Source organism: Callorhinus ursinus, unplaced genomic scaffold (assembly GCF_003265705.2).
Source record: "Callorhinus ursinus isolate GAN/ISIS: 27379988/994484 unplaced genomic scaffold, GSC_fseal_2.0 scaffold1, whole genome shotgun sequence".
Taxonomy (NCBI): Eukaryota; Metazoa; Chordata; class Mammalia; order Carnivora; family Otariidae; genus Callorhinus; species Callorhinus ursinus.
In genome coordinates this window covers 60,845,204-61,123,789 of record NW_027397063.1, presented here as the reverse complement: position 1 = coordinate 61,123,789, position 278,586 = coordinate 60,845,204, and the positions used below count along the sequence as shown (strand labels likewise).

At 38.6% G+C, this 278,586-nt stretch overlaps 2 protein-coding genes across 10 annotated transcripts; both read left to right on the top strand.

Moving 5' to 3' along the window:
• The first annotated feature begins 19,526 nt into the window (after window positions 1-19,526).
• Window positions 19,527-89,924, top strand: SNX4 (sorting nexin 4). Of its 3 annotated transcripts, none has more exons than XM_025875618.2 (14): window positions 19,527-19,702; window positions 34,782-34,903; window positions 40,490-40,625; window positions 40,703-40,852; window positions 41,312-41,359; window positions 47,062-47,117; window positions 51,944-52,016; window positions 60,814-60,875; window positions 73,817-73,882; window positions 77,592-77,681; window positions 79,337-79,436; window positions 81,701-81,846; window positions 83,769-83,883; window positions 88,734-89,924. In XM_025875618.2, the coding sequence occupies exons 1-14, from the start codon at window positions 19,562-19,564 to the stop codon at window positions 88,779-88,781; spliced, it is 1,353 nt and encodes a 450-aa protein (XP_025731403.1). In that variant the 5' UTR covers window positions 19,527-19,561; the 3' UTR covers window positions 88,782-89,924. The 3 variants fall into 3 exon arrangements, with proteins under 3 accessions (XP_025731403.1, XP_025731411.1, XP_025731418.1); XM_025875626.2 differs by having other exon boundaries at window positions 19,531-19,651; XM_025875633.2 differs by lacking the exon at window positions 19,527-19,702 and adding an exon at window positions 20,947-21,106.
• Window positions 89,925-152,730: 62,806 nt separating this feature from the next.
• ZNF148 (zinc finger protein 148) lies at window positions 152,731-274,751 on the top strand. 7 transcript variants are annotated; one of them, XM_073894726.1, is made up of 9 exons: window positions 152,731-152,945; window positions 190,712-190,892; window positions 192,285-192,420; window positions 202,281-202,629; window positions 229,028-229,153; window positions 237,757-237,880; window positions 239,373-239,456; window positions 267,890-268,008; window positions 268,352-274,751. In XM_073894726.1, the coding sequence occupies exons 4-9, from the start codon at window positions 202,297-202,299 to the stop codon at window positions 269,948-269,950; spliced, it is 2,385 nt and encodes a 794-aa protein (XP_073750827.1). In that variant the 5' UTR covers window positions 152,731-152,945; window positions 190,712-190,892; window positions 192,285-192,420; window positions 202,281-202,296; the 3' UTR covers window positions 269,951-274,751. The 7 variants fall into 7 exon arrangements, with proteins under 7 accessions (XP_073750827.1, XP_073750825.1, XP_025731383.1 ...); XM_073894724.1 differs by lacking the exon at window positions 190,712-190,892 and adding an exon at window positions 170,072-170,247; XM_025875598.2 differs by lacking the exon at window positions 190,712-190,892.
• The last annotated feature ends 3,835 nt before the right edge of the window (window positions 274,752-278,586 follow it).

The following is a 278,586-nucleotide window of genomic DNA, read 5'->3' as shown; positions in this document are numbered from 1 at the left end:
CCTACTTGTAACCAAAAATAAGATGAAAAAAGGTATTGAATTTCTCACTCCATAATCCTAGTACTAATACATTACTCTCAACTATAAATATCTGATACTTGATGAGCCAGCTTCTACAGATTAAGTCTTAAAGGATTTATTAATTAATTAGAAAAGCATGAAAATTTTTTTTTAAATATTGCCTTAAGATGAAGGCCAACTTCTATTCAGTGTTTTTCCCCAGAGAAAGACAAATTGTTTTGATCACTCCAGCATCTATACTTGAGAAGGATTCCTTAGAGCTGCTACAGTGACTGGAAGCAGAGTGATGATTCACCAGAGATAGTGGGAGAAGAGAAGATGAGTCTACCAGATGGGGATATAAAAGTTATATATATGAAAATGAAAATTCTAATAAAATATATATTCTAGTGGCATAAAATCCCTCCTTGGTCCAAAAACGAAGCTGCACAAGAAATTCTTACGTATTACAAAGCATTTTCCTATGTTTTCACTATTTGATATTCACAGAAACACTGAGATTACAGTCAGGGATGGCTGTGCCAACTTTGCAGATGAGGAAATTATTGAAAGTTCAGTGTTCCGGACGCCTGGATGGCTCAGTCAGTTAAGCGTCTGCCTTCAGCTCAGGTCATGATCCCAGGACCAGTGTCCTGGGATTGAGTACCCCATCGGTCTTCTTGCTCAGTGGGGAGGCTGCTTCTCCCTCTGCCGTTCCCCCTGCTTGTGCTCTCTCTCTCTCTGACAAAATCTAAAAAAGAAAAAGTTTGTGCTCACTTCAGTTCACTTAGCTAGACCTTCAACAAACATCTGTTAAGTATTCCTTTGGGGCCGGATAGTACATTGGATTCCAACATGATAAATAATGTCCCTACCCTTACAGACTTAGATGAAGGAAGAAACCAAAACCTAAATTCCCAGGAATAGGTTGTTGACATGGACAAGGCTAACCGGTCTTTCCAAACCCCAGAAAGGCACCATGGTACCTAGGTACTTTGGAAGGCAGTTGATCAATGAATTGAAAATGAAGGGGGGTGGGGGGGATGCATCTGGCTGGCTCAGTCGATAGAACATGTGACTTGATCTTGGGGGTCATGAGTTCGAGCCCCCCATTATATGTAGAGCTTACTTTAAAAAATAATAAAAAAAATTTTAAAGCAAGGGGTTTGGCTCAAAGTCTACCTAAGAAGCCCCAAACAATGCAACTAGGTGATTAACCCTTGTTCCACCCTATAAGACTGGAGAGATTGAACCAGAGAGATTTCCAGTTCAGGAATACAAGTTGATAAACTGAAAATGAGGAACAAGTTGAAGTCTATATATTTTTTTTCAAAGATTTTATTTATTTATCTGAGAGAGAATGAGATAGAGAGAGAGCACGAGAGGGAAGAGGGTCAGAGGGAGAAGCAGACTCCCTGCTGAGCAGGGAACCCGATGCGGGACTCAATCCCGGGACTCCAGGATCATGACCTGAGCCGAAGGCAGTCGCTTAACCAACTGAGCCACCCAGGCGCCCTGAAGTCTATATATTTAAGGATGAGAACATAAAGCCCCTTCCCCTGTCCCTTTCCCAAAATATTGGCAGTCAGGCTTGTACCTTCAGGCAAGAGATTAAAATATCCTTTTTGGGAGCACAACTCCAGAAGAAAGTCCTACAGATATATTTGGAGGGTCCACCAACAAAAAAATTCTCAGCCGACAACCCTGTTAATTAAAGCCAAGTCAGCAACTCCTACAGCCATAACCCTCCACCCCTTCCCCAAGAAACTACACACATCCATCCTCCCACCAACACATTGTATATATAGACAATTACATCTCATTTTAACAGCTAATGATCAGCAGACATTTGAGGAAAGATTCCAATGTGAATAAAAAAGATCAAACAGGAAAAAAAAATTGAGGAAACAATTTGGGAAATAACTTCAGAAAAAAATCTTCAGACCAGAGCAGATGATCTTACTTCTATGAAACATGAGCAAATTGCTATCTTTTTTAAAAAAAATATTTTATTTTATTTACTTTTATTTAAAGTAGGCTCCACACCCAGCGTGGAGCCCAGTGCAGGGCTTGAACTTACAACCAGATCAAGGCCTGAGCTGAGATCAAGAATTGGATGCTTAACCACTGAGCCACCCAGGCACCCCTCAAAATACTATCTTTAAAATGGACTGTTCAGGAAATAAGAACAGGTCTTGGAAATTAAAAATATGATAGTTCAAATTAATCACCCAATAGAAGTTCTAGAAGATAAGTAAGAAAAAGCTCTGACAAATAGAACAAAAGGACAAAAGATGAACAATAGAAGGGAAATATGAAAATTAGAAGAACAATACAGGAAATCTAACAGCTAGTGACTAGGATTCAAAGAATTAAAAAGCAATGGAAGGAAAAATAGTGAAAAATGCATCCATATATATGTAGAAGAGTTTCCCAGAACTGGATAACATGAATCCAAATGAAAATGCCATGAATATCTTACACAGTAAGGGAAAAATAAAAGCCCAGGGGCGTCTGATTGACTCAGTTGGTAGAGCAGGCGACTCTTGATCTCAAGTTTGTGAGTTCAAGCCCCATGTTGGGCATGGAGCCTACTGGGGGGAAAAAAAGGCCCAAACCAAAGCGCATCAGTATGGAATTTCTTAACACTAAGGATAAAGAGAAGATTCTAAAAACAATAGCATCAGCCTTCTCAACATCATTGAAAGCTAAAAAGCAAAAGGGAAATACCTCCAATTTTGCCTAGAATTTTATCCCCAGCCAAAAGATGAATCTGACATGCAATTTTAAAACAATTTTGTCCTAGTTGTGCCTTTTCTGGAAGCTATTAAAAGCACATACTCCAGCAACACATCAGAGAAGAGAGAAAAGCAGGAATTGGAAAAGATAAGAAATCAAGAAAAACAGCCTCCAACAGAGGAAAGAGTCAAAGAGAGGCATCCACTCTACAATATCTGGGTGGTCTCCCAGGAACTAGCTCCTCCAACACCTATTTTATCTGTGGACAACACTGACTTTAGCAAGTCCTTTGTACCAAAATCTGTCCCCATTCTAATGGAGTTCCTATAAGATGAGAATGTTTTTCCTTGCATATAGCAATACTAAATATCTCTGAATATCAGTTCTCCCAATTGTCCTATTCTGAGGTTACTCAGCTGTGCTTCCTATGGTGGGTCTCCATCTTATGATCAGTTTCCTGAGAATATACCATGTATCAGTGTTCCGTGGACTACTCAGAAAGGGCCAGAATATTGCAAGTGGAGTCTTATTTTAGAAACTATATGCCTTTTTTTTAACAGCCTTGTTATTGTGCAATGGACTTAAACTACACATTTTTAAGTATACGATTTTATAAGTTTTGATATGTGTGTAGTCCCATGAAACATCACCACTATCATGATAATGAGAATATTTATCATTTTCAAGAGTCTGCTCTTGCCTGTTTGTAATCTCCCCTTCCCACCTTCCCCTCTCCACTCCTGTCCCATACCCAGGGAATATTGGTGTCCCAAGGCTGCCATAATAATTACATAAACCGATGACTTAAAACAACAGAAGTTTATTCTCTCACAGTTCTGGGGGCCAGAAGTCTGAAATCGAGGTGTCAGCGTGGTCATGCTCTCTAGAGGCTCTAGGGGATAATCCACGCTTTGCTTCTTCCAGCTTCTGGGATCTTTTGGCATTCTTTGATTTGTGGCCAGTTACTCCAATCTCTGCCTCTGTGATCACATTTCGTCCTCTTCTCAGGGTCTGCCTCTCTTCTGTCTCAAATCTTCCTCTGCCTTCCTCTTATGAGGACACTTGACTTAAATTTAAATCCCACCTGGACAATCCAGAATGATCTCCTCATCTCAAGATTCTTAATTATATCTGCAAAGACCCTTTTTCCAAGCAAATAACATCCATGTCTTCTGGGAGTTGGGATGTGGACATATCTTTTGGGAGCCACCATCATTCGGTCCACTCCACCACTAATCTTCTTTATGTCATTTGTTTGCATTCTCTAGAATAAATAGAATCAAACAGTACGGTCCGTTTTGACTTATTTCATTTAGCATAATTATTTTGCTTCTTATTCATGTGGCTTCATGTATGAGTAGTTCATTCCTTTCTATTGCTGAATAGTCATTCATTGTTTGGAGTATACCACAATTTGTTTATTCATTTACCAGTTGATAGACGTTTGGGTCATTTTCAGTTTGGGGCTAGTACATACACAGCTGCTGTGAAATTCTTGTACAAGTCTTTGTATGGGCATATGCTTTCATTTACCTTGGGGAAATATGTAGGAGTGGAATGGTAAGCATATGTTTTTAACTTTTTAAGAAATTGCAAGTGGGTTTTTCAAAATGATTGTACCACTTGACACTCCCACCAGCAGTGCCTACGAGTTCCAGGTGTGTCACGTCACTGGCAACACTTGATATGGACAGTCTTTCTGATTTTTGCTATTCTAATAGGTGTATCATGGTAGTTCCTTATGGTGTTAATTTGTACAAGCCTAATGGTTAGTGATGCAGAACATCTTTTCATGTGCTTATATGCCACCTGTATACCTTCTTTGGTGACATGTTTGTTCAAATCTTTTGCCCATATTTTCATTAGGCTGTTTTCTTATTGAGGTTTGAGATTTCTTTATATATTCTGGATATAAGCCTTTTACATTTGGTTTGTAATTTCTCCTGTCTGTGGCTTCATTCTTTGAACAGTGTCTTTCAAATAGCAGATGTTCTTAATTTTGATAAAGTCCAATTTATCAAATTTTTTTTGTGGATCATGGTTTTGGTGTCATCTCTAAGATCTGTCTAACCCAAGGTCACAAATATTTTCTCCTATATTTTCTCAGAAATTTCATAGTTTAAGCACCTACATTTAGGCATATAGTCCATTTTGAGTTAGTTTTTTATTGAATATGTGCAAAATATGTCTCAAAAATTTTTTGGTTTTGTTTTGTTTTTCTACAGTGGATAGCCAGTTCTTTCCAGCACCATTTATTTAAAAGACTATCCTTTACACTAAAGAGATACATGCACCCCTATGTTCACTGCAGCATTATTTACAATAGCGAAAATATGGAAGAAACCTAAGTGTCCATCTCTAGTTGAATGTATAAAGGTCAGACAGAAAAAGACAAATATATGATTTCACTTATATCTAAGAAACAAAACAAATGAACAAACGAAACAGAAACAGACTCATAGACACGGGAAACAAACTGATGGTTGCCAGAAGGAGAAAGGGTTGGGAGATGGGTGAAACAGGTGAAGGGGATTAAGAGATATAAACTTCCAGTTATCAAATAAATAAGTCATGGGGATGAAATGTACAGCATAGGGAATATAGTGAGTAATATTATAATACCTTTGTATGGAGATGGATGGTAACTAGACTTATTGTGGGGATAATTTCATAATGTATAAAAATACTGAATCAGTAAATTAAAAGATTTATAAAACACAACTTATTTGCAAAATTATTAAAGTATGACAATACAAAGCTTAATTAAATAACTTCAATAACAAAAAAATTATAAATCAGGGGATGCCTGGGTGGCTCAGTCACTTAAGCAATCTGCCTTCAGCTCAGGTCATGATCCCAGGGTCCTGAGATCAAGTCCCACATCGGGCTCCCTGCTCAGTAGGGAGCCTGGTTCTCCCTCTGCCTGCCACTCCCCCTGCTTGTTCTCTCTCTCTCTCTGTGACAAATAAATAAATAAAAATTAAAATAATGAATATGATGAACACCTGAAACTAATAGGATATTGTATATCAATTATACTTCAATAAAAAATAAAAATAAATAAAAAACTAGCCTTTGTTGAATTGCCTTTACACCTTTGTCTAAAATCAACTGATCATAAACGTATGGGTCGACTATGGACCCTATTTTGTTACATCAAATTGGTTTGTCTCTCTTTATAACAACACTGCATTGTCTTGATTACTGTAACTTCATAATCTTTGAATCAGATAGTGTAACTCTTCCATCTTTGTTCTTTGTCAAAGTTGTTTTGGCTATTCTAGTTTGCTTTTCCATATAAATCTTAGGCTAAGCTTGTCAGTTTCTACAAAAAAAGCCTGCTGGGATTTTGTTGCAATTTAATTGAATCCATAGGTCAACTGGGGAGAATGACGTCTTACTGATATTGTGTCTTCTGAACCATGAACACAGCTCTGCTTATTTGAGGCTTCTTTAATTTCTCTTGGGAATATCTTGTGGTTTTATTATACAGGTTTACATATCTTATATCAGAGTTATCTCTAAGTTTCATATTTTTGATTTTATAAATGACATTTTAAAACATTTTCAGTTTTTAATTGTTGCTAATATATACAAGAAGTACAATTTATTTTTGTATACTGAGCTTGTATCCTACTGCCTTGCTTAACTCATTACTCCTAGTTTTTCTGTAGATTCCTTATGATTTTCTACATAGAAGTTCTTATCTTTGAATAAAGACAGTTTCATTCTTCTTTTCTAATCTGAACGCCTTATTTATTTTTCTTGCTTTATTGCACTGGTTAGAACCTCCAGTACAAAATGAAATAGAAGTGGAAAGAGCAGACATCTTGCCTTGTTTCTGATCTTAGGGCAAGGCAGTCTTTAATAAGTATGATGTTAGCTGTAGATTTTTCGTAGAAACTCTATCAATTTGAAGAAGGTCCTTTTAATTCCTACTTTGCTGAGAGTTTTTAATCAGGTTGGATGGTTATTGTTGCCTAAGTTTGCATCTGAATTTGGATGCCATTTGGTCAATTGTTTATTAAATGTATAATCAATTAAAAACCTCATGGTCTTAATCCTCCTTATGGCTAAACCACAAAGCATTATTGAAGAGTAGGCTTAGTAGAATTTGAAGCCTAAAGACCCCTTCTTAATTTTTGGTTCTGCTACTTACTGTTTGTGAGACAATAGTGAAGTCATCTGACCTAGCTCTAAGACCCAGTTTCCTTATATTTAAATTAGTAATAACAAGGTAATGTTAACAACCATGCAGGATTGGCACTTGCCTGAACCTGAGAGAGCATCTTCTTAAATTGTGTGCCCTAAGTACTTTGCTTGCCTTATCCTAGTTCTGGACCTACATTATGATGTTCAATTCACTGTGTTCCTGGAAGTCACAGTATTCTCCAGTACTGTCATTCTGAAGCAAGTTCTCACTCTGAGAGACCTGGATTTTTCTGAAATGACATAGTGGAAAAAATTCTACATATATAATTTAAAATTCCTTGAACCTGAATTGACATTTCAACTCTGTCTTTTAATAGCTGTGGAAAAGAAAACAAACAAACAGTATTTTGATTAAAAAAAATAGCTGTGGGATCTTGGGCAAATTATTTAACTTTTCTGAACCTTATTTTACAAGCTGTAAAATGAATAAGAATACCTATTTTACCTACCTTATGTAAGGTGTTTTGAAGCTCAGCATGATGATGGATGGATAAACGCTTTAACTGCAAATCATCTCTCAAATATATAAAGTATTAGCATACCAACTGTGAGAGTAGATCACTGGTTAAAAGCTTGATAAATTCCTGCAAAGCCCAGACATGCGGAAGAAATGACACAGAAATGTTCCAAGTCTCCAAATTTATTGAGCCTTTTCCTTCCTTTGGTGCATAATGAATCACTGGTGAATCACTCAGTCAATCACAAACATATTCAAAGGACTAATGTAGAGGACTGGTTGGCTCTGCCTTAGGCCAAAAATTGCATCTCAGAGTAAGCAACTTTCACTTAATTTTCAAAGGAATTTCATTTCATTCAAATTCTCTTTGATCGAAGTTTAATTTATCAACAATAAAGTATATATACCTTCAGTGTACAATTCAGTGAGTTTTGACAATCATATATACCCATGTAATACCCACATCAGATCAAGATATAGAACTTTTCCCTTAACTCAGAAAGTTCCCTCAGGCCCCTCTGTAGTCAAATCTTCCACCATCCCAGAGGTAATTGTTCTCATTTCTATCATAGAATATTAGTTTTGCTTATCTTGGACTTTATACAATGCAATCATACAGAATGTACTCTTTGAAAAACTTTATTTTTGTTATATTAAGATTCTAGTTAAACAGGGCTCAGAGCTAGGGTATCCATGTTCCCTTGGCTATTTAAAAGCAGTGGTAACTTGAGATTTTTATTTCCACTCACAGTTGTTATAACAGTTACTCTCCTTTTTTTTTTTTTTTAAGATCCACTTATTTATTTTGGAGAGAGCACTCGAGAGCTGGGGTAGGGACAAAGGAAGAGGAGAGAAGCAGACTCCCTACTGAGCGCGGAGCCTGAGGGCTTGATCTCACAGCCCTGAGATGACCTGAGCCCCGAGCCAAAATCAAGAGTGGAACACTTAACTAACTGAGCCACCCAGGTACCTCACAGTTACTTCCCGATTGTCCTGGTTTTCGGAATTACCCTGAAGTACAATAAAAGAGTGAGTACTTAAGCAGGGAGTCAGGAATCTTGGGTTTCAATCTTTGCTTCATTACTTTGGGCAAGCTCTTAGCTGTGAGGTCTGACCCATCAGAATTTTGAACATTTAATCATTTTAATCAAGTTTACTGTTAAAAATAAGCATATTTCTCTTAAACAGTTGAAACTAAATTTTCTGTGGGGCGCCTGGGTGGCTCAGTTGTTAAGCGTCTGCCTTTGGCTCAGGTCATGATCCCAGGGTCCTGGGATCGAGCCCCACATTGGGCTCCCTGCTCAGCGGGAAGCCTGCTTCTCCCTCTCCCACTCTCCCTGCTTGTGTTCCCTCTCTTGCTGTGTCTCTCTCTGTCAAATAAATAAATAAAATCTTAAAAAAAAAAAAAAGAAACTAAATTTTCTGTTTAGGTGAGTTTTGGGGAAAGTTATACTTATTCCCTTTAGACCCATTCTGCTAAGCTCAAGACATTTAGATAGCCTACGTTGTATGCAGCTTATTCCAAATTGGGATGATACTGTGCAGCCCAGATATCAGGCTGAAACACTTCTAAAAACACGTAATTCCAATTCTGGAAAAATCCTATCATGGCTGACTCAAGGTAGGAAAGCAAGGGACTGGACATGAGAAGCTGAAGGCTGACTTATTTTTTACTGTATACCTGTTTGTGCTGCTTAATTTCTGTACTAAGTACATGTATTAATTTTTCAGTTTTTTGGGGGGGGGAGGGTCAAAAGGAGAGGGAGAGAGAATCTTAAGCAGGCTCTGCACCCAGCACCCGACGTAGGGCTCCATCTCACGAACCTGAGATCATGCCCTGAGCCCAAATCAAGAGTCAGACACTCAGCTGACTGAACCACCCAGGCGCCCATAATTTTTCAAAATTTTTATTATTTTTTAAAGATTTTACTTGTCAGAGAGAGAGAGAGAGAGAGAGAGAGAGAAAGCGTACAAGCAGGGGGAGTGGCAGGCAGAGAGAGAAGCAGGCTCCCCTCTGAGCAGAGAGCCGGATGCAGGACTTGATCCCACGACCCTGGAATCATGACCCTAGCCGAAGGCAGACGCTTAACCGACTGAGCCACCCAGGTGTCCCAAAATTTTTAAATAAAATTAAGAAGTGGAGGTGATTGAAGTGAACAGCTGAATATGAATTCCGAGGCCAAAAGGACAGATGTGTCCTATATAATTCAGTTATTATAACTGATAACCAGCAAGCCTGGACCATGCCTGATGGCTGAGCTTAAATGGATCATTTCCTGCCATCCCTTTTCTGCCCCTACCCACCTCTCCACCATTTTCCAGTATGACTCACCCTCGTGCTCTAGGACATGATAATGTCATGTTTGCCCAAAATATATCTGTTTCATGCCTCAGTGCTTCTCTGTACAGTGCTTCTGTGGCCTTGAACCCCCCACGCATTCCACCTCTTGACCCAGGTAAAGTCTTCCCTCTTCCTTCTCTCACTACCATCCCTGTTTGGATGAGGGCTCCTCCTCTGTGTTTCTATGCTTATTACATAGTATCGTAATTGTTTTTTTTCTTTCAAATAGCTAGTTTTTCTCATTGTAAAAGTAACTGATGCTCATTGTAACATTTCAAATGATAGGGGTGTGTATATCTAAAAAGAACTTTCCTCCCGCTGACCGCCATTCCACTTGGAAGGGTACTAAAGGGTGACTTTCCACACTTTAGTAAAAATTATTGAAGCAGTACTTGAATTTATTTCCCTTGGTAAAATATTCAAATCACAGGATTTTATAAAGGAGCGCTCCCCTTGGATTTTTGCCTTCACTTTCCTTACCCAAATCATTAATGGTGTGCTGGGTAGCCTTCCAGTCCCTCTTTCTATCCATTTCATATAAATGCACATGCGTATGTGTGGCAGATACTAAAACACCAAAACTCAAAGTGCTCTCATTACCAGATCTTCCCTTCCTTTTCCTCTATGCCCTGCTTTAAAAACAATGACGCAGGAGGAAACAGGAATAACAAACAGGGGGAAAAGGAAAGAGGAAAAAGGTTCTGGCCAGTTACCATGGGTTCTTTGTCGTTCAGAGCAAGGTTATGAGCAGAGATGTCAATTAAAGAAGATGAGAGAAGCAAAAGATTTCTCTGCATAAGAAAGATCTTGGAGCCATCCTGAGAAGGAAAGAAAAGATCTGGAGGTGGGGAGTAAAGGGGGAAAACTGAATGAGCAGGGAGTTTTGAGGGAAGGGGGCAAGGGGGAAAAAAGTGGAGCAGTTGCTTCAAGGAGTAGGGCACTGGGGAGATGTAGATATGTAAAGAGAATTTTTAGCAAGTTTTAATATAATTTAACATAATTCCTCATTTACTATCTCAAGAGACTTTCGGTAAGAGTCACTGTTAGGTTTTAAGGCTTTGGGGAGTCATATGTGTGTTTCTCGTGAAAGTATCTATAGGTCCACACCGGCTCTGGGGGTGGAGAGAATCTCCCTTGAAGCACCTCGGCTGCATAGAGGAAGTTTGTGGAAAATCAAGGAACAAATTCCGGACACTGTAAGGAAAGGAAGGAGACGTAGGAATGAAAGCTGACCACTCCCGAGTAATACCTAACTCCCATTATCTCAGCCTTAACGAAGTGTGCCAGTTGACAGAGCCTGCCCACATGTACAGAGCTTTTTCAAAATCCTAAAATTAAGTGGTGCCTGGGAGGCTCAGTCAGTTGAGCGTCTGACTCTTGATTTTGGCTCAGGTGACAGTCTCAGGGTTGTAAAATTGAGCCCCACGTCAGGCTCTGCACTCAGTGCAGAGTCTGCTTGAGATTCTCTCTTCCTCTGCTTCTCTCCCAGCTCACCCCCACCCACACACTCTCTCTCTTTCAAAATAAATAAAGCAAAACATTAAGGAAAAAAAAACCCACCAAAATTCTAGATTTAAATTATTGAAATATTAATGAAAAACTAAGAATCATCAGACAGCTTCAGAAAGCTCCAAAGTGAAAGCAACAAACTTAAAAACAATGACCCAGGAGGAAACAGGAATAACAAATGGGAAAAAAGCAAAGAGGTAAAAGGTTCTGGCCAGTTACTATGGAGATTCAAAACGATATTGCATATGTAAAACGTGAACAGGTATCTATGGGTATTTATGAAAAAGAAACCATCAGAGAATAAGAACTTTTGCTCAAGTCAGAGGCCTGCAAATCTCTGAGATTCCTTCTTTCTTACCTCTAGTGTCCAATGTGACAAGTCCTACCAACTCTTCCTTAGGAATGGCCCTCATCAGTTCTTGTCCAAACTACTATTCTATCTTCTACAGTACAGTCCTAGTAATCTTTAAAAATCTCTCCCCTCCTTAAAACCTCTGGTGGATGGGGGTGCCTGGGTGGCTCAGTCGTTAAGCAACTGCCTTTGGCTCGGTTCATGATCCCAAGGTCCTGGGATCGAGCCCCACATCGGGCTCCCTGCTCAGCGGGGAGCCTGCTTCTCCCTCTCCCTCTGCCTCTCCCCCTGCTTGTGCTCTCTCTCTCTCTCTCTCAAATGAATGAATAAAATCTTTAAAACAACAACAACAACAACAAAAAACCTCTGGTGGCTCCAGATTTCCCATGGGATAAAATCCAGACTCCATAGTCAGGTTTACAAAACTCATTATATCCAGTCTCCCCAGCTAGACTTACCACCCCATCCTCTTCTCCCAGAAGCCTGCATTTCTCCACACTGAACTCCTCCCAGTTCTCTGAACAAGACTTGCCCTTTCCAGCCCCTAGAGCCATAGTAGAAAGCCTGGGGCTTCCCTGCCAGGCAATCTCCTGCCCAGCAGTCAACACCCAGCCCAGTTTTCCCTGTAATCCCAAACAGGATTCTGCACCCGCCAACTGGGGCCCTCATTAGCACTCTCCTTGAGCCTCTGTTCAGGGACTGCGTAGGTGCTCCTTGCCATCACTCAGGATGATCGAACATGGCAGCAGGCTGCTTGGCCATGTCCCCAACCACCTCACCCCTACTCAAGTGGAAAAGAAAAACTCCTCCTTCCACATTTCCTCCGGCCTTCAGAAAAAGCTGAGTCAGGTACTCTGGGCCTCTTATTAAAAAACAGGAACGGCTTGGACGCCTGGGTGGCTCATTTGTTAAGCGTCTGCCTTCAGCTCAGGTTGTGATCCCAGGGTCCTGGGTTTGAGCCCCGCAGGGAGCCTGCTTATCCTCCCCCTCTGCCTGCCGTTCTGCCTGCTTGTGCTCTCTCTCTCTCTCTCAAATTAAAAACAACAACAGCAACAACAACAAAAACAACAAAAACACAGGCCCCAAATGGAGTCCCTTGTACTAAGCCCATATCAGCAAACCAAGACTGTACCTAACCTCATTGCAGTTCAGGCTCTCCCAGGAATGTGACCTTTAACCAGTCAATCTGGAATTTTCCGGTTGGCAGTAGTAAGGTAATCTGCCTGAAAGACCCCCACCTTTCCCCCAAAGGGAGGCGACCGTGCCTGAAATTACACACCTCTGTCTTCCTCTTTCTGCCCCTAAAAGCTTTCCATTTCGTGTAGCTCTTTGGAGCTCCTTTCTGTTTGCTAGATGGGATGCTGCCTGATGCATGAATTGTTGAATAAAGCCAATTTGATCTTTAAATTTACTCAGCTGAGTTTTGTTTTTAACACCCTCAGTCCAAGTTTGGGGCAAGAGCTCTGTCCTGACCACTGCTCTGCTGCTAACCAGTTATTAGTAGTAACTGTGGGCAAATTAACTAACTTCGCTGGGCTTCACTGTCCTTATCAGGAAAATGAGGGCATTGGATGAGAGGACCTCTGAGGTAATACCTCACTTGTGATCTCCAGTTTTGGGTTATTTTCAAAGGGAAAATCTCAAGAGTGGAAAAAAGCCCTCCATTTCCCATTCACCTCAGGACTGATGGCTGAAGTTGGTGGTTTCGGGAGTTAATCAGCTGACTCAGAACTTTGCGGCTTCCGCACTTTTCCTACCTAACCAGGGGAAGGGGCGAGTAGGGTGAGGTGGCTCAGAGCCACCTGCTCTGACCCGTCAGCTAGGCCTGGCTGCGGAAAGGGACGCGGTGAATGCCTGCTGCTGGCCTCTCCCAAGGGCTGCCTCCTCTCTCTGGAGGAACTGACTGGCACACGGGGACCAAGCTGGGTCCTCACGGTACCAAGCCCACTGAGGAGAGGGGAGGAGAGAAGGGCCCATGCTGGCTTTGTGGAAGGGATGCTGAGGAGGCAGCACTGGCCACAGTCCCACTGCACCCATTCTCCCCTACCCTCTCCCCTGCAGTTTTGGGGAGAATTCAGGCATGAGGAGGTGTCTGCTGAGGCTGGAGGGGGAGCTACAGTGGGCAGGAGGCCAGGAGCCTGACTGGCTTTAATAAGTAAAAATGCAGCTGGCTGTTATGTGTTTGCTTGTTTTCTTCTGTACGCAGCATTTTAGGCAGCCCTAGTTTTCAAAGATCAGGTGGTCTGATAGCTTATGAATATTAAAGAAAACCTTCCATTTTTGGAGTCATTTGCCAGGCTCTTCTGAGCTTGCAAAATATCCTCTTTACCCTGCAGATAGGCTGTTACTCATATGTAGGATATTAGCTGATAGGCACCATAAGACTTACGCGAAAATGCCTTGGCCAATGACAAGGGCTCCCTCCCAGCCTATCTGGTTTCCGTTTCCTACTTGTAAACAACTACTTGCTTCAGAAGACCTTTATCAAAGTGCATTTAAATTACCTGAGAGGGGAGAAGTATTTTTTTTTCAAGATTTTATTTTTAAGTAATCTCTACATCCAGTGTGGGACTCGAATTTACAACCCCGAAATCAAGAGTCACGTGCTCTACTGACTGAGCCAGCCAGGCACCATGGGGAGAAATATTTTTCTCCTATGGCAGCTTTCATGAGTTTTAGCTGTGGAAGATTCTAGTGCCCCACTTGCTTTAGAATTTTCAGGAAGTTTCTCAAGCCATAGTGGTTTAGGGTATGGTTCTGCAGGTTTTACATGTATATTCCAGTCTTCTCCATGGGCATACAGCCATGAATCAGTTTAGATGATCACCTTGGCAGATAATGAGATTGCCTGGGCAATCTGTCTAATAAATATTTATTGCATGTTTAGTTGAAGAGATTGGAGCTTCGCTACGTCAGTCACGGCTCTGTTCTGCATAGAACAGAAACCAACACTAGTCACATCAAGCAAATAGAGAAAATCCTGGAGGGGTATCCAGAACTCACAGAATTAAGGCAGGTGATCTGGGTGTAGCAAGTTGTAGAATCAGGGTAGCTCTGGAGTCTTGGCACAGAACCTACAGGAAATTCACAGCTTGGGGGCCATACTGGCCTGATGATGGTTCTAATCTCCAACATCTCCTCTGACTCAAGATTCAAAGTTCTGGGACTTTCAGGGTCTGAATGGCTGAATTGAAATAATTTGCCCATGGGTAATAAAAGAAGGATCTGAGCTCTTCAGTTGCAGTGAGAAGCTGCAATTGAAGGAACATACTAAGACTTGGTCGCCAAAGGAGGCCTCACACAACGGGGAATTTGCCAGAAAGGAAGAAGGTAATATTAGTGGGAAGGGGGCAAATTAGATATTACACTGTGAACAAGGACAGATGTCATCTACACTGACACTAAAATGAGAGATGGGGGGGTGCTGAGGCTGGTTGCTGGTCAATGTTGAAGGAGAAGAAGGTTGTAGTTTTGGAGGAGGGAGAAGAACATGACTTTCAGAGACCATGGGTGGCCAGCAAGATAGCAGTAGAATCCTGGGGAGGAAATAGCAGAACCTGGATGGCGAGAAGCAGGGAACAGGTGTTTCGTGGTGTTCTTGGGCTAACACAGGAGCTCAACACATATTTGTTAAATTCATAACAAAGTGGAAATCTACATCATGCTATTCATTTTTTTTTAAAGATTTTATTTATTTATTTGACAGACACAGCGAGAGAGGGAACACAAGCAGGGGGAGTGGGAGAGGGAGAAGCAGGCCTCCCGCTGAGCAGGGAGCCCGACGTGGGGCTCGATCCCAGGACCTGGAATCATGACCTGAGCTGAAGGCAGACGCTTAACGACTGAGCCACCCAGGTGCCCCTACATCATGCTATTCAGATATGAAACTGAAGTTCCTCTGGCTGGGTGATGTGGGGAGTATGTCCCCACAGAGGTTGACCCATCCTTAGAGCCAGCCTGGCTAGTCATCCCTCCTCCTGAGATCTTTCCCATTCACTCTGGAGCAAATAACCTCAAGCCCTCTCTCAGTAAGGGTGTGTGTGTGGGGCGGGGGGAGGGTGGATATCCTTACTCTATCTGAATCTGAAAAATAGGGAGCATCTGTATCCAAAATGTCTATAGAGTTAGCACTGGATTTTCCCAGACTTTAGCGGGACTAGAGTGACTTTGCTTTTATCTTCCAAGGAAATATACTTCTACCTCTAGGTTATCAGGTGAGGACTCAAACCTCAATTTCTGCCAATTATTTTCCTCTTTTTTCCAGAAGAGTCTCTCTTCTTCCTCTCCTTCATGCAAAGCAGGATGGCCCAAATGCATGGATTCTGATGTTCTATAAATTTGGGTTTGAATCTCAGCTCTTCCCTTTATTTGATGGCTGTGTGACCTTGTCAGATGTTACCAAACCTGCTTCATCCTCTGTGAAATGGGGAAAATAATGCTTGTCTTGCAAGAGGCATCATGAAAATGTATGTTGAAATGCCACATATATAAAAAAACTGCAGGGTGGGGGCTCCTGGCTGGCTCAGTCGGTAGAACATGTGACTCTTGATCTCAGGGTCATAAGTTCAAGCCCCATGTTGGGCAAAGAGCTTACTTAAAAATAAAATAAAATAAGATAAAAATTAAAAAATGCTTGAATTAAAAAAAACAACAACACTACATGGCAGGTTGTCCAAAAGATGGACAAGAAGTTGCAGATACCACCTCTTCTCCTACCCTGGGCTATTTATTTATTTTTTAAAGATTTTATTCATTTGACAGAGAGAGACACAGCGAGAGAGGGAACACAAGCAGAGGGCGTGGGAGAGGGAGAAGCAGGCTTCCCGCCGAGCAGGGAGCCCGATGTGGGGCTCGATGTGGGGCTCGATGTGGGGCTCGATGTGGGGCTCGATGTGGGGCTTGATGTGGGGCTCGATCCCAGGACCCTGGGATCATGACCTGAGCCGAAGGCAGAAGCTTAACGACTGAGCCACCCAGGCGCCCCTACCCTGGTCTTTTTAAAGACTAGTTATTGTCTCTATCAAAAAGAGTGTTAGCTTTTGGCGGGGGGTGTGTGTGTGTGTGAGAGACATATTATCCAGTGGATACAAATAATAATTTTTGAGAAAATATGGTATTTTATAATAGAGCAGAAATAATTCCTCAGGCACTATCAAAGCTTAGATAAAATTTCTCTTAAAATCCCCCAATTCCTATTTAGCTTAAGGAACTAACAGGTCAGGTACACAAAGATGTTATGTAGAGGGATGGTCATTGCAGTTTTGTTTCTAAAAGTAAACTTTGAAAACAACTTAAATTGTAACTATAGAGGGGTGCCTGGCTAGCTCAGTCAGTGGAGCATGCAACTCTTGATCTCAGGGTTGCAAGTTTGAGGCCCATGTTGGGCGCAGAGATTACTTAAAAGTAAAATCTTGGGGTGCTTGGGTGGCTCAGTTGGTTCAGCGTCTGCCTTCGGCTCAGCTCATGACCCAGGGGTCTTGTGACAGAGCCCTACCCCTTGTCAGGCTCCTGCTCAGTGGGGAGTCTGCTTCTCCTTCTTCCTCTCCTTCTGCCTCTCTCCCCCTGCTCATGTTCTCTCTCTGTCTCAAATAAATAAAATCTTTTAAAAAAGTAAAATCTTAAAAAATTATAACCACAGGGCGCCTGGGTGGCTCAGTTGGTTAAGCGACTGCCTTCGGCTCAGGTCATGATCCTGGAGTCCCGGGATAGAGTCCCACATCGGGCTCCCTGCTCAGCAGGGAGTCTGCTTCTCCCTCTGACCCTCTTCCCTCTCGTGCTCTCTATCTCTCATTCTCTCTCTCTCAAATAAATAAAATCTTAAAAAAAAAGAAAATATAGGGACAAAGTTATATCTAGCTAACTTATAATTGATATCAAAGGCAATCTTGAATTTTTTTTTTCCACCAAAAAGGAGGTGTGAATTGTAAAAGGTGGGGGGCAACTTTCCCTTTATCCTTCTAGATTCTTTTGGCTGGTCTGTTAATTAAATTGACATAAGACAGATTAACAGGAGAAAAATAAATATAATTATATAGGTATGGGAGCCCGATAAGAATAAGAAAATGTCAGGCAACTGAAGCTTCTATGCCATCCTGAGCTAAGAAATGGGATAGGGGCCCTGGCCTCAAAGGAAAGTAGGGTAATTCCCAGGACAATAAAAACAGATGTTTGATAATTAGATGTTTGCCTTGCCATACACAGGGGTCACTCAGATGAAAAGTTATTTCTGGTAGTAGTAGTCTTTCTGGGCCAGGCCTCCCTAAACTCTTTTAGGTAGTTAAGGGAGAGGTAAAAGTAATTTTCCTGGGTGTTGATTACTTTCAGCTCAAAATAATGCACATGCCAAAGTGGCCTAGTTTGGGGTCATTGTATTCTGTTCTCCCTCAGAATGAAGAGGAAACAGATGTTCCTACTCTGTTTTAGTTTTCTTCTCCTTTTTTTTTCTTTTCAGAAATAGCATGTAGCACTAGCCCTCCCCACCCCCCAACCCCCGTGAATGCTTTGTCAAAACTTGAGCTCCTTTCCTTGTTCTTACTGCAGGATGAGACACCAAAGTCACCAGCCCAGAGCGATTATCCTAAAGGCTCTAGGACCTAGTTTTTTCAGTATCTCAAAACTGGGAAAAGGGCACAAGATAATGATTACAAATCTGTCCCTGGGAAGGTATCTATCCCTGGGAAGGTATCTATCCCTCTTGTCATGAATTACTAAAATAGTCTTCTGATTTAAAAATATGTTTCCTGGGTGGCTCAGATTGTTAAGCGTCTGCCTTCGGCTCAGGTCATGATCCCAGGGTCCTGGGATCGAGTCCCACATCCGCCTCCCTGCTCAGTAGGGAGTCTGCTTCTCCCTCTGCCTTCTCTCTGTGTGTCTCTTATGAATAAATAAATAAAATCCTAAAAAATAAAAAAATAAAAGTGTTTCCTGAGAATTTTCCTAGCATGAACAATCCTTGATAAAGTGATAAAATGCCTTTTGAAATTTGAGTAAATGTCCTAGGTTTGGTCAGAGGGAGAAAAAAAAAAGATAGGGTCCTTGCCTTAAAAAAGTCCAAAGTCCAGTTGGGGCAGCTAGACATATAAATAAATAATTGTAATACGAGAAAGGTCTTAACTGATTTATTAACAAAGCGATATTAGCCTTTGGACATTATAACTTGTGATTTTAGGGACGAATGGGAAGTACGCCAAGTGGGGGCGGGGCAGAGAAAGCAAGGCAGAAAGAGCAAATTGTGTGTCACAGCCTCAAAGTATTTCGGCAGAAAGATCAGTTTCTCTCCTTGAAAAACCGATGACCAGACTTTGTATAGAAGGAACCCCAACTTCCACACAGCCTGGTACACCCAGTGAGCATTTCCCGTTAGGTTACCATAGTGAATTCTTGTCAAGGAATCGGGTTCCGAAAATTCGGTAAGAGATGTTCATGTTCGTAGAAAATGACAGAGATCTCCAGGGCTTTATGAAACGCAAGAGATTTCAAGCACCGCTTCGGCCAAACGCTTCACTTCTTCACTTCTCTCAAAAACTTGCACCTGCTACCTTTTGCTGAATGTGTTACTCGAACTGCTGAAAGTTTTTAATTTATGGCGCTCTGATCTTTCCAGGTAAAAAATGGAACCGACAAGGTAGGAGAGACGGAGGCCGAGAGCGAGAAGTTCAGACCGCGGCCTCGGATTTCTTTTGAGATTCAATTTTTCTCTAGGTGATCGCCAACCGCAATGGTTCCAGTGTCTACTCTGCTCTTCACCTTCCCCTTGCCTTTCTCCCCTTCTCTCCCTCCATCCGTTCTCCCGGGTTTCTGGGTCTCCCGGCTTAGCAGCTGACCACTTCCTAAGCACCCGCTGGGAACTCTGTGGGTCTCAGCCCCAGCGGACCGCCGGCAGGGGGGCGGGGGGCGGGGCGCGCTGCTCGGCGGCGCAGGCGCACTGGAGCCGCCGCGCCAAACCGCAGCCATGGAGCAGGCACCCCGGGATCCCGAGCGGCAGTTGCAGCCCGCGCCCCTAGAGCCACTGGGCCACCCCGACGCGGGCCTGCAGGCCGCGGTCAGTGAGGAAGCGGAAGGGGCCCGAGACGAGGGCTCCGGGGAGGGCACGGTGAGGAGAAGGGGCGGCAGAGGCCACGGGGCCTGGTGTCGGGGCCTAGCGGGCCGAGCTGGGCTGGGCTGGCGGGGGCCGGTGGGCTCGGCCGGGAAGGCCCCGCGGTGAGGGGACAGCAGGGTGGAGGGGCCTGGCCACAGGTGCAGTGAGCGGGAGGCTCGGTGGAAAAAAGGGGTTTGGGGGAGGGGCGAGCGCCTGGCGCTGCGGGACCAAAGGAAGGGCCGAGAGGGCGGTGGCGCGGGGAGCGGAGGGGATGTGTGGGTGCGGTCCCGCGGGCGGGGAGGTCGGAGCCCGGGACCCGCCGGACTGGAGCAGGTGCGGTGTTCAGAGGTCCGGGGGACCTGGAGGTTTGGACCAGAAGAGGAACACTGTTGTTCCTGGCATCCTGGTGAAGGGTTGTGCAGAGGCGATGGCCGAACCGAGGCGTCGTGGAGAGTGGGCAGCGGTGCTGGAGAAGGAAGGGAATGTGGGCCTTGAAGAACAAGTTGGGGGTTCAAAAGGGTGGTTGGCTTGGTGCCACCATCAGGAAATTGAAGAAAGTGTCGGATTCAAGAAAAGGTACAAATAAAAAAAATTAAACTCCGTATTTGTCTGCAGTTTCTTCACTTGGAGGCAGTGCCATATTTCCCAGTTGAGTGAGGTTTGTCATCTATATCCCATGTACCTGCTTTGTGAAGCCCCTGCTTTGTGAAGCCCCTGCTTTGTGAAGCCCCTTAGTGATTTTCATTGAGGAGAGGAGAAAATGCATCCTTTTATATGTGTAATTGCTTTCATTCCAAAGTGTTTTCACGCATAATGCAAGATAGGTAGACCGGGCTAAATCGAAGCATTTCAGAAACCAGCACTCCACATGACACCATTCTCTCCAACAGTGTGCATTGATCATCCATTTTGCTTCCTTTTTTCTGGAACAGGTGTTAGTGCTAATATAAAACTGCCCATTCTTACGGTATACGGATAAAGAAAAGTTAAGGTTGTTTGCTGAATGTAACTAGAAAGCCTTTATTTAAAGTTTAGAGACCAGATAACCAGGAACTTCATACACAGTAGTTGAAGGTTTCGCCTTAGGGAAGTGTGGAGATACATAGGGTAGCATAAAGACTTTTTGGGGTGAGTTTTAAGTTTTTCATTTAATTTTTTCCAAAATGTAGAATTATTTGTGGAAAGGTCAGGATCTCATATTAAATGTGAAGAAGTGTGTGTATTCTTAGTTCATAAATTTGGCTCTTATGATTTGCTCTTTATGCAGGTTTCCATCTGTGACTTAGGTTTTGTGTTCCTTTTTAAAAAAAACTTTTATTGTGAAGTATGTCATCACTAAAGAATAAATAATTATCTCACAAAATAATTGAAGCACTCATATGTTCTCCTGGGTTACAGCTCACTCCCTCCACCACAGAGGTAACCTGTATTCTGCATTTTGTTTTAACAGTTCTTTTGCTTTTCTTATAATTTTACCATATGTATCCCTAAACAACATGTTGTTTTACTTGATTTTGAAATTTACATAAGTGATATAATTTTACTTCCTCTCTTAGCTCAGTATGTTTTTGGGATTCATGCAAACTGTGGCTTAATTCATTTATATTCACGACTCTATAGGCTACCATTTTATAGATATTCTACAGTTGATTTCTTCTTGTGTTTACAGACATTGGGGTTATTACAAGATTCTTGCTTATTTCTAAAAAAATAACTATCATTAACTTCTTCCATATCTTTTGGTACAAATGTCTAATACAAATTTAGGTGTGGGGTTGCTGGATTGTAGGGTATTGGCACATTGAATCCTAGTAGGTGGTGCCAAATTGCTTTCCAAAGTGATTTTACCAACTTATTTTCCCATCAGCAGTGCCTGATGCTTTCTGTCTGTATCAACACTTAATATTTTCAGACCTTAAAATATTTGCCAATCTCTTGGGTATATGTTAAAGCAATTTTAGATTGTTTCAAAAGGCAAGGATCATATCTTTTGTTGACAACAACATCATGAATTTAATTTTGATTTGATTATGACGATAAAAATTTTCGTGGGGCACCTGGCTGGCTCATCGGTAGATTGTGCGACTCTTGATCTCATGAATGTAAGTTTGAGCCCCATGTTGGATGTAGAGACTACTTAAAAAAAAAAATCTTTAAAAAAAATTGGTTTTTTGGTAATTTTTTTGTGAAGATAATTAACTAATATGAAGTCACAGCTATAGTATAAACTCCATTTATCTTAATTTAAAAGTAATTATAAGTACCTCATTAAAAAACCTATATATATTCAGTTTAAGATATTTGAAATCCCAAAGATGCTATCATATAGTAAAAGTTGTATTACCTGACATTTTAGGAAAATGTTTGTAAATGTACCATTCACCAGTGACCAAACTTACGGGGTTTCCTAAAGCAGCTCTTTAATTTTGTGATTCTAGAGACACAAGCCATTTGGACAATTATTTTCAGTATCAATTATTTCAGAATCAGTCGTTTAAACATATACATTCACATGTACTCTGTACATTGTCCCCTCCCTGCCAAAAGCCCCAAGCCTGCCCTTTGAGGGCCATCTACTCCCTTTCCCTCTTTTTTCTTTTCTTTATAAGTAATCTCCACACCCATCGTGGGGCTCGAACTCATGACCCCGAGATCAAGAGTCATTGTATGCTGTACCAACTGAGCCAGCCAGGACCCCTACCTTTCCCTCTTTCTATCCCCTCTTCTTCTCCAGTCCATTTTCAATTGAGACATATTGCAGTAACGATAACCACTTAGTTAACTGTTATTGATAGGAATGTGGTCTGAGCAGAAAGGTAAGTTAGATTTATTGTTTGTGGGTGCTATGCACAGTAAGTTCTGCTTTTCATTTAATTCTGTAAATTACCCCCAAAAGACGGATAAAGATGGGGTTCAGAGAGAAGTAATTTCGCCAAGCTCACAGGCTAGTCAGTGGTATGGCTGGGATTTGAGCCCAGGTCCTCCTGGCTTTGAAATCAATGCTGTTTGCAGTAAGCCATGCTGCTTCATTAAAAAAAAAAAAAAAAAAATTAAAAATAGACTTGTTAATTGCTCCAATACTGTATTTAAGTTTTTTAGTTTAAGTTGCAATTTTAAGAAGAAAAGAAAGTATTAAAAATGTGTTGATTTATCAAGCAGCTTTTCACCACAAAAATATCTAGCAGATGGAGTGTAGAGATGCAGAAAGCTTGCCTCATCATCCTTATTTTTGACTGCAGATTTGGGCTGAGAGTAATTTGTACCATTTGCCTTACACCTAGGGGTAATAGAAGCAAGCAGTGACTGAGTCTCAGATCTTTGGTTTTAAACATCATTAATCAGGATTCTTTAAATTCTGCTATCAGCTCTTCTGTGGTCTCTTATTTTTCTTTCTGTGAGTCTTCAATTCTTTTCCATTGTTTGATGAGAAGTCTCCTTTTTTTTTTCTTTCATACTTCTTCCCCAAGAGGGAAGAGTGCATTCTTCTTCTTCTTTTTTTTTTTTTTAAAGTGTCAGTTCTATTTAAAATAATTTAGAAAATGGAAAAAATGAGAGAGGACTCCAATCCCCAAGAAGGTAGCAATTAGTCCTGGCGCAAGAGAGATGAAATAGCAAGGGAATGGAAGCAAGATAACTTTTTAGGCTGGAAAATTCCATTGAGTTTAGTTAAGTGTTTGTCCAGAGAAAAATCATGGCCTGAGGGAGTCATGAGTGATTTTTCAGGGAGCGCACTCTAGGCCTGGGAGTACTGGTGGGGGCAAAGAGTTCTTGTGCAACTGGTGCTTACTGGTTGGCAATCGGTGTACCCCGTGACACCTTTACTGATAGGCAGCGGAGAACTGAGCGGAGTAGGCTGGGGCTGTGGGCAAGGTTTGAGCCTTGTGTGGGTGAATAACATGAAAAAGGTAAAGAAAATGTAGTTAAAGAATGTATCAGTTTAGTAGCAGGTGATTAAATCACATTCAAGAACTTTTTCCTCATTTTTCTACCTCAGCTCTGAGTTTTTCAAAGGTGACTCACAGTACAAAATACATTTTCTACAACCTAATCAGCATACATATCCTTTTATACATAAGTGTTGTTCCAAGAGGCAATACTTAATCATTACTTCATGCAGTATTCTCTGACATTCTTCTATTTATTATTAAAAAGAAATAAATATTGATCACAAATCACCAAATTGATTTCATGAACCATGAATGTGTTGTGACTCAGTCTGAAAAATATTTTATTTTAAATAAAAATTAATGTTTTCTGGGGCACCTGGTGGCTCTAAGTGTCTGCCTTTGGCTCAGGTCATGATCTCTGGGTCCTGGGATCGAGCCCCGTGTTGGGCTCCCTGCTCAGCGGGAAGCCTGCTTCTCCCTCTCCCACTCCGCCTGCTTGTGTTCCCTCTCTGGCTGTCTCTCTCTCTGTCAGATAAATAAAATCTTTAAAAAAAAACTTGATTGTTTTCTGAATCACTGTGCTGTTTTTAAAATATATATATTTTTATAGATAAAAAGCACAAGAAAACAGGTCATATAACTTTTTCTTATTTATAACTGAAGTAAGCTTCACTCATAGGCCTAAGTAAATACATTATTTTTAACATAATACCTGCTACTTTTGGCCATTGTAGACGTATCTCCTAAGGAAAGTAAATTCTTTGGGTAGTTCTTAAACTTCAGATCTTTGACCTATTTCAGTAACACAGAAGCATCAAACGTAGAAAAAAAAGATTGTAAGGAAGTACACCAACAGTAGTATATTAACAGTGGTTAGTGCTGGGTTGTGGGATACAGGTGATTTATATTCACTTAATTTTACTTATATTTTTCAATTTTTATACATCAAGCTTGTGTTATTTTCATAATTAAAAAAAAACCTTGAAGTTACAAGTAATAGGGAATACTTGAGCTCCTGTTATACACCGGGCAACTTTTAGAACTCTACCTGCATTAACTCATTAAATGTTTCTGATAACATTCTGAGGTTAAGTACTCCAATTCCCGTTTTACAGATGAGGAAACTGAGGCAGAGAGATTAAAAAATTTGCCCAGAGTTAACATAGCCAATCTGTGGCAGAGATGGAATTCAGATTATGGCAAACTGGTTTTTAATCAGAGAATGAATTGATCCTTGGCTCTTCTAATTACAAACTTTTATTTTTTCCTGATTTCCAGTTATTTTATATTTTCCTGCTTACCTGCTTGGCCTCATGTTAAACTGATCACTGATTTCTTTTGACTTCAGTTTATTTGTATTTGTGTTTGCCCCATGTTATAATTTTTATGCCTTGTGTTATGTTTTAAGTCTTTCTCTTGTTTACTATAGGGAATTTAAAACATTTGCATTATCCTAACTGGCTTTATTTTTAGTTGATTTTCTTCTGTGAGGTTTTATACTTTCTTATTCTGGTTTCTATTTTTGCGTTTTCCTTTGTGGGCGATAATTTCTTTGGTTTTATCCTCTAATGATTTGGAAGGCATGTATCTTTCTTGTTTTCTTCCCCCAAACATAACTGAAACAAAAATTATTTATGTAATTATGACTATTTAAGAATTTTTTGAAATAATCTCATTTATAGAAATGATATCAAATTTATAAGCAAGGGCAGTATGAAGATACTTTTTCCCATGAACTATTTGAGAGTTGAACTGCCATCATGATATTCCCTCATCTCATTTCCAGAACTTTCAGTGTGAGGGGTTCCTGGCTGGCTCAGTCAGTAGAGCCTGCAACTCTTGATTTTGGGGTCATGAGTTTGAACCCCACGTTGGGCGTAGAGATTACTTAAAAACTTTTCAGTATTTAGGGGCAAACAAGGACATTGTCCTATGTAGCCACAGTACTACCATCAAAATCAGGAAAATAACATTGATAAATGACTACTATCTCATCCTCAAACTTTGTTTAAATTTTGCCAGTTGCACCAGTAGTGTTCTTCAGAGCAAAATGATCCAGTCCAGATGCATGTATTTCATTTAATTGTACCATCTCTTTAGTCTCCTTCAATCTGAAAGTTTCTCAGTCTTTACTTTGGTAACTTTGACCCTTTTGAAGATTAGAAACCAGTTATTTTGTAGAATGCCCCTCAATTTGGGTTTGCTTATATTTCCTTATGACTAAATTGAGGTTATGCATCTTTGGCAGAAATTGCCACTGAAGTGATGCTATCTATGTTCTAGTTGCATCTTAACAGTTCACATGTGATTTGTGTTTGCCCGATACTTGGGAATCATATTTTCTGCCAGTCTTCAATATCAGGTAACTTTTTTCCCTTTTGTAATTAATATTTTGTGGGACATACTTTGAAATTGAAAGTATCTTGCTCCTCATCAGACTTTCTATTTGTGTTTTCCGTATGGACTCATGGATTTTATTTTATTTTTTTAAAGATTTTATTTATTTATTTGACGGAGACAGCGAGAGAGGGAACACAAGCAGGGGGAGTGGGAGAGGGAGAAGCAGGCTTCCCATGGAGCAGGGAGCCCGATGCGGGGCTCGATCCCAGGACCTTGGGATCATGACCTGAGCCGAAGGCAGACGCCCAGCGACTGAGCCACCCATGTGCTCACTCATGGATTTTATTTTAAACAACTTTATTTTTTTTTCCTTTCCCCCCCTTTTTTTTATTATTAACATATAATGCATTATTTGTTTCAGGGGTACAGGTCTGTGATTCATCAGTCTTACACAATACGCAGCACTCACCCAACATATATCCTCCCCAATGTCCACTCAGCTACCCCATCCTTCCTACCCCCCTCCACTCCAGCAACCCTCAGTTTGTTTCCTGAGATTGAGTCTCTTATGGTTTGTCTCCCTCTCTGGTTTCGTCTTGTTTCATGTTTTCCTCTCTTCCCCTATGATCCTCTGCCTTGTTTCTCAAATTCTACATATCAGTGAGATCATATGATAATTGTCTTTCTCTAACTGACTTATTTTGCTTAGCATAATACTCTCTAGTTCCATCCACATCATTGCAAATGACAAGATTTCATTTTTTCTGATGGCTGCATAATATTCCATTGTATATATATATACCACATCTTCTTTATCCACTCATCTGTTGATGGACATCTGGGCTTTTTCTATAGTTTGGCTATTGTGGACATTGCTGCTATAAACATTGGGGTGCAGGTGCCCCTTCGGATCACTACATTTGTATCTTTGGGGTACATATCCAGTAGTGCAGTTGCTGGGTTGTAGGGTAGCTCTATTTTCAACTTTTTGAGGAACCTCCATACTGTTTTCCAGAGTGGCTGCACCAGCTTGCATTCCCACCAACAGTGTAGGAGGGTTCCCCTTTCTCCACATCCTTACCGACATCTGTTGTTTCCTGACTTGTTAAGGTTAGCCGTTCTAATTGGTGTGAGGTGGTATCCTCATTGTGGTTTTGATTCGTATGTCCCTGATGCCAAGTATGTTGAGCATTTTTTCATGTGTCTTTTGGCCATTTGTGTATCTTTGGAGAAATGTCTGTTCATGTCTTCTGCCTGTTTCTTGATTGGATTATTTGTTCTTTGGATGTTGAGTTTGATAAGTTCTGATAAGTTTGATAGATTTTGGATACTAACCCTTTATCTGATATGTCATTTACAAATATCTTCTCCCATTCTGTTAGTTGTCTTTTGGTTTGGTAGACTGTTTCCTTTCCTTGCTTATCTTGATGAAGTCCCAGTAGTTCATTTTTTGCTCTTGCTTCCCTTGCCTTTGGCAGTTTGTCTACGAAGAAGTTGCTGAGGTCGAAGAGGTTGCTGCCTGTGTTCTCCTTAAGGATTTTGATGGATTCCTGTCTCACATTTAGGTCTTTCATCCATGTGAAGTCTATTTTTGTGTGTGGTGTAAGGAAACAGTCCAGTTTCATTCTTCTGCATGTGGGTGTCCAATTTTCCCAACACCATTTGTCGAAGAGACTGTCTTTTTTCCATTGGATATTCTTTCCTGCTAGGTTGAAGATTAGTTGACCATAGAGTTGAGGGTCCATTTCTGAGTTCTCTGTTCTGTTCCATTGATCTATGTGCCTGTTTTTGTGCCAGTACCATACTGTCTTGATGATGACAGCTTTGTACTAGAACCTGAAGTCCGGGATTGTGATGTCACCAGCTTTGGTTTTCCTTTTCAACATTCCTCTGGCTATTTGGGGTCTTTTCTGGTTCCATACAAATTTTAGGATTATTTGTTCCATTTCTTTGAAAAAAATTTTAGGCTGGAAAATTCCATTGAGTTGATAGTTAAGTGTTTGTCCAGAGAAAAATCATGGCCTGAGGGAGTCATGAGTGATTTTTCAGGGAGCGCACTCTAGGCCTGGGAGTACTGGTGGGGGCAAAGTATTTTGGTATTTTGATAGGGATTGCATTAAATGTGTAGATTGCTCTAGGTAGTGTAGACATTTTCACAGTATTTGTTCTTCCAATCCATGAGCATGGAACGTTTTTCCATTTCTTTGTGTCTTCCTCAATTTCGTTCATGAGTCTTCTGTAGTTTTCTGAGTATGGATTCTTTGCCTCTTTGGTTAGGTTTGTTCCTAGGTATCTAATGGTTTTGGGTGCAGTTGTAAATGGGATTGACTTCTTAATTTCTCTTTCTTCTGTCTCATTTTTGGTGTATAGAAATGCAACTGATTTCTGTGCATCGATTTTTATATCCTGCCACTTTACTGAATTCCTGTATGAGTTCTAGCAGTTTCGGAGTGGAGTCTTTTGGGTTTTCCACATAAAGTATCATATCTGCGAAGAGTGAGAGTTTGACTTCTTTGCCATTTCAGATGCCTTTTGTTGTCTGATTGCCCTGGCTAGGACTTCTAGTACTGTGTTGAACAGCATTGGTGATGGTGGACATTCCTTCCGTATTCCTGATCGTAGGGGAAAAGATCTCAGTTTTTCCCCATTGAGAATGATATTCTCTGTGGGTTTTTCATAAATGGCTTTTATGATATTGAGGTATGTACCCTCTATCCCTACACTGTGAAGAGTTTTGATCAAGAAAGGATGCTGTACTTTGTCAAATGCTTTTTCTGCATCTATTGAGAGGATCATATGGTTCTTGTCCTTTCTTTTATTAATGGAGTGTATCACATTGATTGATTTGCAGATGGTGAACCAACCTTGAAGCCCAGAAATAAACCCCACTTGGTCATGGTGAATAATCCTTTTAATGTACTGTTGGATCCTATTGGCTAGTATTTTGGTGAGAATTTTTGCATCCATGTTCATCAGGGATATTGGTCTGTAATTCTCCTTTTTGGTGGAGTCTTTAGCCTCATAAAATGAGTTTGGAAGTTTTCCTTCCGTTTCTATTTTTTGGAACAGTTTCAGAATGGGTATTAATTCTTCTTAAATGTTTCATAGAATTCTCCTGGGAAGCCATCTGGCCCTGGGCTCTTGTTTGTTGGGAGATATTTGATTACTGCTTCAATTTCCTTGCTTGTTATGGGTCTGTTCAGGTTTTCAAGTTCTTCCTTGTTCAGTTTTCGTAGTTTATCCGTCTCTAGGAATGCATCCATTTCTTCCATATTGTCTAATTTGTTGGCATAAACAACTTTATTAAGGTATAATTTATATACCATAAAATTCAATCTAATTCAATAATTTTTAGTAAAATTACAGAGTTATGCAACCATCACCACAATCCACTTTTAGAACGTTCCTGTCATCCCCCCAAATTCCTGCTGAGCGGGGAGCCCAATTCAATTCCAGAACCCCAAGATCATGACCTGAGCTGAAGTCATGTTTAACTGACTGAGCCACCCAGGAGCCCCAGGTGCCTCTCTCTCTCTCTCTCTTTTTTTTTTTAAAGATTTTATTTATTTATTTGACAGAGACATAGCGAGAGAGGGAACACCCAGCAGGGGGAGTAGGAGAGGGAGCAGCAGGCTTCCCCGCGGACCAGGGAGCCCGATGTGGGGCTCTATCCCAGCACCCTGGGATCACGACCTGAGCCGAAGGCAGATGCTTAAGGACTGAGCCATCCAGACGCCCCTCTTTTTATGGTGTCTTTTGAATAGTAAAAGGTTTTAATTTTGATGAGATCTGGTATATCACTTTTCTCTTTTATGGATTATGCTTTTGGTATTATATCTAAGAACTCTTTGCATATCCTAAGATCACAAAGATTTTTCTCCTATGTTTTTTTCTAGAAATTTCAGTCAGCTCTATATCTAGGCCATTTTGAGTTAATTTCTGTCTGTGGTGTGAGTAAAGGGTCTGAATCTTTTTTGGGGGGGGGGTGTGAACATTTAGTGGTTTCAGCACCATATGTTGAAAAGACTCTCCATTCTCTATTGATTTGCCTTGGTCTGTTTTTTAAAATCAGTTGACCTAAAAAAAAGAAAAAAATCAGTTGACCTTAAATGTAAGGGTTTATCTCTGGATTCTCAGTTCTCTTCCATTGATCTTTCTTCCTTCTGTCAATACGACACTTTCTTGATTACTTTCACTTTTTAGTAAGTTTTGAAACTGGATCCTACAACTTGTTCAAAATTCTTTTGGCTATTCTAGGCCCTTTGTATTTCCATATAAAATTTAGGAATAGTTTATCAGTTTCTATAAAAAATCCTGGACCTAAGTATTTTTGAAGGAACAGTATGTTAATATGTTTAGATATTTTCAAGCATGCCCTATTCATGATGCTCCTTTGTCATTTGGAATTTATTGTGGAGTCTAAGGCAGATTTGATATTTATTCTTTTGTAGGGGTCTTAGTTCTTATTTTCCTGCCTTAATCTTGTTGGGATGTTAAAATTTTCTAGTTCATTATACATAGACCACATGCCTTTCAGTTTGAAGGCTTAGAACTTTTTTCCAGGCCAGGAAAGATTTGTTTGCTTGTTTCTTTTTCTTTTAAATTATACAGATAGTTATTATTTCTGTTTTTCTAATTTCTTCTTTGAGGACTAACATTGTTTAAATGTTGGTTCTTTGGGTTTTTTAAGATCATATTTCATCATTTTTACCCTCTTTTGGGTACCTTTTTTTCCTCAGCCTTCTGCGGAAGCTTTGCAACTATGTCATGTTCTTACTGATTTGAATTCTTGCAATGTCAGTTTTACTGCCCAAATATATTTTATTTTTCTTTCTTTGCATTGTTTCTTTTCCAGTTAGCTCCGTGTTCATCTCAATTGGCCTGTTTTTTGTTGCTGTTGTTGTTGGCCTGTTTTATCTTTTTCCTATAATTTTCAGTATAACAATAAATAATATATTTTCTTTAGTATGTGATTTAAATAAGATTAACTAAATAAGTCAAATGCCGTAAACACTAACTCTTCATCTGTAATCCTAAAGGTTATATTACGGTTAGCTTTCATTTTGTTTTTAGTCTTTTTTTTTTTTTTAAAGATTTTATTTATTTATTTGAGAGAGAGAGAATGAGAGACAGCATGAGAGGGAGGAGGATCAGAGGGAGAAGCAGACTCCCTGCTGAGCAGGGAGCCCGATGCGGGACTTGATCCCAGAACTCCAGGATCATGACCTGAGCCAAAGGCAGTTGCCTAACCAACTGAGCCACCCAGGCACCCCTCATTTTGTTTTTAGTCTTAAAGAACATCAGTATGTGGGCTGAGAATTCTTCATGCAAGCAGTGAACTCCTGAAGTGTCAGGCACCATGTTTCTTTTTTTTTTTAGGCACCATGTGTCATCTGTCTTTCCATCCCTAATGACTGGCATGGTAGATACCCAAGACATATTTATTGAATTAATAGTTTCTTATTGTTCCTTTTATCACTCTTACCTGCTTTACTGTTTTAGTGGTTTGCAAGATTTTTGAAACTTGAAACATTATATTCATTTTCATTTTTCGAGTTGGAAATAATTTCATTAGCCTTTTAAATATGTCTATCTTCTACATTTATTTAGTCTTAGGGAGTTAGTCTTAAGTCAGGTAGAAAGTAATGATTCACACATCAAACGTCTACATTCGGGATGTTACTCCTTTAGGTCCGAGTATAGCATCACTCTTTAATGATATTCTTTACTCTGATGAGAAGTCGACTTTGAATACATCTAAACTATCCTGTCTCTCTTTGAAACATGTCCCTGGGCTCATCTTCCAGTCAAGTCAGTCCATCTCTAAATTTGTTCACTGTATCCTTTTAACAATTGTGCTTCCAGTTGAGTTTCTTGGCACTCTGTGTTTTACTGAGAGGATAAGCAATTTTATATCATTTTCCAAGTCCTTCTGGTGTTATTGTTGTGTTCCTGTTTTCATTCTTTAGTTTTTATGGTAGCTGATTTTATTCTTTTTTTTTCCTTCTGTGTAATTGGATGGTATGAGGGTAAATTCATGACTCAGATGCATTATCTTTTTGGCTGGGGAGCTAATTTGTTTTATTAGTCATGTGTTTCCAGTATTGGAGGTATTTTTCACTGGAGTAGATGCTGATAAATCAAAGTGTTTGACTATGGGCCCAAATTAGGAATTATATATATATATATATATATATATCTCAACCAATGAGGGTTTCATAATCCTGATGTTGGGTGGTTTGTGCTTATATAATTTCTTTTTTTCCCTTTTTTTAAATTTTATTATGTTATGTTAATCACCATACATTACATCATTAGTTTTTTCTGTAGTGTTCCATGACTTGTTATTTGCGTAAAACACCCAGTGCTCCATGCAGTACGTGCCCTCTTAAATACCCATCACCAGGCTAACCCATCCCCCACCCTCCTCCCCTCTAGAACCCTCAGTTTGTTTCTCAGTGTCCATAGTCTCTCATGGTTCGTCTCCCCCTCCGATTTCCCCCCCTTCATTTTTCCCTTCCTACTATCTTCTTCTTTTTTTAACATATAATGTATTATTTGTTTCAGAGGTACAGGTCTGCGATTTATCCGTCTTACACAATTCACGGTGCTTACCATAGCACATACCCTCCCCAATGTCTATCACCCAGCCACCCCATCCCTTCCACCCCCCACCACTCCAGCAACCCTCAGTTTGTTTCCTGAGATTAAGAATTCCTCATATCAGTGAGGTCATATGATACATGTCTTTCTCTGATTGACTTATTTCGCTCAGCATGATACCCTGTGTAATTTCTTGAACTTACTTTTGGTTGGAGTATTTCCTTATTTTTTCTCTCAGTAGCTAAACATACAACTTAATACTTGATAAAAATGTCTTTTTTGACAACTGAGTGATTTGTTTTTGTCGACTAATAATTCTATTCCTTTGGGTTAGCTTCTTAGTTCTCTGCCTTTTTATCATCTTTTAGCATTTTTATCTTCTCAGTTTTTCAGCATTTTGGGGGCACTTCCTAAATTTATTCATCATTTAATTTTTTGCCATACCACATAGCTTTTTCTGTCCTCATAGCACATAGGTGTAATTTTCTTTTTTTTTTTTTAAGATTTAAAAAAAATTTATTTGTGAGAGAGCGAGCGAGCACCAGCGGGGGCGGGGGCGGGTGGGGAAGCAGCCGGAAGAAGGAGAAGCAGGTTCCCTGCAGGGAGTCTGATGCGGGACTCGATCCCAGGACTCTGGGATCGTGGCCTGAGCCGAAGGCAGATGCTTAACCGACTGAGCCACCTAGGCATCCCTAATTTTCTGTATAAATCATCACTAGTGGGTTTTACTGTAGTTTTTTATTTCTTGGTGCATCCATCTTTCTACTTTTGTCTCTTGTTAACCTGAAAACAAAGAGCCACAGTGAGAGGCAAACAAGTGTATTTGGCATTAAAGAACTGCAATTTGGGGAATACAGATTCAGTAGAAACCCAAATAGAATCCTGCTTCTAGGGTGAAAGTAAGGGGTTTTTATAAGGAAAAAGAAGGGGGGCCAGGTACACGAGTTAAGAGGAAAAAAGGCTAAACCCTTAGTTATACGTTGTTTTACTGTAGATTCTGTCTTCAGAAAGTCCATAACCTGTGGACTTGTGGGCAGGATGTTTGTTCTCCTGCTGACTTCTCAAGCAGTTACATAAAACATTTGTTTTGCCTAGTCCAAAGGTTTTGGTCTGGTACGAACAGAAACGGATAAGGCAGTTTTTCTGCAGTGGTTGCTTGGCTCCCTTTTGAAATGGCTCCATTCCTGTCAGTTTTTCACACCTTTCTTCGCAAACTGGCCTCAGTTATAATATAGTGCAGTATTTTAATTAAAACCCACCTCTGAACTTTGAGAGAGAGCAAGGGGAAAAAACTCAAAGCACAGCAGTTATCACATGGTCTCACTTTGTCTTCCTCTTTTAGACTTGGAGTTACTTTGGTATTTTTTTTTTTTAAGATTTTATTTATTTACTTATTTGAGAGAGAGAGAAACAGCATGAGAGGGGAGAGGGTCAGAGGGAGAAGAAGGCTCCTCGCCGAGCCAGGAGCCCGACGCGGGACTCGATCCCAGGACTCTGGGATCATGACCTGAGCCGAAGGCAGTTGCCCAACCAACTGAGCCATACAGGCGCCCTACTTTGGTATTTTTAATGGCACACTTTCCACACATACAGACTTTGAACCACCAGTGGTGTGTTTTTTGTTCTTTTTGTTTTTTTAGCATAGACCTGGGGATGTTTTAGCAGGAGCAGAAAGGAGTCTGCTCCTAAACCTTGCTGCTGTCTTACAAGTGGAGCCTGTTAACCACTGCCAAAGCATTTAGGCAAATTTCAAGTTGGATATAATAAAAAAATAAATAAAAATAAATTTGAATATAAGACGACTCCTGTTTTTTTTTTTAATTTAACCTATCTGCTGAAAATCTTGCCTTTTGGCATATGTATAGTATTTTCTTTTTGAGAGACTGAGATTTGACTTTGTTAAAACCAAAAGTTAGATTTTAATATTGAGGATTATTCATCTTTGTATAACATGCTATTAGATTTTTTCTTAGGCATTTTATATTGATTTATTCTTGGTCACTTACACAAAACGTCTATGTTTTAATAATTAAATGTGTCATACATGTTAAAATAGCTTTTGGAAAAGTTTGGTGTGCTACAAAATGCTGCTAGTGAGAGGTATATCATTTGTTGCTGTCATTTAGCAACCCCTAACAACTCAAGGGATAGAAGAAATTTGCTTGTAATATGTACTAACAATGGATAAAAATAGCTGTTTTTTTTTTGAATACTGTCTTAAAAGTTTTGTTGTTGTCATTCTTCTTCCATTTGTTTTTGTCCAGATGACTGAAAATAATTTTTGGTTGAAGAAGATAGAAATTAATGTTTCAGAAGCAGAAAAGCGAACTGGAAGAAATGCCATGAACATGCAAGAAACATATACTGCTTACCTCATTGAAACAAGGTGGGCGATGAGAATTAGAAAACGCTTTGTCTGGTAGCTGTTGATGCAAGTTATGTTACTTAATGGAATTGTTTGTAAGTCATTGTCTTTTTAGATACTGGGTTTTTTTTTTTTTTTTTAGAGAGAGAGAGTGTGCGCATGTGAGTGGGGAGGGGCGGGAGAGGAGAGAGAGAATCCTAAACAGGCTCCACACTCAGCGTGGAGCCCAACATGGGCTCAGTCTCAACCCTGAGATCATGACCTGAGCCGAAATCAAGAGTAAGATGCCCAACCGACTGAGCCACCCAGGCGCCCCTGTTTCTTTACTTTTTAACAGATAAACAGGTGTGTCTTTTACTATAGTACTCTTGGTAGCTATATTTTAATGCACTTGTGTTGGAAGTAGAAGGTTAGTGGAATACTTTTGGGATCTGAAATGTTACTTGACACGTGCTTTGGTGGATATTTTGGAGTTAGGTATAATAATCCCTATGCGATTTTGGGAAAGGAGATCGATTCCCAGGTGTGTATGAAGTGGACTTAGGTAGTAGGATGGTTAGCAGAGAAGTATAGGAGGAGAGGATGCCAGTCTCAATCCTTTCTTTCACAGGAAAGAATGGATTGAGACTAGAACTTTAGACTGGGATAAAATTGAAAAGAGTAAATTGTGGAGTAAGAAATTAAAACTCATCAGAAAAATTGTCTTTTACCTCATAAGGAAAAAGTTAAAGGAATTAGACTGTTTTGTCTAGAGAAAGGCAAGGCAAGACTCTATTTTGCCAGTTATAAACAGTTTATATAAAGGCTATATAGCAACTAGCTCTCTTCTCTCTGTGAGACTGAGCAGAAATGCTTTGAGTTAAAGACATGAGATTTTTTGATAGCCAGTAAAATAAAATAAATAGAACTACCAGATCTAGTTGATAGTTATAACCATGTTTTAATGTGAGTACATTTTTAAGGAAAAAAAATTTTAAACCCTGCATTTTCATAGGTTTACCGGAGTCACTGAGCTTGTCTTAAGGCTGTACCCTGTGACTTTTCAAGGCTTTCTCCAGATCTGTTTCTACCCAAAATAAAAGTTAAAATCTTGGAAAATGTTGTTTATCTACAGGCAATTCTGAAAGTTCTCTTTATAAGCATAATTTTCCTTCCTCCACCAAAAAGGGAAAAAAAAAGGAATCTTTCCAAAACGAGAGAAAATTTATGTACAATAGGAACTTTAGGAACAGAGGGAGGTAAGGTCGGTCTTTTTTTTTTTTTTTTTTTTAAGGTCGGTCTTTTAAAAATAAGTCATTTTGGGTTTTTTGTATTTGGTGTTTTAAGTTTTTATTTTAATTCCTGTTAACATACAGTGTTATATTAGTTTCAGGTGTACAGTGTAGTAATTCAGCAGTTCCATACATCACCCTGTGCTCATAATGAGAAATGCACTCCTTAATCACCTGTTTAATCCATCCCCCCACCAGAATTAGGTCATTTTGTGACATATGTATCTACATATGTGTATCACAGAGATTTTTTAAAAATGTATTTATTTTTTTATTACGTAGGCTTTTCACCCAGTATGGGGCTTTACTCACAACCCTGAGATCAAGAGTCACATGCTCTGCTGACTGAGCCAGCCAGACCCCCCTCACAGAGATTTTTTTTTTGGTTCTCAGATTGTTTATTTATTTATTTATTTATTTTGATGTAGTGTTCCATGATGCATTGTTTGCATATAACACCCACTGCTCCATTCAAGGGAGCCCTCTTTAATTCCCGTCACTAGGCTAACCCATCCCCACACCCCCCTCACAGAGATTTTTAAAGTGATTAAAAAAAAATATGGCCCCATTAGAGGATTTTTTTTCTGTTTTTTTTTTAAGATTTTATTTATTTATTTGACAGAAAGAGATAGCGAGAGCAAGAACCACAAGCAGGGGGAGTGGGAGAGGGAGAAGCAGGCCTCCCACTGAGCAGGGAGCCCAATGTGGGGCCTGATCCCAGGACCCTGGGATCATGACCCAAGCCGAAGGCAGACACTTAACAACTGAGCCAGCCAGGCGCTCCTCTTTTTTCTTTTTAAGTTAAATTAGCTACTTAAAAAAAAAATCATACTTTAGAAATTAGTGTTAAGTTTAGCTTTCTAAGTAAATTATTTTTTCCTGGTTTTTTTTTTTTTTTTTATTTTGAGGTATAATTTCCATTAAACTTTATAATATTTTTGAAATACAAACATACCCTTCAGTATTTTTACAGATTGTAAAGTGATAACAATCTAATTAACTAACATCTGTCACCATACAGTTAGAAAATTTTTTTTTTTTAAAGATTTTATTTATTTATTCATGAGAGACAGAGAGAGAGAGAGAGGCAGAGGGAGAAGCAGGCTCCCAAGGAGCAGGGAGCCCGATGCGGGACTCGATCCCAGGACCCTGGGATCATGACCTGAGCCGAAGGCAGACGCTTAACCATCTGAGCCACCCAGGCGCCCTAGAAAATTTTTTTCTTATGAGAACTTTTAAGATTTACTCTCTCAGCAACTTTCAAATATGCAATAGAGTATTATTAACTATAGTTTACCGTGCTGCAAGTTCTTTAATATAAAACTAAAAAGGATATTTTCATTTTTAGTATGTGAGTATTTTATCACCCAAATGAGTAGTGAAATTTGCTGTTGATTACTTTTACTGCTGGAAGAGAATCTTCATTTGAATAATCTAGAATAATTTATAGTTGTTAACTTTTGCTTTTGAACTGAATAGAGCATCATAATTTATAACTGGGAATTAGGAGTGACCATACTTGAGTAATGTAGCTATATTCTGAATAAATATTTAAGTGGATCATCAGTATATGTGTGGTACACAAAATAATTATTGGGTTGACTTTCACAATTGTATTTCATTATTTTTTTAAAAGATTTTATTTATTAGAGAGAGTATAAGCCGGGGCAGGGGCTGAGGGTGAGGGAGAAGCAGACTCCCCACTGAGCAGGGAGCCTGACATGGGTCTTGATCCCAGGACCCCAAGATCATGACTTGAGCCAAAGGCAGACACTTAACTGACTGAGTCACCCAGGTGCCCCCACAATTGTATTTCATTATAAATGTATATTTATTTATCTTCCACAATATTTTTCATGGAATTCTAAATTAAGACAATGATTCTTAAACTTTAAAGTCGTAGGAATCACTTGAGGAATTTGCTAAGCTGCAAGGTTTTTTTTTTTTTTTTAAGGGAATGTATTGGAGGACTTTGGGCAAAGGAATGATATGGTCTGACATTTTTTTTTTAAGTCAGAGGTTTTTGAAGATTTTTATTTATACATTTGAAAGGGAGAGAGAAAGAGCACAAGTTGGGGGGGGTGGGGGAGAGGCAGAGGGAGAAGCAGACTCCCTGCTGAGCAGGGAGTCCTACAGGGGGCTTGATTGCAGGACCCTGGGATCATGACCCGAGTTGAAGGCAGACACGTAACAACTGAGCCACCCGGGCACCCCAAGTCACTGGTTTTTAATTTCTCCTGAGATTTTTGTTTTTTTGTTCATAGAATATGAAACCTTTTAAAGTAGATAAGAATATACCTCTTTTAGAGTAGGTAAGAATGCCTTGATGGTTTGGGAGAAGTATGATGTCATTACTCAAGTCTTCTGATTTGTAAAATGGGGCTAATGATATAGTCTGTTGTGAGCATTAAATGTTGCATGTAAAACTAGTTCTATGCTATTAAATATTTGTCGAATGATTGGATAAATGTGTTAGTTTTAGGGTCCAATGTAAATATCCTCTATGTGTTTATTTAGTCTCCAATGGCTAGACTTTGCCTTAAATGGCCTTTAAGGAAAAATAAACAAAACTTAAGCAGGTCTTCTAACAGCCTTGTAGGTGTACTTCTTATAGGCTATGTTTATCTACATCAGTCTGCTTATTAGCAAGATGTGGGTTCTGTTGGTAATGATTTTGAATAGCTTGAAACTTGATATTAACCCAGATATTTTTTGAGCTAAAGTTTGAGAATCTGAATTGGAATAGTATTAATCACAGCTAATGTTTGGGTTAACTCTTTAAAATGAATTCTGATTTGATAATTTATGTTTTTGCCATGGGAGCCATTTGTACAGTTTGAATTTCATGTTTTGTTTCTTTTTTACTGATAGGCAATGAGTAAATTTAGTGGCAAACCTAATACATAAATGATAAAAACACTGAGCATCTGTTGTGCTGAGCATGGCATGATGTGTATACTTTCTTTTTTTTTAAGATTTTATTTATTTATTTGACAGAGAGAGAGATCACAAGTAGGCAGACAGGCAGGCAGGCAGGCAGGCAGGGAGAGGGAGAGGGAGAAGCAGGCTCCCCGCTGAGCAGGGAGCCTGATGTGGGGCTTGATCCCAGGACCCTGCGATCATGATCTGAGCCGAAGGCAGAAGCTTAACCGACTGAGCCACCCAGGCGCCCCGATGTGTATACTTTCTTAAGACTACGTTATTCCAAGACTGATTTAGCTTCTGTGCCTTTATGCCCTAGTATGCAAATGCACATTTTGGTGATATGTGCATTTCTTAGAGGGCTTGAAAGCTATTGTCAGTCAACCAATTAGAAAGTAGGAAGGTCCTGATAATGTTTAGGCACTGATGCCTTCTGAGAATGATTATGCTAGTAGAAATCTTAAGTAGTCAAAATAACTTCAAATATCCTTGGTGTGGTTTTAGCCAAACTTTCCCCCAACTGTAAGTTGAACTTTTATATGACATTGTCTGCAGCTCTTTTGGTAAAGATAAGACTAGAAATGAATTTTTACATCTTTTTTCCCCTACCCTTTCAGAGTTAACATTTTGCCTTTGAGGAGATGTCCTGGTATGTGGATACATCTGCTTCCTTTATAGCTTTTAATCCAGGTCTTTGTAGTGTCTTGGTGTTTGGCATGAATGGTGTTGTCTCATTGTGGCTGAAGTATAGTTAAAAATACTTTTTGTTTAATGGAACAGTAGCTGAGCCAGATTTTACTGTATTGTAAAAGCAACTATTGTACATTAACTGAATTATTATACATTGGGTCTTTTAGAATGTGCCTAAAATGATTATTTCTCTGGAGTTCAAATAGGTTTTCTGTAACAGAAGGAAAAGTGGTTAAGAGTGAGGGCTTTGGAATCAGAGAGGTTTGAGTGCTTTATACAGAGAGCTTTGTGATTGTAGGAGGGGTAGCAGCTGCCTCATCTGCACAATGGGCACAATAATCCCTGCTTCACAGGGTGGTTAGGAGGATTAAAAAAGATAATACACGGAAAGTTCTTTACTGAGTGCCTGGTTCATAAGCACTTAGTAGATGGAGTTAACATTTTTTTTTAAAGATTTTATTTATTTATTTGACAGAGAGAGACACAGCGAGAGAGGGAACACAAGCAGGGGGAGAGGGAGAGGGAGAAGCAGGCTTCCTGCGGAGCAGGGAGTCCGATGCGGGTCCCCATCCCAGGACCCTGAGATCATGACCTGAGCCGAAGGTAGACGCTTAACGACTGAGCCACCCAGGCGCCCCTGGAGTTAACAAATTTTAATAGTGGGTGTGTGCATGTATCTGTATTTTTAAAAAAGTAATAGAGATCTTATTCTGTTCCTTTTCAGGTCAGTTGAACATACTGATGGTCAAAGTGTCCTAACAGACTCACTATGGAGGCGGTATAGTGAATTTGAATTGTTGAGAAACTACCTTTTAGTTTACTATCCACATATTGTTGTGCCACCTCTACCAGAAAAAAGGGTAAGAAATGAAACAGCAGTGTAGTTCAGAAGTATTTATCATTGAGACTATTCTTCATGATTGTTTTGTTCACCTAGGCAGAATTTGTTTGGCATAAACTTTCTGCTGACAACATGGATCCGGATTTTGTGGAAAGACGACGGATTGGCTTAGAAAACTTTCTCTTGAGAGTTGCCTCACATCCCATCCTTTGTAGAGACAAAATCTTCTATTTGTTTTTAACACAGGTATTTTTCTCTTATTAGTCTTTAAAAAAAATTCATTTGATTTTTTTTTCTTTTAAACTGCAGAATGCTTATGCTTAAGTATCTCTTTGTTAATATATATGCATTTAATCATATTTTTCAGTTTGTTTTGATTTTCAAAATTATTGGGTTACATCACTCAGCTAACATTTTTATACTTAAAGATACTAAAGAGTACTTTCTGGCATCACTTAAATGATATCAAAGTTAGTCTTAATTTTTTGAAGCCCAGATCTATAAAATCTTGGGTCTGTCTTTTGGTAATCTTTTGGAATCTGGATTGTATGCTTAATTTTGAAATGAATTCTTTTTTTTTAAACCTTTCTCCCATGTTCCCTGAAAGAATAACAGAATAATAGATATGTAATTTACTTAATTTGGAGTATTCCTTATAGGTTGTTTTATTTTGCAATGATTTCTAAAATTAACTTTAATTTTTAGGAAGGTAACTGGAAGGAGACCGTAAATGAAACTGGGTTTCAACTGAAGGTAAGAATATTTGTATGAAATAATTTGACAGGTTCCTTTACAATTCCTAGCAGAGTGCCGTGCACTTAGTGGATACTTGGAATTTATTGAATGAATGAATATTGGAAATAGACTTTGCTTTTGCAAATATCATTGCTAATACCATTGGTAAGGTTTTCAAAGAAACACTCTGAATTCACTTTGGATTTGCCTAATTTTAGTTACTAATGAGACTAGAGTGGGCATATTTATGAATTTCATTCTGTAGGGAAAGAACATTTTGAAGCAGTAATTTGGACATAAGCTGTAGATTTTTCCTGCAATATGTGCATATACTTTGCATCTTTTTTTTTTTTACCCCCTCCGCCTTTACCACTGCCATCCACATTCTTGCCCACATACTTATTCATTTTTTATGAGATATGAAAGACACTTCTGAAGAATTGAGTTTGGCGTTCCCAATCATAGCAGACTAAAAGATGAGCTATGTGTCATGCTTCTTCTGTCTACTGGGACATGGTGGTCAGCTTTGAGTGGGCATATGAGTCATTTTCAATTAGTGTCTGTTAGTGATATAGCTTTTCAAATTTAGTCATTGTAATTTGTGTTTGGGAATGAAATTATAATCTAAAAATTGAAAAGCAAGGTATGGTGTGATGGCCACCCTAACTCCTATCTGCTCTCCCTGTTGGCCCCAAAAGTAATGTAAACACAGGTTGTTGGCAAATTTTTGAAAGTTTTTCTTTCTTGTGTATACTGAACAGGTAGGTAGAAAAATGTAATGTAAATTGGTAGGATATATAAATTGATGAGCAATTCATATGATAATTCAGTAACAAAAGTTTAATAGGTCTAGGCAACAAGAACAAAATGTCTTTACAGTAGTTTTGAAAACACCCCCTAGACATTTATGTATTGACACTTAGGTATTTGAAATTTAGCACAAAAAAACTAGGAAGAGAAAAATTTGTTTCTGCATGGAAAATACAATCAAGCATCTAATTCTGTCATAAGCTGATTCTCATATATAAAAATTTTATTGACAGGTTGCATGAAAAAATTAGAATTTTGTTGGCTATAATTCATTACTTTATGGTACTCAGAATACTGGAATTTTAATTTAGAGTTGGATTTGAAATAACTAAAATCTTTTTTGATAGGTTTTCTGAGAACTAGTCTAAGATGTTAGGAGCTAATATTAAGGAAAAGAGAAAAGTAAACATAATTGTTTTGGTGACTTCTCTTTATGTAACAGTCATAGATTTAGTCATTAGTTTAGTAACTAGTTCACAGTTCTTTGTCCTTGAACCCAGTATTTGGCCATGACTTTGGTGACCTTGAGAGAGCTCTCGAGTTTCTTCATCTATATAGACTACGCTGTTTACTGAGTGGATTGAGTCTTGCGTATAGGTGCTATTTAAGAGTTAAAATGTTTCATATTTGGGTTGCCTTACGGTAAAACCTCAGTTTCACTTTTCTAAGGTCTTTGAAAGGTAATACCTAATGCGCAGTATTAATAATTTGAAAAGTCAGACTCTTAATGAAATAGAACAGAAATAAGATGTATAAAGAGAGTTTGGAAATCCTTGTGTACTGCTATATTCCTTATTTTGTTGTGACTGATTCTTGTTTTAAGTCCTTTCATCAGAGAAAAGGAATCTTTTAGATCACCTCGCGTATATGTACACGCACGCATGCATGTATGTAAAGTTCGAGTACATACATGTTACCATCCCATATTACCTCTCTTTTTGGTTATAAATTGTATGTAAAAATGGTTGATAAAGGAAGTATTGGAAACTATTTCTGTGAAAATGAGATTGTTCTGAATCAGGCCAAATATTTATATATATATATATATTTTTTTTTTAAAGATTTATTTATTTATTTTGAGAGAGTGAGAATGAGAGAGAGAGAGAGAGAGTACATGAGAGCGGGGAGGGTTAGAGGGAGAAGCAGGCCCCTCGCCAAGCGGGGAGCCCGATGCGGGACTCGATCCCGGGACTCCAGGATCATGACCTGAGCCGAAGGCAGTTGCTTAACCAACTGAGCCACCCAGGAGCCCCCAAATATTTATATTTTTAAAATACTACTTTTTATAAGGATATTTGACATTGAGGAGCACTTGGGTGACCAATTCTGGATCTCAGCTCAGGTCTTCATCTTAGGGTTGTAGGTTCAGGTTCAGGCCCTGCATTGGGCTCTTTGCTGGGTGTGGAGCCTACTTAAAAAAAAAAAAAGAATATTTGACTTTGGCCTTTGGCTTTTGGATTGTCACCCTCAAATTGAAATGTCAGCTTACTTTAATTTTCCTTTTTTTTTTTTTTTAAGATTTTATTTATTTGAGAGAGAGAGAGAGCAGGGGAGGGGCAGAGGGAGAAGGAAAAGCAGACTCCCTGTGGAACAGGAAGCCCGACATGGGGCTTAATCCCAGGACCCTGAGGCCATGACCTGAGCTAAAAGCAGATACTTAACTGACGGAGCCACCCAGGCGCCCCTCATTTTCCTTTTTTCACATGTTTGTTTAATTTAATATATAGTTTTGGCCTACTAGATTAATATTTTCTTGGGTCTCTTTAGAGTAATTATTATATCCAGCAAGATAATTATACAAATCTAGTTTCTTTTTTTTTTTAAATATTTTATTTATTTATTTGAGAGAGTTAGAGTGGGAGGGGGGCAGAGGGAAAGGGAGAGAATCTCAAGGAGTCTCCATGCCGAGTGCAGAGTCCAATGTGGGGTTCAGTCTCACGACCCTGAGATGATGACCTGAGTCAAAACCAAGAGTCTGACACTTAACTGACTGAGCCACCCAGGTGCCCCAAAAATCTAGTTTCTTACGGTGCTCTACTTAATATAAACATGAGCAACAACTCTTTTCATCACTGCTTTATATTGGCGTTTTTTTGTCTTGAATATTTACATAAATATTCATGTTAACCAATTTAGTGAAAGAGCAAAGAGTTTGCTCTAGTTGATATCAACTTGTTACTTTAGTACAAAGTAATATTATTTTAACTCCCATTAACTCAGTTCCTTACATGAAAGTATCATCCATATACCCAAACCTTAAATGAATTTATACTAACTCAGAGGAATTCAGAACCCTGTTTGTTGCTTGGAGTAGAGACTGCTCGTGTCTCCAGTCTGGACTTTTAAACTCTTTGTTAATCTGTGTATTACACAGAAACGCGGAGAGAGCCATTGTGATTCCAAATGCCGGGTGCCTACAGAGCATCAGGTGCTCTTTTAGGTGCTGTGGAAACAGTAGTGGATGAGCTGAAAATCTTCATAAACTCCCCTGTTCTTATGGAGCTTATATTTTAGTAGTTGGGGACATTAAATTAACATTTAAATAAGATACTTTAAAATAGGTATGTCATCTTTGTTAAAGAGTATGACAGCAGAGATTTTTTGTCCAGAGATTATTTTGAGATAGGTGACCATAAAACTTACTGTCCCAATGGGGACACTTTCAAGAGTAAAATGGGGCACTATTAATAATGAGTCTAGGACAACAAGCATAAACCGGGACCATCCTGGGTAAATTGAGTCACATGGTTGAAGAGATAACATTAGAGCTGAGACAGGAATAAGAAGCCTGCAGTGGAATCAAGCTGGGAGCCAGAGAAGAGGAACATTAGAGAGAGGCCCAAGCTGGGGTGGTGGTTTACTAGGCAACATTTGGGGGAAGAGAAGAATCAGAAGATGAAATAACCAAGGGAAGACAAGATCCAGGACAAGGAAAGTAAAATATGGAATAAAAGCCAAGAAAGAGGAGGAAGTGGGGACTAAAGGAGAACATGGAAAGTAAGGTAGTAGGTTGGGGCTAGAGAATAGTTGGGGTTATTTTTCCTTATGCGTGTTTGTCTTGTGCCAGGCTTTGTGAGGCACCAGGGGTGCCGCAGAGAACAAAGGAGATGAAAGTATTGCCAGGGCCACTGTTGTGCAGCTCCCAGGGGCACCATGTGCATTGTGCCTTTTTACGGCTCTTATATTCTAGTGGACAGCTGAGGCACAAGGGAACAGTAATGAGGTCAAGTCGTGCTGTTTTCAAGGAGATGAAAAGAAGGTGCTATGAAACAGTGATGGGTCAGGGGTCTTCTTTAGATATTTAATGGGGAATCTGAAAGAGGGTTGGTAAACTGTCAGGTTTGGAATAGTCCAGGTGCTTTTTTCCAGATCTGGCTTTGGGGACATTTTAGGCAACTTTTCTGTTTATGGAATCGCATGAAAAGGTGAGCACAGTGAACTGGGTGTTCCGATGGACCTGACCTGACCGGATATTGGGTAAGCAAAGGTTAAGATGGTAATGTTTAACATTTTATATGACTTTTAAATTGGTAAATTGTTGATATTCAAAGTAAAAAATAAATTGGCATTGTTAAGAATTTGAGATTCCAGAAAAGGTACAAATGAAAATATCCTTCTTTACTCATAGTTTTTATATAATTTCATCCTCATTTAAAGAATCACGTTTGTATGTGAATATAGAGTCTTTAACACTTTGGTGTTTAGTTATTTTAATTAATTAAAAGAACATAAGGGAGTAATACATGCCTTAAATTCATAGGTACGTTTATATGTAAGGACTTTCATGTGCACTAGCTTGTTTGCCCCTGAGAAGTGAGAAAGGTCAAGAATTGGTGAAATACTGATTTTAGAAATAAGAGGATCCCCAGAAATCAGTGATAAATTAAGTTTCTATAGACATTCTTGATAGCTTTCTGAATTTCTTGTGGTCTGAAGTTCAAAGAACCTGAGTTTGTGGAGTAACATATTTGTTGCATTTGTTTTTATTTTCTTAGCCAAGTAATTTGGGGAGCCCTAGGATTGTTTTGTCTTGTTTTATTAATTTGGGAGTGTATGTAATTATGGGTTGGAAATTGGAGTAATGTATAGTTTTTAAGCTGATTGCGAGTTTCAGACTACATTATAAAATTAATTCCTGATTGAGCCACCTTTTATGAACTCTGTAGTTTCTGTGCCTGGTCAGAAATAATTCAGTGTTGTTTTTTTTTTTTTTTGTGAGAACTTAGGATGGGATTTGGATATATTGAAGTATAAATTTAATAGAATACAGTTCTTATTATCTGATCCCTCTGTTCCTCCTTTGAGAGCAATTATTTAGAATGAGGAAAAATAGTTAAAAAGTTGTAACATTTTCTGTCAGCTAGATGGAAACTAATTTAATGTCATTTCGTTTTACTGTAGTGTACAGTATTTAGTACGGGTATTTCCGTACTTATTTTTTAAAAACACTGACCATGACAGTGAAAAAAACAGTGTACATTTGGTTTGGATTCCATCTGGGAACCACCTGCATATGCAATAATGCATATGCTTCAGAGCGGTCATTTTATTTAGTTTATCATTGTTTTTCTTGATTTAGAGAAAGGTAAACTACTTTTTTCACATGACCTATTCTGACTTGTGATAATGCAGAGCTCTCTATATATATCTGTTAGTGTGTTGATGTTTATAATTGTTTTACTTTGGTACCATTGAATGCCATGTATTCAGTTTAATTTATTAAAACTGTTTTTGTAGTGTTTTCAAAAATAATTACTAAGCTTTTTTTTTTTTAGATATGTTTATGTGTTTGACACAAATGATCTGAAGAAAACTGTACTTGAGCATCTTAATTCTAAAGGGATAGTAAAACTGTTTGGATTTATACCCTGAAATGTAATTGTATTAAGTGAACAAATTATTTTTTCCAGGCAGACTCCAGGTTAAAAGCGCTTAATGCAACATTCAGAGTGAAAAACCCAGACAAGTAAGGTTTTGTTTTAATATCAGTTACAATGTTGTTTTGAATGGTGCCTATCAATTTATTTAATTTCTCATTTCTGAATGTATGCACTTTATTTGCTAACTATTTTAAATAGTAATTCACGTTTAGTGAAATCCTCTTACAGTTAAAACTGATTTTGAGATTTGGTAACTTAATTGGGTTTAAGGTGGCAAGTAACTGAAGTTTTAGAAAATTAAACCACTGCTTTTTCCTAGGATTTATTAAAATGTTGTTGAAGATAATCAGAAAAATAAGAGAAGTAATTTTTAATTTCATATGAAATCATTTTTCTTATATGACTTTGCTTGTCAAATATGTATAAATCTCAGGATAAGATTATTATATATTGTGTATATATTTAATAATAAACTACTTTGTATGCCAAGAAAACTTGATAAATAAATGTACACTAGTATAATAATTTCATGGAGATGTATTTATATGACAGTTACTTCATTAACATCAGTTTGGTGTTTGTGAGACCATTTCTATAATAAAGGAAGCCTGTGCATTCAGAAAAAAATTTCCTTAGGCTGGGACCTAGGCATTTCTTAATATTTTGGTTTTACTCATTCTCTGAATTGGTGGATAATTCAGGCTCTTCGTTATATGGACCTTTACCTGGCCTTTGATTTCAGCTGAATTTTTCAGTTAGGAATGTGCTCAGGCAGATGAGGCTTTTCCATTTTTGCCTTCGAAGCTCACGAGATGTGTTAGAATTTCTCTAGTTAGGCCTTCAGCATTAATTTCTGTGTAGTGTAAATTCTTACCAAATGCCAAGTTTGCATAGTTTGATAAGGTGTTATGCCTGACTTTATAAATCATAACACATTAACATAATGCCTTTGATTTTTAATAATAAATCTTGAATATGAAATATAAATATTTAAAATTTTGTGATCAGGTGATCAGGAAATTGTGATGGTAACCATTGAGGGTTTTTTTTTAATAGTCTTATTTATTTATTTATTTAATTTTTTTCTTAAAAGATTTTTATTTATTTATTTAACAGAGAGATAGAGAGCACAAGTAGGCAGAGCAGCAGGCAGAGGGAGAGGGAGAAGCAGGCTCTCCGCTGAGCAGGGAGCCCGATGCAGAGCTCAATCCCAGGACCCTGGGATCATGACCTGGGCCTGAGGCAGCCGCTTAACCGACTGAGCCACCCAGGCGCCCCGGCCTTATTTATTTATTTAAAAAATATTTTATTTATTTATTTGAGAGAGCAAGAACATGAGCGGGGGTAGGGGCAGAGGGAGAGGGCGAGGGAGAAGCAGACTCCCTGCTGAGCAGGGAGCCTGAGATCATGACCCAAGCTGAAGACAGATGCTTAACCAACTGAGCCACCCAGGTGCCCCTTAATAGACTTTTGAGAGGAGTTTTAGTTTTACAGAAAAATGGAATGGATAGCACAGATGTTCCATATATACCCTCTGCCCCCACACATGCACAGTTACCCCCACTATTAACATCCCCCACCAGAATGGTACATTTGTTAAAATCGATTAACCTAGGGCGCCTGGGTGGCTCAGTTGGTTAGGCGACTGCCTTCGGCTCAGGTCATGATCCTGGAGTCCCGGGATCGAGTCCCGCATCGGGCTCCCCGCTCAGTGGGGAGTCTGCTTCTCCCTCTGACTCTCTTCCCTCTCGTGCTCTCTATCTCTCATTCTCTCTCTCTCTCTCTCTCTCTCTCAAATAAATAAATAAAATTAAAAAAAAATCGATTAACCTATATTGACCACACTATTATCACCCAAAGACATTTCATTAGGGTTCTCTCTTGGTGTTGCATATTGTATGGGTTTTGACAAATTTATAATGACATGTATTCATCATTATAGTATCATACAAAATATTTTCACTGTCCTGGGGCGCCTGGCTGGCTCAGTCCATAGAGCACATGACTCTTAATCTCAGGGTCATGAGTTCAAGCCCCACTTTGGGCGTGGAGCCTACTTAAAATTAAAAAAATAAATAAAAACAAAAATAAATAACAAAAAACCCCAAGTATTTTCACTGTTCTAAAAATCCTTTGTGGTCTGCCTACTTATCCCTCCCTCCCAGCCCCTGGCCACCAGTGATCTCCATAGTTTTGCCTTTTCTAGAATGTCATAGACAGTATGTAGCCTTCTCACATTGGCTTTTTTCACTTAGTAATATGCATTTAAGGTTTCACTGAGGTTTCATTATAAAGGTTATAATGACATGCATGGTATATAAGAGATGTTCTCTAGGTAAAGAACTAAAATTTTAAGTCACCCTCCAGAAAAAGCTTTGAGAAACCCAGTAAGCTAGCTAGCTTTAGGACTTTGGTGGATGTACATTCATTTGAGGAGCATGTAGATGAGACTGTTTTTAAATTAATATTTTAATATATGTTCAATTGAATGTTTTTCAATTTAATGAAAAATTTTATCAAACATTCAATTGAAAAAATTTTTCTTCCCTTTTCTGACCTAACCAGGTTCCTGGATTGTAAAATTTTATTTAATATCCATATTATTATAGAATTTTAGATTTGATGTGACCAATAACATAACCAAGGCAGTTTTTTGCTTCTGTTCTTATGAAGTGTATAATTAATGTATAATTAGTAATAGAATTTATTTGCCTTAAGTTCTAGATAAGAGGATTGTCTATATCATTCATTGGGGTTTTTGAAAAAGATTTATTTATTTATTTATTTATTTTTAAGTAATCTCTACACCAAACATGGGGTTCGATCTCATGACCCCAAGGTCAAGAGTCACATGCTCCTCCGACTGAGCCAGTCAGGCACCCCTATATCATTCATTGTTAAAACAAATTCTTCATGTACAGAATCTCTGTTCTAGCTATGTCATATATTGTATATATTTTATATACTGGGTCTAGCTGGCCCAATATATAATTATTATTCATACCATTACTAAAATAGTTCACATCATTAAGATACTTTTATTCTGTCCTTTCTTAAAATGTAGAAAACCAGAAAGATTGTTTTAGAGGGATTACCAAAATGATACTAGCTTCACGCATGTTTATGTTTCTTCAAACTGGGGTGCCTGGCTGGCTCAGTTGGAAGAGCATGTGACTTTTGATCTTGTGGTCGTGAGTTCGAGCCCCATGTTCCGTGTAGAGATTACTAAAAAAAGTAAATAAAATATGTTTCTTCAAACTAGACTGTTAAGAGCAGTTTGGAGATGGACCTCGAGTCTTCTACTTTTATGTGGCAATATTTAGACAATATTTGGGCAATATTTAGGAGGTAGAACAAGTGATTAGTAGAATGAATGGGGCGAAAGGAGGGGCAGAAAATACAGGTGGGCACCCAGGTTTCATTCTTTAGAGTGCTAGGGAATACAGGGAAGAGAGATTTGGGAGGGATAGGGGAAGATAAGTTGAGCTTTGGGTATGGAAGCAAGTAGAAATGTCTGCTAGTCAGTTGGTGTTATAGATCTGGTGTTTATTAGGAGAGTTATTTGGGCAGGAGGTGGATATTTGGAATTCAGTAGTGTGTCCATTATAATTGTGAAGCTTTGTGAATGATAGATAAGTCACATAGAGTGTTTAGATTGAAAGATTATTAAGATGCTGAGGACCCAGGATTGGACCCCAAGGAGTGCCAGCACTTTGAGGGTGTTTTCCAGAGTGTAATCAGAGGATTAGTAGCATCTGAATCCTGTGGGTTGGGCTTGTTAAACCTTCAGCTTTCTGAGTCCCACTAAGGCTTCTGTGTACAGTTTTGCTTGTTGACACCCCTCTCCTACTGAGAGGCCCTTGGTAGCGTTTCTAACAAACATTTTAGAGGTTCTTTGCACGCTAAAGTTGGAGGTGTAACAGGTGGGCAAAGGAAATGTATACTGCAAAAGAGACTTCAGGCATAACCAGAGAGTAAAAGGAAAATCATGAGAAAATGAAACTGGTGTCAAGGGAACAAATTTTTGAGGAGGGTGAGGTCAGCTGTTACAATGCTGAAAGGACTTAAAGGATGTCATTGGATTTTAGCAATGTGAGAATAATTAGTGTGTTTGTCAGGGGTATTTCTATACTCTGGTGCTGGAGGCAAAACTAGATTGCAGGGGGCTACACGGTGAATGGGAGGTGGTGGTTGCTTGAGAGAATGCCTTGTCAAAGTGTGCCCGTGAGAGGCGTGGGTATTGAGGGGGTGTTAGCAATTGGGTGTGTTGTCAAGGGAATGTGTGTGTGTATTTTAATATAGGAGAGTTAATTGATATGCTAATGAGAAGGAGCTTGCAGAGAGTGGAAGTTAGAAAATAGGAATATGGGGTGTAGCTGGGGTAGAATCTAGAGTATTGATGGGAAGAAGGGTCCTCGAGGGAAGGAAGAAATAACAGAGGTAGATGTGTTTACTGGCAGGAGATCCTACTAATGGCTGTGTTTAATGTGTGAAGCTTGGTTGGAGAGCGACAGGTGGTGGTATCATAAGTTTCACATCTTTATGCAGAATGGTGGTTATTAGATTAGGGAAACAAAGATTACTGAGCAGCATGAAGATTGAGGTTAGAGACCATGAGTTTAGCGCCAGGAATTTTTTCAAGGAATTTTTCAGAGAAACAAATTTTATCTCTATCTCTGTTTCACAGTAAAAATTATTAAGTATGACATCTTTCCTTATCTTTAAAAAGATCAAAAGAAAATATGGTGGTTTTATTTTAAAGTTTTTTCAATTTGTATTGGTGTGTACATAAAGCCAGCATATGGTTTAATAGAATCAGTTTCGTTGTTCTCAAGGAACTGCTGTTTTGTCTTTCAGTTTTTGACTTGCTTTCATGAGAAAACAATGATGTTTTCTTTTTGTCCTGTTTCAGGAGATTTACTGAACTGAAACACTACAGTGATGAGCTGCAGTCTGTCATCTCACATCTTCTTCGAGTCAGAGCTGTAAGTGGTCCCCAGGGCATTGTGACACACATTCATAAGGAAGTGCTTCTCGCCTAATCACGTTTTTATAAATAATGGATGGTGTTTATGATGAATAGCTGGTTTTTGCATTCAGATTTGGCCTGTTCCTCATCCAAACTGCATTGTTAAAAAAATGTGAAATGTTCTCTGGCATAAACAACTTGAAGGTTTTTAGCCTGTTGTTTTCCCTGTAGTTTGTATATGGTTGTTTTGGCATCTTGTCAAAGGCCTACCTTTTCAGTGTTGGAATATAATTAAGTAAGTGTGGGAGTTTAGATCTACATGCAATGATATCCTTATACTTTCAAGTTTGTTTTTTTTTTAAATAGTGAAATACTTTATATATGTTAGGCTATCCTGTGCCTCTGCTCTTAAATTCTCCTAAATAAACTTGTTTGGGGTAATGGGCTGCCATGACAAAAGAAATTAGAAATTGAGGCGTAATCACTGAACTTAGCCATATGGTTGGGCTCTGGTAGCCATGGAACCCTGGGAACTTGGCTGTACTAAAGACTTTGAAAGGGGCGCCTGGGCGGCTCAGTTGGTTAAGCGTCTGCCTTCAGCTCGGGTCATGATCCTGGAGTCCCGGGATCGAGTCCCGCATTGGCTTCCTGCTCAGTGGGGAGTCGGCTTCTCCCTTTCCCTCTGCTCCTCCCCCAGCTCATGTTCTCTGTCTCTCTAATAAATAAATAAGTAAATAAAATCTTTAAAAAAAAAAAAAGACTGAAAGATACTGGGGTACCAGGTCTAGGATCACAACTTACAGTGATTGGAATCCTCTTGAAATACATTATCTGGGATTTGTTTTAATGAGAGCATCTACTGGTGAGGAATGGAAAGTGGGGGCAGTTTCAGATGAAACTAGATTGGCCATATAATAATTGTTGAAGGTGGGTGTTGGGAAATGGAAGTATGTTCTACTGTTCTCTACTTTTTGTATGATTGAAGATTTCTATGATAAAAAGTATAAAAAAATAAGGGAAAAAAATCCTTTTGAATATCTTTATATTGGCCCCGTCTTCTGTTTAACCATTCAGAGTACCATTAGACTCCCTAAATAAATTATGAGATACTTTCTAATAAAAGAAAAGGTACCTGTGAGAATTAGTAGGCTAGAGTCAAGAACTGGATATTGGGAAGCTGTGGATTGATAAGGTAATTAGACAACAGTTCTTGTGGAAAGTTGGGAGTAGGGGGGGGACAGAAACACCCCAGAAGACTGGAAGAATAATTCATATAGCTTTGTCTTTTATGCTAGAAACCTTGGAGAATCGATTTAAATTAGAAGTCTGGCTGATTGTGAAAGCTGTGTCCTTTTTAAAGGCCTTCAACCAAAGGGAAGGGTGGGGAACACTGTAGAAAGCCTTGTTTAGCAGGAAGGTTAACCGTTCTGGGAGTTCGAGTAGGCAGAGGTACATAATTGTACACTCACATGACTAACCCCAGGTATTGAGAAGTTCTAAAACAGTCTTTCAGACCCAGAGGAAAACTAAAGGACAAATCAGAAAAACCAGCTAGAATCAGATTTATTAGAAATCTCCGAGATGAGTGTGAATTGAACAGAGTGTAACGGTTAAATACTCAGAAAATTTGTGAAGTATAGGTAATAAATTTAAGTGAGACCTAAAGGAGGGAGACATAATTGTCATTGCTGTGAGACTGTTACAGATCATTTAGCCGGAAGGAAGGTATACATGATTGCTTTCGTAAAAAACAAGTAAAATTGTCACAAGGCAAGATAACCATAGTGATTATGTCGTGTTTTCTGCTGAAAGTGTATTTTTAAATGTGATTAATATTTAATAACCTTTAAAGATTATGGCAGAATTTCACCATATCACATTTCTTTCTGCCCTAGGACTTTTATTTGCTCTTCCTCATGCCCCTATCACTTTTCCCACATGCCCCACCTTCAAGAACCTGTCTTGGCCTATTCTCTTTTGTCATTCATTTCTCATCTCAAATGCCTCCCTCAGAGAAATCTTTCCTGGGCATCTTATATAAAATAAGATGCGCGGGGCGTCTGGGTGGCTCAGTTGGTTAAGCAACTGCCTTCGGCTCGGGTCATGATCCTGGAGTCCCGGGATCGAGTCCCGCATCGGGCTCCCTGCTCAGCAGGGACTTTGCTTCTCCCTCTGACCCTCTTCCCTCTTGTGCTATCTCTCATTCTCTCTCTCTCAAATAAATAAATAAAATCTTTTAAAAAAAATAAGATGCGGTTTTCTGTCATTTCTCTGTCATATTCTGTCATTGCTGCTGTCTTCATCGCAACACTGTCCAACATGTGTTCTGTTTTAATTTGTTAATTATCTTCCCTACGAGTATATGTGAGCTCCTCAAGAGCAGCTTTGTTTTCTCACTGCTAAATCCCTGGAATAATGTCCAACTCATAGTAGACACTCACTATATGTTATTATTCATTGAATGAAGGAACAAATGAATGTATATGCTGACATTTTTATGTTTAAGAACAAACTGAAAAAACAGAAATTGCTTCTTTCATTTGGAATTCCAGTATAGTTAACCTACAGTGTCATATTAGTTTCAGGTGTATAATATAGTGATTCAACAATTCCCAGCGCTCATCACAACAAATGCTGTCCTTAATCCCCATCTCCTGGTTCACCCATACCCCACCCACTTCCCCTCTGGTAACTATCAGTTTGTTCTCTATGGTTAAGATAAATTGCTTCTTGAATTTAATTATAACCAACCAGGGAGAACTGGTGAGTAATGTCTACGTGAAAAGAACCTTTAAAGAAAACAACCTTGTCATCAAAGAGTTTGTAATACATAAGTAAGAGAATTCTGGGTATAGATATTTATCCCAAGCTTTTTGTTTGTTTTTTTGTTTAAGATTCTATTTATTTATTTATTTAAAGATTTTATTTTTTTATTAGAAAGAGCACACATGATGGGGGAGAGGGGCAGGGGGAGAAGCAGACTCCCCGCTGAGCACAGGGAGCCTGACGCGGGGCTTGATCCCAGGATCCTGAGATCATGACCTGAGCTGAAGGCAGATGCTTAACCAGTTGAGCCACTCAGGTACTGATTTTATTTATTTAATTTTTAAATTAAGATTTTATTATTATTTTTTAAGATTTTATTTATTTATTTGTCAGAGAAAGAGCACAAGCAGGGGGAGCGACAGGCAGAGGGAGAAGCAGGCTCCCTGCTGAGTAAGAAGCCCAATATGGGACTGGACCCCAGGACCCTGGGATCATGACCTGAGTTGAAGGCAGACGCTTAACCGACTGACCCAGGCATCCCTAAGATGTTCTGTTAAGTAATCTCTACATCCAACATGGGATCGAGACTCAAATGCTCTACCGACTGAGCCAGCCAGGCTCCCCATCCTTAACTTTATGAAAACAGGCTTCAGAAACTTTAATGACATTAAAGATAGCTTGAGCTCTTAGAACGAAAGGCAGCACTTGATCTGTGAGTCAAATTGAAATTCTGAGTGAATAAATGAGAGAAAAGCCAGGGAACAATACAGGATGCTTTCTGATTAGTTAAAATTTTGATTATTCTAAAATTGGGAGAAAGGCTATTTAGTCATGGACAGTAACAGAAAAGTAAAAACGAAAGCTTAAAGTCCCAACGCACCACAGGAAGGGCCTATTTGTGACAGTCAGAATGTCAAGAGAAGGCTTAGCCGCTGTTTGAGACAGAGGATGAATTCTTTTATTTATTTATTGTATTTTATTTTTGAGACAGAGGATGAATTCTTAACAGATGAAGGAAAATAGAATTATTTGACTATCTTTTCTGTCAAGGAGAATTCTTTTGAAAGTAGAAAAGGCAAAAAATAAGTTTTAGATTGGTTGAAGAGTTAAATATTTTTCAAAATAGAACAACCAGAAAGAGTGGGTGGCCTTGGACTGAGAGGAGCTGGCTTTGGACTGTGTCTCTGCCATTTATTGGGTCCTTCAGACAAATCCAGCTAAAAAAATGGGAATATCTGCCTGGTACATAGTAGGTATTGAATATATGTTTGTTACATGAAGGTGCCTTATTCATAGAATTATGAGACTCAGATGAAATAATTCGTGTCTTGTAAATAACAACGGAAAGGGGGCGCCTGGGTGGCTCAGTCGTTAAGCGTCTGCCTTCTGCTCAGGTCATGTTCCCAGGGTCCTGGGATCGAGCCCCGCATCGGGCTCCCTGCTCAGTGGGAAGCCTGCTTCTCCCTCTCCCACTCCCCCTGCTTGTGTTCCCTCTCTCGCTGTCTCTCTCTCTCTCTCTCTCTCTCTCTCTCTCTGTCAAATAAATAAATAAATAAATCTTTAAAAAGAAAAATAACAACGGAAAAATAATATTGATCTCTAACATTTATTTACCACTATATATCAACCAGTGCTCAAGATATTATATAATCTTATCAAGTTCCCACAGTAGCCCTTTAAAGATAGTACTGTTACTGTCCTCATTTGTAGATTAGGAACAGAAGCAAAGGAAATTTACTAAATGAAATTAAATAATTTCTTTGATATCACACTATAATAAATGTGTGGAGCCAGAATTTCCACTTTTGCCTGACTCGAGAGCCCATGCTCTTAACTACCTACAAATGGTATATTGACAGAGGACATGAATTCAAATAGATTGAGCAAGAAGAAAACTGATTTTCATTGAGTCATCCTTATTGCCAGGACCCTTACAAATGTCATCTTATTTAATCCTCACAAAGTTATGTGATGAAGGTCATTTCCATATTTCCAAAAGAAAGATGTAACAAGGCTTGAAGTGGCTTAATAAATCTCCAAAGTCAAACCCTAAAGTAAGAAGGAGCTGGAATTTGAACTCACATTTGTCTGACTGCAAATCCCGTATTTCCTGCTACAGTATATGCTGCCTCTTTAGGGAGAAATCAAATTTAAAAGGGAGGGGGGTGGGGCGCCTGGGTGGCTCAGTCGATAAGGGTCTGCTTTTGGCTCAGGTCATGATCCCAGGGTCCTGGGACGAACCCTGCATCGGGCTCCCTGCTCCGCGGGAAGCCTGTTTCTTCCTCTCCCTCTGCCCCTCCCCCTGCTTGTGCTCGCGCGCTCTCTCTCTCTCTCTCTCTCTCTCTGTGTCTCTCTCTGTCAAATAAATAAATAAAATCTTAAAAAAAGAGGAAGGGGGTCTCCTCTAAAAAAATAAAAAAATAAAAGGGAAGGGGAACGTTTAACTTTGCGGATACTGTAAAAGTGCAAATTATAATTATTAAGATACTACTTGACCTGTTTGTCCTAAAGATGGTAATATCTGGCATTCTGAAATATTTAGTGATGGTGGCAGTATAAAGTATTAAATGCAACTCATTTGGGAACCACTGTGGCAGTAAGTATCAATAGTTAAATCTCATAATCTTTGAATCCTTAGGAAATAGTTCAAAAGAAAAGAAAAACTATGCATGTCTAGATTTTCAAAATAAGATCATCTGATAGAATGTCCTGAAACTGTCCTTTTTAACATTAAATCAGCTACTACTTCAGTGAGGATAGAAAAGGCATTCTTAGAGTTCCAAATGATTCTGAGCTGTGTAGAATGATTGGATGAGTCTGTCACATTTCTTCTGCAGTCATAGAATTTGCTAGGTATCACTTTTTCCCTGTTAGTTGTCAGATGATCAGTTTTCAAAAAGAAAGACTTCTCAACAGAAAGGAAATTGAATAGCAGTCAGAACTAAATCATTGGGTACAGCCTCTTTTCCCTGGCACCAGTATTCTTGATTACCAATGACCAATGAATTAATTTGGTTTTAGGTTTCAATCATTTCTATTTTATTTCTCTGCCATTTTTGCTTTTCCTTTTCTCTAGAAATGATAATTTTTGGTTATAGTTTTTCTTTGCCTCATCTTTTTCACTGCCTAATCTAGGTACAAGTCATTTTGTGTTTTAGTTGGCTAGATCCATTTGTTTCCATGAATAGTTGATACCAGAAACATTGGTCTCATAACGAGTGCGGAGTGTCTGTGGTCTAGTTCATGGGTAGGTAGTTCCTCATGTGGTTGCTCACCTTTTTGGTATAGGAAGACTCTCTTGGGCATGCTCTGTGGGTCAAATGATTTTTCAGAGTTCTAATTATTATGGTAGAAGATCCTTTTGTACCAGCTGCCAGGATTGATACACTTTAAAGAAATAAACTTTTAGGTCCTTGGGATTTACAAAGTTTGTCTTTTTCTTTTCTTTTTTTTTTTTTTAAGATTTTATTTATTTGAGAGAGGGCGAGCATGAGCAGGGGGAAGGGTAGAAGGAAAGGGAGAAGCAGACTCCCCGCTGAGTGGGGAGCCCAACTCGGGACTTGATCCAGGACCCTGAGATTATGACCTGAGCCGAAGGCAGATGCTTAACTGACTGAGCCACCCAGGCGCCCCCAAACTTTGTCTTTGAACATTTATTTTGGATCTGCGTTTTGTACTTAAGTTGCTTGTAGTTTCTGTTCTTACGTGGTTAATAAGTGCTCTCCCTCTTTTCCATACTTAATATCTTAGTGGGTGATAAAATGCTCAGCTTTCAAGAAGAGGTTTGATCTTTAAAGTACAAAGATCTAGGAAAGTTAATGGTCTAGAATGGCATTTTCCATTTCATATTCTCTGGAATGCCAGTTCTGATGATGTTTTCTAGTGCAAACCAGATAATCTCTCTTAAATTGTCATGATTCATATATGTTGTTAAAGGTCTAAAAAGTCCTGTGGAAAAGAAAAGTGTTAAATTTTATTATCTCCCAAACTTACTTGATGATGGAACAACTTTAAAAAAAGCAGACAACTGGGACACCTAGGTGGCTCAGTCGGTTAAGTGTCTGCCTTTGGCTCAGGTCATGATCCCAGGGTCCTTGGATCAAGTCCCATATCGGGCTGCTTGCTCAGTGAGGAGTCTGCTTCCCTCTCCCTCTGCCTGCCACTCTGCCTACCTGTGCTCTCTCTCTCTCTCTCTCTCTGTCAAATAAATAAATAAATAAAATCTAAAAAAAAAAAGCAAACAACCTTTGACACTCTCTATAGGACTCAAAAAATAATTGGGAAATAACATCCTTAGAGAAATTAGTTGAGAGGTCTGGGGACAACTCTGGAATGTTTCAAGCAGAATGAAGACTATGAGCTTTGTCCTGAGTCTAGTGCAGGGATGGGCAGACTTTTACTGAAGGCCAGATAATAAATATTTTCAGCCTTTTGGGCCATATGATCCCTGTTAAATCTATTCAGCTCTGCTATGAAAGCAGCCACAGACAATGCTGACATGAATGTTCTAATAAGACTTTACAGAAACAAGCTGCAGTCCTGTGGGGTGCTGCTCCCTAGTCTAGTGGGCAAGCCAAGGAGAGATGGAAAACATTTTATGTTCCTCTTATACCTGCTCCAAGTATTTACAGTGCTGGTTCATTCACTTTAAGCTGAAAGTATTGAAAGGGTTAGGATTTGTTGTATGGTTAATGCCTAATTCCTCAGATTATTCACATTTGTGTAAGGAATTAGGGAAATAATTTATCCTCAGGGTTTACATTTAGAAACTGTGTACCAAGAATTTTTTTGTGAATTTTTTTTAGGGTTTAGGGTTTTATGTGGGATTACTTTTGGTCTTCAGTTCATGTTCTGACACTTTGGAGGAGAGTTCATGGTGTTTTGTCTTCTGTAAAATTTGTGTGGATAGCTAGGCAGTGTATATTTCATCTCGACCCAAATTATAATTCTGCTTTTATTAAAATATCTAACGTGTTGGTTAGAAGGAGTTACCGTGATAAAGTAGCAATGAAGTATGTTGTATGTATTCAGCATTTATGTATAAAACTATCAATAAAATTGAAAGTGTTTATTTTTCCTCCTGATAAATGCCACTTTGAGGACTTTATCATAAGGAGATAATCTGAAATTTAGCAAAAACTTTATTCTCAGATATGTTTATTAAAACATTATGTATAATACTAAAAAACTTAGGGATAGCTAAATATCCAACAAGGAGTGCTTATGTATTTTATACACTGCTAGGTGGAATTTTATGCAACAATTTTTTTTTAAGATTTTATTTATTTATTTATTTGAGGAAGCGAGAATGAGAGAGAGAGAGAGAGAGAGAGAGCACATGAAGGGGGGGGAGGGTCAGAGGGAGAAGCAGACTCCTTGCTGAGCAGGGAGCCTGATGCGGGACTTGATCCCAGGACTCCAGGATCCTGACCTGAGCCGAAGGCAGTTGCCGAACCAACTGAGCCACCCAGGTGCCCTTTATGCAACAATTTAAAGTGGTATTTATTAAAAGTAATATTGACCTGCTGGATAAAAATATTATCACTTTTTAAAAAAACATTTATTTATTTATTTGAGAGAGAGAGAGAGCATGAGAGGGGAGAGCATCAGGGGGACAAGCAGACTCCCCGCTGAGTGGGGTCCTGATGCGGGAGTTGATCCTGGGACTCTGGGATCATGACCTGAGCTGAAGGCAGACGCTTAACCAACTGAGCCACCCAGGTGCCCCATCACTTTTAATATAGGAAATTTTAAAACAATAATTAAAACATGTTTATATATGTTCTTTATTTTTATGTGTGTGTGTGTGTGTGTGTGTGTGTGTGTGTGTGTATGTGTGTATAAAAGCAATTACATAAATATGATGACAGCAGGTTTTTTTCCCCCCATGATGAGACTTTGGGAAATTTAAGTTTTTTCTTTTTCATATTTTCCAAATTTATTGTACTAAGCATTTTTTTTAATGAGGAGAAAATTTCTCTTTTTTTAAAGAGTAAACTGTATATAACTTTGATCTAATCGTAACTTCTTTTAAAAATTTATTCCAGAGAGTAGCAGATCGACTCTATGGTGTGTATAAAGTGCATGGGAATTATGGGCGAGTTTTCAGGTAAGCATTATATAAACTTTTAAAATAAATGATTAGCTCTAATTAGCTTTTTGCCTGAGAACTATAATTCTTGAAAATTTATGGGTCTGAAATGTAGTTTAGTTTTTACTTATTTGTTTTTTATGTTATGGCATAATTAATTACTTAATTTTTTATTCAAGTGTACTTAACATACAGTGTTATATTAGTTTCAGTTGTACAGTGTAATGATTCAACAATTCTATACATTTCTCAGTGCTAATCAAGATAAGTGTACTCTTAATCCCCTTCACCTATTTCACCCATTTCCCACTCCTCCCACGCCCCGTACCCCCTTTTGGCAACTACCAGTTTGTTCTTTGTATTTAAGAGTCTGGGTTTTTTTTGTCTGTCTCTTTTTTTTGTTTTGTTTCTTAAATTCCACATATGAGTGAAATCATGTGGTATTTGTTTTCCTCTGTCTGACATACTTCACTTAATGTTATACTCTCTAGGTCCATTCATGTTGTTGCAAATGGCAAGATTTCATTCTTTTTTATTTTTTTTATAAAGACTTTTATTGATTATTTGACAGAGAGAGACACAGCGAGAGAGGGAACACAAGCAGGGGGAGTGGGAGAGGGAGAAGCAGGCTCCCCGCGGAGCAGGGAGCCTGATGCAGGGCTCGATCCCAGGACCCTGGGATCATGACCTGAGCTGAAGGCAGACACTTAACGACTGAGCCACCCAGGCGCCCCTCATTCTTTTTTATGGTTGAGTGATATTCCATTGTGTGTGTGTATACACACACAATGGATAAGGAATATGAGAGCTAGATATATATTTATATCCTTATATTTTTATATATCTAGTCACATCTTCTTTCTCCATTCACCTATGGATGGACAGTTGGGTTGCTTCCATGTCTTGGCTATTACACATAATGTTGCAACATACACAGGGGTGCATATATCTTTCCGAATTAGTGTTTTTGTTTTCTTTGGGTAAAGAAAATTTGGGTAAATTCCTAGTAGTGAAATTACTGGATCATATGGTAATACTGTTTTTAATTTTTTGAGGAACTTCAATACTGTTTTCCATAGTGGTTGCACCCCCACTGACAGTGCAGGAGGATTTCTTTTTCCCCGCATCCTCACCAACACTTGTTACCTCTTGTCGTTTTGATTCTAGCCATTTTGACAGATGTGAGGTAATACCTCATTGTGGTTTTGATTTGCATTTCCCTGATGATTAGTGATGTTGAGAATCTTTTCATGTGTCTGTTGTCCCATCTGTATTTCTTCTTTGGAAAAAATGTCTATTCGGGTCTTCTGCCTATTTTTAATTGGATTATTTGTGGGGTTTTGCTGTTAGTTTGTATAGGTTCTTTATATATTTTGGATATTAACCCCTTATCAGATATATCATTTGCAAATATCTTCTTTCATTCAGTAGGTTGTGTGTTCATTTTGTTGATTGTTTCCTTCCCTGTCCCAATGCTTTTTATTTTGGTATAGTCCCAATAGTTTATTTTAGCTTTTGTTTCTTCTACCTGAGGACACATATCTAGAAAAATGTTTCCTTTGGCTGATGTCAAAGAGGTTACTGCCTGTATTTTCTTCTAAGAGTTAATGGTTTCAGGTCTTGCATTTATGTCCTTAATCCATTTTGAGTTTATTTTTGTGGGTGGTGAAAAAAAGTGGTCCATTTTCATTCTTTTGCATGTAGCTGTCCAGTTTTCCTAGCACCATTTGTTGAAGATACTCTCTTTTTTTCATTGTATATTCTTGCCTCCTTTATTGTAGATTGACCGTATAAGTGTGTGTTTATATCTGGGCTTCTATTCTGTTCCATTGATCTATGTATCTGTTTTTGTGCCAATACCATATTGTTTTGATTACTACAGCTTTGTAGTATATCTTGAAATCTGGGGCTGTGATACCTGCAGCTTTGCTTTTCTTTCTTAAGATTGCTTTGGCTATTCGGGGTCTTTTGTGGTTCCATACAGATTTTAGGATTATTTGTTTTGGTTCCATGAAAACTGCTATTTGGTATTTTAATAGGGATTGCATTTAAATCTCTAGATTGCTTTAGGTAGTTTGGCACATTTTAACAATATTGGTTCTTTCAGTCCGATGAATATGGAATGTCTTTTTATTTGTGTCCTCTTCAATTTCTTTCATTAATGTCTTATAGTTTTCAGAGATGACAGGTCTTTCACCTCCTTGGTATTTTATTATTTCTAGTGCATTTATAAATGGTTCTTAATTTTTCTTTCTGCTGCATTATTAGTGTATAGAAATGTAGTAGTTTTCTGTATATCAGTTTTGTGTCCTGCAACTTTACTGAATTCATTTATCAGTTCTAGTAGTTTTATGTTGGAGTCCTTCAGGTTTTCTATATAGAGTATCATGTCATTTGCAAATAGCGAAAGTTTTACTTCTTCCTTACCAATTTGGATGACTTTTATTTCTTTTTCTTGTCTGCTTGGCTGTGGCTAGAACTTCCAGTCCTGTAACAGTGGTGAGAGTTGACATCCTTGTTCCTTTACTGATCTTAGAGGAAAATGTTTCAGTTTTTCAGCATTGAGTATATGTTAACTGTGGGTTTTTCACGTATGGCCTTTTATTAATGTTGAGGTATGTTCCTTCTAAACCCACTTTGTTGAAAGTTTTTATCAAGAATGGGTGTTATACTTCATCATATGCTTTTTCTGCATTTATGGAGATGTTTGTATGGTTTTTATTCTTTCTCTTGTTAATGTGATGTATCATGTTGATTGATTTGTGAATATCGAACCACCCTTGCATTGCTGGAATAAACCCCACTTGACTGTCGGAAAAGATCCTTTTAATGTATTTATTGTTCGATTTGGTTTGCTAATATTTTATTGAGAGTTTTTGCATTTATGTTCATCAGAGATATTGGTCTATAGTTTTGTTTTGTTTTGTTTTGGTAGTATCTGTCTGGTTTTGGTATCAGGACAATGCTGGCCTCGTAGAATGAACTTGGAAGTTTTCCCTCTTCTGTTTTTTGGAATAGTTTGAGAATACATATTAGCTCTTTCTTAAATGTTTGGTAAAATTCACTTGTGCAGCCGTCTGATCCTGGACTTTTGTTTGTTGGCAGTTTTTTAAATTACTGTTTCATTTTCATAGCCAGTAATCAGTCTGTTCAAATTTTCTATTTCTTCCTGATTCAGTTTTGGAGGGCTCTGTTTCTAGGAATTTTACCCATTTCCTCTAGGCTGTTCAATTTGTTGGCATATATAATTTTTTCAAATGACTAGCTCCTAATGATATCAATATCAAAGAGTTTTGTTTTGAAATGATGTCCTATAATGGTAGTTTTCAAAGTTTTTGTTTTAAAGTATTTCTTTCAATAAAAAATAAGAAATCCAATATATTGAGCAGATAAAAATGAAATTACTCTGAAGCGGTGACCACTGCCCTTTACTTTGTTGGCAGAATGCCTAAGAAGATTCCATTAGAAATCACTGTTTTATGGAGTTAGTGATATTCTTTTTTTCTTTCTTGGTGTTACTTTATAATTTCTTTTTTTTTTAAAGATTTTATTTATTTATTTGAGAGAGAGAGAATGAGAGATAGAGAGCATGAGAGGGAAGAGGTTCAGAGGGAGAAGCAGACTCCCTGATCAGCAGGGAGCCCGATGTGGGACTCAATCCCGGGATTCCAGGATCATGACCTGAGCCGAAGGCAGTTGCTTAACCAGCTGAGCCACCCAGGCGCCCTACTTTATAATTTCTGAAGGATTTTGCAATATGAGTTTTTCAGTCTTGGAGTAATTTTAGTGTTAATTAATTTAGAATATCTGCTTGTGTATAGTGCTTGCATATTGTGGTTATTTTTGAACCTTTTGTGATTTTTTTCTGTGTATTATTTTGGTTGTGACATCTTAGAAGTTGTTATCCAAATCTTTTTATAAGAAAATGACCTTGCTAATTTAGTTCCATTATAAGTCCTTTTGATTGGATTAATTTAAAAATGATGCATTTTACATTTTTAAATAGGTAATACAATCATATGGCACAAAATTCAATAGGAATAAATGCTTTTACAGTGAAATGTCTCCCTTCTCTGTTAACTATCCAGGTCTCCTTCTCTGAGACAGCTAATATGAGTTTTCTTGGTTTCTTATGTATCCCTCTAGTAAAATGTAACACTATAAATATATTAACATACAAATGCATGCATTTTTCCCTCTTTCTTTTTTTAACATGAAAAGGGAGCATGTTGTATACATTGCTATGTTGCCTTGTTTTACCTTGCTTTTTTTTTTACTTAAGAACTGCTCTCCAAGATAGATTGTTATCATTAAATAACTGTATTGAGTTTTATCAAGGAGGAGGAGGATCATAGTTTATTTAACCAATTTCTTCTTGTTAATGATTTCTAGTCTTCTGTTATTTCACTCACTGCTGCAATAAATATTCTTGTTCATGTCATTTCACATGTGTATGAGTATGTTTGTAGGAAAAAATTCTACAGGTTCTCCAAGTGTTGTTATGACTCTTAAGGATAATTGCATTTGTAGTTTTGGTAGATATTGCCAAATTGCCCTACATAGAAGCTATTAACCTCTCACCAGCAAAGTATTAGTATCTGTTTTCTTACACCATTATTCAACAATATGTTAGTAAGCTTTTGTCTTTACCAGACTGATGATGAGGAATAGTTTCTCACTGTAGTTGTAATATGCATTTCTTTAATTATGAATGAAGTCCAACATTTTTTCTTACAATTAACAGACTTTTTTTTTTTTCCTGTTTCATAATCTGTCTGTACATATCTGTTGCCCCTTTTTTTTCTATTGGGCTGATTAGTTTCTTTTTTTAAAACAAATTTTTGAGAGAGTGCGTGAGTGGGGGAAGGAGAAAGAGGGGGAGGGAGAGGGAGAAGAGGTGGGTTGATTGGTTTCTTGATTGATATACAGGAGTTCTTTATCTTTTGGGAGAATTAGGGCTTTGCGAAATGATTTGCAATTTTTTTTCCACTTTTGTTACGTATTTTGACTTTTTGTATGGTGGCTTTTGATACACAGAAATATTCTATTTATTAAACTCAGTTACATATAAACGATTAATTTTTCTCCTTTCAAAAACAATAGCCTCTGACTTTTGTGTATATCTTAATGACGTTTTATTCACTATGGAGTATAAAAAATATTTCTCATTCCTTCTATATTTTTGTGGTTTTATAAATTTTTGATTCATCTGAAATTTATTTGAATGTCAGATGTAAGATATGGAGCCAAATATATTTAATTAACTTGTGAGAATAGCATATTATCCATAAGACTTTGGTTGATCAATACATTGAAACTAAATGCGGGTTGGGATGATACCAGGATTATATGACATTTTTTATTATTTTTTTCATCATGATAAATGTGCTCTTTAATCCCCATCATCTATTTAACTCATCCCGCCACCCACCTCCCCTCTGGTAACCATCAGTTTGTTCTCTATAGTTAAGAGTCTGTTTCTTGGTTTGTCTCTTGTCTTTTTTTTTTTTCTTTTGCTCATTTGTTTTGTTTCTTAAATTCCACATGTGAGTGAGAGCATATGGTATTTGTCTTTCTTTGACTGACTTATTTAGCATTGTACTCTGTAGCTCTATCCATGTTGTTGCAAATGGCAAGATTTCATTCTTTTTTATGGCCAAATAATACTCCGTTGTATACGTATACCACATCTTCTTTAACCATTCTTCAGTTGACCTACACTTGGGCTGCTTCCATAGTTTTGCTATTGTAAATAATGTTTCAGTACATGGGGGTGCATGTATCCCTTTGAATTAGTGTTTTTGTATTTTTGGGGGTTAAACACTCAAGTAGGATGACTGCTGGATCATAGGGTATTTCTATTTTTAATTTTTTGAGGAACCTCCATAGTTTTCCAGAGTGGCTGTACCAGTTTGTATTCCCACCAACAGTGCCAGAGGGTTTTGCTTTCTCCGCATTCTCCGCTAACACTTGCTGTTTCTTGTGTTTTTGATTTTAGCCATTTGGACTCGTGTCAGATGATATCTCATTTTAGTTTTGATTTGTGTTCCTCTGATGATGAGTGTTGTTGAACATCTTTTCATGTGTCTGCCGGCCATCTGTATGTCTTCTTTGGAGAAATATCTATTCATGTTTTCTGCCCATTTTTAAATTGGATTATTTATTTTTTGTGTATTGAGTTGTATCAGTTCTTTATTTTAGATACTAACCCTTTATCGGATATGTCATTTGCAATATCTTCTCCTATTCTGAAGGTTGCCTTTAGTTTTGCTGATTGTTTCCTTTGCTGTGCAGAAACTTTTTATTGTGATGTAGTTCCAATAGTTTATTTTTGCTTTTATTTCCTTGCCTCCGGAAACATATAGAAAAAATGTTGCCATGGCAATATCAGAGATTACTGCTGGTGCTCTCTTCAAGGATTTTTATGGTTTCAGGTCTCACATTTAGGTTTTTAATCCATTTTTTTAAAAAGATTTTATTTATTTATTTGACAGGAAGATAGAGAGCACAAGTAGGCAGAGCAGCAGGCAGAGGGGGAAGGAGAAGCAGGCTCTCTGCTGAGCAGGGAGCCAGATGCGGGACTCGATCCCAGGACCCTGGGATCATGACCTGAGCCGAAGGCAGCCACTTAACCAACTGAGCCACTCAGGTGCCCCTAATTCATTTTGAGTTTATTTTTGTGTATGGTGAAAGACAGTGGTCTGTCCAGTTTTCCCAACACATTTGTTGAAGAGACATTTTTTAATGAAGAGAAGTATATTGACATTGTAAGAATATAAACAGGAGTATATGGCTAAACATGAAGGAATAGTATGGGAATAAAGGCAAATAGTAAGCACCTTTCTAAAGTCTGTTTCGTTATGTTTGACTCATCTACAGTTGCATTTAGATTTATTCACATGCGTCAGCCCTGACTTTTAAAATATTTCCAGAGTTGAACTCCAGTTAAGTTTGGGAATATCCTCATTTGAAAATTAACACAGGGGTGCCTGGCTGGCTTAGTCGGTAGAGCATGTGGTTCTTGATCTTTGGTCTGTAAGTTCAAGCCCTGTATTTGGTGTAGAGATTACTTAAAAATAAAACCTTAAGGGGCACCTGGGTGGCTCAGTCGGTTAAGCAACCGCCTTTGGCTCAGGTCATGATCCCAGGGTCCTGGGATCGAGCCCCACATCAGGCTCCCTGCTCAACGGGGAGCCTGCTTCTCCCTGTCCCACTGCTGCTCCCCCTGCCTGTGGTCTCCTGCTCTCTCTCTGTCAAATAAATAAAATCTTAAAAAAAAATTAACATAAATCAGGCACTCCTGAAGGTAGCACATTTATTATAGTAAGTAAATGGACTTGTTTGAGAAACATGCAGATAAAAGGTCACTTGGTTGAATCAAATTTTAAGAAAATTATTTGCATTAATTTCTTGTGATGAAATATTCTACAGTTTGGTCTTTTTGCCAACTCAATAAATTAATAGAAAACCATTTTACATCTAAAATAATTTTTTAAAAGATTTTATTTATTTATACATGAGAGACAGAGGCAGAGGGAGAAGCAGGCTCCCTGCGGAGCAGAGAGCCCGATGTGGGACTCAATCCCAGGGCCTGGGATCATGACCTGAGCCGAAGGCAGACACTTAACCGACTGAGCCACCCAGGTGTCCCTAAAATATTTTGTGAAAAGTGAGCCAGGGAAACGAGAGGTGGTTGAGGTAATTTTAGTAGGTGATGAAGAACCTGAACCAGAGTGGTTGCTAGTAGATACATTTGCTGAACTTCTGCTGCCGTGGTAGGTGCTAGATTACCAAGATTTAACTTGTAAGCAGTTGAATGACTAGAAAGATTGTGGTAGACAATGTAGGAGAAATAGCAGGTTTGAGGGATGAGTGAAAGGTTTCTGTTTTGGATAGATTGCATTTGAATCAAAGATTTCTGTTAAGCAATTGGAAATTTGGATCAGCAGTTTAAGAGGCTGGTGAGAATATGAGTTGTGTATAAAGGATGAATCCTAATAGAGTGATTTTTGAAAATGTAGGGTTAGGTGACACTGTCAAAGGGTTAGAGTAAGTCTGTGAGAGACTCAGCGCCAAACCTTGGGAAATACCTCTGTGTTCAAGGATCAGGCAGAGGGGCCCCTGGCTGATTCAGCTGGTAGAACGTGCAACTCTTGATCTCGGGGTTGTGAGTTTGAGCCCCACATTGGGTGTAAAAATTATTTTTAAAAAATCTTTAAAAAGGGGGATCAGGCAAAGAAAAAGAACCAGTGAGGGAGATATTAGAAAATTGGTGAAGAACTAGGACTGTGCAATGTCAAGCAAGTGAAGGGAACACTTCAAGAAGTTGGAGTTACACTTGTAGGGGAATTGAGTCTGATGAAAAGGGGAAACGGGTAAGTAAATCTTTGGTGGTAATTTGGAGAGTAGTTTGGTTTGAGTGGTATGATGTTATTGCAATAGTCTAGGAATGAGAAGAAAGTATTAAGAACGGGAAGACAGCAAGTTACTGGTTAGACTTTTAAGGAAGTCCCTGAGGTTATTCTTGAAGGGGAGAAACAGGGTCTGTTTTGCTTTGTGTAGGGGAGCAGGGATGAAAGGGTGCAGGGGAGAGAAGACTGAGAAGGTACAGAGCTGTCTTAAAGCAGAGGAGTGGTAAACTGTAGGGGGCAACGTTAGTCTCTGTCCCAATGAAGCAGGTGTTTCTGCTGAGAACAAGTCAGGTGATTTCTTTGGTTAGGAAGCTTGAGGGGAGTGATATAGGGCAGTCTGTCTCAAATGCAGAGAAGTCTTGAACTTGGTGGCACAAGTTACAGGGCACCCGCCTTTACTTCCCCTTAGCAGCTCCACCAGGGATTGGCTGGAAGGTGCTGCGGCAAGTGCAGTCTCTCCGAAAGCTTGAGTTCTGGATGTACATGCAAAATTTGCATTTTATTCCGTAAAACATCTACGGTTGTTTAAATATATATATAAAACTTTTTTCCCCCTCAAATGTAAAAGTAAAAGTCATCCTTCAGAAGAATTGTGCCGTGTTTATCATATGGCTTCAAATATCTATTATGAAGTATCCCAGTTTGAGAGGCACTGTTAAGGGTATTAATTAGGAATGTTAGTGAGGATCGCTGAGTAGTGCCAGTTGGTGGGGGAGTGTTTTTTTATCTTTTGAGTACTGCTGACCTATAAGATTAATGAAAAAATTCAAGATGAGTGTCACTTAATTGGAAAAAAGCTTACTTTGTTTTTATTTTTGGTTTGAAATTTGAGAAGGGAAGAAATACAAAGCTGCTTTCATCCTTTGTTTTTTTGTTTGTGTGTTGTTTTTTTAAGTAGAGCCCAATATGGGGCTTGAACTCAACGACCCTGAGATCAAGACCTGAGCTGATATCACGAGTTGGGTGCTTAACTGACTGAGCCACCCCTTAAAAATATTAAATAATCTCTACACCCAATGTGGGGCTCAGACTTAGAACCCTGAGATCAAGAGTTACATGCTCTACTGACTGAAGCAGCTAGGTGCCCCTGGAGTTCATAGAGGGACTTCAGGTTGTCTGAAGTTTCTGAGATTACATGCCAATTTTTTTTTGTGATTTTTTTTTTTTCCTCCTCAGGGAAAAGGTCCATAGTTTTCATCAGATTCTACAAAAGATCCAAGACCCTTTTTGATCTGGTTCATCTGTGACAATTACCCACCCATTAAGTACTTTGAGATTCAATTATTTCTCTTAACAATGTTGATGTTAAGTCAGCTACCCTTTAATAGTTCCTTGTATGTTAATGGTTCCTCCTCTCCCCTGTAAACTGGTTAGCATTTTCTATTTCCAATCCTAGACATATCCTTGGACCCCAGGTTAGAACCTTTTGTTTAGTAGTGCTTCTTAAACTTTAATGGGCGTACAGATCTCCTGGAGAACTATATATATTGAATTTGAGGTGACAGAGGTATGTAAAATGAATATTTTGATACAGTAGATCTGGAATGGGTTCTGTGATCCTGCATTTCTTTCTTTCTTTCTAAGATTTTATTTATTTATTTGTCAGAGAGAGAGAGCACAAGCAGGTGGAGCTCAGGCAGAGGGTGGAGCACAGGCAGAGGGAGAAGCAGGCTCCCCACTGAGCAGGGAGCCTGATGTGGGACTTGATCCCAGGACCCTGGGATCATTACCTGAGCCAAAGGCAGGCAACCGACTGAGCCATCCAGGCGTCCCTGTGATCCTGCATTTCTAATGAAGTTCTAGGTGATGCTGTTGGTAGACCACAGTTTGAGTAGCAGAAGGCTAAGACTATATGTACCTTGAGGTCTTGTGCTGGTACATAGAATCCAGTACATGTTTCCCTCCTCACATTTATTAATTCACTTATTGGTTCATTTTTTCATTTTACCTGCAGGTTATAAATACCATGTATTTATCAGGCCCTAAACTGCTTAATAGGCATACATAGGTGATAAAGTGTGAGTCCTCCCTTCCTTGAACTAGTTTTTAGTCTTGTTTGGTAAGCAAAGGAATTAAATTTGGTTATGTTGGCCTTGAGTTGGTGGCACATAGTAAGGTGCTCAAAGATTAATGAGATGGATGAAGTACTTTTGGGATATCCAATAGACAGTTGATCTGGACTATCCATTAATTCTTTTTTTTTTTTTTTCTTAGAGAGAGGGGAAGAGAGGCTGGGGCAAGGAGAGAGGCAGAGGAAAAGGAAGAGAGAGAATCTTAAGCAGGCTTCATGCCCAGCATGGAGTCCCACCCAAGGCTCAGTCTCACAACCCTGAGATCATGACCTGAGCCAAAATCAAGAGTCAGATGCTTAACTGACTGAGCCACCCAGATGCCCCGTGGCGTTAATTCTGGTAACATGACCTACAGTTACATTAACTGTGATCGCTGCATTTCATTTTTGGCTAGTTATATTTGTCATCTGCCAAAACCCTTAGGTTCCTTTTTCTTTTTTTTTTTTTTAAGATTTTATTTACTTATTTGACAGAGAGAGACACAGCGAGAGAGGGAACACAAGCAGGGGGAGTGGGAGAGGGAGAAGCAGGCCTCCTGAAGAGCAGGGAGCCTGATGCGGGCCTCGATCCCAGGATCCTGGGATTATGACCTGAGCCGAAGGCAGACACTTAACGACTGAGCCACCCAGGCACCCCACTTAGGTTCCTTTTTCATGTGAAGAACAGGGCTTTGAATATATTGAATATGAGGTGACAGAGGTATGTAAAAGCAGAATTGTCCTGTAGGCATTATAAATGTGGCTTTAGTAAAAAAAAAAAAAGGTTAATTAGCTATTACTATCTTGAGAGTAGTTAAAAACATATAAGGAAGGAAAATTATTAGAGGGAGCCTTACCTGTTTTGTTACTTAATCATAACCATAGTGTTGCATAGGTGATTTATATGTTTGTTTTGCTTTGATAATATTAAAAATCATGTGAGATTTTCTTCCTTCTAATACTATAAGCATATAATCTGGTATTTCAGCAACATAAAAATATGTATAAGAACTACATATTAACAAAATAATAGTGTTTTAAAATTTTTTCTTTTATGATATGGTGCAGTTGAAGAGGCTTATGCATTCTTTACATAGGAGAAAAATTACAAATAACCTGAATGGCCAGGAAAATGGTTTAAAAAAAACTGAGTTGCCATATGAAACAATGCTTGAAATAAATTGTTTTAATAACACGGGAAAACACTGGAAAAAAGCATGATACAAAATTGCATATACCACATGATCTCAGCCACGTTAAAATGAGTAAATAAAAAGACTGGAAGGAAATATATCTAATAATGTCATCTCTTGGTATTTGGGATTGTAGATTTATTTTTTCAGTTTACTATAATATACATAATTAACTCCCATAAAAAGGAATTTCCATGAGAAGCATTTTGTAGAAATGACAACAAAGGGCGCCTGGCTGGCTCAGTCAGTAGATTATGTGACTCTTTTTTTTTTAAGATTTATTTATTTATTTTGAGAGAGTGAGAATGAGAGAGAGAGAGTACATGCAGGGGGAGGGTCGGAGGGAGAAGCAGGCTCCTCGCTGAGGAGGGATCCCGATGCGGGACTCGATCCCGGGACTCCAGGATCATGACCTGAGCCGAAGGCAGTTGCTTAACCAACTGAGCCACCCAGGCGCCCAGATTATGTGACTCTTGATCTCGGGTTCTGAGTTCAAGCCCCATGTTTGGTATAGAGATTACTTAAAAATAATAAAATAAAATAAAATAAATCTTTTTTAAAAAAAAGAAATGACAAAACAGTGATCTGCGGTTCTATAGACTTTCTCATCAACTGTAGTGCAATTATTGAAGCTTTACTGTGTACCTAATGTTTCTGTACAGTTTTCTTTTTTTGTTAGCTTAAATGTGTTCATCAGAATCATCCATGGAGCTTTAGAAAGTACCCATATCTCGGCTCTACCTCTGAGATTCTGAATAAGTAGATCAAGAGCAGGGCTAGTGTCCATAGTTCCTAGAGCTCTACAATTGACTTAAATAGCAGCCTAGCTGAGGAAGTTGTCTATAAGCAGAAGCTGTTTTGTGTGATACTTACTTTGCACTTAGCAGCGGCAGGTAGCAACTTTTGAACTAACAATTTAAAGCTTTCACTTGCATTTAGTTGTTAAACTTAAGGGGAAAGCAGCATATTTGAGTCACAGAAAATAAATCCAAATACAGATACTACATTGTTTAAAAGATAGCTAGAAAGAAAACCTTATAAAATACCCCATTTCAAAATATTCCATATCTGGGGGCACCTGGGTGGCTCAGTCGTTAAGCGTCTGCCTTCGGCTCAGGTCATGATCCCGGGGTCCTGGGATCGAGCTGGGCTCCCTGCTCTGTGGGAAGCCTGCTTCTTCCTCTCCCACTCCCCCTGCTTGTGTTCCTTCTCTCGCTGTGTCTCTCTCGGTCAAATAAATAAAATCTTTAAAAAAAAATCCATATCTAATTCATGGTGTGTTTGGTTTTATCTTTCTCTCCCTAGTGAGTGGAGTGCCATAGAGAAAGAAATGGGGGACGGACTGCAGAGTGCTGGTCACCATATGGACGTGTAAGTACCTAGAGCAGTTAAGGTAAAACCCAGGGTGAAGTCTAGTGGTGAAATGTTAGTGATTCTTCTGTTTTTATCAAGTTTGCTGGCTTTTATATTATACACTCGGGATCCAGATCTGACTTACACAAGTTTATTTCAGGAATGAAGGTTAATTTAAAACATTGAAAAAATCAATCAGTCCAATTCATATATTAGAAGAAAGAAGAAAACCTGCATGTTAATTTCGGTACATGTAGAAAAACCTTTCAACATGCACTCAAAGTAAAAATTCTCATCAAACTAGGATTAAAAGAAATTTCTTCAATTTAAAACTTAAAACTAGTATTGTACCTAATACTGAAATACTGAAAACTTATAGATAATATTGTACTTAATAGTGAAGTATTGATGCCTTTCCCTAAGATCAAGCAGTAAGGCAAGGTTGTATGCTATTACCACTTCTAGTAAACATTGTACTAGAAGCCCTAGTCAGGCAAGAAAATCAAATAAGAGGCATCACTCTTAGGAAGAATTAAAACTGTCTTTTTCTGTAGTTAACAGGATCTTTTACATGGAAAATCATAAAGAATCAGCCAAAAATATTACAGAACTAATAGCTGAATTTAATGAGGATGCAGAATATAAGATCAATATATAAAAAAATAAAGTGTTTTTATATACTAGCAACAATTGGAAAATAAAAATCAAAAACCAATACTTTTTATAATAGCATCAAAACAAAATATTACAGATTAACTTAATGAAAGATGTGAAATACTTCTACACTGAAGACTTTATATACTGAGAGAAAATCTTGAAGACCTAAATAAATGGGGAGAATAAATGTATGTGCTCGTGGATTGGAAGACTCAGTAGTGTTAATATGTCCGTTCCTCCCAAACTGCAGTCCCAATCAAAATTCTGATAACTTTTTAATGGAAATTGGTATACTAATTCTAAAACTTATATGGAAATTCAAAGGACCTAGAGAGGCCAAAACAGTCTTGAGAAAGAACAAACCTGGAATATATTACCTAATTTCAAGACTTACTATAAAGATATAGTTATCAAGATAGGTATTGACATAATGGTAAACAGATCAGTGGAACAGAATAAAGCCCAGATATAGACCAGCATTTAAATAGTACATCTCAAGAAATGGTTCTGGAATAACTGGTTACCTACAAGGAAAAAAATTAACCTTGAGCTATTTCTCATACCTTACATAAAAACTAATGCAATTTGGATCATATACATAAGTATAAAAGCTAAAATTACAGCTTTTAGTAGAAAACACATGAGAATATCATTGCAACCTTCAAATTAGCAAAGATTTCTTAAAGAGAACATGAAAGGAAAAAAATTTTTAAATGGTAAATTGTTCTTTATCAAAATTAAACATTTTGCTTATCAAGATACTGTTGGAGGTGGGGAGGAACGTGGGGAGTTAGTGTTAGAGAAGATGAAGACATTCTGGTGCTGGATAGTGGTTAATGGTTGCACAACACTGTGAATGTACTTAATGCCACTTAACTGTACACTTAAAAATTATTAAAAGGTAAATTTTATGTTATGTTTATTTACCCCCCCCCCCCCCACAAGACACCATTAAAATAAGAGGCAAGCCACTGACTGGGAGTAAACGTTTCTAACCACAATATATAAAGAACTCTTACAACTCAGTAATAAAAAGACAAAAAATATTTATTTTATCTAAATATTTCTTTGGGCCACTTTCAAGCCAACTGGCTACTTTTCAACCAATTTGCTTAACCCTAAGCCGTTTTCCTGTATTCTGTTGATTTAGCATTTTCAGGAATTTAAGATTATCCCTTCAGTTGATTTATTTAAAGCATTAAATAAAATTAATTTCAGTACTGATACCTAAAAATCGTTACCACTTATATTTTCCAAGGATGTGCCTTTTATCTGTTCACTGTTTTCTGTCTTTAGGCCACCAGCCCTGTGGTTCCTCTTTTTTTTCTTTTTTAAAAGATTTTATTTATTTATTTGACAGAGAGAGACACAGAGAGAGCGGGAACACAAGAAGGGGGAGTGGGAGAGGGAGAAGCAGGCTTCCCGCCGAGCAGGGAGCCTGATGCGGGGCTCGATGCGGGGCTCGATCCCAGGACCCTGGGATCATGACCTGAGCTGAAGGCAGATGTTTAACGACTGAGCCACCCAGGCACCCCGCGTATGGCTCCCCTTTTTGTTTTCTTAACATTAACTCTTTCAGAATTATAGATTTATGAATTAAAGGCAGTTTTTCCTACTCTTAACAGTGATTCTCAAGACTTTTTTCAGTCACATAGAAGAAATTCTGTGCAAATATGAGTTTGTAATTACAGAATATGGACTTGGCCTGTTTTATAAATCCTATAAGCACATACCTTTTCAGTGAATCTTAATGTAGGTTTATTTATCTATTTTTACAGCTTCAGTACTTTTGTTTACTTGCCTACATAAAGCAGGTCTGGAGACATAGAATATATTTTTCTTTTTTTCCCGTGCTAAGAAGTCAGAATTAATTTGAAAAAAGGATGCCTATTAAACCATACAGAAATAGTACAGGACATAACCCATGTCCTTACAGAATTTATGATGTGGTTGAAGAAATAAAACCAACACATGAGACATTTGATAAAATGTAAGTTGTGAATTGTTGATAAAAGATCAGAAGTGGGGGCGCCTGGGTAGTAGCTCAGTCGGTTAAGTGGCTGACTTTGGCTCAGGTCATAATCTCGGGGTCCTAGGATTGAGCCCCATGTCCTCCCTGCTCAGCAGGGAATCTGCTTCTCCCTCTGCCCCTCTCCCTGCTCATGCACTCTCTCCCTCTCTCTCTCGAATAAATAAAATCTTAAAAAGATCAAAAGTAGAGTGATGACTAAGGACTAAAGTAGTCTGGGAAGATTTCCTAGAGGTGCTGAGATGTGTGTTTGTAGGATTTGGAGAAGCAGTGTGGAGAGCTGTCACATTTCTGTACAAGGAAGGACTGAGGTCCAGAAAGGAGAATGACATGACAATGAGGGGCTTGTCCGGATCAAAGCTCAGGTGCTTTTGAGAATTAGTATAAAGTAGGCTTCTAAAGTTTTTTGTAATCTTATTTACTGTTTTTCCTTTTGTAGCTTTTAGGCATTACTGTATGTAGTCGTTGCCAGGAACACTTGAGCACCCATTATACTAAACTCTTATTTTTTCTACAGATTTTGTAGCCCTTTCATAAAATATCTTTGAACAAAATATATTACAGTCTTACAGTGCTTCTTAAGCTACCTCTAAGAAGGGGCGCCTGGGTGGCTCAGTCGTTGAGCGTCTGCCTTTGACTCAGGTCGTGATCCCGGGGTCCTGGGATCGAGCCCCGCATCGGGCTCCCTGCTCAGCGGGAAGCCTGCTTCTCCCTCTCCCACTCCCCCTGCTTGTGTTCCCTCTCTCGCTGTGTCTCTCCCTGTAAAATAAATAAATAAAATCTTAAAAAAAAAAAAAAAGCTACCTCTAAGAAGGACCTTTTTTTGTTTGTTTTTTATTTCCAAGCCATTGCTGATTGAAACATTTGGGTAAAATTCAGTAAAATTTTCCTGGTAATTAAAAATTGCCATAAGTGTTTCTGAATCCTTATTCTCACTTTGTGTACTTACTTTTGTTATTGATGGGTAACAAATAGCACTTCTTTTTGATCATTAATACTTTGTATTGTGATAAAAGTTTGTGTGCAATGTTTTTTAAACAGGTATGCATCTTCTATTGATGATATTTTAGAAGATGAAGAACATTATGCAGATCAGTTAAAGGAATATCTGTTTTATGCAGAAGCATTGCGGTAAGTATAATAAGTGTTCCAGATGCAGCCCTGTGGCTGGTCACCACTCTCTTCATATGTAGCCAGAAAGTAAAGACAGTAAGGTGATTTTTAAATGAATTCATCCCCCAGGTATTGGATGAGGTCTCATTGTAATCCTCTGTGTTGCAGAGTGCTAGACATAGACATTTAAGACAAGTTCTGTTCTTGAAACATAATATTGATAAAACTTATCAGTCTCTGACCTCAGGTCTGTTTGTATGTTGTTCTTTCTACTTTTTTCAGCTTGAAGATTGGATGCAAAATACAGATTGAGTGTATGTAGCCCTGTCACTAGGCAGTATGTTGCCATTTTTATTCTGTAATTCTTTACACATCTGCTTATCTTCTTAGGAAGGTTGTATAAATTCTTAATATCACCACTTTGTCTTCTCTTCTTATGGTATCTCCTACAGAGCCACACAGAATTCTCTGGTATATAGTCCTATTTAATTAAGAAGAAATTAGTATACTTTTTCTGTCCGATTTTAAGAAATGAATAATTTTCCTGGAATAGGTGTCTTTTGGACATAGCCACTTTTGGTTATTTTCCTGTCACCTTTAAAAGCAGTATAAGAATTCTGTTAGTAAACACAGCACCAATTTTCCTTTAGTTGTTCAGGAACTGGTATGAAAACATCCGCACATTGTTAGCCTTGTTCCTTTTTAAGACTTGAGTAGTCAGGAGTTTCACCAAGGTCACATTACAAAGCAAAAGAAAGTTGCTGAATACAGTGGAATTCTGTACAGTTCTTAAACACTGTAGAAAAGATTAATGTATATTAGTATGTCCGTGGTATATAGTTAAGTAAGATGAGATGTAGAATCGCTTGAGGCATGTGCATATGTGTATATGTAAGTGCCTAGCTAAGGTCTGGCAGAATATGCACCATCTATTAATATGGATTGTGTCTGGATAGTGGAGTTAGGGAAAAGAAAGAATTCGTGAAACTTTTTTTATTTTGTGCATTCCTGTATTAGCATTTTTTTTTTTACACTAAGTGTGGATTACTTTTATGATAAAAACTAAGACATTTCTTTTTTTTTTTAAGATTTATTTGAGAGAGAGCACATGTGTGCAAGCAGGGTCGGGGGATGCAGGCAGAGGGAGAAGGAGAGAATCTAAAGCAGGCTCCCCGCTGAGCACAGAGCCCAACATGGGGCTCAGGCTCATGACCCTGAGATCGTGACCTAAGCCAAAATCAAGAGTTGGGTGCTTAACCAACTGAGCCACCTAGGCACCTCAAAACTAAGACATTTCTATATAAAAAAGAAAATTTGGAGAAATCTTTTTAAAGAATATTCAGTAGCTTTGTGAGATTCTACCACTAGTTTCTATGTTATACAAAAGATTTTGTTGTTAATGTATGTGATAATGGTGTGTTTATTGAAAAAAATGTTGCAGGTGTCTAAAAAACAACCTTTTTTATTAAGTATATGTAAAATTTTTATGCTTATGTTCTGCTAGATTTAATTTTTAATATTGGGCTACTATATTTTAAACTTGAAAATTCTTTGTACACAAGTTCTGAGCCTAGTAAGACATTGTGAATGCTTCCCCTCATCCCCTGAAAAATTTTTTTGGTATGTTAAAAGAAGCCACAAAAATTAAATGGCTGCACTTTTTTCATCCCTAGGGCTGTTTGCAGGAAACATGAACTTATGCAATATGACTTGGAGATGGCTGCTCAGGACTTAGCATCCAAAAAGCAGCAATGTGAGGAACTGGCAACTGGGGTGAGTGTTCCATTTAGGTCTCTGTCTCGTTGCGGCAAGCCATATAAGGAAGGAGCTGCAGCTGTAATAGTCAGGATGCCTGTAGCTTTTATAGGGGAATAATTTATGGGCAACATTATAATTCTTCGGGTTGTGATCTTGATATTAAAAGACATAAGCCATTAAAACATTGTATTATATAGCATTGGAAGAAATGCTGCCAGGGCACCTGGCCGGCTCAGTCGGTGGAGCATGCAGCTCTTGACCTCAGGGTTGTGAGTTTGAGCCCCACGTTGGGTGTACAGATTACTTAAAAATAAAATCTTTAAAAAAAAAAAAATTCTGCCAGCATTGCTCTGTGTAGTGTCTTTTTGTTTATGTTAAGTCCAAATGAAAAAACATTATTCTTTGTGGTTGAAATAATGACCTTTGTCAGGTTTAATTTTACAAAGTATATTATAGAAATTTTAGTTTACTTTGAAAAGCCATACGTAGTTAGAATTGGTTCATCTCTCCTAGGAAGGAGCTTTTGGTATACAGTGAATACTTGTGAAGAAAATTCCGTATCTTATTGTATGAATCTTAGATCATTTTTATAATCAGCTTTCTACTGTCCAACCATTTTATTGGAATAAAGTAGCTATTGTAGTGAGAATACACAATCTGGAAATAATGAAACAGTGACAGTACCACCATTTATCAGTCACTTCATAGTTAACAAGTACTTTGGTTTGTCTGAAAAGTCACAGATATATGTGGGAAAAGACCGTTGGCCACAAAACATGTATACACTGGGCTTGATTTATTTTTAAAACTCAGGGGAAATTCCCAGGCCATTTTCAGGGAGCAGGGTTCTCTACTCCACGTGAAGGGAAAAGTGTTTCTCTCAGTAAATTCCGAAGAGTGAGGAAGTGTTAGAGCAGTGATGCTTCAGGCTTCCCTTGAAGGGAAGGCATCCTATTTTTTTGATAGATACCCAAGTTCCAGTGTGTGTTATGCAGATTTTAAGTGTTGTTTGTTTGTTTTAGTTTGGTCTGTTTCCTTTGTCGCCTGTTGAATTTTATCTATTTTTTATGTCAGAGAGAAATTTAAGGAAATATGACTTATGATCTAAAGAAATAATTTGCCTAATACTTCACCTAGAAGTTTTCTATTTGATTAAGAAGTTCACTTAGAAATTTTTTCTTTTTGACTATTCTATATTATTCCAGTGTTAGCAATCATATTAGGACCCCCCTGGTTATAAGACTTACAAGGCTTCTGGCTGAGGTACCGGGAAAATGGCAAAAGTTTTGTTTCCCTTTTTTAAAAGAAATGTTTAATTGTGGTTTAAATATACATAACAAAATTTGTCATCTTAACCATTTTTTTAACCTGGTTTTTCTCTTTTCTTCTTCTGTATATGTATGTATAGATCTATCTATCTTGAAAGATTTTATTTTTTTATTTTTTATTTTCTTAAAAGATTTTATTAATTTATTTGACAGAGAGACAGCAAGAGAGGGAACACAAGCAGGGGGAGTGGGAGAGGGAGAAGCAGGCTTCCTGCGGAGCAAGGAGCCCGATGCAGGGCTTGATCCCGGGACCCTGGAATCATGACCTGAGCCGAAGACAAACGCTTAATGACTGAGCCACCCAGGCGCCCCAAAAGATTTTATTTTTAAGTAATCTGTACACCCGACATGGGGCTCAGACTCACAACCCTGAGATCAAGGGTCACATGCTCTACCCAGCCAGGCATCTGTATTTTTCTTTTTAAAAAATAATTTTTACTCTTATGATTTTGAGCTTACAAAATAGTGGAAAAAAATTAGGACAACTATTAGTGAATTTACATTGCTATAAATTAAAAGCAATTTTATGAGAGCATAGATTAATGAATGGTTATGCTAGGGATTGTCTTAGTCATTTTGAAGTGTATATAGTTCAGTAGTAGTGAGTACATTCATATTGTTGTGCATGCAACCTCCAGAACTCTCTTCATCTTGAAAATTGAAACTCTAAACCATTAAACATCAACTATCGATTTCCCTTCCCTCCAGCCCTTGGCGGTCACCATTCTACTTTCTGTCTCTATGACTTGACTACTCTAGATACCTTACATTAAGTAGAATCATACAGTATTAGTCTTTTTGTGACTTATTTATTTCCATTTAGCATGATGTTCTCAGGTGCATCCATGTTTTAGCATGTGTCAGAATTCCCTTTTTCTGGCTGAATAATATTTCTTTGTACATAAGTGCCACATTTTGTTTATCCACTCACCTGTTTCTGTTTCCTTTTAGACCGTGAGAACATTTTCTTTGAAGGGAATGACTACCAAGCTCTTTGGTCAAGAAACTCCAGAGCAGAGAGAAGCCAGAATAAAGGTGCTAGAAGAACAAATAAGTGAAGGAGAACAACAGTTGAAGTCTAAAAATCTGGAAGGCAGGTAAAAATGCTGAGATGTTGAACAAAACTAGGCATATGTACTACATGGCAGATTTTTTTTTTATACCGTTTCCCATCTTCGTTAACGTTCCTACATTATAGCCTGTTCTTCTAGGGCATTTTTTAAGATTTTATTTTTAAGTAACCTCTACACCCAATGTGGGGCTTGAACTTACAACCCTGAGATCAAGATTCACAGGCTCCACCGACTGAGCCAGCCAGGTACCCCTATACTGGTTCTTCTAAATTGTAGTGATTGAGGGGCACCTGGGTGGCTCAGTTAAGTGTCTGACTCTTGGTTCTGGCTCAGATCATGATATTGCAGTTGTGGGATCGAGCCCCACGTCAGGCTCTGCGCTAAGCGTGGATTCTGCTTCAGATTCTCTCTCCCTCTCTGCCCCTCCCCCTGCTCCTGTGCTCTTTCTCTCCCCCTCCCTCTCTCTCAAATAAATAAATAACTCTTTAAAAAAGATAAAATGTAGTGATTGAATTCCTAAGAAATTTGAATTATCAAAAATCATGTTATAAAAGCAGTTTTAGTATGGGGGAGAGAGTAAGAAGAGTTTCAACTTTATAATATTATTTTCCTGCACTTTTCCTGATTTCTGTCCTTTGCACATTGCCTTCGCCCTTTCTCCATCACTTGGCAAAAGCCTGATCGTTCTTCATTGCCCAGCTCTCGTGCTACTTCCTTTGTGAGGCTTGCTCCTAGCCTCGCAGGCTCTCGTAGCCTTTGGTTCATCCACAATAACATGGCAGTTTTGTTTTGGGTGGTCAGTTGTTCTCTCTGATTGTCCCCAGCTAAATTAAGTGCCCTTCAAAGTCAGTGACTGTGTCTTTTTCATCTTTGTGTTTCAACATCTTGCATTGGGCTTGGCATGAAATTATTCCATAAATATTCCTGGAAATGCAACTATCAAAGGTCTGCCATCACTGTTTGGCTTATTTTCCTTATTGTTGTTTTTCATCTGATAATAAGTAGATCAAGGCCGACCAAGAGTGTATCATTGGTGTTGAGGTATTTTTGTTCATTTTTAGAACTGCTGGCACCAAATAAGTAAAAGTAAACTTTCATGAATGGAATTTAAAAAGACAAATGCCTCTCGGAAATTTTAAAACTCTGGTTGTCATTGAAAGCAATGATAGGGGGCGCCTGGATGGCTCAGTCAGTTGGGCCTCTGCCTTTGGCTCGGGTCCTGATCCCAGGATGGCGAGTCCCTCTCCCTCTCCTACTCCCCATGCTTGTACTCTCTGTCTGTCAAATAAATAAATAAAATGTTGAAAAAAAATAACTTCATGTGTTATAATAATAATAATTGTGATACATAATATATCTTGTCAAAAGAATTTATGTTTGGGCGCCTGGGTGGCTCAGTTGGTTAAGCGACTGCCTTCGGCTCAGGTCATGATCCTGGAGTCCCGGGATCGAGTCCCACATCGGGCTTCCTGCTCAGCGGGGAGTCTGCTTCTCCCTCTGACCCTCTTCCCTCTCGTGCTTTCTATCTCTCGTTCTCTCTCTCTCTCAAATAAATAAATAAAATCTAAAAAAAAAAAAAAAAAAAAAAAAAAAGAATTTATGTTTTCCAGTGACCCCGGGAGGGCAACTTCACACTGCCTCTGTTAGGCTTGTGAGCCGGTTCAGAGAACCATGTAACGGCTGCTTTATAGGAATAATTTGAAGCTGGGATTCTTGTGGCAAAAATATTGATTATTAAAATGTAGACGAATGTATGACTGTCTCTCTCCTTCTCCTAGTATAATTTTTAGGAAGAGAAAAATAGAACTATCTTATACAGACAGTAGCTTTTTCCTCCATATAGATAAATAAAAACCAATGCAAACGAGAACTGGTTATTAGAATTTATAATATACTCAACTTAATTTGAATAAGAGTAATAATGATGACTACACATTTTATTTCAGAGAATTTGTGAAAAATGCTTGGGCCGATATTGAACGCTTCAAAGAACAAAAGAACCATGATTTAAAGGAGGCCCTCATAAGCTATGCAGTCATGCAGATCAGTATGTGCAAAAAGGTAGGTGAAGGTACAAATATATTCAGAAGTGCTTACAAATTTCTTTAAAACTGATTTCTCTTATTTGGACCACAGTGTTTATTTTCATTTTAAAGCCCATTTTGGCTCCCTTCCAGAATGTTTTCTGGTTTCTTCACTTAACTTTGAAAGAGTATTGTAACCGGAATGTTAATTATTGAGTCTTCACTCACCTAAGGTTCCACATTTGTATGCCCTGTTTATATCTAGTATTTGAAAATATATACCAACAATATTACTTGGATTATATGATGTTCTTGGACAGGGGTTAGGATACTGTTCCTAACAGTGATATATAGTACTTGGATTGGAAGATGGCTTAAACATTTTTGGGGGGAAATGTGGTTATGATATGGTTTGTTGTCATAGTAAGTCTTTCGTGTGACTGATATCCATAAAAGAAGATAAGAGCATGGAAGCTTATTCTGGTTCAAATAAGTTTGGACAATGCTGAAATCTTTAAAATGCTATTGTAAGAACAAAATATAAAACATTCCTTCTTTTTTATAACCCATGATCTGCCTGTGTGTGTTTCAGTTAGTACCAATGCTTTACATATGTCTAGGACTTCACAATTTACCAACATGCATTATCTCAGTAAATCATATAGCAAGATGATTTCTCACAGTTATGAAGACCTTCTTAGAGGGAAAAATCATACTCATATAAACAGCTTGTGCTTTAATTCATCCAAAATGTGTATTTTTCTGGCTAGACACCATCCCTTCCCTAGCCCTTTCCACTTGGTATCACCAGCAGTGCACAGAGAGCAAAGATATTTTGAGATGTAAACACCAGACTCTAGAATTAGTCACATGGGCTCCTTTTGTATTGGGCAAATTCATATTTATGCCTCAGTTAAAGTGTAAGTTACTTCACATAGTGGATCTTTGAGGTCATTTAAGAGATGTTAAAATCATGAGTGATCCATCTGCACAATGCCAATGGGTGAGTATGATTGCAGCTTGATAGTGTGTGTGTGTGTGTTTTAAGACTATTTACTAATGCCTTTATTTATTAGAGAGCAAGCAAGCAAGTGTGTGAGCGGGAAGGGGAGGAGCAGAGGAAGAGAGAGAATCCCAAGCCTACTCCGTACTGAGCTCAGAGCCTGATAAGGGACTCGATCCCATGACCCTGAGATCATGATCTGAGCCTAAATCGGGAGTCGGGGCACCCAACTGACTGAGCCACCCAGGTGCCCCACAGCTTGATAGTGTTTTTATCTGTTGCTCTCTTCCTGCCAATTCCTACTGCCTCCCTGCTTCACAGATTGCTTCACATTTAATCTTTTTTCTAACCTTTCTTTTTTTAATCTCGGGAGGTCTGAAAGATCAGATAACACAAATGTTTTAGAGTTGGTTTGGTTTTGTTTTCATAAAAGACTTATTAATAAGCTCCTTGTAATCTTCTGTTTTCTGCTTTTCCAAGTAAAAGGCAGACTATATAATGGCTCAAAGGACTTTTCTCCCCACTTTACCTAGGGTGGGGTGGTTGAAGGTGCTGGGAATTAATCTCTGAATAAAGAAGATATCACTATAGGTGTATTTGGATATGCTGTTGGATATCTTGTGTGTCTGCTCATGTGTCCTACGGTTAACTGTAGTAAACAAGTATACTCACATGAGATTAAAAAGATGTATATTCACCTTATTTCCCAAGAGCAGTACTATAAAGTTTCATCATGTATTTTTTTCCTTAACTGGAACAGATTTTTATATATGAAAATCTGTAGTATTCTTTTTTTAATGAACTTAAAATTAAGTATGAGAAGATAAGATTAATATTAGTTTTTCTTGGGTAAATATGGGTATCTATATTTTGTTTATTTTACTTGTGTATTAACTTTTCAGATATACCATACTTTGTTATAATGTCAGCTATCCAAAGTGGTAATTGAATATAATCAAATGACTAAATTGTAGTAGTAGTAAACCAAAACAAAAAACTTTTACAAGGATGCCTAGGTGGCTCAGTTGCTTAAGCGTCTGCCTTCTGCTCAGGTCATGATCACAGGGTCCTGGCATCGAACCTCATGTCGGGCTCCCTGCTCCGCGGGAAGTCTGCTTCTCCCTCTGCCTCTCCCCCTGCTTGTGTTCTCTCTCTCTCTGACAAATAAATAAATAAAATCTTAAAAAAAATTTACATAAGAAGTATTAATATTAACACTTAAAAATCAAGGATCACTTCTAAGTGTTTTTTTGGTCAACCTCTTTGATAATGAATTTTCTTAATTTGTTGAATCAAGAAATACTTGATTGATTTTTAAGCTACTTTATCTTTTTTTTTAATAAGAGGCTTTCTGTTTATTTGTTTTTTAAGATTTTATTTATTTATTTGACAGAGAGATAGCGAGAGCAGGAACACAAGCAGGGGGAGTGGGAGAGGGAGAAGCAGGCTTCCCGCGGAGCAGGGAGCCCGATGCGGGGCTCGATCCCAGGACCCTGGGACCATGACCTGAGCCGAAGGCAGACGCTTAATGACTGAGCCACCCAGGTGCCCTACTTTATCTTTTTAAATTTTAAGAATTATCATATGGAAAAAGATATTCCATGCAAATGGAAATGGGAAAAAAAAAAGCCAGGGTGGCAATACTTACATCAGGCAAAGTAGACAAAATCGACTTTAAAACAAAGACTGTAACAAGAGATAAAGAAGGGCATTACACAATAATAAAGGGGCCAACCCAGCAAGAGGCTATAACAGCTATTTACGCAACACTGGAATACCGAAATACATAAAGTAATATCAACAGATACAAAGGGAGAAATTTATGGTAATACAGTAATGGTAGGGGATTTTAACATCTCACTTACATCAATGGATAGGTCATCAAGACAGAAAATTAATAAGGAAACAGTATCGAGTGACACTTTAGCCCACATGGTCTTAACAGATATGTATAGAATATAACATCCAAAAACAACAGAATATATATTCTTTTCAAGTGCACATGGAACATTCTCCAGGATAATCACACATATGGCCACGAAACAAGTCTCAATAAAATTAAAGAAGACTGGGACGCCTGCGTGGTTCAGTAGGTTAAGCCATTGGTTCAGGTCATGATCCCGGGATCCAGGGATCAAGCCCCACATCAGGCTCCTTGCTCAGTGGGGAGCCTGCATCTCCCTCTTCTTCTGCTCCTCCCCCTAGCTTATGCTCTCTCACTCTCTCTCTCTCTCTGACAAATAAATAAAATCTTTAAAAAAAAATTTAAGAAGACTGAGATAATATCATCATCTTTCCCGACCACAATTGTATAAACTAGAAATCAATCACAAGAAAAAAACTGGAAAAATACAAACGTGGAGGCTAAAGAGCATGCTACCAAACCTCCAGTGAGTCAGTGAGGAAATCAAACAGGTAATAAAAAAATACATGGATACAAATGAAAATGAAAACACAATGGTCCAAAATCTTTGGAACGCAGCAAAAGCAGTTCATTTTTGGTATATGTGCTGCTGAGGTGAGCACAGCGAAAGCCGTTCAAAGAGGGAAATTTATAGCGATACAGGCCAACCTCAAGAAACAAGAAAAATCTCAAACAATCTAACCTTACATCTAAAGGGATTAGAAAAAGAACAAAGCCCAAAATTAGTAGAAGGTAGGAATTTATTTAATGAAGATCAGAGCAGAAATATTACCATAAAAATAACATACTCTCGTTACAAAAATTATAAAAATCCAGAAGCATATTAGGTAAAAATTCTTCCCCTTCTCCAGCAAATCCCTTTTGAAACCTCAGCACTGTTACAAACTTCGCGTGTGTCCTTCCAGACGTCTTGTACATTTACAGTAATTTAGAAAATATTCCCCACAAAAACAGGATTGCGTTACGTGTGCTGGGGGGTTGTTTTCATTTGCTCATTTGATGTGTCATGGACATGTTCCTATGGGAGTGCATAAGATCTCTTATCCTTTCTGACAACAAATACTCTTATTAGATACTACTTTATCCAGGCAATCTGAGACATTTTAAAGGATTTTTTTTTTAAATTTGCTTTTTGTATTTCATCAGGAGGAGAAAAATCAAAAGATTCTTGATTTTTTTTTTTTCTAGTGTTTGGAGCCTTGGTAACTTGATAAATATTGACATACTTTAATGTTTAAGTATTAAAATATTGCTTCATGAATTAACAGTTATTCAAGAATATGTATCTTGTTTTTTTAAAAAAAACCCTTTGTTTCTACCACTTGGTTAGATTTTACTATTTTATTTTTATATACATGCATTTTTGTTTAAGCCTGTTATGTAATATATGTCATATTAACTTTGTGCTGAATAGCCTGCTAGAACCACTGAGAAGGATTTGATAATTTAGCCTGTTACTGGTTTTTATCACAACATTAGTTGTTAGACTAATAATTTAATAAGCCATTTTTTAAAAAAATCCATTAATTTTTATTTAATTGTTAATAAGGTTTTTTTTCTTTTGTTTTAAGTATTACGTAGAAAAACTGCCTGAAAACTTGTTTGGTTTACAAATAGAAATGATGCAAACATGTGATCTGAGTAAATGAGTTTATGTTATGAACCTTGAAAACTCAGTTTCCTAAAAAAAGAAGTTGTAGGAGCTCTTTTCCCCTCTTGAAGATAGGCTATGCAAATAATTCTCTTTCTTTTTTAAGAAGCATTAGACATTCACTTCTATTAGCCATTGCCAGAAATAGTGTCATTTTTGCTGGACTTTGTTAGTTATTCCAGAAAGTGAAATTTAGCATACCAGTAAGCCAAAAACTTTGGCTTTCAGAATCCTTCCAAAATCACATTTTAAAGTTTTATTTTCTTTTTTTGTTTTTTTGTTTGGTTGTTTTGTTTTGTTTTGTCTTAGGGAATTCAAGTTTGGACCAATGCTAAGGAATGCTTTAGCAAGATGTAATCTTGTGAAATGAATTTCTCTTCAATCAAAGTGCCCCAGAACAGAAGCACAAGTAAATGAAAAAAACTAAAGTCGCTACCCAGTATACACAAAAATATGTATAAGTTGAGTCAATTCAACTTCCTTTAATTTGATTGTAGTTGTGTTCATATAGCACAAAAAGGATGTATTTTAATGAATATTAAATATTATAATTTGAGGTTTTGGGGACTGGTGCTGATTCCAAAAAGTTAATTTGAAAGTACATACCAATAGATGGTTTGTCAGGCTTCTGAACCAATGATTGAATGTTAAGATGTTAGGTAATTTGCTTCAGTGCCAGTTGTCTCCAGTCTGTTTATGTAGGGAGTTTTTTCCTAAGATTGAATTCCTATCTTCACTTGCTAAGACCCACTAAGCTGTTATAGGGGGTTATTTTTTCTTGCCTTAGAGTTGAGCTGTTTGGTTTGACAAAGCTCAGCAGAAACTTAGTGTGAAATCTAAGATTTTCTCCCACATTCATTGATGCCCCCTATAACATTTGCATACACTAGAAAATGCCTTCAATTTGTGTTTTACCAGAATTTTGATACTGGTCAGAAATTTTATACTGCCAACAAAGAAGATTCAGCTTCTCAGATATATAGTGGAACACATTGTTATGATCTAGGAATTGCTATATAGAAAGTTTTAATTGAACATGTTACATATAAGCACTAAATTCTTCTCAAATAATTCTTAACCTCAGTGATGAGCCTAAATTTACTCTGCTTGGCTCTCTACACATGGCATTTCAGGGTACAAGATGTAGCATTTCAATGTATAAGATACATGTAGTGAACATATGTGTTAGTATCTTCATTATTAACATCCTTTTCTATTGCTTGGCTGTAATTTTTGTAAAGATAAATTATATTGTTTTTGTGCGTGTGTGTGTGTGTGTGTGTGTGTGTGTTTGTGGTATATGTTCAGAAGCCAAGCACCCTCATTTTGCTAGCTTTGCAGTATTTTAAATGTGTTCTCATTATTACTAATTATGTAAAAAAAAAAAATCCCCAGTACTGTTCAGCATTTGACTTTTTTACATGTTTAAGATGTTGCTGGATTTTTGTGCTGTTTGCCAAACTTATACAATAAATAAATGAGGTATTGTGCTGATTTTCATATGATTTTTGTTATTTTAACAAAGTTATCTATACATATTAGTATCGGATGCCCTGTGAGAAAATAATACATGCTATATTATATTTTGAAGTGTTTTAATTGTGTAAATTTATCTGAGGCCAAAATGTCGGGTTTTTCAAAAAATAAGATGCTGAAATGAGATACAATTTTTAAAAAATTACTGCTTTTTAAAAAAAGAAAATTGCTGGAGGCAAAGATCATCAAATAAAATAGCTTTACATTTGGCATTTAAAAATCAAAAGCCTTCTTCCCAAAACTAACCTTAAACTAAATGTAAAATGTAGTAGATTTTTTTCTACTAGCTGATTTAGTTTGAGAAGGCCATTGTTACCTATGTTTTAAAAAGATGAATTAGGAAAAATATTTTTTCTAAAACATGCAAATATTCACTTGATTGTATGTATATTTAGAAATATCTTGACTTGGGTTGACTTTTTAAAAAGTTTCATTTGATAGCACAAATCATTCCTTTAAAAAACAACAACAAACTCTTGAACTTGTTTTTTGTTTTGTTTAGGTAGGCTCCATGCCCAATGTGGGGCTTGAACTCATGATCTTGAGATTAAGAGTTGCAGGCTCTACTGACTGAGCCAGGCAGGCGCCCCCCTCAAAAACAAACAAAAAACTCTTAAAGAAGTTTTATGATGGAAATTATTTTTGGTACTGTCCAGAATAAGTATAAAGAAAATAATCTGTGCAATAACCCTTTTCAAAACTATTTAAAAATCAGAATGCTAAAATGAATTATTAAAGAGGAGTGGGATTTAAATCTTCAAAGCTAAATATAAAAATATAAAGAATGACTGAAGAAAAATGACTCATTACATTAATGTAAATAGTAACAGAGGAAGATCTCATCTTGACAGTGTACTAGTGATGCAGTTGGTATAGTCAAAGCATTAAAATTAACTGAAGTCATACTTAACCTTCATTTACATCCAAAACTTGAGTACGTCTGAATGAGTCACTGGTAATTACAACATAGCATCCAAAACAGGAACTGCGGGTTCTTAAAATTCAAGCATCTTTAGAATAAACACACCCAGCTTGGAATGGAATGAAAAACCAAGAGTTATGTAACAGGAATGCTAGGCTTTTTATATCCTTATAATCCTTCTTTAGATTTATATGCATACTCTCCCCCTGGGTAGAATTTACTGATCTCTCATAAAAAGTTTTCCCTAAAAAAAAGATTTGGGAATTTCTTTCAAGGGTGAGTAACCCAGAGAAATAAATAATAAAAGGTCAGAATTATACTTGCTTCCTAAATTATATAGCTTTAAATACCTATATATTTGAAAGGAAGGAATAAGCTATTGAAAAAAAGAGCAAATTAAATCCAAAGTAAGTGGAAGAAAGGAAGAGGAAAATTAATGGTATTAAAAATAGAGTTATAAAGCCAAAAGTTGGTTCTTTGAAAAGATTAATAAAATTAAACTTCTAGCAAACCTGGATGGAAAATGAAAAAGTACAAATTATTTCTTTCAAGAATGAGATGGGAGGGCGCCTGGGTGGCTCAGTTGGTTAAGCGACTGCCTTCGGCTCAGGTCATGATCCTGGAGTCCCGGGATCGAGTCCCGCATCGGGCTCCCTGCTCGGCAGGGAGTCTGCTTTTCCCTCTGACCCTCTTCCCTCTCGTGCTCTCTATCTCTCATTCTCTCTCTCTCAAATAAATAAATAAAATCTTTAAAAAAAAAAAATGAGATGGGAGATGTTACTATAGATCTTACAGACATTAAAAGGATAATAAGGAATATTATGGGCAACTTTAAACCAGTAAATTAGATTAAGTCAGCAAATTCCTTTAAAAATATAGCTTAGTAGAACTGATACTAGATGAAATAGAAAATCTGAGTAACCTTATACCAAAGAAATTTATTATCAAAAGTATTCCTACAAAAGAAAACTTAGGTCTCGATGGCTTTATTGATGAGTTGTATCAGTTAAGTAAGAAAAAACTTTAATTCTACACAGACTTTCAGAAAATAAGGAAAAGGGAATACTTCCTTTCCATTTTTTTCATTTTTTTTTCTTAATGGGAACAGTATTACCACAGTACCAAAACTGGCCAAAGACCTTTTCAAGAAAAAAAAGTGCCATATCAATATACATCATAACCATAGATGGCAGAAATTGTTAAACCATTAACTAATTGGACCCAGCAATATGTAAAGAGCATAGTATGTCGTGATTCAAGTAGAGTTTATCTCGGAATGCAAGGTTGATTTAACATTAAGAGTCAATTACTATAATCCCATCATATTAACACAATAAAGAGTGGTAGCTTATGATCATTTTGATACATGTAAAAAAAAAGATTCAACACTGATTTATGATTTAAAACTCAGCAAACTAGGAATAGAGGGAAACGTACTCTGATAAAGGGCATCTGTGGAAAAGCTACAGCTAACATACATAATGTTGGGAAAGTCAAGTCTGTCACGGGACAGCAGCCTACTAGGTAGCATATGTCCCCATTTTTCCTTCTCCCACTGTTGCTGACATTTGGCCGGCTTTCATCGCAACCTTCCTGCAACTATCCCCATCCCCTGTTGCTTCCTGTGCTCATTGCTGAGCCTTTTTCTCAATAATTATTGAACCCTGGAGCTCCTGGATGCCCCATGGTTGAAGCCCAGAGAGTATGTTCACCAGGTGAGCAGTCCCCCAAGTCTAGAAGGTTTAGGGAATCTTGATTCAGCAGATAGTTATAAAATCTATCCCCAGATGAAGGTGAAACTAGTTGATTCAGCAGCTAAAAGCCCAAATGAATAAAACATTCCTTTTATGTAACTAGGTGATAGAAGCACCATTCAGCAGAAGACAAGGAGAAATTCCTAAATACTCAGTTGCCAAGGTCTTGATTTCAGAGGCTATAGATTAACATGCATCAAATGCTTACTACTAGAGCCGAAACTGAGGCTCTGGTAATTTGCCCAAGATCCCACAGCCAGTAACTGTTAGAGCCAGAGTTTGAACCCAAGTAGCATGGATCCAGAGCCTGTACTTTTTGAGGCTTTTTTTTTTTTTCCCCTTTTGGAGGAGCAGGGGACTTTAGGTGTAAAGATACCTAGAGGAGACAGACTCATGATGGTGGGGGAGGGATGAGAAAGGTAACTTTCATGATGCTCAAACTGCAAGGCATTTGACAAGAAAATGCCTTAGGAACTACTAGGAATGGGAGAGGAGGAGGGAACAGAATGAGGTGGTCTGTGGGGAAATAACAGACTGGATCTCCAACTTGAATTGTGTGCTTGTGACTCGCTTGGGGATCTAGTTAAAATGCAGACTCCTGATTCAGTAGTTTGGAGTGGAACCTCAGTCTGCATTTCTAACAAGCTCCTAGCTAATGTCAGTGCTACTGGTCAGACTTTGAGAAATGTGAAATACCACTAGCTGAAACCAAGACCCATCTAGGTACAATCATTTAGCAAATACAGAAAAATTTAGTAGTCATATAAAAGAAAAAAATTAGGCAATTCTGATTTCTTAGTTCAGTTCCAAGTTCACAAGTTTATAGTTTTTTTTAGATATCTTACATTTTTTTTTTTAAGATTTTGAGAGAGAGTGCGTGAGAGAGCACAAGCAGGGGGAGGGGCAAAGGGAGAGGAAGAAGCAGACTCCTCACTGATCAGGGAGCCCAATGAGGGACTCTATCCCAGGACCCCGGGACCATGACCTGAGCCAAAGGCAGACGCTTAACCGACTGAGCCACCAGGTGCCCCCAAGTTTACAAGTTTATATCAAAAGCTAAATTTAAAACGTGAAGCCTTAATGATAAAGGTGAGTAGATGGGTAATGATAAAAAATTAAGACTAAATAATATGGTAATAGCAAAAATAGTATTAATGAGGCTCTCATCAAATACTGTGGAACACATTAAATACATTCATTTAGACATGAGTTTATCTTCGTGCCTCCTCAAAGTTCCTCTAAAATGACAGGAGTTTTTGTTTTTATTTTTTTGTTTTAAAGTACCATTCAGGGCAATGGAAGAAAATACAACTGTGCACGATAAATGTTCACAAAATTTTATAAGATAAAAAGATGGAGGAGGTGCTAATTGACTTAGCAAAATGGTGGCCACTGAAACTTACATGCCAGTGGCCAGGGCTACTAATGAGAAGCAAGCTGCTTTATACCACCGAATTCCAGAAGGACTCAGGAATTAGAGGAAACGGGCATACTGGTAAGAAGGAATAGGTGTGAAGTTAAAAAGGGTGGGGAAAGGATTGGTTGAAAGTTTGTACCAGGAGCAATTTGATTATATGTGGAATCTAAAAAACAAAGCAAACAAATAAACAAAAAGCAGAAACAGACCCGTGTATACAGTCAACTGATGGTTGTCAGAGGAGAAGTGAGTGGGGTGATGGGCAAGATGGGGGAAGGGGAGTGGAGATACGGGCTTCCAGTTATAGAATAAAACAATAACAGTTATATGCCCAGGTCCCAGCCCTTTCTGCATGTGCTTAAGAGACCACCACCGTGCATTACCATGAAATTTCACATTAGTAAAATGTTCTAAGAAAAGTTAATATACAAAGAATTACCATCAGAATAGCATCAAGCTTCTCGGAAGAAAAATCTCTTGGTCACCAGAAAAGAATAGAGTGATGCCTTCAGAATTTTGAAGAAAAATGATAGCCAAGCTGATGGCCAAACTGTCAATCAAGTGTGAGGCAGAACAAAGACATTTTTGAATATGCAGTCTCAAAAAATTCCCTTCCTATGCACCCTTTCTTAAGAAGCTCCTGGAGGATGTGCTTCACTAAAACAGGAACATAGACCAAAAATCAGGAAGCCATGGGATACAGAAAACAGGGGAAAAGATGAAAGGTATGCCCAGGGTATGGTGAAAAGGAATCCCGGAAAGGCACTGTCCAGAGTGGAGTCCGAGTTGGGGGACTCCAGGAGGATCACTTGGAAAAAAGTTGGAATTGTAGGTTTAGGTGTGGATTTCACAAATGTGGAATACTGAATTTGGAGGCCATTGGAGTGGGATGATGTAGCCATAGAAAGAAAACAAAGCAATAAAAACACAAGGCTATGATAATACTCAGGAGAAAAGATGTTTTGCACGAAAAGAATCAGAATGTACTACATGGCTCTGCAGTTAAAAATGTATACATAGGGGCGCCTGGGTGGCTCAGATGTTTAAGCGTCTGCCTTCGGCTCAGGTCATGATCCCAGGGGCTTGGGATCGAATCCCACATTGGGCTCCCTGCCAAGCGGGGAGCCTGCTTTTCCCTCTGCCTCTGCCTCTCTCTCTCTCTCTCTCTCTGACTCTCATGAGTAAATAAATAAAACATTAAAAAAATGTATACATAACTATAGGAGTGCCCGGGTGGCGCAGTTGGTGAAGCATCCCACTCTTGATTTCAGCTCAGGTCATGACCTCGGTCGTGGGATGGAGCTCCGTGTTGAGCTCTGCGCTGAGCAGGGAGCCTGCTTAAGATTCTCTCTCTCCCTCTACCCCACCTCCCCCCTTGCACACACTCTCTCTCTGAAAAAAAAACAAATAAATGAAATAAGATTTTATCTATCTATTTGACAGAGAGAAACACATGAGAGAGGGAACACAAGCAGGGGGAGTGGGAGAGGGAGAAGCAGGTCCCCATTGAGCAGGGAGCCCGAGGCGGGACTTGACCCCAGGACCCTGGGATCATGACCTGAGCCGGAGGCAGACGCTTAACGGCTGAGCCACCCAGGCGCCCCTAAATAAATGAAATTTAAAAATTTATTTACATAACTATAACAATGGAAACGTGTCACTCAGCTCATCCAAGCATGGTAATAACTAGTGAGAGGGCTGGTCAGGAGAAGTTAGGAGCCAAATTCCCTCCTACCGTGTCCTTTTCTTTTTGAGGTTCAGTTGACACACGATGTTCTATTAGTTTTGGGTGTACATCATAATGCTTCAGTATGTGTAATCGCCTCAAGACATAGCATTAGAAACGGTGTTTGGAAATGTGAAGTTAAGATAAATGTCAAAAGAAAGCGAAAAGAGGGACTGGGGAATTAGTAGAAGTGGGGCAAGGGGCTGTTATTTGTTATCCTAAACCTTTAAGTACTCTTTAATTTTTAAAGTATATGATAGGGGCGCCTGGGTGGCTCAGTTGTTCAGCATCTGCCTTCAGCTCAGGTCATGATCCCAGGGTCCTGGGATCGAGCCCCACATCCGGCTCCCTCTTCAGCGGGAAGCCTGCTTCTTCCTCTCCCACTCCCCCTGCTGGTGTTCCCTCTCTCGCTGTGTCTCTCTCTCTGTCAAATAAATAAATAAATAGTCAAAAAAATATGTGATAGACAACTGATTAAAAAATAAAACTAATTTAAAACCTAAATGAATTGACATTAAAAGATGTTCCCTACAGAGAAAGTAAATAACACAAATAACAGAAGAGTCTGTATAGCATGAGCCAGTTTTTACTTTTTAATAAGAAGCAGTTTGATTATGTCTGGGTGTGTCTATGTGTTTGCATATGCTTGGGAAATCTGTGGTAAGATACTACATGGGGCACCATGGTTATGTTTCATGTGTAGGTCAGCAGTTGGTGGGAATAGCAGCCTTCTACTTTTTACTTCGTTCCAGTACTGTTGAAATTTTTGCACCATTATGTATTGCTTGCATAATGAAAATCTAATTTTTTAGAAGTGTGGATAAGAAATAATAACCCACAGAAAACCGTCTATTGAAAGAATATCCCAATACATGCTGCTGTTAGGAGTAATATTTGTAATGAGATTCCACTGTGTGCCAAACTGCTTTGCAACCATAAAGAGAAAGAACAGTGATCACTACCTCAGACACAATGGCCCGATGGGAACGTCATCAAAATTGGTACGTGTACTAGACAGCGGGACACAATGGACATGAATGGAGGCCTGGGTAAGAAGAGTGCCAAAGGGCATCTCCTCTCCAAAAGTGGATCCCAAGGAAATTGCAACCAAAGAAAGAAGATTTAACAAGTATTAGGAATTAGGTTGTCAGCAAAACGTGGCTCCAGCAGGCCAGAATGAAAGGACAGTGTCCACACCTGTCCCACTCCACTTACCAGTAGGTAATTATGTACACCTCTGGTTTTTCCTAACCACAGGGAGGTACGCTGCCTGCCTGTCAGGAACGCTGTGCCTTCCAGTGCCAGGTGCAGGCAGGAGAAGCCGGGGGAGGCAACAACTCATTTAAAACGTGTACTAAAAATGTAAAATGAATCCCTTCTTTCCCCTACTACTTATAAGAAGCAGAGAAAAAGGTAGAGAATAGCTTTTTTGAAGAAAGATTTATTTATTTTAGAGAGAGCAAGAGTGAGCTGGGGGAGAGACAGAGGGAGAGGGAGTGAGACAGTCTTAAGCAGACGTCCTGCTGAGCGTGGAGTCTGATGTGGGGCTTGATCCCATGACCCCGAGATCATGACTTGAACCGAAATCAAGAGTCAGACGCTTAACCAACTGAGCCATCCAGGTTCCCCAAGGTAGAGAATAGTTTTGTTTTGTTTTAAAGATTTTATTTATTTATTTGACAGAGACACAGCGAGAGAGGGAACACGAGCAGGGGGAGTGGGAGAGGGAGAAGCAGGCTTCCCGCGGAGCAGGGAGCCCGATGCGGGGCTCAATCCCAGGACCCTGGGATCATGACCTGAGCTGGAGGCAGATGCTGAACGACTGAGCCACCCAGGTGCTCCAGTTTTGTTTTGTTTTTATAATTTTTTTATGTTAGTCACCATACATCACATCATTAGTTTTTGATGTAGTGTTCCATGATTCATTGTTTGCATATAACACCCACTGCTCCACGCAGTACATGCCCTCCTTACTACCCATCACCAGGCTAACCCATCCCCCCACCCCCTCCCCTCTAGAACCCTCAGTTTGTTTCTCGGAGTCCATAGTCTTTCATGGTTCTTTTCCCCCTCCGATTTCCCCCCTCCATTTTTCCCTTCCTTCTCCTAATGTCCTCCATGCTGTTCCTTATGTTCCACAAATAAGTGAAACCATATGATAATTGACTTTCTCCGCTTGACTTATTTTTAGCATAATCTCCTCCAGTCCCATCCATGTTGATGCAAATGGTGGGTCTTCATCCTTTCTGATGGCTGAGTAATATTCCATTGTATATATGGACCATCTTCTTTTTTTTTTTAAGATTTTATTTATTTATTTGACAGAGAGAGACACGGTGAGAGACGGATCACAAGCAGAGGTAGTGGGAGAGGGAGAAGTAGGCTTCCCGCTGAGCAGGGAGCCCGACGCGGGGCTCGATCCCAGGACCCTGGGATCATGAGCTGAGCCGAAGGCAGACGCCCAACGACTGAGCCACCCACGCGCCCCTGGACCATCTTCTTTATCCATTTGTCTGTTGAAGAGCATCTCAGCTCCTTCCACAGTTTGGCTATTGTGGACATTGTTGCTATAGACATCGGGGTGCATGTGCCCCTTCTTTTCACTACATCTGTATCTTTGGGGTAACAGGGTAGCTCTATTTTTAACTTTTTGAGGCACCTCCACACTGTTTTCCAAAGTGGCTGTACCAACTTGCATTCCCACCAACAGTGTAAGAGGGTTCCCCTTTCACCACAACCTCTCCAACATTTGTTGTTTCTTGCCTTGTCCATTTTTGCCATTCTAACTGGTGTAAGGGGGTATCTCAATGTGGTTTTGATTTGAATTTCCCTGATGGCTAATGATGATGAAATTTTTTCATGTGTCTGTTAGCCATTTGTATGTCTTCTTTGGAGAAGTGTCTGTTCATGTCTTCTGCCCATTTTTTGACTTGATTATTTGTTTTTTGGGTGTTGAGTTTGAGAAGTTCTTTCTAGATCTTGGATACCAGCCCTTTATCTGTAGTGTCATTTGCAAATATCTTCTCCCATTCTGTGGGTTGCCTCTTTGTTCTGTTGACTGTTTCCTTTGCTGTGCAGAAGCCTTTTATCTTGATGAATTTATCTTGATTGTTTTAAAAAATAAGCACGTAAAGGCAAAGGAAAGCCAAGTAGTGTTCCCTCTTCCTCACTGAGGGAAGTAAAAGAGGTCAAATTAAAGGGGTCACAGTATCAAAATCAAGGACTCCATAGTATTATAAATGTTTATGATAAAGGACGTATCAGAGCCTCTTTTACATTGTGAAATCCATACTTGACATTTCCATAGAGCGTTAAAATTTTTTTTTAAATTAATATATGAAGATGGTAGGGACGCCCAGCCCAGGTGGCTGAGTCAGTTAAGCATCTGCCTTCGGCTCAGGTCATGATCCCAGGGTCCTGGGATCAAGTCCCACATCGGCAGGGAGCCTCCATCTCCCTCTGCCTGCCGCTCCCCCTGCTTGTGCTTGCTCTCTCTCTCTCTGACAAATAAATAAATAAATAAATAAATAAATAATATATGAAGGTGGTTAAAAAAAAAATCCAAACAGTGCTGCAGGCCTACGCACGGAAGGTTGTGTCCTTCCCCTCTCATTTCCCACCCCTCTGTCTCCCTGTTTTTCTCCAGTAACCACTGCTGTGGTTTCCTGTGTGTCCTTCTAGAACTAGCCTTTTACATGTGTATACATCTCTCCACACACAGAAACGAGAGCTTACTGTGTATCCTTAACATCTTGAAGATTGCCCCATGTCAGTACACGTGCCTCAGTCTCTTTTTGGCCATGTGGTATTCCATATAGACCATTAGTTTTATGGTTTGAAGGATCCTTCTGAAAACTGAACACCCAGAACTAAGTATGGCCCTCCGGAGGTCAGCCCAACATCAGCAGGGCACAGGCAGACTGCTCATTGTCCATGATTAGGCACCACTCCCTTCCCATCAGCAAACCAAAGACCCCTGTGTGAACCAGAGATCTTTACCACTTCCCTTACACCCCTAAAAATTCCCCAGAACCAAATCTACATTTTATCACATAATTTGCTTTTTCTTGATTCACTATATAATATATATATATAAAATACATACATATATATATATATATATACACATATACATATGAAGAGAGAGATCACGGTGTTCCGTCTCTACATCTGTCTGTAGGCAGATCTATAGATACAGAAATGCACGCACGCGCACAGAGGACTGGCTTCTCAGTAGGACTTACTAGCATATCTAAAATGTTGGTCCAGCCTGAGGGCAACACCGGCATCCCCCTCATGCTGCAGTGTGGGTTACAGGGATGACTGAAGAACTGCACTATCGCCCCAGGTCCTGGCCGCAGCCCCTTGTGACTTCTCATTCCTGGTCCGCAGCTCAGCAAAGGCTCAGAGCTTCCCACCTCTGCTTCCTTCCACCTCACAGCAGCCCAAAGTCAATGGAAGGATGATGTCCTCTGACTGAAAATATGCTTGATTAACCCTTAAAATAGACCCAGTTCTTTCCATGACTGGATCCCAGAATCTTCAGTTAGAAATGAGCTTGGAAGAATTAAAAAAAAAAAAAAAGGAAATGAGCTTAGAGATGATTTCCTCTCCTTTTAAAAAATGAGGAAACAGGACTAAAGAAGTGACTTGCTCACAGTAACACAGCCAGTGAGTGCAGATTCCCGACTTCTGGACAGGGCTCCTTCCTTTGAGTATTCTCTTTCCATATCTGTCTCCTGAGCTAATGGGCCTGTGTGGCTTCCCAGGCCAGTCTGGCTGTCGCATGTCATCACCTGGTCAGTAGCCAGGGAGGGGGACTGAAAGTGGGATAAAGGGTGTCCTCGCACCAGAACAGGGGTAGGATGAGAGTGGTTTTGGGGGGAAGGACCCAGGAAAGCAGTTGTCTGAAATGAAGGTTTGGGATAAACACTGCATTTCAACCATCCAGGGACTTTAGACAGTTACTGTTGCAAACACCTCTAGAGTTCCCTCCTAAACATGAGCCTGTGTACGTGACACCTTGGGCAGCAAGCAGGAAGCCAGTGATACCTGTGTTTGATAGGTGGCCGGAGCCCCAGGGAACTACGTGAGAGCTGGATCACATGGCATGGACTAGACCAGGCCTGCGAGGCCTGGATCCCACTTTGCTCCGCCCAACTTCCAGAGAGGTCCCCAACGGCTTGTTAGGGGTACCACGAAGGATGGGCAGAGGGTATCTTTCGTTGTTGGCAGAGCCTTGGGAATCCTGTGACCTTCCCACCTGCTGTGAGCTCACCAAGCCTGCCTGACACCTGAGCTCCAGATGGCTTCTTTTCGGGCCCAGCTCATGTTCCTCTCTAGGGGACATGCCCCAGCTTGGAGGTAACTGAAGACCCCTGTCTCCTATTAGAGAAGGAAACTGAACCATAGCTTTTGGTGAGGCCCCTGGGTATTCATGACAGGGTCACTGCTTGGAAGCAGGCGAAGAGAACTTGGTATTGTGGACAGCAAGGGATGTTCTTTGCAGTTCTCTAAACTCAATTGCTTTCGTTTGCCTCAGGGCCCTCGGACCTGCTGCTTCTTCTGCCTGAGGTGGGCTCAGCCCCCAGCCCCATCTCCTTTATCTGGAGAACTATCCTCACAAACTCATCTTAGCCATAACCTTCTGTGGGAGATCTTCTCTGAGCTTCTAACCAAAAAGCCTCTGGCTCCTAAAACTGCCTGTTCCTCCCCATCTTAGAATTTAGCGCCAGGTACTGAAATTACTGGTTTCTATCTGTATGTGGTCAAGTTTTATAAATGGCCCATGTGTTTTTGAAAACATGCTAGGGCGCCTGGGTCGCTTAGTTGTTTAAGCGTCTGCCTTTGGCTCAGGTCATGATCCCAGGGTCCTGGGATCGAGCCCTGCATCGGGCTCTGGCTCAGGGAGGGAGCCTGCTTCTCCCTCTGCCTCTGCCTCTCCCCTGGCTTCTGCTCTCTCACTCTCTTGAAATAAATAAATAAAAGATATATTTAAAAAAAGAAAAGAACATGCCTTCTTCAGCTGTAGTGTGCAACATACTATGTAGGACCATTATATTAAGGTTTATTTTTATTTATTTATTTATTTATTTTAAAGATTTTATTTATTTATTTGACAGAGAGAGACATAGCGAGAGAGGGAACACAAGCAGCGGGAGTGGGAGCGGGAGAGGCAGGCTTCCCCCGGAGCAGGGAGCCCGATGTGGGGCTTGATCCCAGGACCCCGGGATCATGACCTGAGCTGAAGGCAGTCGCTTAACCAACTGAGCCACCCAGGCGCCCCTCTATTAAGCTTTTAAATTTTGGACTTCAAACCTTTTTCCTTACTGATTTTTTTTTTTTTGGTCGGCTTGATCTATCAATTACTGAGAAAGGTGTATTAAAATCTACTTCAGTGTTGGACTTTGCCAATTTATCCTTATAGTTTTGTCAATTTACATATTACACAAGTTGAAAGCCAACTTATTAGGTGTAGGCAGGCTTTTAATTTTTGATTTTATTTAACTGAAACTTTTATCAATACGTTATGATCCTCTACTTTTAATTATATCCTGATTTACCCCTCCCCCTCAACTTATATAATCAGCGTTTTCCCTTGGAAACTTTGAAGGACACATATGGATACTACATATGGATAAATCACAATTTAATGAACTTGTCCTCTATTATTAGACATTTACAGTTTCCAATTTTTCACTTTTATAAATCACACTGTAATTAACATCTTTGTATACAGTTATTTCTGATTATTTCCCCTGGGTAGATTCCGAGTAGTGGAATTACAAAGTCATGGCATATGAACATTTTAATAGCTTGTCATGTATGTTGCTTCTTCATAGCTGTTTGTCAAATTAGAATTTTCAGTGCAGGGTCACCCAATTGACTCTCATTGAACTATCTTTTCCTAAAATCCCTGTGTCTTTGGTTTGGTCTTTCTTGTCAACGAGGCATCCCCCATATTTGTACACTTGGCGGACAATATATGTAATTCAGAACTTACATTATCTCTGCTAAACATCACCTGTTAGACTTGGCCCATCCCTTCCCACTTAACCAGTATCTCCCGGCCTCTGATTTGGTGGTGACTGCCACTGATGTGGGGTCCGTGTCTTCTGTAGATTCACTCAAGTCAGAATGGAAGTGATGAAAAGAAAACCATATGGGGATATCGAGTTCTTTTCCAATAAGACTAATAGTTACAATTTATTGAACATTTACTGCACACTAGGCACTCCACATTTGTTACCTCATTGAATCATCACAAACCGTACCCCCTCCCACCAAAGTAGGTATTATAGTCTTTGTTTTAAGATGTGGATATTGAAATTCAGAGAGGGGAACTCTAACTGGTTATCCTGCTCTGAGTGAGCAGAGCCAGGATTCCAACCCGGGACTCGGGTTTCGGCTGCCACCAAACCACCACAGCCCTGGTCTGGAGGGACCTACCACCAGGTGGCAGTGTAGTCAACGAGCCCAGGGACCTCGCCGCGGATCTGAAATTAGCTGCAAAACTGCATTTTTCCACCTGGTAAAAGCAGCACTGACTCTTATTGACATGTCTAAAACTAGATTATTCAATAGAATAAACATTAACCCAGCAGGCACATTCCTCAGGGTAAAAAGATAATAAAATAAACAGACCTTTGAACTTGGACCTTTCTAGCCTAGATTGCATCAATATAATTCCTTAGGGAAAGTGTCTGTTCCTAACTCATCTGCACTTAGATGATTCTCCCTGATTTTCTGCCCACTCTTTGCTGTCTTTATCAACCCCCTCCCCCGCACTAGTGCACCCCAGCAGTAACCCCAGCCGCCCTCCATGGGGAGAGCCTATCACAGTCTGGGGCGGGGGTTTAGAGAGGGAGGCCTTCTGGTTGAACCCCAGGAGGGTTGGGATAGTCCCAGTTTGGGAGAAAATCCCTGACTCACGCTATCCAACCACCCACCCTTCCTTCCACCCAGTTTGTGAGGAAGGATGTGCCTCTTTCTGACCTCAGAGTCCACAAACCCCTCTCATTTCTTCAATCTTCCAGTTACAGTTTGAGATTTTTGTCTCCTTAAAAAAAAAAAAAGATTTTTCTTTCTTTTTAGAGTTCCTGAACAAGTGTGAGGGTTTTGCTCTCTTTTCCCCCCCCTCTTGATCAGCAGCATATTTTTCAAACCCTTTGAACACAAACACATGCTCATATTGTCAAACTGTACTATATTTCAACAGAGATAGAACATAACAAGGATGTTGTTAACATTCCAGTACACACTGGTTCTGCCCGGATGGTCCAGAGTTGAGCTCCAAGCTCCTCCCAGCAGAGTCCCTGGTTGTGAGCTGACCACCTCCTCACGCTTGGAGAGGGCCTCCCTGCTCCACAGGCAAAGGTGACTTCCTGACCCACACAGGAGTTTGGAGACATCGGGGCGGGGGCTGGACCTGGAGAAGCAGGCAGGCAGCGGGGCGGGGGGTGGGGGGCCCTAGGCTGTAGTCCAGGGGTTCCAGGGCCTGACGCCTGGCTCCACCTTTTACAGGTTCTGTGATTTCAGGTTAGCTATCTAAGTTTGCTGAGCCTCGCTATCCCAGTGCAAAGTGTGGATGAGTATAGCACCTACTGTGTAGAAATGTTGCATTAGAGGGGTGCCTGGGTGGCTCAGTCGTTGAGCGTCTGCCTTCGGCTCAGGTCATGATCCCAGGGTCCTGGGATCGAGTCCTGCATTGGGCTCCCTATTCTGCGGGAAGCCTGCTTCTCCCTCTCCCACTCCCCCTGCTTGTGTTCCCTCTCTCGCTGTGTCTCTGTCAAATAAATAAATAAAATCTTAAAAAAAAATGTTGCATTAGATGCAGTCATGCACATCAAGTGTCTAGCGCAGTGCCCAGCATGCTGGCCTAAGCGCTCGGTAATGGTGGCTATTGTACAGTTTAAGTGAGGAATCAGGGCCTGCACATGAAATCATGGACCACTGCTGCTGCTGGGCCCATAATGAACATCACAGTCTGTGCTGTGGTCTGAATGTTTATGTCCCAGCGAATTTATATGTCGAAGTCCTAATGCCCAATGGGATGAAATTAGGAGGTGAGGCCTTTGGTCCTGAAGATGGGGCCCTCATGTGTGGGATTAGCGTTCTTACAAAAGAGACCCCAGAGACCTCCCTTGCCCCCTTCTGCCAGGCAAGGACGCAGCAAGAAGCCGAGAATCGGCAGCCCTGAAGGAAGAGGGTCTGGCCCAGAATCCCACCATGCCAGCACCCACAACTGTAAGAAAGAAAGTTCTGTGATTTATAAGCCACCTAGTCTGCGGTATTTTGTACTAGCTCAAAAGGAAGAAGAGAGTCTAATCTCAAATAACTAGATGTCTTGCTTTACCAGCTTGAATGAAAATAAGGAGCTATTTTTTAAGGTCCAAAGAAGTGATTCCAAGCAGCCAACTTGTTAAGAGTATCTTCCCATTATTTGTCAAATACGCTTCAATCAAGCTTTTAAGAAATAAGTTTTTTAATTGAAAAAACAGAGTATCCTACCAATAGTCCATCTGGAGACCCCTGGGTGCTTCCCAGTCATGGCCGCTTGACCCCTGAGAAGGAATATGAATAGGTCAAAAGGGCCACTCTTCATGTAGCTGCCGCTGAGACAGCAGGTAGCCTAGCGGCGTGAGGCCCTGTCCGCCCGGGCAGCTCCTAGGCCACTGAGGCCTGCCTCTGGCACCGCGGGTGTTTCTCAGGGCTCAGGACTGGGACAAAGACTCCTCCCTCCGCAGGCTCATGGTCAGCCTGGGGCCAGCCTGGGCTCCCACAGAGATGGTGTTTTGGAGACTGAGCTCTTTGAACTTCTCCACATACAGGCTCTGGTCAGCCTGTGCTGGTTTCCCCCATAGCTCAGGAAGAGCAGCTCAACCTTGAAGCGGGAGGCTGTCCCTCACTGCACCTGCTAGCAAAAAAAAAAAAAAAGGCAGCTCGGTGATGCTCTGAACCTCCTTCCTCCTAGCCGGGATCAACTGACCCTCATCATCAGAGCTGCTCCCTGCCCTCCTAATACCCAAGTCTACTTCCTAAAGCTCCAGAGAAAGTCCTTTCTCTCCCAGTCCCAAGGGCCACCATCATTCCTGCCCATTTCCTTCCGGAGAAACTACAATCCTGTTGCCTCTGTGTTTCAACGAGGGAGCTGAAGCCTGAGAGAGGTGAGTGGCTGCCCACTACACACCGCTGGTCAGTGCGCTGAGCCCACAGGTCCTGAGCCCGCTTGGAACCCTTTCCCCAAATCATAACCCGCCTAGGCCAGAATGGTGACATTGTGAGGAGGAGGGAAGGGCCAGAGGTCAGGGGTCAGGGGCGGGTCAGTTGAGTCAGAGTACTGCAGAGCGTTGTGTGGGCAGTTAAGATCACCATTGGTGAGGGTGGAAGTCATGAAGGGCCCACTGGAAGCTGGTTTTCATTTTTAGTAGGAACTTCCCTCAAGAGTTCCTCAAGAGTTGTGCAATTAGGTGTTTAATGAATCAGAAACACTTTTTTGAGGATTAGAAGGAAATACCCAGTGCTTGTTTATGGGTTGTAGGGCTGTTTAAAAAAACCAAAACCAAAACCATGAAGTCTGGGGGACTGTGAATTCCGCTCATTTGCATGTGAGCTGCCATTAATTTGTAGATTGAATTTGGGGCCCTAACAAGGCACACATCAAATTAAATTAACTAATTAGTGCAAATGTCTGCAACTGCTCTCAGGACAGTTACTCAATGAGGGAGCAGTGAGAATTTTAAAATCAGGCTCTTTTTCCCCCAGGCAGCTGTGTAAGTGCAGAGTTGCAGAAGGGCCAGACCCAGAAGCCTGCACGCTGTTGGGCGGGGTCAACACGAGGCGGTCCGGAACCAGAGAGCACACCTGTCCCGCCCTGGTAAGGCCCGACCTCTCCACGCTGGACCCCCCACCCGAGGAGACTCTTCTTTGTTGAAACTGGGAGCAGCTTAGGATGCCTGGCATCAAGGTGCTTGGGTGCAGGTGGGCAATGAGAACATTAACTCCAGGTTGGAGCTTCTTGGGGTCAAAGCGTAAAGCATCTCAGCTGCTTAGAGCGCTTCATTACAGACCCGGGGAGAAGAAATCTAGAGAAGGGGGTTGTTGCTCCCAGTGCTGGCTTCTGCTCCCTCCTTCAGGCCGCGGATCTCTGTGTGGTGCCGGGACTGGTCCCTTCCAAGTGACTGAGCTGTGTTTGAGGTAAGAGGCTTGGCCCTAAGATTTCCTGGGATTGTACTAGCTTTGTGGCTGAGCGTGTGGGCTTTCCACAGACAGGCCTACGTCCCGGCTCTGGCTTTGGGTGGGTGGACCAGGGTGAGGTCAGAGGGCGCCTCTTGTAAGGCATAGATTTAAGAAGGTCCTGCTTCTCTGGGCCTTGAGAGCAGTTCAGTACCTGAGAAAGAGGGGCCCCATGGCCCCAGTCCCAGGCCTACCTTCCTGCCGGACGTGTGTGCAACTTTGGACCCTACAGAACTGAGTTCTTGTTCTGTTGGTCTGAGGTGGAGCCTGGGAATATGCATTTCTGTCCTCTTGGAGTTGAGTTATTCTGATACTCAGCTAGACTTGGAGATTCCTGGCTTCACGTCTCTGCATGTCAGTTTTCTAGTCTGTAAAACACGGTAAGAGTATCTTTCCCATGGGGTTCTTGTGGGGATTACACAAGAGAACGCATGTCGAGCACTTCACCTCTGTCTAGCATGCAGTAAGCACACAACGGTGGTGGTGAGGGAGGAGTCCCCTGGGTTGCCAGTGGGAGGGCGCCGACCTGGCCTCTGTTCACCCCAGCAACGGTGTGCCCAGCCTTTCTCCTGCCTGGCATTCATCCCGAGGGGGAGGGCACCCGCACTAACGCCGCCCTCATCAGGCGATGGGGCGCAGGGGGGTCTAAACATCCTCTCGAAGAGGAGCTTTGGGTTGTCCCACACAGTGACATGATGTGGCAGCAGGCCCTCCCCTGTGCCCAGGGAGGAAAGTCAGTGTGACTGTTCTGTTCACTCGAAACATGAGTCAAAATGAGAAAGGGAACAGACCGTTGTGGAACACCAACTCCAGTGTGGCTGTGCTTGTACTTGGCCTCATTCAATTCTCGTAACAACCTGGGAGGTACGTAGTGTCATCTTGCACATGTTGCAGAGGAAGAAGCTGAGATGCAGACAGGTTCGAGCTGCACCAGACCTCCGGCTTGTGGCCTCCTGCGGTGCTGTTCAAACTGTGCTCCGTGGAACCCAGGCCACTTATGTCACTTTGGGGGGCCCTGGAAGGGCAAGGAAGGGGACCCAGCCCCAGGTTGGACCCCCCCACACTCCCTCTTCAGCTGTCGCAGAGCCCCTCAAAACAAGATTCTGCCAGGATTTCCTGGCTGAAGAAAATGTTGACAAAATCCCTGCCGCTCACTAGCAATCAGCTGCCTGCAGACTGAGGTGGGTGTGTGCCCTAGTCAGCCCCAGACTCCGTGCCCCAGGATCTGAGCAGGACGTGCTCTTTGGCCTCAGCTTCAGCTGGGGAAATGAATGCGAAAGATAGGACACATCTTTATGAATGTGAGTCTTGAATTTACAAAGAAAAGTGAAGAACTGGTTCCACATCTCTTGGACTCCTCAGACAGATCGGGGATTGAAAATGGGTTAGTGTGTGGGGAGAGAGGAGGGTTTGTGAAGAGATTTCCTCAGAGAGAGCTGCTGTCACGCCCCATCCCTCATCCTGCCCAAGTGGGAAGGAATGGGGTGCCATCTACTTCACCTCCCACCCAGTAGGCAAGGCTTCCATGGGGCTACCTGGAGAGCTTACCAGGTGTTTTCGGTTACTCATTGCTATAAAACAAACCACTACAAAAACTGGTGCCTTCAAATGACAACACTCATTGATTTATTCATAATTTTACAATTTGGGCCAGGCTCAGTATGGACAGTTTGTCTGCTCTGCATGGTGTCATCTCCAAAGTGACTCAGTTACCTGGCTGGCAAGTTGGTGCTGATTGATGGCTGGGAGGTCAGCTGGGATTGTTGGCCAGAGGGTTTGTTTCTGCTCCATGTGGCCCTGGGCTTCTTCACAGCATGGAGGCTGGGTGCCAACAGAGAGGAAGGGGAGTGGCCAGTCATCTTACGGAGGGGCCCAGGCACAGAGTCCTTTCCAGAACACGCTCTTGGGTAAGCAGTCACAGGCTAGCTCAGATTCAAGCAGGTAGAGGAACAGATTCCTCTTCTTGCTAGCGAAGTGGGCATGTGTATAAAGGAAGGGCAGGAGTGGATGGCGGCCATCTTTGAAGATGGTGACCACACCACAGGACCTCTGGAGTTGAGGGGGTGCATAGAACCTGGCAGCTGACCCCCTTCTCTGGAGTAGGACAGACAGTTGTGCTGATTCGGGGCCTTGGGGGCAGAGCTAGGAGCTTGCTGGTATCAGGATCATTCCTGACTTCACTAGAGCCAAGGGAAGCATGAGTGTTTCCCACAGATCCGAAGTGGACTGAGCAGAGGAGAGAGTCTACGGGGCCCCAGTAGGAAGCTAGAAATAAGCTTTCACTAGTGGCCACCCGAATACCGATGCATCTCGTGGGTCGAGGGAACTCTGGGAGGAAGGTCCTAAGGCTGGTAGTCTCTGAACAACCCATAAGAGCACCCATAACAGAAAGTCTGCCTTAACTCTGCCAGCCCCGAGTAGCAGGTGACCAGTCCTCTTATCTGCCCATTCCCCCCTCTGGTGATGATGGGAACAGCGCTGGTCACAGACCATGCTTGTTCATCACACAGATACGATCCACGAGGGGTGTCATGGCAAATCCCAGCCCCGGGGCGGCGGGAACCCCACCATGACCCTGTAGCCCGAGGGCCCCATGTGGGGCAGGCCCAGCTGTCGACATGGTACAGGGTGCTTGTTCCTATGCCTTTGCTCTGCTGAGGGAGGAGAGAGGCTCACCAGAAAGTTCACCCGCATCCCGGGGAAGTCCTCCAGGGTAGAAAGGATTTTCGTTTCTCTGTAGGGCTTCAGATCCACGGGGATAGAGAAACTGTCCAGCCCTGTGTACCTTTGGCCCTGGCCTGGAGGTGTCCTCCATCTCTTTCTGCCTTGGGTCTTGGGTCTAGAAATGACTGCGCTTGTCTCTCACAGATACGTCCTTGGGTATCTGCGCCTATGGGCCAAGATCTTAATGGTGCCCAGATTCCTGGGCTGCTTTGTGGACAGCTATGGTTGTGGAGTCAAGCAGATCGGGAGTGGCTGGTGGTAAGGAAATGCCAGATACATTCGTAAAATACAAGCCTGAACGGCTATGTCTAGTCACGAGAGCAGACTCTCTTGCTGGTGGGAGGGCAGCTTGAAGCTGGAGCCTAACCTCTCCCCAGTCTCGCTCCCGCCACCCCTGCCTCCCACACACAGCTTCCCCCTCGATGCCCCGTCCCAAATGTGGCTACATCACCCTTCTCTCACGATCTGGATAGCTGAGACATGACTCGCCCACTTGAACAGGTTTTACCAAAAGCTTAGGACATACAAATGAGAAATGAACAAGAAGAGTCATATGGAAGCAGCCATCTGGCTCACAAGGCAGAGCTGACTTGTGACTGTCTCCAGAGGTACCTCTCTGACCCCAGACCTCTCCTCCCCAACCCCCTGGCTCTGTAGGGTGGTGGATGCCACCTTGGCCACCTCTGCCAGGGAAGTCCAAAGTCAGGACAATGAGGCTGTGGGGAAAATTGGATTCCCCCTTCCTCCTGCCTAGGGCCTAATTGAAGAATTCATTTTCTTAAGTGTAGAACCTCTTCTTCGCAGAGGGGATTAGCCCTGGGAATGATGTCATGTCAAGGAAGTGTGGATGTTGCGCTGTCCCTCTTCCCACTCCAGAGGATTTCTGGATCCAGTTCAAATTGTGTTTCAACACCATAACCCCAAGATTCATATAGCAAGGATTCATATAAACATAACAGTAAAGCTTGGATCCAGATTTTATTTAACTCTTAAGTTGCCAATAAAATCTCCGAGGATGCTTCTAGTCATTGGCACTATCCACCAAATGTTTGTGCTTTGTCTCCTGGCCACACTGCACGCTTTGAAGTTAGGTGTAGGCATGTGTAATGGTTTTAAAATATCCATATGTTCTTTGAGACTCTCCCCTTCAGGAGGTAGGGCTTAGGTTTGTCCATAAGGTATGGGCTGGAGTTAATGACTCACTTAGCATAAACAGAATATTCTGGAAATGATGGTATCTGATGTCCGAGACTAGGTTTTTGGGCTTCCTTCCTGGGTTCTCTCTTGACTTGCTCATTCCAGGGGAAGCCAGCTGCCATGTCATGAGAACACTCGAGCAGCACTTTAGAGAGGCTCATGGGGCAAGGAACAATGGCTCTGCCACCAACAAGCAGTGCTAAGTTGCCAGGCGCGTTAGCGAGTCACCTTAGATCCCCCAACCCATGTCAAACCTCCAGACCCCTGCGCCCTGACATCTTGACTGCAGCCTCGTGGGAAACCCAAGGCCAGAAACACCCAGCTAAGCTGCTCCCGGATTTCTGCCCCCGGACACTGTGTGAGATCACAGATGTTTGTTGTTTTCCACTAAGTTTTGGCGTTCTTATGCAGCAATACATAATGAATACCTTGTGACTTGCTTTGGCCTGTGAAGAATGGACAGAAGTGCCATTTGCAGGGAGAAGCCTTAAGAACAAAGCACAATCCTCTGTGGTTTTATTCTAGTCAGCTTCCAGCCGGTGGCTGCTTCCTCAGCCTGTGCTGGAGTGAGGATTGTGTCTGGGTCAGGCACTCAGCAGGGGAAAGATGACCTAGGCTGAAGAGACACTGAGGAGACTTTAGTGACAGAACCATCCAGAAGCCTGACATCCTGCTCACGCTTAGCAGAAACCAACAGGGGATGGTGAAGCCTCTCAGGCCAGCATCACCACCCCCAAACCTGAAGTGGCAGGGGAGGGAGTAGTTGCTAGAACAGGGTGTGGTGTAGCTGTGGGGTGGGGGGGGCTACTCGATTGGACTGCAACCGTCGGGAGAGAAGTGAAGCCACTGTCAGCCAACAGCCCTGCAGGGAGGGCTCTGGAGGCAAAACAGCCACCCTTCCTTCCAGCTGGGGCTTTCCGCCGGCCAGCCTGTGGAGTCTTAGATATTGGTGTTGCCCCTATTTAAATAACCCTTTAAAAAAGGTACCAAACAATTCAGTCTTTTAGCTCTGTAGGGATGCAATTTGTAGCTTACTCATTTTGATGGTTCACTGAGAGGAAATTTTTCTTGGAATAGCTGTACTGGGTGCCCGGGGGGCTCAGTAGGTTAGGTGTCTGCCTTCAGCTCAAGTCATGATCCCAGGGTCCTGGGATCAAGTCCCGCACGGGCTCCCTGCTCAGCAGGGAGTCTGCTTCTCCCTCTGACCCTATCCCCTCTTGTGCGCTCTCTCTCTCTCTCTCTCTCTCAAATAAATAAATAAAATCTTTTAAAAAATAAAAAACTGATTAGAAGAAGGTATAATTATAAAAAAAAAAAAAGAATAGCTGTGCCGCTGAGACCATTTTCAAGTTCTTCCATGGAAGAAGTGGACAGTACCAGCTTAGATACTTTTTCACAAGGAAGTATTTTCTTCCTTGTTAGATGGAACTTTCAGATGCCTATTGGCCTCCTCATGGCCTGCACTCTAAGAGTCTTGCTCATGGAGACTGTGGCCTCCCAATTTCAGGATAGCACACCTTTTCCCAAATGATCCTGGGCCCTCAGCCTTCCACAGACACACATGATGGCCTGGCCTAGTCCTAAATCCAGCTAGAGGATTTGTACAGCAACATCCTTCCCTCCAGAGCTGCTTTAGCTAACCTGAGGCTTTTCAGACCCAGGAGTCCTCACCAGAGAGAGGGCAACTGAACAGGACTGAGCCTACAGGATAGATGACTCAGTTGCAAAGTTCTTGGAGTGTACCTGCTCTCACAGAGAAACTATGCCAAGCTGGAGATTGCCAACCTCTCATTAGAGCCTTGTTAGTCTAGTGAGGTCAGTTCCACCAAGTGTCCACCACCCAGGCATCCTTTCCTTGGGACTTTGGGTAGGTCATGGTCAGTCATGAACGCTGGAGATTAAAAGATCCTTCTTGAGAAGTAAGTATTGGCTCTTGCCTAATGGGGTCACTCTTGATGTTTGTATCTGTGTGGAGCAGGGGCTTTCTCTGCTGGTTGTATAGGAAGTCCAAGTCATAAATATTCACAGGGTAATGTCAGCTCTTTTTCGGGAACTTTCAATGAAACTTTATTGACAATTTGAGGATAATTGATGCATTAGTTTCCTAGGGCTGCTGTAACTAAGTATTACAAACTGCCTGGCTTAGAACAACAGAAATTTATTTTCTTACAGTTCTGGAAGCTGGAAGTCCAAAATCAAGGTCTTGGCAAGGCTGTGTTCCCTCTGAAGTCCATAGGGGAGGATCCTTCCTTGCCTCTTCCAGTTTCTGGGAGCCCCAGCTATTCCTTGGCTTGTGGCAGCATCAATGCAATCTCTGTCTCCAACTTCACATGGTTGTCTTCCCTGTGTGTGTGTGTGTGTGTGTGTGTGTGTGTGTGTGTGTGTGTGTCTTTTCGTCTTTTCTCATGAGGGCACCAGTCATATTGGACTAGAGCCCACCCTACTCCAGCGTAACCTCATCCTAACTAATTATATCTGCAACAACCCTATTTCCAAATAAGATCACATGCTGAGAGGGTTGGGACTTCAACATATCTTTTTGGTGGACACATTCCACCCTTAAAAGTAGAAAACAATTTACAACTAGTACATAAGCCTAGACCTGTCTTTAGAGCTCCTTGTTTGTTTTTTCTTTTAAATGTCAACTTAAAAAGAAAATACCCATCAAGCCAAACTTATGTAGACCCCCTTCTCTGTATGTTAGAAGAACATACGATGTTCTGTTCTAAGACATCTAATATTGGAAAGAAGCAGTTTACTAATCTAGACTCTGGGAGAACCGGCCCAATATCAAATTAAAATAATGGTGTATCTGTCAGGGTGGGGAGCATGGCAAGGGATACTCAAAGAGGATAAATACAGCCCATCTTCCCGGAGCACCAATTTTGTTAGAACTTTTAAGGGGGAAACACATTTTTATGTATAACACATTATGAAACAGACTGTAAAATTCACATGGATTTTAAATATAAATTGCAAATCCTCAAAGAAATTTTAGCTTACAGCTGGCCTTTTTGGGCTACAACCTCTTCTCACCCACCCCCAGCTCGTATTCACGTGAGGGTGCTTTCATGGCAAAGCTGAAGAAGCAGGGGATCTGAAAGTGCCTTGCTGGTGGTACAGCTCCAGGTTTGTGAGGAAGACAAAAATATGACCAGAAGACGAAATACCCACACTCCGCCTCTCAGCTGTTGGCATAAGTACCTTCTCTCGGTGAGGGGCAGCTTTCTTGCCCTGTGCGTTTAGGGCAGGTCCATAGAGAGCCATTCAGGCGAATGGGTTTAGCTGGATTTCTTTGTAAACTGTTTAAAGATAGTGAGGGATCTGAGCATCAAATTCCAACATGGTAGGGGGTACGGGATGTGTTCCCCCATACCGATAAGCCATTCTCCAACACCAGCTGGGTGTGCTACCATTCAACTCAGTTCTGACGCTATCCCACAAGACTGCCCCCCCCACCCTGAACCCCCAATTCCACCACTTTGGTCACCAGCCAAGGTTAAGCCCAGGCTATCACCTGTGCTTCTGACTGACAGGCTGTACATTGGAGGTTCCGACAATCCTTCCTTGGGTTCAATTAATTTGCTGGAATGGCTCACAGAACTCAGGGAAACATTTGATTTACTAGATTACTGGTTTCTTATGAAAGGATAAAACTCAGGAGCAGCCAGGAGAAAAAGATGCATAGGACAAGGTGTGGGAGGGGTCCCGGAGCTGCTGTGCTCTCTGGGTGCACCATTCTCCCTGAATCTCCACATGTTCGCCGACTCAGAAGCTCTCTGAACCTTGTCCTTTTGGGTTTTTCATGGAGGCTTCATCATATAGGTGTGGTTGATTAAATCATTGCCCATTGGCGACCGATTCACCCTCCAGCCCCTCTCCCCTCCTCGAGGTCAGGAGGTAGGACTCAAAAGTCTAATCATATGGTTGGCTCCTTTGGTAACCAGCTCCTCCCTCCCCATCTTTAGGTGCTTTCCACAAGTCACAACATTAACATAAAGTCGGTTGTGGTTGAAAGGGACTTGTTATGAATAATAAGATACTCATTTGGTCTCATGGCTCTGATTGAAGTGATTTCAGAAACTGAGGACCAGAGACCAAATATTACAACAAAAGATGCTGTTCTTTTCTCTTATAGTTCAGGAACTTCCAAAGGTTTGGACAGCTCTGTGCCAGACATGGGGATAAAGACCAAATATACACTTCCTGTTATTATGAATCACGATAGCACAGATAGCCTTCAGTGTTCCTTGATACCCTTCATATGAGGATTCACATCATCCATTCCTCCTTGATCTTAGATCCCAGAAAAAACTGCCTCCACAGAAGAATTAGTTAGAATTCTTTGTCTTACTGGACAATGAAAATTATGTAACTTATTGTGTTTCTTTTTGTTTCATTGCCAGATATCTTAAAACCAAATTTCTTAGGTCTTATAACATTTTCAACTCTGATGCCAGAAAATGCCTGCTCCTTCTGTCACCTTCAGATGGACTCTGAGCTGTTCCTTTCCTATACATCAAGCCTTGTTTGGTGTTGGAAACATTCAGCCCACTCAGGAAGAGAGCAGGGCACAGATTATAATGAAAGCAGTTTTTTTTTTTCAATCAGCTTTTAAAAGGATGCGATCAATTTACAACCAAAATTCAGATATAAGACCAAAAAACTATGAACACAGACCAAAAGACAAGTCAAGCACTAGAGAGAAATAGCTGATGGATATTATTTTTTTAAAAAGAAAAATCTATGTACATTTACTTATTATTATAAACAATGCTGTAATGAATACCTATGTGCATAATTCTCTAGTTCTTTTTTTTTTTAAGGTTTTATTTATTTATTTGACAGAGAGACAGCGAGAGAGGGTACACAAGCAGGGGGAGTGGGAGAGGGAGAAGCAGGCTTCCCGCCGAGCAGGGAGCCCAATGTGGGGCTCGATCCCAGGACCCTGGGATCATGACCTGAGCCGAAGGCAGACGCTTAACAACTGAGCCACTCAGGCATCTCTCTAATTAGTTCTTTAAGTTATATTTCTGGCAATGAAATAATCGCCCTATGGCATAACGGTTTTCAAGGACAAATTAATTTTCTGTGTGTAGTAGGATGTTTTGGGTCACAAAAGGGGCAGTATAACAGTGGCTGAGACTGGACTCTAGAGTTCAAATTCTGGTTCCACTGGGTTCTGCCTGGGTTCAAATTCTCATTCCACTACTGAATAGAATTAAAAATTTACTTTGGGAGATAATAGTAAACATAATGGTGTACTCAGCAAAAAAAAAAAAAGAAGAATAGAAACAAAATAGCAAGGGAACATAAAAACTACGAAGCATAAGACAAAATGAAAGACGCAAACCCAAATAAAACCAGCATGAAAATAAATGTAGCTAGCTTAAGCTGGCCTTAAGTAAAAGACAGTGATTCTCAAATTGGGTCAAAAGTCAAGTGAGAGATCGATTGCTTCCTCACCTTCAGCTGATTCGTTACTGTGAAATCTGGCCACCACATCCAACTCACCCCTATCTCTGCTCTTGTCGGGGCATGGAGATAGTCACTCAACCCAATGGAGTCTCTTCAGCCCTTGTGTTTCTTAACCTCTTGGAACCATTTGGTGCTATTAGCCACACCCTTCCTCCTGACACAGGCTTCTATGAAGTTTCATGTTTTCTGGTTTTTTTCCTATCTCTCTGCTTACCCCCTTCTAAGTGTCTTTTTCCTTTGCCCATCCCTCAAATGTTGGCTCTCTTCCTTGGCGGTCTGCCCTAGGTGATTTTCTTTCTCCCTCTATATGCTCTTTCTGTAAGCACTCCCAAAGTTTTGATTATCACTCACATGCTGATGGATCCCAAATCTAGAATTCCAGTCCAGGTCTCAGGAGAGATCCTGAGCTCCAGATCTGTATATCCAACTGCAGAGTGGATATTTCTATTGTGGAATTTTGTAGGAACCTCAAACTCAACATTGCCCAACTGAATTTGTCATTTCTCCCATTTATTTCTCCTGTTACTAGTCAATGGCACCACCTGGTTGCTAAAGTCAGAAACCTGGGATCCAGCTTTGAATCCCTCCCCCTTAACCGCCCACATCAAATGGACCAGCCTCTTATAAATATATTTTTTTAAGATTTATTTATTTGAGAGAGGGAATGAGATAGAGCATGAGAGGGGGAGGGTCAGAGGGAGAAGCAGACTCCCTGCTGAGCAGGGAGCCTGACGCAGGACTCAATTCCAGAACTCCAGGATCATGACCTGAGCTGAAGGCAGTTGCCCAACCAACTGAGCCACCCAGGCGCCCTCTTACAAATATTTTCTAAAGTCCATTTTCTTCTTTGAGAGCTCACTGCCAAGCCCCTCTTCTGGCCCACTGCCCTTTCTTGGCTGGCCTGCTGAACAGCCTCCGAGGTGGCCTCCCTACCTCTGGTCACACGACACTACGCTTAATGTCCACTGTGCTCCAGAGTGCTGCTCCTGCCGCAAAACATTGACTGTGACACTTCCATGCTTAACGTCCTTCAGAAACAAGTCCCTTTGTGACCGGCCACTGAATTTCTTTTGTCTGGAGTGTGCCTTGCTCTTCTCACACTCAGGCCTTTGCACATGCTCTTCTCTTTCTCTAAAATATTATTTGCAATTCTCTCCTTAGCTTACATCCTCTCATTCTTCGGGTCTCAGATTCAATGTCACTTTCTCAGGAAAATCTAAAGTCATGTAGGCTTCCTGGCTATGTGCTTTGTTATCACCACACAATTTCTCTACCACATATTGTAAAACTGTTGAACTTTCTTTTTTTTTTTTTTAGATTTTTAAAAAAGATTTTAAATATATTTATTTGAGAGAGCAGGAGAGTGGGGTGAGGGGCAGAGGGAGAACCGGGCTCCCCACCGAGCAGGGAGCCCGATGCGATGCGGGGCTCAATCCCAGGACTTGGGGATCATGACCTGAGCTGAAGGCAGACCCTTACCCGACTGAGCCACCCAGGTGCCCTTGTTGAAATTTCTTAATTGTCCTGTTTCCCTGCTGAACTGCAAGGTCCATGAAGACAGGAACTATGCCTATCTTTTTTACCACTGTGCACCCTAGCATTTAGCACTGTGCCTATCATTAGGTGCTCACTAAACAGTTACTGAATACATGGAAAGACATACAAGGATGTGTCTTGTTCACATTGCTCAGAATGGCAGACAACTGGAAAATATGTAATTTTCTAACATGGGATAAGTTCAATGAGGTATGACCCTTCATATATTGAATTACCCATGCAGTCCAGTCAGGAATATCATGATAAAAAACCTTCAGGGACATATGGAAAGATGTTTCTCATACAGTGTTAGGTGAAAATGACAGTATTAGATACTGTATAATCTGATCATGTTTTTGGGAGGAAGAAGCAGGCTTCCCACTCAGCAGGACCCTGGGACCATGACCAGAGCCAAAGGCTGATGCTTAACCGACTGGGCCACCCTGGCACCCCAGTCTGCTATGTTTTATGAAAGACAGCTCTTCTTTCATTCAGTCAAGGATGCTAAACAATTTCCCAATATTTTCTTCTAGTATCCTACAGTAGCCTGCATTTTGAGGAATTTGTCCCTTCCTCTTGTTCATTAGGGAGGAAGGGATATGTCCTTTCTCTTATTCAGCAGCATTTTTCATGGGCTCCGTTTTTTTCTCTTTTTACTTACTTAGATTGAATGAAACAATTATCTCCTCCTTGGGAGATAATAGCATCCTTTTCTTAGATCAACAGCTTGAGAGGAGGTTGGTGTGAATGGTTCCCAGTCAAATTCTGAGTTCTAGAGGACTCTAGTACAGCTTTGCTCACTGAGGTGACATCTTCAACACCTACTGCCTGGCTCTTTGATTCTGTGACCCCCATATGGTACATAACTTCAATTCCTTTTCCATTAAAAGGAACCAAAGCTTCTAGGGGAAAAGGCTGATTCCGGGTCTAGGTTGGAAATATACAAAATAAACCTGAACATCACATCTCGTCATACCAGATAGTGAAGATTATGCATCAAAAGGATTCAGGAACCGATTTGAAGGGGCTTCCAATGCCAGTGGTGGATAATTTGAATATCAGTGAGGATAACCGCAATGGATTGAAACACATCACATAATTAAATCCATGCATTTACAATACTACCACCCCCTCCAAGCCCTGATTGGTCTCTGTGGGAGGGTGCTAGAGACCAACTCATTATTTTAAATCAAGGTAGGACATCAAGCATTTATGTTGCCTTTCCTGTGTGAACTGTATCACTGAGAAACCAAATACAGATTGTAGGGAATTTCTTTTTATAGAAGCATTACAGTCAATAAATGAAGAAGGAAGGATAGAATTAGTAACCATTTTGCTACCCATAATGTAATAACAGATCTAGGCTTTAATCATCAACAGCTACTAACATCACAAAAAAAAAGAGATGCCGGCAGACATTAAGGGACTCCTGGTGGAAGAAAACAGCAGTAACTGTAAAGTAGTCTTGCCAAAAAAATCTAACAAACCTGATCAAGCCTCTAGATTCAATTCCCTTTTTACAGGGAATTGGGAAGATCAGAAACATGTCACACATATCACCACCAACACCACGAGGATGCAATCATCAAAATCCAGATTGAGGGAAACTCTTACCTGCTCCCCTCAACAAATAATGTCCTAGTGGACATATAATGGTAAAGGGAGAATGTGTGGGGTCTAAAAAGACATATCCCCAATGTATGGACCTTATTTGGATCCCGAGTCAAACAAACTATCTTAAAAAGTCATGATATTTATCAAATGATTGAAAATTTGAGCACTGATGGGATTTCCTACAATATTAAGAAATTATATTAACTGCTGGGGTGATAATGATTACTGTGTTAATGTGAAAAAAGTATTTTTTTTAAAGATTTATTTATTTATTTGAGAGAGTGAGAATGAGAGAGAGAGAGAGTACATGACGGGGGGAGGGTTAGAGGGAGAAGCAGGCTCCTCGCTGAGCAGGGAGCCCGATGCGGGACTCGACCCCGGGACTCCAGGACCATGACCTGAGCCGAAGGCAGTCGCCTAACCAACTGAGCCACCCAGGCGCCCTGAAAAAAGTATTTTTAAAGATACATGCTAAACTATGTACCGATGAAATGATAGGATGTTGAGAGTCTGTTTCAAAATGCATTGGGGTGGGGTAGTGAATGGAATATAAAAGAAACCAGATTGGCCATGAGTTGATCATTGTTGAACTGGGTGATAGGAACACCCCAGAGGCTAATATATCATTATACTGTTCTGCTAATTTTCCACAACTGATATTCTCTATAATAAAAAGTTTTGAAAATTGTGATAATCCAAAAACATTCGATGAAATAACCTCCTAATCCTTGACTCGCCAATACATAGCGCCTCTGCCCCTATTGTACTTGGGAATCCTCCCAGCAGAACAGGACCTGCAGGGGGGCCCATCCGACCCCAGTTACAGGCTTTGGTCAGCACCTGCTGCTAAGGTCAAGCCAAGTCAAAATGTACCTTGACAATCCTTTAAGTTTCCCACAAAATAAGTAAATAAGGTATCATGAGTAAACCTTGTAGAGTGTTTCTTATGTATAGTAGCATTTGAAAAACACAGAGATTGGATGCCTGGGTGGCTTGGCCAGTTAAGCGTCTGCCTTCAGCTCAGGTCATGATCCCAGGGTCCTGGGTTCGAATCCCTCATCAGGCTCCTTGCTCAGCAGGGAGCCTGCTTCTCCCTCTGCCTGCCGCTCCCCCTGCTTGTGCTCTCTCTCTCTCTCTCTCTCTCTGACAAATAAATAAAATCTTTTTTAAAAAGTGAAAAACACAGAGATAAACCAAAGGAAGCTCCAAAAAACTGCGAATATTTTCTCCACTTGTTTTCCTGGACACCACTATTTCTTGATTCTCCTAGCCCAGTCTTTGCCGCCTTCCTGTCACCCCTCCCCCCAATGTGGGAGTGCCCGGGGATCAGTTCTCATATGGCTTTTCTATCTACCCTAACTTCCTAGTGAATTCATCAAGTCTTAGTGCTTTAAATAATGTCTGTAAACTGATGACTCCCAGATTTCTATCTCTAGCCCAGAATCATTCCCCTGAATGCCAGATTAATTTATCCAATTGCCTACTTGACATGTCCATCTGGATGTCTAATAAGCATCTCAAATTAATGTATTTGAAACAGAATTCTTGATTTCCAAATCCTTCCCATCTTGCTCCCCCTCCAGTGCTCCTCTTGCCTATAAATGGCACCAGTTGCTCAGGCCAAAACTCGAGAGTTGTCCTTAATGCCCCCTTTTCCCTCACATCCCATATTCAACCTTTCATTAAATCCGATTTGTTTTTCTTTAAAATATATCCAGACTCCAATCACTTCTTACCACTTTTGCCCGGATTATTTCCGTAGTTTTGCAACTGCCCTTCTGGCTTCCACCCTTGCCCCACTGACTGTTTCTTCTCAAACCTAGCAACTGAGCGGCCTTACAGAGATCATGTTACTGCTCTTCTCCAAATCTGCGCATTGTGTCCCATCTCAGAGGAAATCCAAAGTCTTAAAGTGGTTTCTGAAGCCTTTCAAAATATTGGGCGGCGAACTCCACTACTTTCCACCACCCTACTACCCCCGACCCTGTGTCTCTTAACCTGTTTCACGGACTGTGCTTCAGCCCCACGGACTTCACTGCTGCGCTTGAACATGCCAAGCGTTCTGCCGCTACAAGCCCTCTACCTTCCTTCGCTTCTTTGCTCAGTGGTCGCATTATAACCTCCCATAGCACACACACATACACTTCTTAGCACTTCCTCCCCCACTTATTCTGCTTTATTTTTTCTATTAACACCCATCCTCTGGTATACTATACATTTCTTATTTATTTATTATCTGTCTTCTCTATGGGAATGTAAACTCTCTAAGAATTGCAAGTGTATTTTGTTCGCTCACTGCTGTACTCCCAATACCTACAATAGTTCTTGGTACATAGAGCCCCACGATATTACTTGAATGGATAAATCAGTGAAGGAAGGGACAAGAAGAAAGTCTAGATGCTGATAGGCATGCTGGTAGGCATGACACATTTAAGACACCCCTCAAATCTCAGCAGTGATTGGGGATGGGTGGGGAATCTGGAAGTGCTCCTGCTTGTCGCCAGGTTTACTCCATTGTGTTTTCTTATTAAAACTCCTCAAAAACTGCCATGTTGTGATATGCTCTGTGAAGAAGCTTCTGTCTTGAGAACCGGAGGGCTCCCCAGTCCAGCAAACACTGAGGAGTCAAATCCCTCCAACAGCCCCGTGAGTGAGGAAGGAAGTGGGTCCTTGGGTCCTTCCTCATTGAGCCTTAAGATGACTATGGCTTTGTGAGAGACCTACGGCGGGGCGGGGGGGGGGGGCAGCTCAGCCATTCCTGGACTCCGACCCACAGAAACTGTGGGAAAAGAAATGTTTTAAACCCCTATGTTTTGGGGTAGTTTGTTATACAGTGATAGTAAGACGGAGTTTGGTTTAGTGACTAGACCAGAAATTCCTTGAAAGCAGCGACTGTTTACTCAGTGCTTGCCAGACGAATATTTTTTAAATGACTGGATGACTTAGAGTTTTAATCTTTTTCTGTGTCTGTGTGTATTTCAGGGGAGAGTCAGGGAAAGCTACATCAGGCGGCTGCTAACTAGATGCTACTTTAAATGTAGTGTTTCTCTCAGTCCCTAATCCCACCATCCCCACTAAGTGAACCTCTCAGAGGTTGTGATGAGCAGAGGGGGGTTTCCTAAACAAGCAATCACTTTCCAGCCCTTGGAGGATGCATATTTCAGAGATACGCCTAGGCGGAGAGGGGATGATTATTATCAATGACAATGGCCCCTTGATTAGAAATTTGAATGCTGCTCCTCTTGGACCATAACCTACAGTTAACAATTGCAGGTTATTGTTAAAGATCAAGTTGCTTGAGTATTTCCCTCTTCAATTAAGATGCACATCCCTACAGGTGTGGTCCACAGGGAACAACCTCCACAGTGTAGATGATGCATCATAGAGGGGACATTTCTGGAGCCAATGACGCTAGTGCCCAGGTCGCCAGCATTTAATCCCTCATTTTGAAGCTCAAGCAGAGAGTGTGACAAATAGAAGAAGAGATTGAATACATTAACTTTTGGGTCCAAGCATCTGAGTTTTCCACCTGTACATGAAACAGGCAATACCCACATGGCGACATAGTGAAATCCTTTCATCAGAAAGCTGAGCGAGCCTCAAAGTAAAAATTCCTTATTGTACCAGTCAGAGGCTCAGGGAGAACTGCTCAGCTCTGCCAAGTCATGTGGTCAGCGGCCAGGCTGACAGGGAAACTAAAAAGCACCGGATGTGAAAACGTCCCTTTATACCCAGGTCTCTTCTAGGTGGGTGATGTGAAAGCTCAGGAAAAAGATGGTTAGGTCAGGATCTTTTCACTGAGTCCCACATTCCATATTCCAAGAAAGGATCTCTTCTCTCTATGGGGTGTGTTCTAAGGGCCCTGGGGATTGGGAGAATGCAGCTGCTTGGCTTTTTTCTTTTTTACTCAAATTTGTATGCTTCTCTAGCACATGATTGCTAACACTGCCAGGGCCGGACAAGCCTAGTTCTAATTTTTTGAGGTACCAAAAAAAAAAAAAAAGATTTTCTAATCTGCTTTCTCTGAGGAGGGCTTGGTGATGCATCACCCAGCTGGGCAGGGCGGAGCGTTCTATCACTGCTAAAACTGGAATTAGGCAAGGGTGTGGGGGGGTGCAAGGAGACCCAGGGCACAGGAAGTAGATTTGAGAGGGGCTCGCCCTGGAGGGGAGTGGACTAGTTAGTATAGTTAGTAGCAGGGAACCCCTGGGTTGGGGGAGGCAGCGCTGTGGAGGGGGACTTCCGTGATAGGCAGGCTGAAGGGGATGGAGACTGGGGAACTCTGACAAGGACAGAGTTTAGGCTGAGCATTTAGAGGTAGACCCAGGGCTTCATATGGATTGACCCCTCTTTGTCCTGTTACCCGGTCGCTCTCCAGGTTAGCACGTGAAGTCGTTCAGGTCTTCCTCTGCTGGTCCCTGAGCGTTGCCATGAAGCTGTGAGGAAACCAGACTTTGGAAATCAATACTTTATTTTTAAGTAATCTTGACAAGTTTCTGGAGTTCTTTCTGGGCCCTGACTATGATTTGATTCATTTATTCACAGATTCATCCATCGAATAAATGTCGTGAGCACCCCCTTTGTGCGAGCTGCTGTTCCACCAGAGTGGAAGACCCGTGAGGTCTGTACGTCCGTGGAGTTTACTTTTGTGTGGGGATGATATGGATTTAGCACCATCCAAAAGGATGGGTCCTGCTGGCTCATCAACTCCCATGGGCAGTTCTATTTCAATAGTCAGCACAGATGTGATTTTCCGAGTGGATAGCTATTCTTGAATATAAACAGCTGTGCATCAGCATGTCAACAAGCTTCCTTAAAGGAATGCTTTCTCCTGTCTGATACTTTGAGGCTTCAGAGAAAGACATTTTCATCCAGGCATCAGGAAACTCTGTGTTGACAAAGGGGCACCAAGAGCAACTCTCGGAACACCTGTAGCTGAGTTTAGCTTGACTCTAACCCCACCAGAGATGTATAAACATCCCTCAACCTCTACCCCACTCTCCATCATCATGCTTGGGTCTAGTGGACTTGAGGCACGAGGTCCACCGAGAATCAAACCAACAGATTTAAGGAAGTCATTCATTCCTCAATGGTGTTTTAGAATAGGGCAGCATTGGTAAGCCTCTAGAATCCAGGTAAACTAGCTTGATCTGAAGTGATGTCTGAGAAGAACATGGGGTCAAATGGCAGCCCTTGAACCTTCGAGAACAGCTTCTTTCCTCTGGCTGCACATTACAATGAGCCAGAGAATTTAAAAAATTGCCCATACCTGAGTCCAATGCACCTCAGTTAAGTCAGTAGCTCTGAGTGGGGGGTCTGGGCATTTATTTTATTTTATTTTATTTTATTTATTTATTTATTTATTTATTTACTTACTTACTTACTTACTTACTTACTTACTTACTTACTTACTTACTGAGATGCTGTTGTGCAGCCAGACTTGGGAACCACTGCTCTAGACTGCTCGAGATGGGAGGCAGGCCTAATCTGTCAGAGAGCAAAGGTAAGTTAAACAGGCCGCTTGTACCTGCCAGAGGGACTTTCAAGCTTGCCAGTAAGTTGGTCAATAGGTCTAAATTTCAAAAACAAATTTCCAAAGTTCAAGTCACTTTTCCTGTGGCTAGAAACCTTTAAAGTTGTAAAAGCAAACTTTTAGTTCCAAAGCGGATTTGAAGTTTAAAATTTAAAGCTGGCAAACTGTGTCATCCCGTGGAAAGGAATATTTTAAATTCCTGGAGAGCATGTCAGAATTTCAAAGGATAATAATAATAGGTGAAAGCTGACTGATGTCTAGAGCCAAGCAGGCAGCAAGGTTTCACAGGCCCATAGTTACCAAAAACCTCCGGACTCTGTCTCCATCTTCTTCAGAGAAATAAACAATTATGGATGTGGAAGGCCAAGCCCTCACCCAACAAAAGAATCCTGTCGGGAACATCTCTGCTGGAGGGCCAGCTAATCTTGCTAGGACAATTTAGATAAAGAGGCACTTACCATTTCTTGGAACAGTCTATACCGCTGTAGCTGGGTTAGTCTGAGAAATGTATATCTTTGGGTTGGGCTGACAGTGCTCCTCTTTGGCCTCGGTCCTAACTTCTTCCAGTGTTGGAGCACTGACAGTGGCCATGTCCACTCCCCAGGGCCTCTCTCCTCCAGCCCATGTCCTCAGTTTCTCTGACATTGTTGGCTTGGATGGTTTCCAGACCCCTCACCACCTGGTGGTTCTCTCAAATTTGTCAATGCACTTCTCGCAGCATGACACCCAGCACCAAACACTGGGCGTGAAATTCTGGATGTATCAAGTGCTGTGGCAAGATTCGCACACAAAACCACTGCAGTCTGGTCTCTCTGTGATTTGAAGGGGAGGCAGGGCCCAGGCTGGGGCGGCGTGGGGACTCTGGCAGGGTCTGAGCTAGGCCTGCAAGAGGCGTGGATCCCCGGGGAGCAGAACTGTGAGGTCAGGGAAGGACAGTCGAGCTTTAGCACCCATTTGTAACCAAGGGTTAGACATAAATACTACTTTGTAGTTTTAGTACAATGACCCCTTTAATTTTTGTTAGTAAACGTCCTGAAAACACGTGGTCTGCTCTGCGCATTGTCTTTGTAGTATGGGAAAGAGTGGGGGCATAGATGGAGAGTAATGAAGAGCAAGGTAGGACCGTGCTCCCTTTGTGGTGGGCAGGAAGAACCCCGCTGGTCCCTCTGTGGTTCTGGTTGCTGTCAGACAAAAGCGGTATGGGATGACTGGGTGGTCCCCAGCCAAAAGCTAGTAAAATAATCTGGAAGGCAGGAGGGGATGGAGACCAATGGTAGTGCCTTGCTCCACTGTGGAGAACCTTGGGAGGCTCAGTGCTCTAGGAGAGCATGGTGGAGGCAGAGGAAATGCCCCAAACATATTCATCAAAAGTCACTCTTAGAGAAGGAAGAAGACAGTTGGCTTAGCTCCCTTACACACCTGTTTTCTTGTCTTGTGCCAGGGAGTCAGGGCTTTAGCGGATGCCTTAAAGAAGGCCTTGTCTTCGAAAGAGACAAGTTCGGAGAGATTCCCCAGGGTAGGAGACCAGAGGCAGCTCTGTCCTTCAGAAGGTGAAGGCTGCTGAGAGAGCTGGCAACCTGGAGGTAAGGATGAAAGCAGGCACACTGTTCCCTCATGTTGGAGCCAGGAAGAGGAATTGTAATTAGAAATGATGTAATCATTCTGCTTGCTTGTAATTTCTGCAGTTGTGAGAGTTGAACCTGGAGAGTCTCTCTCTGCAGTGAAGATGGTCTGCGTCTCACCGCAGAATGGGCTTGTTTCCGAAAGAGGCTCCGGGGAGGGCCAAGGTCTCAAGTGGTCACGGGGTCGAGAGCGTCCTGTGGGGGTGGGGGTGGGGGCGGCGGGGGGGCCTCCAAGCCGATGTCAACACCGGCTCGGGTAGCAGCCACTAGCTCTCAGTCATTTTGTTTGTTTAGTTCTGAATACATCAGCACGTAAAATAACTTCATAATAAAAGGCTTTCTGATTTTATGGGGTTTGATGGCTGATGAGGTGACATCTGATCTGATTTTCTTCCTCTAACTTCATCATCTTCCTGGATATAATCTTCTGAAATACGAAGTAGAGACAAGAAACAATACATAAACTGAGGGCAGGGGGGTTGCGGGGAGGTGGTTTTCTCTGTCTGAAGTATCTGGATTCCTGAGCTCTGTCATGGCTTGCCCAACATCTGAAACGTTGTGACAGATGGCATTTGGAAACAAATACACACAAAGAATTTCCCTGAATGGGTATTTTCCTTTTAGGGAAAAAACCCACCTATTATTGATGCTATTTCTTTCTTTCTTTTTCTTTTTTTGATTTTATTTATTTAAGAGAGAGAGAGAGAGCATGAGCAGAGGGGAGGGGCAGAGGGAGAAGCAGGCTCCCTGCTGAGCAAGGAGCCCAATGTGGGGCTTGATCCCAGGACTCTGGGATCATGACCTGAGCCGAAGGCAGACACTTAACTGACTGAACCACCCAGGTCCCCTGATGCTATTTCTTTAAACTGAAGGGAGTCACCATTTAACTTGAGTGGGTCCTCACAAGCTCCTCTAATAACTCAAACAAAGGACCTACACACTGCCCAGTAAAATCCTCACTGTCTCCAATGTTTCAGGGAATATGCCATTCTCCTGTTTTAGAGAAGAAGGAAGCAGGTTTGGAAATGGAATCTGTCGAGATGAATGTCAGCCTGTGAGGAATTATACTGCTCGAAGAGGAGCTTAAACGTCCTGAACCTGTGTAGCTCCCCAAAATGACGGAATGTGAAAGAGGTTCGTTCATTTACTCGTTCATGTACCCATGTCTCCATCTGTTTAACAAGTACCGATTGAGAGCCAACTCTGCATCCGCAGTGTCTGGCTTTCCAGGCGAGACGGAGCTCTGCCATCAGGTTCTAACTTTGTAGGAGAGAGAGTGTACGTTTGTTAATCTGCCCCTGGGACACAGGCTGGCCCCGGCTGACCGGATGCCAGTGGGGCACATGGAGTGTCTCCCTTACACTTTGTGAGCTCCCAGTAGCCTTCACATTTGGAAACATGGGCACGGAGGCAGATGACCTTACTCACATGACTGGGGTTGGGGCCACCTGAACCCCAGCTTGTCCTACTTCCCTGCTCTCCACATGAAAATGTCTCTATATCTTTCCTCGTTGTCTTCTCCTTCCTCTGGTTTCGGAGAAAGCAGTGTCCAAGGCTGGCCTCTCCAGCTGTCCTTGCCCTCTCCAGCAACTGGCGCTTTCTCTTCTTCCTTCTTGATTTTTTTCTGCTTTCCACTAACATACCTAGTTCTCCCCCTTTTGTGCAGACCCCCTCTCTCTTCCGCTCTTCCTCACACTGCCAACCTTTTCCCTAGTTCCAGTGAGCACCAACCTTCTCAAATGGCACTTCCTCCTCCATTCACTCCATCCTCTCCCTGCAAACTCCCTACAGCTCACTAGATGAAACCAGCTGCAGAAGTGACTGGTGACCTCTGTAATAGAGACTTGGGTCCCGATAGCTATCTAGCGTTTTCTTCCATTAGAAATAGAACCCATGAGTTTTAGCTGAGTCCCAGACTGCTGGGTTAACAATGGCAGGTTCCCATGCAGCAAAGTGTTGCCATGTATGTGAGCCTAGGTTATCCCCTTGAAAGGAAGGGGCGTGCTAGCCACTTTTCCTTTTTTACCTTCATCCTGGCTAGACTGTGGAGGGATGACGGGAACAGTGATTTTAGATCTGAGATAGAAACCTTATGCTCAGGATGGCAGAACAAAACAAGATAGAAGGAGCACAGGTCCACACTAAGATGGCCTGGCCTCATTAGGCCTGAACTGTTCGTGCTGGACTGTTATATGAGAAGAAATACGCTTCACACTGTTGTTTGGCCTTTATTATAGCAATCAAATCCATATTCTTACAGAATAACCCACATCTTATCAAGGCAAACTTCTTCAAAGTGCCAATTCCCGGGTCCATTTCTCACACCCTACTCTTCTTGATTTCTCTGTAGCACTGGGCACTATAGATGCCCTTTCCTCCCGAAGCTTTTTCCTCCTTCTGCTCCCCTGCTCTTGCACAATCCCAATTCCCTCCTTGTCTATCCCAGGGGCTTCCTGTTCCCCATCCCTCCTTTAACCACGGCCATTCTCATCGACTTCCTCCTCTACATTCGGTGCCCTCCTTTGGTAAACTGATTCCAGCTCATAACTTCAGCCCTTTCTGCAGATCTTACTAGCACTGCCTTGGTCCGCCTCCTGGCCAGGTGCGGGTACTTAGCACATAGCAGTGTGGTTGGGGGTGGGGGGCTAAGTCCTCTTGGAATCCCAGCTCTACCGCTTACTGTGGGATCTTGGACAAGTTACTTAACCTCCCTCTGCCTCAGTTTCCCTCACAGACGAAAGGAAGAGAGTAAGAGGACTTATCTCAAAGGGTCATTGTGAGGATTAAACGGTTAGTAGATGTTCAGTGCTGACAGCAGAGCCTGGCACCTGCAAAGTGCTTTGGGAGTGGTAACTCTTGTTATTGTTGGCACCCACACCTGAGGACACAGGTCCCGGTCCCTGACCACGCCGTGGCTGGCCCAGACATTACCTCAGAGTCACAGTCACCCTCATAGTGGCTAGAAACGTGATTGGATTTTCCTGCCTGCCTGGATTCCTCATTTCCTCCCTGCTCTGCTCTCTGGAAATTGTAAGATAGTTTTATTCCCCTCGGTGTCAATGATTTTTGGTCACCCATATCCACTGGCCTGACACCTCACCAGAGCCCCAGCATTACCTCTTCAACAATCCGTGGCCGTGGCACCTGGAACTTGTCTCTCACATAACCGTCAAAGCTGCCTGGACGGGCTCTGCTTACTTGGTGGAATCATAGGCTTTGTGCTATGGGGAGGATCGACTGTGATATTTCTTACAACACTGCCGAGCGTTTTTACAAGGAAGTTTCTCTTTCTTTCCCCTGGTTAATTATGGCACCAGACATGTGTAGATTAGTAGGGAGACCCAGTTCAAGAATGACACTGACCCTAATTCAAATCCAAGCTACTCCACTAGCATTGGGGGATATCCTAAACTATTCGGAGTTGTATAACACACAACTCCTAAGTGTGTTCGGTACAACTGGATGCATTTGATGATGCACACAGGGAACTTGGGCAAAATGGTAGGTGATACACATTTTTCTCTTGTATTTTAAAAGTGATGCTTATTGGATTTACTTTTGTTTATATTTTGCATTTATTTTCCTGTTAGCCTGGGGTGTTTGAATTTGCTCATGCCCTCGCTGTAGGGGAGGCTCGCTCTCAGTGGGTGTGCGAGCCGTGCAATAACTCAAGAAGCTGAATATTAAAGTGATGAATTTCTATCAGGCTGATTCCTGAAATGAATCTGAGTGACCCTTTCAGAGAGGTCGGCTTGCTTCCCTCCCTAGCCAGGCGAGGCAACCAGGCAGGGGAGTCCGTGGTTCATCTGACTTTCCCCAGGCCAGCCTGGAAGGAGCTTTGCTCTTTTGCTTTTTTTTACAGGAATTGTTACTGAAAGGTAGGTCACTGCCACCCAGATCCAGTCCTTTTTGCTTCTGAAGTGTGAGGACTAATGCGGGGGTGGGGAAAAATAAGTAGTTGTTTATATACCCGGCCCCTGAAGAAAATACAAAACAAAAATCAGCATAGGTCTAACAGAAATCAAGTAGGTTCTTGTCTCTCTCCCCAGGTAAGAGCTCGACTTCCTTAATAAAAGTAAGCTAACTTCTCCGACACTGGCAGTGAAGGAAGCCTCCAAATATCACATCGGATATACTTACACCAAAAGATTATTTATTGTCTATTTATCTGAAATTCAAATTTACCTACGGATCTTGTGTTTTCTCTGGCCAACCATAGCTAGAAGGGGGTGATGGGTTTTACAGACACCGTGAGCACGCCAACGTCCACTCGGGGAAACAAGCAGAATCCCTGCGGACCCAGGATCTTAGTACACAAGGCAGCTCGTTCTTGCTGGGTCTGAGGCCAGGACTCTGTGCCATCGTAGGCGTAGGCTGGTGGGTTTTGTTTTTCTTTGCTTTCCTGCTTACAGAGCGTGCCTGACGGAGGTCTCTATCACTCCACCATCCACAGAGAGCGAGACTCTTCATTCACTCCAACCCAGATCTGTTTGTTCTTTGAAGCGCCTTCTGAGAAATGGAACAGTGAGGGAGAAAGAAGAGACATGCAGCAAAATGCCTAAAGTATAACCTAATCTGGGCCAAGTGTAGCCCACAGGATCCTAAAAATGAGACACGTGGGCACCTAGGCTCTAATTACACAGTGAGGATGACGCAGATTGGCCGCAGCTCGAGGTTGCTAGAGAGTATCCAAAACCAGACATTTCTTTTCTTATGGGAAATAAGGAAGCAGTCACTTTGGAGATGGTGGGGTGGAGAGAAGGCATACATTTAATTCTCCTCAGGATGAACATGCTGTTTTATTTCTACCTACGTAATGTAGTTTTCGTGAGATTTAAAGCATCCAAAATGATCTGTATGTTGTAAAATGAAATCAAAACAAAGGAACTCAACATCATTAGTTATTAGGAAAAACGCAAATTAAAACCACGATACCACCTCCTACTTTCTAGGATGACAAAAATTAAATTAGAAAACGACAACAACAAAAAAACCCTGAAAACACCGAGTGCTAGCTAGGTTGTGGAGGTTGCAGATCAACGATGCGACATGGTACAGTCACTTTGGAAAACAGTTTGGAGATTTCTCGCCAAGTTAAATGTACATTCACCATAGCACCCAGAAATCTCACTCTTGGTGTTAAATGGGTTTATTCCAAGAGAAATAAAAGCACCTGTGCACACAAAGACCTTTATGCTAATGTTTATAACAGCTTTATTCATGATAGCCAAAAAACTGGAAACAACCAAAAGGCTGTCGACTGGTAAATGAATAAACTGTGGCACGATTAAACTATGGAATACTACTCAGCAATAAAAAAGAACAAGGCTACTGATGCAGGCAAAATCAGAGTGGAATCACGGAAGCATTATGGAAGTAAAGAAGCCAGATTCAAAGGCTACACACTCTGTGATTCCATTTACATGACATTTTGAAAGAGACAAAAAAAAAAAAAAAGGGACAGAAAGTAGATCAATATGGTGGGGATTTTTTCTATAAAATGGTATGAAGGAGTTTTGGGGCATGATGAAACTGATACCCTGATTCTTTGTGGTTACACAGTTGTGTACATTTGTCAAAACTTATCGAACTGTACATTGGAAAAGGATGATTTTATTCTATGTACATTAACTCAATAAGCCTGACTTTGAAAAAACCCTAAGGTATTATTTTTATTAAGATATCATCACCTATGTTAATGTGAGCTAATATTTGAATATTTAATATGTGCCAGTCACTATGCCATACATTATATATATTAGATAATTTTAACTATATATTAGATGATCGTTGTATATATCAGAGGTGTTATTAGATTAGGAAACTGAGGCTCAAAGAGGTTAAGGAACTTGTCCAAGGTCATCGAGGTGCTATGTGGGAGAGCTAAGGTTTGAACCCAGGTGTGTCTGATTCCAGAAACCATCACATCTTGCTGCCCTAGTCCAAGGTGTAAGCATAATCAACTCTCAGATTTCTAGTTAGGGCTTCTCAACCTTGGCACAACTGACATTTGGAGCGGGATGAGTTTTTGTTTGGGGGGCTGCTCTGTGCATTGTAGAATGTGTAGCAGCCTCCCTGGTCTCTACCCACTAGATGCCAGTAGTACCCCCCATGGTTGTGACAACCCACACTATCTCCAGACATTGCCAAAGGTACCCTGGGGGCAAAGCTTCCCTTATCCCACCCTAAACTCCCATCAAAAACATTGAGCTTTCAGCGAGACTGTCCCAAAGAAAGACCCATGGGAGCCATGGGGAATACAAGAAGATTCAGAGAAGATATTTGGCATATTTGGGTAGCTGGGGCCCAGAGACTTAACTGGAGCATTTGGGCTGTAGGTGAATTCTTAGAAGTTAATTAATTTGACAGAAAGCTCGTGTGAAGAAATACACGTGCCCACGAGCATAGACACACCAGAATGCAACCGTAACGTTTCATGACAAACGTTTATGTCAAAATGCATGTTTTCTTCCTTATGCAGTCACCCTCAGAAGGGTGCCAGAGGTACCCCATTCTCCAGGATGGTGCTTGGGCTGCCCTTGAGAACTGCCTCTGCTTGGAAATCTCTTTTTAAGGCAAGTCTTCCCCTTTTAGAAACAACTAGCAGTTGCTAAAGATGGTGAATAAGGTGGGCAGTGTGAGTGATTATGTTTTTTTCCTCAAAAAGAAGATTGATCTTTCTTTGCATTTTGTTCAATAACTATTGTGTGTTTGGTGGTTTCTCAAAACAAATCATACAATAATAATACTAGCTGCCAGTCATTGAGAGCTTACTATATGCCTCGTGGTATGCAATATTCATTAGAATCATCATAAGAATTCTGTGACCTATCACCACATTTAAAAATTAACTCAAGGGGCGCCTGGGTGGCTCAGATGGTTAAGCGTCTGCCTTCGGCTCAGGTCATAATCTCAGGGTCCTGGGATCGAACCGCGCATCGGGCTCCCTGCTTGGCAGGGAGCCCGCTTCTCCCTCTCCCTCTACTGCTCCCCCTGCTTGTGCTCTCTCGCTCTCACTGTCAAATAAATAAATAAAATCTTAAAAAAAATAAAGTTAAATTAAAATTAAAATGGATCAACAACCTAAATGTAAGAGCTAAAACATACAGTTTTAGAGCTAAAACTCCTAGAAAACATAGAGGAGTATCCTTGTGACCTTACATTAGGCATTGTTTTTCAAACTATGACCAATGCACAAGCGATTTAAAGAATAGATAATTTGGATTTCATCAAAATGAAAAGCTTTTGTGCTTCAAAGGACACTATCAGAAAAGTGAAAGGATGATCCCTGAATGGGAGAACATATTTGCAAGTCACATATCTGACAAGGGATTAATATCCAACATATATCCAGTATATATAATATCCAGTAACAATAAAAAGACAGGTAATCCGATTTTAAAATGGGCAAAGGCAATACACACTTCTCCAAAGTAGATACGCAGATGGAAAATAAGCATGTGAAAAGATGCTCAACATCATTAGCTGTCAGAGACATGCAAATCAAAACCATGCTGAGATACCACATCACACCCACTAGAATGGCTGTGATTCAAAAAGACCAACAATACCAAATGTAGACAAAGATGTAGAACAATTGGAACCCTCATCCATTGTTGATGGGAGTGTAGAATAGTGCTGCTGCTATGGAAAAGAATTTGGCAAGGGATGCCTGGGTGGTGCAGGAGAATGAGATCAATATCAGGGTCGTGAGATCGAGCCCTGTGTGGGGCTCTGCGCTCAGCAGAGTCGGCTCACGACTCTCTCTCTCTCCCTGTGCCCCTCCCCTGCTCATGCTCTCTCCCTCTCTCTCTCAAATAAATAAATCTTAAAAAAAAGGAAAGAATTTGGCAATTCCTCAAAAAGTTAAACATAGAGTTACCATATGACTCAGCAATTTGACGCCTAGATATACACCCAACAGAAATGAAAACACATGCCTACAACAAAACTTGTATGGGCATGTTCATAGCAACAATATTCATAGTAGCAAAAGGATGGAAACAGTCCAAGAGTCTGTCAACTGATGAATGGATAAACATATTGTGATACACTCCTTCCATGGACTATTATGTAGCCATAAAAAGGAATAAAGTACTGTTCCATGGTATAACATGGATAAGCCTTGAAAATAATATATGATTCCATTTATATGAAACGTCAGAATAGTCAAATCAAGAGGGGCAGAGAGTAGATTAGTGGCCACCAGGGATTGGAGGGAAGGGGGAGCAGGGTGTGACTGCTAATGGTTATAGGGCTTCCTTATGGGGTGATGGAATGTTCTGCATTAGACAGTGGTAATGGCAGCACAACTTCGTGAGTGTACTAAAAAACTGAATTATACACTTGAAAAGGGTGAATTTTGTGGTGAGTGAATTATATCTCAATTTTGAAGAAAGAACTCTGTAAGGTGACTATTATCTCTATTTTACATAAAAGGGAACTCATGTTCAGAGGCAACAAATTATTCTAAGTTGCTGAATAAAACGTGAAAATTTGCCTTTGCACCTCCAAACCCTTAGCAGTTTGGTGTTGTATTTTCTTCTAGTCCTTTTTCAATGCACGGGGTGTGTGTGTGTGTGTGTGTGAGAGAGATAAAAATATAAGTTGGGGCGCCTGGGTGGCTCAGATGGTTAAGCATCTGCCTTCAACCCAGGTCATGATCCCGGGGTCCTGGGATGGAGCCCTGAGTTATGCTGGGCTCCCTGCTCAGTGGGGAGTCTGCTTCTCCCTCTGCCTCTCCCTCTAGCCACCCCTCTCCCGCTTGTGTGTTCGCGCGCCCTCTCTCTCTCAAATGAATAAATAAAATCTTAAAAAAAATAAATATAAGTCATCTTATGCTTATTGTTCCACACCGTGTTGGTTGTTTTTATTTTGTTTTACTTTAGGAATCGGTCCATGAATATATGGACTCTACACATAGAGGGACAGAGAAAATGAGAGAAAGGAGTCCTTAGTATTTCATAGAATGAACATGCCATAATTTAGTTACTTCCTCTCTTGATGGATATTTCAGCCCATCTATTCTGAAACATTGTGTTTATTCCCAGGAGTTTCATCTGTGTTGGCTCACCACTCCCCTCACTCCCATGCACTCACTCTCCCTGGATTCTCTCTCCTCCACTGGCATGTTACCCCCTAGCCAGTGGGACCTACCCGGTACCTCTGTTTGACTTAGACAAGAGGATCCTGCCCTAGGTGATATACCTTAGCGGTCCCTGCATGTGCAAACATAGTGTAAATTAATTGAGGACTACCTAGGCACTATTATCATTCAGGATCCAGCACTCAGCACAGGTACAGTGTAACCCGTATCTTTAAACATCTCCTCTACCAACTAGCACTCTTCAGGTCCTAGGGAAACACCTCTCCACATCGCTTGCCCTGTGTTCCCCAAATAAAAGGCAACTGCCTCCAGGTTTATGCTTCTGACATTGGAGATGGATGCTGCTTCTGAGTTTGGAGGTGATTTGAGCAAGGTAAGTATTTAGACAATTAATTTGTCAAATCCTTCTCAGACTGCATGAGTATAATAGGTTATTGCATAACAAAGTGTTTCCCAGTAGTGCTGAACATCATTTTCTTGCTTCTCTTCACATTCTAAATTGTGGTTCTCTTGGTATTCACAATAGTTGCACAGAGTGATGGAGGAACATTTTATAATATTAAATATTATTATTAATAATATATCCTATTATTTAATATGATTATTTTAAATTTGTGTATATGTAGGTCTAGGCATAACATGTGTGAAGCTATGTAAATAACCAACCAGATGGCTTGTGGTAAATTGTTTGCAAAGATAGCTGCCAAGAATTCTTCCCATCCTTGTCCACTCATGTCATTTCTCCCATCAAAAAGTGGAGTCTGGGGTGCCTGGTGAGTTCAGTCAGTGCAGCATGTGACTCTTGGCCTTGGGGTTGTGAGTTCAAGCCCCATGTTGGGCATGGAGCCTAGTTAAAAAAAAAGAAAGTGGGGGTGCCTGGGTGGCTCAGTCAGTTAAGTGTCCAGCTCTTGATTTCAGCTCAGGTCAAGATCTCAGGGTTTTGAGATCAAGCCTTGCATCAGGCTCCGCGCTCAGGGCAGAATCTGCTTGTCCCTCTCCCTTTGCTCTTCCCCATGCTCGCACTCTCTCAAACAAAAAAATAAGTAAATAAAATCTTAAAAAAAAGGGGGGGCGGAGGGATGGGGTAACCCGGTGATGGACATTGGGGAGGTTATGTGTTGTAATGAGCTGGGTATTATATAAGACAGATGAATCACATACCTGTACCCCTGAAACAAATAATACATTAAAAAAAATTAGAAAAAATGGAGTCTGTTTCTCTCCACTTGAATCTGGGATGACGTTATGACTTGCTTTGACTAGTAGAACGGGGCAGAAGTGTTGGTGTCGGTTCAGGGACTGGGCCTTAGACCTAGCAGCTTCTGCTTTCCTGTTTGGGCTCCATCTGTCATGTAAGGAAGCTACGTTCATTCAGACTGCTGAATGATGAGAAACCGAACCATTCCCTCAAAGGCCTCACAAATGTGAACGAGATCATCTTAGATCCCCCAGCTCTAGCTGAGCCACCCCATGATTGCAGTCTCATGAATGAGCCCAAGAGAGACCAGTGGAAGAACAAGCCAGCCAATCCACAGAATGATGAGAAATTAAGAGATCATTATTTTTAGTTACTAAGTTTTGAGGTGCTTTGTCATGCAGCAAAAGGTAACTAAAACATGACTATTGCTACAGTTGATAATAATTCTATCTTGATAAAAATATTCAATAAGATTTAAATTGTCAGAAAATTAAAACTTTCAACTTTAAGTAGTTTTGATTTAAATGGTTGATAGTAATTATAATTTGTCTTTTGCTTTTAATTTTAATAGTTTTGAATAGTTTAGAAGAAAAGAACTTCGTAAAACTTACATGAGTGATAATTTTTAAATTCTAATATTTCTTTGATTTACCTTTCCAATGACAACTTATTTAAAATTTTGTGTACTTTAGGGACGCCTGTGTGGCTCAGTCAGTTAAGCGTCTGCCTTTGGCTCAGGTCATGATCCCAGGGCCCTGGGATCAAGTCTCACATTGGGCTCCTTGCTCAGCAGGGGAGCCTGCTTCTCCCTCGCCCAATGCTGCTCCCCCTGCTTGTGTTCTTTCTCTCTGACAAATAAATAAATAAAATCTTTAAAAAAATTTTTTTTGTGGGGGCGCCTGGGTGGCTCAGTTGTTAAGAGTCTGCCTTCGGCTCAGGTCATGATCCCAGGGTCCTGGGATCGAGCCCCGCCTCGGGCTCCCTGCTCGGCGGGAAGCCTGCTTCTCCCTCTCCCACTCCCCCTGCTTGTGTTCCCTCTCTCGCTGTGTCTCTCTGCCTGTAAAATAAATAAATAAAATCTTTAAGAAACAAACAAAAAAATAAAATAATTAAAAAAATTTTGTGTACTTTGAATACAGTTATGTTTATTTTTTAACCCTTTGAGTCACACTATCAGTTGCATACAAATTATGTGAAAATCTTCATTATAAACATTATTGAAAATTGTGCTGAAATGAAGACATGAAAAAATAAATTTCATGGAGGAAATAAATAGCAATTCATGAATTGTGTGTACATTTTATGACTCATCCCAACTGCCAACCCATCAAGAGAACTCCCAAGGTGGCTTGGCCATTTTGCCAATGTTCAGTCATATAAAAGCCATTGCCTTATGCATGATTTAAACGTTTTTGTCAACATGAAGACATGTGTGTCAAGGTAAAAGGAGTCCAAGTATTTTAACAGTAAGTTAGTTTGATTTATAACTTTTAAATATTTTGATCTATGTCCGTATGGTAACCTGTACTCTTGTTCTAGGCCCTGCAAATGTTAGGCTCTGTCTTTGTCATGGCCTGTCCTTCAGTCACCTGACACACATACATATTTGTCTCAAAGATAGCTCCCACTAGTTGCCGACAAGAGCTTCAGTATCTGCTTGTCCAAAACTGAATTCATCATCTTTCTCTACCAGACCTCCTCCCTCTTCTGGTGATTTGTCAGGCGTCCAAGCTAGAGCCCTAGAAGGCCTCCTGGGTTTCTTGACCCTGTTACTCCCCCTTTCCTTTCTGACTAATTCTCTCCTCTGCCCTAGTCTGGGCCATGAGAGGCAGCAGCACCCGGAGCAGTGCTGCTCAAACTTCAGAGTTATCTGGAGCGTGTTCAAACAAAAGTTGCTGGGCTCTACCCCCAGAGTTTCGGATTCACTAGGTCTGGGGTGGGACTTGATCATTTGCATTTTTAATAAGTTCCTGTTAGCTGTTGCTGCCGGTCTGGGGCTGTACTTGGAGAGCTACTGGCTTACAGGTTGATTTAAAATTTTACTCCTCTTATTTGCCGTGTGACCTTGGGTGAGTGAGTTTCTCCAGGCCTGTTTCTTGGTCTTTGTAATGGTGATAAAGGTCTTACCTTTGACAGTTCAATTAAATGAGATAATATACGCAAAGCACTTAATACAATAAGTCTGGACATGTAAGGGCTTAATGAAAGGTGGTTATTTAGGCCCTCTTCATCTTCTCCTGGACTCACTACTGGTCTTCTGCATCCCTTATCAAACTATCAGAATGATTCGTCTCTAACTGACCACAATCTCTTCCGTTCTATTCATGCCTACCCAATAACATTTAAACATGTTCAAATTTCTTTCGATTTTTAAAAAACCCATAATCTGGCTTTGACTCCATTCCTTCCTTCAGCCACCCTATCTCTATCCTTCTTCACATCTAAGCATCTTGAAAAATTGTTTAGGATTACCGTCCCTCTCTACTTCTTCCATTCAAACTCATTCCTCGGTGTATTATGGTCTGGCCTTTGCTTCCATAGTCCTCTAAGCCAGCTCTCTCTAAAATAACAAATGGCGTCCCCTCATTGCCAAATCTCTGGGATACTTGATCTCTCTTTGACACCTAACACTGTTGACATACCTTCTGCAGGAGGCAGCTTGGAAAATGGATCCCAGTGATCTCCACCTCCCGCTATTCACTCCCTTTTGTAATGCCCTCCCCTGGTGTGTGGGCTGAGCCTGGGAACTTTGTTCAAATGAAGAGGGTAAGACAAGAGTGAGATGGGGTCACATGGCACTTTTGAGGTTAAGTTATGAAAGACTTGCTTGCACTTTTCCTCTGAGTCTTCTTGCTCGTTTGCTCTGCTGAAGGAAGCTCCCAGGGTGAGCAGTAGTTGAGAAGGATCTGAGGCCCTCATCCTAACAGCTCTTAGAAAACTGAATCCCGCCAACAACTGGAACAGTTTGCTGACAGTTTGGAAGATGATCCCTTTCCAGTCAGCCCTTCAGATGAGACCACAGCCTTGCCTAACACCTTGACTGCAGTCTTGTAATATACCCTAAAACAGAGGACCCAGCTAAGCAGTGCCCAGATTCGTGACCCACACAAAGAGTGAGATATTAAATGTGCATTGTTTTAAGTCACTAAGTCTTCGGGTAATTGTTCCACAGCAACAGATATCTACTATATCTTCTTTCTTCAAATTATTTTCCCATGGACTTTCACACCTCCTGGATTTCCTCCTCACTCCCTGGTTCCTCTTTCTCTCTCTGGTTCATGGGCTTTTCCAATGGTGCTGTCTCTCACCTCCTACTGTTTCTCAAAGTTCTCTTCTTCTCCACATAACGTTTTCTTGCCAGTGACACCCATTCAAATGCCATCTATAATCCAGTGACCCACTTTTGAGCACCAGGCCCATCCCACCTGGGTGTTTGTCTCAAAGACACTTAGAATCAGCATGTCCCGAACCGAACTGGTTATTTCCCACCAAATCCCTCATCTTCCTGTGTTTCTTGCCTCGGTGAGTCACTATCCACCCAGTTGCTCAAACCAGAAAACTAAGAGTCATCTTTCATTTCTTCATTTAATAAACATTTTATGGGGCACCTACAATGTGCCAAGTAGTGTTACAGGCTCTAGGAGAGTTTATAATCTTGTGGGGAGAGAGATAGTGAAGATAATAAATTATATACCATGTTAGAATGAGATTGATATCACAATTAATGCTTTTGGGGGAAACTGAGCAGGCAGAGCAAGGAATGTCATGGCGGGTGAATTGTGGTATTAGACGGGGTCGTCAGAATAGATCTCACGAAGAAGGAGACCCCTGCAGGAACGAGGGCTGTGCTGTATGAATATTTGGGAAAAGAACATTTCAGGGAGAGAGGACAGCTAGTTCAAAGGCTTTGGCCAGGAATTTAACTGAGGGTTTGAGGAACAGCAAGGTGGCCAGTGTGGCTGCAACAGAGAGAACAAGAGGGAGATGATTGGAGATGAGCTCAGGGAGGTACCCAACCCAGATCACGCGTAGCCTCATTGCTATTGTAAGGATGTGGGGTTTTACTTTGAGTACAATAGGGAGCCCTGGGAGGGTTTGACTGGAGAAGTCCCATGATCATTCTGGTTACTGTGTTTAGAATAGGCTACTGAGAAATCATTCCTCTTCTTTTTATCTCTCAGCCTATAAATGTATTTTGTACACTAAGCCCTTGTATTTTATCTCTTAAATATATTTTGAACACACCTATTTTTTTTTTAAGATTTATTTATTTGAGAGAGAGCGAGAGCGAGCACATGAACAGGGGAAGGGGCAGAGGGAGAGGGAGAGGGAGAAAGAGAATCTCAAGCAGACTCCCCGCTGAGCATGGAGCCCACTGTGGGGCTTGATCCCATGACCATGAGATCATGACCTGAGCTGAAATCAAAAGTTGGATGCTTAACTGACTGAGCCACCCAGGAGCCCTGAACCCATCTATTTCTCTTAATTTTTATTGTTACTCCTTAAATTAAGCCAACAAAATCTCTCATTCATTCATTCAACTGGTACTATTTGAACAGCTACTCCCTTTCAGGCACTATTCCTATTCTTGGGACACAGCACTGAGAAACAGCCTGGGGGCGCCTGGGTGGCTCAGATGGTTAAGCATCTGCCTGCGGCTCAGATCATGATCCCAGAGTCCTGGGATCGAGCCCCGCATCCGGCTCCCTGCTCAGCGGGGGGCCTGCTTCTCCCCCTCCCTCTGCTTCTCCCTCTGCACATGTTCTCTCTCTCTCTCTCTATCTCTGTGTCTCGAATGAATAAATAAAAAAATCTTAGGAAAAAAAAAAAAAAGAAACAGCCTGTGTGGAGCTGACATTTCTCCCTTGGATTTATTGCCTTTAAAAGCTTACCATCTTTGACTCTTAACTCTAGTAAACAAACTGAGGGTTGCTGGAGGTGAGTTGGGTGGGGATATGGGGTGACTGGGTGATGGGCATTAAGGAGGTCACTTAATGTAATGAGCACTGGGTATAACATGCAACTGGTGAATCACTGAACTCTACCTCTGAAACTAATAATACACTATATGTTAATTAATTGAATTTAAATACAATAAAATTAAAAAATAAAAGCCTACCATCTTTTTTTTTTTTAAAGATTTATTTATTTATTTGACAGAGAGAGACACGGCGAGAGAGGGAACACAGGCAGGGGGAGTGGGAGAGGGAGAAGCAGGCTTCCTGCCGAGCAGGGAGCCCGATGTGGGGCTCGATCCCAGGACCCTGAGATCATGACCTAAGCTGAAGGCAGACGCTTAACGACTGAGCCACCCAGGCGCCCCAATTTACCATCTTTTAAATTGTCTTGTGTATGTAGAAATTTCCTGCACACCAGGGGCTCCTGGGTGGTTCAGTTGGTTAAACGTCTTACTTCGGCTCGGGTCGTGATCCTGGAGTCCTGGGATTGAGCCCTGTGTTGCATCGGGCGCCCTGCTCCATGGGGAGTCTGCTTCTCTCTCTGCCCCTACCCACCGTTCGCTTGCTCTCTCTCTCTCAAATAAATAAAAGCTTTAAAAAAACAGCCTGCAAAAAAATTGTCTTATGTATGTTTTTGGTTACTCTCTCATTGTGTCCTCTCCTCACATCAACCTTGTGAGCTCAAGGACATTATCTATTGTGTTCACCAGCTGTATTCTCAGTGCCTAGAACAGCACCTTTCCTACATGTGCTCAGCGCATACTAGTTGAGTGAATGAAAAAACTGCTGCAAGTGTGTGTGTCTCTGTGTGTTGTGGTTTATGTGATGCTGTCTTGCTATTATATATTCTATCCCATTATGTTGCACTGAGAAAACCCCTGCCAGTTACAGCTTTAAACTTGGTTTCAGAGCCTGGACTTTAACTGGGAATTTGACAAACACTATTCTAGTATTCTCCACAACCAGAGTCTTCTTTCCAACTCAGAAGTCTTGTCAGGTTGCTTCCCTGTATGAAATCGTTCACTGGAACTCTGTTGGTCTTAGAAGCTGTTTTCCCAAACATCAGTCATTTATGGTTGTTCATGTACCAGCTCTAATAGAATATATTTAATATTTTGCTTATGAATAGAATCATTTTTGCCATGCAGCCTCACCCTAAGCAATAATCTAAGAGAAGTAATATGTCCAATGCATGAGTTATATATTTTTCAAATGCCTATTAAATCCATTAACTGCCAACATAAAGAAATGTTGGTTTGTGTACCATCTAAACTCCTCTTGCTTACCACCCAGCCCCACTTTGGGGAAACCTGCTCTCAGGACAAAGATCAGATGCCTCAACTTGGCCTATGAGCCGCTCTTGGAGCTTACTAGTGCTTTCACAGAGTCTCTCTCTCTTTACCACTTCCTGCACTCATTCATTCTGCATAACTAGCAGGTCCTGAATGCACCGAGCTCTCTTTGGCTCTAGGACTCTGTACTGCCATGAGCTTTCTCTGTCCAGAACTCCACCAGAACCCCCACCTCACCTCTTTCCAGGTCTAGCAGAAAGGTTACCTCGGAGAAGCCATTTGGGCGGTGGGTCTGGGACGCCCTGCTTAGTCCGGTCTCAGAGTGCATCACCCTGAAGCAAAGTGGCTTCTTCATGCCTTGTGCTCCAACCGACGACTGCAGGCTCCTTTTGGGGTGGAAGAATATTTTATTTACCATAGTATTTCTGGTAATAAGTATAGTATCAGACATGCAGTAGTAATTTGGTTAATGAATAGGAGAACAAATATACAGGTTTCTCAAGGAAACGAATGTCACTAACACTCAGCATGGTGTCTGGCACATACTAGCCATTCAGAAAACATGGCTGGGTGACTGAAAGCAGTGAGGGCTGCTCCTTGCCTTAGTGACATTACTTTTTGTTTTGCTATTTGAGAGGTGGTCTCAGATTCTGGTAACACTATTCTCTCCTCTCTGCCCAGGAAGAAGTCATAAATGAGGTAAAATATCTGTCTGTTGCCTAAGAGATTTTGGTCCCTCTGGTGACAAGAGGACGGGGCTGGGAGGGAAAGCTACAGCACAGAGGGGATCTAGATCCTTATGCTTTCTCTTACTCAGGGTGAAGTAGCTATAAAGTCAATACTAAACATTTGAATTAATATTATAATACATACTCCATGCATGTTTTCAGTACATTTAATGTTATTATATACAGTCTCCCCACACTATCTGGAAGTGGGGCATTCCCTTGAAAACTTTTGTAAGCTGGAATAGCATAAAGCAAAGAAGCAATGACCATTAAGAAAAAGACTTTTGAGCATTCCCAGACCTAAAAACGACTTCTCTTGGGCCTTTCTGATGCGTTAGGACACATCTTGCTAACAGATGCACAGAATAAGTCGAGATAAACACAGATGGTCATAGTTCAGAGCTGAGGTAGCTGGATGCTGAGATGCTGGGTGTAGTTCCCGGGGACGGAGCTTGGGGGTCACGCTCACTCCTCGGGGTGCACGCTGCCTCTGGGGCAGCTCGCTGCAGAACAAACGCTGAACACTCTTTTCATTTTTGCCTTTTTTGGTAAAAGTGAGCATCCCCTTTGGATTTCTTTTGGTCACCAAAAACAGGTACTAATGTAGGTCTTTCATAAAAGTGAAGTGGCATAACATCAACCTTCAAAAAGCATGGATAATGGGGCACCTGGGTGGCTCAGTGCTCCACATCGGGCTCCCTGCTCGGCGGGGAGCCTGCTTCTCCCTCTCCCACTCCCCCTGCTTCTGTTCTCTCTCTCGCTGTCTCTCTCTGTCAAATAAATAAATAAAATCTTTAAAAAAAAATAGCATGGATAATGATGCCATTATCCCTAATTTCTGAGATTCTACAACTTATGCAATTTTTAAGACTGATAGTAACAATGTTTCTTACAACAGTATGTGCCATACATAATAAAGGTTTTACAGCAACTACATTCTACTCTAAGACTTTCTTTTTCTTTTTCTTTTCTTTTCTTTTTTTTCTTGGCTCTACTATCTGGCATCTAGGGGACGATGGTATTTGGTGTAAATGGAACTTCCAGACAAATTATATTTAATCTTGTAAACAACCAAAACATTAAAAAACAAAAAACAAAAAAAAGGGAACTTTCCCAATACACTGATACTTCCCTGGCTTTTGTAACAAAATGCCTCAAATATTAATAGTCCCATGCTGGCTAGGAGCCCTTCCTTTGGACTCTAGGTTTTTGGATGCCGTATCTGTCCATGCTGGAGGTCTGGGGAGCACACATGCAGACTCAGATGACCGCGGGCCTGAGGCGAAACCGTTAATGACTTTAGCGGTGACATTGAAACATTTTCTTATGAACAAAACTAACCCCCAAACTGGCTGATTTCTGAGCTCTCCCCTTTCCCCTTTTTTTCATAAGGGAAGAATGAAGCTTAAATAGCTATGTAATTTTCTTCGAGAAGTATAAAATTGTTGACTTTCTGCAATATCAGTTAGTGAATCAAAAGGTAACATAGCCTCCACCCTAGTACTTCAATCTTGTGTTCTTGTGACCTTGACTTGCACTCATGTCTTCCTTTGAATTCCTTCAAACCATAGTTACCTCAGAGCTTATGAACTTTAGGGCAACCCTGGACCTCTTTTACCTCTTTTGTTGAACCTTGCATGTGGGTTTGTAATAAATGTTTATAGTGAATATTGGTAGGTAGGAAAATGGTCACTTTTTGGGAAATGAACTCTTTCTTTGTGTTGGTCTCCACAATTGTTTAGCAACAGGGTAGGGTTGTTGTTTTTTTTTTTTAATGTACATTTATTCTTAACACATGGAGCATATGGTATAAAGATTTTATGCTGAATAAATGATATTCATTAAGCCCCAAAAAAGGAAAAAAGAGGAATTTACATCAAGTTTTAGCTGCATTGTTTGAAATACATATATGCAGATTTTATCACTGAAAAAAATCTCAGTTGTGTTTCTTCCTCAGGAACTTCAACTGAACCTAGAGCTTTTTTCACACCTCATTTAGAAAGAAAAGAAAAGAAAACAAAACAAAAACCCAGAAAAAAAACAAACTATAAGTTGATTGGCTGCTGAGACAGCAAGGACTTTTTAGAGACCTGTACGGCATTGCACCAAGAGGGGCAATGTCTGGAAAGAGATTAAATGGCTGTGTCTCACTTCGTGTAGGTCACCAACTTGTTAACATGTCATACTATAAAGGGGTAGCAGGGAGGGGGACCAAACTGTGGGGATCCAAGGGTATGTGCAATGTACAATGTCATATGCATACACAGTGTAGGCATGGCAGCTACAAGTTAAAACAGGGTTTTTTTTTTTTTTAAGATTTTATTTATTTATTTGAGAGAGAGAGGGAGAGAGAGTGCACTTCTGTGCATACAGAGTAGGGGGAGGAGCTGAGGGGGAGGGAGAGGGAAAGAATCTCAGGCCGACTCAGCGCTGAGCAAGGAGCCCAGCTCCACCTCACCACCCTGAGATCAGGACCTAAGTGGAAACCAAGGGCCAGGTGCTCAACCACCCAGGTGCCCCTAAAACCAGTTCTAAGAGGTGATATCAGGGTTTTTCATATAGTCAAGGAGGAGAGAAAGGGGTCAGGGTGTTGTAGGGTCACACGTGATACTTTGTGGAAAAAGCCTTTTTTTTCTCCTCCAAGTTTAACTAAAAACATTTTAAAAAACTACAGCTTGCTCCTGACCCAGTGTTTTCTGTGGTTTCTATGTGAGACATTATCATTACAGTATGTTTATAGTACCAGGTGTACAGTGCCGCGCATGAAAAGGTCTACACTCAACTGCACAGGCCCTCCAGGGAACAGGGTCTAGCAACAGGGTAGTTTTAATATTTTCTGGGGAGTCCAAAATTCTGACATGCTTTTTATTTAAATTATAAGAAAATAGCAAAAACAAGAAAGAAAAATTCATCTGGGCATTATATTGCACTATCTGGCAGTAAGCAAATGTATGAAATTGTTGAAAGCTCTAGAATAATAAAAATTTCCAATTGCCATTCTTTCTTTTTTATGAAAACCCACAGCTTTGATATATATGAGTAGTTAAGTTGTCTTCATTCTGCTTAAACTTTGAGAGAGAAGAGGTAGGAACTTGATTTACTGGGTATTTACTGAGTAGAAAATAGCAAGCGTCTTCACAATAGACCAATTTCATCAGCCTTATAAGTAAAATTATTCAGGCAAAGATTATGCTCAGAAATAAATTCTTTGAATAACGTTATATATTTTCTCTGCAGCTTAATTGCTTAGTTTTTTCCTAGCTGCATCTAGCTGTCATATAACCTTTTTATTCCCCATGCTAAACATTCTGTAAAATACTTTTCCACTTAAATCATTTTTCGGGGTACTTGTATAGTTTCTCTTTTCCCTTGCCTCAATCCACTGGTAGGAACTGACTTTTTTTCCCTATTAAATTTTGCTTTTAGGAAATTTGGTTCAGCACCATCCTTAAGTCCTTTTTAACAGTGACAGTGACAATGACAAGAACAGGAATAATAACACTGATATTCCTCCATTTACAATGGGATTAGGTCCTGATACACCCTTTATAAGTTGAAGATATCATAAATTGCAAATGCATTTAATGCACCCTACCTACTGAACATCATAGCTTAGCCTACCTTAAATGTTCTTGGAACACTTCCATTATTCTACAGCTGGGCAGCCTAGTTTGTAGTAAGATGTTGACTATCTCATGTAATTCATTGAGTACTGTAGTGAAAGTGAAAAACAGAATGGTTGTATAGGTGCAGAATGGTTGTAAGCGTACCTGTTGTTTACTCTCCTGGTCTTGTGCTTGACTGGGAGCCACTGCCCAACATTGTGAGAGAGCATCACACCGCACACTGTTAGCCCAGCGAAAGATCAAACTGCACAAAGTACTGAATACATATTGCTTTTGTACCACCATTAGGTTGAAAAATCATAAGCCAAACGATTGGCAGTCAGGGACCATCTGTATCTGCAACACACAGAACATTTAACTATGTGCCAGAAATTGTTCTAAATCCATGTATTAATACTTACTATTCTTAACAACCCTAAGATGAAGTTGCTATTATTAGTCCCATTTTCTAGATGGGGCACTTGACAGCACAGAAAAGTAAAGTAACTAAGGTTGCAAAGGTAATAAATGGTAGAGGCAGGATTCAAACCCAGGAGGGTTTAGTTGCCACTGTGGACTTGACCACAAGGCTAACCTTTAGGTCCTAATAGAATATTATCCTCATAATGTTGTTTTATTTTATTTTATTTTAATTTAATTTTTTCCTTTCCCACTGATTCTGCTACGAGGCCTTATTTTCATTCATTCTTGTGTTCTTTTGCATCTTGTCTTTTCTTTTTTTAATTTTTTTAAAAGATTTTATTTATTTATTTGACAGAGAAAGACACAGCGAGAGAGGGAACACAAGCAGGGGGAGTGAGAGAGGGAGAAGCAGGCTTCCCACTGAGCAGGGAGCCTGATGCGGGGCTCGATCCAGGACCCTGGGATCACCACCTGAGCCGAAGGCAGATGCTTAACGACTGAGCCACCCAGGTGCCCCCACATTTTCTTTACCTATTCATCTGTTGATGGGCACTTAATTTGTTTCCATATCTTGGTCATTAGTTTTAGAATATCTTAATGATCTAGAAGTGTCCTTCAGTTCTGAGGCAGGAACTCAGGGGAGGTGTCTCAGGAAAAGATGGCCCATAGGAACAGGAAAAGCCATGTTTCCTGTGTCTTAGTGGGAATGACAAGATGTAGTGAGGGGGCAGGCTCTTGTGGACCAATCTCTGATAAGGCTATGGATTTGGAACTTTGCAAAAAGGAGCCAAGTTTCCCCTTTAGGAAGAAGCAGCCTTGACAAAGCTCATGCTGCAGGCAACCACGTGGATAGAGAAGATAGTACGTCCACATACTCCTGAGCCTGAGAAGTCCAGGAAACTTGGAAGATGGTTGGTATAGAAGGTTTGGAAGACCTGGTGAAGTCTTTGGGGACAACAGATGGTACATTCCTCTCCTAAAGAAGCCAGAGGCACAAGACTGAAGAGAACCCGTTCCAGAACCAGGGGAAAGGAAGAAGGCCCTGGGAGGCACTGAGAATCAATGCTGAGAGGCCTGTTACCAGCCCTGTCTGGGTTAGTCCAGATCAGACAAGATAGAATGATGGCTGTATGCTGAATCTGACCCACAGACATGTTGTCTGACATGCTTTCCTGTTTTAAAGAAGTGGAATTAGTTGCCAACATTGATATTTGGGAGAGGTCACCCCAAAATTCAGATTCCTGATTTTGCTTAATTTCCTGATCTTCACATTCCCACTTGGAAATTATCAGCTGGAAATGAGTAGTGGCTGTGCCCTTCAGATTGGCGTGAGCTCTCTGGCTCTTCACAGTCCCTCCCACTGTCAATTGTCTTTGCATTTGGCCTGCTTCATCTATTCATGTTACCTGTTTGGCTTGTTGGGCATTGAAGTTTGCTACCTGTGGACTGTATCCCGAGCAGCTTAGTCTAATGTAGATCATCTCCCAAAAGAAATTCCTAGGCCCACCTAACAGATGTTTCCTGGAGCTACCTCAAAAAGGGCATCAAAAAGAGACATATGCTATATAAGCTTAATATTTCAAGAAACTTTATAATTTACTCCTGAGAGTTGTGTTTCTCTACAGTGATATGTGATGAAATCCTTCAACAAAAGGGGCCTGTGAGCTTGTTTAAAAGCCTACCAAGGAAAGTAGGAGTTACAGAGATGCCTTATTCAAGAGCCAGTTTTGGGGAGAGAGAACTACATACCTATTAAAATAATTAAAACATGGTGCGCCTGGGTGGCTCAGTCATTGAGCATCTGCCTTCGGCTCAGGTCATGATTCCAGGGTCCTGAGATTGAGCCCTGTGTCGGGCTCCCTGCTCAGTGGGGAGCCTGCTTCTCCCTCTCCCTCTGCCTGCTGCTCTGCCTACTTGTGCTCACTATCTCTCTGTCAAATAAATAAATAAAACCTTAAAAAAATAAAATAGTTAAAACAAAAAAGAGGGATAATATAAAGCCCTGGTGAGGATGGGGAGAAACTGGATCTCTCATACACTGTTAGTGGGAATGTAAAATGATATAGGTCCTCTGGGAAATAGTTTGGCAGTTTCTTAAAAAATTAAATACACACTTACCACACGACCCAACAATCATATTCTCAAGGGATTTAACCTGGGAAAATGAAAACTTAAGTTTACACAAAAACCTGTACACAAATGTTCATACCAGTTTTATTTGTAATGGCAAAAAAGTTGGAAACAACCCAACTGTACCTCACCTGGGGAATGAATGAACAAACCCTGGTACATACAATAGAGTACTAGACAGCCATAGAAAGGAATGAATGTTTGATACCCGCAACAATCTGGCTGGTCCTCAAGGGTATTACGTTTAGGTAAAAAACATCATTCTCAAAGGTTATATGCTGTATGATTCCATTTATGTAACATCCTTGAAATGACAAAACTATAGAGATGAAAAACAGATTAGTGGTTACTAGGGGACAGGGACGGAATAGTGGGGTTGGGAGGGGAGATGGATTTGTGAATACAGGAAGATAGCATGAGGGAGTTCTTTTGTGGTGATGGAACAATTCTAGATCTTGGTTGTAGTGATGGTTACACAAATCTATACATGGAATAAGACTGCATACACACACACAAATGCAGGCTTAAAGAAAATGGTAAAAACTAAGTTAAGTTCTGTAGTCTAGTTAAAGGTAATATACCATTGTCAATTTCCTGTTTTGACATCTTACTAGAACTTTTTAAGATGTCACTATCGGGGGAGGCTGGGTGAAGGGTAAATGTGATTCTACTATTTTTGCAACTTCTTGTGAGTCTATAATTATTTCAAAACAAAATTAAAAACAAAAAAGGAATGTATGCTGAATGCCTAGGGCTGGCATTTGGGGAGGTGAGCAAGAGGAGCGTCTAGAAGCAAATTGGGGCTGAAAAATATTTCCAGAAGTTTAACCTACAGAAGCCTTAAACTTGGTTCCCATCATCACTCCTGATGTCATTACCTCTATGGTGCTTATTAGTCGGCCCTTGTTAGGCAGTTGTTTCTCTATTGTTTCTGTTAAGGTGCTGAGAACTAGATCTATTCCTAGGCAAACCAATTAATTTTAACCCACTGAGTGGAATCGCCAGGACTTCAATCCTTTTCAGTTATTAGTTTTCCTATCACCTAACATTCAGAGACTGTTTCTTGGCTGCCAGAGGTGTTTTATATTTTAACATCTGAATTCGATGACATTGCAGATGCTAGAAGTTGCCAGAAGGCTGTCCTCCAGATAACAGTCTCTTGCTCTACCTTGTATCACTGTTTTGTTGCAATGAGCATTCAGATTATGCACTGTCATCTTATTAAAATGTGTATTTTCTAATGGAGAAAGCGCATGGAGATTGTGGAACTGTGGCTTATCCGTGCTCTTCTTAGTTACCTGTGTCTAAATTAAGCTGAACCTCTGGGCCTTAGCTATTTCTAAACAGGCATCACGATTTACTAAGGTTAATGCCTGGGGGAACATTAACCTTGCAGACACTAATCTAATTCAGTGCCATCACAAGTGCATAATGCGGGAGTTTGGAGTATCGCCAAAAAGCACTATTCAAATGAACATTCAGTTGGCAAGGGGTGGGAAGGTGGGCGTGGACAAGGGAAGGAGAACTCCAGAAATGGTTATATAGACACTGTAACGTCTTTCCTTTCCCTCTCCCCTCGAGGTTATGTTTAAGTATTGCAGAGAGATGCTAAATAAATCTTCAGACTATTACGAAGAAATCGTGATTGTGTCTCATCCCATGCTAAGTTTCTGATGCTCATAATCACTCAACATTCACTGAGCATTTTACGTTACATGACTGACCTTGTGCTAGGGTGGGGACACAAAGATGAGTAACTGTAAACCATCACCATATGGGCACCTCAAGGCGTCTAATAAATGTCAATTGAATGAAGGCACCCTTAAAAAGAGGTTACAATTTGGCTAAGGTCACTTAAAGGGCCTCCAAGGGATGAGACAACCGTGCAATTCTAGGTCGGTATAGATCATTCCCAAGTCTTTACCATAAAGAGCTAGGTTTGGGCCCCAGGTGAAGCGAGAGGGAGAAACCTGTAAGACCTTGCGCAACAGGGTCCAGAACAGAGTCTTTCTTTAGACTCACATGCTGCTTCTCAGTTTCCAGACACTAACAGGGTTTGCTGGTTTCAAGGGCCCAGGAGTGCCGTTTCCGAAAAAGATGGCATTTGGGGTGATAGAGGCCAACGACTGGAGGTGGCGGGGGAGAGGGCAGGTAAGAGAGGAGAAACGAAAAAGCCAGGAGATTCTGGTAGATAGGTGGTTCACCTAGGTCCCCGCCCCTTCCTTTTCCCCAGGTCCGCAACGCACCCGACCCCCGAGTCCTCCACTTCTCAGGGCGCTAGACACTGAAGGCTTGACCCCCTGTCAAAGAGATTTCCTCAGGGCCGATATTTCTCATATTGCTTTCCCCCAGGCCCAGCCCGGGGGATCCGCGGCTCGGGGCCAGCTTCCGCGGCCACGCTGCGCCAGTGACACGCAGGCGCCGGAATCGAAGCCACGCTGAGTCGTCCCAGCCTGGTCCCCGGGCCAGGGAGGGCTGACGCCGCGGAGCGTTTCCCGTGTGCGAGGCTTCCCACAATGCACCGCGCCGGCTGTGGCGGCGACCGCGGCGGCGCTCTAGCCGCGGCATGTCTGCGTCTCGACTGCTCTGGGAGGAGGAAGAGAAGGAGGAAGAGGAGGAGGAGGAGGGGGAGGAAGAGGAGAAAGGCGCAGGGGTGGGAGCTGTTGCCGAAGCTGCCACAGCAAAAGTTCTCTCCCCTCCCCCCTTCCCCTCCTCTCAAGGCCCTTAGAAAGGTTGGAGCTGCCGCCGCTTGCAGTCGGTGACCGCGCGACTCGGCGCCCGCCCGCGGTAAAGCGCTGGGCCTGGAAGGCCCGGGCCCGGGGGAGGGCGGGGGAGGGGGAGGGGGCGGCGCGGGGGGGGGAGCGCGCGGCGGTAACGGCTTGACCCCGGGGGGAGCGAGCCGTGGCGAGGCTGGGGGTGGCCAGGGGAGCGGCCGAGGCCGAGGGAAGCGCAGGAGCTGGCTGGGGAACGGGAGGAAGCAGGGCGCGGATGGTGGGTTGGGGGGTTGAGAAAGGATAATGACGGGGGTGGCGGAGGCGAGAAGGCGGCCTCCGAGGCCTGAGGCGGGTGTCAGAGGTAGGGATGGAGGTGGGAGGTTTGCAGGGGGAGGCCGGAGGGTGCTGGGTGTGGGTGTGAAAAGGCTGGGGAGACACCAGTTCTCTGTCCGTCGTGCCTGGTGCAGTGCTTTATGCACCGCAGGCCTCAGTCACTGTTGCTGCCAGAGTGTGTTCTTTGGGAGAAGGGAAGGGCAGGGGTTGGAGAAAAGGGAATCCTTGCGGGAAACGTAGTGGGAGTGTGTGCAGGGAGCGAGAGGCCGAAGGGAAAGATGCCGGGTAGGTGGAGGAATGCAGAGGGTGGCTGTGGAGGAGTCTTGAGGAGTCCGGGGGGTATTCATTGTGCAGATACATTAGGGATTTCGTTATGGAAAGAACTGAAGCGTTTCTAAGGAAAGGAAAGAAGGGATGCAAGGAGTTTCCGCGAATAGAAAGGACCGCGTTTGAAGCCAGAGGAAGTGCTGAACACTAGAGACTATGAAGAGAATGCATGATAGAATAGACAGATGTAGTAGAATTAATAAATGTTGGCCCAAGGACTAAAGAGTTATTCCAGATGGGCCAGGATGGCCTAGTTCTGAACCTGTTTGGGCTCTTCTGTAGATGACATCTGGTAAGTGCGGTCCTGTAGTGGTTGGGGTCACTGAGAATTAGACCTTAGTCTGTCGTTTTGGTCTGAGACCTTTTAGACCTGCACCAGCGAATGTGAGAATTTCTGAAACAGACGGTAAGAAAACGCCTGGCCTTGCAGGGATCCCCTAAGCCATGAGTTTAGATTTTAGCAAATTTGAAGTATTGTCATTTATTAGAGGCCGGGTGAACACTACTAATGCTGGAATGGAAATTACTTGGCTTGGCGGTTTTCTTCTCCACTACCCAGCTTATCTGGTCCAGGAGAACTGATGCCATATTATTCACCCTGGGTTGCAGTACACAGGGTTATAATTAATGGTGGGGGGAGTCCATGCACGGTGGCCTTTCTTTGGAGGCTCCATTTGGAGCTCAAATTAGTCTGACGGGATTGGTTCCATAACTCTGGGGCTGGTGGGAGATCTTTTGCTATTCAGGGTTCCTGAATGTATACTCTCACTGAGGCATTGTGGTATTGAAGAAAATGCATCAGCCTGCAAAATGTGGGCCTGCAGAATGGAGGATCTAGAATATCTGCTTTGGTCTTAGGTTGCAAGGAGGTCAGGACTGGTTGTCTTGAGGTCTAGGGGAACCTGAAGAGACTGGATGATTCTAGAGCCAGGTTAGAGGGAATATTAGCATTTCCAGATCAGGAAACGAACCAAGGCCTATTGGATTTGCTGAGCTCCCACCAGACCAGATTTTCAAGAGGGAAATGTAGGCTAGAACCATACTCTTAAGATTTACCTGAAAATTACTAACTTCTTGTTATTAAGAGAGAATATTACAATGTACACATTGTAATATTAATTCAACTGAAGAGAGGGTAGTATAAAAAATCTTTTTATGGAAGTAGAGGGTGGAGGGATTAATGGGGAAGATGGAAAGAAATTTGGGAGAGGGATGGAAAAACTCAGTCATTTGTTTAGCAAATATATCTAAAGGAGGATGAGAATTTAGCATTAGAAATGAGAGGGGCTTTTATTAAAAAATTTTTAGTGGAAATCCAGGATTTTTATTTTTCTTAATTTGGAAAACTTTTTATGTCAGTACACTTAGATTTACTCTTTCTTTTCAGGGGCTTCAGTATATTACATAGTAGGATGTACCCATTTTTATTGTTATCACAGAATGAGAGAGTCTGTTTTCTTTCCGCTCACCTGCACTGTATATTATCACTTAATTTTTGTAGGTTTAATGGACTTAAATATAGTATGTCATTATTTTTCTTCCCTTTGAAATTGTATGAAATAACACATGTACATAATTAAAAAGTAAAATTGTCCTGAGGGAGCTTATAACAAAAAGCAGTAGCCCCTGTCTCACCTGTCCATTGCAGTCCCACTTTCCAGAGGCTACTACCTGTAAGCATTAATTTTTGTAGTTCTTGCTTTTCTTCAGGTCTGCAGGTAGTATACATGTACTGTTATTTCTTGATTGATTAAAATGACATTATGAAGGAGTCAGAAGACTTCTGTGAATGGAAAGGGTTTGTGTCACTGGCATTATCCCCGTTCTCCTCCTTTCAAACCTTTGATAGTTATTATTTTAGCTTTTTTATTAGCTGTCTTTATATCTTTAAATAATATGCTTAAAGAGAAAGCATTTAAAATTAGACTGGAAATAAACTGGATGAGAAGGTAAAGGGAAGTTTAATGGGTGGACCTGTAAGAAACACTGGGTTGTGGGAAACGACATCTTTGCAGCATAAGGGTTGCTGGTTAGAGAGAGGAGGAGTTGCTTGGCAATGATAGTTGTTCATCTTGGAAGTAGTTACCGGGTCAACTGTGCAGTGTTCTTTGACAGTCTTCTGGAGAGTTTTAGAGTGGGGAATCTGGGATTGGATTACAAGGATCCTCGGCTGTTCTTACGAGGCTTCTGTGGCAATTCTTATAATAAGAGTTTTTAGGAAGGAATGAATTGTTGTGGATAATGTGTTTCTTTTTTTGTGGAGGGAAGGAGGGATGGGGAAATGTGATAAGGGGAAGAGGATGAAGGTCAGGGTACGATGGAGGTGGTGATAGATTTGTAGGAGGCTGAAGAAAGGGTGAAGAATTCTGAGGGCATTTGGATATAGTTGATGTGAAGGAGATTTAAATTTACAGTGGTGAGATTTGTGGCAGTTACAAGGAAATTTGCATATTTAAGTCACTAATATGGTAGGAATGTGGTGGAAAAAAAGTACGGTGCTCATATATTAGGATTGATTTGAAAAATACTGATTTTTGAAATTTGTGTATGAGGTTTAACATCACTGAGTCAATAGACAGATGGGGAGAATAGAAAGAACTTGCTCCCTTTTTCGGAAGTCTTGTTTAAGTAACCTCACCTCTTGAGACTCTTTACTTTGAATAAGAACAGCGTTCACATGCAGATTATATACTGCTAAATCTTGTATTTGCTTTTGGGAATTATTCTTTGTTTTGCAAAGGGTGGCTAGACTGTAACCTACTCTGGAGCCAAGAGTTTCTTTAATCTCTGGGGAAATTCAAAACAGTTTGATTTTTAAGTGCTCAATAAATACCTGTTGAATGACTGATAGAAAGTAGTGTTCACTGTCAGTGATAATAGTGGGACTGTGTCAAATTGCTGAGTACTGTGGGAGTACTGTAGACAAAAATTGTGTGTGTGTGTGTGTGTGTGTGTGTGTGTGTGTGTGTGTATGTTTGAGACAGTGAGGGACAAAAGGGCTATCTGGTGAAGCCTTTGGATTTAAGGGAAGAAGACAGAATGGATTAGAATGGGACTGGAACAATCTTGCCAAAACATTAAAGGGGTGGGACCAAAGGTTCTCTTCTAATCTGAGGCTAATTTAAGCTGAGTATATTATTATTATTATTGTTATTATTATTATTTTAGAGTTTATTATTTATTTTAGGGGGTGCCGGGGGGAGGGGGGACAGAGGGAGAGGGAGAGAGATAATCTTAAGCAGGCTTCACGCGGGACTCAATCTCATGCATGACCTGAGCCAAAATCAAGAGTTGGACACTGAGCCGACTGAGCCACCCAGGCACCTAAATCTGAGTAAATTTTAAATCTGGATCTGGAGTTGGTGGCTGGTTTAATTTGGATTTTCTTACCTAAATGACTGCTTAGAGATTTTTAGCTGTTTTAAGAATCTGTCTGATGTAATTCATTTTTGGCATGATAGTAAAAAAGCGTTAGGTGAAATTTCCTCCCTCAAGGAATTTATAGTATTTATATTTTTTTAGGGGGAGAAAGACAGTTATGAAGTAATTTAGTAACACTTTAAGATTTCAGAAAGTTGGTTTTTTAAAACAGATATCAAAAGTATACCTCCAGATGAGGATTTTTGTATTTTGGTAGTCATTTTCAGTAGTAGCATTCAGAACTTTTTTGGATCACCTTTTCTGAATTCCCTTCTGAGCCTCCAGCACATTCTGTACAGTTTATCTGTTTATTAAGTACCTATTGTGTACTTCTGGGGGACTGGGCTTGTAAAGGTGGGTTAAACATGATCCCTATCTTCAGTGTTCATAATCCCTTCAGAATGGCAGAATTACAAATAGTATTAGGCATAATGTTAATTCAATAGTCTCATTGGTGACATCTTTTTAGTTTGAAAGATTTGATTTTTAGAAATGCTGAAGATCCGTCAATAACAAATAGAGTGAATAAAGAATAGTTTTGGTTTAAATTCAGTTAGTCACAGAAATAGGAATGGTTTTCTGGGTTGACTTATTAAGTGATTTTTGAAAACACTCCCTGTGATGAAGTCGGAAATATGTTGAACAGTGATGATAGCTTCACTTGTAGGTAGTCGAACACTAGATAAATGTTGGTTAAGTGCATCAGATGGTTGGATGGATGGAGTGAATAAATGGGTAAGTGGTAGCCTCCCAAGGTAACTATTTTAAAGAGGGCCTCACTGATTTTAACCAACTGAACCACCCAGGCGCCCCTAGGACCTCACTGATTTTAATATGTAAATAAATTCTTGGTATATTTGTTAACAAACACTTTGATTACTGTGAACAAGAGGGTTTATGATTAAGATCCCAAGTGAGTTTTATGGACAGTAAATGCTGTAGGAGTTCAGGGAATGGAGAAATGAATATTGGCTAAGGTTTGGGGAAAGGATTTAAGTGTACCATACTTTAGCTAGATATTTGAAAGGATTCCTTAGGGATCTCAGGAGAGGAACTAAATTGCTCCAAATTTCTCTTGCAGCCCTAGAATGAACCTAGAGTCTGGATCTATTTTTGTCTGAATGCTTTCTGCCTATTTCATTTTAGCTACTCCTACTGGTTTGTTCCTCTTCAGATTCTCCTTTGCTGGGTAGATTTTGAGCTCCTGGAACAACGGGGGCGGGGGGGGGGGGTCCTGTTTCCATCTATGTCTAGTGTAACTTTTAGTTTTTCCTTTTATGAGCCTGTACCCCACAAATTACTTGGTCTCTGTGAGTGAAGAGCATGAGTCAACTTGGCTCTGCTATCCTGGCATTTTCCTGCGTGCTTTTCTCAAAGCTGCTTTCTGAATTACAGAATAGGATAGTCAGAGAATTGAGGGCATATGTCTAGTAGACACATGCTTGTTGAATAAATGAATGAATGAGAAAGTATCATAATTTACAAGCTCTAAATGATCTGTATGTTTCTGATTGTTTCAGTTTATTTATTCATAACCTGCCTTTTTTCTGCAAAGGATTTATTGGGACTGACAGAAATATGTATACTATTATATGAATTGAAATAATTGAAATCTAGTTGAAGAGAAAATGAAAGAAAAATCTGTTTAAAGAATATAAGGTCTATTATTATGAATGCTAGAGAACTAGGAATAAAGTGGAAGATAACCAGATGGAGAAGGAAAGGTGTTATCCCACAGAAAGTATGATTCTGAAAGAAGAAAAAGATTATTAATATATGATAGGTTATGTTTAGCAGAAAGCAAGAGAAGATTGAAAGTGTAGAGGATTATTTGAAGTGGTTATTTTGGGGAGGAAGATGGTAAGACAATTTGAAGGATAATAGTAAACCAAAGTTTAGAATGTAGCAGAAATTATTTATGATGTGGATTTATAACAGTTTTCAGAAAATGATGGGGTGAGTTCTCTTTAGTCAACAGATAATGAACATTTGTTATATGTAAAAGCATTGTTAGATGTAGTTAGGAATAAATCCTTCGGGATTTATATTCTAGTATGAAGCTGGACTTGTGCACAAATAACTACACTATGATCAACATATCTTAAGAAAAACGGAATGTTACTGAAGTTAAAAGGAGAAAACATTTGGGTAGGGGGAAACCTGGGACTACATTTAATGGCATGCAAGTGGCTTTTGAGCTAGTCTTTGAAGGGATGGATAGGATTCTGACTGGTAGAAATGACTGGAAAGGGAGCATTCCAAGCTGAGGGATTAGCAAAAGCAAAGACTTGGAGGTGAGAAGCCAAGGATATGTGGGGAATAGTGAGTTAGTGTTTAATTTTTTTTCCCCGTGATCCACAGTAAGAAATACATGTCACATCTTCAGCTAATATATGCATATTTGAATGTTTGTGTATATGTATAAAACAAGATACACCAATAACCATATCCCTTACCATGTTGGATGTACTCATATGTTTTCCATTCTATTCTGTTTGGCAAAAAAAAAAAAGGATGGCTGTAACTCACAAACTGTTTTCATGACTAAGTGTTGATGACAACTGGTAGCTTGGAACACAGAGTTCATGAATAGGGCATAAGATGATAAAGGGTAGGAAGAGTCAGTGGGGTTGGATAGAAAATGGGTGACCTTGAAAGCTAAGCTAAGTAGTTTGTGTTTGATATGATGTAGTGTTGTGCTTAGTAAGCAAACAGAAGCTGGGTTTTAGTCTTGGCCCTTCTATTTTACCTGTGCTATGATTATGGAGAGAATTACTTCCTTTCTGAGATTCCATTTTCTCATCAAGAAATTGATAATTATTGGGACTCCTGGGTGGCTCAGTCGGTTAAGCATCTGCCTTCGGCTCAGGTCATGATCCCGGGGTGCTGGAATCGAGTTCCGCATCGGACTTCCTGTTCACCAGGGACCCTGCTTCTCCCTCTGCCTGCTGCTCCCCCTGCTTGTGCTCTCTCTTTCTCTCTGACAAATAAATAAAATCTTAAAAAAAAAAAGAAAGTGGTAATTATTATACCTTCTGGCAAGGGTTGAGGCTAGGATTTGAGGATTAAAGTATGTTAACAGGATGAAAATATGTTCACGTATCATTAATGTATAGCTAGAGGATGGAATAAAAGCCTGTATATTAAGTACCTTAATCTGATGATAGCTGTACTGTACTGGGTAGATTGGCGGCAGTGTGTGGTAGAGTAAGATTGGGGGGGGGTGACAAACCCAGTTAGGCTACTGGAGAAATTTAAGAAGGATTTGGATTGTTTTGATAGCAGGATTAGAAATGAGGGGGTGGATTGTGATTGGATGGGGAAAGGAGGAAAGGAGGAAAGGAAATTTAGAGCTGTGGTAAGATTCAAAAGGCAGCAACTGAAACTGGAATACATGTTGGGGTAGTTTAGTGGGGGTACATTAGGGTAAGTAGTTGCAGTTTCTTGCATATAGTAGGTCCTCAGTTATTTGAATGATTAAATACATAAATTGAAGAAGAATTGCAAGTGGAGACAGTAAGGGATAGGTTTGAGAAGGAGGGGTGAGATTGAAGGGTGCTCTTGAGGGACTGCAAGCATATCTTCAGGGAATATTTTTGTATACTTACTGCGCACAGTGTTCCATCGTAGGCAGTGTGAAGGATACATGTTTATACATGACACAGTTCATTTTTTTTTAGGAGTTTATCCTGGGACAAAAATGTGTACACATCTGTTTATGACGGAAGTACTATGGCAGGTTCGACTTTGTAGAGAAGTTGGTGTGTAGCTTAGGCCTTGAAGGATGAATAGGATTATACTAGGCAACTGGTGAGGGTTGGTATTCCAAAAAGAGGGAGTATGATATGAGTGACAGAAAAGTTCTGGTTGTGTTTAGGGGTTGGTGGTCTAGATTAGCTGGAATTTAGGGTTCATATTATGAATTGAGGGAAATAAGGCTGTAAAGTAGAGGAAACATCTAAAAATCTAGACTAAATGGGTTTTAAAAAATTTATTGAGATATGACTATGTACATAAAGTGCTCAAAACTTGTTATAGATCAGTGAATTTTTGTAGGTAGACATTTATGTAACCACCATCTAGTTCAACATTTCTAACATGCCAGAAGGCTCCCTCATTTGTCACTTTCAAGTTGATGTTCAGTTCAACAAAAGGTAATTAACAGTGACCCTTGAACAACATGGGTGTGAATCGCACAGATCCACTTACAAGTAGAATTTTTTTGATAATTACGGTATAGTACTGTTTCTTTATGATTTTCTTAATAACATTTTCTTTTCTCTAGCTTACTTTATTGTAAGAATGCAGTATATATTACATAAAACGTACAAAATATGTGTTAGTATACAGTTTGCTATCGGTAAGCCTTTTGGTCAACAGTTGGCTATTGGTAAAGTTTTTGGGAGTTAAAAGTTATACCTGGATTTTCGACCACTGTGGGGAGAGGTTGGCTCTGCAACCTCTGCGTTGTTCAAGGGTCAACTGTACTATTCTGATCTCTAGCACAACAGGGTAGTTTTATGTTTTGAGTTTCTTACTAGTGGAATCATACATCTGTGTCTGGTTTCTTATGCTCAACACATGTCTGTGAGATTCGTCCATGATGCGTATAGCAGTAGTTCATTCTTTTTCATTTCTCTGTGGGATTCCATTATGGACATATCACAGTGTATTTATTTGTTCATTTCACGATTGTTGGGCTGTTGGCAAGTTTCTATTTTTTGGAAGTCTAGGGATTTGCCTCAGTATGCAGTGAGGAACCATTGATGAGTTTTGAGTGCAAAGATGAGATAATTTAAGAATACATATGTGGTGGCCTGTTTTTGTTATGTTGTTTTTGCAATGAAGAGGACCTAGGGACTAGGAGACAAGTCAGAAAGCTATGACAAGGGGCGCCTGGGTGGCTCAGTCATTAAGCATCTGCCTTCAGCTCCGGTCATGTTCCCAGGGTTGGGATTGAGTCCCACATGGGGCTCCCTGATCGGCGAGAAGCCTGCTTCTCCCTCTCCCACTCCCCCTGCTTGTGTTCCCTCTCTCAATGTGTCTCTCTCTGTCGAATAAATAAAATCTTTAAAAAAAAAAAAGAAAGAAAGCTATGACAAAAATGTGAAGTATTGAGAGCCTAAGTTGCAGTGGTGGTAGTGGGAATAAAAGAAATGAGATACATAGAAGAAAGAATTGAGGGATTTGATGGCAAATGGCTTTTGGAAAACTGGAGGAAAAGAGAAAAAGAAAAGGGAAACTCTGGGGGCTTTTCTTGGGTAACTTTGAGAATGGTAGTGCCATTAATAAAAATTATTGGATCAGTTGGCAGAACTGTTTTGGTGGGGAAGAATAATTACTTTGTTTTTAAGACACATGACCAGTGTGTGGGACATCAGTGGAAGTAGGCAAAGGGGAATTATTTAGCGAGAGTTACAAATACTGGATTCAGCTGAGGAAGGACGTCTAATAGAGATTTGGGAATATGTATCTGGAGTTGATAATTGAAGCCACTAATTCTGGATTTGGTAGGGTGCTAATGGCAATGAAATTATTTGGACTGATAATTGAGGTATTAATTGAAGCAATAATTGAAGGATATAGGTAAAAAGAAATCATTATATATTCTAGTTCCTAAGGAATAAATTAGATTGTAGCAGAGGGGGATGGTTTAAAGATTATTTTTGGGAGCTGAGGGTAGATATCCGTATGAGGAATGAAAATGTAGAAGCAGTGTTAAGGGATGAAACGCCAAAGGGGAGAGAATTAGAGAAAGACAGAACCTGGGAAAATACCCATTATTTGGGCTAGGAAGAGGACCAGTACTTGTTGGAGATAGAAATAGAATCCTGTGGTCCAGTGACATAAACCAAAAGAGGTAGTTCAGGTGTCATTACCAAAGAGGGGATAAGGATTGAGGTGGTGGGTCATATGATTCTGTACATAAAATTGTTTTTTGGTCTTCAGGAGAGCAGATCAGAGACCACAGTGCATGGGGGTAAAGGACTGAGTGGGTTGGGAGAATATGGAAACATTGAATGTAGGAATTGTATTAAGTTTATTTTAAGAAGGAGGAACAGCTCTTTTTCCAAAACTGGAGGCAAGAAGTAACAGATGGATGAAAATACAGCATTTTAGAAGCTGTAAAGAGGATTTGATTACAGGTGGAGAAGGTGTGATTTGAAGAAATTTTATGGAAGAGATTGAGGTTTTGATGGGATTAAAGATTTAAATATGAAAATGACTTGGATTAGTCAACGAGATAGAGAATTGTATTTAGAATAAATCAGTTGTGGAAGACCTCAGAGCTTTCTGGTGGTACTTAACACCCAGTGTGTGGGTGTGAAGAAAACAGATGGTGAAGATTGTCTGTCATTGGGGAGGTGCATGGTGAATATAATGGGAGGTCATGATATTCTGGAGAAGGCAATATTAAATGGCTGATGGACTGATTTAAATTGCATGGGGAAACTAGGGAAGCCAAAAGGAGGTAAAGAGCAGGTGTAGAACTATAAAGTAGTTGTTTTTTTAAAAAAAAGGAGGTCTCAAGTTATAATCCTAGTGGTACAGCACTCTAATTGATGACCTATTTTTATTATATGTGTGTGGGTGGCTGAAGTGCAGCTGAAGGTTTTAGGAGTTGAGGAAGGTCAGGGTGTAGAAAGTACTTCAGAAGTAGAAGTTACTGGGCGCCTGGGTGGCTCAGTTGGTTAAGCGACTGCCTTCGGCTCAGGTCATGATCCTGGAGTCCCGGGATCGAGTCCCACATCGGGCTCCCTGCTCAGCAGGGAGTCTGCTTCTCCCTCTGACCCTCCCCCCTCTCACGTGCTCTCTCTCTCTCATTCTCTCTCTCAAATAAATAAATAAAATCTTAAAAAAAAAAGAAGTAGAAGTTACTGAGAATAATGGCTGAATGTGGTACAAAGAATTGAAGTCTTTGGGAAGGAAGGGGGGTATTCTGGAACTTGGTAGACGTTGCAGATGGAATGGTTTAAGCGAGTAGTGTAAACTGCAAAGAGATTTTTTAGTAATAGGAATGGCCCTTTGGAGCAAGAAGCAGTTGGTCCTTTTAGCAAGCTAAAGGAGTAGAATGGATAGCTAAGTCATGAGAGAAATAGGTTGTCCAGGAAAAGCCAAGCTTGAGATACCATGAAGGGGTAGTCACAACAATCCAGGCAGGAGATGATAGTATCTGACTTATGGTGTGCGGATGGAGATAAACAGATTCGTTACATTTACAAGTTCTTTAAATTTCTTTATAAATTATACTTGCAAAATCCTAGCCATTCATATGCAAGGAGCAAAAAAGATAAGGTAGGGGTATATACTAATAGGAAAGGCAAAAGACATAGGGTAGTTTGTTGACAGTAGAACATGAATAAGCTGATAGAAGCTAGTAAAAGGGTAGAACAGAAATGAATGAGGAGGTTGGGGTTGACCTGAATGGGAATGAAGGTAAGAAGAAGAGGAGAGTTAAGTAACTTGTAGCAGAGAAAATATGGGGAAAACATAATGCTGTCTAGGAAATACCTAATGCCAGGAGCCTATTCCTTGTCTGCGCATAAGGACAGTCCTTGCCACCCATGATGTAAAAATGGTGCAGTATGCATTAAGTATTTGAAAAAATAGCATGATGATAGAGATACTGAAATCTTTTGACCTCTACATGAGTTCCTCAAAACCACATCAGTGTGTGGTGATAATTTGTATACGTAAAGAAAAAAAACTGTGTGTTGATATTTTGTATACATAGAAAGTGGGAAGAATGGGATGGGTGGTAGGAAGGGGATGTCCTAAGGAATCTAAAATGGCCTCTGTAGTTTTTTCTTTTCTTTTTTTATCTATAATGACTTTTATCTCATATATTTCTTAGTGTTCTTAGGAGGCTGGTTGCTGTGTTTTCTCATTTCACTTATTACCTATATAGAGGTAAGCCCCAGATGCACAGTTCTAAATATACTTTCCTGGCTTGTTTGTAGTTACCATTTATTGAACATGTCTAAAGGAGCTGTATTGCCAATTCCAAAAACAAAATACAGTTAAACGATTTGTTTCATTTTGATTTGTTTTTAAATCTCAGTGCTTGAAACCTTCATCATTTTCCATTGATGATATTTAAGATCTAGACCTGGCCCTTTATTCTTTGGCTTTGGCTTTGCTCTCAAACTTTTGCTTGTCCAGTTCTGCAGAAGTATTCATTTTTGTCAGTCTTTGTTGTCTATCAGCTTTCCCCTTGCACTATCAAAGGCTTCACTCAGTGCTTACCTGACTGTGGTTTTTGAGATTCTCCATCAGTGCCTTGCTGTGGTCCTGGCAGCTATTTTAAACCATTACTGGCCCAATGCTGCGTTCTTCAAACCCTTTGTATTTGCATTATATTCCTTACATGATTAACTCATGCTTTCACCCTCTGAACAAAGAATACTTTCTGATCCTCCCTGTTTTTGATGTTATCCATGTGTCAGAGAGCATATTTAGTGGCAGTGAGAAAAATATGACAAGACACAAAACACATATTATTGGTGTTCCACCCAAGTGCAGCTTTACTTCCAGAATCTAGCCCCAGGTCATTCGTTACTTCCCCCCCCCTTCTACATTTAGTCAGTCACGAAATTTAATAATGAAGGACCTGTGGAGACCCAGAGCTTTGAAAAGCCTAAGAGGGATCAGGGAGGTCACTTTGCCCATCTCACATCTTTGCTGTAATCTGCCTGAATTGGTCTAGAGTTGTTTCCAGGACCTGCCTCTGACATAGCATGGCCTATTTGAGTGGGTTGTGTGGGTTAGATGAACCATGGATGTAAAGGAAGCTGTTGGGCATGATTGTAGTGGAAATGGTGAGAGAATCTTTTAATGGTAATTATATTAACTTAACAGAGAAGTGACTTCACAAGATAGGGGTTGGATGCCTGAAAATCTTGGTTGGCATCAAGGAGTTTTCCTTTAAATTTGAGAAGAGCCAGTATCCAGGGGATTAGAATGAAATACACAACTTGATGTTTGTCAACATATGCACACCTGCATGTGTAGATACATTTAATGATAGACATAGTGTGTTAATTTGATTAGGTTCTATAATTAGAGTCTTTAGGGAAATGGTCTTGGTAGTCTTAAGAGTGATTCCAGTGAATTGGTAGAGAATGTTTGGAAAGGTCATTGTTAAGTTATTGGGGTTATGCTTGGGAAATGGATTTTTTCAGTGACTGTGGTGGCCTTTCTGGAATTGGTTCACAAAATTTGAGGTTAGTTTGAGGCCTATTTGTGTGTTAAGTTGGAGAGCCTTAGTTTGGAGGGAATGAGGGAACACACAAAATGCAGTTTTAGAGAGTTGTGAGTTGATTTGGTGGGAGTTGATACAAATTATAAAAGTTAATTGTGGAGAGGTTTTGAATAGGTAAGTGGGAGATGTTAATGGAAGGAATTTATAAGGAAGCTTGTTTATACTAGAAAAGTAAATTTCAAGAGTAAAATTGGAGAGATGGTTTAGGAAAGATTATTTTTTGGGGGAAATACAGCTCTTAGGGTAAAAACAGGAAGGTAAGGGAAAACGAGTAAGTTAAGGTGTGGAGAATCAGAGTAAGCGGAAGGGTTAAGGAAGAGGTTACTGAAAAATTTTTTTATCGTGAGGAGTGTTGTGTTGGGTACTACTTTTGATTAGTGGTTCAGTAAGGGGAGGGGGCTTAAACTAAGTCCCTTGGTTTGTAGGGGAGGGGATAATTCAGCATAAAAGAGAAGCCGGGGCAGTCGCGAGCCGGGGGCCGGCTGAGACGACCGCACGGGCGGGTTTTTGCCGGCGCGCCGCTGGGCGGTGGGCGGAGCAGCGGGCGCGGGGCTGCGCGGTGGTGGGCCCAGAGCCGCCGCGGTCGCCGCCCCCCGCGAGCGCGGCCGAGCACAGTCGGGCCGGCGTTCGGCGCGCCGCTCCGCGCACCCGGGCCTCTCCGAGGGCGCTCCAGTAAGTGAGCAGGCCGCGCGGGCCGTGCGGTGGCGGCCGGGAGGAGGGGCTTTCCCGAGCGCCCCCAGCGGACCTCCGCACGCGGCTCGCACGGCTTCCTTTTGTTGTGTGTGTACGTGTGTGAGTGTGCGCGCGCGTGCGTGAGTGCGCCCTTGTGCAGGGAGGCGGCGGAGGAGCGCCGAGAAGCCGGGGCTTTGCCTGCTGGGGTGCCTCGGCGGGTGGCGGGGCCTCCCAACAGCCGTCTTCCGGGTCGGGGCCCGCCGCGCAGGCAGGGCCCCTGCTCCCAGCGAGATGGCAAACTTTGTGAGTGGCTTGTCGGCAGCCAACAAGTGTCTGCCTGTCAGCGGGGACTGCCGAATGTTAATTGACAATCCCCCCCCCCCCTCCGCTTCCCTCCTAATCCTGCTTTTTTCAAATGTTCTTTTGGACCGGGGTTTATTTACCGTCTTATGGTGTGCCATAAGGTCAGACGGGTAATTTGGTGTACTAGACAAATAGTTTTTTACTTGGTATCAAGAGCAAAAAACGTACGCCAGGATCCGTATATTGGTTGCGCTAGTAAAACCTGCATGTTTAGTGGTAAGAGCTGTCCTAAGGCCTCTCCGTAAATTAGGCTATGGGGCAAACTTTTGCTCTCCAGACGTTGTGGAGCATTTTTTACGGTGTCAGGAAAGAACTCCTTGTGTACTAGACTAACAGCTAGATAGAGTTAGGAAATGCAGAAGTTAAAGCCCTTACCAAGAGCTTGAATTAAAAACAGCTTTTTTTTTTTTACATAATTATTGTTTAGTTTGCATATAGAGTTTTGCAAAATTGGGCACGGCGTGATTTAAAAAAAGCATTTCTTATTAATTTAAAGGGGCAGTGGTAAAGGCACCACGCAGATTTGAAATTTCAACTATGTTAAATGTTGCTATAAATAAAATCCTATTCAGATTTTTAGATTTAATATATCTAAAAATACGTTTGCAGTTGTCCTTTGGGTGCAGGAGGAAGTCCTGGGTTTCTCGTGCTTGTTTCTGGGCAGATTTTCAGTATTGTCAGCATGATACGGGTGTAGAACCTTAACCTGAGTGAATAATTTGCTTGAGATTACCAGTCTGTTTTGCAACTGGGAATAGACTCTGGGTCTCTTATTCCCAGTCTGGTGACCTATCCAAGAATAGACTAAGTAAACTGGGTATTTTTCTGTTTGGTGGAAAATATGGCTGAGTTGATTTTGTAGTGAGCATTAAAGAGCCAAAAAGTGAATGTGTGAATGTTTAATTTTCTTTTGCAACATTTAAATGTAGTTAGTTTCTCCACATGGTCTTTGGCCTTTCTTTGAATACAAAAGGGACTTTAGGAAATTCCTCAGTATTAACTTTTCGTGGCATTTGTAGCACATTTACACTAGATTAAAATAGTTAGATGCTTATTGTAATTAACTATGTTTTTCATGTGGGTATTCTCCGTGGCTAGAGAATAGCAGGTAACTTGAGAATGTTCAGCCTTCTCACAAATGCTAGGGAGAATAAGAATTATGTTAACTTCATAAATCTCTGATTTAAAAACTTTTGGCTCTTTTTATTGAAAATGCTTAAAGAGGTACAGATGGAATACCTGTGAATTTTCCCCTCAGCTTTCTGTACCGTTATTCTCACTACTATTACTAGTTTAGCTACATACAACAATATTTGGTTCACATGTGTTTTGGTAGACCTTTTAGAAAAGAGTACCTTTTCATAGTATATGATTTGCAGTTGAACTTTTCTGTTCATTTCTTAACCTTTCTTATGCCTTTCCTCCTATATCACAAAAACAAAAACAGTTTCTTCTTCCTCCTTCCCATCTCCAGAGAACCCATTTTTATTTTAATACAATAGTTCACCACCAGGGGTGATTTTGGCAATGTCTGGAGACATTTTTGGTTGCTATCCTGGGGGATTCTGTTGGTATCTAGTGGGTAGATGCTAAACATCCTACAGTGCACATAATAACCCTACAACAAAGAATTATCCAGTGCAAAATGTCAGTAATATTGATGTTGAGAAACCCTGACCTCATATTATTGAGAATAACATTTTCCCAAATAATTTAAATTTATAAAAATTATTTATAATGTGATTGAAATATCTATCACATTGTTATGAATCTTTTTCCAAAGTTGTCATTAGAATGATCATGGGTCAAAAGTTATGAAGTATATTTTGGATCATCCGTACTTGGGATTTTGGACCTGCAAGATTAACAAGTTTAACTCTTTTAGTATATACATTAGGAAATGGAGTTTCAGAGAGATTGTGACTTACCCAAGTTCTCACAGATAATGCAGAGCTCAGGTCTCTTGTTTCTACTATAATTTACTTAATTAAAATTAATTTTAGTACTGAGGGAAACAGTATTGGTCATTTTTGCTTGGTATACAAATACATTTAAATAGCTGAATTAAAAAGTAATTGCATGGTGAAAATCTCAGTATTTAATGAATTATTGTTACTTTTTCAGATTCCCATGTGTTTGTTGAATTCATCAGCATGGTTTTATAACTGTTGTAAATTTGGCAGCATCTGCTTTTTTTTTTTTAAGATTTTTTTTATTTGTCAGTGAGAGAGAGAGAGAGTGAGAGCACGAGCAGGGGGAGCAGCAGGCAGAGGGAGAAGCAGGCTCCCGCTGAGCAAGGAGCCAGATGTGGGGCTTGATCCCAGGACCCTGGGACCATGACCTGAGCCGAAGGCAGATGCTTAACGACTGAGCCACCCAGGCGCCCCAGCATCTGCTTTTTTAAAAAGTGTTTGAAAATTTAAAAAGACCACATACGACTTTAAAACAAAACAATTCTAAGTTAATTATGATACATTAGGCAACATTGCAAATGAAAACCCAACTGGAATTGTTAAAACATCTTTGGGTGTCATGGATTGTGTGAAGATTGATCACCATAAGGGTGAGTTATTGTGCTAATTGTAAATCTCTTCTGGCAAGATCCTTTTGGTTTAATTGTAGAAAAAGATATTGGAGCTTTCAGGCGAAATTAATTGGGTGAAATATAAATTGGGCATTTAGATGAAATATTTTCAAATTAAGCAGTGTATTGTCAGAAGAAGAAGTGTCAGTGGGGTTCTTTTTGTGTTTAAAATTTTTTTCGGTAGTACTTTTTTATTTACTTATTTATTTTTTAAATATTTTATTTATTTATTTGACAGAGACACAGCGAAAGAGGGAACACAAGCAGAGGGAGTGGGAGAGGGAGAAGCAGGCTTCCAGCTGAGCAGGGAGCCCGATGCGGGGCTCGATCCCAGGACCCTGGGATCATGACCTGAGCCGAAGGTAGACGCTTAACGACTGAGCCACTCAGGCGCCCCAATATTACTTTTTTTAAGTGAGTAAAACAAAAGAGGACAGAGGATTGTATGAGCAAAGATTTCTTTGAAAACTTTTAAATAAAAAATTTATAGAAAAAGATTAAAATCCATATTAACGAAAAGAAAAAAATCAACTAGAGAAGCTGCTGTTAATATTTTAATATATGGCCTTTTTATATTTTCATTAACTTTTTATTTTTTATTTTTTAAGATTTTATTTGACACAGAGAGAGTGCACAAGCGGGAGGAGCTGCAGGCAGAGGAAGAAGCAGGCTCCCTGCTGAGCATGGAGCCCAATGCAGGGACTCAATCCCAGAACCCTGGGATCATGACCTGAGCTGAAGGCAGATTGCTTAACTGACTGAGCCACCCAGGCGCCCCTTATTAACTTTTTATTATGGAAAAAATTAAATAAAAAGTTAAATGGTATTATGAATCTCCATATAACTATGATCTAGCTTCAACAATTAGCAATTAATGGCCATTCTTGTTTCATCTATACCTCTACCCTGTTTCTCTCATATTATTTGTTAAAAAACTTTATTTTGAAATTTTATAGACTCACAGGAAGTTGCAAAATTAGTACAGAGTCCTGTGTATCCTTTACCCAGCTTCCCCCAGTGGTGACAAATTTTATAAAGCTCTAGTGAGACATCAAAACCAGGAAATTGACATTGGTACATTACTCTTAACTGCCAAATTTATTCACTTAGTACCATTTATTTAACCTGAATTTGTTTGTGTGTGTATACGGTTCTTTGCAATTTTCTCCCATATATTAGTTCATATAACTACCACCACAGTGAAGATACAGAATTGTTCCCTCACCACAAAGAAAACCACTCTTGCTACTCCTTTATATTTGCATCCCACCCCCAAAGCCCTCTGTCTCATTGCAGTCTTATTTTCCATCTCTGTAGTTTTGTCATTTCAAGAATGATATATTAATACATACTTCATTGAATCAAAACTCATGTGTTGAAGGACTTTGAGTGTATTCACTACTTTGCTATTAAGAAATAAAGGTTATGAACATTCACGTACAGGATTTTGTATATAGTTATGTATAGAGATAAATGCCCAAGAGTGAGCTTTTTAGGTTGTATGGCAAGGGCAAGTTTAGTTTTATAAGAGCATTCCAAACTGTTACATTCCAAACATTACATTCTCATCAGCCATGTGTGAGAGATCTTCTTGTTCTGCATGTTCACCAACATTTGTTATTATTTTTTATTTTAGTTATTCTAATAGGTATACAGCGATATCTTATTGTAGCTTTAATTTGCATTTCCCTAATGGCTAATGATACTGAACATCTTCATATGTACTTTCTTGCTGTCTGTTCATGCCTTTTTCTCATTTTCTAATCAGAATATATGTAATTTTTTTTACTGTTACGTTTTGAGAGTTCTTTATATATTCCAGTTATAAGCCTTTGTCGGATACATGGTTTGCAAACATTTTTCAGTCTGTAGCTTATCTTTTCATCTTCTTCAAAATTCCTTCACAGAGGAAATGTTTTTAATTTTGATGAAGTCTGGTTTCTTTTTTTTTTTAAGATTTTATTTATTTATTTGACAGAGAGAGTGGGTGCACATGTGCATGCACAAGCAGGGGGAGCCGCAAACAGAGGGAGAAGCAGGCTCCCTGCTGAGCAAGGAGCCCGATGTGGGGCTTGATCCCAGGACCCTGGGACCATGCATGACCTGAGCCAAAGGCAGATGCTTAACCAACTGTGATCCACCCAGGCATCCCGAAGTCTGGTTTCTTCTATGGATCATGTTTTTGGTTCCAAGCCTAGGAACCCTTTTCTTTAGGTCCTGAAGGATGTCCCCTGTGTTTTCATCTAAAGTTCTGTAGTTTTATGTTTACATTAAATTCATGATCCATTTTGAGTTAATTGTTATATAAAGTTGTGAGGTTTAGGTCAGACTTTTTTTTGCCTTTGGATGCCCATTTGTTCTAGCACTATTTGTTGAAAAGACTACCTTTCTTCCGTGGAATTACATTATCTGTTGGGCGTATTTATGTTGGTCTAGTTTTGGGCTCTCTCTTGCATTGATCTATGTGTCTGTCCCTCTGTCAGTACCACACTGTCTTGATTAATGTAACTGTAGTTTTTTTAATATATTCTTTAGGGTTTTATGTATATAAGATCACGTCATCTGTAAATAGAGGTGCAGTTTATTGCTTCCTTTCCATTGTAAATGCTTTTTATTTAATTTTCTTGCCTAGTTTTCCTTGTTAGAATGTCTAGTACAGTGTTGAATCAAAGAAGCAAGAGTAGGGGCACCGGGGTGGCTCAGTTGGTTAAGCGTCTGCCTTCGGCTCAGGTCATGATCCCAGGGTCCTGGGATTGAGTCCCGCATTGGGCTCCTTGCTCAGCGGGGAGCCTGCTTCTCCATCTGCCTGCTCTGCTTGCTGCAGCCCCTGCTTGTGCTCTCTCTCTCTGATAAATAAAATCTTTTTTTTTTAAATTTTTTAATTTATTTATTAGAGAGAGAGAATGAGAGATAGAAAGCACGAGAGGGAAGAGGGTCAGAGGGAGAAGCAGACTCCCTGCTGAGCAGGGAGCCCGATGTGGGACTCGATCCCAGGACTCCGGGATCATGACCTGAGCCGAAGGCAGTCGCTTAACCAACTGAGCCACCCAGGTGCCCTCTGATAAATAAAATCTTAAAAAAAAAAAAAGAGTGGACAGCTTTGTCTTGTTTCTGGTTGTAGGGGGAAAGCATTCAGTATTTCACCATTAAGTAGAATGTTAGATTTTTTGTAGATGGCCTTTATCAGGTTGAGGAAGTTTTCTTCTATTCCTAATGTTTTGGGAGTTTTTATTGCTAAGGGGTTGGATTTTGTCACATGTTTTTCTTCCTCTGCTGAGATGATCTACAAAAAAAAAAATTCTTGTCCTCTATTCTGTTGATAGGGTGTATTATTTATATTACTTGATTTTCAGATGTTAATCCAATTTTGCATTTCTTTCTTTTTTTTTTTTTTTAAAGAGAGAGAGTGAAAAAGTGTGAAAAAATGCACGTGTGCATGGCGGGAGGGCCAGAGTGAGGGAGAGAGAGACTCTTAAGTAGGCTCTGCACCCATCGTGGGGCCGATCCCAGTTCCATGACCCGAGATCATGACCTCAGCTGAAACCAAGAGTTGGAGGTTCAACTGACTGAGCCACCCAGGTGGCCCAGTGATAACCTTTTTAAAATCCTTAAATTGGTGATTTGTGTCTTCTCTGTTTCTATTGGTTAGTCATATTAGAGACTTAAAAATTTTGCTTCATTGATTTTCTCCATTTTCCTGTTTCATTGCATTCATTTCTATTCCTTATTTCCTTCTTACTGCTTGCTTTGGGTTTATGTTTTTCTTTTTTCTTTTTTTATGTTTCTTGTGGTAGGTACTTAGGTTATTGCTTTGAGATCTTTCTTCATTTCTAATATAAGCATTTAGTGCTATAAATTTCCTTCTAACTACTGCTTTAGCTGCATCTCACAAATTTTGACATGGGTTTTTATTTTCATTCATTTTTATGTATCTGTGTATGTTAAATTTTTCTTTGAGATTTCCTCTTTGACCCATGGACTTTTTAGAAGTATTTCTCCCCCCCCACCCCCACCCCGTTGTGTTACAGGGTTTTCCTGTTGTCATTCTGTTACTGATTTCTAGTTTAGGTCCATTATGGTCACAGAATGCACTCTGTATTATTTTAATTCTTTTAAATTTGTTGAGGTCTGTTTTGTGGCTCAGGATATGGTCTTGGTGAATGTTCCATGGGTGCTTGAAAAGTTCCATGGGTATTCTGCTGTCATTGGGTGGAGTATTCTATATGCAGTTGACATTTGAACCACGTTTGAATCGTACTTGTCCACTTATATGTGGATTTTTTATAGTACTGTAAATGTGTCTTCCTTATGATTTTCTCTAACATTTTCTTTTATCTAATTTTATGTAAGAACGCGGTATATAATACATGTAATATATAAAATGTGTGTTGATGGATTGTTTATATTATCGGTAAGACTTCTGGTCAACAAGTAGGCTTTAGTAGTGAAGATTTGGGGGAGTCAAGTTATACATGGAATTTTGACTGTATGAGGGGGTTGTTCAGGGATCAACTGTGTATCAATTAGATTCTGTTGGTTGATTGTGTTATTAATATAGCCACTGTGCTTTTCTAAAAGGTATTGTTATAACTTTTTCATTCCTTTATTTTCAACATATGTTATCAGATTTCTTCTTTGCAACATACAGTTGGGCCATTTTAAAAAATCTGCTCTGCCAGTCTGTCTTTTGATTATTTAGGGTATCTGCATATAAGGTAATTATTGATATGTCACCATTCATGGCTGCTTTTTTTTTTTTTTTGGCTTGTTTTCTCTGGATTTTGGATTTTGCTTCTCTTTTCTTGCCTTCCTACAGATTACTGGAATGGTCTTTAGGATCCCATCTTTTATAATGTGCAGATCTATTTATAATGTTTTTGAGTCTGTCTTGGTGTAGTTTTTGTAGTGGTTGTTGTAGTTATTTTACAATATGCATATGTGATTTATAATAGTCTGCTGGTACCGATATTTTACAACTTCAACTGAAGTGTGTAAACTTCACTTCTATTTTACCCTTTACCTTCTCAACTTTTATTTAAAAAAGATTTTTTTTTTAAAGATTTTATTTATTTATTTGAGAGAGGGGTAGGGGCAGAGAGGGCAGAAGCAGGCTTCTCACTGAGCAGGGAGCCCAACGTGGGGCTTGATCCCAGGACCCCGGGAACATGACCTGAGCTGAAGGTGGATGCTTAACTGGCTGAGCCACCTACCATTTAGGTGCCCCACCTTCTCAACTTTTAAACATAATTGTCTTGGGTGTGCAATGGTGTTGCCATTTTTATTTCAGTCATCAGGTATGATTTATAAAACTAATGATGGAAAAGATAATCTGTTGTGTATACCTATATTTCTTTTCTTCCTGTTGTTTGGAACGTTTTTGTCAGCCAGTCTTTATAAGTACGGCTGTTGGTGACACATTCTTTTAGTTTTTCTTCTTTTGGGAATGCTTTTTAAAAATGGCCCCTTTGTTCCTTCTGTGGTCTGAATGTATTTCCCTAAAATTGATATGCTGAAATCCTGTTGGGAGATGGGGCCTTTGGGAGGTGATGAGGTCATGAGGGAGGAGCCCTCCTGAATGAATTGGTGCTGTTATAAAAGAAGCCAGAGAGGAGCTCCCTTGCCCTTTTCTGTTCTGTGAGGATACAAAGAGAAGTCTGTTACCTGGAAGAGAGCCCTCACCCAATCCTACCAACATCCTGATTTTGGGCTTCTAGCCTCCAGAACTGTGAGAAATAAATTTCTGTTGTGTATGAGCCACCCATTCTGTAGTATATGTTTTAGCAGTTTAAATGGATTGTTGAATGGATGTTTAATAGTTGCTGAAGAATAGTTTCACTGGATATAGAATTCTTGGTTGGCAGTTCTTTATTTTTCTAGTATTCAAAAAATACTGTTGCCACTTTTCTTGGCCTCTCTGATTTCAGACGAGAGATCTCGTGTCGTTTGAATTGTTCCATTATAAGTAGTATGTTGTTTCTGTGTGCTGCCTTCCCAGTTTTTTCTTTGTTTTTAATTTTGAACATTTAATTGTGCTGTATCTTGGTGTAAATTTCATCATTTATCCTGTCTTGGGTTTGCTCAGTTTTTTGGATCTGTAAGTTTGTATTTGCCACATTTGATGTTTTAAGCCACCATTTCTTCAAATACTCTTTCAGCACCTCTCCTTTCTTTCTGCGACTCCAGTGATACGAATGTTGGATCTTTTGTTATCGGCCTATAGTTGCCCAGGATGTAATTTTTTTTCTGTTGTTTACATAGGGTGAGTTCTGTTTTTCTGTCCTCAAGTTCAATGATTCTCTTTCCTATCATCTCTATGTTTGTATTGAGTTTATCCAGTGAGTTAAAATTTTTGTTGCTGTATTTTTTTAGCTCTATAATTTTCTTTTGCTTTTTTTATATAAATTCTGTGTCTTTGCTGAGATTTTCCATTTTCTTACTTGTTTTGGGAAAATTTATAATTGATTGCTCAAGCATTTTTATTACGGTTTTTAAAAATCCTCGTCAAATAATTCCAATGTCTGATTTCATCTCTGCATTGGCCTTAGTTGATGATCTTTTCTCACTCAATTTGTGATTTCTTGAGTCTTTTCTTTTTTATCTATTAGTTAGGAGGGTCTGGGCCCCCTATTGATATTTTTATTTTAGCAGACAGACCCTATTTAGGTTTAACATACAGATTTTGGCACACTTTTGTAGGCTGTGTTTCCATTGGCAGTTTAATTTTCAGAGCCCTTGTGGTCACCTTAATTTATCTGATGCTGCTGGGTTCCCATTAAGTCCTTGCTGGTGCTTCCTGAGGGAGCAAAGGGTTTTCCCCATGCTGGGCTTCTGGGTATCTCTAGATGGGAGGAGAGGATTGTGGTAGGATCCTCCTGCTGTTCATCCCATGCCTCCCCATTCTTCCCTGTTCCCCTGTCTCTGTGTGAGGGAGGAGAGGCTTGGCCCAAACTGAGCTGCTTGCTCTGGTTGGGTTCCTCAGTTTTGCCTACTTGTCTCTGTATCTCTAGGCAGAAAACAGTCTCAGGCCAGGTGGGTAAAGGAAAAATTTCTTCCCCTGGTCTTTGTTGTTGGCTGGGCTTCCAGTTGGATTTCCCCCTTATACTGTAGAGGGACTCCACGTTAATTTGGGGGGAAGAATGTGACTGTCTGGTCTGCCTTCTGTTGCTCAGTTGGTGGTCGGGAAATGCCAGTCTGGGTTGCTTTTTTCTGTTGGGTGTGGGGACTAAAAGCACCCTGCTGCTCTTTTGTTTCTTGTTTTCTGGTCCCAAAGTGTTTCACTGCCTTCTTACCGTTTTCAGAGTTTTCCTTTGGTTATCTCTTGTATTATTTCCATGGTTTATAATTGTGCTTAGTGAGGAGGAGCAGGGGAAAACAGATCTGCGCCATCTTGACTAGACAGGAAGTTTAAGTTCCTTAATTTTTGTGAACCTGCATGATCTCCAGTCAGGTTATATCAACTTTGGGAAAATAATGGTATATGGATATGTGTTCTGTGAAGTTTTAAGCACTATATAAATGCTTGCTTTGGTTATGAATCAGAATATCAGACACCTAAGTTTTTGGGAAGTCCTAACCAGTTTAAGAGGGTGCCAGGGAATAGATACATGCTATTTTACTGGGCATCTGTCACATAAACAGAATTTTGTTGTGTAGTTAATTAAAATGAGGTTATAAATTCTGAGTATTTTCTTCAGAGATGTGTTTGTTTAATAAATATTTGCGCTGAAGATGTTTAAGTACATTGTAGTATTTTCATATTAATACTTTTCAAAACAATACTGAAAATCTTGCATTATGCAGCCAATTTAAACTGTTTCTAATTCATAGATTGAAAAGAGCAGATAAAATGTCTTGTCCTGCCTTTACAGTTCCTAGTTTTTTAATTGAGAATAAATTGGCCCAATTAAGAAAACGCCCATTCTACATTAGTAAAAGCTCGTGTTTCTAAATGATGAATTCACTTGCTAATTTGACTTTTCCTGTTCAGAAAAACAGTCTCACAAACATACTTACTTCATGAATTGTTCAGACTTAATATAGTTACTGCAATTATGTTCACTGGGCTCCTTTGCAGATACTTTTTGAGGTATTTTCTGAATGACTCTGATGGCAAATCTCAGTTTCCTTATCAGATTAAAAACAATTTGTTTTATGTGTGGGCATACCTCTACATTGTGCTGGTGTCTAGGGTAACTCTGAGCATGCATTCTAGACAGAAGAGATAAGAATGATTGTGGTAATAAATAAGATGAAAATTGTCAAAAGATGAACTGGCTTTTTGTGGACCATTTCTATGTTTTTGTTTTATTTTATTTATTTAATTTTTTTAAAGATTTTATTTATTTATTTGAGAGAGAGAATGAGAGAGCATGAGAGGGGGGAGGGTCAGAGGGGGAAGCAGACTCCCTACTGAGCAGGGAGCCCGATGTGGAACTCGATCCCGGGACTCCAGGATCATGACCTGAGCCGAAGGCAGTTGCTTAATCAACTAAGCCACCCAGGCGCCCTTTATTTTTATTTATTTATTTATTTTTTAAAAAGATTTTATTTATTTATTTGACAGAGAGAGACAGTGAGAGCCGGAACACAAGCAGGGGGAGTGGGAGAGGGAGAAGCAGGCTTCCCGCTGAGCAGGGAGCCCGATGTGGGACTCAATCCCAGGACCCTGGGATCATGACCTGAGCTGAAGGCAGATACTTAACGACTGAGCCACTCAGGCGCCCTATGTTTTTAAATGAGAGTTATTGATATTTCATATGAGAAGTAATAGTTTCTTATCTTTGACCTTTAATAATATTTTAACATGTTTTTGTTCACAAAGAATTGACACTTTAAAAAATCAATGTAAATAAACTAATTTTTAAGTGGGTATTGTAATTTTTTAGGGTTTCCTTAGTTATTAGAGTAGGATAATTTTTGTGTTAAACTAGGTGAATTTAATTTTCTCTATTTACATGGTAACTATCAGATAACATTTTAATTTAAAATTTTTTGTTCATTGATATACTTTAATTATTATATATGTACATATGTATATATAATTTTTTTGACTCCCAGGACATTGTTAAGAGTAGCATTAAATATATTTTTAACTTGGGAAGGACTTGCATACTTAACCCCTTGAACCTCAGAGATAAACAATAATACCTGCCTAGGTAATTATAGGGGGTCAGGTGAAATGTGACAAGTGAAAGTAGGTTGTATACCACGAAGTACTTTATCAGAGTATGCTTGTATCATCTTTGAGGAGATCATTTGAAAATTTGTGTGATCTTGATCATCATAGTATAAAATATTATTTACAAATTAATGTGTATTCAGTAAAAATTTATGTACAAGTAAAAGTAAAGCAGCTTTCCCTTGAGTTTATTGGCTTACTAATCTTTTTTCTAAGAGAGAGAATGCATGTGCACATGCGCGGGAGGCGGAGGGGCAAAGGTGGGGGCAGAGAATCCCAAGCGGGCTCCACGCCCAGCATGGAACCTGACACAGTGCTGGATCACAGGATCCTGAGATCACCACCCTGAGATCACGACCAGAGCTAAAACCAAGAGTTGGATGCTTAACCGACTAAGAGTGGCTTACCAATCTTAAAAATGAATTTCTATTAGTAAATTTGGGGAAGGATTACATAGTTGCTTGATAGTTTGTCATAGTTTTTGGGAGGTGTCTCTCCTCAACCTAGAAAGGTTCAATCTCTAGCAGTTTAGAGTCTAAGGAGTTTATAAAAGTGCTTGTGGTGGACAGTTGGTGTCTTGTTTGACAAATGTTTGTTTAGGTGATTTGAAAAGGTCAAGGGCAGGTGAAAATTTTCAGTTCGTGGTTTTATTTCACTCACTTTGGTCAGTTTTCTTTTAAGAATTTGATTACTCCTTTGTAGGATTTTCATTTTCAGCTAAGTGGATTAGCTACATTAATTGCAAAGTTTATAAGATTTTGGCCTGTTTGTTGAGAGTAGAAATGGAAAATGGTTCTAGAAAGACTTGGGCAGAGTAATTTCTGGGGTGGTTGGTTTGAATTTGTTGGGCTGTCATTCCTGCTTGGGAAAGGTCTGGTCATGAAAAATATACTGTTAGACCATCATTCACATAGAGTTCTAATAACTTTAATTTTTAACACAGCTAGTGTAAATTAAAGAACATCTATATCTGTGCTTTGTTACTGTGTAGAAATTCTAACCATATTCATAGAAATCTTTTGCCTGGAACAAGCCCCCCCCCCTTTTAAACATTTAGAAAGCATCATTAAATCACAAAAGTAAAAACTAATGTAATACTAGAACTTGACTAGCCTTAAAATGTGATCTAGTTAAAAGATACTGAAGGACTTTAAAAGATGCTAAAGCATTTTTTGTTTCAGATTCTTAAACCATATGTGCTATTATATATTCTTTCATTGCTTTGTGCTTTTCTTGATTACATTTAAAAGGGCAAGAGGTAGTAGCCTTTTTTGGTAGTGCTTATGGAAGCATCAGTAGTTGAAATTTTGTAAGCATACACATTAGTGAAACTAAAAATGAGGTTTTAAAAGAGATAATTAACCAAGAGAACTATGGTTTTTCTCAATTAGCTTTTCTAGAATGGTTGTATTTGGAAGTAACATTAAGGTGCATGATGTAATGTAATACTTATAAAACAGCTAAGTTTTGATTAGATTTTCTTATATTTTTATTCTTAGAAATTCATATTGACAGTTTTTGTGGGTTTTTTTTCTCTTTATCTGGATTTTGATCATTAATTCATAAAACCTCATCTTTTGCAATCTTCTCTAGGCAAAGATGACAGTTGAAACAATTGGGTAGGCTGAAATACACCAAGCAGACAACATACAGATATACGTTGAAAATACTTAATGAGGTAGAAGTTGCCTAGGTTTGTAGAACTAAACATGGAGCATGTGAAATATTTGAAAAAATTAAAGTTTCTTCTGATCTGCTGTAAAGTGCATGCAGCTTTTGTAGCTTTTCTAACACAGTACTTTTGAAATTCGTTATTAGAACTCAACAAAGACTAGAAATTAGGTAGGATTACAGTTCTTTACATCGCTAAGATTTTTTTTCTATTTGATACAATGTTCCATAAAGCTTAAAGTAAATTCATCAGTAGGTTGAATCTCTTTATTGTTAAGGCCTTCAAGCCTTTTTAGGGAAATTTCCCAAGGGTAATGTTGCCAAAAACCTCACTAGGCTGGTTTGATATCAGGTTCTGCTGTTTCATTAGGCTAATGTGACTTTTCTAGATGCTGTAGTTTTGTTATCTGTGATTCTGTAATTGAGATAGTGTTGTGTGGTGGTTAAGCTTCTGGAGTTTGATTTCTCTGTTAGAGTTAAGCTTTATATAATCATTTAAAAAATACTAAATATCTGCTATGGGCAAGGCACTGTTTTAGGTACTTAAGATACATCATTGAACAAAACAAAATTTCTGCCCTTGTGGAGTTTACAGTTGGGAGTTAGAAAAACCTTAAACATCATAAACAAATAGATTACATAGTATGTTGAGAGGTGGTCTTACTATGCAAAATGTGTAACAGATGAAAGGGGAATTGGGTGAGTGTATATAGGGGCAGGTTACAATTTTAAATTGTATGGCAGGAAAAAAGCCTCTTAAGTAAGATGATGATTGAGCGAAGACTTGAAGTAGGTAAAGGATTTACTTAGGATATCTTTGGGAGGAAGTGTACCAGGCGTAGAACAGCCAGTACAATAGGCCTGAAGGCAGTAGCATACTGGAAGATCTAGGGAGATAAGGAGGTCTGGCTAGTGAGGCTTATGTGGAGTGAGCAGTGGGGAGAGTATAGAAGATGAGGTCTGAATGGTGGTGGTGGTGGTGGTGGTGAGGAGAGTATAGCACAACAGATTGTGGAGGGCCTCGCAGACCATTATAAGGACTTTGGTTCTGCCACTTACTAGTTTTATAACCTTTGGTAAGTTATTTAACCTTTCAGTTTTCTCTCATAAAATGTGAGTAATAATAGTACCAATCTCATAAGTTTGTTGTTTGGATTAAGTGAGTTAATAACTGCAAAGTCCTAGGAACACTACTGAGCAAAGTCTGAAGCGTATATTCATTGCATTTTTAAATGTGGAATCAACATTAAAAGATTACTTCTTTTTCATTTAGCAGCAAAGGAAGAATTGATTGCTGTCTGCTTTTTTAAAAAGATTTTTAAGATTTTATTTATTTATTTACTTATTTAGAGAGCATGAGTGGTGGGAGGGGCAGAGTGAGATGAAAAGAGAGAGATCCATGCAGACTCTGTGCTGAGTGTGGAGACCAATACCGGGCTTGATCCCACCACCCTGAGATTACGACCTGAACCGAAATCAAGAATTGAATGCTTAACCGTTGACTGAGCTACCCAGCAGCCTGTGATTCCTCTCTGCTTTGACTTTTTTTCTATAATAAATTGCTTCAACTTTAGTTATAGCCCTTATCACATTATGTTGTTGTTACAAACATTATTTGTTATGTATGTACTTACCATCTTTGCTAAATTATGAACTCCTGTGGGCAGAGGCCATGATATTTTATGCATGTCTTAGGAATCTTAGGTAGCATGTCATACATGCATATCAGGTGATAGAATGTTGACTTGGTTAATGACAAAAATGTTGGCTTAATGAATCAACCCACCTGCTGGTGTGTGTGTGTGTGTGTGTGTATGTATGTATGTATGAATTTTGCCAGTGTTTCAAAACTGAATAACGGAAGGACAATAGCTAATGGTCCCTGCAAAATATTTCATTTATTTTCTTTCTGTGCCATAGTTATTAAAATTGGTAATGGTAGAAAATCACAATTATTAAATGTGAGGTAAATTAGAAGTCCATATTTACAGTGTAGTATGGATCTATTAACATCTGCTATCTTTGGTTAAAGATAAGTATCTATTGACAGCAAAGCATAATACTCCTGCCTTAAAACATATTTTTAGTCTTAATTTCACTGTTTATATCTGCACAAGTGGTATAATGAGGGAATATTTAGCCAGCAAAATCTTAAATCAGAGGAATTGCTAAGAAGGAATATTCACTAACTCCTGATGTGAGGGAGTGAAGCAGGGAAAGAAGATCATAACTGACCTTTGGGTGGTTATCCAAGTAACTTTATACCTCTCTTTTTGTACTTACAGGGTCTTAGTTTCCAGCTTGGTAGGTTCTTTTCTTATTGTTCGGGGAGAGGAGTGGGAGACAAGGAGGAAGGATAGAGACTTGGAAGGAGAAGTGAATTGGTAGATGATGCTAAATGAATTTAGGGTTCCAGAGACAGAGACTTTGTGGCAGGTGAGTTAGAGGGAATTGTGTTTCCATGGTAGAGGAAAGGTTGTGATGAGAATGATATCCCCAAATTTCTGTTTACAGATTTAGACCTTGAGGTTATATTATTTTATGGATGTGGGCGTGTGTGTGTGTGGGGGGGGGTCATGTTTCCTTTTCCTTCTTGCTTTACTGTTTTTTGTTTCATTCTCTTTTAACATGTCTAGTTAATGTCTTTTGATGTATGAGAGCCTTAATTTTAGGGCTTTCAATAAGAAGTGATGCAAGAAGATGAGTAGGCTTTTTGTGAAAATGTTTTCAACAGAATATTAAGATTTCAAAAACATTTGTCCAGTCTGTAGATTTTACCATATTCTGTGATGGCATATGTAATAATGTCTTGATTGTGAAGTAAATATACCCAATCAACTTTGTAAGACTCCTAAAGTATATAATTTGAAGACATTTTTATTTCCTGTGTATAGACTTTGCTGTGCTTTTTCTGTTCAACTTTACAGTATAGCTTTAGAAATTCTAAAAGTTGAACATAGTGAATGAAGAACATAGATTAGTGAATAGCAGTATAGTGCAAATACAGTGTTGCTCTACTTGTTTTTAATAATGTCTACCACAATAGTATATAGTTTTATGGCAAATACGTATTCAAAAATTGTTTTACATAATTGAGAAGGTGGCATATATGCTCTTCTGAATTCTTGGAAACAAAACTTTGAGGCAGGCAATTAAGAGCTTAGTAGACATAAAATTTTTAAAATATAGTTTTTAGTTTGTAACTATTTTAGCAACAAAGCTGACTGGCTGAGGGACTAGAAAATGCTGTAGTGTTTGTGATCCCTTGATAAAATTATGTAAATACAACTTTGAATTAATATATTGGTTATTTTCTAAAGATTTAAAGTTATTTAATTGTTTGCTTTTCAATTATAGCTTTTATTGATTTACATATTTATTGAGCCCTAAAAAGTGTTAGGGCTGCTATATAAATGCTTTATTATTTCTGAATAAAAAATTATATTTGGCTTATTCATTGTTTCTAATAAAATTTCAGCTTTCAGTCTTCATTACCCCCATTTCATATGCCAGAAAAAAAATACTACAGTTACATAAAAGAAATTGTATGTGTCCAATATCAATGCAATATCAGTACAGGATATTAACTTTCTGTATTAGTCTCTGTTAAAAGGTTTATTATAGCATAACATTTACAAATATATATAGTCTGTTCTAGTATTATTAAATACCTTTGCCTTGAAATTTTTAAATGCTTAATGTTTTTATGTTTTTAAAAACTATATTAATGTAGTAGTTAGACTTTTGAGCTGACGGAAATGTTACTTTGGGGTTTCATCAGGAAATCATACTCTGAATAATGTAGAGTAGCAACATAAGATTTTAATGAAACACGTTTTGTGTTTGTTTTCTTGTTTTTTATTTTTTTAAAGATTTTTATTTTTTTATTTTAAAGAAAGAGCGTGCCCAAGTGGGGGGAGGGGCAAAGGGAGAGGGAGAAAGAGAGAGAGAATCACAAGTAGACTCCCTGATGAGTGCAGAGCCTAACAAAAGGCTCAATCCCACGACCCCGAGTTCGTGACCTGAGTAAAAATCAAGAGTCAGATGCTTAACCGATTGAGCCACCAAGCCACCCCTACTTTAAGTTATTTAAGATGATTCTGGGTTATTGCCCAGATTTTAAAGAAATCTTAATCCTCAACTAGAAATTAAATTAGAAAAAGTCTAGTTAGTGTCTCCTCATTTCCTTGGGGTATCATTTACTACTAATTTTATTTAATCCAACAGTATCTACCATGGAGAGAATATTGTTAGATTTGGCATATTTGGATATCACTGTTTTACTTGACTTTAAGAACATGTCTAATCCTGGTTCTTTTGGGGGATAACCTGTATTTTTGTACTTTTATAAGATAAAGGGGAGGAATTGGGAGCTTGGAAATTGAGCCAAGTAATCTGATAGGATGGACATTTGTCTGACATATTTTATAGAGGTAATCCAACACTGTTTTACTCAGTCTTTAATTTTTACCTGTGATAGATGCCCATGCACTTGTGTATGAACTGCACTGATGCACTGACCACAACCGTTGGATAGTACTTTATATCTGTTGGATGGTCTCTTTTCCTTTTATACCCACTAACATATAAGCATAAATTATATATATTCATATATGTATATGGTATTGCTGTATAGAGATAATGAATATCTACATTGAAAGAGTTAATTTTACTAGTTTTATAGGATGTAGATCTTTTCTGACTTAACTAGATTACTTGCATGTCTCTTTTAGGCCCCAGTTACCTTCTTTTAGGAAGATAGATGATTCTTTTTGGGTTATGTTAGTACATATGTTAGGCCTATGCTTTTTTTTTTTTTTTTAAAGATTTTATTTATTTATTTGAGAGAGAGAGAGAGAATGAAAGATAGCACGAGAGGGAAGAGGGTCAGAGGGAGAAGCAGACTCCCTGCTGAGCAGGGAGCCCGATGTGGGACTCGATCCCGGGACTCCAGGATCATGACCTGAGCCGAAGGCAGTCGCTTAACCAACTGAGCCACCCAGGCGCCCAGGCCTATGCTTTTATCCTTCAAGTGAAAGAAAATTAAATATTTAACAGTTTTCAGGGTATTTACGTATCTGTTAATGGCACATATTCTGATGTCAGTTGTTAATGATCATAAAAATTCTAAAGTTTTTCATAAATTTTGTTTTGAGAATTCCTTAAAAATGAGGATGTGAAGGTAATATAGTGGCCATATTTTAAGATTTCCTTCTTTTTCCATATTTTCTGGTAATTGTCATGTTCAGCATTTCTCATTCCTTATCCAGGTTTATTGCAAGAGGATACACACTTAGGCAGTAGAGAATGTTAAAAGGTTTTTTAAAAAAAGGCTCTCCCCTTTCCTGTTCATGGTTAACATTTGTGCATATGTGTGTATCCTGTCAGACATTTTCTATATGCAGACATATGTATACCTGTATTTACATATTCTTTACACAAATGAGATCACACCATACATATTACTTAGCAACATGTCTTTTTTGTTTGTTTTTATTTTTTTATTAATTTTTTTTTTTAAGATTTTATTTATTTGAGAGAGAGAATGAGAGACAGAGAGCACGAGAGGGAAGAGGGTCAGAGGGAGAAGCAGACTCCCTGTTGAGCAGGGAGCCTGATGCGGGACTCGATCCCGGGACTCCAGGATCATGACCTGAGCCGAAGGCAGTCGCTTAACCAACTGAGCCACCCAGGCACTCGCAACATGTCTTTTTTGTTGTTAACTTCTATATTTTTGCATATCATTTCTTCTCATTTCATTCTGTGTAGTATTCCAGTATTTGAATATACCATAATTATATTAAGTACTAACTTATTTATGGATATTTAGGTTTTTAGTGTTTTTTTGCTATAATAAGTGGTAATATGGTGAATAATGTTGGGCATGTCTTTGCATGTATTTTTAAATATATCTGCAGTATAAGGGGCGCCTAGGTGGGTCAGTCCGTTAAGCATCTGACTGTTGATTCTGGCTCAGGTCATGATCTCTGGGTCATGAGATTGAACCCTACATCGGCTCCACATGTAGAGTCGGCTTAAGATTCTCTCCTTCTGCCCTTCCCCCCCAATTCCTGTGCGTGCATGATCTCTTTCTCAAAAAAACAAAACAAAACAAAATAAATCTGCAGTATAAATTAATAAGGGAAAAATTGTTGGGCCTAGGAGTGTGTACGTTTAATAATTAGGTAGATGTATTGCCTAACTAAAAGATTATCCCAGTATCGGTAGTCTAGGAAAATGGGAATCTCTGTGACAAAACGAGCTGGTGTCAAACTTTTTAATATTTTTCAGCATTTTGTTGTTTAGTATTGCTTTCCAGAATTTCATTATGAGTGAGCTTGGGCAGTTTTTCATTATTATTGGCCATATGTATATTTTCAGTGATCTCTTTGGTCATGTGCTGAGCCCCTCGCCATTTGTTAGGCAAATTATTTTCACTGATTTTTTTTTTGCTTATCCTTTGATTTTGTTTTTGCCTTTATAGAAGTTTTAATTTTTTATGATTGAATTTAGTGATCTTTTCCTTTATAGCTGGGGATGGGGGGGTTTCTGTGTAAAGTTTAAAAGTTCTTCGACATTGGTTATAGGACTCTTTTCTCTCTGTTGTCACATCTCTGAATTACATGAATCCCTGGTTCGTCATAGTTTGACATTATTATGTTCTTTCTTAGTAACCCATAAAATAGCCATGTATCTTAAGATGGGTAGTTTTAGATTCAGTGAACTATGGTACTTGAAAAAGAGTTATACAGGTTTTCTGTTACTTTTTATGATTTAAATTGCTTAAAATCTTAATGTATGTTGAATATATTTGGTATAAACAGTAGATGTAGAGCTCTAGCTTTACTTTTTTTTCTAGCTGGCTAACTGGTTGTCCCCATTCCAATTATTGAATGATGCATTTCTTTTCTACCTATTTGAAATGCCACATTTATCATATACGGAATTTCCATGTTTTTGAAGGGCATGTGTCTGAAATAATTTCTGTTCAGTTCATCTGCTTGCCTCTTTGTATACTGATAGTATTAAGAGAATTCAGTAAAGGAACTGGTTATAAAATTAATATACACATAATTTTTTTAAAGATTTTATTTATTTGAGAGAGAGAATGAGAGAGAGAGAGAGTAAATGAGAGGGGGGAAGGTCAGAGGGAGGAGCAGACTCCCTGCTGAGCAGGGAGTCTGATGCGGGACTCGATCCCGGGACTCCAGGATCATGACCTGAGCCGAGGGCAGTTGCTCAACCAACTGAGCCACTCAGGCGCCCCCACAAATAATTTTTTTTATACAAACAATAGGCATTAGGACTAATTATGGAAGAAAAAGTATACATTCAGAATAACAACTAAAAATATAAAATGCCTGGGGACGGGCTACTTGAAGAAAATTTTGAAACTCTACTGAGGGATAAAAAGAAAATTTGAATCAGTTCAAATTTTTGGTAGGAAGTCATAATACAAAGCCGTCATTTCACTATAAAAATAAAATTGATTTTTGTTTATTGATTTAATATTTTATGATCTGGCTGAACTTATTTCTTGTGACCTTGCTGAACTCGCTTATTAGTTTACTTCCAGTTTGTTGAGAGTTTTTATTGTGAATAGGTGTTGAATTTTTTCAGATGCTTTTTTTCTGTGTCTCTTGAGACAACCATGTGGTTTTTGTCCTATATTCTCGTAATATAGTGTATTACCTTATTTGATTTTCAGATGTTAAACCACCTTTGCATCCATGGGATGTATCCTACTTGGTCATGGTGTATAGACCTTTTTAAATGTTGCTAGATTCAGTTTGCTAATATTCTGTAAGTGTTTTTGTATCTAATTTTATAATTGTAGACACTGCTGAGTAGTTTCATGTGATGTCTTTGACTTTGGTATCAGAGTAACTCTGGCTTCATGGATTGAGTTCCAGAATGTACTGTCTTCCTCTGTTTTGTGAAGGCGTTTGTGAAGGATTGGTATTTCTTTAAATTTTTGATGGAATTCATCAGTGAAGCCATTTAGGCCTGTTCTTTTCTTTGTGGGAAATTTAAAAATACTAATTCAGTTTGTTTATTTGTTATATTCAGATTTTTCTGTTTCCTCTTTAGTCAGTTTTGATAATACATGTCTTTTTAGGAATTTGTCCATTTTATAAAAGTTGTGTAATTTGTTGGCATAAATTTGTTATATATAAATGTTATAAAGGAAGAAACATCCTTTGTAATTCTTAAATTTTTTTAAGGTGTAATTAACATATAACTTGTATTAGTTTCAGTTGTAGAACTCTTAATTTTTGTGGGGTCAGTGTTACCATCCCTTCTTTCATACCTATTTTTGGGTAATTTGTCTTTTTTCTCTTTGTTCTTAGTTTGCCTAAAAGTTTGTCAATTTTAAAAGAAACCAGGTTTTTCTCTAATTTTGTTTTATAGTTCATTAATTTCTGCTCTGGTCTTTATTATTCCCTTTTGCTTACTTTAGGGTTTAGTTCTTTTTCTGTTTTATTAAGTGGAGGCCTATGTTATTGATTTGAGAATGTTTTTTTCCCAAATATATAAAGTTATAAACTTCTAAGTACTATTTTAGCTGCATTTATGTTATTTATTTTTATTTACTTTTTTAGAGATTTTATTTGTTTATTTGGCAGAGAGAGAGGGAACACAAGCACGGGGAGTGGGAGAGGGAGAAGCAGGCTTCCCGCTGAGCAGGGAGCCCGATGCGGGCTTGATCCCAGGACCCTGGGATCATGACCTGAGCCGAAGGCAGACGTTTAAAGACTGAGCCACCCAAGCGCCCTCATTCTTATGTTTTTTAAAGATGTTGAGAGAAGAAAGGAGAAAAATATATAGAGTCTTTTAGTTTAACCCATGTATTTTCTATTTCTGGTGCTCTTCTTTTTTTCCTGTGTACTTGAATCTGTTGTCTTTTCCTGAAAGCCAAAAGCTTGATGGATTTCCTTTAGTATTTCTTGTTAGGCAGGTTTGCTAGCAAAAAAGTCTCTAAGCCTTTTTTGTCTGAGATACTCTTTATTATGCCTTCATTATTGGAGGATAATTCTTTTGTCTTCTTGGTTGACAGCTTTTTTCTTTCAGCACTTTGAATGTCATTCCATTGTCTTCTGGCTTCTATTGTTTCTGATTGAAAGTCAGCTGTTAATCATGTTGGGTCCCTGCGCATGCTGAGTGATTTTTCTCTTTGTGCTTGCATTATTTTCTCTTTGTGTTTGCTTTCACCAGTTTGACTATGATGTGTCTAAGTGTGGGCCTTTTTGTATTTATCCTACTTGAGATTCATTGAGCTCCTAAGGCCTGTAGATTTGATTTCTTTTTACTAAAATATGGGAAGTTTTGGCTGGTATTTTATTAAAATTTTTTTCCCTGTCCTTTCTGTCCTCTCCTTCTGGGACTCCAGAAATGTTAATAAATTGGTCTCCAAGGCTCTGTTCAATTTTCTTCAACTTATTTTCTCTTTCTCTCTTTTTTTTTTTAAAGATTTTACTTATTTATTTGACAGAGAGACAGCGAGAGAGAGGGAACACAAGCAGGGGGAGTGGGAGAGGGAGAAGCAGGCTTCCCGCTGAGCAGGGAGCCCGATGCGGGGCTCAATCCCAGGACCCTGGGATCATGACCGGAGCTGAAGGCAGATCCTTAACGACTGAGCCACCCAGGTGCCCCTCTCTGTTCTTTAGATTGGATAATTTCAGTAGATAGTCTTCAAGGTCATTGATTTTTCTGCCATTTTGAATCTGTCATTGAGCCCTGCTAGTAAATATTTTGTTTTAGTTACTGTTCAACTTCAGAGTTTCCAATGTGGTTCTTTTATGTAATTTCTGCACATTTATTGAGAATCTCTTATTTTGATTATGTTCATAATTAAAAAAATTTAAAATGTGTTCTTTTCACATATCTGAAATAGATGTTTTGAAAAATTGTTTGCTTAAACCAACATCTGGGGATACTCTGGAAACTGTAGTGACTGCTATTTTCTGTTAATATTTAGATCATATTTTTCATTTTTTTGTAATCTTGTAATTTTTTGTTGCAAACTAGGCCTTTATTTGAGAGAGAGGGAGAGGGAGAGAGAGCACAAGTGGGGAGAGGAGCAGAGGGAGAGGGACAAGCAGACTCAGCTCTAAGCCTGGAGCCCAACATGGGGCTTGATACCATGACCCTGAGATCATGTCCTGAGTTGAAATCAAGAGTCGGATGCTTAACCCACTGAGCCACCCAGGTGCCCTACAAATCTAGTATTTTTAATGACTTATGGTAGGATATTCCATAAACTTGAGTTTGTTTACTATGCTTAGAAATACTGTTAGATTTATTGTGTATAGCTTATGTTCTTCATTTTTCTTTTTCTTTTTTTGGATGTGGTATACCATCTTCCTGTGATTCATGGTTGATTATACTCATTGTCAGCTTTTCCTGTCAAAGGTGACCTGGCTGATTATTATTCTATATTTAAGTATTTAATGGGATTTTTACAACTGAAATTGTTTTTATTGTAAATAAATAAATATTCTGTACATGACTAGTTCTGTTTGTTATTTGTAAGGCCTGGTATTGTGTTTGCTTCCCTCTTCACTTCATAGACTTTGCAAAGCAGATATGAATAGTACTATTAATTGTTTTTTTAATTTTTGCTTTGTCTTTTCTAGCTTTTTAGGTCTGTAACCCTCTGAATTTCCCTCAGCATCACATATCTCTAAAGCTGTAGACTCCAGATTTAGTCAAATTATTCTTTAAAAAAATTTTTTTTATTTTTTTATTTTTTTATTTATTTTTTATTTTTTATTTTTTATTTTTAAGATTTTATTTATTCATTTGACAGAGAGAGATAGTGAGAGCAGGAGCACAAGCAGGGGGAGTGGGAGAGGGAGAAGCAGGCCTCCCACTGAGCAGGGAGCCCGATGCGGGGCTCGATCCCAGGACCCTGGGATCATGACCTGAGCCGAAGGCAGACGCCCAACAACTGAGCCACCCAGGTGCCCCTAAAAAAATTTTTTTTAAAGATTAATTTAGGGGGCGCCTGGGTAGCTCAGATGGTTAAGCGTCTGCCTTTGGCTCAGGTCATAATCCCAGGGTCCTGGGATCGAGTCCTGCATCCTGCTTCTCCCTCTGCCTCTGCGTCTCTCTCTCTCTCTCTCATGAATAAATAAATAAAACATTAAAAAAAAGTTGTTAAAGATTTAGAGAGCGAGAGATCATGGGTGTGTGCATGCGTGGGGGGAGGGGCAGGGCAGAGGGAGAGAGAAGCAGATTCCTTACTGAGTGTGGAGCCTCTTGCAGGGCTCGATCCCAGGACCCCGAGATCATGATCTGAGCTGAAATCAAGAGTTGGCCACTTATCTGACTGAGTGACCCAGGTGCCCCTAGGCAAATTATTTTTTATGAGACCAAGGTTATTTCACAGTTACTACTTACCACTATTTTATCTTCCTGGTTTCAGACTTAAAAGCAAGTCATTGTACTGGTCATTCAGGCATAGCTTCCTATTTACAAAGAATGATCACTTCATTATTCATACAGTTTTTCCATGTTGTATTTGTACAGTATTTTTTCCTTCATGAGTAATGTATTTTGTTGTGTGTTTTTCTTTTTCTTTCTTTTTTTTTTTTTGTAGGACTTGGATGGCATAAGTGATTAAAGTGGTGTTGAGGGTCTCTGAAGCTTACGAAAGGTAGAAACTCAACCATGATTTCTTTTTCAACTCTACAGCATTCCCTTCCTTGAAGTCTTCGTTTTTACCTTAGTCTCAGGTAACGTCAACACTTGTTTTTCACAATCATGAATAAATTAATATTTTCAAATATGAAACCATTTTTGGGTGATAGAATTTCATGTTGATTTTTGTATTATAGTTTGTTTTGATGTTTATATCTGTTAGAAACTTAGGATTTTAATCTTTTTTCTTGAGAAAACTGTTAAGAGAAAATTGAGGAGCAATAATATCATTTTAGGTTTTTAGTTTAGCACAGGAAAATATCTGTAGCTTATTATATAATCTTAAGTTAAATTTAAGTGGGAAGATTTTTTCTCTTTTAACCCTTTTTTTAGCATGGTATTGTATTTTTCACCCACTTATCATTAACACATACAAACCCATGTTAAATTTTTCAGAATTTCTATGGAAACTCTGTTTTCATATGTGGGAAAACTAGTTAAACCTGTTAATCAAATTTAATGGTGTTTGACATATAATTTATAAAATATGAAAAAAAATACTAGTTACTGTACATTGTACATACTGTATGTTTGCCTAATCATTTATATTAGAGATATTTGTTAAAATATAGACATGGCCACGGTGACAGAGGCTTTAAAGGTAGAAATATATTATTTGAAAAGTCCGTGTAAACAATCTTGAGATTTTATAGAGGCTCTAGAATCATCATACCCTGGACGTCTTTGTCTTGCTCTGCTATTCTTAACAGGTGGCTTCTCCCTTGTCCCAGATGGTTACCATTATGTCTGTCAACAGGAAGAAGGAAGGACATTTTCCTTCCCTTTAAGAGGAGTTATGTATATCATTTCTGCTCATATTCCAGTGGTTATAACATTGTCACATGACCACAATCAGCTGTAAAGGAGGCTGGGAAATGAGTCTTACCTAGGTAGCCATGTGTCTCACTTAATATTTTATTACTAGGCAAGAAGGAGAGAACAGGTTGGTGGGGGGAGAAGGGGGAATTTGTTGTTTGTTATATTAGGGTTTGTGTCAGATTTACTTTCCATTAACTAGTTTGGATTAACATTAAAATACAATTTTTATTGTCTAAGCCATTAACTTTTGGCCTGGGACATACTTTGGAAATTGTGCTTATTTGCATTCTGAGACAGTTCAAGTTTTGTGACTAGTCATTTTGCCTTTTTTTTTTTTTTTTTTGACTAAACACTGCTGGTCTTGATAAGATAGAATAAGGTATTAGAAGTTAGAATTGACTTTGAGATAATTCCTCATTTTGTTTCACTGCCATTAGGGTGAAATGATTTGTCTATTTTTTATTTATTTTTTAAATTTTATTTATTTGACAGAGACACAGCAAGAGAGGGAACATAAGCAGAGGGAGTGGGAGAGGGAGAAGCAGGCTTCCCACTGAGCAGGGAGCCCGACTGGGGGCTCGACCCCAGGACTCTGGCATCATGACCTGAGCTGAAGGCAGACACTTAAATGACTGAGCCACCCAGGCGTCCCTGTCTATTATTTTAGACTCTAAAACAATTGGGTGGGGGCCTTGGATGGGAGGATCTTTTCAGATGCACATAGAGCTAAATGATCTATAACTAGCTCCTTCTAATTCTAAAGAGTCTGTTATTCTAAATGTTTAGATACGATCAGAACAACTTAATCTCAGGGACATTATACACTTCAAATAGTTCTTTTTAGATGAAAAATATGTCATCATACATTGTATTTTATGGTTTTTGTCCTGTTGTAAATACTGTATTTTGAAACAAGTATCAAATACTATATATTCTATTATAGAATTTATTAAAGGGTTGGAAACTAGTTGTCAATTTTCCACCATATTTTATGTTAATATATTTTAACCTTGGTACCCTTTTTAAGAGATTTGAATAACAGTTTTGATAAATTTATGTACTTGTGTACAGTATTTATAGTAGTCCTGTTGACCTAAGATTATTACTGAATAGTGTAAGATATTATAGGTGTTTTTGGTATTGAAGGTGAAATTACATCCTTAGTTCTGTACTTAACAAATAGGGTTTGTATTATTAAAGTGAGAGCATTTATCTTAAGTTTAAAAAATGTTCATATTAACAGTTAGCACTTCTCTGTTCTGAAACAAGTTTTGGTTACTATGTAGTACATATTAAAAATAACTTAAGTGTTTAATGCTCATAGTGTACAGTGAAGTTTGTTTTAAGAAGTGTTTTTGATACTCCTTTTATTATACAAAACTGTAGAAACTTCATAGTTTCCTAACAGAATAAGTATTTTTAACATTAATGTTTGAATTGTTGATATTGGCATAAGATGTGATGTGTGAAACAACTAGATCCAGCAGAATGTAGGGTTCTGTTTTGTTTGGACTTTTTTTTTTTTTATCCCCCGCCCCCTTTTTCAATATAAATTACAGCTGTTTCTTAAACAGTATGAGTTGCCAAAAATTTGATGTTTTAATATTTATAGATACCACTATTTTCTTGTTACATTGTTTTGGAAGACTTTGGTGTTGAGTATTTGGAATATAGAATATGCTTAGATTCTGCTTTATTTGAGGGGGATGCAGGCATATAGAGATGCCTGTTAATTTTGACTTAAATATTTACAAATTACTTTTCTGTGGTTAAAAATGGGTCAGAGGTTTTTCTTGTTATATTGTATAAAATGATGGATCTTAGCCTATACTTTCTTATTTAATGTCTTTAATTGTTGCTAGCAATGATCAGAAAGACCATTTTGTCCATTGCCATTATTATAAATGATGCCCCTGTTGGAATGTTTTGAATCAGTAGTAATTTAAAAATCATCAAAGTGTAGTTTACAAGATATACTTTATAGGTGCAAAATGGTAGTTATACAAAGGTGTATCTGAAGGGGTTTCTGAATGTGGAATATGTCTAGACAAGAAGTAGACTTTGTTTTTAAATTAGCGATGAAGCATTGTTTGCATAGATAAAACTATCCTTTTGAAGGATGAAAGAGAACAGGAAACTTCTTAAGAATGACTAGTGACAGATTGTTAATTCCATATTGATCATGGTTTGCTTTGTCTAACCAGTTGATCTTGAGGCTGACTGATATTTGTGTTTCCAATGCTGGTAATTTTTAAGGTGTAATTTCTCACTGACTCGTACATGGGTTAGAAATGTTAATATCCAAATTAATATAACTGGCATCTTCCAGACAACAAGGAGTTTGCTGAAAATGCTTTGGGTCAGAAGTAATTTGTAAAACCTAGCTTTTCTGTTTCAGAATAGGTTCCTTTGAGTACTTTTCTTCTACATTCAGGTGAGGTTTATAGGTTGAATAGGTTCTGGTACAAGGCAGGGTATTGTTGATTTGGGAGAATATTTTGAGTTGGAAATTATTCTTTTTTTGGAAAACAATGATGTTTAATTCTTAAGCTTGCCCACTATAATCTGTTTTGAGTCATAATGTTGGAAGCTCTACATTGTTCAATAAAAGTTGGTGGAAAATAATACACAACCAAACTAAATAAATAAAACAGAAAAGCAGTATCTTTAAGTGAGAAATATTTCATTCATGTTTGAATGCAAGATTTAATTAAAGGTGATAAAGTGGCAGATGAATATTTGTGTACGTTCTGAAGGGGAACTAGGTGCTTTCAAAAATTTTAGAGGATTACGGCAGAAGTCTTCCAAATCTGGTTTCACCTTAAAATGTACAGCCCTCTTTTCTTTGATACAGGTATATCTTTAGAACCACTCCTATATTAGCCACATTTAGGATTATTTTGTTTGATTTCCAAGTGAAAATGGTGAGGTAAAAGAGGAAGGGAGTTTCCTGAAGTAACTTGGTAAAGGTTTGAAGAAAGAATGGAAGGATTAAGACAGTGTATGTAAGCCTATGAAAAAAAGAATGACAGGAGAAATTTACTAAGGTGTGAGTAATGGGTGGAAGTGGGAAAGTAGCAAATGTAGGAAGTGTCCATTCCTTCCAAAGGAGAAAAAGGGATTTCGTGTCACAAAGTTCTCCTGTGGTACCATGTGGTGGGAGTAGCCAGCTAAGGAGACTTGGATTGCTTTACCAAGCCAAGCAGTGGTGACAGAGTGGCCTCAGAGTAGGTGAGTGACAAGAGGAGGAGTTCTGTGAGTTCTTTTTTTTTTTTAATTTTTTTAAATTTATTTATTTGAGAGAAAATGAGAGAGAGAGAGAGAGCATGAGAGGGGGGAGGGTCAGAGGGAGAAGCAGACTCCCTGCTGAGCAAGGAGCCCGATGCGGGACCCTATCCTGGGACTCCAGGATCATGACCTGAGCTGAAGGCAGTCGCTTAACCAACTGAGCCACCCAGGCGCCCTATGTGAGTTCTTAATGTGTTCAGATCCTTTTCCAAGATGGGAAGTTTAGTATAGTGAGGCAAAAAGTGCACTAAACCAGCTAAGTCCGTATTGAAATACCTTCTAGTGTACCTCCTAGCTATGACTTGGGGTAAACCCGTTTCTTTATCTGTTAAATGGGGATATACTGTTACTGTCTTGAGTGTTACTCTACGTGTTAAGTGATGTCACATATATAAATGTACCCAGCAGTGTCTTACAGCTAGTAGATCCTCAGCACATATTAGTTGTCCTTCCTCTCCAGGTTATGATAATCTCTGAACTTTATAATATAGACCCAAACCTATTAATAAATTCAGAAACATATTTTCCTTATTAATTGCATAGAACTCCCTTAAAAAAATCAGTAGGCACTTTAAGTGCCTTGCAGAGTTGATTAAAAATGAGAAGTAGTGGCCAGCTTGTCCATATGTTATGCTTCTGTCAACTTTGTCTTCTGAAAGCAAACCCAAACAGTCCCCTCAGTTTAGAAATAATTATCACAAATGCTTGTATTAAAAGCGCATGTGTTTAATTCTTTATTGAAAACCCTGAGTCAAAGCTTATTTACTCCATTTCATCTTACAAATCTATAAAGCTTACTTTTTAATTGCTTGCACACAGTTGATTAGAAGCATTAAATTAGAAGGTGATGACAAGGAGAGTCAGCTGTCCCTTCTGGAAGAAGGAGAAAGTGATGGCTAATAATTTATGTTCTCTTTGAGTAGAGCATTGCCATGAGGCTTAAATGAGTAGGGGTTACCTAATTGGCCACAATTTGAATTACTTTTACACAGCTGAACCATACATTTTTCAGTAGGAGAGGCTGGTAAGAAGTGTGTGGGAATCATTGAATAGAGCAGGAAACTGTATTGTGGCCCCCTAAATATCCCTGTTGCTGTACCTGTCAGCTTTTTTGACAGAGAGGGAGATGGAGATGAGGGAAGAATATAGCTTGGAAGGGGGAAAAGAATGCAGTTTGAAGTAATCTGCTAAAGGGAGATTTAGGAGAAATTGCCCCGAGGTGGGCTGGCCTCTTCCTTCTTTTCACTCTTTTGCTATGTTCTGGTTTTTAATGATTTCTGTTCTGGGTAACTCTAAACTTCAGAAGAAAGAGAGTTATCCCTTTAAGCTGAATTAGCCCTAGGACATCATTGTCCATCTTGTCTCAGCTCTTAACAGCTGTGATGTTTTAAACTCTTTGTCAGCTGCCCAGGGTTCCTTACAAAAGAATGTGTTGTCACAAGGAACTCAGGATGACTGGTTGCTTATTACTCCATCTAGCCCTTCTTTTTCCCCAGTTGGACAGAGGCTCCTGGGAACACAAATTAATTGTTTCTTTCTTTTTTTCTTCTAGAGCAGGCTCTTATGTGAGTGACATGATTTAAAGGAACCATTATTTCTTTCTTCCTCTCTGCTGTGTAATATCCCTAACACCTGAATTTCCATTAATTGTATAGATGTTTGGGTCAAAAAACATTAGTTGGCTTTTTGACAGTTTAGTAGGAAGAGACATTTAACTATTTGCATTTTATTTTAATTTTTTAAAGATTTTATTTATTTGACAGAGAGAGCACAAGCAGAGGGAGAGGGAGAAGCAGGCTCCCTGCTGAGCAAGGAGCCTGATGTGAGACTCGATCCCAGGACCTTGGGATTATGACCTGGGCCGAAGGCATCCGCTTAACTGACTGAGCCACCCAGGCTTCCCTAACTATTCACATTGTAGCATGGATTGATTACATCAGTTTCCTTTCTTTACTCCTGGCTGATCCTCCTTGGAAATAACTGAAATTAGAGAAGGGCAGTAGCCTATGTTAACTCTTGAGCATAGGACCTTTTGTTGTATTCAGGCTGTTGAATGTGCTGTGAAACACATGGGAGCTTTGACTGAGACCATGCAGGAGTTAGAAGGCAGAAAGTTAAAGATGATAAGTGCATGTTAAGAGAGTTTCAAGGACAATAAAAAATGGTCTTTCCTTATCATTTTTCATGTGGCTTTGTCCTTTTTCCTTTTGCTATATAGGCTTGGTGAAATTTATTGTTTGAGAACCTTATCTAATTTCCTGTCCAGCTTACTCTGCCCAGTTACTTGTTGAGATGTATGATACAAGTATGGCTCACTTTGTGTATCTTCTTGATTTTTTTCATGTAATGTATCTCAGAGAACTTTTCACTTGGCACATACAGCGGCCTCATTCCTTTTAATGACTGTGTGTATTCCATTGTATGGTTGAATCATAATTAATTGAACAAGTCTTCTATCAGTGGATGCTTAGGTTGTTTCCTGTCTTTTTCCACTAAAGGGTTGTACCAGATACCCTTGTACATACATCTTTGGTTGATTTTGATGAATTACTTTATAGGATTGTGTGTATTCTTAGCAGTGAGGTTGCTGGGTCAAGGGTGCATACAGTTTTCATTTTGATATTTCCAAGGCTTGCTTTAAACCCTTGTCAGAGCAGTGTTCACTGATACTGAAATCTGTTATCTTGGTATTTTCTGGTATTTCAGGGAAGTTGTCTCAAAACAATTTCTCAGCTAGCCAATAACTCAAAATGTATGGATTAATTTGGGGTCATAGGAATAAAACCATACCTAAAAAAGGAAGAGAGATTCCTTTTTCTGTGTCTGTGGCCTGTTTTCAAGCAAATTTTGAAGGTCATATTTGTCTTACATTTAGTCTTTCCACTTCCTTTTCCATTTACTCCCTATATATTGAGGTGTGTTAACTTCCTGTTCCAGGTCCCTCACCCTGGCACTTAATGTAAGCCTACCTTTTTTCCAAAATATTCTCTATCCCCAGAGTATTTTGACTTCCTCAGTACTTACTGTTTTAGCCTCATGTTAGGGATAAGGTTAGTAAAAATTATATTTTAATGTTTGTTTTCATAGGTACATTTTTTGTTAACAATATTTTAGTGGTATAGTTTTAAATCATGCGTATATTAGGATATACTATTTTAAAAAAGTGATGAGATGCATGATCAGAAACAGTGGAGTTGGGGACCATTGCTTTAGGGAAATGTAGACCCTGTGTTGGGTTAAGTCAGCTTCAACTTTGGCTACTTTTTCTTTAACTTTTGTCCTAGGTCAGTTTCTTTAAGTTGCCTTTTTAATGACTTCTTCTACATCTCCCATATTCTTTAAAAGCTCCCCAGTTTTTTGTGTTTTGTTTTTAATAACGATGTTAACAGCGGCTGTAGCAGCAATGAAAAATTGCAGTAAAGGATGGCTTTGTGTAGACATAATTCCCTTTTAAATTAGGGGCTTTCCACATTCTTTAAGAAAACAGTAAAGAGAAGAATATAATTGATTTGGTATGAACCTCCCAAGAAATGGCCAGAATAAGCAAATTTTAGCCCTGTAAGACTCGAGGTCTCACTTACTTGTGGGATAGTTGATTTTCTAAGAAATGTGATAAATAGAATATTAGAAGAGAACAGTTATTTGGTGATTTGTTTAAAATCTTTGTCCTATAGATTTTTTAAAAAGATTTATTTATTTGTGAGAGAGAGCAAGCATGAGTGGGGGTTGAGGGGCACAGAGGGAGAAGCGGATTCCACTGAGCAGAGAGCCTGATGTGGGTGGGGCTTGATCTAAGTTTGCTGCTAAAGATTTTGAAAAGTAAAAATCCGATTCTGGGTCCTTTGTTTTATGTATTCTAGACTGATAATATCTGGTACCAGGGAAGATAAGATTAGCAAGTATGAATTATATTTTTTGTGTTTTTTAACTTTGCTGTTTGTGTTTTTTTGAGCTGTTCCTTTAAGTACAAGTTTCTCAGTAAATGATAACCTTAGTAAATGAAAGAGTATTTAAATTTCAGTAATGTGTTTGTTTGAATGTGATCATTTATTTTACCTACCTGATTGATTTGGGAAAGAGGTAACCAAACTGAAACATAGTTAATGCATTTACTACTTGTGGACCCTTCCCTTTGGGTAGGTTATGTGTTAATTTTACACAGTCGGACAGTAGCAGTCTATTTTGAAAAACTTTGTACAAGTGCTTTCACCCTCTTTAAGATGAAATTTCTTTGATTTCATGATTGTTATGTTAGTTCCTAGAGTAACACAGTGGAATTTGAATTTATAACAAAGTTAGAAGGGCAGATTTAATATTGCCTGTCTTTTCTAAATAATGGAGGAAATAAGGTAATGTAATTATTTGATAGCATGTAGTTCTTATAACCTATTAAATTTAATCATGCGCTGTTAAGATTATATTAGTAATGGAAGTTTAACTTTTATTTCATTTTAACGAATTTAAAAACGTGTAAAAATAAAATTTTATTATAGTAAGTTTTCAAATTAGAGATAAATATAAATATGGAATAATACAATTTAACCACCCAGTGGTAATGTTAATATTGTTAGCATTTTAGAAATCTGTACATTCAAACACATATTTCCTTTAATATATTGGGATATTCCCCCACATTTTCAGATATTTTTCAAGAATATTTTTATTACTGCATACATTCTTTTTGAGCTCCCAACAAACTTATTGAAGTATAATAACTGACAGAAACATGCACATACTGCAGATAAACACTTGAAAACTTTACAAAGTGAGTACACCTGTGCAGTCAGCATTCAACTCAAGAAAAAATACTGCCAGCACCCAGACATCTCCCGTTTCCTACCTATTATAAGAAGCAACCCCCACAGGGTAGCCATTATTCTGATTTTATTTTTAAGAAAAACTGTGAGATATAATTTACACATAATAAAATTCACCCATTTTCAGTGTTCAATTCAGGGATTTTTAGTAAATTTACTGAGTTGTACAGCCATCAGTATAGTTTAAAACATGTATGAATATATTTTAACCAGTTTCATTTTATTGAATACGTAGTGTATTGCCATTTTTTTAATGTAAACTTTAGTGATTTTTCATATATAACTTTCTATGCATTTTGTTTCATCGGGATAGGTTTCTTAAAGTATAATCACCAGTTCAAAGAATATGTGCATTTTTATGGCTTTTGATACATAGTACCAGATTACCTTTGAAAATAATTGAGCTAATTTATTTTCCTATTGTTAGTAAATGAGTGTCTTTTTTTTTTTTTTAACCTACCTCAACATTGGACGTATTTTTTTATTTAAAGAGTCATACCAGTTTGGTGGATGAAATATGGTAGCTCTGTTTTAATGCTCATTTCTTTGATTACTACTGTAAGTGGCTATTCATTTTATATATTTTATATATATAGTGATTTGCCTGATAGTGGTTTGTCAATTTATTTCTTAATGCACCTTTTTTATTTTTAAGACATTTTAATATATTAAAAGATATGAATCCTTTGTTACAAATACTCTCCCCCAGTTTGCTTTATGTCATACTCATTTTTCATAATGAAATAGATTAAGATTTTATGCCTTAATGCCAAAAATGAAAATCTGTATTTTACTCTACCAGACTTTGGAAACTTATCTTGGTAATTTTAAAATTGGAGATGATAATGAATTACATGAATAAAATTTTTCTGTTAAAGTGTGTACCTTTCATAATTGAAATTTTAAAAAAGTATCAAGTAGACATATAAAACTAATTCATTATGCTTTGTTGCCAAACTTGGTCTTTCTAGGCAGTTATACTTAAGCATGAACATTGACGACAAACTGGAAGGATTATTTCTTAAATGTGGCGGCATAGACGAAATGCAGTCTTCCAGGGCAATGGTTGTAATGGGTGGAGTGTCTGGCCAGTCTACCGTGTCTGGGGAACTGCAGGAGTCGGTACTTCAAGACCGGAGTATGCCTCACCAGGAGATCCTTGCTGCAGATGAAGTGTTACAAGAAAGTGAAATGAGACAACAGGATATGATATCACATGATGAACTCATGGTCCATGAGGAGACAGTAAAAAATGATGAAGAGCAGATGGAAACACATGAAAGACTTCCTCAAGGACTACAGTATGCACTTAATGTCCCTGTAAGTAATTCCTTTATAAGATTAATATAACTTATAGTTAGAAGCATAATTAATTTTGTGTTAAGTAATACTTCAAGTCATTGAGGAAATTTCGGAAATTGTTTAAAGGCTTAATAGTTCAAATGGGTGTTCTTGAATTGATATGCTGAATGTTGACAGAAATCACATTTGAAAAAGCAAAGTTAAGTTTTTGTATTATATACGTTTTAGAAACTTATCTTTTCCAGGATAAAATTTATTTCTCTGTCAGGATTACTGTGTATTAAATTTTAAGTGCTTCCGTTTTAAAGATTTTGTTGTAACTTCTGGGTTTCCTTGAGGAGTAGAAAGATTGAATCTTGAGCATAACTAGAGAAAGATCAGACACTTGAGGGGTTTTTCCTTCAAATTCTATAACTTGGCAATTCCTCGTGCCTGTATTTTTTTCCTTATCTTTTTAAAAGGTATATCAGCTCTTTAATTTTTCCTGTTTATCTTAGATGTTATGGTTTAATCACCTAAAGTATTCTTTTTTAGGCACCCATAACTTTTTTGCCTTCTTGTGTTTTTATTTTTACCTGATGACCAGCAAAATCGTAACCATAGTGTAATCTTCTTCTATTCTTTCTGTGATATTAAACCTGGATTTCTTTCAGTATATGTAATATACTGTGCTTTTTCTTTTGCTTCAGAATCTTCATATATCCTGGTTATAATATTCCCCTCAGCCTTACCCCCTCCCTGTTTTTTATCTAGTTAGTGGTTCATCATTATCAGCCTTCCCCTTCTGTTTAGTCCAGGTTGAGTTCCTACAATAGGGACTTGGGGTTACTTGTTCAGTGTCTGTCTCTCTGATAGATTATAGGCTCTATGAGAGCATGAATTTTGTCTTATGTTCCATTGTATCCCCGGTATTGGCACATCGTGTGAATGAATGAATAATACTTATAGTTGTGTTCTAATACATGTGCTCACCAACTTTTACCTAGCCCATTGCAATAGCTTTTTCATGTGTTGGATTATACTAATTGATTTTTGAATGGTGAACCACCCTTATATACCTATAATACATCCCACTTGGTTGTGGTGTATAATTCTTACTATATATCGTTGGGTTCAATTTGCTAATAAGTTGTTGAGGATTTTTGTATCTATGTTCATAATATATATTGGTCTAGTTTTCTTGTAATACTTTCATATCTGATTCTGATATTAGAGTAATCCTGGTCTCATAGAATGATCTAGGAGTATTCCTCTGCTTCTGACTTCTGGAAGAGATTGTAGAGAATTGGTATAATTTCTTCCATAAATGTATGATAGAATTCACCAGCGAGTACTTATGGTCCGGTACTTTATTTTTTGGAAGGTTATTAATTACTGACTCAGTTTCCTTAATAGATGTAGGCCTGTTCAGATTGTTTATTTCTTTTGTGTGAGTTTTTACAGATTGTGTCTTTTAAGGAATTGGTCCCATTTCATCTAGATTATCAAATTTGTGGGCCTGGAGTTGTTCATAATATTCCTTTGTTATCCTTTTAATGTCCATTGTTGTTCAGCAGGTCTCTAGAACTGTTTCATCTTTCAAAACTGAATCTCTGTGCCTATTGGACAACGATTCCCTGTTTTTCTCCAGACCCCAGTAGAGGCTTACTGATTTTTTAAAAATTTTTTTATTGTTATGTTAATCACCATACATTACATCATTAGTTTTTGATGTAGTGTTCCATAATTCATTGTTTGTGCATAACACGCAGTGCTCCACGCAGAATGTGCCCTCTTTAATACCCATCACCAGGCTAACCCATCCCCCCACCCCCCTCCCCTTTAGAACCCTCAGTTTGTTTTTCAGAGTCCATCGTCTCTCATGGTTTGTCTCCCCCTCCGATTTACTCCCCTTCATTCTTCCCCTCCTGCTATCTTCTTTTTCTTTTTTCTTAACATATGTTGCATTATTTGTTTCAGAGGTACAGATCTGTGATTCAACAGTCTTGCACAATTCACAGCGCTCACCATAGCACATACCCTCCCCAATGCCTATCACCCAGCCATCCCAGAGGCTTACTGATTTTATCCCTATTTTAGAAGAGTCAGCTTTTGATTTTCTCTGTTGATTTCTAGTTTTCAGTTTCACTGATTTCTGCTCTAATTTTTATGATTTCTTCTGTTATTTTGGATTAATTTGCTCTTGTTTTCTAGTTTTCTAAGGGGGAAGATTAGATGATTGATTTTAGATCTTTTCTAATATATGCATTCAATGCTATAAATTTCCCTCTAAGCACTGCTTTTACTGGATCCCACAAATTTTGATAAATTGTATTTTTATTTTCATTGAATTCAGTATATCTTTTAATTTCTCCTCAGATTTCTTCTTTGATCCACATGTTATTTAGAAGTGTGTTGTTTAATCTCCAAGTGTTTGGGGATTTTGCAGCTATTTTTCTGTTACTAATTTCCAGATTAATTCTGTTGTTGTCTGAGAGCATATATCATATAATTTCTGTTCTTTGAAATTTGTTTAGGTGTGTTTTATGGCTCTGAAAGTGGTCTGTGAGTGCTCCATGTGAGCTTGAGAAGATTGTGTGTTTTCCTGTTGATGAAGTGGTCTATAGATTGCATTAGCCTTTTTAATAGGACTGATTGTCCTATAAATATAGATTGTCCTATCTGTATTTCATATAGTTTCTGTAGTGATCTTTCTGAATGAGTTTTATATTTCTCACTCCCCTGTGAAAACCTCTTTAGAGGTTCCTGTTGCTAAACAGCTAAAATACAGCCTAATGTAGAGGCAGAAAGAGCCTGTATAATCATGATCAGATCTCTTCTAACAACCCCTTAGACAGTAGTTCAACAGCTTCTCTCCCCCATTTATACATGAAGTGTATCATATTACTTTATTTGCCCAGCTCCACTATGATTTTTTCTATTATTACTTGGGTATATGTTGTATATACTTGTAATATTCTTTGATTGGCAATCTGCTTGTTTTTACTTCTCAGCTGAAAAGATTTCTCTTGTTTGATTTTCATTATGATAGCTAACATTTTGCATTTCTTTGCTTACAAGACTATAAGGTCCCTTTTCTGGATCCTGCCTTCAACCTTTGTGTTCTCAATACCTGGGCTGTAGTAGGCAGTCAAATATTTTTTGAGTGAAAAAAAAAGTGTGTGTGTGTGTGTATGTATTTTTTTTAATTGAGGAAAAGTGTAAAGTGAATGCTCTCAGATGCTAAGTTTAAAGTTCAGAGTTTAGACAACTGCATAGACTTGTATAACCTACAACCCATCAAGATACAGAATATTTCTGTCATCCTAGAAGGTTTCTGTGTGTTTCTTCCTGATCAGTCCCTTTGAGAACTATATGTATATAGAATCATATGTAACTCTTGTGTCTGGCTTCTTTTGCTCAGCACAATGTTTTTGGTTTATCCATATTGGTTGAATGTATACATAAGTAGTTCATTTCCTTTTTATTGTTGATTAATATTCTGTTGTGTTATTGTCCTAAAATCTGTTTATTCATTTCCCCTTTTATGGTCATGTTATCTCTAGTTTTCAACCTTTATGGATAAACCTGCTATGAGTTATGAACATTTTTGTACAAGTCTTTTTTCATTTCTTTTGGGTACTACTTTATACAAGTTAAGGCATCTCTCTTGGGTTCTCATTTTATTTGATGGAGCTAGTGTTTGTCTTTGTGTCAGTATTACACTGTCTTGATTGCTGAATCTTGTGTAGTAAATCTTGAAGTCAGGTAATATGGTCTTCCGTTTTTGTTATTTTTCTTGCAAGACTGTTGTGACCATTTGAGGTTGTTTGTATTTTCATATAAAATATAGAATCAGCCTTTCAGTTTTTATAAAGAGAACCGGCTGGGATTTTATTGGGATTATATTAATTCTACATATTGACTTGATAAAAATCAACATCTAAACAATAGTGGCTTCTAATCCATGAACAGGATATGTTGCTATATTTATGTAGGTTTTCTATAATTTATCTTAGCCTTGTTCTTTTCAGTGTAGAGTTATTGGAAATATTTTAAGTTTATCCCTAAGTATTTTGTGTTTTGGATGTAATTGTCAATGGTATTTTGAAAAATTTCAAAGTTTAATTGTTCATGACTAGTGTATAGAAATGTAGTTGATTCTTTTTAAATTGACCATGTGTCCTCTGACTGTTATATGTACATATAAGTTCTAGTAGTTATTTTGTTGATTCCTTAAGTTTATTCACAGTCACATTGTCTGATCATATTGTTCATGCATTTTACATTTTCCTTTCCAGTATATATCTCCCCCTGCCCCCACGCCCCTACCCTCCACGGTATATATCTCTTCTTTTTCTTGTCTTATTGTATTGACTGGGGCCTTCAGTACAATGATGAATAAAGGTGGTAAGAGTAGACATCTTTGCCTTGTTCCTGATCTTTAGGGGACTCATTTAGTTTTTCACCATTAAGAATTATTTTAGCTGTAGATTTTTTATAGATGATCTTCATTACATTGAAGAAATTTTCTTTCTAATTTGCTGAGACTTTTTTAAATAAGTGAATTTGTAACTTCAGATGCTTTTTCTATGTCTGTTAAGTGATAATGATTTTTTTCTCCTTATTATCTTAGTATGGTGAATGATGTTGATTGATTTTTAAGTATTAAACCATCCTCGTATTCCTGGGATAAACTGCACTTGGTCATGATGTGTCATCCTTTTTGTACATTGCTGGATTCAGTTTACTAACTTTTTAAAGTAATTTTTAAGTGTATATTTATGAGGGATATTAGTTTTCTCGCAATACCTTTGTTTTAGATGTACTAGCCTCATAAATGAGTTAGGAAATATTTCCTACTGCATTTTCTGAAAGAGTTTGTGTAAGATTTGTACAAAATGTATGATATGTACATATTTACATATTTGATAGGCTTCACTACTAAAGCTAACCTGGGACTGCATTTTCTTTGTGAGAAGTTTTAAATTCCAAGTTCAATTTTTATTTATTTATATATATATATTTTTAAAGATTTTGTTTATTTGACAGAGAGAGACCGCGAGAGAAGGAACACAAGCAGGGGGAGTGGGAGGGGGAGAAGCAGGCCTCCTGCCGAGCAGGGAGCCCAATGCAGAGCTCCATCCCAGGACCCTGAGATCATGACCCAAGCCGAAGGCAGTCGCTTAACCGACTGAGCCACCCAGGTGCCCCCCAAGTTCAATTTTTAAAGCATATTTAAGGTTTCTCAGATTTTTAAATTTTTTTCTTGAATCCATTTTGATAAGTTGTATTTTTCAAGGAATTCATCCATTTCTTCTTGTTTAATTGAACAGAATTTTTCATAATTTTTAAATTTCTTTTATTGTGTAAGGATCTATAATGATTTTTTCTTTGTCATTCCTGATCGTGGTAGTTTGTCCTTTCCTTGACTAGTCTGGATAGTGGTTTATCAATTTTATTGGTCTCCTCAAAGAATCAGGTTTTGGTTTTATTGATTGTTACTATTGTGCATTTCAACTTCAACTCATCTTTATTATTTCCTTCCTTCTACCTACTTTGTTTTTAATTTCTCTTTTCCTAGCTTTAAAAAAATTTTTTTTATTTTATTATGTTAATCACCATACATTACATCATTAGTTTTTGATGTAGTGTTCCATGAGTCGTAGCTTTTAAAGTGGGAGGCCAGATGACTGTTACAGGCCATTCTTCATTTTTTTTTTTTTTTTTTAAAGATTTTATTTATTTATTCATGAGCGACAGAGAGAGAGAGAGAGAGAGGCAGAGGGAGAAGCAGGCTCCCAAGGAGCAGGGAGCCCGATGCGGGACTCGATCCCAGGACCCCGGGATCATGACCTGAGCTGAAGGCAGACGCTTAACCATCTGAGCCACCCAGGCGCCCTCTTCATTTTTGATATACACATTTGGAGCTATAAACTTCTCTTAACTTCCTTTGTGATTTCATTTTGATCCATGAATCAATTAGAAGTTTTTTGCTTAACTTCTAATGTTTCGAAGTTTTCCAGGTATCTTTTTGTCATTGATACTGAATTATTGTGGTCAGAGAATATACAGTGTATGATTTCAGTCTTTTTAAATTCATTGAGACTTGTTTTAGGGTCCAGTATATGGTTAGTTGGTCAGTGTTTTATACTCTCCTGAAAAGAATGTGTATTTTGGACGTTATTGGGTAGGTTATTTTATAAATGTCAGTTAGGTCAAGTTGGCCTAGTTATGGTCTTTGACACTTTTTTTTTTTTTTAAGTTTTTATTTTAATTCCAGTTAGTTAACTAACATAGTTAATATTAGTTTTGGTTATACAGTATACAGCACCGTACATCACCTGGTGCTCATCAAAGTGCATTCCTAAATCCCCATCATTTATTTAACCCGTTCTTCCACCTCCTGCCCTCTGGTAACCATCTGTAATTAAGAGTCTGTTTCTTGATTTGTCTTTCTCTTTTCTCCCCCCTTTGCTCATTTGTTTTGTTTCTTTAATTCCACATATGAGTGAAATCATATGGTGTTTGTCTTTCTCTGAGTTATTTTGCTTAGCATTATACTCTTCAGAATCATCCATGTTGTTGCAAATAGCAAGATTTCATTCTTTTTTATGGTTGAATCATATTCCATCATGTATGTATACTACATCTTCTTTATCCATTGGTCAGTTGATGGACACTAGGGCTGCTTCCATATATCGGCTATTGTAAATAATGCTGCAACAAACATGGGGGGCATGTATCCCTTGGAATTAGTGCTTTTAAATTCTTCAGGTAAATACCCAGTAGTGTGATTGCTGGATCATAGAGTAGTTCTATTTTTAACTTTTTGAGGAACCTCCATACTGTTTGCCACAGTAGCTGTATCAGTTTGCATTCCTACCACTCGTTCATGAGTGTTCCTTTTTCTCCACATCCTCACCAACACCTGTTTCTTGTATTGTTGGTTTTAGCCATTCTGATAGTGTGAGGTAATAACTCATTGTAGTTTTGATTTGCATTTCCCTCATGGTAAGTGATGCTGATTATCTTTTCATGTGTCTTGGCCATCTGTATGTCTTTGGAGAAATGTCTATTCATGTCTTCTGCCTATTTTTTGATTGGATTATTTATTTTTTGGGTATTGAGTCATCTAAGTTCTTTATATATTTTGGATTGGTTTTTGACACTGATCCTTTACTGATCTATTGTCTTCCAACAGTTAAAGTTTATTTGTAAAAAGACCCAGTTGAAAACTACATATTGCATTAATTGACACGTCTCTAGTTTTCTTTAGCCTGCGTTAGTTCCTCACTTTTAAAATTTTATGATCATAATGCTTGAAGATTATAACCATTTATTTTGTAGAATGTTTCTCAGTTTGGGTTTATCTGATTTTTCCTCTTAATGATAGTCAAATTACCATCTTTGGGAGGGGTATCACAAAAAGTGATGCTGTGTCTTCTCCGCATTGCATTCTAATAGGTGGCACATGATTTTTATTTGCCCCATTCTGATGGTTCACTCTGATTAGTTGATTAAGGTGATGTCTGGCAGGTTTTGTCACTGTAAAGTTAATCTCATTCCTCATCACACTTTTTAATTTATTTATTTATATCAGTATGGGCTTAGGAATTTTATTAACTGGGTTAAAATCTATTACTATGATTGTTTTAATGCTTGACTTAAGATTTGGCCAGTTGGATCCTCCGCAAGCTGACTTCTATGTTCTTTTGACATGTCCCATCAATCTTTTTAGCACATCCTTGCTTTCTGTCACAAGATTTTTAGGCCTGTCTGGTGTGTTTCTTGCCTCACCCTTGGAATCAGCCATTTCTCTAAGGAGGCCTCGTTCATTTTCGTGGAGAATGGCATTTAGAAGGCAAGATCTGGGTGCCTGATGTGCTGCTCATTGCTGTTGGGGTATAGCTACTTCCAGGCCTGTCAGTGGACAAAGCCAGAGAATATATGTATGTGTATAATTAAATACATTTATATGTATATATGTACACCCACTTCTATCTATAATTATCTCTATATCTATCAGTATTATAAAACTATGAGTCACACTGATCCCTCCAATTACAGTCCATTACCACAGTACATTTTAGTTTTCTCCCTTCTGTATTTTATAACTCCCTTTTTAAAAAGTGAGAAGTCTAGCTTTCTTTATCAGTATATTTCCTTACTTGATCAGACCTCCCTCCGTCCCTCTCGTGCCCTGTGTAAACCATTTGTCACCCCATCTTCCTGTGCAGATGCCCTCTTCCTCTACTGAGGCTCCTACACTGCATGGCAGTCCATGCTGTCCTCCCTGCATGTGCTTTCACAACTTGCACTGGACCTCATCACCATATGGAGCCCTCCTTATACACTGTGCTGGTCCACGCTCACACTTGGTATCCTTCTCACCCCACTTAGCTTCTGATACCTTGCTCCAGGCTGCCTTTCCCCTAAAACGTAGATCCTTATGCTCCCTGGGTTCTGACACCTCACCCTTAGCTGTCTTCTGTGAAGAACCTCCTCACCCTGCTTACACCCTTACATCTTGCTTTGTGCAGCAGATGCCCGTTTATCTTGTCTGGGATCTCATATCCTGTTACGCCTTCAGGAATGAATGGTTCATGGAGAGTGGGTAAATAAGGAGGGGAAGGAAGAGGAAGGGACAAAACATTATCCTTTTACTTTTGGTTAAACTTAATTTTGAAATTACATAGATTCATAGGAAGTTACAAAATTAGTAGAGAGGTCCTGTGTACCCTTCACCCAGTTTCCTCTAGTGATTAAATTCTACATAATTATAGTACAATCTCAAAATCAGGAAATTGACATTGCTATAATATGTCCAGTGCTGTATACTTTACCACACATGTAGATATGTGTAACCGCCATCACAGCCAGGAGACAGAATGAATCCATCATGACAAAGATCTCTGTGGTGTGACCGTTTGTAGTCACACCTCTTCTACTGTTCCTAACCCCTGGCTATCCTACCCCTGATTTATTTTATACGTCTGTGTCTGTCATTTTGAGAATGTTTTATTAGTGAACTCATGCAGTATGTGATCTTTAGAGGTTGACTTTTTTCATTTAACATAATGCCTTTGAGAGTCATCTGAGTTATTGTGTGTATTAGTAATTTGTTCCTTTTTATTATAGAATAGTATTCCATGGTGTTGATGCACCACAGTTTAACCATTCACTTGCTAAAGGACATTTTAGTTGTTTCTACACTTTGGATATTACAAATCTGCTATGAACATTCATGCATAGGTTTTTGTGTGAGCATAGGTGTGTGATAAATACCTTGTCATACTACCACCACCAGATATACACTCCTAACATTTTGGTATATATACTAATGTCCGTTTTTGATATGTATACCAGACAATAGGATCATGTTGCTTTTTATCTACTGTTTTCATTTACCAGCATATTTTGAACTTTTCTTAACTTCTTATTCTTCTAATACTTCTTAAATGTTTGTTTCATATTCCATATTTATCGATAATTTGAAATCAAGTCCTGCTACTAGGTAGCATTACTAGGTAATGATAAATTTGAGTTCATTCTGAGAAGGAGTCAATGAAAAGTTGTCTCATAGTATATACCAGAGGGCAGAATTTAGGATTGTGTAACATTGCTCTGTAGTAGAACACAACAGACACAAGAAATTATATCCTTTTTTCTTACTTAGGCATTCCCACTAATATGGCACAGCGGTGAAGGGTAAGTCTTGGGATCATGAATATATATTTTTGAATTAAAGAGAGGACATTGATCTAGAACAATATGATCCAGGTCCCCAGAAGTGAGAACACTTGAATTACCAGGCCTTTCATCCTTTTTAGATTATGTGCTAAAGACTTTTAAAAATAGATATTGAGGATATTAATGATTTTCTTCTTTTATTTGCTCATTCATTTGGAAGCCACGAAGAACTTTTTCATATTAACTTCTTTTGTTAACTAAAAACTAAAGTAGAATTTTAAGTTTTCTTAGATTGTTAAATAACAGTTTAGGTTCTGTAGCCTATGTAAACTCTCTAGTGTTTTGTGACAGTTGAAGTAAAAGTTCCTCATTTGTGATAACTGCTAATTTTCAGAGTTTATCTTAACCTTATTCTAAATCAGTCACCCAAACTCAATGGCCCTACATTTTCGGCAGCAATGTCCAGGCCACCTTTTGAATGTCTACAGTTTACTCATTAGAACTTTGTTTTCTAGGGCGCCTGGGTGGCTCAGTTGGTTAAGTGACTGCCTTCGGCTTGGGTCATGGTCCCGGAGTCCTGGGATCGAGTCCCACATCGGGCTCCCAGCTCAGCGGGGAGCCTGCTTCTCCCTCTGACCCTCTCTCCTCTCATGCTGTTTCTCTCTCTCTCTCAAATAAATAAATAAATAAAATCTTAAAAAAAAGAACTTTGTTTTCTAATGTGTTAGAAACTTGAATTAAAATGAAATAAAATTAATTTTTCAGTTCTTAAGTCTCATTAGCCACATTTTAGGTGCTCAATAGCCACATGTAGTTAGTGGCTTCTGTTTTGGACAGCAAAGATAAACAACATTTCTAACATTGCAGAAAGTTTTATTAGAAACACTGTGCTAGAAAGCTTTATAACTCAGAAACTGAATTTCTTTTAGAAATGTGAAAAAAGTATTTGGTTTATTCTTTTAATTCTTATATTCATTCAGTAGGAATTGAGAAATCATAACTCTCTATGGGCTTTATTTTTCCATTTTGATGGCAAGCATGTTGAAGAGTAAAGGCATGTTTGTGTTGACAAATTGGAGCAAAATGTAATTCATAATGATATATATGCTACATTTGTTTTTTAGAAAACTGTTGGATTGTATCACTTGAGCAAAAGGATTTTATAAATTAGGAAATATAAAAAATCATGTTCTAGTCATATAATGATATAAAATGTGAAGTATTTCAGATATTTATAACTCCTGAAAAAATATACTTCAGCATTTTTGTGGCATTTTATTTTAGTCATGGATTTCTGTGCTATAAAACAGCATGAACAAAATTGTAGGAATACTTTCATGTATTTCCTATTTATGATTATTTTGTTCATGGCCTAGGAAACTCAAAATGTATTTGGCCATTGGCATAAGACCTTTATTTGGTTTTTTAGTTTTTAAATTTTCTTAAATCCTGTTATTAATTTAAGGAGGGGTGTATAGATATTTTCCCATATGCCTCTTGCTCTAGTCAGTAAAAACCTAACATACTGATGCTAGCAATTTGAGTATATATCTTGTAATGGCTAACTTTTTCCCTTTTATTAAAAAAGAAAAGAAAAAAATCAACCCTAACCCATTTCAGTGGTTTTAAGATATTTTTTATTTTTGCCACGTATTTTGTGCTCTGTTTTAATTCCAGAATTGGATTGCATTTATTGGCGACAAATGATCTTTCACAAGCATCCTGGAAAGTGACAAATCTGTTTGCCGTTGTATTTATTTGCTTAAATAGTCATTGGTAGGATATGTTTCTTCCCTTTTTGGCTGACTCTCAGCTTGTTATCCCCATTACATTGTATACTTTAAAAAAAAACATTTATAACTTGTAGCCAATTCTTATTACCATTACATTTCTTTTAGAGTTCATCTGAGGGCTGTTATGAGGGCTCTATGTTTTAAGAAGTGTTTTTATTCTTCCCATTCAAATACTTTTTACTTCAGCATACTCTTTGGATATCTTTTGCAGAAATAGATTCATTAATTAAGCTTAATTTAAGGAGAAGAGATGGTAATTTATATCAACTCAAGTTTTTTTTTCTTAAACAAGATTTTATTCACATGCTATATAGACCTTAGAAAGTACCATGTTTGATAGGAATCAGTATATGAGCAGAAAACCTGGCATAAGTAATTGTGCTTCATAGTTTCTCCTGGTGTGAGTCATACTACTGCTTATTTATTATTTCAACTTACTTGATAAGCAGATGAGTCAAGGTTTCTCTTGTAAGAGATTGTTTTAGGGCACCTGGGTGGCTCAGTCCGTTAAATGTCATGCTCAGGTCATGATCCTAGGGTCCTGGGGTTGAATCCCACATCAGGCTCACTGCAGGCTCATCCAGGGGTCCTCATCTCCCTCTCCCTCTACACCCCCCCACCCCGTGCTCGCTCTTTCTCTCAAATAAAATCTTTAAAAAAAAAAAAAAGATTGTTTTAGGGAGCTAACCCACAATGATCTATAGTTTTAGTATCCTTCCATGCTCTTAGAGTTGTTTGATTTAATTATTTTCCCTTTATGTGGACATAAATTATTAATAGAAGACTTCTTTCCAGATGACTGTATTTAACATAGCCAGTCTCCTAACACGTTTAATTTAGTTCTGTGTGATCTTTGATGTTTGACTCATCTGGAATTGTGAGGCAGTGGTACTGAATGAGCATTATACTCTCTTACTTAGGACAATAATACACAAATTGAAAATCATTATGGACAAGGCTATAGAGTCAGCCTAGCTAGATCAGTCTCAGAGGTATCTGCTTTGTTTTTTTCATAATGGTATGATGTAGGTTATTATAAACAATTACATAGTCATTGTAAAGATTCAAATAGTTTAGAACAAAGTAAAAGGTAAAAATTGTTTCCACCACTTACGTACTTTAATTCCCAAAAGATACCTACTAATATTGATAGCCTTCTGGAAATTTTTAATTTATTAACAAACATGCAGAGTGTGTATGTGTATTTATTTCTGTGTAGTATGGTTTTAAAATCTATTATGAAAACATATATTTTGTTTTCCATAGATTAGATGGTGCTATTTATATGCTTTTGAAATTAGCTATGTTCATTTAAAACACATCCTGTAGAAATTTGTAATTGCATATGAAACTTATTTTAATAACTGATTAAATGGTATGCCTTTAAGGCAGTATTGATGGATATTTATATTACTACTAGATTTGTTTGAAGTAATAATGGTGAAAGGGTCATGCTTATATATATAGACATAGATGGCTATATATATAAATATATATATGAGATGATATTCCTTGTATTTATATGTATATATACCTACACATTTGTAACACTCTTTCTCTAGGTGTAGGTCTTTTTTTGAAATATAACATTTATACAGAAAAGTGCAGAAATTATATGTGAGGAATTTTCTCAGAAGTGAACATAATTGAGTAACCACTGCCCAGATCAAGGTATAGAACATTACTAGCATCTCAGAGGTCCTCCCCATCTTTTACCTATCTTAGTCACAACCTTTTTCTAATTCCTGAAGATAACAACACTTTTAGCATGGCCTAGTGGTTTTACCTGATTTTGTACTGATTATAAATAGAATCATGCACTCTGTAGTGTCTGATTTCTTTGGTTCAGATTGTGAGATATATTCACATTGTTGCATGTAATAGTTTATTCTTATTTCTATATAAGCATCAGTTGTGTAAATATATCAAAATGTATCCATTGTAGTATAATAGACGTTTAGATTGTTTCAAGATGTGGGCTATTATGAAAAGTGCTGATGCGAATATTCTTGGATGTGTCTTTTGGTGCATGTACATACTCATTTTTGTTGTTATGTACTTAGGATTGAATTTGCTAGGTATGCATATGGTCAGCTTTAGTAGGTACTGGCAAAAGCTTTTCTTAGAGGTTTTGCTAGTTTATATTAGTTGTCCATATCCTTGATATTTGGTATTGTCAGTTCTTTTAATTTTAGCCATTTTTGTTCGGTAGTAGTCTTGCACTGTGATTTTACGTTTTTGTTTCACTGAAAACTAACAAAATTCAGTACTGTCTCACACTTACTGGCAATTTGGGTATTATTTTTTTGTAAAAAAAATAATGTTTATCTCTTGTCCATTTTTCTATTAGGTTTCTTTCTCTTATAGATTTGTAGTTCTTTATCTGTTGGGGATATATATAGATATATATGCATATATATATCTATCTTTGTGTATATCTCATATTTTCTCATCTATCTATATATCTGTCTTTGTATATATATCTCATCTTTTCCACTCTGATTTGCCCTTTTAACTCTTTTGATAAATAGAAGTTAATGTTAGTAACATTCAATTTATAAGTCTTTTCCTTTTGGTTAGTGTTTTGTGTATCCTATTTAAGAATTCTTTGCCTACCCCAAAGTCACAAAGATACTTTGTTAACCTCTAGAAGCTTTATGGTTTTTCTGTCCCATTTAGATTAATAATCCATTTGGAATTGATTTTTGCTGATGATGTGAGATAGGGATCACGGTTTGTTTGATGGCTTTTTTTCCCACTCACCCATAGAAATTTTTTCAGTTTCACTTTGCTGGCTTAATGTTTTAGTTCTTAGAACAATTTAGTATGTTAAGATAATGATAAACAGGTTTTTCTTTGATTAATACTAGGGATTTATACTAACACCGGACTTAGTATCTTTTTAAGATTATAAAGTAACACATACTTGAGGAAATGTAAAAATTCTAAAACTGTAAAAAAGGTAGCAAAAAATTATTGTAATGTCACTATAGGATAATCACAACTAACATTTGGTTGTTAGCATTTTAGTGTTTCCTTTTTGTTTGTTTTTCTGTGTATGTATTTGTGTTTGTATAAAATTTGCTTCATATGTATTTGTGTGTTGTATAAAATTGTAAAATATACTTATCTACATAATTATATATTTACTAAAACCATGAACATTTCATTATGTCATTAATATTATCCAAAACTAAGATTTTTTCATAACTATAATGTCAAATAGCTGTGTTCTAATTTATCTCGGTCTTTATTACTGGATGCTTAGACTGTTTGCACTTTTGTTTTTACTACCATAAAGAATGTTATGTTATATGTAGACATTGTTGCCATGTGAGATTATTTCTTCAGTGTAGATTTCTTAAGACTTTTGATATATCCTGGTCAATTTGTAGTCCATAAAAGTTGACTAATTATTCTTCCTGTAGTAGTGTAGGAGATTTCCTACTTAATATCTTTATAAATGATCTAGCGTAGGAACTGGGAAATAAAATTTCTAAATTTGTATATGATGTCGAGGGAAATAAAAACAAGTGGCCTTGGTCTTGGGTTGGCAGTGGAGAAGAAAATTAAAAGATGTTTTTAAGCAGGAGACTGAAGTAATACAGCATATTGAAAGGCAGGGAATTTGGAAAGAAGTTTTGATGTGAAACACTGATTTAGATAATAGGATGTCTAAGTGGAGATGTTCTGTAGAAATTGGTAACCCATCTGTAATTGTATGATAATCATAAATACTTGTTTAGAATTTGAAAGTTTTCAAGGTGCTCTTGATGTAATCTCGTTTGATTTTCTGTTGTGTATAAGCTGGATATTATTACTACCATGAGTAAGAGATGAAGAAATGACTATGATCATTAGTAGCATCAAGAATCTGTCTGCTATCAACTGCTATGTATTGTAGTTGATGCTTTACATATATAATCTCTTTTAACTCTGCAGAAATTCTGTGAGGATTATTTCCTCCATTGTATAGGTGAAGAAAGTTCCAAATGACTAAATTTTAGTTCAGCCTCAAACTGCTATTAATATTTTTTGGAATTAGGTTGTATTTCCTTTAACTCCCCACCTTTGCTTTTTGTGTTTTTCCGTACTTTTCCAGCTGGAAGCCAAGTTCAGGCAGTTAAAATTGGAAGAGGTAGGATTGAAACTCAAGGCCTATGCTTCACCTAAACATTGATGATATTTTATCCACTTTGTTATTTATTTAAGATTTTATTTATTTATTTATTTATTTATTTATTTATTTATTTATTTGTCAGAGAGAGAGAGAGAGAGAGACCGTGCGCACAAGCAGGGGTAGCAGCAGGCAGAGGGAGAAGCAGGCTTCTCACTAAGCAAGGAGCCTGATGTGGGACTCGATCCCAGGACCCTGGCATCATGACCTGAGCCCAGAGCAGACTGCTTAATCGACTGAGCTGCCCAGGTGTTCCTCACTTTATTTTTAAAATTATTTTCTCTCCCTTTCCTAGTAGCCATTCTAGAACCATTAGAAATTTTTTCCACATTCTGGCAGCAAGCAAACTGTAGTTCATATTTGGAAAAATAAAATGTTCATGGAAAAAATTATTTTAAAATAAGTTTTAATAATTCAGATTTATTAAGAAGCTGTTAAAGTAGTGGAAATAACACTGGACTAAAAGATACAAGATCTTGATTTAAGTCCTAGTGTTGAAATATAGTAGCTTGGGTAAGACACTTCCCTGAAGTTTTTTAGTTTCCTTATTGGTAACATGAAGGTAATAAATCACAGATCACAGTAGTTAAGATTTCAGTTGCTAGATTTGGAAGACTTGGGTTTAAATTTTGATTTCCCCTCTTAATTAGTGGGATTTTAGACAAATGACTTAACCTTTCTGGGCCTTAGTTTTCTTATTTTTAAAATGGGAAGAAAATAGTGTAGCTGTGAAACTGAGATGAACTGCAGTAGACTGTATGGGCTAGGGAGCATGTGCCGCCTGCCTCCCCCTCCCCCCATCCCGTAGTCTTAGCACCTAGGACCCTAGAACGGTGGACGGTGCCCAGCACCCAATAAATGGCAGATGAATCTTTGTTTATCATGCTGAGGAGGAGAAACCACAAATTTATAGAAGACCATATAAATGGTAACTTTTTAAAAACAGCATTATTGAGGTATAATTGATATACAGAAGATCTGCACATATTTAATGTATACAATATGGTAAGTTTGGGATGCTAAGTATATTTGTAGTTAGAAAAATCAAAATTTTCTGAACTTTTATTTCGTAATAATTTTAGATTTATAAAAAGGTTGTAGAAATAGTTTAGAGTGCATATAAACCCATCACACAGTTTCCTCTCATATCAAAGCTTATTCATCCACAATACAGTTATCAAAACCAGGAACTTAATGTTGGTAAAACTACAGACGTTATTAGAATTTCATTTGTTTATCCACTAGTGCCCTTTTTCTGTTCGAGGATTCAGTGTAAGAGCCTACACTGCCATTTAGTTTTTGCATCTTCTTAAGTCTCCTCCATTCTGAAGCAGTTCAGTCTTTCCTTGTCTTCTGTGACCTTGACATTTGATACTTGAAGAGTATTGGTCAGTTATTTTCTAGAATGTCTCTCAGAGTTTGATGTTTTCTCATGATTAGGTTGAAGCTCTGCATTTTTGACGACCCCAAAGAAGTGATGTTGGTACAAAATGTTGATATGTCTTATTACTGGTGATGTTAACCTTGATTCTTTGTTTAGGTATTACTGCCAGTTTTCCCCACTATAAGGTCACTGTTTTTCCCTTTGTAGTTAACAGATATCTTTGAGTCTGTTTAAATATTTGATTTCTCCTCAAATTCCTCCCTACCGATTTTAGCATCCATTAGTGGACCCTGCCGATTGTGGTTATTAATGTGGTGTTTGCCTAATTGTGATTTTGTATTTTCCTCCTTCTTGCTGTATTTATGTTAATTGTAGCTATCTCTTCTCCCCTATTAATTTTTTCAGTTACTTCAATTTTTCTCAGCATGGATATTCATTTTATTCTGAGTTCCAATCCTGTACTGTCATTATTTATTTTGTTGCTAAAGTTGTTCCAGCTGTGCTGGTTTAGAGTTCCTCCAGACTTGTGGTCTTTGGACACGTGCTCATCCCTTTTCTGGCTCTTTTTTTTTTTTTTTTTTTTTTTAAGATTTTATTTATTTATTTGACAGAGAGAGACACAGCACAAGAGGGAACACAAGCAGGGGGAGTGGGAGAGTGAGCAGGGAGCCCTATGCGGGGCTTGATCCCAGGACCCTGGGATCATGATCTGAGCTGAAGGCAGATGCTTAACAACTGAGCCACCCAGGCGCCCCCTTTTTCTGGCTCTTTAGTTTCTGGTACCACAGGATATTGCAGGGTCATCTTATATTTTTCCCTGGCCCAGCTCTGGAATTCGTCACTTCTCCAAGGTGCCCCGGTTCCTCTTATTTTGGTAATGATATTTAAGAACCTAAGTTCTGGGTGCTAGGTGTGTTAGATATCATTCCTTCTTGGTAATCTCAGTAGACAGAGCTAGGAAATACATGTATGTCTGCTAACTCATACATGCACACAAATCTTTCTTCATTTCTTTATGTTGGTAGAGTCCAGGTACCTATTAAAAGAGATTGAATGGAGAAGAGGAAGGGAACACAAAGTTTAGTTAAGATGTATCTAGGTCAGCAGCTCTCAAAATTTCTGGTCTTGCATGCAGCCGTTTTAGTCTTAAAAAATTTTGAATGCTCCTAACAACTCTTGCTTATTATGTTGGTTATATATATCATTATTTACCATTTTAGAAATTAAAACAAATTAAAATTTTATTTATTAATTTGTAAATAACAGATCCCACTGCAAGTTAACATAGAACATACTTTTAAAAAATTATATTGGCAAATCGTTAGCTAACCTGGTACCCACCAATCGCAGTATTTTTCTGCCTTCTGTCTTTTTTAATTTATTTTTTTGTTGAAGTATAATTGGCACACAATCTCACATTGTATACCATTGTTTCAGGTGTACAACAAAGTGATTCTCAGCAGCTCTGTGTTAATGCTGTGCTTAACACAAGTGTAGCTACCATATGTCACCATACAGTGCTGTTAACAATACCATTGACTATAATCCCTATGCTGTATCTTCTGTCCCTGTTACTAATTCATTCTATAACTGAAAGCCTGTACCTCCCACTCCTCTTGATCTGTTTTGCCCATCCTCCCCCCTTTTCCTCTGGCAATCAGTCACCAGCTTGTCTCTGTATTTATGGATCTGTTTCTGCTTTTTTTGGTTTGTTTGTACATTTGTTTTTTAGATTCCACATAGAAGTGAAATCATGGTATTTTTCTTTCTCCGTCTGACTTATTTCACTTAGCATAATATCCCACGGTTCTATCCATGTTGTTGCAAATGGCACGATCTCATTCTTTTTATATGGCTGAGTAACACTCCCATTGTCCGTGCATGTAGCGCACATCTTTATCCATTTACCTAACATTGGACACTTAGGTTGCTTCCATATGTTGGCTGTTGTAAATAATGCTGCAGTAAATATAGGGGTGCATATATCTATTCAAATTAGTGTTTTTGCTTTCTTTGGGTAAATAGCCAGTAGTGGAATTACTGGATTGTAAGGTATTTTAGTTTTTAATTTTTTGAGGAGCCTCCATACTCTTCCACAGTGGCTGCACCAATTTATATTCCACCGACAGTGCATGAGGGTTTCTTTTTCTCCACATCCTCACCAACACTTGTTATTTCTTGTCTAAAGGTTCTAGTCAGTTTCATAGATGTGAGGTGATATTTATTTTTTTCATTGTGGTTTTGATTTGCATTTCCCTGATGATTCGGGAACACCTTTTTTGTGTCTGTTGACCATCTGTATGTCTTCATTGGAAAAACGTTTATTCAGGTCCTCTGCCCACATTTTAATTGGAGTATTTGTGGGGTTTTTGTTTGTTTGTTTGTTTTGTTTTTGGTATTGCGTTAAGTTCTTTATATACTTCGGATATTAATCTCTTATCAGATCTATCTTGTGCAAATGTCTTCTCCCATTCAGTAGGTTGCCTTTTCATTTTCTTGATGGTTTTTTTTCCTGTGCAAAAGCTTTTTATTTTGATGTAATCCTAATAGTTTATTTTTGCTTTTGTCCTTGCCTGAGGAGATATGTCTAGAAAAATGTTTCTTTGGCCAGCTGATGTCAAAGAGGTTGCTGCCTATGTTTTTGTCTGGGAGTTTTATAGTATTAGCCCTCACATTTACGTCTTTAAACCATTTTAAATTTATTTTTGTATATGGTGTGAGAAAGTGGTCCAGTTTCATTCTTTTTGCATGTAGCTGCCTAGTTTTCCCAGCACTATTTATTAAAGAGACTGTCTTTTCCCCATTGTATGTTCTTTCCTCCTTAGTCACAGATCAATTAACCATATAATTGTGGCTTTATTTTTGGAGTGTCTTTTCTGTTCCACTGATCTATGTGTCTGTTTTTGTGCCAGTACCATACTATTTTGGTTACTATAGCTTAGTGTAGTATATCTTGAAATCTGGGATTGTGATACCTCTGGCTTTGTTTTGCTTTCTCAAGATTGCTTTTGATTTATGGGGTCTTTTTGGTTCCATATACATTTCAGTATTATATGTTCTGGTTCTGTGAAAAATAACATATAACATTTTTAATGAAATATAACCTTGTTTTCTAAAACAAAAAACTTAGACTTTGTTTTACAGTTTTATTAATATGTATATTACCTGGCTTATTATAATATAGCTGGATTCTCACATTTGCTAATACATTCACTCTGTGGTGACATCACATGTTAGTTCTGAAAAATGCCACTGTGTATTTATGAGAGGAGAGTGGGGAAAACCGTCACGATTATGGAAGCATTTCTGAGCTCATGGACAACCCAAAAGGGTGTCGGGGACCTTCAGGAGTCCCTGGACCACACTTTGAGAATCATTGATAAAGATTTACTGAAATTCTTACAAAATGAAGGTGTATATCTATGTCTATGTCTATATATACTGGAAGGATAGATTCAGAAGAACTTCCATGAGGAATAGGAGATAAACCATGATTTTATGGAAGTTGAAAGAATGGAATGTCCAGGTAGGATGGGGGGAGTCAGCACTGTCGCAGATAAGATAACTTGATTTGAGCACTTCATCTACTTCATCTTACAGTTATTTAATTTATAAGTTGCGAGTGTAGCAACCAAAATGCAGATTTATCATAAGAAATGTAGAGAAACAGACTAGAATATTTGCTGTGAAGTATGGATCCCTGAACCCTTCAAAATCAAAAGATAACTATGGACCTTGTCAAACCCTGACAAATGTAGCTCCATTCAAAATTTTGAATGCAGTCGTGGGTCAGGCAGAAGGGAAGGTTATAGTTCATGCATCACACAAAGGCCTGTTCCGTCAGTGTGCTCCTTCCTCTCCTTGCCCTATTCTGTGACTTAGTGAGCTTGGAATTAGAAGTATTCCTATTGACCAGTTACATTTAACTGTTCTTGCCAAAACTACCCTGGAAATACACACACAGATACACTCTTGGTCTTAACTTTCTCTTTTCCAGACTCCAGGAATATTCCCCACTATTGCTAACATTCTTTCTTTAGGCAGTATATTTACAGTACAGTTAATTGTGTTATATCTTTATTTTTATATTCAAACACTTGTTTTATTTACGGTCACCTTGATTTTGTTTCCTAGATGCAATACTTTGAAACAGTTCTCTTCTAGTGAAAAACACATCCTTTTTATATGGCTGTGTGTACTACTTTTACTCTCAGGAATAACCATTTCTCTAAAATTTGGAGGCAGTTACTTTGTCGGTATTCTTATAAAAGACTTATTCTGTATAACAGATTATTCTTTGTAAAAGTTTGGCCATAAGAAGGAAATTGTTAGAAAAATTTTGATTCATGAGAAATGATTTTATAGAGGAAATATAAGTGTGCTTTTAGGTAGAGAAGATGTAGCTGGTAGAATAAGGAAGATTATTTTAGAAAGGCAGTGAAACAGATAGGAATTGAGTCAGTAGCACAGAGTAGAGAGGAAATTGAAAATTGGAAGGAACATATGGCTCTAGAAATAAAGAGGAGAGGTGGTAAGGACAGCTACTTCTGCCAAGTGATCTTTTCTTTTCTGTAAAGTGGATCGTATAGAATCTTGAAAGCTGAGCTGGGGAGAATATAATTGATACCATGGGCAACAAGGAGCTATTGTAGATTCCTCACTGGGGAGATGATAAGAAAACAATTTTGTTTTTTTAAGATTTTATTTATTTGTGAGAGGGGGGGAGAGAGAGAGAGAAGCGCACGTGTGCATGCACAGGACCAATGGGGAAGGGACAGAGGAGAGGGAGAAGCAGACTCCCTGCTGAGCAGGGAGCCCAGTGCGGGTGGGGCTCAATGCCAGGACCCTGAGATCATGACCTGAGCCGAAGGCAGACACTTAACTGACTGAGACATACAGGTGCTCCCTAAAAACAGTTTTATATTTTTTCATGGGAGAATATATGAGGGAGATGATAATGCCATTAGGCAGCAAGGTTGATAAAGTTAATTAGAGTGAAATGGATGTTGCTGGATATGGATGTAGAATACTGAGAGTGAAGAAAAGGAAGAGTCTAAAATAAACCTTCTTACCTGGGAGTTATGGGTAGAGGGTCGACTAAAATGTGCAACCCAAATGAAATATTTATTCATCATACACTATGTCTGGCAAATTTATTTTAGTACGTTTCACATTGGTTATATCACTTATTAAGTCTGGAAGAAAGAAGTTGGGAAGGGTAGCAGGGTTGGAAGGAAAAAATAAAGGGATATGTATGATAAACCTGCAGCTCTGATTGTCTCTTATTTCATTCATTAAGCCTTTTGCGGTTATTTCCAGTCTCATTAATTTTCCCTTTGGTCCCTGCCCTTATTCCCATTCATTTAGGTTGAACCTAACATGTACTATCTTGAATTGCTAGGTGTTTGTTGTTGTTGTTGTTATGCATCAAAACTCCACATGTACATTTTTAAGGCCTTTGAAAAGGAGACCTTATATTTAGAATGTATTCTTGGTATTTAGAATTGTGCTCTGTACATATTAGAATTTTAGTAAATTTAAAGCTTTTGTTAAATTATTTTAGACTGAGTTTAGCACATTGCAGGCACTTAGTAGCTATTGCACGAATAAATGAGTAAGGCTATTATGGGAAATACCAAAGAAGGATATCTTACTTGCAGATATCAAGATAAGATACAAGTGCATGAAATAGTGAAATCTAAAAGTAGGATAGTTTGTCTACTTTTGGGCCAGAAATGAAATAAGTCTTAAAAGAGTAATTTTGGATTCTGGGTTCCCTTTTTACTAGTGATCATGGGAATCAAGGGAAGAGTTTTTTTTTTAATGTAGAGAGGCCTCTTTATATTTAAGGTCAGGAGAATGAAGTGAAAGAGATCAAAAATGAAGAAAACATCGGGATAATTAAGAGATATATTTTAGAAGTAGCAAGAAAAACCAGCATGGGCTGTGGCAGAGGGTGAGGAGGTATGACATTATAGGTGTCTACCTCTTCTAAAGGTGTTGGGGAAGAAGTTAGAAGAGTATGGAAGGTAGGTATAACATGGGAGTCATGCCTGACAGTTTCCCTAGTCTCAAAGTGAGAGATCTAGAGGGGGCTTCAGGTTTTAGGTGGAGAAATGCCTGGGTTTAGTCAGATCTTATGAAAGAAGGATAGTTAGGCTGATTGATGGTTTGATGGTATTTCTGGGTTGGTAGTGAGAACAGCATTGAAATTCAGGTCTCAAATGTAGGCATGAAGTTGTATATGGGACAAGGTGGAATGATAAAGCTTAAGTGATGAGGAAAAAACCAGAGTTTTTGCTTTTTTAATCTGACGTATTTCCTAGTCTTTGGTTTTCTTTTCTTTTTTTTTTTTTTAATGATTTTATTTATTTTTCAGAGAGAGGAACCAAGCAGAGGGAGAAGCAGGCTCCCCGCTGAGCAAGGAGCTTCATGTGGGACTCGATCCCAGAACCCTGGGATCTTGACCTGAGCTAAAGGCAGACGCTTAACCGACTAAGCCACCCAGGCGTACCTCCCTTGGTTTTCTTGATGCCCTAATGAATATGTTTCAAAAATCCAGCAAACCAGTCTTTTCAAATATCATGTACCTGCAGATGCTGCTTTGATTAATTATACTTTGGTTTATTTTAGGTGAAAAATAACACCGAGAACTTGATTTTCTTGTAAAGACAGTTCTCAAGGAATGAAAAGACAACGTATGGATGAATTCTTGTCTCTTTTGTCACGATTAAGAGGTTTTCATGTTTTGGGGTGCCTGGGTGGCTCAGTTGGTTTCAGCATCTGATTCTTGTTCTCAGCTCGTCTTCATCTCAGGGTGATGAGTTCAGGCCCCATGTTGGGCTCCACACTGGCCATGGAGCCTACTTTAAAAAAAAAGTTTTCATGTTTTTATAGATTATAGTTGTCTTCTTAAAGGCAAAGGAGACTTAAGTTTTCTCAGACTTTTTTGCAACTCGCTCTTTCTAGCTGACTTACTATCACTCCATCTCTTTATGATTAAGAGTTACCTCCATCTTTTCTAAGCACCTTAGGCTGGATCTGTGTACTTTAGTATGTGGTTATATTATATATAGAGGAGATTAATTTATTCCATTTATGGGTAATAAGCCTGTTGGTGCAGTCTAAAAATGTAACTTCCTGTGTGCCTGACATTCACCATGTTTTGATTCATTGATACTTCTGGGTTTGAGGCTGGGCTTTCATATGTTAAAAGTGTGCCTTATATTTGAGAATGCAAGTACAAATACTTCCTTCCAGGGATGCCTGGGTGGTTCAGTCGGTTAAGCGTCTGCCTTCCACTCAGGTCATGATCGCAGGGTCCTGGGATCAAGTCCCACATTGGGCTCCATGTTTAGCGGGGAGCCTGCTTCTCCCTCTGCCTGCCGCTCCCCCTGCTTGTGTGCTCTCTCTCTGACAAATAAATAAATAAAACCTAAAAAAAAAAACAAACCCCACTTTCCATATATGTGAAATAACTGAAAAGTTTAGATACATTTATTAATCTTTTTCACTTTACACATAAAGGCTCTTCCTTGGTTTGTGAATATCTGCTAATAGCAGAATTTATTTGTGAATTTGTCTTATACTCTACTTGGCACTTTTGCTGAAAGTAATTCCTCTGTTTCTTAACTGCTGCATGCTAAATTTTCATGGTTTCTTTGCAATTTAGAAGCTGATGGAAATACTGGAACTACTTTTTGGTGCCCCTGCAAAATGGGACAGAGCAATTCAGCAGCTGCTTACATAGTCTGTAATCATCTCTCCTGTCTCACACCCAATCCAAGTTTTGTATTTCAGTACACATCACTTCAGAGGTGGTAACATGTCTGTATTCCAAAGCCTTGTTGGTGGTGATTTTACCATTTTATTTTATGTTCCAAATAGTGATACCAAAAGAAGCCATAGGAAGGTTTGCTAGTACTGTTCTGTAACCTGATAGAAAGAATTATTAACCTAGTAAATCATTTACATCCTGTTTTTGTGCCAAGATTCTTCTTGATTTGTGATTCTTATACTGCCTACACCTCAGGAATTTATGAAAGCTTCCAGTTTCTTATTTTGTCAGCCTGAAATCCCTGCCTTATGTTGCATTTTCCCTCATGAACCTCTTCTACACAGCTGTCTTCCAACTTTACACTGTGAATCTGCAAGATGTTTATAATGTTTTGCACTATTTTTTTAGTGTATGTTTTGAAAAATGTAGCCACTATTACATGGTACTTCCTGGATTGTTATTAAGGAGTTATTTATTTATTTTAGCTTATAAAGAACAGATTTATTTCTCATAGTTCTGGAGGCTGGACGTCTAGGATCAGGGTGTCAGCATGGTAGGGTGAGGGCCCTCTTCCAGGTTGCAGACTTCTTGTTGTGTCCTTACATGGTGGATAGGTCAAGGATATTTAATGTGGTTCAGAATCTGTTGAGTTGAAAGGTTTTTTAGTTTTAAGATTCTTGTATTTTCGTTTCAAGGATAGATGGAAAATGTAGTATTAAAGAGCAGATGACTGAGTATCATCAGTTGTGATGAGAATTGGCACTACCATTACTGATCTAAGAACCTTCATGCATTTCTGTGTGTGTGTGTGTGTGTGTGTGTGTGTGTGTGTGTGTGTGTGTGTGTGTTTAGGACAAGCATCTCTTATCTGAAAACAGTGATCTGAAGATGGGATAACATTTTGTAGTTTTTGTTTGTTGTGTAATTAGTATCCTGCCTTGTACATAACAGTGGCCTAACACTGTATGCAGTTCTATAAACATCTTTATTTGGTGATGGTTTGGTGTATCGGCCAGGAAAGTACAGGCTAAGCTAAGATACTGTCAGAGTGTTGAGTTTAAAGATAATTAAATTTTCATTTTTTTGTCTTACCTTTCTTCTGACGTGATTACCTTTTAGAATTTTGTGTTTCTTCATGATATTTTATAAATCGAGGGAAAGCCTACTGTGAAGTCTGAATACCCTTTTATTCCCCCAATATTTTACTGATTTTTGGAATTTAAACCTCTTTTTGTGCTTTTAACTTCAGTATCAGTTTCCTTAAATGTGGGAGTGAAATTGATCTTACTTTGTGTCCTGACTTCTACTTTATTCTTTGGTCTTATAATCCTTTCCCATGATATCTTTAATCTTCTTTTCCAGATAGATTTTTGTAAAATCTTAGTCTATTCCTTAGTTGATGTACTCTTGACTCTTATTCATATAATCTTGACTCTTATTATTCTATTGCCTATTAATGAACACACACACACACACACACACACACACACACACACACACACCCATCATCTTGGAAGCACCTATATGTAGGTTGAGCAAAGGATTAAACATGTAATGGCTTTGTCACAATGGACTTTTTGTTTATTTCTAAAATTGGCTTTTTTTTTTAACAGATAAGTGTAAAGCAGGAAATTACTTTTACTGATGTATCTGAGCAACTGATGAGAGACAAAAAACAAATCAGAGAGCCAGTAGACTTACAGAAAAAGAAGAAACGGAAACAACGTTCTCCTGCAAAAGTAAGAGAATATATTAAGGCGGTGGTCCCTAACCTCCTAATTCCAAACTGTTGGTTAATCTTATGGGCAGGAACCTGGCTGGACCATAAGACAAACATAAAAATCTCATGTGGCTTAGTAAAGTTGGAATGTTGTATCAGAATCGCCAGGAGGACGGGGATGCATGTCTGCAGGGAGGTGGCGGGCCATTGGTTTTAATTTTTCCACTTTTTTCACCATGTCTTTTTTCTAAAGACAAACTTTTCTTTTTCCACGTCTCTCTTTTCTGCCCTTGCTTCTCATTCATATTAGTTTTACTTATTTTAATATGATTTCAAGAAAATTCAACACCAGTTATTCATCAGGGAAAGGTTGTGGGATACCTGTACTAGAATGTAAGCTCCACGAGGGCAGGGACTTCATATTATTCACAGTTGTATCCCAAGAGCCTGGAATAGTAGGCATAATAGACCCTTAAGAAATCCTTGATGGGTGAATGAATAGATTAGTAAATAAGTGACCTAGTAAATACTAGTAGTAATTGCTGGCTTTTTTTCCTTTTTGGTATAGTAGTAGTTGACTGTAGGTAGCATTTTGGTATTTCTAGGAAGTCTCTGAATTCTGAGCGGTATGTTTACATCTTTATAATTATTTTTCATCTTTTGTTTTACCTCATATAGTGAAGAAGGATTTTTTAAAGTCATAATGTAACATGACCTTTTAATTTTGATGAATCCTTATTTTTACATTTGTGATTTAGATTATCATCATCATTATTTATATAATTAGTCTATTTTTGGACTCAGTGATGTGCTGAAGCCAGCTTGTATTGGCTTGCCAGAGCTGATTGCTAAATTTACAGGAATTTTGCAAGCCAGTGCTAAAATCATTAGTAACTTAAAATTAGCCATAGTGAGAATATTTACAACAAACACTTTCCACCACCTGACTCCTTACTCTGTTGGTGAGCATTAAGAACATACCACAGCTTTTGGGATATATATGTATACCTACTATAGAAAAATTTGAAAAATATAGACTAAAATAACCTGTAGTTATATTGCCAGAGATAGCTAACATAATTTTCTGCCATATTCCCTTTCTGTATTCAAATTTGTGTACATTGATTGATTGAAAGTCCTGATTTTTTTTAACAGTGTGTAAGCGATTTTTACATTTAAAGTTATTAATGGTTTTTATAAAGATTTTATTAGCTGCATAATATATTATTTTTGATGTGTCACATTATATATTCAGTGATTGCTATATTGTTGGAAGTTGTGTTCTTTTTGCCTTTATTTTAAATCATGCTGCACTTAAAATATTTGTGTATAGATCTTCATGTGTTACTGAATCAGTCATCAATCAGAGGGCATGAATTTTTCAGAAGTGTTCTTGACAGTGTGGCTCCTTCCAGAAATGTTGTACCAGTTACATTGCTACCTGTAGTGGATCTGAGGTGTGTCATGTCTGTACATTCAAGTGTGAGACTTCATTTTTTGTAGCTTAAGAGGGACATTTCATTATAGTTTAAGTTATAATTTCTTTAGTTACTGGCCATACTAAACTTTTTTTCTCCCATAATTATTGGCATTTTATATTTCATGTTTTGTCACGTCCCTCCTTGCCTTTCTCCTTCCCTTTGTTTTCTTGGGGTTAATTTTTTTCTCAGTGACTTATATGATACTTTTGTGTTGTTTTTTTTTTTACATTAATGAATAAATCAAATTTTTCATACATAGAGCAATACAAGGTTTTGAAGAAAAAATTATAATATTGCGATAGTGATTGTTACTTTGGGTTTGCTGCTAATCTATGGGGAATAAAGTCTTTTAAAAAAAATTCACTACATTTTCCTTGGTATTTTATCGCCATTTTTTTCTGGTACTATTCTTGAGTGTAATGTATCCTAAAATTCTGACTAAAACTCAGATTATTATCTTCCAGTAGGGTGTTATTTGGCATCTCTATTTGGTGCTATGTTCTAGGTGTTTCTAATACAGATCAGATTTTTAGAGGCTTTAAGCTATTTTGCTTGTCTAATTTGTAGATAAACTGATAATGTATCAAAATATTTCTAAGGGTATTACATAAATATATATCTGTGTAATGGCTAGATGAAAGATTTGGCCTATTTTAAGTATATTATATATAAGGAAATGTTTTGGGGAGGTCTTTTTAGGGAATTCCTAGGAGAGTGACATAACTAGAAATAATACATGGAAGATGAGGGTGTGAGAATAACAAAAACAATTATTTTTAAACTGTCCTGACACATTAAATGTAACGGAGAATGGTTGTGGACTGTTTTTAACGCTGGTCTGCAGTCTTCAGATGAATGGTTTTTGTGTCTGGAGTCTTAGAATTTGAGACAGAACCAGTGAGTTATTTTATATTTTCTCAAGCATGTTTTAAAAAATTAACACTTTGTATTTTTCATTAAAGTAACTGTTTCTGCCTTTTTTGTAAGAAGAGAAAGTAGCTTATCTCACGTCTATAGATCAATGTATTGCTTGTTTTAAATTCCTTAAAAACAGTTTTAAGTTTCACAAAGAATTATAATTTACTATGCTTAGAAGACTCTACTCTCCCCCAGAATCTTTTCCAGATCTTGAATTTGCCATTATGAATATTTTGGGTGTGTGCCAGCATTGTGTCATATTAGATTGGGGATCTATACAGAAAATATAACTAACATGATAGACTTTTAGTTAAAATATTAGAGCTTACATATCCATATAAATAAATGTGACTCCTTTCAAGATCAGCTGTGTAGTGAGAAGTACTGTATTTTTAGGTCATCTTTAACTGCCATGGATTTTAAGCAATAATTGCTTTCTAAGCCTCTGTCATATGGCAGAGGTAGATTTGATACTGAAAATTGCCAAAATACATTTGGCAACATGTCTGAAGAAGAGGGTATAGTCAAGCTTGGGAGTGTTGGCTAGGTCAAGTTATTTGGTGCTATCATGGATTAAACTTGTTTATGAAAGTAAGTTTTCTACATGATAAAATCTTGTTCCTTTTAAATGTCAAATTTAATTTAATTTTAACAACTTTGTCAGGGATCTTTAACGTGTTGTGTTCTTTTTAAATATAGTGCATATGAACTATAATGTCTAGTCTGATGTCTGTCTATGTTGATGATGTAAACATTTTTTAAAAAATCTTATGTGTTATAATGAAGCCCTTTGGAAGGACTGAGATATTAGGGCTTTCCCCACCTCTTACCCTGAACGCTTCTGACTGGTAGACTTTAAAGTGTTTTTTTGATGCTTATAATTGCTTCTTGTCTCATTCCTTAATGACATGCTCTCCTTTTTTACATTGCTATACTTCGTTCCATAGCCCCTTTGAATCTCGCTTTGTTGTGGATTACCACTATATGGAGAACTAAAGTTACCAGAAATATGTGAAAACTTTTAGTAAACTTAATTCGATCTCCATGCATTCATGTCAGTGGGTTTCCTCTTGGCTCTCATTAGAGTCACCTGTAGGGCTTTTCCAGTTATAAATACCCAGGCCCCAACCCTGGGGACTCTTATTGGGATTTCCATTTATACTTTAAAAGAGTCCAGGGTGATTGTGATTTATGTTTATTGCTTGAGAATCTCAAGTCTTAATACTAGAAACTTCTGGAATAAGAAGTAAGGAATGAGCTATTACCACTTGACTTTGATATTGACTTGTTTGGTGTATTAGGAGGTAACACAGAAGGTTTCTATGAGGATTATTGAGTCAAAGTCAATGAACTCTAAGAATCTTTTTAAGAAAAGCATAACAATATTATCTTAATCCAGTATTGTGTATACATTGTATAGGTCTTTTCAAATGTCTTAGTGACTGAATGAGATAGAGCAGAGTACTTTTAATTCCTTACTTCTTACTCTGAAATGTATCTCCCTTTTCATTCCTTCAGCAAACAGTTTGGATGCCTGTAAAGTGCCCGCATCTCTTATCAGGTGCTGAAGAAAGGAACTGTGTTTGTTTAATAGTTTAGGTGTTCCGAGTAGAAATTGATCATTCAAAGTTGTGCTGAACTCAGTACGGATGAGAGTATTCCATAGATCGAAATAGATTGTAGATTATATAGAGAATGCTTTCTTAGCAATTTATTATACGCTATTGGTTTTCAGAAAAGATTTGTGATTTTGATATCAAAAAGATCTTAAATTGAATTATATAAGTGAGGAAAACTTAATTAAAGGGAACAGAGAAATAGATATACCAGGCATGTGTCATACTTTCTCCTATGTGTTGACTTGATTATGGAAGAAGTGGCTTTGAAGCCAAAGAACTGATTGTAAGATGGGGAATGGAGGTAACAGAATAGTACTTAAGAGAAAAATGAAGATGAGCATTAGTAAAAGAATGTGTTAGTATTTTATTTTTTTATTTTTTAAGATTTTATTTATTTATTTGTCAGAGAGAGAGCACACCAGCCAGGGGGAGCGGCAGGCAGAGGGAGAGGGAGAAGCAGGCTCCCTGCTGGGCAAGGAGCCTGATGTGCGGGACTCGATCCCAGGACCCTGGGATCATGACCTGAGCCGAAGGCAGACGCTTAACCAACTGAGCCACCCAGGCGTCCCTAATATTTTATTTCTCAAATTTTTTCAGGGAGCTATGTGTTTTGGGTAAATAATTTTTCTCACAAAACTGAACCCTAACTTTAAAAAATATTTTGATGTAAACCTTTCTTTTTAAATATCACATACTTTTTTGGCTAATATTTAGGAAACCTAAGAGAAATGATCTTTTCTAAAACTTAGGGTTATTATGCTGAACATTAGTTATTGTGCCATGCTTACAATACAGTGACTTTTGTGTTCTGGCACTGTCAAAAGCTTGTCATTTTAAAATGAAATTTGTAATGTATAAAATCCAGTAGGGACAGGTAGTGAAAATTCTGAAGAATGAGAGTGACAGTGTGAAGGTAGGATATTAGAGGTAACTAGGAGGGTCAAGATATTGTGCTGGTTATTGCTGTGGATGGTTATGGCAGTGTTATTTTGTTGTATGTCTTTGGGATGGCACTATTCTGCTTCTGATTGGATTTGAAGAATAAAGAGAATTTTGGAAGATCTCATTCTCCACCCCCCAGTTGCAGTGAACTGACTTACAATACAGGAGAAATTTAAACTATCTCCTCTATATTGTCTTTTGGGTTTTGGTAGTTTAGAATATGATTCAGGTTGATTTAAGAATATATGATAAAACCTATAATCATTACCTTAAAATAATTAAAATTATCTTAAAATAATTTTAATAGTACATAACAGAGAATGGAGAAAATAATCTCTGCCTTTTAAGACAGCAAAACTTTTCCTCACTGAAGAGTGTTAGGTTGTTCAGTGGCAGTGACCTTTGAGGAGTGAAAAATCTCTAAACTTAATAGAGCTTTGTTAGTGTTTTGCCTGATGAAAATTGATGTATTATTTAAGATGACCATCATATATAGTAGCTAGTTGGGAACAGATTTGGCTCAGAACAAAAAATGTATCTAATGGACCATGAGATTAAGAAAGCAGATTGAGTTCCATTTGGTTTTGAAATTTTTTACTAAAAGATTCTGTTTTAAATTTATAAACAGTTAAGAAAATCAAGTATGTTAAGTATTGTTTAGACTGTTACTAATTTCTCCACTCTTGATAAAGCCTTATTGCTTGGTCTTTATAATATACCATATTTCTCCAAGAGTAGGAGCGACAGGAAGCAAGACAAATCAAATGGAGATATTATACCAGGCATTTTAGGATTTAAACCTTGAAATTTAAAACCTTTAATTGTAATAGTGTTCATAAATTGAGGGGAAAAAGAAAAGCAGAAATATTTTATGGTACTAGTTAGAGTAGCAAGTGAGACTGCTAATCTCTAAGGCAAACACATTTAACTGGTAGATCACTTTCTACCAAAAGATCTTGAAAGGGTGTGAACAAGAACAGAAACCATATCTATACCAAGGAAGAAAATTTTGCCTATATTAATGTGCCATTTCTTTTCCACTAAGGGCCTTTGTTCTTTAACATAGCCACGTCTCTGTGGCACTACTTAGTAACTTCGAAAAATTGAAAGGTATCACTTTTGGCAAAAATTTTTAAAAAGAATAAATTGGTGAGCCATGAGGATGTTTGGTTATGGGTAGCAGTCAGCCATGTCATTAGACATTTATAGAGTCTAACTATGTTCCAGACACCATTTTGGGCACTGGGGTTATAGTGGTGAATAAAACAGACAAAATCACGTGGTTGTATTTAAAACAGATTACAAATTGGAAGAGCCACTGGTGCTCATCTGTGGCAAGATGAATTTTACTCAGTGTCCTTTATACAAATGTGTTTGTTATTCTGGCTCCCCCCCCCCCCAAAAAAAGCCACAGAGAAAGAAATATAAAAATGTCCAAGAATTTGATTTTTCTGTCTTTGAACTTATAAATGTGCTAGATTTTCAGTCTTCTTATTCACAAGCCAGTGTTAGCTGTTTCATCCATAAAATCCACCTTGAGTTAAGGCTTGAATGCACAGTGAAAGGCAGCATTACCTTCAGTGCCAGAAAACAATGACCTAGAACTCCTTAACTCTTCATAAAAGGGCTTTGTACAGTCAGGGACAACATCCGTTTCACATTAAGTAACTTGGGCCAGATTTGTTCCTTGCACAGACTTCCCTTGCAGTTGCTATGCCACAGAAAGCTCTTGAGCTGTCATGTGTTTTGGCACTTGGATCTTCTTGTTATCAACATATGTGGAAAAAATACCTGGTGCTGTCTTGTTTTTAGTTCTGTTTTATATAAAATGTTTAACATCTTTTTGTTACTTGTTTTATGTTAGAAATATTTTGAATCTTCTTTGAAAAGATTTTGTGTTTTGTTTTGTTTTGCATAGTGTTAACTTGCATATTATTTTGTGACTTGGAGGGGTCAAAAAATTTAAAGCAACTGGCCAGAGATGAAACTTTCTATTCTCACTGACTCTCATCAGGAAGCTGTGACACCCACTTCCAATCTTGTGCCAAATGTTTCTCTTTATGACTCTGGTGCATAGACTTTGAAGCATTGTTGACCACATTGGCAGTTTGCCCAGAACCCAAATATCCTGTATAATTTGCATAATAATTACCATTGATTTACATACAGTACAGGCTGAGTTGTCTTCCAGAATTTAAAGTAAAAGAATGTTTTAAAAATTAAAGCCTTTTCCCCCTTACCTCTCCTGTTTTCTAGGTTTGAGAAGGGGGTCATAGCTGTGTGTTTACAGGCCCTAATCAGTTTCCACAGGCCTTTGTATTTTCTAAGATGTTTCCTAGATTTTTCTACCTCGTGTGGGACACAATTTCGTAGCTCCTATACTGCATGCCCCCACCTCCAGTATTGTTTCCCCTCTTACTTGCCATGCTCCTAGTGATCTGATCTCCTACTGGTTTTCTTTGCTTCTTATCTTCATGTCATATTCTGCCATGTCATTTCTAATCTCCTCAGTAATGAAAAAAAAAGATCATTTATTATTTTTACTCTGCCATGTGTCTCATGAGCGAGACAGTTTAATGTTGCATGTGGAACAAATGGTTGATAAATTGGAATACATGAAGCCCAAAGATGAGCGTCTCTCTGGCACTGTCCAGACCAGGCCCATAATATTCTCAACCTCAGGAAGCCCAGGAAGATATGATTTCTTTGTCACCTGTCTTCCTTCCCCATACCCACTCTAATTTATTTATCCAACAAATGTTTTTAGGAATATGCTCAATGACAGGTTAGTAGTCCTAGAATAAGTAACCTCAGAGATCCTAGAGTGAACCAGACTCCAAATTCTATGCTAGATGACTTAAAAACTTAGATTGCTCTTTTTCTCTTCTTTAACAAAAAAAGAAAGAAAGAAAATGTAATAGGTAAGCATTTATGTGATTCTGAAAAGTATTTAAGTATAAACAATGTAGAGTCCTCCTCCCACTTTCTCCCCTCTGCCCAGTTCCCTGGCCATCACAGCCAAGGCTATATTTGTTTCATGTGTATCCTTCTTAAATAGTTTTTATGCATATACAAATAAATATGTATCCTTGTATGTACTTTCTTATATATAAAAATTTGCAAAATTATGTACTGAATTCTAAACCTTGCATTTTTTAATTAATAAATCCTGGAGCTTTTTCCATATAGGTCTCTAGAGAGCTTTTCTCATTTTATTTTACAACCAGATAATGTTAAGTTGCATTCATTTTCCATGGTTTAACCAGTCCTATACTGATTGATATTTATGCCATGTCTATCTAAAACAAAACTTTGTCCTGCATATGTGAGAATTTAAAATTGAAAATAAAGTTACACTCACCCTAGCAGAGAGCACTTCGGGACTCTGTTAGACATCACCTTTGGAGAAGAGGGGACAGAGTGCTGAGATCTTACTTAAACCAGCTTCCAAGTTTTTATTAGTGATTTTTACCATTCCGAGTCACATTGTACTTTCCTACAGTTAATCATAACCTTATTCTAACACCTTTTTCAAGATTAGGAAAAAAATTTTCATAATTTCTGGTGACCATTGTTTGTGTTAAAAGGCATTACCTTTTTTATAAGTTAGTATTATGTTTTTAAAACTTCTTTTGTTTTTACCTTTTTTTTTTTTTAACTAGATCCTTACAATAAATGAGGATGGATCACTTGGTTTGAAAACCCCTAAATCTCACGTTTGTGAGCACTGCAATGCTGCCTTTAGAACGAACTATCACTTACAGAGACATGTCTTCATTCATACAGGTATTTCTTGAATTAAAATGGGCTTATGGCCATTAAGATTGTTGTTGCTATTTTTGCCTCGCATAAATGTCATTCATTTCTAAGACTGTAGCTAACCTGGCATTTTAAATCAGAGATTTCCATAGGCCAGAATATCAGAAGGAAACCAGCAAAACTTTAAATGAGAAAACAATGAACAAGGATGTGTAAAATTAATTAGTCTTAATTGGACACTTATCTGGCTTATGTGTTCTTTTCAGCTAAAGAAACAGTTAAATAATGTATTATTAAAAGCCTGTCAACATTTATTTTTCTCTGCAAGACATCCAGATGGAGTTTGAAATAAGAATTTATGAAGTAGGAGCTTCAAATATTAAAAGATGATATTAAAAATCATCATTAAGAACATGACATTATAGAGAGCAGACCTAAAGACTAATCACAGATCCTTGGGGAAACAGACTAGACGCGTAGGTTAAATTAAAGGGTATGGGGTGGGGAAGATAGAGTAATAAGGTAGGTTTAATGAAGTAGGAAATAGAGTGTCCCAGAAGCTAAAAAAAGAGACAGTTCCAGGGAGGGTATGATCAACAATGGCACAGCCTTCAGAGAGGATAGAGAGGGGTAGAGAATGAGAAGAAACCATTGGAATAAATAGTAAAGAGATCACAAGTAGCTTTTAAGAAAGCAGAGTATAAGAGTTAAAGCACAAGTGGGTGGTGGAGAATTTGAGACAAGAGGTAAACTGCTCTTAAGAAGGTATGGTTGAAACGGAAGGAGAGAGTAATAAGGCGGGAGTGTTTCAGGATTTCTGGAAGGTTTGTTTGCATAGATCAGACCTCAAGAATACTTAGAAGGAAAGGTTCCAGCAGAGAAGGAATGATTGAAGAGTCCAGATTTAAAAAAAAGAAAGAAAATGTTCAAAAGTTCTGAAGGTTCTGGAGAAAATAATTGAAAGGGCATAAAGGGATAGGTAGCCATGGAGAACAAGGTGGGTGGATCTTTCAGATAAAAAGAGAGAGGAGCTGTTTAACGACACACTAGATAACCCAGATCCTTTTTAGCCTCCTGATTTTTAAATTGTTTTGAATTGTTTTCTTTCTTTCTTTTTCTTGCTTGCTTGCTTGCTTGCTTGCTTGCTTTCTCTTTCTCTTTCTCTTTCTCTCTCTCTCTCTCTGTCTCTCTCTCTCTCCCTTCCTTCCTTCCTTCCTTCCTTCCTTCCTTCCTTCCTTCCTTCCTTCCTTCCTTCCTTCCTTCCTTCCTTCCTTCCTTTTGGATATAGAGTGGATTTCATCTCATCTTTGTGTGAGTGTGAGAATGTGAATTTTATAATTGTGGGGGAAAAATTGAGGAAATAAAATTCTTTTAAATTAATGAACAGTATAAAAATATTGTATGGATAATTTGGAATTTTCCAGAATTTGGGCTTCTAAGATTTATCTTTCCTCAGAAATAGTAACTATAAACTGTGTTTTATCCAGTAACTAATTTGTGGATGTGAAATTATTTTAAGGCGAAAAACCATTTCAATGTAGTCAATGTGACATGCGTTTCATACAGAAGTACCTGCTACAGAGACATGAGAAGATTCATACTGGTGAGTGTTGCCACCCTTCCTATAGGGTCATTAAAATTACCATTCCAAATACAGGGAAGAATTTTTAACAAGTAGCAGCAACTTGTTGCCACTGTGTATCATAGATCATATTTTTTCTTTGAATAAATCAGTCTTAACTGTTAAGACTTGGCTTTAATGTCCAAGCCCAGTAAATTACTTTGAAATAGAGTTTCATAATAACTTAAAATGTATTTGAAATGACAAAAGGAGATTTTTGTGAGATAGCTGTTTCCTAAGATGTTTAACAAGTTTAGGGTTAGGTAAAAGTATCATTCTTATTCTTTAAGTCTGGGGAAGAAACAAAGTGCCTGAGCCCTAAGATACGGATACCATTCTTTTTTCCCTTACTGTTTCATGTATATAGCTTACTATATTAAGAGAGTTGTAATCCTGATAAATTGGAGACTTCCAGTTTTTCAGTTAAGTTGTTAATGACTTAGAAACAAGTATTTCGGAAGATCACTTTAAAGGAACCCGTACCTTAAAAAGTTAAGTCTCTTTTTAAGCAGACATTTATTTGCTTTTATTTTATTTTATTTTTTGACAAATGTAAAACCAAGTGTTATATGTAACCTTGATTTAGTAGACTGTCAGCTTTTGACTTTGATGTCTGTAAGCATGGTGAAAAGTGTTTCTTTAGAATTTATTTCTAGTGTTTTGCCTTTTTGTGATGGAATAAAAACAGAGTTGGTGTATTTGTATCACTTTGATTCTTACATTTAAGTAGAATTGAGAGTGATGGTGATACTGCAAATATTGAAGTTCTTTTTTTTTTTTCTTAAAGATTTTATTTATTTGACAGAGAGACACAGCGAGAGAGGGAACACAAGCAGGGGGAGGGGCAGAGGGAGAAGCAGGCCTCCCGCCAAGCAGGGAGCCCAGTGCGGGGGCCCGATCCCAGTACTCTGGGATCATGACCAGAGCGGAAGGCAGACACCCAATGACTGAGCCACCCAGGCGCCGCTAAAATATTAAAGTTCTTCATATTTTTCTATATTAAGTACTTAAGCAGGAACCTGCCCAATGTTATTTAGATGTGTTCTCATGGTACCTACAGTACCTGTGAAAGGGGATGCTGGGCGGTTTGTCCTATAAAAGAAGCAACTTCTTCTGCCTAATCATTTTCCTTTCTTTGCCCCTAACAAAGAAGCATGAATGTGGCTGGTCTCCTTAAATACAACTTCAACTGTGTAGCACATCTATGGGCTTTAAAGTCTACTTTTCAAAGATCATTATGCACAACAGCCATTTCAGTTTCTTAAGTAAACATTTATTCATCACTTCCAGATGGAAGGGAGTGTAATAGGCACTTTGGGAGAAAGAACAAGTTATTGATCTTATGAGACTTACAGCTAAATTTATATTTCTATACACTAATAAAACCTGATCAGATAATGATAAAGTGGCTAAAATTTTTGTATGTTTTTAATACCTATTAGATTTTGATGATTTACTCATTCATTTAAAAAAATGTACTGAGCCTTAAGTATTTTTCAGGTATCAGAAATACAGAGATTAAAGAAAAAAGGTTTCCGCGGAATTTATATTCTAATGGGAGAGACATACATATAAACAAGCACAGTGTGATAAGTGTTGTAGAGTTTTGTACAACATGTTCTTGTGCCCTTGACCAAGAGCCAGCTGTGTTAGCTGTTGAAGGTTACATAGGAAAGACAACACAGGAAAACTGCAGGAGGCTTAGTTGAGAGAAACCACGTGCGTGAGAGAGAGAGAGAGTGTGTGTGTGTATCTGACAAAGATTTTTGAAACAGTACTTTCCCTTAATTGCACTCTGCTATTTTCTGTTTTGTTCTAGTAAATTCTTTTTTAATGTGCTGGTCACAATTCTGTAATCTTACTGGAAAAATAACTGTGCTAAGCCAGGGGGTATCTTGGATTTAAACACGTTACAATTGGTAGTTAATATTTAGAATTTACTAAGACCAGATATTGTGCTAAATATTTTGTTAAATATCTCATTTAGTTCTCACATTAATCTTGAAAGAGAGGAGCTATTACACATCCCCATTTTTTAGATGAAGAAATAATACGCACACAAGAAGTTGAGAAACTCTTCTAAATTTATATATAATCTAATATATATATATATATGGTGGAGCTAAGATTCCAACCTAAGTCTGTGATTCCAGATACACATGTGAAATCATTAACTGCAGAATGGGATTAGAAGCATAACAGTTACCTTTTGGCGCTTTTGAGTTTTTCTCACTATGCCACTAAGCCGTAACCGGGTTTAGGAATATGTAAAAGGAATGGAAGCAGGGGCTGGGGTTCTCATGATACAGAGAATACAATTAGAACAAGAGAAGAAATTAAGAGGAACCAGGGCAAACCAGTCACTATGGTTCCTTAACAGAGAAAAGTTTCTTTTGATGAGAGACTCACTTTTCCTTCACTCTTCACACCACCTCAACACCCCAGGTGGAACTGATATAAAGGGAATTGATTTTCCTTCTTCATTTTCTTGGTTCTTTTTATGGACTCTTTCTGAAGACAGTAAGATGTTTTTGTCTTATAACCAAGATACCTATAAGCTATACCTATCTAGGGGTGTATATTTAGAACCACATATATGTTCTCCAACATTGATTATTCTGTCTCTTACCGTTCTTTCGCATTTTAAATGGCTTTCATTTTTGTAGACGTGGGTAATGCTCTAAAGTTTGCCCATGTCAAGCTTTCTCTCTGTATGTTCTTAGTTTAAACGAATGCATCACATTAGTTAGGGCTATAAAAGAGATTTTGCGGGCACCTGGGTGGCTCAGTTGTTTAAGCGACTGCCTTCAGCTCAGGTCATGATCCTGGAGTCCCAGGATCGAGTGCTGCATCCGGCTCCCTGCTCGGCAGGGAGTCTGCTTCTCCCTCTGACCCTCCCCCCTATCATGTGCTCTCTCTCTCTCTCATTCTTTCTCTCAAATAAATAAATAAAATCTTTATAAAAAATTTTTGCATATGTTTATCCATTTTTAAATTGTCAAGAAGGTAATGAGTCACGTATCCACTGATCCTCAATGGTCCTGTCATGAGAAGAACTGCTAGTTCTTACAGGCTCCATTTTCCTTATAGCCTCCCTCATTCTTTTAGGTCTCATTATACTGTCTCCTCCAGCCTCCCCAGCCCCCAGGCCTGTACTCTGCTCCGTTTGCAACATGATTAAAAATCATTACTTGCTTGGCTACTCTTGCCACCAATCAAGATATCTGTGACTTCTAAAAACCAAGAACCTAGCTTAATTTGGTTTTCAGATAGAAAATTTTAAAACTCAGCCTGGACAGGTTATCGCTTAATTATATTTCCAAAGTTTGGCTTAGCCCATGAAATGTCATTTTATGAGTACCTTTTCATCCAGAGGCTGATCCCTTTAGCCTAAGGCACTGAGAAGGGTAAATATTCTTGGGACTGCTGTTTTTTTGGCAATTATGGGAGATTTATATCTTTTTGTAAATGCATTATAGATCCTTAATGGTATGTTTGGGGATGTGGGAGAGAAGGTGAAGACTTGAAGCCAAGGTTGAAGATGAAAATCTAATTGATCATTTTGTTTAGGGTCAGGTACATACCAGGGTTAAACATTCATTTTCAGTGGCAGATTTGATCAGGTGTTTCTGTTTTATCTAAGGTGCCTTTTCCTTTACATCTTCAAAGGCATGTATAGACTACATGTTAGAATGACATATATCCAGTTGTGTTCTTTTCTAGTCATCTTCTCACCATTCTTACCCTAAGAAAGTACCAGTCTTCCTGCCATAGGACAGGAGGTGTGAGTTTGAGGAGTAAAGAACTTAATACAGTTTTCAATATTTTATTTTAATTTTATTTCAGTTCTCTAAATTCCTGTAAATAGTAAGTCACGGAATACCTATCTTGATAGTCTGACTGTTTTAGCAAATTATGGTTGTATTTTATAGTGTGACAGTTTTCACAAATTTTTTATTTCATTAGTAAAAACTTATGAGCCATTTTGTATATAGGGAAGATTTTATAGAAGATCTTGCTCCCCAAAATGAAAAGTATTTTGAAAATAAACCAAATCATTCAGTTATGCATATTCATTAGTTTCTCCCCCCCTTTTAAAAAAAGGCTTTAGTTCTTAATGCATACAATTCTATATATACAAATATAGGAAGAAACATTGGAAAACCTGTCACCCAAGTTAGCACTCTTTATGCCTAAAAATATGTTGATCTTCTTTTCCTCTTGACTATGACTTTTATTCACAACCATGTTAAAAAGCTGAACAGTAGCTTTTTTTTTTTTTTTTTAAACCAGTTGGGCTAGTGGGGTGGAGTAAGAATGTTGATTCACCCTTGACTAAGTTAGCTCAACACTGTATTTCCTTCATTATAGTTGAGTTATTAATAAACATAACAGTTTTCCTCTCATTATTTGAATCCCCAATCTATAATTTATGAGCTTTAATAGAGAGGTCTTACTGAAAGAAAATGTTACAGACCTGGTTAGAGTGTATCTTATTGTGGAGATGGAGAAACTGAATACTGTTTATGCTGCGGAGGATGTTGCCTGCACTAGTTGCTGCTGGCATTCTAATTGCTGAGCTAGATCGTGCTGGCATGGCCAGAGCTTGCCAAGAAAGATTAGGCAGGGAACTACAGATTGCTGTGACTGACATCCTCTGGTTTATTAACAAAGCATTCAGAAACCGGATTTCTTTTTTCCTCTGCAAAACTGTTGATAATTCACACTAAAAGATTTGATTACACATAAAATACATATAAAAGCTTAACACTGTATTACAAAGTATCTCAGTAAAGATACAGAAGAAATCATACACCCTCACCTATATGCCCGCGTGCTCACACACACACACACAAAACTGTGCCATACTTTTTTTGTTTTGGGGGATTGGAGAAGTCATTCTGAGAATCAACTCCATTTTGACATGCATTAGTACTGAAATACAGAGAACGAGAGGCTATATAAGGAAAGTTGCCTGGTTTTCAATTAAGTATGTATATTTTGTGTACAAGACCTTTTCCTTGAATCCATAGGAAATGTTCTTTGTTAGTTCTTAGTGTCTGCAGTTTAAAAAAAATATTTATCATTTGTTTTGACGAATCTCTAGTTTAACAAATTGGGAATCTCTTGAAGTGGTTTCATTCTTATTTATGTATCAGTATTGAATGAATGAACATGTGAGTGACATGACTAACAATTGGACCCATTCTGTACAGGTAGTCCAGACAACCAGTGCTTTGGGTGTTCAGATGAAATAGACCAGTGGGGATTCAGATTGGTGGCTTCATGGAAGACATAGAACTTAAATGGTCCTCTGAGGTTCGATTTAGACTTTGTAGTCCATGTGTTACATGGCAGTTAAGTGTCATCGTGGGAAGTATAGGTGGTAGAGCAGAAGCACAATGAAGCCAGGACCAGGAGAAAAATCTGGGGTGTCCTGAAGTTGGGAATATTTGGGCAAGGATAGGTAAGCAGATATGCGGACGATAAATTCAGGTACAGAGAGAGTAGCTAGCTAAAAATCTGGCAGATACCAGGACAATTGCAGATGCTGGATAATATAGCAAGCAGTGGGTCACATATGCTAGGTTAAAAGAACCAGAAGGAGGCAGATACTTTCAAGTTAGTTAAAAAGCTAGAAATTCCTAAGAATTCAGTATCATCAACCTAATAATACTGTCAAATAAATTTGAGTACCTGTTCTGTCCACGCACTGAATTAAACACAGTACATAAGGTATCTCACTTTATCCTCACAGTAGTCCTTCGAGGAGAGGGTACTATTTATTATTCCTTTTTTTTTTTTTTTTTTTTACAGGTAAGGAAACTAAAGGTAAAAATGATTAAGTACTTGCCCCAATGTGTGCAACTGGTTAACGACACAGTCCAGGTCTTCAAAGATCATGCCCTTAACTAGTATGCTATTGAAAGGGTAGATCAAGCACCAAGAAAATTTAGAGTTGGCAAAAACTTTTGTTTTTTTGTTTGTTTTGTTTTGTTTTTTGAGCGGGAGAGAGAAGGCGGAGGGGAGGGGCAGAAGGAGAGGGAGAGAGAATCTTAAGCAGGCTTCACACCCGTGTAGGTTTCGATCTCATGACTCAGATCATGACCTGAGGCAAAGTCAAGAGTTGGACACTTAACTGACTGAGCCACCCAGGCACCCCAAAACTTTGGATTTTAAACATGGAGGTTTTTATTTTGTTCAGGTAAGAGCAGAACCACTCCTGTACCTGGCCTTACAGTTTGTAGGTGATTGGGTATGCCTGCCTGAAATGAAGACTATGGATGTAGGAGTAAGAGCAGATTCCACCTGATAAGGAGTAAACAAAGGCAAGATAGACAATGTGTAAATGACCATTCTGAGTAGAGCAGGAGAGGCGGGGGTGGGTGGTTGAGTGGAGATGAAGAGATAAGAATAGAAAGCTGAATTTTAGAATTATATTGTCAGATTTTGATGCCAAGCTGAGGAGTGCTATTTATTTATAATCCAGTAAGCATTATAAAATATCTGGACATTTAAATGCCATATTGGAAGAATATTAATGGTTTGTGAAGAAAACTGGAAATTTGGTGAATGTTACCTTTTTGTTAACCGTAATTAATATGAAGAATAATTCAGAAAATTGCAAGTTTATTAATTGAGTTTACTTTCAGGTATTAAAAGAAGTTTTTTTAACAAATGAAGTGACACCATTAAGCTTCAAGAAATGTAGTATTGCTTCAGTTTTGACCAATTTGTGAGAAGTAGGCAAAACTTGGAAACCACTGAGTATTACAGTAAAACAAAATTATGTTTTTTGGACCTTAGATCCACTTCAATTTTGAACTGTAAAGGATGCACTAATTTTCAGGAAAAGAGATGAAAAAGGACTCCCCACATTTGAGTTAACATGTAGAATTTCCTGAATTTTTTAAAGTTACTTTTGGTAGTAGTTTCTCAGTTTTGATTGTTTTTTAAATCATTTTCAGTTACTTTAGAAAATGTGGTTAGTCTAGAACAAGACAAGTTACTTTTTCACTTGTTAGTTTGCCTTCCTTTAATGTGTTTTTTCCCCTAACCCCCCATACCCCCAGTTATTTCACACTCTACAGATGATAAAGCATTAAGACAGTTGAATCTAGATCTGATGCTTTGGTTTTTTTGTTTTTTTGGTTTTTTTTACAAGTTCTTTTGGAAAAATACCCAATTACTTCCTCGAATTCAAACACCTGGAAACCTTCAAGATCCTCCAATATTTGAAGCTTTTTTTTTTTTTTTTTTGAGAGAGAGAGAATGAGATAGAGCATGAGAGGGGGTAGGGTCAGACTCCCCGCCGAGCAGGGAGCCCGATGCAGAACTCCATCCCAGGACTCCAGGATCATGACCTGAGCCGAAGGCAGTCGCTTAACCAACTGAGCCACTTAACCAGCCAGGCGCCCTGAAGCTGTCTTTTTGACAGCTACTACTTATTATTCCAGAAGCCAATTGAGTGGATGACCAACATTCATGCTTTTCACATCTTGAATTCATTAAGTTTTCAGATGTCTGGATTGGCTGACAAAACTTTTATTTGTTGATAAGTTTTTCATTTGACAGACTTCTAATGACACGTAGTTTCAGAATTCATATATTTGGGCCTTTGGTGGAAGAGTGACTGAACTGTCTGGACACAGGATGAAGAAATAGGGTTTAGATATTTAAGGCAATCTAAATTTACTTATCAAGGTCATTCATTCTTATTTTTCTGAATACTTTTAAGATCCTTAGATGTTATCTCTGAAGTTTCTGTTTTTCAAAAATTCTTAAATGTTATTATCATTTTCAACTCTGATTTGAATTTTATGGAAGCATTTTGACATTCTTTGAAAGCAGCCACAATAATAGTAACTGCTTCTACCTATTTTATAACTTTACTCTTCTGTAGATCTTTTGGAGAGAGTCGAACTTCATGATACTGTTAAGAAGCAACTGTCATAGGATTGACATCCTAATGGAGTTATTTATCTCCAGCTTCATCTCCTGTGCTGCTTTTATGCTGTTTGTGTTACTGATTATTGATGGAAGTACTTCCTACTCTTTATTTCTTATAAGACTCTGTTGTCTCTTCCTCACAGCTGTGTAAAGAAGCTGATAGACAAGTTAACTAGAAGTGTATTGATTCCCCCTCCCCCATATATTTTCATCTATCTGTAAATTCTTTACAGGGCTTAACTGATTCTTCTTTACCTACATTTCATTATTTTGATTTTGACTTTCTAAGGGCACATAAAGAATAACTGCTGAGCAAGAACTTTCACTGTGCATTTTTAATTATCCTAGAAAATATATTCAATCAACTCTTAATTACCTTGGGGAATTGACTAAATTATAGATTTTTTTTTTAAAGATTTTAGTTATTTATATGAGAGGGTGTGAGTGAGCAGGTCGGGGGGCAGAAGGAGAGGGAGAAGCAGATTCCCCACTGAGCAGGGAGCCCAGTGAAGGGCTCGATCCCAGGACTTTGGGATCATGACCTGAGCCAAAGGCAGACATTTAACAACTGAGCCACCCAGGCGCCCCAGATTAATTATTTAAAATTTAAAAAGACAAATACAATTGTGAAAAAAATAAAATGAATACCAGCACAAAAAGAGCATTACATATTGCTGTTGTTTGAAGTTGCATAGTATTCTATATATAGGCCTGTTATGCTTATATAATGGAAGAACTGTCTTCATCCTTAAAATTCAGTCGGGTATGTTCTTGTCTACATCACCTTTTAGTTCTCTATCATTGGATGGAGGGGAGGGACCTGGAGTCTGATCAGTGGTAACTCTATAGAGTTTTGGAGGTCTAACTTTATCCCTGCAGAAAAATCTGTCTGTTAAGACATTTTATTTTTCTAATGTCAGATTTGGGAGGAAATAGAGGACGGACTCATGGGAACCTGAAACTGAAAGGTATTAATTTAAAATGTTAGGATTCAGTGAAAAATACAAAGGTTTCCCTTATGCAGAAGCCATGGGCATAAAAAATTAGGGACTGAGCAGGAGACATTTGAGGGGCTTTTATTAAGGAGGTGAGACGTTAAGCAGGGGTGGAGAAGAGAATGATTGTTCCAGGAAGAGGGGGTAGAGGTTACCTACCAAAAACATTGCCTGATGTTCTGCTTAATCATTGAGACTTCTAGATGATTGTTTAGTAGGAGAATTTGCTCAGCGGCTAACTGATATACGTAGGTTTTTTTATATTAAAAAGAATAAGATAGTAGTCAAGAAATAGACAATGGTAACAGACTATTTTAGCAAAATAATAGGATTTTTGGTCATTTCTTCCCTTGTATTTCATGTGATATTTTGTATTTCTAAGCTGTTACATTTGCTCTGCTTTTACATTTTGGATGACAGTTCTTGAATGGTAAATATGTTCCTGAATATTGTGTATAAACAAAGTTTACATTAAATCATTATAGTGCTGAATTGAAAGTTGAAGCTATTCCTTCTTTTAACAGTCTGTATTTATTTGCTCAGCAGTGTTTGGGTTTTAGATTAATTAATTAGCTATTAAAGTTTTTGTCCCTGCAGGGAAGTAACTTAAGAAACTAATTGCAATCTTTCTTTTTTCTCTCTCATTGCAACAATTTCTTTTATAATGAGATTTCTTAGGAATACCACTGTCATACTCTGGCAAAGTAATGGTGGCCTGAATTTATGAACAAGACATTGACTAAAAATTGAATGGAATGGAAATGAAGGATATATATTTTTTAAGGATTTTATTTATTTATCTGACAGAGCGAGAGCAGGGACACAAGCAGGGGGAGTGGGAGAGGGAGAAGCAGGCTTCCCGCTGAGCAGGGAGCCTGATGCGGGGCTTGATCCCAGGACGCTGGGATCATGACCTGAGCCAAAGGCAGAAGCTTAACAACTGAGCCACCCAGGCGCCCCAGATATGAAGGATATTTTAAAGGAAGATTAAGTATAGATGAAATTTAATAGTTTAAACAGAAGCAACTAACAGTGAAAGTAGTAAAGGGTATTGGTTTTTAAATTTTTAATATGGTACCCTGGTTTTCAAATGAAACCCTACATGGAGCAACATCAATAGTCAATTAGAAAACAAGGCAAGTGATTTCAAATGGTTTCCTTGGCTCTTGATGAGTTGACAGATGTTACCAATACTACCCAGTTGTTATTTATTCAAGGAGACAATGCCAAGTTGGAAGTGACTGAAGAATTAGCTTTTGTGGAATAACTGTAGGCAAGAATATTTTCAAAATGGAATAATACACTTTAAATGGTTGAATTGCATGGTATGTGAATTAAATCTCAATATAGTTTTTAATTTCCTTAAAAAGAATACATGAGAAAACATTATTTCAGTATATAATCCAAGTGGACTCCACTAAGATGTGTTAACAGATGATGATGGGAGAAGTATGTGTGGAGCAGAAAATGAGAAAATGTAAAGCATTTAAAGCTTATGGGCTATTCATTGTATTACATGAGCAGTACTTTGTGGAAAACATTTTGAATTTATTATGTGTCACTGAACCAATAGTGTCAACAGCAATCTTCATTTGGTGTAATGGATTTAACCATTATTGCTCCCAGGAATTTTCGTCTGAGACAGAAGTGAACATCCTGACTTACCCTACTCTGTGGCAGTTTAATATGTTAGAATTGGTCAAGTTTCATTGGGAGCTTTTGAGTATAGATCTAAGATTAAATTTTTCTGAATGAGAAGAACTACTCTCAACCACTCTTTTATAGGACACTGGAAAATGGCTTTGGAAATTAGCTTTTACTGAAGACTTGAAAATGTTTCTTACTTAATTAAACCTAATACTACGAGGGGAAAACAGTGCTTATAGTGAAACTTCTATTGTACAGTTGTTTTGACAGCTGCTAATGTGGAATCATAAAATGCTGCTTTATACACTTCACATGTTGTTACAAGTTACAACAAGAAGCAACATCTCCATTTCCACACACATATGGGGTAGATATGTTTTCCAGCCTCAAACTATATTTTCATCAGATTTTAGACCTTGATGTGAGTGCAAAAGAAATTTCCATATTTCACGACCATTAAACAGTAATTCTACCTCCTTTTCAGTTGGAAGTAATTAATCTGCAATGTAATGTCATGCAAAAGGCAAATATCAAGAAAATAATCTAATAGAATTCTAGAAATGCCTTCCAAGTGATGAATGACTCTTTAATTAAAATTATATTTTCCTGGGTTAATGTCAGTATTTTGTGGCAAAACAGTTTTAAAGAGTATGTAAAATCTCATTACAGATAGATTAGCATTAGCAGATAAACATTTGTAATCAACTTTGACGATAGGGAACAACTAACTTTGAACCCCAATTCAGTGATAATGCTACCTCCTCCCATAAAGAATAATTCCAGTTTTACCATTAATATATCTGTGTGGTCAAAGTTATATTCTATTATTCTCTTTTTCTGTTATTATTATATTATTATATATTATATATTATCATCATTATGTGTTGAATCTCATCAGTAAAAATATGTGGAAGTTTTTTTCTCTTTTGTTATATGAGTATGTATGCAATATCCTTGATTTTACCTCTTTACCCACAAAGCTTAATATATTTACTATCTGGCTCTTTATAGACAAGTTTGCTGACTGCTGTCAAAATTTATTCTTTGAATGTCCTCCTCTCTCAGTTCTTAGACCTCTGCTTTGTTGATGATCTTGCCATTCATTCTACTTCAGTCTTGGTCATACCTTAGGCTAGTGGCTACCAAACCTTAATCTCTTCATGATTTGTTTCTCATTTTCCAAGCATTGCCTCCTATAATTTCTGCTGATGCCTTCTTATACTTAGTTTTCAACAGTCTTTTGTCTCTACTAGGACCTACAATCCAGTGATTCTACCTCTCTTTCACTAGCATTCCTTTTCCTCATCTCTTTCCTTTCCAGTTTAAATTCTGTCCTCATTTATCATAATCACTCTCTTGATACACTCATGCTTTTTGCTGTCTCTCATACATAATACTCACTTGGCTAAATGACAACTTTGGGAAATTTAATTCCTTCCATCTCTGGAATAAAACAGAAAGCTATGCTGAATGAGGGTCACCTTAAATGTTAAGCAGGGCCTTTAATACCTGCTGGAAAGCATATAGTTCCTTAGTCCATTCAGTCTACCACTCATCTAGATGGGATCCATATTTCAGCGCATGGGCCAGTTCCATCTGCTGCCTGTTAATTGTAATTAAAATTGTATTAGAACATAGCTGTAGTCATTCTTTTTTTTTTTTTTTAAAGAATTTTTATTTATTTGACAGATTGGGAGTGTAAGCAGGCAGAGTAGCAGGGAGAGGGAGAAGCAGGCTCCCTGCTGAGCAAGGAGCCAGATGTGGGGCTCAGTCCCAGGACCCTGGGACCATGATCTGAGCCAAAGGCAGTCGCTTAACCGACTGAGCCACCCAGGTGCCGCGTAGCTACATCCATTCTTTTATGGAATATCAGTGGGTGTTTTCTCCCTACAAGTAGCAGAGTTGAGTAGCTGTAACAGAGATTGTAGGACTCTCAAAGCCTAAAATATTTACTATCTGATCTTTTAAAGAAAAAGCTTGCCTACCTTTCTCCCCAATGAATATTTCATGCCTTCTCCTTTTTATAAACCTCCAGCATTTCCTCCTACTCTCTCACTTTCAGCTGATTGCCTGATTCCTATTTCATTGAGAAAATCAAAATAATCAAAGGAGAACTTCAGTTAGTTCCTAGTACCTATGTATTCATCAGTGAGTTGGAAAGTTTTGATCTTTTGGAGGAAGATGGGCTAATAATAGTGATTTACTTTATTTTGCAAAATAGCTGGGAATTATTCTGTTTTGTATAGATACACATTTAAATTTGTTTAAATTTTCATTACCTTTTTCATCTTAAGGGAAATATGTTTTCTTGACTTCAGACTTCTTTTTTTCATTATTTTAAACTAAGGTCCAATTTACATACAATAAGCTTTACTATTTTTAGTGTATACACTGTATATACAAATGTATAGACATGCATTTGTGTAAGCACACCACAGTCAAGCTACAAAACAGGGAGCGCCTGGCTGGCTTAGTTGGTTAAATGTCTGACTCTTGATCTCAGTTCAGGTCTTGATATCAGGGTCATGAGTTCAAGCCCTGTGTTAGGCTCCACACTGGGCATTGAGCCTACTTAAAAAGGGAGGGGTGCCTGGGTGGCTCTGTCGGTTAAAGCATCCGTTTTTTTCACCTCAGGGTCGTGAGATCGAGCCCCGTGCTGGGCTCCATGCTAGGCATGGAGGCTGCTTAAGATTCTCTGTCTCCCTCTCCCTCTGTCCCCCACCTTGTGTTCTCGTGCTCTAAAAAGAAAAACAGATATAGAACAGTTCCATCACTCCCCAAAATTCCCTCCATATCTTTTTGAGGTTAACTCCTCCCCAATTCCCATCCTTTACCTCTTCAGAATATTCTATAAATTAAATCATATGGAGGTAACCTTTGAGTCTGGCTTCTTCCACTTATGATAGTGCATTTGAGAGTCCTCCTTGTTGTTGATGTATCAGTGTTTCATTCTTTATTTCTGAGCATTCTGTTGTATGGATATACTGCAGTTGGTTCATGCGTTCTCCAGTTGAAGTATATTTGGGTTGTTTCTAGTTTTTGGTGCTTATGAATGAAGCTTCTTTAAACATTTGCTATAAAAATTTGCATGCAGCTTTTTTGTGAACATATTTTCACTTCGCTTGGGGAACTACCTAGAAGTAGAATTGTGGATCATAAGTGTTTAACTTTTATAAGAAACCACTAAATTGTTTTCCAAGTGACTGTACCATTTTGTCTTTTATAGTAACTTATGAGCCTTCCATTTCATCTGTATCCTTGACAGCACTTGACATTGTCACATTTCTTTATTTTAGTCATTCTAACAGGTGTGGTTTTAACTTGGATTTCATTAAGGACCAAACATGTTGAGCCATCTTTTCATGTGCTCATTTGCCGTCTGCATGCAAATACACATATTTGGGGGATGGTTAAGTGTCTCTTTGATTCTTTTGCCCATTAAAAAAATTAGATTGTTTGTTCTTATTGTGAATTTTGAGTGTTCATTATGTACTTATTTCAGATATGTGATATGTAGTTTTTTCTCCCATAAACTTGTTTTTTTGAATTAACAGAAAAATCATTGTTTTCTTGAAAGACCTCTTGGTATTTTCCAAAATAATGTTACATTTAATTTCATTTTTATATACAATATTAACTTCATATTTCTAAGTGTAATATAAAATAAAAAGTAAAATGGTAATAAATCTACATTAGTTATTTTTTGAAATACGCAGAAATCCAAACTAAAAATTTGGTAGAAATATTAGGCTTCATTTTTCTGCCTATTAATATGGAACATAATAAGTTTTATTATATATTTCAAATAATATTATGAATAACTTTTTGTATCTAGTAGATAATATAAGTGTTCTTACATAACCTCTATCATCTAAAAAACTGGTTAAACTGATTTCACATCAGTGTTTAGTACCAGACTGAAGCACTAAAAGAATTTAATTTACATCGTATGGAAAGTAAATTACCTTTAGAAAATATTTTTAACATGTAACTTATTTGTATTTATTCTAATTACATAGAATGCAGTTTGTCAGATTCATGCTTTGCAGCAATTAAAATGCTATTACCACATTATGTATTAAATACATGGCACAATCTCAGTAAGCGAAGATCCTCATTTACAGTGAATAATCTTAAAAATCTAAAAGTCCATAATGAAATGCATAGGGACTTGGTACTATTAGAACAGATTATAAAAAACAATTTTAGAAGTACTATTGTAAAAGTATTGTACTTGCTACTAAGTTTTAAAGCAGTCAGGCAGTTTGCTTGTCAACATTTTTTGAAAGTTGACAGGAAATGGGAAAGAGAAGCATTTATTTTGAAAAGCCAGAATCTTGGGCTTGCTATAAAATAAACCCATCTCAAATTGGCCTAACCTAATTTGGGGATTTAGTTTATCAGCCCCTACACTAAGTGCTCAGAAGAAAGGGTGAACCCTCTTTAAAAGACATTAACATTAACATCATCCAGAGCCTTTACAATTTTTCATACATAGTGTTTTGCATTCAGTGCATACCAAATGATAGGACAGAATCACAGAAAGGTAAGAAGAAAAATAGAGACAATAAAAACAGTCTCTTGGGTGGCTGAGATAATAAGAGTTATTTGAAAAGGACTTTTAAGTTTTATTTATTTTTAAAGATTTTATTATTTATTTGACAGAGAGAGCACAAGCAGGTGGAGTGGCAGGCAGAGCGAGAGGGAAAGCAGGCTCTCTCCCTGCTGAGCAGAGAGCCCAATGTGGGACTTGATCCCAGGACCCTGAGATCATGACCTGAGCTGAAGGCAGACACTTAACTGACTGAGCCACCCAGGCACCCCAGGACTTTACATTTTAAACTGTGACTAATATGTTTTAAGAAAATCATAGAAAAGGTGTAGAAAATAGGTAAAAAGATGGAGAATTTTACCAGAGAATTGCAGTCCATAAAAAAAGAAAACAGAAATTCTAGAATTGAAAAAATAATTGATATACAGACTATATATAACATAGGCTTAATGGAAGACTAGAGATAATGAAAGAGAAGGTTAGTGAAATAGAAGATATCACTAGAAAATATCACAGAGGGGAAGAAAGACGTGGGCTATAACCTTTTTCAGCTGGGATATAGAAAGCGCTAGTCATGATATAAAAAATAGACAAATTGGGTTACATTAATTTTAGGACTTTCTGTTCATTAAAGACTCCATTAAGAAAGTGAAAACTAAGCCTGACATGTACAGAATTCCTACTAGTCTATTATGGAAAAGACAAGCTAATAGAAGAGTGGGCAGAACTCTTAAGCAGTCACTTAACACACATAAAGGATATCCAGATGATTAGTAAACATGGGAAAGGGTACTCAATTTCATTAGCCATAAGGAAAATTACTTAAGATTGTAATCTGATACCATTTGAACACACCCCAGAATGGCTAAAATGAAAACTAAACATTGTACAAAGTACTTACAAGGATGTGGATCACTTGGAATTCTTACGTACTACTGGCAGGTATGTAAATTGGGACATCCACTCTAGGAAACTATCTGCCAAGGCTGCAAATACACAAACCCTAGGATCTGTCATTTTCACTCCTAGTGTTATGCTTATATAGTGTACATATATTCACCACGAGGCAAGTACAAGAATGTTAAAGCAGCATTGCTCTTAATAGCCCAAAATTCCATCAAGGATTCAATCAATAAATCCCAAGTACACTCATATGATGGAATACTAAACATGATATTGTGGATAAATCTTAAAAACATAACGTTGAGTATAGCCAGACACAAACGAATACGTATTGTACGACTCCATTCATTTGAAGCTCATAAACAAGGCAAAATGGATCATGCTCTAGGAATCAAGATAGTGATTACCGATTGAGAGGGGGTAGAAGTGCTTCTGTACTCATAATATTCTGTTTCTTCGGTGGGTGCTGTTTACACAGGTGTGTTCACCTTGAGAAAATTCATTAAACTACATTTATATATTTGTATACTTTTGTGTGGGTATATTACATCTCATTAAATCTGATTTTAGAATATGATTAGGGTATCTTCTGAGTACTTTTTTGTATGCTTTAAGATTTCCATTACAGTTTATTAAAAGGCAAAAACTAATCTTTGGTGTTAGGAGTCTAGATAGTGGTTATCTTTGAGAGTTTGGTGACCAGGTGAGGCTTCATGAGGTGCTTAGAAAATGCTAGTAATGTTCTATTTCTTGATTATGGGTGCTGGTTAAAGGAGTCAGTGGACTTTGTGAAAATTCAGTGAGCTTTGATTATGATTACTTTCTCTGTGACTTTTATACTCCGGTAAAAAGTTTGCTTGCTGAAAATAAGAAAGGAAGAAAGAAAAAAATAATGGGAAGAGTTAGATAAAATCGACTGGGTGTTGGTAATTATTAAAGCTGAGGGATGGGTACATGAGTACTCTTTATATTCTTCTCTACTTTTTGTGTATGTTTGAAAATATAATAATAATTAACATAAACTATAGGGACAGACAGCACATACTCGGTTGCCTGAGGAGGAGTAATGGAATGACAGAAGGGTGAGAGGAAGGGATTATACAGAGTAACAGGAAATTTTGTGGTTTTAGATGAATTCATTGTCTTGATTGTGGTGATGCTTTCAGAGGTGTATTCCTTTGTAAAAACTTAACAAATAGCCAAATAGTGTGGGAAAAAAACAACAACAAGAAAACCTAGGTTCCAACTCCTGTTCTTTTCCTGTAGTTTCCTGACACTGACAGACACTTAGTACTTGCTAAATGAATTGATGAAAGCCTGGGGTGCAACTTGCTATATTATCGGTCCACAGTTTGGGATTGCTTTGAGATAAACCCTGAGGTAGATGCATTTGTTGCCGAGATGGCTTTTCTGGAGATGATAGAATGCCACCAGGGTTTGTTCCTAGGCATGATTTATTAGTACTGTGACTTTGGGCAAAAGTTTCCTAGCCTGGCATATGGGGATAATGTACTTAATTGACAAGGATAGAGTTGATTTAAGTGTAAGAGTGCCCATCAAGTGTTTGGCACATAGTAGGTGCTCAATAAAATGTTAAGATTGAAGACATAAATAAGACAGCTGTTCTAGGTTGGAATGCATTTAAGATGACACTTAAAAAAATAATAGAGTACTTGAGACAGACTACTTCATGCTATGTTCCTAGAACTGTGGTGCTTGTTTGTTGTCTTTATTTAATTGACGGCTGAAATCAGAAAAGATAGCTGCTTGAAATTTCAATAATTCTGAGTCACACTATATCTGGATTTTTGCCTAAAAGTTCTGTTTATGTTCCTTGCCCACGTTAGAGAGCACCTATACCGTATTTCTCAAATGCATTGTATATGAAATAAAAGTGTAGGTTGCAGTTAATATAAAAAGGCAAATCATTTTATTGCAACAGAATAAGAGACCATTGTAAGGGTGGGTGAAAAGTCAAAAGACCCTGATAAGGGCTCAGATTAGGAAAACAGATTTTAGTGATGAAAAAGGTATATATATATTTTTTAAAGATTTTATTTCAGAGAGAGAAGGAGAGAACGAGCGAGAGAGCACAAGCAGGGGGAGCAGCAGAGAGAGAGGGAGAAGCAGGCTTCCCGCTGAGCAAGGAGCCCGATGCGGGGCTCGATCCCAGGACCCTGGGATGATGACCTGGGCTGAAGGCAGGTGCTCAACCGACTGACCCACCCAGGCGTCCTGAAAAAAGTGTATTTTTGAGAGAATGGTTCTTCATCTTTTGATAACGTAGTTAATTTTTTTTAAAAAAAGGGAAGAAAGCTGATGGGCATTTGTCCAGTCTTATATGAAGATAATACCATAAATAAGAAAGAAAATAAGCTGATGATGGGTTTCTTTCTTTTTATGCAGTGCAGTATACGGGATTCAATGTAGAGTCAGTTGATTTGGTAACCTCTTTATGTGCTTAATGTAATCTTCATTGTTGATCTTTTATTCTAGAGCACTTGTTTTCAAGAGGTAGCTGGAAAAGGGGTTTATATTAAGTTCGAAAACAGACTAACATGTTTACAAAGTTAAGGTAGTGTTTAACTTACTGTTGTTTAAAATCTATTTTACGTTTTTAGATTTTTTTTTTTTAAGATTTATTTATTTTTGAGAGAGAGCATGAGCAGGAGGGGCAGAGGGGAGAGGGAGAGAGAATCTCAGGCAGACTCCGCACTGAGTGCAGAGGCTGACACAGGGCTCAGTCCAAGGACCCTGAGATCATGACCTGAGCTGAAACCAAGAGTCAGACGCTTAACCGACTGTGCCACCCAGGCACCCCACATTTTGAGATTCTAACTTAAATTTCCTTTGGTATTTTAATTTTGATTTTGTACTGCCTACATGTCATCATTGGGACATCAATTACTTAGTTCTAATATGCTTAGATATTATTACAAGCTGTGTATTGGATGCACAGTATACAACTGATAGAAAAATAAGGTGTGGAAATTGCCATAATTGTATTGTGTTGTTTATTTTTAGAATTAGGACAGTGTTTGTTTTTCTCATGATTCCTAGACCAACTCGTACTTAAATCTTTAAAATTGTGAATCAGGTCTGCCTGGGATGTTGCTCTTACTGGAGGTGATTATTTTTCAGTGTTGTCTACTTAATAAGGCAGAAGTCTAAAACTTAAGTCAAAAAACAGCTCCCCACCTGTCATTTGCTGTTTCATCTTAAGGAAATTAGACCACTTAAAAAATTATAGTGCAAATGTATAATTTCATAGCTCCACAAAAGAAAAGCCTAGAGGAGATGAAAGAACTTTTTCTTCATTTTCTTTAAGTGGGGGAAGGTGATGACCCCAACTTGTTATTTTTTTTAAATGGGCAAACATTGATAATGTTTCTTTCTTTCTTTTTCTTTTTTTTTTTTTTAAAGAGAGAGCGCACGAGCAGTGTTGGGGGGCGGCAGTGGTGGGGGCAGGCTGAGGGAGGGAGAGAATCTTAAGCAGGCTCCATGTTCTCACGACCCTGAGATCGTGATCTGAGCTGAAATCAACAATAGTCGGATGCTTAAGCTTAACCAACTGAGCCACTCATGCACCCCTGCCAGTTTCTGAAGTTGAAAATGGTGGGAGTTGAAGTTTCTCCCTGACCTCCATTCTAGGGAAAGAAAGCCATTCTATTCTACTGGAAAGGTTGGTTTTAAAACTTTGCTACCCAGAAAAAATGACTTTTTCCATTAGTTAACTTAAGACTTCTGGTTTTTGTTTTTGTCAGTTTGATTTAACTGACATGTCTTCATGCTACTGTGGCAGCTTCACAGTTTTTATGTGATGACCTAATTTATACTTCATTGGTTGTAGTTTAGTCTCACATTATTTCCTGTAGAATATAGTTTCCGGCAGCTCTGCATCATGCATGTCTATTAGCACCATTTTTCGAATAGCAGTTGCTCACTTCGTGTCCCTGTCATATTTTGGTAATTCTTGGAGTATTTAAGACTTTCTCATTATTATATTTGTTATGGTGATCAGTGATTACAGTTTGCTGAAAGCTTGGATGATGGTTAGCATTTTTTAGCGGTAATATGTTTTTAAATTGAGATGTGCTTTTTTTTAGGCACAATGTTATTGCACACTTAATAGACTATAATAGAGTGTAAATATAGCTTTTATATGCACTGGGAAATTTAAAAATTCATTTGATTCATGTCATTGTGATATTTGCTTTATTGTGGTAGTCTAGAACTGAATCCTGCAGTATCTCTGAGGGATGCTTGTATATGTGTTCTTAGACTGATAAATGATCTTTATAACTTCCTAGAAGGACTGTATGCCTAAGGTATATTTTCTAAATTCTCTAAAGTTTTAAGCAAATAACTGAGTCTGTGATTACCAGCCCATGTATTTATTTCAATAATCCTCCATGTTTCCCTTTTCCAAAATTTATTGTTTAAGTTAAGGATTTTTTTTTTAAACAAGTGATTTTATTATTTTTTTAAGATTTTATTTATTTGAGAGAAACAGAGAGAGGAGCACAAGCGGGGAAGAGAGCAAGAAGCGGAGGCCTCCTTTGAGCAGGGAGCCCGATGGTGGGGCTTGATCCCAGGACCCTGAGATCATGACCTGAGCCGAAGGCAGATGCTTAACTGACTGAGCCACCCAGGCGCCCCTAAGTTAAGGATGTTTTAAACATTTGGGATATATAGCCCAGCCAATGGGTTGTAACTGTAGTCAATATGTAAATATAATGATTTTTATTTATTAGCCTCTTCATTTCTCTTTTTAATAACTAACATTTATTGAGCTATTAAAGTGTACCAGGTTTCATTTTTAAATTAGTTCCCACAGGTTATCTCATTTAACATTCGGTTCTGAGGTATGTTTTATTAATATTTTTACTTTACAGATAAGAATATCAAGTCTTAAGAGTTTAAATAACATGCTCAATTTCTCACAGTTCAGAAATGCTGAGAACCAGCATTAAAACCCAGTTGGTCTGGCTTTAGAACCTGTATTTTTAAGTACTTATAATGCTTCTCACAATAGTGCCTAATCTTTTTTGGTTAGTGTAATACGTACTATTGTTGTAAATTTTGTTATACCTACCCTTTTTTATGACTTGCTAAAGATGGGTGATTCCTTCCATTGTCCAGTATGTATTACTAGATAGGCCATGTGAACTTTGTCATAGGTCAAGTATTATCATAAGTATTTTTGACCTAGATTTTATGAAGACTTCATTATTAAAATAATTGCCGCTTTCATCTGAGTAGTCAGAACAGTAGATACCATTTCTAGAGTATATAGCACTTTGCAATTCACTGTCATAACAGAAGTGGTTTGGGGGAGGAATTTTAGGAGGAAATGATCCTAGAGGAGAGAGAAAACATGATAGTTCTAGGAATTGCAAGAAGGCCACTTTGATTAGAGCTCAGAAAGTAAAGGAAGGAATTAGGAAGAAAGATCAGACATGAGAGAAAGGCAGGACCTAGTTTTTGTGTTTTCTGTTTTTTTAATTCTAAGAACAGTGGAAGGCCAGGGATAGTATTTAAAGATGATTAGATTTACTTACATTAACAAAATCCGGAAGTGGTATGGAATTGTAAGGAGACGAGGGTGGATCCCAGAGAGACTGCTATTAGGAGGATATTATAGAATAGTCCAGTCCAGGGTATGATAGTGTCTTGAATTTGGTTGATGACAGTGGGAAATGGAACGAAGTGGGGAGATCTCACAGGTATTTAGTCGGTAGAAACCTTTTAATCAATTGAATGTGGAGAGGAGATGAAGAAAAGTTGTGTGGGCCTCTGGGTTGCGAAACTAGATGGATAGGAGTGCCATTCATATAAATAAGAAATCTGGGGAAGGACTAGCTGTGGGTTGAAGATCACAGGTTTAGTGTGAGATATGATGTATCTGAGATCCCCAAGTGTCATTGAAGTGGATTGTTTGTTCAGTACACAGCTTGGATGTGTGGATTTGGAGGTCAGATTTGAGTATAATTAAAGCTATGGAAGTAGATGAGTTTCCCCTCTTGCCAAGGAAAAGAAAGAAAAAGCAAAAAACTTAGGAAGCCTTGAAGAACTAAAACATACTATGGTTGGAGGGAGGAGGATGAGCTGGGAAGAGCACCAAGAAGGAATAGTCGGAGAAGCTGCCTGCAGGAGCATGGCTGCCATAGAAGCTAAGGGGAAAGTGAGTTTAAAAAAAAAGGGGGGGGATCACTTGAGTTGAATGCTGTTGAGGGATCTACTAAGGTAACTGAAAAGATTGGGAAGATGTGATATGCAAGTACCATTTTGATGAAGTAAGTGCAAAAGCTGGATTGGAATATTTGAAGAGGAAGCAGCGTAGTTGAAACTGCTAACAATCAGATTAATATATCAAGCCATAGTGAGCTAGTTTATGCATAAAGATTATGTCCTTATCACTTGTATATAATTTGCCACAGTAATTACCTATATATTAGAGTAAGAATTCTTACCCGTAAGTAGCTCAATGTGAACAGTGTTAAAATTGATAGGGAGAAACATCACAGTAGGAAGAATTTGTGGTCTCAGTGGGTAACAGTTAGAAGAGAAACCGCAGGCTTCTTCTTCCAATACCAATGGGTATTGGAAATTACCATTAGTGGAACACCTTGTTTTTTCCTCCCCATGTTACTGCTTTCCGAATTTTAAGTAGTATTTACAAACTTGTTATTTTTCAAGTAAGCTTTTCCTCTTAATCTTAAAATCACTCAAATGCTGTATAGGTTGTTTTTCTTTTTAGTAGAGGGGCCCTGGCCCTCAAGGGGAAAAACTTTAAATAAAGGGATTTTCTTCTAAAGACATTTCATTTAAGTGTTTTTCTTAGTGAAATATGTATCAGTCATTTTATTTTTTGTTTTCATTCAAAAAAAAAATACCAAAGTACCAAAGTCAAGAATAAGATACAGAGCACATTATCACTACTTTTTTTTTTTTTTTTTAAAGATTTTATTTATTTGTTTGACAGAGAGAGAGAGAGAGTGAGAGCAGGAACACAAGCAGGGGGAGTGTGAGAGGGAGAAGCAGGCTCCCCGCAGAGCAGGGAGCCCGATGCGGGACTTGATCCCAGGACCCTGGGATCATGACCTGAGCCGAAGGCAGACGCTTAACGACTGAGCCACCCAGGCGCCCTGTCACTACTTTTTAATATAATGTTTGAGAATAGTAGGCAGCAGAAATACACAAAAGAAAAATATCACAGGCAAAAAAACTATTTTTGCAACCAACATTATTTTATACTTGAAAAATCCATGAGAGTCAACTGAAAAATTATTGCAAACTAATAAATTTAGTAAAGTTGAAAACCATATACTTCGTATACACCCACAGTAGAGAAAACACCTTATTGATAGTATCAACAACAAGAAATATGGAAAATCCCATATGAAGAAATCATTAAAACACTGTTGAGGACAAGAAACCAAATTTGGGTAATTGGGAGGAGGGCATATCCCCCCCTCCCTTTTTTGGTGAGAATGGTCAGCATCATAAAGGATATCTGTTTTTTATAAGTTAACATAAACATTTCAGGCAGCTCTCCCTTTCCCCCACCCCAAATACTAGACAAGATAATTCTGAAATAATATGGAAAGTGGGTAAACAAACTAGAAGAGCAATGTTGGGGATTAGCTCTACCAGATGATAAAGTGTATAGTAAAGTCATAAAACGTTTTCATTCTGGCTTATGAATAGACCAATGGAATAGAATAGAATTGAAGGTCTAGAAATAGACCCATGGAAGTTATTAGTATATAATTTTGATAAAGAAGTGATCACAAAAAGTAGAACTCCTCAGTAAATGGTGTTGGGAAAATTGATAGTCATCTGGACCTCAGGATGAACTTAAAATGTGTCAGATTTAATGTAAAAGATGAAACCGCAAATGGGTCTTGAAAATATGGGCAGATTCTCTACATCCATGCTTACATTTGTGATTGTCTTTTTTATTTTAACTCTCTTACTGGGTGTTAAGTAGTATCTCATTGTGGTCTTGATTTGCATTACCCTAATGAGTAATGATGTTGAGCATCTTTTCATGTACTTATTGGCTATTTGCATATCTTCAGAGAAATGTCTATTCAGATCCATTGCCTATTCTTAGATTATTTGTCTCTTTAACTGTTGAGTTGTAAGTGTTCATTTCATATACTGGATGTACATCCCCTGTCAGATATATAATTTGCAAATAATTTACCCCATTCCCTAGGCTATCTTTTCACTTAAAAAAAAAAAAAAACCATAACATGGAAGTTTATCATTTTCATCATGTTTAAGCATAGAATTTAGTGGCATGAAGTACATTTACAATATTGTGTGACCGAACAAAAACCTGTAACCATTAAACAGTATAACTCCTTTCCTCCCTCTCCCAGTCTCCGGTAACCTCTATTCTACTTTTATCTCTGAATTTGCCTGCTCTAGGTACCTCATCTAAGTGGAATCGTTCAATATTTGTCCTTTTCATGTCTGGCTTCTTTCATTTAGCATAATTTCTTCAAGGCTCATCCATGTTGTCGCATGTATCAGAATTTCATTTCTTTTTATGACTGAATAATACATCATTGTATGTGTATATCACATTTTATTTATGCATTCATCTGCTGATGGACACTGGGTTGTTTCCATCTTTTGGCTGTTGTGAATACTGCTTCTGTGAGCATTGGGGTACAGGTACCTGTTTGAGTGAGTCCCTGTTTTCTCTTGGGTATGTACATAGGAGTAGAATTGTTGGGTCATATAGTAATTCTATGTTTAACATTTTGAGGAGCTGCCAGACTATTTCCCACAGCAGCTACCTTTCTTCCTTTTTACTTTCTTGATAGTGTTTTTGAAGAACAAACTTTTTTTTTTAAGATTTTATTTATTTGTTTGACAGAGAGAGTGAGAGAGAGAGCACAAGCAGGGGAAGTGGCAGGCAGAGGGAGAAGCAGGCTCCCCGCAGAGCAGGGGGGAGCCCGATGTGGGACTCAATCCCAGGACTCCGGGATCATGACCCGAGCCAAAGACAGTTGCTTAACCAACTGAGCCACCCAGGTGCTCAAAGAACAAACATTTTTAATTTTTATGAACTACATTGTATTTTTTGGTTGATTGGACTTTTGGTGTCATGTCTAAGAAATCATTGCCTAATCCAGGGTCAAGATATTTCTATACTTGCTTCTAAATGTTTTAGTTCTCACATTTAGGCCTATGATCTATTTTGAGTTAAGTTTTGTATATGGTTGAGGTAGGGGTCCAACTCTGTTCTTTTACATGTGGGTATCAAATTTGCCCCAGCATCATTGTTGAAAAGAGTATTTTTCCCCCATTGAAGTGTATCGGCACCTATGTTGAAAATCAGTTGACCATAAATGTAAAGGTTTATTTCTGAACTCTCAATTCTGTTTTGATATATATGTCTATCCTTATGCCATTACCGCCTATCTTACTAATTACTGTAGCTTTGTGGGTAGGTTTTGAAATTAGGAAGTGTGAGTCTTAGTTTTTCTTTTTCAAGATTGTTTTGACTATTCTGTATCCCTTGCATTTCCAAATGAATTTTAGGATTAGGTTCTCAATTTCTGCTTTGAAATCTATAGATCTCCTTGGAGAGTATGAACCATCTTAAACAATACTGAGTCTACTAGTCCATGAATATTATGCAGAATTAATTGAATTCTAATCAGTTCACTAATTCTCTCCTCTATCCTTTCCTACTTTTGTGAAATGACTTTAACTTCTGACCTTGATAAGCTCTATCATCTACATTCTCTATTTCAAAATATGGAAGTATTATTTACTTTTTTCTAAAATATAACCTGTACTCTCCCTTTTCATCTTAGGTCCTCTGAGATCTTGTTCTTTTGATTAATAACCATAATATTTCAGTTTAATCTAGTATTTCATTTCTCTTCTTCTCTGGCTCCTTCCTTTCTGCCTTCAGATAAATCAGTTTCCCCATCCTTATTAATACTTGCTCTCTTGAATGGATTGCCTCCTAATTATTACTTCTCGTCTCCTTTTCTTCATTTCTTTCACTCCGTAAATTTCTTAATAAGTGGTCTTCTTAAAAAAAAAAAAAAGAAAAAAGTTGCATTCTAAACAGAAAAAAAAAGTGGTTTTCTTTACCAGCTTCCATTGCTTCATTAGGTAATCACTTATCAACCCTTTGGCCAAGTGCCTTAACTTTTCTGGACTTCAGTATTTTTTTGTGAAATAAGTGACTTGGTCTCGATTAATTATGTTAAGCTCTGATTCTAGCCTCTGAACCCTTGGAGTCCTTACTTAAAACCCCAGTGTACAGACGTGGAACTATTCTGTCCTGAAATCTAGGTAGCATGCTTAGAGCCATTTGCCACACCAGCATCAGCCTTTGGGGTCTCTGTGGTTCTTTTAGCCCTAAAATTTGGTAACTCCAAAGCATTTACAGAAGTCACTTTTTTTTTTTTAAACGGAAGTTACATTCTTGAAAGTTTCAAGTAATTGTCACCAAATTAAATCTCTTCTTAGGCACCATTTCTCCTGGACATTTTATAGTAACTAAATTCTTAGTTTCTTTGTTATTTTCCACTACATTTTCTTTCTTTGGCTTTAATCACATACACAGTCTCTTTAAAAGTGTATTCACTTTAAATTCTAACACTTGCAAGAAGCTTTTCCAAATCGTACCAGCTCAGTAACATTTTCCCCAATAATAATCCACTGTAATAATCATTTATGCCATTCATTTGGCATTTAAAAATTGTACAAAGTATTTTGAGCTATGTAAAGATAATTTAGACTCAGATTCAGACCAAAAGAAATGTGATCTAGTTGAATAGAGATGTACAAAATAATTATTGAGATGACAGTGATAGTAATGAGTGCTATAGAAGAGGCTCAGATGAAGTTCTGTGGAAATTTAGAAAAGATACTTTTCCCCTGGAAGAGTAGGGCAAAGGATCCCAGAGGATATGGGTTGGGACTTGAAGGAAGGAAATATGGCACCTTGAACACACACAGGTGGGCATTTTTTTTTTAATTGAATTTATTTATTTTAGAGAGTTTTTTGGGAGGTGGGGAGGAGTGGGCAGAGGGAGAGGAGAGAGAGAATCTCAAGTGGACTCCGCATTGAGCACGGAGCCCGTAGTGGGGCTCGATCCCACAACCCTGAGATCATGACCTGAGCCGAAATCAAGTCGGATGCTCAACCGACTGAGTCACCCAGGTGCCCCTAGGTGGGCATTCTTGACTGAAGGAGCAGTGTGAATCTGCAGCAGAGGTAGAAAAGCACAAGATGGTAGGTATATTGATTTGGCTGGAAGAAAAGTTTTAAGAAGAGAGGTAGTGAGATCTAATGTACAGGTAAACCAGAGCTGGACATAGTTTTAATAGTTTTCTCTTTATAATGTGTGTATCTTGTTTTCTCAATAACATTATAAGCTCTTTGAAGCCAAGTAACGAATCTTACACTTTTAATCTCTACAGCAGGATTATGGATAGAGGTCAAGTATTCAGTAAGATTTTGTTGAATGTATGAAACAGTAGCTTCCCAAAATGTATGATTCAAGATAACTTAATTGTCACACCCTTCTGTTTAGTGTGGCTTTATCAGTAAAAACTATTTTAGATCTCCACAGTAATGGTTCCTTATAACTAATCAGTCCTTACAAAACTTTTAAAAATAAAATGGAGGGGATGGGGGCAGGAGTTGTGTCTGATTAGCAGTACTCAGTTTGATTCATTCCCCAAAAGGACATGAGAAGTGCTGGTTTGAGTTGAGAAAAAGGATCATTATAAACAAACCTTTTGAAACTTAGTCTCTAATTTAAGTTCTTTTTATGTTTTAATAAATTAGATTTTTAAGAATATTCCCTAGGATTCAGATTTCATTTAACCACAAATATTTGTTGAAAAGAAATGAAGAATTGAAAAGGTGTACCCAAGAATTGTGTTGGACTATATATGGGTAACATTTTCTTTTTTCAAAAACTTTTCTAAAGTATTATTTGGTATGATTGAATAAAAAAGATTAAAAGCATCAGCTACTCTACTGAAACAGTGTTCACATTGCTATAAGTTCCTGGTACTGCTGGTCTCCTTGGAAAGAGTATGTTACGTACACACGTAATAGAAAGGTAGGGAAATTGAGTATGCCTGCCTTCAGCCTTTTCTTTCCAATGGCACATGCCAATCTTTTATTTTTGTAAAGCAAAATATTTTTTGCAAATTAAATTGGAAGATATATTTAATATAGGAGCAGAGTTTTTATCATTTAAAAAGAGTAAAGTATGACAGTTTTTAAGAGCCATTTATTTAGAGATTCTTGTGGTAAAGTGATTCATTATTTTACAATATTTGTTTTGTTTTAAACTTTCTATATCATGTACTAGGTGAAAAACCATTTCGCTGTGATGAATGTGGTATGAGATTCATACAAAAATATCACATGGAAAGGCATAAGAGAACTCATAGTGGAGAAAAACCTTACCAGTGTGAATACTGTTTACAGGTAAGGGGTGGTTTGAAATGTTTGTTTTTGTTTTGGGGTTTTTTTTTTTTTAAATCACTTTGTTGCAGTATGATGGACATTGAAATTCTTCTATCCTAATTAAATTATAAGATAATTCTGTTAAACTAAATTAGAAAATGTTACTAGAACTGTTTGAAGAACTTCCCAGCTGCTGCTGATTAGACTTATAATAGACACCTGGCTCAACAAATTAATATGGAATTGCTTATATTATTATACTTCTATCTGTCTTTATATTAATTCCTTTTTTCTTTTCTTTTCTTGCTTGATGAAAAACACAAACTAAAACAAAAAACTGACTGCCAAAATCTGAATTTGACAGTATTTTTCCAGAACAGATCGTGTATTGAAACATAAACGTATGTGCCATGAAAATCATGACAAAAAACTAAACAGATGTGCCATCAAAGGTGGCCTTCTGACATCTGAGGAAGATTCTGGCTTTTCTACATCACCAAAAGATAGCTCACTGCCAAAAAAGAAAAGGCAGAAAACTGAGAAAAAATCATCTGGGATGGACAAAGAGAGTGCTTTGGACAAATCTGACCTGAAGAAAGACAAAAATGATTACTTGCCTCTTTATTCTTCAAGTACTAAAGTAAAAGATGAGTATATGGTAGCGGAGTATGCTGTTGAAATGCCACATTCGTCAGTTGGGGGATCGCATTTAGAAGATGCATCAGGAGAAATACATCCACCTAAGTTGGTTCTCAAAAAAATTAACAGTAAGAGAAGTCTGAAACAGCCACTGGAGCAAAATCAAACAATTTCGCCTTTATCCACATATGAAGAGAGCAAAGTTTCAAAGTATGCTTTTGAACTCGTGGATAAACAAGCTTTACTGGACTCAGAAGGCAATGCTGACATCGATCAGGTTGATAATTTGCAGGAGGGGCCCAGTAAACCTGTGCACAGTAGCACTAATTATGATGATGCCATGCAGTTTTTGAAGAAGAAGCGGTATCTTCAAGCAGCAAGTAACAATAGTAGGGAATATGCGCTGAATGTGGGTACCATAGCTTCTCAGCCTTCTGTAACACAAGCGGCTGTGGCAAGTGTCATTGATGAAAGTACTACGGCGTCCATACTAGATTCACAGGCATTGAATGTGGAGATTAAGAGTAACCACGACAAAAATGTTATTCCAGATGAGGTACTGCAGACTCTCTTGGATCATTACTCCCATAAAGCTAATGGACAGCATGAGATATCATTCAGTGTTGCGGACACTGAGGTGACTTCTAGCATATCAATAAATTCTTCAGAAGTACCTGAGGTCACCCAGGCAGAGAATGTTGGATCAAGCTCCCAAGCATCCTCATCAGATAAAGCCAACATGTTGCAGGAATACTCAAAGTTTCTGCAGCAGGCTTTGGACAGAACTAGCCAAAATGATGCCTATTTGAATAGCCCGAGCCTTAACTTTGTGACTGATAACCAGACCCTTCCAAATCAGCCAGCATTCTCTTCCATAGACAAGCAAGTCTATGCAGCCATGCCCATCAACAGCTTTCGATCAGGAATGAATTCTCCACTAAGAACAACTCCAGATAAGTCCCACTTTGGACTAATAGTTGGTGATTCACAGCACTCGTTTCCCTTTTCAGGTGATGAGACAAACCATGCTTCTGCCACATCAACACAGGACTTTTTGGATCAAGTGACTTCTCAGAAAAAAGCTGAGGCTCAGCCTGTCCACCAAGCTTACCAAATGAGCTCCTTTGAACAGCCCTTCCGTGCTCCGTATCATGGATCAAGAGCTGGAATAGCTACTCAGTTTAGCACTGCCAACGGACAGGTGAACCTCCGGGGACCAGGGACAAGTGCTGAATTTCCAGAATTCCCCTTGGTGAATGTAAATGATAACAGAGCTGGGATGACGTCTTCACCTGACGCCACAACCAGCCAGACGTTCGGCTAAGCAGATGTGTAAATAATACTGGCACTTTAGAACAGATTGATCAAGAGTGGGGTTACTCTGTGTAAAATGGAGTGCTGTACAGACTTAAGAGCAATGCGTTATAACAAGTTAAGCTGATAGGAATAGCACGATAATCCAATAACTGCATTTTGTTTGGTTAGTCAGCATTCTTTGAACTGCCTTACATGTTGTCACCTTTATAGAAGCAATGCATTACTTGTTTTAGAACAGAAACTTGCTATTCCACCTACACCGAGTTTAAAAGGAAAAAAAAGACTTTCGCACACTCGTTTCCTAACCGATAACGTTGTACATTCTGAGGAGATTAGTAATTGTGTGAAATTTACTCATACTGTTTCTAAGTTTTTCAGCATAGTCATTGCACTTCAGCAGGGAATCTGAGTATACTTTACAGACAGAGTGAACTTAAAAGTTTAAATGTCAAGAGATTATGGCTTAAATAAATTAGTGTGTCCTATAGGGGGAAAAAAGAAACCAAGAAACCACCTTTTAAAAAGAATGATATGCCATATACCCTTGATTTTCATTTCGCATTATATTGACTTTTTTTTTTGAGAAAAAAAGTAATAAAAATCTGATAGTCTAAGACTCCACTATTTAAAGGCCTAATTACTTTTAAAATATGCATACTTTCAAAACTTTTACCAAAATACGTAACTGTTGAAGCATTCACTTCTCTATGGAAGTATGCATATTGGTGTCAGTTTCTTTGTACAGTTGTACTTAGATATTTTTTATGATTTTTCATGTGCAGGTATCAAGGTTTTGAAGTTTTAGTAAAAAGATATTCTGTAGATTACATTCCCAAGAACATAATGCTTACACAAAATGTATATTCCACGTTTTAAAGCTTAATTGTATTTTACTTTACATATACACTTCAGTTAACATAGAGCACTTAGAATCTATTTGGTATTTTTGATTTCTCAAAGTAAAAAAAAAATTAGATTTTTAGGTTTGATATGGTTGTGTCATAATCATCTCATAATTGACTATTTTAATTTTTGGCAATAAAAGGAAATTGGGTATCTTTGGAACTGTAAAACCTGGTTTAATCCTTCTCTTTCTAGAATCTTGATAGATTGGATAATTAAACAGTATCCAGAGAAACTAAAGAAATGGGCATTTTAATTGCTTATTTTATCTTGAATTACTTTTTAATGAACACTGCTCATTACAATTTTACAAACCAAAAGTGTTTACTAATTCTAGTAACTACAATTTCTTTTTCAGCTAGATGAGTGATCGGAAACTTTTTGTTGCATTTCAAAATCTAAATAAACTACAGACTTTATCCTTATACCACGAATGTTTTTTTTTTTATACTTTGTCTTAAAATAATACAGCATGGTACAATAAATAGTGCTTTTATATAAACACATATATATACTTTTCTAAAGAATGACGGTTTGAGTTACACATGGACAGTTCTAATTTTTGGAAAATAACATTAGTTCTATTGATATTATGCTCTTTAATTTGTTCCAACTTTTTATTTTAATTTCCAACAACTTTGTCATAATGCACATACTGATGTAGCACCAGTGATAATCTAAAATTAATATCCTTGGAAGGTAAAACTTTATTGTTGCTAATTTCCACTTTAACTTTTATATTGGCCCTATAGATCTGCAGTCTTTTTCAGTATAGAATGTTATACGTTTAAATTATTTTTTCTTTTATTTAATGTTATCCGAAGTGTTCTCATAAAGAAAGGGAACAAAGAAAATATCCACCCTTAACATCTTTTACATTTATTTTGAATATTTTGGTGTTTTATGATAATGAGTATAAATTATGTTTAATGTGGTTTCCTCTATACTTTGGTTATTAAGCTTTGCTTGAAATATTAATTTTCCTATTTGACAGCTTTGCTGCCAAATTTTTCAAGAATTTCAGACTTCTTTGAAGTAGATATTTAAGTTCTGCCATTATTGACTTTTAAGAATGGTGTGTGTTGTGTTACACATCACACAATTGCAAGAAGGCTTTGTTCAAGTGAGATGTTAAAGATGGAACTGTGCTCATCCTATACAGGCGTTTGTATTTTTCTCATACTACTATTTGATAATAGGCATTTATTTCCTGAGTTGGTTTTTTATTTTGAGCCTGATCAAAAATTTTGTTCTATTAACAGCTTTGATGTAGTTCTTGGTACAGTATACAGTTTGTTTTAACATCACCGGCACAGTTTTTAGAATGTGACTCTGCTGCTGAGCAGTTAGGGTAAGCTAAGGAAGGAAGGCCTTTGCAAATGGTAGTTATGCAAGCAGAAGTTCAGGTGTTGCATTCCTGTCTTCAACACATTTCTTTAAATCTACATAACGGCAGACTTTTCTACCACATTGTAAGCATTTTTGAGAAAAGTGATACTTTAGCATAACTTACTGACTCACCATTTAAGTTTAGTAGTCATCGCTCTCTTACTGTGAAATTCTAAATGCCTACCAGAGTTACCTTGTATTATCATCATATGATAAACATCTCAGCAGTTTGGGTTTCCCCACTTGGGTGTAGAAAGTTACTTCATTTCTATCCGGGCATTAATAGTAAAAGTAAGTAGCCTTTTGTGCTGCTGTAGATCAGAATATTGAGGCTATGAGCTACCCTTTTGCAATTTGGTTCTCATTTCTCTCAGTGAGCAAATTGTTCTATTAAAATATGCTCTTATACCGTTGAACTTTTTGGTCTTTGTGAGTAAGGTATGCTTTTTTCACTTAGGACCTACTCTCATGTTTGAAGATTGGAAACAGGTTGTGTTAGATGAGGTAATATCTGTTGAACATCTTCTAAAAGCCTTTTTTTTTTAACATCTTATTGTACACATATTTCATTTGGTTCAGAATATTTGAGTGGCTCTTAAATCTTTTGGATCTCCTTGCAGATTTTCTACTTGATACCGTAGAAACCCATCCTTTTAGCTTTGGCTAAGGACTATCAGTGATCGGGTAATTTTCCCTTGCTGAGAGGCAAAAGAGGTCTTGTGCTCAGGGTAGGCTTTCATTTCCACAGGGGAGAGAAACTTGCAAAGTGCCAGCTAGGTTAGATCTTTTGCCACTTCTTTCATTTTATCAATTTGAGTTTTTAAAGGGCTGTTTAAAAAAAAAAAAGCCGGGAAACTTTAAAAGTAGGCATTACTGTAGTACTACATTTCTTAGACATAGAACATCTTAAACTAGAACTTGTTTTTTCACAGTATAATTACTTGAAGAAGCACTATTATAATCAATGAGAAACTTTTTGACACTGCAATTTAATTTAAACTTTTTCCGTTTCAAATTGCTTTATTTCAGGGAAATAATTTTCCAGTTGTTTTTGCTATATTCTGCAAATAAAACCGTATGTTTCCTTTTTTCACTTAAACTTTGGTAGGAAACAAAACTAAAGCAGACAAACATTTCTTGTTGTGTTTGTTGCTTTCTTTAATCCAATGGATAAAAAAGTAAAACCCTGTAAACATTATTTTATTTTTTTATGCAATACCATGCTGTAAATACGGTTCATCAAATAAGGATGTACCTATGATTGAATCTTTAATTCTGCACAGTTAGAGTTTATATATAAACGTGTCTTGACAATCAAGGACTTTTATGTGAGTCTTCCTTTATGATGTTTATTAATGTTATGCATTCCATTTGTTTTGAAGTGAGTACCAATGTGCTAATTTGTATTGTCTGAAAGTATGTAATGTTTTTACAGCTTGTTTTTAAGAATCTGTAAATATGTACAAACAAATCACAGTACTGCTTTATGTTAGAAGGCATATGATGTTGTACTGTATGTAAGCAATAATACATAGCAGTGCTAACTTTACAAGTAGCATCAGGAAAGTTCTAAAAACATTTCAGAGTTATTAATTATCCTTATTTCATTTAATAATGATTATCTTTAATCAGTTTTTATAAGCAAATTCCATTGTTCCTCCTATTGGAACATAACACTGTTTACACAGCATAATTGAAGTTGCAGGGGAGACAGGCTAAATCTGACTTCATCTGTACTCACTTTCACTAAGCATTGAATGGCCTTACCACTCTTCTGCAAGATGGAGGAAGACCGCAAAACTTAGTGCCCATCACACTGAAGGAAGGGGGTGTGTTGTTTTGTTTTGTTTTTTTCCTGCTTCTGTACTGCTACCTAACTTTGTGGTTTGCTTTGGATTTTAATATTTGTTTCTGTTTTAGATTCAAGCCCGTAAGTTTTGAGGTGACTTCAGCTCCATTGTGAAATAGTTCTCTTCATATTTCATAGCTACATTTCAATAATTCTATACTTTCTACTTTGATTTTTAGATACTTATTTTTCAAGCTTGATTTCTCAGCTGATCAGATGAATTTATTCAACTTCAATACAAAGAAAGACAAACCTATTGTAGTTTGAATTGAGTAGATATTATACTGTACAGAACAGCTATTTGAACACACACATCACTGCTTTAGAAATAAAACCGCCAATTTATAAATGTATATGACCTACATTTTATAGGAGAAATGTTTTTAAATGCTAGTCATTTATATAATAATGTGCTTTGAAGGATTTGCTAGTCCACTTCTGTCACTTTTTAGTACACTGGTATCTTTTATATGTAATGTATGCTTTTTATTATTGTAGCAAAGCATTTCAGTAGAACGAATTTTGCAACAATATGGGGGAAATTTTTCATTGTTGGATTTGAATTATACTGGATTTTATCTGTGTAGTCTTGTCTTTATTTTAATGCTGTCTGGAAGGGAACTTGGTATCCAAATAAAGCAGGTAACCTCATTTTACTTCAAGGGCATACTGTGTAGTGCTGAATTTAATCTGGAAATCTGATGATTTTGAAAAGAGAAACACGTTTATAAAAATTGTACAGAAGAAATTAAATGTGTGATGGAAATCCTGATGGTGGAGCACGTTGAATTTTCTGATACATAGTGTTATTTTCCTGGGATCCCCTATGCCTTCTTTGTATTTCAACTAATAAAGGAAAAAACCCTGTCATTAAAACTGGTAGGATAATAGGATATTCTGATTATACAGTATTACTTATCCCATTTTCTGACCCTTTCTCAGTCACTGTAAATTTTTATTTTCTATTTCCTATTGATAATTAAACATGTACATAATATAGACACTGTTGTATAAAACTGAATGAATTGGGTTGTTATGCTTGAATGGGTAACTAAATGGAAATATGGATACTGAGAATTATTAATGTCAGAACAAATTTCCAGGAGAAAGAGAGGCATCATATGTCCTTGGGAAGGTCACAGCAGATGTTTCTTCAACCCCCTGGGTTATCTGTGTGAAAGAATCAACTCTAAACTCAGTATCTTCTACAAGTGGGTCTTTCCTTCCCCACCTCCCCCCAAATACATGAGCATTAAATTTCAAAATCTACTCAGGTGAAAATTGCTTTGCAATGGAACTTACCACATTGAAATTTTCACTGTTAAAGATACTTGTGATATTTTTAAATACAAACTTTGACATCAGTAGTCAGCCTGACAATTGAAATCTGGTAAGCCAGTGTGTTTTAAAAATACATTTTACCCTCCAAATCGAATTGTTTTTAAACAATCGGGAGGACTTGTTTGTTTAAATGCATTTTTTAATTGTCACTGTAAAAATAAAATCTTGCTTGACCCCATATTATGACATGAATGAATTGCTGAGCCTTTATAATACAATGGAAGCTCATTTCATGCATAGTTATGGAACATAGACATGTTCTTTAAACTGACCTATTCATTAAGTGGTTTAGTGAGTTTCACGGCTTCTGACATTGTTGTCATGTAGTTAAACCTTGCCACTTGGGGTTTATAATACCATTTTATGTATTGTGATACTAAAGGAAGCTGTTTTGTTTTATTTTTAATTGGATTATTAGACTAATTTATATTTGCAAATTCTGCATTTTAAATGTGGACACTTGCTGTTTGAAAAATAAAAAAAAATACAGAATACAGTTTTATGAATAATTTCCTAGCTGAATTTTTCACAGTATTCTGAACCAAATAACTTTAATGGCAAATATTTAAAAACTGGTGCATAGATTTATATCAAAAAGGATGTCTGTATGGAATTAACAGTTTTTACACAAATTGGGTAACAATTAGGGCCTTGACGGTACGTAGTTTTGTGTAGAATGTATTAGGCAGTTCTAAAATTCAGGAGTCAAATGTGTATCAGATGACTCTGATATTTCACACTTGAAATATGTTTAACATGGGGTTAAAAATTATGTGATTTTTTTTTTCTTTTAACCTGTTATATGTGGGGCTTGGGGTTTTTTGCCCCGTTAGTGAAGATAGTTTTGTTTTTATCCATTTGCCACCTTGCCACTCCCCTGTCTTGTGACCGATGGGACACATTGTAAGAAAGCCGTCTGCTATCAGGAGTACAGTCCAGGTCCTTGGGACAAATACAAGCGAATTGGCCTTTGCAGAGATACTAGTCCTAGGACCCTGGCTTTATTAGCATGGTGCTTTAAGTAATGATACATAATACCACTGATAGTCTATTAATCCATTTCCTAGATCTCTGTTCTTGAATGATTAGAAATGGTAGGGAGAAGGGTGGGGAGATGACTCTACATGATGCTTCTCTTACCTTCTCAAGATTACAAGAAAAAAAGTCATTTGAATTAATGCGTTGTCATTGAGTCTTGACAATTTATCATGCACAAAAGGAGTATGAAGATTTTTATGACTATATGTTTGGATAGAAATTTAATTTTTTTTTCAGACTGCTGGCTGTCCTGTCCCTCACCCTCACCCCCACCTCCACCTGTGGTCCTGATAAGGTATTAAGATAAATTATATCCATTTGGTGGATAAAAATCAACGGAGCAGAAAAGTTTAAGTGAACTAAAGGTAAAATTTTGGGTCTCAAAATTAGTTCTTTTTGTCATTTTCTAATGTCCTTAAAAGGACATTTTATGCACACACCCATGCAGATGTATATGCATATGTGTAAGAGCTAGGATGTGAAATGTGATACTGTGAGAATGACCATTTTCAAAGTGATTTTCTACTTTGAAAACAAAGAAAAAGGGAAAACTCAAGTTTAGAAATGGACTTAAATGGTAAAATGGGGAACATTTGGAGTTTTTGCATATTTACCCATTCAGATGAACTTTTAAAATCATAATTTCCCCTAGCTTCTCCCATTCTTAATGAGATTCTGAAACTGATGCTTGTGTCAAGATGGTGATGGGAGCCAAAGAAATGCATTATCTGTGATAGTAATTACGTTTCTAATGATTTGAATTCTTACTTGCTGGGGTCTAGTATTCATTGAGTATCGATCACCTGCTAAGTAACAAGCATTGTCCTGGATGCAAATAAGAGACGGTTGAGGATACTAACGTCTTTATTTGAGCATCTGAAAGGTATTTATAGTGGTATCAGTTGCAGGGTGCGGTGTTGTACTTTAGATTATGAAAGCAGATACTAAGTGTTAAGATGTGTTGGGTGTTGTGCTGAGTAACATACCTCATTCCTCACCAAATGGGTAAGTAGATTTCTTTATTTTAGGATAGATTTCTAGAAAACATAACTTTAATAAATTGCAGAAGATAGAAAATATATACAGGCCAATACAGTGGAAATAACATTGTTAAAAGTATCCCCTAAAATACGAAACTTAGGATAAAATTCAAACCTGGACTGTGGAAATGAGACAGAAGTCTTTGTTCAGAAGAAACTGACCTTATTGGAGTGGGAATAGTGCTTTCTAGGGATTTTGCAAACCTGAGGGGTACCTACATCAAAGTAGGGAGCAGGAAATGGATGCTAGAGGATGCCTTTCTGGAAATAGGAGAGCCAACCGAACCAGTGCTAGTCATTTGAGCACAATCTTCATGGAGTGGTATTAATACTAATTTAAATCCATTGAAGTCATACACTACTATTCAATTCTCCCAGCAATGATTATGATACTCTTTATGTCAAATAACTTCCACTAACCCCTCATTATGATACTCTTTTCCTTGACTATTTCCTTCAAGGTGTTTGGTCCACGGTAAAATTTACCCTTAAACTTCTAGTATGAGAAATTTACCTTTGGTTCTTTATGGGAACTCCAGCACTGTCCTGCAACTTTTGTCATTGGCAACATGAGGGTTAAGACTGATTGCTAGAGCACAAAATTAAATGGCAGAAAGAGGATGCAACTGAGTAAACACATTCAGAACCACTCTTGGGTTTACTCACAGGAGACATTCGCTGAGAACAGTTGTCCCATGCAGTTTGCTGAGTTGGCCCTCATGACTTGAGGGCAGTTGATGGTACTCAAAGGCAGTGTAACCAGCGCTGCAAGGGACAGCTTTAAATGAACCTAGTGTGATCTTGTTGATAATTGTGAGACAGCAGGGCTGTAGGGTAGGGAGACTCCACTGGCCACACTGGCAGGTTAAGCAGCAAAATGAGCAAGAGATTTAGAATCAAGAGACTTAAGTTGTGGCTCTCCCTTTGTGTAAGGTTGTTCAAGTCACCCTTCCTGAGCCTCATTGTTTTGTCTATAAGATGGGGATTAAAAATTCGTTTCAGAATTGCTGTCAGTATCAAAGCATTTGAAATGATTTGTAAGCTGTAAAGCACTAAATATTTCCTAGTCATATTTTACAAGTG

Bases quoted from the DNA above. Each gene is read 5' to 3' on its own strand.
- SNX4 (XM_025875618.2), top strand. From the start codon at position 19,562: ATGGAGCAGGCACCCCGGGATCCCGAGCGGCAGTTGCAGCCCGCGCCC. The intron at 34,904-40,489 runs GTGGGCGATGAG...GTTCCTTTTCAG, and splicing joins GCTTACCTCATTGAAACAAG to GTCAGTTGAACATACTGATG. The intron at 60,876-73,816 runs GTAAGCATTATA...TTCTCTCCCTAG, and splicing joins AATTATGGGCGAGTTTTCAG to TGAGTGGAGTGCCATAGAGA.
- ZNF148 (XM_025875605.2), top strand. From the start codon at position 202,297: ATGAACATTGACGACAAACTGGAAGGATTATTTCTTAAATGTGGCGGC. The intron at 229,154-237,756 runs GTAAGAGAATAT...TTTTTTAACTAG, and splicing joins AACAACGTTCTCCTGCAAAA to ATCCTTACAATAAATGAGGA. The intron at 239,457-267,889 runs GTGAGTGTTGCC...ATCATGTACTAG, and splicing joins ACATGAGAAGATTCATACTG to GTGAAAAACCATTTCGCTGT.